The 236,835-nt window shown below is 35.6% G+C and overlaps 5 protein-coding genes and 1 long non-coding RNA gene across 7 annotated transcripts; 3 read left to right on the top strand and 3 right to left on the bottom strand.

Moving 5' to 3' along the window:
- The first annotated feature begins 11,357 nt into the window (after positions 1 to 11,357).
- On the top strand, positions 11,358 to 27,119 carry LOC149784370 (uncharacterized). The gene is made up of 6 exons (XM_089932982.1): positions 11,358 to 11,571; positions 12,930 to 13,223; positions 16,289 to 16,474; positions 21,385 to 21,687; positions 25,394 to 25,630; positions 27,085 to 27,119. Exons 1-6 carry the CDS (start codon positions 11,481 to 11,483, stop codon positions 27,117 to 27,119), a joined length of 1,146 nt encoding a protein of 381 aa, XP_089789108.1. The 5' UTR covers positions 11,358 to 11,480.
- A 19,949-nt stretch (positions 27,120 to 47,068) lies between these two features.
- LOC149784369 (uncharacterized) lies at positions 47,069 to 47,950 on the top strand. Its single transcript, XR_016414131.1, has 2 exons — positions 47,069 to 47,245; positions 47,843 to 47,950. It is a non-coding gene; the product is annotated as an uncharacterized LOC149784369 (long non-coding RNA).
- A 7,807-nt stretch (positions 47,951 to 55,757) lies between these two features.
- Positions 55,758 to 80,293, bottom strand: LOC149784368 (disintegrin and metalloproteinase domain-containing protein 8-like). Its single transcript, XM_089932425.1, has 14 exons — positions 80,199 to 80,293; positions 79,453 to 79,676; positions 77,747 to 77,833; positions 77,417 to 77,576; positions 75,465 to 75,585; positions 71,583 to 71,661; positions 67,974 to 68,057; positions 67,567 to 67,712; positions 66,377 to 66,429; positions 65,261 to 65,390; positions 64,590 to 64,757; positions 61,342 to 61,477; positions 60,417 to 60,530; positions 55,758 to 59,415 (listed from the first exon to the last, which is right to left on the bottom strand). Exons 1-14 carry the CDS (start codon positions 80,281 to 80,283, stop codon positions 58,828 to 58,830), a joined length of 2,175 nt encoding a protein of 724 aa, XP_089788551.1. The 5' UTR covers positions 80,284 to 80,293; the 3' UTR covers positions 55,758 to 58,827.
- Positions 80,294 to 93,332: 13,039 nt separating this feature from the next.
- Positions 93,333 to 204,376, top strand: LOC149784366 (nuclear pore complex protein Nup93-like). Of its 2 annotated transcripts, none has more exons than XM_089932421.1 (24): positions 93,333 to 93,476; positions 101,938 to 102,144; positions 112,244 to 112,361; positions 115,359 to 115,421; positions 120,737 to 120,865; positions 127,661 to 127,735; positions 136,216 to 136,308; positions 141,063 to 141,208; positions 141,615 to 141,750; positions 142,666 to 142,763; positions 147,455 to 147,514; positions 148,808 to 148,885; positions 154,558 to 154,742; positions 156,973 to 157,164; positions 158,891 to 159,017; positions 160,622 to 160,694; positions 160,924 to 160,968; positions 164,057 to 164,173; positions 176,831 to 176,949; positions 183,759 to 183,876; positions 192,046 to 192,129; positions 194,697 to 194,767; positions 197,531 to 197,597; positions 203,634 to 204,376. In XM_089932421.1, the coding sequence occupies exons 2-24, from the start codon at positions 101,960 to 101,962 to the stop codon at positions 203,751 to 203,753; spliced, it is 2,499 nt and encodes an 832-aa protein (XP_089788547.1). In that variant the 5' UTR covers positions 93,333 to 93,476; positions 101,938 to 101,959; the 3' UTR covers positions 203,754 to 204,376. The 2 variants fall into 2 exon arrangements, with proteins under 2 accessions (XP_089788547.1, XP_089788549.1); XM_089932423.1 differs by having other exon boundaries at positions 93,343 to 93,423.
- On the bottom strand, positions 98,430 to 99,496 carry LOC149784367 (uncharacterized). Its single transcript, XM_089932981.1, has one exon. It carries the CDS (start codon positions 99,420 to 99,422, stop codon positions 98,430 to 98,432), a length of 993 nt encoding a protein of 330 aa, XP_089789107.1. The 5' UTR covers positions 99,423 to 99,496.
- A 3,725-nt stretch (positions 204,377 to 208,101) lies between the features above and the next one.
- On the bottom strand, positions 208,102 to 227,726 carry LOC149784365 (dnaJ homolog subfamily C member 27-like). Its single transcript, XM_089932424.1, has 7 exons — positions 227,385 to 227,726; positions 222,760 to 222,842; positions 222,042 to 222,111; positions 219,187 to 219,351; positions 215,714 to 215,830; positions 214,022 to 214,182; positions 208,102 to 209,635 (listed from the first exon to the last, which is right to left on the bottom strand). Exons 1-7 carry the CDS (start codon positions 227,439 to 227,441, stop codon positions 209,503 to 209,505), a joined length of 786 nt encoding a protein of 261 aa, XP_089788550.1. The 5' UTR covers positions 227,442 to 227,726; the 3' UTR covers positions 208,102 to 209,502.
- Between the last annotated feature and the right edge of the window lie 9,109 nt (positions 227,727 to 236,835).

Raw genomic sequence — 236,835 nt, 5'->3', positions numbered from 1 at the left:
GTAATACTGTAAAAACAGTCAAACGTCGTCCCTCAAGCACATGGAAATACTGACCTGCGTTCAGATTTAATTCAGTGAAGCTTTCATGGAATGTATTTACATTATCTTGCACATTAGATAGGCCTACTTATACTTCCCTGAACAATACGATCTACTCATATCAGGCACAATCAATGAACAAGTCACAGTGTGTGGGTGGGTGGGAGGAGACAGGGTAAAATACATATGCTGCTTAGATCTTTTTTAACTGGATTAAGTTCAACAGTTTAAAAGTGTGTCTCGCGTTCTCATTACAGTAAGTAATGAACATTCCAAGGTACGGGCCAATATAGACATGGGCAGAGACATGAAACGTCTCAATATAAAGACATAGGTGTGTACGGTAAAGCAAACGCTTTAACATAAGACATAGCTTGTTAAACTGCGGTACGCGGACCATCGGCGAGCGCCATTCAAAGGGTCCGCGGAAATGTTACAGAACACTCGAAAACTTTGCTTTTTTGCTATAAAAAAAGACACACACACACACATAAACAGGCTCATTCATCGCATTAGACAGGGAAGACAGTGATATAAGTATATGAGTTGTCTGCTTGTATTAAAACATGTTAAATATTAAAACAAAGTTATGTGGTCCGCTGAGACAATCACCAATGTTCAAGTGGTCCGCAAAACAAAGTTTGAGAACCACTGATATAAGACATAAGTGCGCGGTAGAGGCAACATTTTAACATAGGACATATGTTCTCACAGTACAGGCAAAATAGTAGCCTCTCAAGTTTTCGTCTAGACGATTCGTTCGTTTTAATAAGGCATTCTTAGCAAACTAAGCATTCGACCGGTCCGGTGGCCTATTTGCTAGAGCGTCCGCCTCGGATGCTGGGGGTTTCGGGTTCGAACCACGGCCGAGTCAGACTTATAAAAATGGTACTAACTAACAGTTTGGCGTTCAGCATTCATAGGTTAGTGTTCAGACTGGTCGGCCTGGTGTCAGGATTATGTGACTGGGTGGAACATCATTCTACATGTCTGCGGCATGATGTCCCCGTGCTAGACATCACTATAAACTGCCACACTGCAGACATCTTGGCGATGTGACTAAAATTGATAAAAGCTACTTTTAAAATATTTTTTAAAAATTCACATACTTAGGACGGCTTAGTGCTGTTCACGGTTCCTTATTGCAATAAGAATGCAAAGTACTAAACATGTCAATTCATCAGGAAACTAAACCTTATATCAGGCCTACTGCTTATTACATATATTTAATGTCTGGAGATAAAGCATTACTAGCTACTGGCAAATTCAATCAATAATTTAAAAGGGTTTCATTTCTGCTGCTCTCAATTTATTAGCATATGCTAGCGATCACTTTTGACACTGAAGGACATTTTAACAAAAAAGTATTCACCAATATCCAATAAAGATTATATGCTAATAGATAAATTTAACCATTTTGTGATGGTCAGTTTATTGGTCATAGCGTTCTTTCGTCGTTTCCCAATTTATTGACGGGACACTCTCAGATGGAACGAGATAGAGGGAAAGACATCATTCTAGCCTCCTTACAGCGGCGGGGTCACACTTGCGATGTAGATGTTACATTGCTAATATTTGCGAAGAAGTGAGGATCGAACTGGAAAAAAAGAACCCATTAATTTAAGTCGGCAGTGCAGCAATTCTTCATGAAAATTAAACAACTCAACACCAGACATAGAAGTAAAAATACACAATAATTATTTAAAATATGTAACAAAATACTATATTTAATTAAAGGCAACCAAATTCACACAATTCTTTATTTTCTGTATTTCAGAATTAAAAGCCAAATAAATTGTCAATAATCAAAAAGCTTAAGAATTAAATATTACAAACTAATACCAACGTTATTTTCAATCAATGTATTTTCATTCATACTAAAAACTAAAATATTACTTCCTGTAATCTCAAAGGTATTTTGTTTCTAAATAAATTATTTTGTAAAATGAAGTTGGTAGAAAACCATTTCTACAAAAACCAAACTTAATGTTATAAAGTAGCAGAAATTCTAAATCAATTTAAACAATCCGAAACGTACTATATTTAACAATTCATATTGTATAATAATAATAATAATAATAATAATAATAATAATAATAATTGTATTAACAACATCAACATGTTACAAGTTCTTTAGAGGCAGATGAAATGATTTCTACATGTTATTTCTCAATGCATTAGACAACTGAGAAAATTCTCTAACTAAAACCCAATTACATTCTTCTTACCTGGATAAAAGGATCAGGAATCTAAGTCGGCAGTACAGCAATTCTTGACCAAGCTGTGAGAGCGGCGTATAAATAGTGGCCCTATTCTGGGAGACGTTAGCTTTGCCCATAATAGGGCATAACTAATAATAATAATAACAATAATAATGAGGACTTTGTATAGCGCCTAATCTTTAGAAGCTCTAAGCGCTTTACAACATTAGACAACACCTATAAGATAAAAAAAACCAACATATAATGATATGATTACAAAAACAAACACCTTGAAATTAGAGAACATTAAAAACATGCTGAGACTATTTAAGGTAGGAAACATTATTAGGTCTTTAAGTATGTTCTTGCAGTCGAAATAAGTGAGTTTTGAGAGCACACTCGAATGGGATCACTGTGTCGTTGTGTCTAAGTTCAGTAGGCAATTTATTCCACGTTGCTGGGCCCTGGTATGCAAAAGAACGCTGTCCATATGACTTTTTTTTCATAGTGGGAATAATGAGTATACGATTGTCAGAAGAGGAGCGTATCTTGCTGGTGTGTACACATGGTTGAGGTCGGATAGGTATGTTGGACTAGAGTCCGACAGTGAAACTTAGCACAGAGAACAAATTTTGTGTTTGATTCTGGATCGAATGGATAGTCAGTGTAGGGTACAGAGCAGCGGGGAGTTGTACTCTGATCGTGGTACTCTAAGTATGATCCGAGCAGCTGTGTTTTGAACTTTTTGAAGTTTCTGGAGCAGATATTGAGATGAACCAGACAGAATTGAATTGAAAGTACTAATGAACACACAAGTGTTTTAGTGGCATCAACTGAAAGATATCTGCGAATTGTGCTGATGGGTCTCAGCTCAAGATATGCAGCCTTGCATATGTTCATGACATATTGGTGCAATGTGATAGTACTGTCCAGAGTAACACCTAGGTTTCGTACTGATTGTGTGAATTTAATATTGGTGTTGCTGATATTTATTTTCTGAGGTAAAGGATGTGAATGAGAAAGTCTTTGTGTTGTGATCAGAATGGTCTCAGTTTTATCATCATTCATCTGCAGTTTGTTACATGTCATCCATGATTTCACATCAGAAATGCACCTCTCTACACTTTGGATGGTAGCATCAACTTCAGTTGGGTGGCTAGATTTGTATAATGGGGTGTCATCAGCGTACAATTGGTGAGACACTGGATGATGATCTATAACACTTGAGAGCGACTGAGTGTACAGAATAAAGAGAACAGGTCCAAGAACAAACCCCTGCGGAACACCACAACATAGATCAACTGGGCTGGAGTGTATTCCATTTGCAGATACAATTTGTGTCCTGTTGACCAAGTAAGACTTGAACCACACTAAGGCTGTGTCATGAATGCCAAATACATGCTGGAGACGGTGAAGTAATATATGATGGTCTATTGTGTCAAATGCTGCAGACAAATCAAGGAGGGTGAGGACTGTACTCTTTCCGCTATCCAACGCAGGGAGAATATCATTAACTACTTTTAGAAGAGTAGATTCAGTACTGTGGCATGGGCGATATGCAGATTGTACATTGCTAAAATTTAGATGAGTAACAAGCTGGGATAGAACAACCTTTTCTAAGATTTTTTATATGAATGGGAGATTAGAAACTGGGCGGTAGTTCTTTAAATCGTTATGGTCTAGTGTTGGTTTCTTCAGCAGAGGCTTTACAATGGCAGTTTTGAAAAATGTTGGGACTTCCCCAGATAAGAGAGAGGTATTAATAACATCAGTTAGTGAAGGCAATACTGGATCTAAGCATTCAAGCAGCAGTGATGTTGAAATTACATCAAGTTCACATAACTTTGGTGCACTCTTCATCAGGATTGTACGTACGAAATCCAATGAGACAGATTCAAATGCTGCTAATGGTTGCCGCTCAAATTCTGTATCCAACTGTATGGTGACGACGAGTCAATTGAAATTGTGGTGTCAAGCTTATCTCTAATGGTTTGTACTTTGTCACGGAAGGAATTTTGCAAACATGTTCGGAAGGTCTCTTTGCATCTGGAACTTTCCATGATCTTAGTAGTATAGTGGGCTGATTTCGCTGTATGGACTATATTTGTGAGATTCTTCTTAGTGGCTTCATAGATTTGCTTATGAATAGTGAGTCTGGTGGAAAGCCAAAGCCTCACAGCTTTACGGCGGTCTTTTTTAGCAGTGCGAAGCTGGTCCCTAACACTGCTATACCATGGAGAACACTTTTGAATTGATACTCTGCACTTGGTAGATTGGGCATGTTTGTCAAACGCAGGCAGTTATCGAGTTGTTCTGCTGTAGGAGGTAAGCAATTTGTTAGGTTAGCTTGGATGTCGTGCATTAGTTTGGTTCTATTTATCATACGGAGGTTTCTCTTAGTAGCAGATGAAGGTGGAGGGTTAGGGACTAATACGTCAAGATCGCATATAATGCAGAGGTGATCTGATGCAAAGTCATGGAATACCAGGTAGGACCGTAGAATGTTATCATCAGGTCTATCACAAATCCAGTCTAAAATGTGACCATGTTTATGGGTGACTGTTTGAGGTTGAAAACATTAATAGAATCTATGAGTTTTGTTGTATTTGGGTTTCCGGGGCAGTCAAAATGAAAGTTGAAATCTCCAAGAATAATCAGGTTGCCACCTATCGAATTTCCATAGTCCAGGAGATTCGGAAACTGCTCCAAAAAGTGAGAGTCAGCCAGCTTGTTTTTTCTACTAGGAGGAGGGCGGTTTAGGCAGAAAAAAAAATGGACTGATATTTGCTCCAGTGTGAGTGTGGTTTGGACTAATTCAAACGATGTGTGGTCGAAATTGAATGGTGTGGTGTGGTTAAGACGTTTGATCATGGAGTTCTTTGTGATGACAGCAATTCCACTCCGCGAGAATTACGGGGGAACAACTTGATGGAGTAACCAGCGGGTGTTAGATCTGCACACTTGGGTTCATTGCCTGATGTTTTTAGCCATGTTTCTGTCGGGAGAAAGACGTCAATATTCTGGTCGTTGATAAAATTAACTATTTCTGTGCGCTTTTCCGGTGGTCCTACTGACTGGGCATCGAATAATGCAATACGCAGAGGTATCTCTTGGATAGTTGACACAAAGGTTGACGAATTGATAGGGATTTGAATTAGGTTATCTAAATTAACAGTCGAATTTTTTTAAAATTGTTGAGCCGAAATAAGGGAGATAACTCGAATTCTTCTTCCTGTTCTACGCCGGCCAGCTTTGAAACAACGTTTCTTTTTTCGCTTCTGTTTACATTAGGTGGCGCTATACAGTTTCGCATTTTGCATAGGGTTAGGAATTTAAAGAAAAAGAATGTCCCTGGCTTTCCTCACTGGTTATACTGGCTATTTAAAAAAGACCTTGTATATCTTAGGTATAATGCAAAGAACCTTTAATTCCCTTTATTTTGGTGTATGATTGATGGGTGTACTATGGGTTATAGAGTATACAGCTTGGCCTTACTTCAAATGTCCACCTTTCAAAAGAGTGCTAGCTCTACTTGGTCATTTTCACTTCCTGAACTTCAGAGGTCAATTGTATAAAAATGAGCCGATAACTTTTTTTACATTTTATATATTTGGTAATTCATTCATTGCACTTTCAGAAGCTGGTATTGTCTAGTCTGGCAAAATTCATTTTCCCTATTTTAATAGCTGCTATGTATAGTGTACTTTAGACTAATTCAGACTGATTTTTTAACACAAGGGAGCAGTCATTTTAGTTAGCAGTGTGCTTAAATCATGTAAAATTTCCAAAAGTACAATATCCAAAAGAAATATCATCCACATTACATTAATGTAGCATAGAGGTATGCAAACATTCTCTCCACTGTGCATGTTTTAAATGCGAACTACTTCACCTTACATACGTCACTCTCTCAAAAGTACATATTATCTGGTGAGCGCCACCATAAAGAAGATGTAGGTAATATTTTTTTATGATTTAATTATGTTTATATGGCTGAAACATTTAAGTCGCAAGCATCAAAACAATCCTTATGAATAATTCTCCTGCCTTTTTCCCCACAGAACAGTATTTATGAGTGTCAGAGTCTCTAACAAGTCCAGCCTACCCCCCCCCCATGATAAAAGTGAGCTATTTTAAGAATGCACATTACATTTTGTAAACATAGCAACCAATGTTATGCTGAATGATAGGAACATGAAACTAGCCAGAATTATTTCTGAGATATCAACAATGAATTTTACAATTAGAAAAGGAAGGTAACTCATCAGCTTCATAAAGGTCAAAGGTCAAAGTGTAAAATATTTGCCTATTGTTTAATATGGAAGAAGCGAATTCACTTTCTCATCATTTATTTTTTTATTTCATTGCAAATAAATGAAAAGAAACATTTTCACCATATATTTCTGTCACTTATTGCAACAGTTTTAAATTTAAGTTGACTCTATTCCTATATTCTAAGTCTTCTAATTTCCCCATAATTAAGGTCACTACTCACACAAACATACCTCATGGCAAATTATGTAAGCAAGAGAAAACCGATCATAATTAGCTTATTTTCATGCTTAAATGCAATATGAATGTACCATTTTATTCAGAACATCATACATAATTATATGAAAATAAAAAAAAATAATTGCAAACATTTTTTTATTTTCTTTAAGGTGGCGCTATACAGTTTCGCATTTTGCATAGGGTTAGGAATTTAAAGAAAAAGAATGTCCCCGGCTTTCCTCACTGGTTATACTGGCTATTTAAAAAAGACCTTGTATATCTTAGGTATAATGCAAAGAACCTTTAATTCCCTTTATTTTGGTGTATGATTGATGGGTGTACTATGGGTTATAGAGTATACAGCTTGGCCTTACTTCAAATGTCCACCTTTCAAAAGAGTGCTAGCTCTACTTGGTCATTTTCACTTCCTGAACTTCAGAGGTCAATTGTATAAAAATGAGCCGATAACTTTTTTTACATTTTATATATTTGGTAATTCATTCATTGCACTTTCAGAAGCTGGTATTGTCTAGTCTGGCAAAATTCATTTTCCCTATTTTAATAGCTGCTATGTATAGTGTATTTTAGACTAATTCAGACTGATTTTTTAACACAAGGGAGCAGTCATTTTAGTTAGCAGTGTGCTTAAATCATGTAAAATTTCCAAAAGTACAATATCCAAAAGAAATATCATCCACATTACATTAATGTAGCATAGAGGTATGCAAACATTCTCTCCACTGTGCATGTTTTAAATGCGAACTACTTCACCTTACATACGTCACTCTCTCAAAAGTACATATTATCTGGTGAGCGCCACCTTAGGTAATGATGAATGTAGTCCCAGTTCGTTTAGTCTAGATCACAATGTAGTGTGGAGAGCGAAGGAGTGATCATTTAAAGCAATTAATGAGGGTCCATCATAGCATAAACGTGTTGACTGGCGAGTATCACATGATGGCGGTTAGTTCAAACACAGTGGAGCAAGACAGCTGAGAAAAAGTCTAATTGTTCTCATTTCCAAAACAAAGAAATAAAGAAACACATACGAATTGAACAGCCAATACATAATGAACACAAGAACGTAGATGAAGACAGGCAACAAGCACAAATATCATGAAAACGGCACTAAAAAACGGAACAGCTGCTTCAAGCCGGTTAAGTGATAGCGGCCATCTTGTTAATTACAACACTCAGCCTGACTTATGTGTCTTTGGAAAACGTATGGCTCTCGTGTTTAGCCGTATTTTCTTTCCAATGAAACTTTACCTCGTCAAGAATTACCCACATGCTCAACTTAGATTCCAAACTGGTTTTTACGCCAATGTCTGAGAATGCGGCGTGAATCATATCCTTTAATAAAGATTTGTTTTACAAGATACGGTTGTTGTTTTACAATGATACAGCGGTTGTTTTACATTGATATAGCTGTTGTTTAACAATGATGGGAGCGATTTCATACTAAAGTAAATTCGGTAGAAGGAGAGCAACTTTCGTAAATTAGATATTATATAGACAGAATTTGAATTGTGTCAAATCTATTATTTGTTTTGGAGTAAAGGAGTCTGCGACATGCCACGGTTGTATGTATAGGTAGGCAACGGAATAATGGTCCACTTGTGTGCAGACGGACGATGTGTAAAGGTAGACAACGGTATTACGGCCAGCTTGTGTATAAACAGACAATGTGTAAAGGTAGACAACGGTATTACGGCCAACTTGTGTATAAACAGACGATGTGTAAAGGTCGACAAAGGTATTATGTCCCACTTGTGTGTACACAGAGGAGTTCACGTGAACAAGGATAGTAGACATGGGTTGGTTATAGTCAATACATAAACAAAACTACATATGTGTTTTCTTCCAAACATGTGGAAAGAACAAGTTTGATATAATGATTGAATGTCAAGGCCGTCAAGCCGAGACTATGTTATTACGCCGCATCGAACGAGTTCTTTCCCCCGACTGGGAACAAAACACTTATGTGGTTTTGTATTTATTACATACCTCGTTTTTATGTACATATTTCTTTTTTAAAAAATGTAACGTAGACTTAAAACAAAATTCATTAGGCATTTGACGTTTTATGAAGGATAGTGTACCATCATCATGTACAGTCATTTAACTGTGGCCAAGCCTGTTGTTTGTGTTTCAAATCTGGCTTTACTCTTTAGCTTTGAATTTTTAAAAATGTTGTATGTGACATATGAATGGATTTAATCTGCAGTCATATACAAGTGAATTTTTTCCTTACTTCTCAAATGGAACATGTTTTGGATTAGTAAGTTGTCCCTTTTCCTTACACTCTATTTACTGAATATACATTCTACTTCCAAGCAAATTTTATAGACTGACATTAATTAAATACATTAAAGTTTATACAGAATGCTGATTCATCTGTAATACATTCAAACCCTCTATTTTATGTTTTTGTTTTCTACAAGACATTACTGATGAATTAACTTAACGTGATAATTTGAGAATAGAATTAAGAAATCAAAGATTCGGTCTCTTTCTTACATACGGGCTATATTTTTAACATTCATTTGGATATATTTTAACACGGAAATTTGAAACAATATTGCATTGTTGATCTGTTTATTTTCTACTTGTACAACGATATTAATTTCACATTTAAACATACATTGTTCACTAGTGATCTCGCTAACACTACTTACATAACTGATGTAGGAAAACTACTTCTAATTTAGGTCACAAACAAAAACAGCTGCTGCTCTTTGTGATATGTTTATGTTGCATCAGTTTTATTCTCACATTTACAAAACAAATTTGATTCCTCGATAATTTAAATAGACAAATTCCAAGTCTCTCCATTTAAACTTGCTCCTAAAAATATAATAGCAGATCATATTTTTGAAACACTGAAGCTTCAAAAGATATGTTTAGTATTTTAGATAATTTACATTGTGGAATCGCTATTAGGAATTAAACATGGGGTAAAGTTACGTCCATGTGCGGGGTATTTCTAATAATACCCTGAATCTTGATTGGATTTTATGAGTCTTTCTTACTTTGTCTGGATTTTTAAAAATTTCAATACAAAATGTTAGAAGCCTTGTACTCTCTGTGATATGCACCTAAACCGCTTGTCACTACTTAGGGTATTCTACTGTTATCCTAGGTGACAAAAGCGAACATTTTTTTAAAAAAATTATTTAACTGCATAACAGTAAATCATTCCCGCTATTTTATAGGTGGACTGTTATTTAATATTTTTATTTGCAAAAGTTGTTCCAGGTTATGTGTGCAATACGGAAAGTTTGGGTGTGCGACAAGGAATTACTGATTGAATTTATGTAATAAATACAGGTAAAATAAAAAAACCAAGTGACCAGGAAACCAAATGGCATGGCTAGCATTACACAGCATATCATGGGTTGCCACAGATGATTTGTAGTATGACACTAGTACACAGGTTGCGTAGTATGAGTACCATGAACAGGGTTGCTACATGTGCGTAGTATGACTAATAGACGGGAATGCTACATGTGCGTAGTATGATTACAATCGATAGGGTTGCTACATGTGAGTAGTATGACTACCATGGACGGGGTTGCTACATGTGCGTAGTATGATTACCATAGACAGGGTTGCTACATGTGCGTAGTATTACTACAATGGACAGAGTTGCTACATGTGCGTAGCATGATCACCATGGACAGGGTTGTTACATGATTGTAGTATGATTACCATAGATAGGGTTGCTACATGTGCGTGGTATGACTACATTGGACAGAGTTACTACATGTGCGTAGTATGATTACCATGGACATATTTGCTACATGTGCGTAGTATAATTACCATGGACGAGGTTGCTACATGGGCGCATTATGACTAATAGATGGGGTTGTTACATGTGCGTAGTATGACTATCACGGAAAGGGTGCTACATGTGCGTAATATGATAACCATGGACTGGGTTGCTACGTGGATGCAGTATAATTACCATGGAGGAGGTTGCTACGTGTGCGTAGTATGATTACCATGGATAGGGCTGCTACATGTGCGTAGTATGACTAACAGACGGGGATGCTACATGTGTGTAGTATGATTACCATCCACAGGGTTGCCACATGTGCGTAGTATGACTACCATGAACGGGGTTGCTACATGTGCGTAGTATGACTAATAGACGAGGTTGCTACATGTGCGTATTATGATTACCATCGATAGGGTTGCTAGATGTGCATAGTACGATTACCATGGACAGGGTTGTACCATGTGCGTAGTATGACTACCATGATCGGGGTTGCTACAGGTTTGTTGCATAATTACCATGGATAATTTTGCTATAGATGTGTAGATGCTTACCATATATACAGTTGCAATAGTTGTGTAATATTACTAGCATTAAAAGGTTGTTACAGGTGTGTAGTATGGCGAGTAAGCACCATTAATTTCAAGTGGAATGATGAAACCCATCAAGCATTAACCGTCTGCTTAGTGACTAACATGAAGGTGAGTCGTTGTCAACTTTTGTTTTTTTTTCACAATTCTTGCCCAATCTCAGCTAATCTGTCCCTTTAGCCATCTATCTATCTACATACCTACCTATCATGAACATTTTAATTATTTTATATTTCAGATACATACTTCCAAAAACTTTCTTCAGCCAGAATTGCTCAAGACTAGACAAGGCCATGTTTACACCCCATGCTTCAAGAGAATAATTTTTGAGATATCGAGTATCTGTGATCAATTACAGGGTTTTGAATTTTTATATTCGGGATGAACTACGTGCAAAGGTTAATCTGCTGTGTACATTCCTTTTGGTTGTCCTGGATGGTGATTTTCTGGTGTGCATCTCTTATCGTGCTAGGTAATGTAGTCACATTCCACTTTCAATTTTCAATTTTTCAAACTCTTTTCACGTTAAGCATGGTCGGGTTATCGTATTGAAGACTAAAATCATCACGCACCATACCGACCATTTTTGACGTCGATTATTTCGTCAGCAAGCTGAAATGACACCGAGAAGGAGGAACTAAGAATGCTAAGATGTCGAATGAAAGAGTCGGCCTATCGCCAGTCATTTTGTCACTCAGCAATGACCGTAACCCGGACCTCACTCTCGACGGGGTCGGCTCTTTTTGGCCTGGTAGGGAAAACAATGAACTGTAATATTTAACTGAAAAGACAGAATTGTCCGATCTTTTGCTCTTTTTTAAAATTTGTTATACCATTTACTTATGGTAGCTGCAAATTAAAATCAGATTTCCAGTCTGGCCTTTATTTCCGTGAAGGTAACCCAATGCGTTTCTCTTCTTATAGGAATGTGCACATACATAAAAATCATGCTCCGAGGGACTGCTGACGAAGGAATTCCTACCAGGGACTCCTAGGTTACTTTGTCATACAAGAAGTTTATTTTGTACGCCATTCACATGTGTCACGTTAGTCAATGACCCCTGTCAGAAATTATGACGATAACGTGAAACTTTACATGTACAATGGTCAATAGTTCATTGATGGTGATCATTTAGTAATCAAATTAGCAATTATGGAAAAGGTAGATCCCGTTTTATGCTGGGCCAGACTCCTTACGCCTCCAAATGTTGGTAGCGGTAAGAGAGAATTTTTGTCGATACGAAATGAATCCCTTTAACGGCTATAGCGTCAGAAATCGTAAAGAGTAATGATACAAATGCTTACGATAATAACAAAGAATGTATACAAGACCTACTACCCATAGTACATTTGAACTATAGCGTTTTTTACAGTAAGGAATTCAGAATCATGTTTAGTTTTATGTACTTAGCTATAATATTGAGTGACTTCCACAGTTTAGATTTAGGTACTTAGCCATAATATTGAGTGACTTTCACAGTTTAGATTTAGGTACTTAGCCATAATATTGAGTGACTTTCACGGTTTAGTCTTAGGTACTTAGCTGTAATAGTGAGTGACTTTCACGGTTTAGTTTAACGTACTTAGCTATAATACTGAGTGATTTTCACAGTTTCATTGCATCAGTACTTTTTTCGTACATCGAATCATACAGTGCAAGCAAGAAAACAATATTCATTGAAAATGTACAAAGTTACATATATATATATATATATATATATATATATATATATATATATATATATATATATATATATATATATATACTTATTTTGTGCTTACTGTAAAGTGAAACTATTAAATACCCCTACATACCTTTTCTGAATGCAGCACAGGGAAATAATGTTTTGGAGGCAAGATCATTGGATCGATATGGCGTATATGGTGGAAGTTCGAACAGAAAAGCACGTGACATTAGAACAAATCAGGATAGACTGGGTAGAGGCCCTATAGCTTATCCGAGTTTCCTTTCCAGTAACATTATTGAAGGTGGAACAAATCAAGACGGATACTATCTTCCTCCCGACACCTCTAAGTGTCCCAAGGTCAATTATGAGTGTCACCCCAGCTGCAGGAAAAAGGACTCTGCAGGATGCAACATATGTGATTGCGGAACGTCGCAAGGTAAAATGGAGTGATAAGAATGTGTGTGTGTGTTTAACGTAGCTTTAACAATTTGATTCATGCCGCTACGATGTCTGCAGTGTGGCAGTTTATAGTGATGTCTAGCACTGGGACATCAAACCGCAGACATGTAACATGATGTCCCACCCAGTCACATTACCCTGACACCTGGCCGATCAGTCCTAACACTAACCTCTTAATGCTGAGCGTCAAGCGAAGCAGCTGTAAATACCATTTTTATAATTCTTTGGTATGACTCGGGTTAAAACCCTCGATCTCACATTTCAGAATAGCAAATCAATTATGGAAACCCAACGATCACAGAAACAACGCCATGAACACCACTACTACCACCAGTAATAATAATTACTGGATAACTAAATTGTAATATCACAATATCAATAATGATGATGATAATTATCAACATTATCATTGTCAATATTAGCCTTATCATCATCATCCACGTTGGAAATAGTCTGTGACTGATCATACTGCATCAAGAAAAGCAGTACCGAAAAAGCACAGTTGATTGCAGCATAATTTCTAAGGGCATAAAGGTCCTTATTCAGTCAACATGCAGTAAATCCCTATTGCCGAAAAAGGAGAAGCAGGAACAAAGACGAATATATTCCTTGACTACAGTGAACATTAAAATGCTTAATAATTTTACTCAGTGCCATACAGAGTCCTTACAAAAGTCTGCATATCTTATTAAAGAACTAGATGGTGGAAACAGGCTGTTAAGGACCATACGTTGAGTGTGAGTAAAAAAAATGTCAACGACTATACCTTGAGTGCGAGTAAAAGAAAGGTCAATGACTGAACGTTGAGTGTGAGTAAAAGAAAGGTCAGGGATTACACATTGAGTGTGAGTAAACGACAGACCAAGGATTATACATTGTGTGTTAAGTAAAGAAAGGTCAAGGACTATACGCTGAGTGTGAGTAAAAGAATGGTCAAGGATTATACATTGAGTGTAAGTAAAAGAAAGGTCAAGGACTATACGCTGAGTGTGAGTAAAAGAATGGTCAAGGATTTTATACAATTAGTGTAAGTAAAGAAAAGTCAAGGACTATTCGCTGATGGAGAGTAAAAGAAAGGCCAAGGACAATATATTGAGTGTAAGCAAAGAAAGGTCAAGGACTATACGTTGAGTGTAAGTAAAAGACATATTATACAAGGGTTCGTTTAGATTTTTACAAGGGAGACTTCTGCATAAAACAATATAAAGAACAACATTTACAAAGGATTAATACCAGTATGTGTGAAGAATCTATAGGCAAGATAGTCTTGTAACATTAAACACCTTACAGGAGATTTGACCTCTCACAATTAAAAGGACTATAAATCTAGAAATAATTGGCGTGGCTTGAAAAGAACTATTGTTGATGTTGTGTATTGTAACGTCTCTATTAAAATATATACAGTTGAACAATAAATCTTAAAAATTTAAAATGACACTAGGAAGAAGGATGGAAGGAAACAAAAAAATTCCAAAATTTGATTCTTTAAACAAGGGGATATAAGATGGTTTGTCATTACAAATATCCTCAGTTTCTCCTAAATGACTTTGTTTTTTTTTTTAACAAAACGTAATTTTGTATGGTCAAAAATGTCACACCGCTAACATGTGATATTCATATTGGTACGTACAATGTAGTGAATAATCGAGAGGGATTGCATAATAGTACGATGAACGTCGTTTATCATTAGAAGATATTTTTTTTTAAATCCTTGAGACTTTTCCCAAAGCAATATTTGGGGTTATGGTGACACCGTGTTTTAACTGAAAATGATCTCACACGAGACATATTCCATGGTATGAGTCAGTGTCACTTTCAAAAATATTCCAAATTAGGACGCGGCATCCCATTTATGTTAACACAACAAACTGTCGGCAATGTTGGTAACAATAATTGAAAGAGTATTTAATAAAAGTGACCGCTCCGGAGACCTAGTGGTTAGAGCGTCCGTCTCGGAAGCGGGAGGTTGAAGGTTCGATCCCCGGCCGTGTCATACCAAAGACTTACAAAAATGGCACTAACAGCTGCCTCGCTTGGCGCTCAGCTTTAAGAAGTTAGTGTTAGGACTGGTCGGCCTGGTGTCAGGATAATGTGACTGGGTGGGACATCATGCTACATGTCTGCCCCAGTGCTAGACATCACTATAAACTGCCACACTGCAGAGATCGTAGCGATATGACTGAAAAATTGTTAAAGCTACGTTAAAAATCCTAATCACACACACACACACACACACACACACACTTAATAAAAGCTGTTTACAGGTTTTAGGCAAAGGTAAATGAGCCTAATAAGTAGGTAACAGTAACCCAGATTGGCAGTGCAATACAGTTTAATTATGTATATATCCTTAATGCATCGTTGGCTGCGGTGGTTTTGCTGGAGTAAGAGTCCGCATAAGATACAAATTTAAGCATATTTAAAACAAGTACGGCAGCGCCTGCGTGTCCGGTCCACGATCAAGGCAAGGCTATTTAAAACAAGTACGCCAGTGATGCATGTTGAGCCTACGATCAAAGCATTGCTTTTACACATGTCATATCGACCCCAGCATGCCACAAAATGAATTGTCTCAACTTCATTATGAATTCATCCCAAGTATGAATAAAATCCATTAAGTAGTTTACGAAGCTGTAACCGAAACCAAAACACAAATTTTCGATGACTGTGGCCTTCATCAAAACGTCATTCATGCAACGAAAGGATCAAAATTTATTAAGTGGTTTAAGATATATATGCAAAGGAAATACTAGAACCAAACGCATGAAATATCAAAAATGAAAATGACTGTCATGTCTCTCTTCCAACTCAAGTGGGCTTGACAATAACGTGGATAACAGATTACATAGATTTGCTTTAGTTGTTTGATACATCTTCATCCCCACATGCACTTCAAAAGCAAATATGGTGTGAACAAATTGCAATCATGTATAAAATAAAAACCACGCTATAAGTTCAAAGCAATGCTCAAGTAACGACGGAAAGGATGGTACCGGTGCATGCATGCTCTTTGACACTGTTGTAATTTGTCCTGTCTTAAAGGTTCCTCCCACGTTTCATCTTACCAATCCAGTGGCTCAAAAGATAGCGCATCTTCTAGGTACTGTTTTGCCATGGTGATATGCATGCTCAGCTGTAAGGATGGGTACACCCTTGGGGAACGTGACAGCGAGGAAGGATGTCAAACATGCCATTGTATGAAGACAAATTCTGCCGCCTCTCACTCACGTAAGTCCTACTTCTCGTGGTATTTGAATGCACATAATTAATAAATGTAAAACAATGTATATAATAGAAAACGTTTTATTTTTTAACTTTATTTCTCCACGATAATATCTTTCCTAATCAAATTAGCAATGTTTAAACTAAATAATTTTTGGGTAAAAACAAAACAGCTCTCTCACCGCATACAGATCTACGTCACTAACCTTATTTCCATAGACCATAATATTCATGATTTCTTTTTACAACCTTAGGAACAGAACTCGTGTTGGATACTATACCATGATTCGCGTCAATCTTTGATACAGCCTCTGTGAGATAAAATCACTATGCTATGCAATGACCTAATGAGATGAAATCTCTATGCTATGCAATGACCTAATGAGATGAAATCTCTATGCTATACAATGACCTAATGAGATGAAATCTCTATGATATGCAGTGACCTAATGAGATGAAATCACCATGCTGTGCAATGACCTAATGAGATGAAATCACTTTGCTATGCAATGACCTAATGAGTTAAATGTGCGTAAGGTCGTTGTCATAATGCAACATTCAGGTTGCCTCTTACAACAAGGACTGGGATGGCTTTTATATATTCTATATTTTTACATCAAGTTTCAAAAAGATGTATTTCTGCTGATAATTATGTTTAAGAAGATGATGTATACTATAATTCCAGTTCTTATGAACTGACCGAGTTTTTCGCAATGTGATTGGATATAAACGGTCTGGATTTGTGTATGTATCGGTCAGTTCATGGGACCGCTTTTGGTCCCCAAGCATTCTCCATGTCATTTTAGGTAAATCTTTGTCTATACCAACGCCATACATCATAATAACAACAACCCCGTCCCTGACTCCACCTCCCGTAAGCAACTCCAGACTAAAATCGCCAATTGGATGTTCAAACAATGTAATCTCACAGTCCTACCATGATGTCCCACCCAGTGATATTATCCTGACACCTAGCCGACCAGTCCTAAACACTAACCTCTTAATGTTGAGCGCCTAGCGAGGCAGCTGTAAGTACCATTTTTATGTATTTGGTATGACTCGGCTGGGGTTCCAACCCACGACCTCTCGCATCCGAGGCGGATGCTCTAACTACTTGACCACCGGAGCGGTCCTCTAGCCTCTCGTACCATACAAGCGACTGAGACCATTGACTAATGAAGATGGTGCTATGTATTCTGACGCAGTGAAGAAGCTAATGAAAGAATAATAGGATCCATCATACGCATTGGTGTATTAGGAAAATTCCACCCGAAGATCAAAATGTTGCGTCAGACGCAAGGCTGTGTCGAGTGTCTAATGCAAAAGTTCTTATCCCACAGTGACTCAAAAGACTGATGCTTCAATGAAGCATATTGATGGATTTTTTGTCACATTTCTGTACAAAATAATGGGCAAAGTTCAAATGTCGTCATGTAAAATATATTGCTGTAAGTTTCAAATATCAGAACAACCTTTGAAAATCTCCTTAACCTAAGACAGGATGTAAAAAGTTATGTTTACACTGAAAAATTCCTTATAAACATTCCATGATGTTGAGACAGATTTTAGCTTTCAAAGAACAGTGGTTGAAATTGCAATGGTAATGTTAGTACATAGTCTGAAATTTGCCCTGCAGATAGCTTGAGAAATGATACGAATGTAAATAAGGCAAAATATAAAGTTCGATTCTATCCATAAGTTTAATCGAGACAGACAAAAATAATGAGATAGTCCTCGATTCAGCTTTGATCTAGAATATATTTACCTTCCAAAAACCGCTTCGGTGGCCAAGTGGTTAGAGCATCCGCCTCGGAAGCGGGAGGTCATGAGTTCGATCCCCGGCCGAGTCATACAAAAAACTTACAAACATGGTACTAACAGTTGCCTCGCTTGGCGCTCAGCATTAAGAGGTTAGTGTTAGGACTGGTTGGCCTGGTGTCAGGATAATGTAACTGGGTGGGATATCATGCTACATGTCTGCGTCATGATGCCCCAGTGCTACACATCACTATAAACTGTCACACTGCAGACATCGTTGTTGTTGTTTTTGTTGTTGTAGGGTTTAACGCCATTTTTCAGCACACGAAAGGCTATACATGGCGGCCAGTATTAATGGTGGAGGAAGAACCCGGGAAAACCCCAGAAAGAACCACCGACCCACGAGAAGCTACTGGCAAGCTTTCTCACATACTGCAGACATCGTAGCGATATGACTGATTTTTTTTTTAAAGCTACGTTAAAAGTCCTAATCACACACACACACACACACACACACACACACACACACACACCCCTTCCAAAAACAATAAAGAGAAGCTTTCTCTTTTCGAAATGGACTAAACAAGCCGTATGGAGGCTTGGTCGATCAATGCCAAATGGCCTGTTTGTGGAACACTTCAACAAGCCGTAGTGAGTCCAGGTCGATCAATGCCAAATGGCCTGTTTGTGGAACACTTCAACAAGCCGTATGGAGTCCAGGTCGATCAGTGCCAAATGATCTGTTTGTGGAACACTTCAACAAGCTGTATGGAGTCCAGGTCGATCAGTGCCAAATGGCCTGTTTGCGGAACACTTCAACAAGCTGTAGTGAGTCCAGGTCGATCAATGCCAAATGGCCTGTTTGTGGAACACTTCAACAAGCCGTATGGAGTCCAGGTCGATCAGTGCCAAATGACCTGTTTGTGGAACACTTCAACAAGCCGTATGGAGTCCAGGTCGATCAGTGCCAAATGGCCTGTTTGTGGAACACTTCAACAAGCCGTATGGAGTCCAGGTCGATCAGTGCTAAATTGCCTGTTTGTGGAACACTTCAACAAGCCGTATGGAGTCCAGGTCGATCAGTGCCAAATGGCCTGTTTGTGGAACACTTCAACAAGCCGTATGGAGTCCAGGTCGATCAATGCCAAATGGCCTGTTTGTGGAACACTTAACTTCAACCGCTGCACGTTTAAGTACATAACTATTTTTCAGCTATGCTTATCTTGATTACTGTGAAAACAATATTCAAGTGCTTATTAAAAATGGAAATTGTCTGCTACTTCGTGTACACTATGCTCACAGTAGAATGTCAAAAAAACGTTGTTGTTGTTGTTGTTGTAGGGTTTAACACCATTTTTCAGCACACGATAGGCTATACATGGCGGCCAGTGTTAATGGTGGAGGAAAGAACCCGGGAAAAACCCCGGAAAGAACCACCGACCCACGAAAAGCTACTGGCAAGCTATCTGACATACCCACGTTAGCTGAATCCGAGACTCGAACCCACGCAGACAGAGGCGAGATGGCAGTGATCCGTAACGGAGAGCGCTTTAGACCACCCGGCCACTCGGGGCCCCCTCAAAAGATCGTAAAAGTCATGATAAAGGTCACATGATATGCAGGATGATAACTGGAAATCACGATCATACACATATAAGAAAGAAGGAAAAATACGATCTACTTACAATCGAATGCTTTGTTGATGAAATCCGCTAAAATGATGACGGGAAGAAAATTAGAATTATAAGGATTAAATAATCACTATTGGATGTTTATTGAAGTGTAAAATGTACCTTAATCACTCACAAGGTTAACGTTCGGACTTTATTTCCATTCGGAGTGATTGGGTAAAATTGAAACATCGATAAATACCCAACAATGATCATTTAATCATGTAAAAAATAGAAAGAATTTAAATTATCAATTTCATTCTATCCAGCGGCTGCAAATTGACCGTTATGTTCTGAGGTACAGTCGTCAGACTGGTTCTCTGTCAATATCTCGCTACATAGTACAGTGGTTTATTGCTACCAGATAAGGTGCGTAGTATATTAAATTGGGAAGGGCATTTTGACGAATGTGTACCTGAAACCCATGTGATAAGCACACTAGACTAATTAAATTACTGTCTCGCGTGCTATTCGACAGGGCATGCGGGTTTTATGTTACATTACTTTCAGTTGACTTCATTTATTATTAGATGTGTACTTTTGGATCACACAAAAAGACTTCCATGCGCATGTCCATTCGATGTCATTAAACGTTGCGTTAAGAATTTTTTTTTATATAAGAAAGTTTCATATGGTATGATTCTTAATGGAATTAAGTTAACTTGATCTGCTTTGAGGAAATTGTTAAACGTCATGAATTTGCATACATCATCAGTAGACGAGTATTGGAGAAAACGATAACACTAACTTGGTAGCCTGTAAGTTCAAGTGACTCTGAAACATGAATCGCTCTGCAAATTTCTCTAATACACGGCATTTTGTAAGTTCTCATATTGCGCAAAAATAATAGAATCGTCCAAACTTTTCCAAATGATTAGAACGTATCCATGCCTGCATATATGCAGATCAAAAAAAATTTGAATGGAGACATATATGGGTGTCTCTGGACATAAAAAAATCCAGCTGAGAAACAAAACCGAGACTCATTAAATCTAACTTTAAGTCTAATATGCAGGCATAAATCAGGAGAGGGCTGCTTGAATACATTTTCGACGGCCCAAGGGTCGTATCAACTTTGTTATCTCTCATGTCACCTTATGACGCGAATCATTTTGCGGCACAGAGGATACAGCTTGCGGCACACAGGATATGGCTTAGCGGGTCGCGTACGTGAGACCCCTGATGTACAAACTAGTTCAATTATTCAAAAATGAAGAGTTAAAAACTTCTAAATACCTTGATAAGTATGTGTATAATGAATTCCATCTTAGATTATCATCTCTCTCTCTCTCTCTCTCTCTCTCACTCTCTCTCTCTAGTCCTCTCTCTCTGAGGAGGAGGATGATTTATGTTCACTCAGGTTTTTATCGACATTATTTATTCATTTATTTATGTAACAGTGCATTGAATAGGAATTGTTATTTATATATTGACTATTTTCTAATTTGCACAAATCAATCAAGTTCTATCATGTTCTACTTCCTGTAGAGAGTAACGGAAATGTCAATGAGCATACTGGAGATGGTCAAGACACAGGATCTGGGAGTAATTATGGATCCTTTGATGGCGACAATGGCGGGATGACGTCTGGATCAGCGACTGGTAGTGGTGGTGACGGAGGTTATTCCGACGGATCAGGAGAAGGAAGCAGCTTTGGTAGCGGACATTCGTCTGCAGCCGGATTCGACAAAGGAACGGGAGGTTCGGGTTTCGACGGAGGTGGTTCGTCAAATCCAGCCGGATTTGGGGGAATTCAAGGAGGAGGTTTTGGAGGGTCGGCCAACGGTGGAGGTAAATTGCTTTTAAATTATATTGCGTAACCTTCGTAGTATAGGTTGTTTATACTCTAATTTGAGACTGCTTTTAAGCTGCATTCATAAGATATTTACATGCCACGATTTTGTGGTCTCCCAGATAAGATAAATGAATAATAGTTTGCACAAATGTGCAACACATTATATGAAACAACAAAATATAAGGAGGTTCTGCACGGTCCAACAGACGAGCAAACATGTAAATAGGCTACGGTGATTTGCAATGGGTTTTTCATCACAATGATTACAAGCTGTCAAAAAGCCTGACATTACAACTAACACAGAGTCGACGTATCAATAACGAAACGTAGAGCATTCACGTTTCCAGTGTTGCTGTTAAACTATTTGTGCCGTACCAAAAGTTAAAATGTGGTCATAGCATTAATTGTGTGAGGAATTATCGTGCAAAAATAAATTTAGATTTGAGCGACCTTAAGTTGTGATATGTTGTCCATTTGACACAGCATACAAGTCACAAAATAATCCATGAAGCCAATATTTGTGTGGTATCCAAGCGGAGGTACTGTAATGTGATAATACCGACAAGAGATGTATTTTTCTTTATTTTGTTGAGTCATTATTCATAAGTATGTTTCAGAAACTTTTATATCATATCATTGTTGATCCACTCGATCGACTAGCTACAAAAAAAGACTTGAATAAAAACTGTTCTCTGGTGCATGCATGTCTACGCATTAACATGCACAATAATCATTAAACATGATAGGGCAGTCTGTCACAAAATACAATGTATATTCATTAACGAAGACAGTTTACTGTTGACTTCAGAAGCATAAAGCTACTTCATCTACACAGCTTTCATGGGCGTAAACTCAAATATGACTTAAGTCAGTATAGCATGAAATATCTTTATTTTATTATCACGTTCATTAAACCACAGTTTAAACCATTGCCTCTTGTGATTCTGTTCTCTGACCATTTAAGCCGCACGATTGTAGGGTTATTTATAGCATGATATATTATTATATATAGTAAACGGAGATCGATGCCAATCTGCATATGTCAGCGGGTGTTTCATGCCAATCTACTCCTGTCGGTGGGAGTTTGATGCCAATCTAATTAATGTCGACAGGAATTTGATGCCAATCAATTTATGTCAGCAGGACTGTGTTGCCGATATATTTATGTAAACTGGAGTTTAACGCCAATCAGCTTCTCTCAACGAGAGTTTATTGCCAATCTACTGATGTAAACGGGAGCTTGATGTAAAGATACTTATGTCAACAGGAGTTTTAGACAATCTGCTTATGTCAGTAGGTGTTTGATGCCGATCTATTTACGTCAACAGGGGTTTAATCCCAATCTGCTTATGTAAACGGGAGTTTGATGCCGATCTACTTATGTAAGTAGGAATTTGATGCCAATCTACTTATGTAAGTTGGAGTTTGATGCCAATCTGCTATTGTCAACGGATTTTAATGCCGATCTACTTATGGAAACGGAAGTTTGATACCAATCTACTATTGTCAACGGGAGTTTGATGCCGATCTACTTATGTAAGTTGGAGTTTCATGCCAATCTACTTATGTCAGAAGCTGTTTAATGCCAGTATAATTATGTCAACGGAAGCATGATGCCAATCTACTTATGTCAGAAGATGTTTGATGCCAGTCTACTATTGTCAACGGGAGTTTGATGCCAATCAACTTATGCCAGCAGGTGTTTGATGCCAGTCTACTTATGTCAACGGGAGTTTGATGCCAATCTACTTACGAAAGTGGGAGTTGGATACCAATCCACTACTGGCAACGGGAGTTTGATATTGATCTACTTATGTAAACGGGAGTTCGATGCCAATGTACTTACGTAAGTGGGAGTTTGATGCCAATCTACTTATGTCAGCAGGTGTTTGATGTCAGCCTACTTATGTCAACGAGAGTTTGATGCCGATCTACTTATGTAAACGGGAGTTTGATGCAAATCTATTTATGTAAGTTGGAGTTTGATGCCAATCTAATATAGTCAACGGGAGTTCGATGCCAATGTACTTACGTAAGTGGGAGTTTGATACCAATCTACTATTGTCAACGGGAGTTTGATGTTGATCTACTTATGTAAACGGGAGTTTGATACCAATTTACTATTGTCAACGGGAGTTTGATGTTGATCTACTTATGTAAACGGGAGTTTGATGCCAATGTACTTACTTAAGTGGGAGTTTGATAACAAGCTAATATATTCAACGGGAGTTCGATGTCAATGTACTTACGTAAGTGGGAGTTTGATGCCAATCTACTATTGGCAACGGGAGTTTGATGCCGATCTACTTATGTAAAGGGGAGTTTGATGCCAATCTACTTATGTCAGCAGGTGTTTGATGTCAGTCTACTTATGCCAACGAGAGTTTGATGCCGATCTACTTATGTAAACGGGAGTTTGATGCAAATCTATTTATGTAAATTGGAGTTTGATGCCAATCTAATATAGTCAATGGGAGTTCGATGCCAATGTACTTACGTAAGTGGGAGTTTGATGCCAATCTACTATTGTGAACGGCAGTATGATGCCAATCTACTATTGTCAACGGGAGTTTGATGTTGATCTACTTATGTAAACGGGAGTTTGATGCCAATGTACTTACGTAAGTGGGATTTTGATAACAAGCTAATATATTCAACGGGAGTTCGATGTCAACGTACTTATATAAGTGGGAGTTTGATGCCAATCTATTTATGTCAGCAGGTGTTTGATGCCAGTATGCTTATGTCAACGGGAGTATGATGCCAATCTACTTATGTTAAAAAATGTTTGATGTCAGTCTACTTATGTCAACTGGAGTTTGATACCGATCTACTATAGTCAACGGGAGTTTGATGTCAATCTACTTAAGTGGGAGTTTGATATCAATCTACTTATGTCAGCAGGTGTTTGATGCCAATCTACTTATGTCAGCAGGTGTTTGATGCCACTCTACTTATGTCAATGGGAGTTTGATTGATGCCAATCTACTTACGTAAGTGGGAGTTTGATACCAATCTACTATTGTCAACGGGAGTTTGATGTTGATCTACTTATGTCAAAGATTGTTTGATGCCAATCTACTTACGAAAGTGGGAGTTTGATACCGATCTACTATAGTCAACGGGAGTTTAATGCCAATTTACTTACATAAGTGGGCGTTTCATACCAGTCTACTATTGTCAACGGGAGTTTGGTATCGATCTACTTATGTCAGCAGGTGTTTGATGCCAGTCTATTCCTGTTAACGGGAGTTTGATGCCGATGTACTTCTGTCAACGGGAGATTGATGCCAATCTGCTTATGCAAACTGGAGTTGGATGCCAATCTACTGATGTAAAATGGGAGAAATGGGGTTTAAGAAAGGAGAAATTAAACAAAAGTTGGTGTTGGACAAACGGACGGATGGGCATTGTGACCTCTACATCTCGCCATTTGCAACTTTCATTGCAAACAAGATACGAACGCTTATCTTCCTTTATGAAATTAGTTATCTCTCTTAAGATGTACTTTTCATACTGTCTTTGTCAAAATCAATATTTTCTTGTTTTTCCTTTTGCTTTCAGTTGTGAAAACCTCCTTGACTTTAGAATATTGTATATGTTTGATGTTGTAAAAGTGGGAAATTTCTTACACAATACAAACTTTTCACTTTGAAAGATTGTAATGGCTGGAGTACTCAAGTATTGTATAATAATGACTAGGTATGAACCCCATGTTTCCTGGAGGTGGCATGGGATCCGGAGCAGGCTCCAGTTCTGGTGCTGGCTGCTCGGGTCCCTTCTGTCTAGGTCAAGGAGGAGGCATGGGAGCTGGTGCCGGAGGAGGAGGATCAGGAGGAGGGGGAGGAGGAGGTTGCACTGGTCCCTTCTGTATAGCTGGCGGGATGTCTGGCGGCGGGGGAGGAGGAGCAGGAGGTGGAGGTGGAGGAGGAATGACAGGTACATATTGTAAATTTGAACAGCTTATAACATGTAGTACGTGTGATCAAATTTACACATCCTAACATCACTGAGACAATAATGGAAATATCGAGACCAAAGTTTCTTATAAGCAAATGATTTAATTCACACAAGTATTTTTTATTGGAAGCCCTGTGCATGAATGAGACGGAACCACCTTTTATTCCATATATATATATATATATATATATATATATATATATATATATATATATATATATATATATATATATACTATCATACAGGTTAGAGAATGTTTAATTCGTACTTTACGGAAATTCGATCCCAGGTCCGCGGGTAAACGGCACCCATCGCCTTGCACTCACGAGCCCATATTCTCTCACGACTAAGCACACAAATGATGTTACTCAATCGGTGTTATATGCACTCTTGTGTAGCAGACACACTCGCATAATGAGTAGCACTTTCCGTTCTGTCTGGTGTATATTTTATACCTTGATTTCTTTCATAGGAATCCGAAATGACTGTGTAGATACATGATAATTAATTATTAGGTCGTCATGCGAGTGTGTCCACTGCACACGAGTACATATAACACCGATTGATTAACATCATTTTTTGGTGATGTGTGCTTAGTCGTGAGGGAATATGGGTTCGTGTGTGCAGGCAAGGCGATGGATGCCGTTTACCCGCGGACCAGTATGATAGCATTATTTGTATTAAAATATGAATTCTGCCAACTATTATCAAGCATTCTTCTATAGGGATCCAGGGATAGCACTTTCCGTTCTGTCTGGTGGATATTTATATTTCTCTCTGTCTCTGTCTATATATATATATATATATATATATATATATATATATATATATATATATATATATATATATATATATATATATAATGTTTAATTCATGTGATGAGTGAATACAGACTAACTTTAGTTGCCGTATTTGTCTTCTCATCACCATCAATATCGACATAAATAAACATTTTCACAGGTTTCATGGAAGAAGTCACGATTCTTTATTATCTATATTTAAGGAATGTCAAATATAATGTTTTCCAATGCATTCACTTTACAAAAGGAATCAGAAAAAATTAATAATGAGATGGGTTTTTGAGAGCTCTTGATATACGTAATATGATTCTTCATTCTGAAGAAAAAATATGAAGCACTATCCGGTATCTGACTAGTGTTGTTGTTATAATCTTGCCTCCATCTTTCAAAACATTTGTATATATGGATACATTGTCATGATAGCAAGTTACTGTTTCCTTTAATTTACTCTGACAAATGAAAGGACTGGTAGAGGGCGTGTTGACTTTGCAAAGATCCAAATGAGAGTATTGGTAAAAGGCGTGTTGACTTTGCAAAGATCCAAATTAATTTTGAACCTTTAAATAAACATGATTGTAATTGGGGGATTGAGAGTATTGCAGTAGTGGCCAGATTAATTTTTATTCCTTCCAGATATGGGGCAATTCATAAGCCAAAGAATGAAATAAATTTTGTTCTGTTAATAAAAATTTTCATACTTGGATATAGAAAGGACAGTATATGCAGGATAGGAGCAGAGAGGGTGAACAGACCACTTAGGGGAATGGTCACCCTTGTGTTTTACCAAAAAAAATAGTGACCACTCATAGAGGTCAATTACCACGTCTACGATTATTGTTTGTCCCAAACAGAATTGTAGACGAGCCCTCTCTGCTGCTCCTCTTCTGCTGATATTAATTAAATTATTATGTTATAATAAAATGATACATCCAGAATCTCATACTGCAAGAACAGCACGAGAACGATTAGAAACAATTAAAAAATTTCTTCCTGTCAGAGACTCATTCAGAAAAAATCTGCAAGCGCGGCAAGAAGCAAAAGTTGAGTTTGAAGAAGACACTAAAAAACTATTTAAACCCGTCACTGCGGCTACTGAACAAGTTACAACTGTCATCAAAGAAGATCTTCTTCCGGTATCAAAACAAACTGCGGCGCAGGCTGAAAAAATAGCAAGAAGAACTAAACAGGCAAAGAAGATTTTACGAGACCTTCCAACTGACATAGCCGCGGCTCAACCTCCACCTGTTGGTGAGGAAATACTTGAAGGTATTGGAGAACTTCGTACTGAAGTCGCCGATGTGAGAAAAAAACTTGCATCTAAATCCAAATCAGGAGGAGAGAGCTTAAAATTAATTGCAAGATTTAACGAAGGAGTTGTTGAGGAAATTAGAAATATTGAAAGAGAGAAATTACCTGAGATGATATCAAAAAATGTATCTAATAAATCTAATTTTTTAAAACCCTCTCATGAAAAAACAAGTAATGATAATTTCATTAAATGGATATATCGCGTATATTACAATAAAAACCAAGCTAGAGGTCCAGAATTTGAAAGACTTAATGAAGAAGTAGAAAGACTTAGAGGGAGACGGGAACAACTAGGACAAGGAGAGTCCTCCCAGTATCAGCTTCCTCCACCTCTGCAACAAATAGAACAACAGCAATCTTCTTCGCCACAGCAAAGGTTGAAGTCGGAAATTAAAAGGACTAAAGAGCTAATTAAATTACTATCCCCGAAGAAAATTCCTTCACCTTTACGTAAAATTTCTGCACCGGATGTAACATTTACACCGACAGGTTCACCACATGGATTTCGAGAAAGTGACACACCCCCGGCCACCACTGAAGTACTTACTCCGGTAATGCAACCACCAGTATTTAAAACACCTCAAGATGAACCTAAAACACGATCTGGTTTATGTCCTGATAATATCATCAATGATGTGTCACGGTTAGAGGTTCTCATAGGAGGAAAACGAGCTGGAAATAATTCACCAGAAATAACCAATGAAGCAGCTGATATTTGTCGGCGACTATTTCAAGGTGGTATCATGGATATTGGCGTTTACCGAGAACTTATTGATGAGCTCGTTGATGACTAGTTGTTAGATAAATGGTAAATAAAATAAGATGATTGTGCATGATAATCATCGTAAACCCACACAGGTTAGAGCGGTAAACTCACGATTACCAATCTATAGTGTTATTTACGGAAATGGACTTGGTGATGTCATTCGGGGATTATTCACGAGGATAGCTCCAAAAGTAGCACCTGTTGCAAAACAATTATCGATGAAGGCTATTGATATTGTTCGTGATAAAGCTCCTGGTGCAATTGTCAATGTTGCTGGTAAGGCGTTCTCGGCGATCAAAGAAAGACTAGCACGATTATTGCGACGAAAACAACAACCACCGGTGAAACTGGCAAGTACTGAGGTGATGCCCGCAGACGTAAGTAAAATAATAAATCAGGCTGCAAATCAAAAACTAACGGCGTTAGCAGATCAAGGACTCGGTGAATCTGGAAATAATATCTCAAGTTTGATATCAGGAAGTGGAACTTTCCGAGGTGGAATTTCCCGAACGCGGTGATCAACGTGTTAGACGAAAAATAATTATAATAAAATGTTCAAGCGCGTATCCGACACAGCATTTGACATGGAAGCACCCGTCCTTAAGGATGAATCGGTACGTGATTATCAGTTTTATTCTTATGACGCACGAGTACCAGATCAACGTGGAAGAATTGAACTACAAGTTCATGACACAAGTAGATACTTTTTACCCGCTGATGCTTTTCTTGAGGTAGAAGGTACAATTGTAAGAACAACTAATGCTAATTATGCAGATGCGATAAAAGTTAGTTTTGTCAACAACGGGATCATGGCGCTGTTTGATAGCGCCACTTACATGATTGATGGAAAAAATATTGAATCAATTCAGAAAGATATAGACGTTGCTACAACAATAATAGGATTAGCAAGATATTCTGATGATTATACAAGATCAGCAGGTCCTACAATGATGTTTGCGAAAGATAATACCGGTCACCCTGAAAACGATCCGTATAATATAAGACGACCAAGAAATTTTGCAGGAAACGCTGATGCTGATGTGACGCCAGTGGTTCATGGTTCTAATGAAAATTTCAACTTGGGATTTGCAGCGCGTAAAAATATGTTGCTAGGAGCCGATAGAAGATTTTCATGTACAATTCCATTATCGCATATTTTTGGATTTTGTAGGAATGTTAAAAAGGTTATTTTTGGAGCTAGACACACTGTTGTTCTTGTGAGAAAGGGTGATGATAATGATGCTCTGTGGAGACCTGCTGGTGATGCTGGTAAAGTAGTATTATCGAAACTTTCACTGTGGATGCCGGTAATGACTCCAACGATCGCAGAAGAACAGCGATTAATTTCTTTCATGGATGCAGGTGGTAAATCCTTATTGTCATGGTTAACAACAAGCACAGACAGTATGCAAACTAACGTTAACGGTCAGTTTACATGGCATATAGCATCACAACAGGGTGTTTCTGCACCACGACATATTTTTATTGCGTTTCAGGCTATCGATCGTTTAGGTAATCAAGAACGTACTCACATGATATTTGATAAACTAGGTGTCACAGATATTTCCTTACGGATAAACGGGCAACAAGAACCAACAGAGAGCATACAACTAAATTATGAACAGAATCGTATAGGACGTGCTTATCATCGTTTGATGTCATTTATGGGACGTGATCAAAATGTTGATACTGGGTTGCAAATATCACAACATGATTTCAGAACTTTATATCCGATTTATTATTTTTCATTAGAACATCTTGATCTATCAAAACAATCTGTCGTTGATATACATCTCAAAGCAACATTAAATACTGCTGGTGTTGATTACAGAGCGATCGCGGTCATACTTAGCGACAAGGCCATGTTACTTGAAGGTGGTAGTGGTCGAATGAGGGTTGTTGATGCACCGGTGGAAAATATTTAATCGTGTTATTTAGAAAAATATATTTTATATAAAAATGTCGTACAGTCATGTTAATGTTACTCTGACTCCTGGTCAGGTAAAAAAGCTTCAATCAAAAACCGCCAACAAATGCGGAACTAAAATATCACTAAAACGAGATCATATTAGTGGTGGTCCAAACAAATTATCGTTGACAAATAATCAGATTAAACATTTCAATAAAGCCTTAGAATCAAAAACTGGAGTTCAATTCCATCTCTCCCCGAGCGCCATCAAAGACATGGTTAAAACGGGTGGTATATTCCCATTTCTTGCGGCCATTCCGGCATTACTAGCTGCGGCTGCTCCAGCCGTAGCAAAAGCGGCCGCGTTAGGTGTTGCTGGAGCGGCGGGTAAAAAAATTTTCGAAAAAGTTACTGGTGGACGATATAACAAAAAAAAGGGACGCGGCCTAAGATTACCGGGATCTCGTTGGGGGAGAGGCCTAAGGCTTCCAGGGTCATTTCGTTAGACATTCCAGCATCAAATTTTGATTTACTTGATGCTGCTAAAAAATTAAAAATATCTGCCTTTAGAGGTGTTTTTATGCGAGATCAATTACCGAAACAACCAAACAAACTTGAAACAGGTATTATTAATCTTGACAAACGTTCCGGACCCGGTACTCATTGGGTATCATACGCGGTTGATCCGCGTGGAATTGTTTATTTTGATTCGTACGGGTTAGCTCCACCTGTTGAATTTATCAAGTATGTCGCACCACTCCACGCAACAACTAGAGGTTCCAAAGTTTGGTATTCAACGCTACCCACACAAACAATGACAGATCCGCCAATATGCGGCCGTGAAGTAATTAATGTACTCGACGCTATATCAAAATCATCCAGGCCGCCACATAAAGTCGTGCACGATTATACAAGCAACCGATTTGTTGCGCGTAAAGCATTTTAAACAACGGATCTTATATAATGGTTGACATCTACGGAAGATCTTCTACTAGTAAGAAAATAAAATCCGACGTTGATCTGTCAAAGTATGCGACTAAAGATGACCTCGCTGATATTATGAACCTGGCTGGAGTTGACCCAGATGAAGTTGTTATTTTTCAAGATCGATATGGTAAACTAAAAACCAGCAATATCAGATGGAATGATATAGTTCGACGAGTACTCGGTGCAGTTACGGATAATATTCCCGTGTTTACTGACGGTGGTAGAATCAGAGATTCAAGTATGTCACTTAAAACCATCAGAGATGAAATTGCAAAATGTGTTGCTAATCGCGTGAGAAACACCGGTGACACAATGACAGGTGAACTTAGCATGAACGGGAACAAAATAGTAGCTGTAACAGCTCCAAAATCTGACAACGACGTCGCAAACAAACTATACGTCGACGACGTGGATGGAAAACTATCCACGCTACGGGCCGAGTATGACGTTCACGTAACCGGTTTTACAAGGCTTCGAAGAAATTTTCAGAAAACCGATGATGCCATAAATAAGTTCTTTGGAAATCCTTCCGTCATCGATATAAAACTTTCTGATATCAAAACTGACCTAGACACGATCAAACGAACACAGCTAGACATCATAGCGGGAATTCCTGAGATTATCAGTAAAACCAATCTGATTAAAATTCCAGCTGAAATAACTCCCGGGCATATCACAAACATCGTATGCACGGTATCATCGGGATTTGCAACATGGTCAAAACAAAATAATACCATCAAATATACCGCAACAAGCACTGGCGTGTACAGGCTATCTGTGTTTAGTGCTGCAAAATTTGAAATATTTACAACGTTTCCATGGCGTCATTCCACCGACAGGTTTTCCGGGGTTGTATCTGTTATATTAAATATCGGAGCCGAGGAAATATTTATTCTGGAAGCAGCTGATAGGACATTAACCGCAACATCTTACTGGTGGTGTTTGGAATTTGTAGCTGAAGCACATCAATTGGTTACTGTATAAAAATATATATGGACGGTGCACAATACAGATACAATCAAGCGCGTGAATGGCAGGCGGCGCTAAAAGATCAAGTTGATCAATATACAGTAAAAGTAAAAAAATATCGACGACGATTGGTTATCGTTGATGTGATTGTTTATTCAGTATCCGCTGTTGTTGCTGGAACCGGTGTAATATTATCAGCGTTGACAACGATGGCACCAGTAGCTGTAACTATCTGTATTTCAGCAGCAACAACTATTGCAGGTGTGCTTGGTATCATCACAAAAAAAATATGTACTTGTACGAACGAAAAATTATCCGATTACAAAATAAAATTACACACAACGACGGTAGCATACTCGAAATTATCCTCGTTGTTATCAGCGAGTCTCAGTGATGGAATTATATCTGATTTCGAATTTTCAATGATAACCAAAATATACGACGAAGGTATCGGTATTAAAGATACAAGTATCAATAATGACAGAATTACTTCAGCAGATCGTGACCAACACAACTCCGCCAAAGATAACGATGATCTCGGTAAGTTCAACTAATCCTGAATTTAGTGTTAATTTTCCTACTGCAATTCCAGTAAAAGAAATAGCACTAGCACAATTACGAGTATATTACAGCTGGCCAAATATCAGATCAAAATCATTTAATGGTACACCAGCAAATAATTCGCTCGTATTTACTAACAAGAACAAACCCGATGGAACACCTGACTGGGTTGTTGTTGGAATACCAACTGGCAGTTATGAGATTGAAGAGATCAGTGAGGAATTTGCGCGTAGAATAAAATCAATAACGGGAAAGGAATCAAAAATATCAATAAACGTTCATGAGCCGACGTTGTCCTCGACGGTTGAAATAAACTCGCCTGATTATGCCGTCGATATTTATCAATCTTCAATCAGATCCGTACTAGGTTGGCCTGAAATATCACCACCGATAACACCGATACCACCAGAACCAACGAGGGGTGATTTTATCACAGATGAAAGGAAATTTATGACAGTTCCTGAATATAGAGGTAAATATCCGTTGAGCTGGGGGGGGGGGGCGGCATTTCCTTTTTTATAAGTGCTCCTGATGGTGAAAACATTCCTAGAATAATAGATAATGTACGTAATGCTCGTTCAGGTGCTAGAGTATATCCACTCGTAGATGAAGAATTTATTAAATCATATTCTGATCCTGTTAATTTTGAATTTAAACAATCAATCAACAAACTACGAAATTTCTTTACTGATAGCTACAGCGATGACGTAAAACAAAAAATCATTGAGACGATAAAACATCTAAATCAGGTCATATCAGATATTAGACACGTTAATAAAACTATCATTGTGAACATGGTTAGACACGGTGATGAAAATATTGATAATTATAAAGCTAGACCATGGTTTCTCAATCATTACAAAATAACTGAACAACAATTACCAACATTTGTAATACCGGGGATTGATGCTGGAGAACTAGTAAAATTATTAAACGATCTTATCAACGAAAACTTTCCTAAAATACTCGATGCGTGGAAAAAACTAGCACCATATCCAACCGTTCTTAGACATGATAATGATCCACATGGCGGCGGAAGACACGTATCCCCGGGGATCGTTAATATAACACCGACGGTCGCGGTCAATCTGGTTTGTGACGTAATCGATGGCAGCTATCAAATAGATCTCGGAAGATCAAATCAAGCTCAACAAGGATACATCCTGTACACGTTCACACCACAAGTTCCCCCTGGAAGTTTAATCGTGCAAGAACCAACTAATCCTGTGTATTTACGGTGTCACAATAATATGTTAACGCGAATCAATTTTAAACTCACAGACCACCTTAATCGCTTAATTGACATACGTGAAGAAGAGCTTGTAATAAATCTGTATGTAAAGTCGTAAGACTTTTGTCGTAAGACTTCCGTCGTAAGGATTTCTGTCTAAGGACTTTTGTCGTAGATCTTCAGAATCAAATTCGATCAACTTAAAAAAATATTTTATTATTACTAGCACAAATTTGTGTTTGGTACAAATTAATCGGCCCAGGCAACTAAAAAAGCTAGTCGATGAAAGTAAAATTAAAATTTCTTTCACAAAAAAGATAGGATTTATTAATTTTCCTGATTTTTACTGAAATTGTACAAATTACTTGATTTTGACTACCAACTACCCCCTCAGAAACATAAAAATGCACGAATTACTTGATTTTGACTACCAACTACCCCGTCAGAAATAAGAAAGTTCTAACCTTGTCAAATTGTTCCTAATAAATTTTATTTATTATAAATTAATTTTATTTATTAATAATATTATTTTTACTGAGATTTTTATTTTTTTTTTTACTAAAATACAACGAAATTGATCAATTTTCCTGATTTTGACTACCAACTACCCCGTCAGAAATCAAGTAATTCGTGCATTTTTCTTTGATTTTGACTACCAACTACCCCGTCAGAATCAAGTAATTCGTGCATTTTTCTTGATTTTAGTAAAAAAAAAAAAAATTAATTCAGTAAATAAATAAATTAATTCAGAAATAAATAATTTGTAAAATTAAGAAATTTGTACAATTTTATGTTTTTGATGGGGTAAATGGTACTCAAATTAAGAAATTTGTACAATTTTATGCTTTTGATGGGGTAAATGGTAGTCAAAATTAAGAAATTTGTACAATTTTATGCTTTTGATGGGGTAAATGGTTGTCAAAATTAAGAAATTTGTACAAATTTGTTAAATTTCAGTAAAAAAAAACAAATTACTAACCCATCAAATTCAGAAATAATATTTCTGATCAAAGATCTCAGTCATCTTCAAAATTACTACTTTGGATCGTTTCACCAGTAACGAGGTTACTCTGGATCGTTTCACCAGTAACGAGGTTACTTTGGATCGTTTCACCAGTAACGAAGTTACCTTCTGACATTATTTTTCTTAATAGTCTTATGCGAGTACTAATCGTTTTCTTTGCCTCATACTCGTGGGATAATAAAGATTTAATTCTTTCTACGGCGGTAGAAAGAGGAACGAACTCCTTCACATGATCATCTTCTACGGTAGCTAGCGACTGAAACATTGCCGATTGAATCCGTTTCATGAGCCTGTATTCAGATGATAGTGTGTGTGTCCCCATGGTTTTACGTTCTTGTAAAATCTCAAAGTCAGAAACTATTTTTTCAGGATTAAGTTCATCAGATATATTAATTCCATCTTTTTCAATTTTTTAATAGCGACAATTACATCATTGATATTTTCATGGTTCATTTTATAATATATGAATCTTTAAAATAAAAAAAAATATCCCAGAACCCCTTCGAGTTCGTCGGGATGTTTCAGGGACAGCACAAACATATAACTTAATTAAGGTACGCTCAGCAAAAACCCACCCATAATAATTAATCCAGTGGGTGATACGAAAAATAGGTATCAACCACAAGTCAATATTGTGGTTGGGAATTTGCTGAGCGGGGGGGTTCTTGCGGTTCCCCCCACTATTATAAAAATCGCAATTATGCGTACACCACCGACAAATTGTCAGCCATGGGGGTTTGATCCTGGACCGCGAGCGTCACAGTCCAATACCATACTGATCGAGCTATCAAACATTGTTACGAACATATGTTTCGGAAGTTAATATATAGCTAGCTATATATAGCTAGCTATATAGCTAAGGAACCAATATTTACACTAAACAGCGGTTTCTGAATCATAACAGTTTCTGTATTTAACAGTTTCTGTATTTGTAGCGGTTTCTGAATAGTAACAGTTTCTGTATTTATAACAGTTTCTGAATAATAACAGTTTCTGTATTTGTAGCGGTTTCTGAATAATAACAGTTTCTGTATTTATAACAGTTTCAGAATAATAACAGTTTCTGTATTTGTAGCGGTTTCTGTATTTATAACAGTTTCTGAATAATAACAGTTTCTGTATTTATAACAGTTTCTGTATTCATAACAGCGGGTTTCCTAAGCAGACTGAGAATCAATAAACAACAGTTTCTGTATTTGTAGCGGGTTTCCTAAGCAGACTGAGAATCAATAATAACAGTGGCATGAACACACAACTGCAGGTCGATTACCATGACAACGGTTTCTGTTCCGCACACAGCTTCCTACGGATCAATAACATTATCATGATCTCTCGTAATGTTGTATGATGGGGAAATATTTAAAAAACATAAATAATACTTCTACGAGTAATTAGTTACGATGTAATTAGTTAAACTGACTAATTACGATCATAAAAAACCAACCATCTACGAAGAAAACTATATATTACAAAGTAATCTCCCCTTATATAATCAAAAATTCAGTAGTGTATGGAGGACCTACTGTGACATAAATTAAAAAAATTAATTCAATGTGGTGATGATAGTTAATAATGTGGTGATGATAGTTAATAATGTGGTGATGATAGTTATTGATACTTAAAGATAATTTTCTGTTTATATTTTTTCGAAAAAGCTGTTTTATATATATTTTCTGCCGCTCTTTGTACTGATTGCGAGTGAATATCAAAATATTTCGCCGCTGAATGCATTGAACGAAATATATTTTCTTTGCCAGTTTCCATGTTTGTGGAAATTACCGCCCTCTTTCCGATTGTCTTACATCTTCCTGTATTTCCACGTGTATTATTCTCGCTGTATGTGACAACACGAAGGTTGGATAAATTATTGTTTTGAGGATTTCCATCAATATGATCAATAACAAGACCGTCATTGATCAAACCCTTGTGACACTCGTATGTAAATCTATGACAGAAATAATGTTTCTTCCCAACTGTAAATCTAAGATAACCAAAATTATTAATATAACCAACTTGTCTCTTCAACTTGCAGTGTCTGATGATACCATTAATATTTGATTCATAGTTTGTTATGACAGGATGTGGGACAAATATATTTTGCTCCATTATAATAATATTATATGTTTAAATCATTGTTTGTCTGAAATCTTGATATATAATCCCTCACGGATTTTATAGCGTTTTCACCGCTATTATTTTTTTTGTCATAATATCTTTTAAGCTCTCTGAACCGTTTTCCGCCGCACTTCCCACATAATTCTGTCTTTCCTCGCACTCCAATACCACACCGTAGACATGGTATTGGTCCTAGACTTCCTCGTCGTATGTTTTGTGAGTGCATCCAACAAAATTCCTTTCTACAGGATTTGTTGCATCGATTTACTGAGCCGATCATCAACCATCTACATTGAGACATTGTATATATATATATAATTTTCTTTATTTAAATATTTGTTTTAATTATATGAACGAGTTTGAGAGATTATCCCAAACTAGGCCTGTTAAATATAAATTCAACCATGACAGATTATCTTCTGACTTGCCAGTGCGAGATTTGGTTGATCCGAAAAATAAAAGTTTGATCTCGAAAATTCACGACGCCAAGAAAGAATTTTACACGGATGGTGCATCTCATACATGGTCAACGTTCAAGATTATACGCAACACTGTCAAGGATGCTACAATGAATGACAAACGAGCGGCAACTATCATTAACTACATCGCTGAATACGAGGGCAATCAAAAATATTTCTTCAGAGTAAAATTTATTGTATTAACAGAAACAGGTAGTTGGATTATCCGTGATAAATATGATCCTATCCTTGGTAATAATAAAACTATCATATTAAGTAAAAATTCCAGACCGGGTCTATTGACTGGTATTGACAAACCGTATTATGAGCGAGCATATCCTGTAACGGCGGTTATTTATGGAATCTATGAGATAAATAAAAAACCTAACGTTGATAAACTAGCGCCGATGAAATTTTCAAGGTTAAATTGTGTGGCTGAACGAGTAATAGAACACTTTACAAACGCGATGCGTGGAAATGGATTAACTGATTTAAGGCGTGAAAAAATAAACTCGTGGGCTGATTCAGTTAAGGATACCGGTGCTACAATAAAAGATGTTGCTGAGTTAGGAAAAATATTAAAATTTCCAATAACTGTGGCGACAATAACGGGAGAAGTACTGTACCAGTCGAAATATAAATCGAAGGGAGCTCCAATAAATATTATCGATCATAACGCGCACGCATGGACTAACGCGGTAACAATATTTCCACGTGATCGAACTGTTAGATTTTACCCCACAGATAATTCTGGGGCAGATAGTATGTTTGATTTTATCAACGAAATAAGTAAAACCGATCCTGTATCGGTATGGTTATTTAAAAGTAATGAGGAGGGTGAATTTGATCAGTTTGTCAAACCGAACGGTGAAATATATCGCACAGAATCCCTCCATGACGAGATGAAAAATCTTGCGACGTTTTTACAGTGCAAGCACGCGGAAAATACTGACAAATTACTAACTAATTGTTTTACCGTTCCATCTGTTGCGGCTCATTTCGCCAGAGAACGAAATTCATGGAAACCAACACGATTTGATTTACTCGAGGACGTACGCGCAAGTTGCGTCGAATATGGACATGGCGGATTATGGAATACCAAATACAATTACAACGATGTTATTTCGGTTGATATGGTTGCATGTTATCCAGGAAGTTTTCTGGGATACGGAGATTGTTCTACGTACTTTGAAAGATTTGGTCACCCAACAAACGAGATGACGCGAGTGGCAATTAATGGACCATTACCTGATTTTGATCTGACTGGATTCGCCTGTATTGAGTCGTTCGAGTTTAACGAAAATCTTCACAAGATTTGTTATGTTTGGTTTGGCAGACATTTTTGTGAAAAACGTTGGGCACCTATAGTTTTGTTGCGATATATGCTAGATTGTGCGATACTGACATCGTTGGTGGTCAGTGAGGCAATTATATCATATCATGCACAGACCAAAGTTTGGTTGCCCATGTCAGATTCTGAAGTTATCAGCGAGTTTAAGGATGTTTCCGAAGATGATATTCCTAATAAACTCAAAACCGCAAAAGATCTCGGTAGAAAAATTATAGGTAAATTTACTCAAGGTGGTGCATATGATTATAAAAGACATCACGCACGATTAATTTTAGATGATGCCGAGTACGATTTTATAATCGCTGATACAACGGCGAAAAATACGTTTGTAAATCGAGAGAGTGTTTATTTATCCGACGGAACAAAATTAGGTACGATCGTTAGTTACATAAATGACGTATCCCCGCAATATACTCATCTAAGATCTTCCATGTTGGCTTATGTTTCTATAAATTTATTATCGATGATTAATAGATTTCCTGAGACCGCAGTCAGAGTCGCAACAGATTCGTTTTATATTTCAAGTAAATATTTAGAACCTGTTATGAAATTTACAAGTAATGATGAACGATGGGGTTCGTGGAGAATAAAAAAGGAACTATTACACAATTATGTAGAATCAGCAGATGTTCCAGTGAGAGATTTTTATCGTGAGGGTAATAAAATATCAGAAATGTCGAAGGCACCATCGTTGAGTGATCCAATAACCAGATATAAGACAGTATATCTCAATGGACCTGGTGGATGCGGCAAAACAACTCGAACGATTAATGTTTTTAGAAATTCAGATATAATCGTGCTGACACCCACACATAGACTTGCACGTGAGATGAAACAGCGGCAAGTACAATCGTGCACGTATCATAGTTTCTTTCGGTGGCGCGGAGATACATGGACGCCTGAACGGATGGGAGAAAAATATATACCTAAAATAATTATTTGGGGTGAGATATGCACGGTCTCATTGGATACATTAAAAATGTTTCTTGATTGGTTGTTGACGAAAAATACCGCCATAATAATGTGTGGCGATCATGGTCAACCTCCGCCTTTTGTTGGACCATCTCCACATGATTGGTTAAAAAATTTCGTCGCTTATTACGAAGAAATAGATGATGATCATAGAGCTCTTGATGCAAATTTGAAGGAGTTCAAAAAATTAATCAGATTACAATCAAACAAAATTCAGTGTGAAATAATACGTGGAGTGATCTCAGAGACATCAATGAGTGATTTTTTGAACTCATGGAGACCCAACGATTTGATCGTAGCAAGTAGAAAAATAATCAGAGACGCTTTACAACAACAGTTATTTCAACTACATAAAGAACAATATTCAGAATTACCCGTACCGTTGTGTTATAGACCATCAGATACACGAAAACAGAATATTAATGTTGATATTCCAAGACCCTTGACAGAGTCAAGGAAACAGAATCTCGTATTAAATGATATTGTCGCCGTTGATATCAGTGTGGTCGAAGATGCAATAAACGCTGACAAATCTCCATGGGTGTTGGGATACGCTATGACAATCCACTCGTCTCAGGGATTAACTATTTCTGATACACGAGTCTGGATTGTAGACGATCGCATCGAGTGGTCAAATTTAGTTTATTTGGCGGTATCGAGGGTCAGAAATATATCTCAATTACGTAGAATTATAATTCCTGAAATCGTTGATAAATTTAACATCATCGATGATGATATAATAAGAAAAAAATTAATCGGATACAAACAATCTGATAAAAAAAATAAACGCGACTTTGATCTTGATGTTGAATTTATTATTAAGTTAAAACAGCAGCAGAACAATCATTGCGCAAGTTGTAATTGTATAATGTTATGGCGATATTCGAGTAATGATTCAAGACAATTTACCGTAGATAGAAAAGATAATAGTCGCGGTCATACACGAGAAAATACCATGTTAACCTGTCTTGAGTGTAATCGACGTAGAGGCGCTAGTGCTAGTTAAGTGATCGAAATCACCGGAGTGATCGCGGTGGTAGTTGTGTATCCGCGGGAATTATTTGTAGTTGTTCACGTGTAAATCCACGTTGAGGAGCGGCCGAATCTAATCTGTAGATTGCAGGTCTGGAAACGCCTACATTTCTTCCAGTGGATCTTGTCACGGTAGATATTTTGTGTGTGGTAACACTCCAAATAGGATCAGTTGCTCTCGCTTTACCACCTTCAAGTTCACCAGGCTCATATAAATATCTGACTGTGACATCACCTAATATTTTTTGTTTTCCAACATCTTTTCGTTGTGTTGGTATATTTTTTTTTGTGACCGCGCTAGTGGGTTTCATGTTGGTTGTTCGTGTGATCTCATTATTTAATGCAGCTATCACGCCTGGTAATCTTGCCACCCATTCGCGAGATCTTTTATCCTGAATAAATTCCCTCGCGTATTGATATCCAAATAACCGCTCAGAAAGTGTTCGATTAAATCGCTCAACAATTGCTTGATCACGGTGAATTGCAGTATGACCTCGTCGTATTTTGGTATTATGTTGTTTCATCAGCGATGATACTGGACCAAGAAATTCCTTACCAGGATCAACCTGTAGTAGCTGTGGCCATCGTAGACCACCTTGTGGTCCGAGTCCTCGTTGATAAATTCGTTCAAACGCATCGGCTACTTCAGATGATGTTTTCGCTGATAGCGGCTCTGCTTCTTTATATCTACTTGCAACATCAACTACGGTTAGCGCGTATTTGTACGTTTTTCCACGCACAGTATCATGCGGTAAAAACAGAATATCAGCTTGATGAACTTCATTAGGAACACTGACATCGAAATACGAGTACTGAATTTGTTTAGGACGCGGTAGATAAATTTGCCATATTGCCTGCCTGGACAACCACGCGCTAGCAGTAGAATGTTTAACCGCCGCTGCATCAGCGAGTTTACCAATTGCTGCTTTGCCTCTCCAGTATCCTCTCGGTGAATAATAAATTGATTCCATTATTAATTACCAGCCCCAATCGCTAATTTACCTTTCATCGAGGATCTTACTAACCAATTAGCTAATGATTCTCTAATATTTTTATTTTTTATAGAATTTAATGAATGAATTAATTTTACATCTGCAATATGCCTATCTTGTAGATTTTGACTTTTATAAGCTACATCATGAGCATGACAAGCTCGATCAATAGCGTTTATTGGTTCCTCGCCTGGTTTTGGTTGATCTTGATCATCGAGCCTGATATCGAGTCGAGTACCAGGACCGCAATAATTATATCCTGGTAGATGTTTTTCTCCGCTGTATTTAGCCCATGGAGCACCTGGAAACTTTGACATCAAATTAGCAATATCACCACCGCGCTTATTAGGTAAAAATGAAAATTTCTTTCTACAGCACATAGAACATTTTCCACCGTACGCTATTTTTTTGTTTTTTGTTGTAACCGTGGCTAAATCAATAGTTGGAGTTTTAGCTTTACAGCGTAAACAATATAAATTCATGTTATAATATATATGGATATAATTGATTTCTCAGCAACTCGGCAGCGAGAGCCAGTTAAGCATCATCCTGCGCTACCGAATTCCATCAGAATGATTATCATAGGACCATCTGGATCGGGTAAGACGCAATTATTACTTAATCTGATAATGAGATGGTTGAAATGGGATAAATTATATTTAGTAGCACCATCCGTTGATGATCAGCGATGTTATGATGTACTTAAAGATTTCAATGAAAACGCGCGATTACTGGATGAGGATAATGATGTTATAGAGTTTATAACCGATATTGATGAAGCACCATCCGTAGATTCCATAGACGGATTTATTAATAATTTAGTTGTATACGACGATGTGATGCTAGATAAACAATCAAATCCAGCCAGAATATTTTCCCGAGGGAGACACAAAAATACAGACGTGATCTATATTACTCAACGATATACACAAATTCCGAAGGTGATCAGAGACAACTGCAACATTTTAGTTGTGTTTAATGGCGTAGACACACACATGTTGCGAAATATTCATCAAACTTGGTGTGGTGGTGACATGGATATAATTAAATTCAAAAATTTCTTCTCACGAGCGCAAGCTACTCCGCATGGATTTATAACAATAAATTTACATGATCCAAGAACAAGATATCGTGTGGGTATTGATAAAATATTTGGGTAACAGGGGTGATGATAAAATTAAATTTAATTAAACAGATATCATTAATATAATGAACAACTGTGCGTGGCTGCGTCAAGGAACCACTAACAATTGTAACAAAAAATGCCGTGGAGAATATTGCAAGAAACATAATTATCTTATAAAGAAAAATCCTCATGCTGGTCCACGAAGATGTGTTGGATGTAACAACGGCGTTAGAGGATCATATCAGATTTGCAAAAATTGTGGTGGAGATCAATACAGAAGTTTGATGAACTATTACAGAAAAAGAAAAAACATAAATCCCAAAATAGAAAAACCACCATCAGAACTTGAATATTACTTGAAACATAGAACAAATAAAGATGAAACAGATGAAGATTCCCATGATTCAGATGATGATTCCCAATATTGATAGCAGCAGAGAGGGGCGTCTACAATTCTGTTTGGGACAAACAATAATCGTAGACGTGGTAATTGACCTCTATGAGTGGTCACTATTTTTTTTGGTCCAAACACAGGGTGACCATTCCCCTAAGTGGTCTGTTCACCCTCTCTGCTGCTAGGATTGGACACATTTAAAGATAGTTTTGTAGTGTACCGAAGTTCCAGTTTCAGAAGCATTCTAAACCAGAAGTCTAAAAGGTTCCCAGAGAAAGTCGAAGTATTTGATTGTATTTCGGTTCAAGTATCTGCAGGTACTTGACTAAGAAAAAAGTAAGATAGAATTTCAGGTCAGCTTGAATTTTATGTAGTCGACAAAATCATATAAGTCGGGTTCTCACATAAATACTTTTGAGTGTTTTCCTGTACATTAAAACAATGCGACAAAACGGTCCGTGAGTAATATACTAATAGTGAGTATTTCACCACTCACCCAGTTTAAATCTGATTTAAGCGTTACGGTTAATCTTTTCATGTTAATTTTATATCCCTGTACGAGAACCATTCTGTATGACTGAAAATTTTATTTTTATAATTTGTTTTAAAAAGAAAAATATCAGCAAGTACCTGGACCATAGTAATACCGACACATGGAAGCAATCGCCCATATATAAAACGAAAATACCCCAGGTGTCTGGAATGAAATTGGGTGGGTAAAAATAAAAATCCTGCTACTTTCCCATCGTGACTGTCATGGTCGATGTCTTGCATTGTTTTACTGTTGGACCCCCATCACTATAAACATTTACCAAATTCTTACTTATTACTAGTTAATGTTTTGCTACATCTCTTTTTCGGCGGGTGCGAAGATTACTCTCTACGGTGGTACAGTCATCGAGTATACAGATCCCGTAATGATCACGAATGAATTTACGGATTTCGTAGAGCTACGGTGCTCGTGCTCGTACCATGCCTGTATATATCTACGGATGCTCGCGAAGAGACGACCAACCGCCATTTGATTTATTCCAATATGTGGCTACAGTTTTGGTGTCTGTGGGTGCGTCCATGTGTGCTTCATGGCAGGCGCCTCGGCGGTCGGTGGAACTGCAAATGCAGCGGTGACACAAATAGTCATTGGGGTATCCTCAGCAGCATCAGCAATGCCATCACCATCCGCGGTGTGGCTTTCTATCTTGCACAGCTCTACGGACTCCACGACAACGGATCCTGGGATGCACTCTCAATTCACGTAAATGTGGACCGGGGACGCCATCCGAGGCCACCGATGCAGAGCCTCAACGTCAAGACCACCGATGCCTTGGCCACATTTATCGATTTGGCTTCCGCAATTAGAAACAACGGAAATAGAGAAAAGTCAAGGCTGACAGGCGTGGTAATTCCGAGGACGACACAATGGAGTCAGCTGGCATAAAAGCGTCCAATGACGACAAAAAATACCGCCTTTTGATGCAGGAGTACCTTCGGCATATCGTGGTCAGCGCGTTTCCATTCCGGCTTGGGTAGGACGAGGTCACGGCCCATGATGGTTCGAGTAAACAAGCTCAGCACCATCCTGGACATCCTGGCGCTGTACAACTGTTCCATTAGCGAGAAAGAGTTCTGGCTTATCCTCAACGAGTGCGACAAGTATGAAGTGGCTAAGAATGTGATCATGGCAAACGTATAGATGGCACACGCTGCACGATCTCTCAGTGGGGCGGCAAAAGAGAGCTTGATCGTCCGTGCAACGGACGAGGTCCATTTAGAGATCCAACGTTTGATGCAATTGTGAAATCTTCTTAACCTGTACATCGCGCCGGCAGCAGCGTGTGTTGCCTTTGAGCAGCCGCTGTTCCCCAGAGTGACACCGACCTCTAGCCCTAACCAGGTCGCATTCTCTTCCGAACTGGTCCGTTTTTTAGAGTCCTCGAGCCTATCTACATGCTTCATAAGTTATTATTCTGAGATACTAAAGTAGTTTGGGCATGAAAGCTATGGAAGTCGGTGAAATTCAATATCCATAACGCGTAAGGTAATGGCCCAGTCTTATCGGTAAGGTCCGTGATTCCTAGGCGAGTTAAATAAATATAAACGATTGATGAAAATGGGTTATCAAAGATCAAATACTTCTGATGGTTAGATGCATTCCTCATACTTCTATCCATGATAATCTTCTAATCTGAATACCTTCCTCGCAAGAAAACCCCTCTTCCACTATGTCTTCTCGCTTACGTTTTAGGCTGTCCATAACGGTATGCCTTAGACACACCGCGTCTCTAACTGGTGTGTTAGTGATAGTCGCTCACCTGCTTTGATATCATATCGTCAGAGGCATGTCTAAACCCACCCTCAACTATACCCTAGGTCCAACAAATACGTTACTTCTTCGTGATGAAGTAAAATGTCAGGTTGTTGATCTCAAATCCCTATTTACTACTTCTGCCGCCTTGGGCAAGGCTGTGGTGGTTTAAGAAAGTGTAAACTAACTCCTAAAATGATGAGACTAACATGTCTGAAAAATGTGTGTCTGTGTGTCTGTATGCGTGTTCACCGACCAGTTTAACACACATCAAATAAATTGTTTTGAATCAAGCGCCTCAGTCATGAAGTTCAGGTTCCAGGGTTATCATTTAGGAACTATTGTCATCCCTACCCCGTAATGAAATGTACTTACTGGGCCGCACCGGTGGTCGAGTGATTACAGCGTTCGCCTAGGATGTGGGAGGTCGTGGATTCGAATCCCGACCGAGACATGTCAAAGACTTATAAAATAGTACCAAATGCTGCCTCGCTAAGCACTCAGCATTAAGAGGTTAGTGTTAGGACTGGTCGGCCTGGTGTCAGGATAATGTGACTGGGTGGGACATCATGCTACATGTCTACGGCATGATGCTTCAAAGCTAGGCATCACTATAAATTGCTCACTGTAGACATCGTAGCGATATGCCTGAAAAATCGGTAAAGCAACGTTAAAAATCAAAATCACACACACGCTGTGCATGAAAAGACGCATTCCGATGTGCAATTAAATTTGCTCCTAAGATAATTTTTACTCACGGGGACATTATCCTACTGGCACAAATTGATGGTGGGGTTGAGGATAAAGAGAAAGGGACTGTGTTTAGGAATATTGAATTTTACAAACACTCTTTTATGGGAAGTGAATCTAGTGTACGATAAATAATAGTGCAAAAACATGCACTCAGACTTAACACACAAGTTATTGTATCTTTGCGGGCAAATAATGTGTAATGGTCCGAAAATATATTGTGATTCTAGGATCACAAAAACTGTTTTGTCTCGTCCACAATATTCCTGTGTATAAATAAGAGGACCCTCTAACTGAATGCTAATCTTCGGGTAATTTGTGTATGTACACGTCACTGCTCAATGATAACTATTTTCCTCAGGTTTTAGTCCCTTTATGATGGCAGTTAGTGGTGGCGCAGGGTCTGGAATGGGCGGAGGTGGTGGTGGTGGCGGTGGTAGTGGCGGTGGATGCACCGGACCATTCTGCGTAATGGCCGCGGCTGGTGGGGGGATGGGAGGCGCAGGGCCTCTAAACATGGGCGGAATGCAAGCCACACCCGAAGGTATATGAATATGAGTACTGGATATTTATATTCTATATTTATTTGAATCAATGCCTTGTATTATGTTAAAGGAGCCACAGAGGCTGAGAGTTGGCGTGCCGGCCTCGTGACCAGAAGAGTGTCAGTTTGAACCCTTACCATACCAGGCTAACTGCTTTGGCTTTTCCATGGCAACATTAAAGCCCGTCAAGTGTTTATGTTCCGAAATGATTACCTCATTCGACTGACTGTCTTAATATTGGCATAAAACGAATTAGTCACTCCTTCCCTTTCTTCCACTCATCCCGGACATGAAACAAAACTACTACGTTATACACATATATTGTGACGGTTTTACCATTGGATGTTATGTTTCAGAGTCCATTTTACGGACTCGCTTTTATTACTCACAAGAACTATTGAAGCGTCTGAGATGGCATGATTTATTCCATACAAATGCATAAGTTATCCGAAAATTAAATATACTGAAAACTTTGTCTTGAACCAGGATAATGGACGTCTTACTGTACTGTAGAACAGAATGATAAAGTTTAATTTATGTCCTATATAAACACACCATTACACTGAATATTCAGTCTCATTCTCTATAATTTTCAGCTTCCTCTGCTAGCGATGGGAATTGCTTAGGACCAGAGTGTTCCGCCAAGAACGGTGTTGGTGCGGGCAAAGATCAATCTTTGAAAAATAAATAAGGTTTCCTTCTTCCATTGTTCTGAATATTGCTTGTTTGTATGAAGAATCTATATTCAATATTTCAATACAATTCATTCAAATGAGGAATAATTCATGTCATATGTCAATTATTTATGGCATCAACATGTTCAGAATTGCTGCACCTTAATGTGCTTCATTCAAGATCTGGTTCGGGTTTTCTCGGTTAAAGTTAACCTAAATCTCACGAGTTTTCCAGACTATACTGTATAATGTCCCAAAAAAAAGTCAGTGAGAGATCCAAGTGAACCGGAGGTTGCTGACCGGACCCATTCTGCCTATAAAGCCAAATGTGATAGCACTTGAGTGGGTTGCCTGGGTTAAAAGACAACAATTAAATGGTGATACCCGCTAAATTTAGATTAAAAACATTCAAGCGACTGTTAAAAAGAAGCCTTTGTTTCTGTTTAGTAAAATCGGAAACATAATGATGGTAAAAACATTATTTCGTACAAGTCTCCAAGATCTTAATGTCTTGGGCCGCTTTGTCGAATTTGGTATATATATTTCAAGCAGTTTTCTATAACTCTTTGCGATTTTCTATTCATGGTAATACCAGCCAAATTCATCGCTTGATAAACTTAATTTATGTATGCAAAGTTTAACGATCTTCATGCTAGAATAAAGCGCACGATAAACTGTTGAAAAGGCTGTCAGTAAAAGAATGCAACAACAGCAGCCACATATACTGATGGATTCATTAAAACGATAAGAATAGTATGTCAAAACCAGTTCAAGTTCGTCGAGAGCACCAGTAGAGAAGTTTGCAAAGGTCGTTTAGTCAAAAACAACTTGCTAATATTGTAGAAATATGTGCACTTTGTATTGCTAATTTTGCCTCGTTTTTCACAAGGTAACTAAGTCAACCTAAACATTCATTTGAACAATTTGTGTATTGATTTCATTCATTGAAGTTTCAATAATGTTTCACTGTTGGCAAGTCTAGATAAGTCTTTTCTTTATAAGAACTGAATCAGGTCGTTTAAGACTGTTCCTATAGGTAAGATAAGCAGAGAAAAGTATTATACAGTCTCGGGTAAAAAAAATGTCGTTTTACAGGAACGTGTAATTTAATCTCTATATAACCTGTGTCTATGAAGTGAATTAAGAGAATTTAAGGAAGGCAGTGATTGTCAATTTCAATATACATTACTTACCTGCCATCAATCCTTTCTGAGATAGACCTACCATAAAACAGAAACATCAGCTATGTCTGGACCAGTGTTGGAAGCAAAAGACAGAATTAAGGAAAGGCTGTTCTTCAGTCGTGTAAAGTAAAGCTGGAGAAACCATAGCAAGCTGTCTATTCCTGGAAAATGCTGGTGGGGCATTGTTTTTATCTATCTGTCAATCAATCCACGCTGGCATTTTAAATTTACATTACATACGGTTTCTGCTTGCGTGTACTTTAATGTTCGTTGTAGCTAACAAAAGGTAACTCGTGCACCGCATATCTCTTCGAGTAGTTTCTTTTTCGTTTACCAACACATTGCATTCTGTCAGGATTTCGTGTAATTTACGATTAGTATTGCCTATAAATCTGCGTCCATGACTGTGTTTGATGAAATACTCTAAAGGATTTAATTTCCATCGTTATGCCGATGGTTTTATTCTCCTCATTAATCTACAGTCTAAGCGAACACTTGAAGAAAGAAACAAAAACCTTTTTGCCTCAGTAAAGTTTAGAAAAAATAAAAGAATGCTACATACATTAATTGTCATATTCAAAACCAACCCGATATTAGAAAGGACTATGAGCAATGTATATAGTTCATGCTCCAAAAAGACAAAAATTACATATCGTTTAAATCGGCATGGAGACATATTTAATACTGGATTTTAAATCATACCTCATATAATAAAATGTGTCGAGTCGACTCAGGTCTGAAATGTGACAAACAGTATTGTCACCCGGTAGATGGAAGTCATATTCTGCAAGTACTGCAACACCATTTCTCCTAATGGCTAATTTACGATTAACATGACACAAATATGACGCTTTTTAAACTATCTGGTTAGCGGACACACACACACACACACACACACACACACACACATATATATATATATATATATATATATATATATATATATATATATATATATATATATATATATATATATATATCGGTGGTTTACCAAATGTCACGTGATCTCATTTCACCAGACCCGCATGCATCGTAGACGCATAATGAAAAAGAACATTTAAGACAATACTTCTTTAGCGTAGAAATTGTTTGAAATGAGTGATCGATAAAACCGCCTCTAAAATACGAGTGACGGTGGTTGCAATTGAATAGTTTTTAAAATTCAGCGTATATACGACAATATGGTCTTAAACTATGTAATATAAAGTAGCAAATCCAACAATTTTTAGTAAAATCAACAAATAATTGAATTCGCAATTTAAGCGGAACGAACAATATTGTAAATTAAATCCCAAATAAAAATCCTAAATTCTATCAGAAGTCCAAAAATATAGAATGTTCTGAACTAATTCCTATAGTCTTGAATCTCTTGACGTATTACAATGATATAATCCAAAATGTTAAAAAATGAGCCCTCATTAATCTCAGAGTACTCCAAAAATTCACTGAGAACTTTGTAATTCCAGTGAATAGTTTAAATGATTCCTCAGTTTATATCTGAATACAACTAATAATGGTTCCACAGACTGATATTAAAATAGGAATGAATCCTTGTTTACCTAGTCCGTTATATACAGGCTATCACCTGACCTACGACACAACAAACTAGCAAGGATGTGGGTCTTGTCTAATGGCAACATTCTCTCATTCGTAAACTAGTTCAGGCCTTGTACTTATATTTTAATTATCATCTTGTTTACTATGTATAACTACGACAAAACTCAGGTAGACATTATGTGACAATACAACAGTCTGGTGACAACAACGTTACCATCAATATCACGGACAAAAGTCAAGCATACATTGTAAATTAAATACACATTACAGCACTTATCCGAATTAAGTCATTATGTTGATTAGGAAACGATAGAAATTGGGGAATTAGTTTGCGTCATGTGGAAGTTTTGTGTTAAGAGCAGTCATTAGGAAATCACCTGAAACGGATATTATACTTGGCACTGTCATAATATTTTTGAGCGTTATGAAACATATAATTATGTTTACAGTAAATGAAAATGAACTCATTGATACGTATTTGCAAATGTGTTACTTATATAATAAAACAATTACTGAAAGAGGTCGATACGTGGGTTTATGGAAATCAGTATTAAAAAAATATATCGACAGAGAACGAATCACCTTAAAACAAACGTATCGATCTTACCAGAAGTCTATAAGTTTAAATGATTACCTTGGATAAAAACCAACACATTACGTCATGTCACAGCATGTGTCATTTTCATCAACTGTTTATCGTTTATTGCATTGCATTTACAGATTTGACAAGGCTGTTAAATTTTAAATCATTAAGCCACATGTGAATGCAGAATAATTCTAGCAGATGCACACTAATTATCGATTTTGCTAGCATTTTGATTTCTGTATAATTAAACAATTATTGCCTTTTAGGGAGGTGAACAACACGATTAGTCACCTTTGTGATAATGGGGGAGCGGTCTTTTCTTCTCAGCTAAAACCTTCAGTTTGACAACCCTTTTCCTTGTAACAATTCTGGATTCTCACTATCTTCGAACAAAATAATAATTATCTCACCTTTCTGTAAAAGAGGAAAGCTGTTGCATTACACCGGCGTTGGCGAAGACATATATAAAAACATAAACAAACTATATGTACAGCCTCACTGCCGATCTCAACTGTCCTTACATCCTTGATCAAAGACAACAGTTTTATTGTACCCGTCTCCTAGGAAGAGAGCTATATGGGACAACGTTGTTATGCATACATGTACATTAATTAATATAGTCTTGGCTATGCTTTGCTATTAGCTACAGTTCTTTTTTTTTTTCTCTACGCTATAAAAATACGGTTATACCTGGAATCCGAATGTTGACAAAGTGACGCATCTTGATCCTCGTCACAAAATGACAACAGTGTCACCCATGTTTCAAGGTTTATTGACCGGTTAAATTTCGCGCTTTAGGTATATTTCGCGAGTGATGTCCATGCTTGAATTATCAGACTAGACGATTTTAGTCTCTTATATTAAATTATGTTTGTTTATAACAGAATGACGTTTTTTGGTATTGTTATACCAAGAGTAATAATATCTGGATAGTGTATTTATATTTATGAATATTACGCTCTCACACCAGAGTAGGTCATTGTGACCCATAATTCATGAATAACTGACTTTGGTTAAATTTGCATTTTATATTTATTTCTCATCTATGTTAATGCTAGAATCATCGAACTAGACAGTTGTATACATCTCTATTAGTACCATATTTTATATGAAATTAAGATCAATGTGACCTAGATATCACACTAGTGGCTTAAGTAAAGCTTTGCGATCATGTATTGCAACACAAAATGTTTTACTATGACCTATATTTCTTGTTTTACAATACAAAATATTTACTGTGACCTAGATTTCATGTTTTACTTACTTAGTTCAGTGGTGTGTTTTGGTTTATTTCTCAGACACTGTTCTTGTAGAAATCGGGAGACTGGATATAAGTAATTAGTGCCATGCCCTTACAAAACAAAAGGTCACTGCAGGTTACTTTTCACATCTTGCTGGCTTAGGTTAAGTGTGTGCGTTTAGGGCATGACCTCGTGGGGTTTTCCGCATCCGGTTTGCACGCTGTTACATTTTAATTAAATTCTTTGGTTTAATTGTTCATGTAAGAATCATGATGATTGTACACTTATACCTGGGCTAAGTATCCGAGATTAGCCCATCACCATATGTATTTTGACCAAGTTGTATAACCAAAACACACCATAAAAAAAACATGCAGAGAATATTTAAGGTAGGAAACATTATTAGGTCTTTAAGTTTGTTCTTGCAGTCGAAATAAGTGAGTTTTGAGAGCCCTCTTGAATGTGATCACTGTGTCTTTGTGTCTAAGTTCAGTGGGCAATTCATTCCTCATTCATGGGCCCTGGTATGCAAAAGAACACTGTCCATGTGACTTTGTTTTCATAGTGGGAATAATGAGTATACGATTGTCAGAAGAGGAGCGTAAGTATCTTGCTGGTGTGTACACATGGGTGAGGTCAGATAGGTATGTTGGACTAGAGTCCGACAGTGAAACGTAGCACAGAGAACAAATTTTGTGTTTGATTCTGAATCGAATGGATAGCCAGTGTAGGGTACAGAGCAGCGGGGAGGTGTGCTCTGATCTTGGTACTCTAAGTATGATCCGAGCAGCTGTTTTTTGAACTTTTTGAAGTTTCTGGAGCAGATATTGAGATGAACCAGACAGAATTGAGTTACAATAGTCCAGTCTTGAAAGTACTAATGAACACACAAGTGTTTTAGTGGAATCAACTGAAAGATATTTGCGAACTGAGCTGATGCGTCTCAGCTCAAGATATGCTTCCTTGCATATGCTCATGACATGTTGGTGCAATGTGAGAATGCTCTTTTTCATTGCTTTATGAACTATATGCCCTGTTGCAGGAGTCTACCTATTGTCATGAACATTAGCATAATCTAACTTCATTTTTGCATGATAATTAATAATTATTACTAATATAGTCTTCACAGAGGTGAGATGTGATTGCATTTAGGGTTTACATTGTATTCATACGATTATCATACAGACTTATTTCATTGAATTCTTCCAAATGCTGTAAACAGTTACTTTCATTCGTGTTCTTGTAATTCAAAACCATTCTTTCCTCCGTCCTTGCATACATGCTGGAAGAAAAAAGACAGCCATAATATAAAATTATGGATCCAGAAGAGCGGTTTAAATTAGCATCAACAGCGCCGTTTCAATTTTGTACGTAAAAATTTGCTAATGCTATTTGTATACAAGTAATAACAGAGCATTTAAAATATAAGCAAACACTGTATGACAACAAAATGAAAATGAAGCAAATATCCAATTTGGTAACGAGTTGAAGACTACTAGAGACAGTTTAAGTCTCACGAGAAGTTATCTAAGACATAATTTTAATTGACCATTTTGTGCAATCTTAATTTATTTCCCTCAGAACAGAAGCATCCAGACTAAATGTATTTACAAGTCTCATACATCCGGCATATGTATATGCAATTGTCTTACATCAGCAATATGTATATACAGGTGTCTTATATCAGCCATGTGTATATACAGGTGTCTTACATCAACCATGTGTATATGCAATTGTCTTACATCAGCCATGTGTATATACAGGTGTCTTACATCAGCCACATACATATTCAAGTGTCTTACATCAGCAATATGTATATGCAATTGTCTTACATCCGGCATATGTATATGCAATTGTCTTACATCAGCCATGTGTATATACAGGCGTTTTACATCAGCCACATACATATTCAAGTGCCATACATCAGCAATATGTAAACACAGGTGTCTTACATCAGCAATATGTATTTGCCATTGTCTTACATCAGCAATATGTATATGCAATTGTCTTACATCAGCCATGTGTATATACAGGTGTTTTACATCAGCCACATACATATTCAAGTGCCATACATCAGCACTATGTAAATGCAGGTGTCTTACATCAGCAATATGTATATGCAATTGTCTTACATCAGCAATATGTATATGCAATTGTCTTACATCAGCAATATGTATATGCAATTGTCTTAAATTAGCAATATGTATATGCAATTGTCTTACATCAGCCACATACATATTCAAGTGTCTTACATCAGCAATATGTATATACAGGTGTCGTACATCAGCAATATGTATATACAGATGTCTTACATCAGTAATATGTATATACGGATGTCTTACATCAGCAATATGTATATACGGATGTCTTACATCAGCAATATGTATATACGGATGTCTTACATCAGCAATATGTATATACGGACGTCTTACATCAGCAATATGTATATACGGATGTCTTACATCAGCAATATGTATATACAGATGTCTTACATCAGCAGTATGTATATACGGATGTCTTACATCAGTAATATGTATATACGGATGTCTTACATCAGCAATATGTATATACAGGTGTCGTACATCAGCAATATGTATATACGAATGTCTTACATCAGCAATATGTATATACGGATGTCTTACATCAGTAATATGTATATACGGATGTCTTACATCAGCAATATGTATATACGGATGTCTTACATCAGCAATATGTATATACGGATGTCTTACATCAGCAATATGTATATACAGCTGTCTTACATCAGCAATATGTATATACGGATGTCTTACATCAGCAATATGTATATACGGATGTCTTACATCAGTAATATGTATATACGGGTGTCGTACATCAGCAATATGTATATACAGATGTCTTGCATCAGCAATATGTATATACAGATGTCTTACATCAGCAATATGTATATACGGATGTCTTACATCAGCAATATGTATATACGGATGTCTTACATCAGCAATATGTATATACAGGTGTCGTACATCAGCAATATGTATATACGGATGTCTTACATCAGCAATATGTGTATACGGATGTCTTACATCAGCAATATGTATATACATGTGTCTTATATTAGCCATATACATATACATCAGCAAACTTGTGTTCTAGTTTCTATATTTCCTACATTGTACCTATCTAGTCGACACAATGCATCATTGTGCAGAAGATGGTAAAATGGCTTCATTTATTATTAAACACATGTAGCAAAATTCATCTGATCAAAATTGAATAAAAACACGAGATCATTTTGTATACAAGATTTTAATATGTTTTACCAATGTTTATAAAAGGTTTGTATCCTGCCACGATTGACGTGATTGTAAAACAAATTTCCAACATCATATCATAATGACAAAATTAATTAAAAAAATAAAATAAATGATTATGTGTATCACCATCAATGCTATTGTAGAAGCATCAGCACAATTCATAAGTTAAATCTAATTAACAACGAACTCATGGATAGATTGTCAAATGTATATTGTCCTTCAGTTTCTGGCTAATAAATAAGTTTTGGAAATCAGTAAAACTTTGTGATTAATGCATTTGTTTTTATCGGTTCTTATAAGAATACGCGTCACACAATACAAGCGACAGGGTAGAATAATTACGGCTGCATTAGTTGGTAAATATAACAACATTTTTCATTGGTCAGTCCTTTAATAATATGATCAGGTTCAGTGGCACTAATTTCTACATAAACTTAATCTGAATAAGCTCAGTAATCTTCGCCAGGAATTGGAAAATCACCCCGAAAACCCCGACTGTAATCGCTATTGTATATCCTTGTTTAATACATCATGTGCATTTCACAGACCATAACAGCGTTTATTAGGTGCAACTCAAAGGAGATGACGTATTGTTCGCCGGAAGCTTCTTTTCTAAAGTATGAATTTGATCCAGAACATTCTTTTATTGAGCTTGTACAAAATAACTTTTTTGACACGATTCTTTTTTTGTTTGGCGTACTTTAGCGTGTAACTGTGTTTTCCGCCCATTTCCAATGACATTTTCCTTTTTTGTACTGTATCACCCCATCGAAATCATTTGAGTGTCCTTGGATTAGAATGATATAAACAGTTACATAAACTAATTTTCTAAACTTAGCTAACTCTATAAATAAAGTTATGTGCAAAGTGAAAGAGTAAACACTGTAGGTGAAGGCAGACAAATAGCATGTCTTCAAAATATAAGAAACTTTATTTTCTTTGGAAAATTGGAATAAATTGTTGGTGAAAGAAACTTTGACATCTTTTTCTGAGAACAAAATATACTTCCTTTGACTAGACTACATTCTCTATAAACCTAGATACAAATATGGCAAGTAGCAAGGTCAATGCCACTGATCGCCGGTGTTCTGCATCCAACTGTTGTGTTCAAAATGGCAGAACTTTGAGAATTTGTCACTAAATGTTCCATTTCAGAATTGTTTTCTACACAAGGACGTTTAAAACACTGACCCGTCATTATATAAGTAACTCGTTGAAGTGAGAGAAATATCAAAAACATAGTTATCAGGCATTTTTCAATTAACCAGCTCTAGGTTAGCTGCCAGTTATAGAGGAGTATGACAACATCCTGAAACGCTTTAAATTAGATCCTCCAAATACGCCAAGGAAAAACACTCACTTTTTGTCATGAAAACTAAATTAAAAACAAAATAAAAGCAGCCAAAAGTATACTTGGATATTGTTTAATCTAGACTTAAACTATATTATTTGATTGTTAGGCGGAGGTAATTAAAATGTTCTGATTATTTTCGTAAAACATTCTTGTTTCTTTGAGCATGTAAATAAATATAAATCTGATACCGAAAGAGATACAAATTACTTTCTAATATATAGAAGCCGCCAGTACAGCTTGCTGGACAACTGCAGATGTCTGCACGTGATGCAACATAGGTACATGTCAGTAATCTACTACATCGGGGAAGGAAAACAATTAACAATTATGTTACTGAACAAACGGCGTGCTGTAAAATCTGGGAGCTCTTAAGGAATTATCTGACTAATATCCAAGCCGACTTGGATAAAGCGTACAAGTGTAATTTTCTGTTATATTCTCCAATTTCGAGGTAATTGCATTCTTTTAAAATGGTGACGAATCCATGGAAATTACTTACGTTTTGGAAAACCGTTTTATGTTGTGGAGAGGGCAACTGATTAGGATGATGTGGAATGTATTTCTATTATCACGGTCATTAATTAGCCACTTTTTTCTAATCTTCCATTTTTTTCTGCTCGTGTCAATGTATGAACAGAATACCAAATAGGGAATATAAAATGACATTTAAAGATTGGGTAATCAAGCTGGTGTAAAAGGCACGTGGGAAGTACTTTGAAGAAGTGCATTGGTGCACTGTTCACTAATAAAGACATTTGTTGTAGAGTGACCTGATATTCTGAAATTTAAATAATTCTCGTAATGTGTTGTTAACCGTCAACAGCTGAATGGCTCTTTTGTCAAAGAGATAAGAATGCGTTGGAAAATACTCAACTATGTTAACCATGGTATATCACAAGAAGTGTTGGGCAAAGACAATTTAGCAACGTTCTACCTAGCATATACAAATGTGCCCACTTTTCTGCAAGTCACACTTTCTGCTCTATATGTTTCTGAAATACCATCCCAGGCTTCTGAAGATGTTCAAATGACAACTACAGATCCAGCCTGTATTACTCGATTAATTTTCTCTGCATAGGCACAACATCCACTGCAAGCACCCACACAGAGTATAATGGAAATGTATGATAAATTCCTTTACAATCTCTATATGCCATGTATATAACTACATCTTCCATTTTCGTTCCAGGTACACAATCCCCAGTGCTAGACATCACTATAAACTGCTACACTGCAGACATCGTAGAGATATGACTTAAAAATTATTAAAGCTACGTTAAAAATCCAAATCACAAACTCACACTCACACTCACACACAAACACAAACATACACACACATTCTTCCTCTCCCTATCTATTCAAAAAAAAAAAAAAAGAACGTTGCCGATCAAAAACATGTGCCTTTACAACGATCAGACTTGTTTTGAATAAACCTAACGAGTGATCACAATTTCATAACAAAACTAAAAAAATATTCCTAAACCATTCAGCAGATATATACCATATTACCAACTGGAAACCGATAAACATTTTATCTTAACATAATCCCTAGATCTACATCTCACATCTTGCTTTTCGAGAAACACATCAATGTTTTGGTGAGGAGTGAGGTAGGGGAGTGGTTGGTTGGTTGGTAGTGGGCATTTGAACGACTTTGATAATGTATAGCTAGTGTGTCGTAAACCTTGCATTCTATCCAAAGATGTTTCTATACCATTCTTGAATACGACACCACAGGCCACACGGTGGTGTTTGTTTAGAAGTAATTGGGATTCGAATGGTGGTTGAAGTCTTTATAGTGGATGGGATTCGAGTGGTGGTAGAAGTCTTTACAGTTGTTGGAATTCGAATGGTGGTTGAAGTCTTTATAGTTGATGGGATTCTAATGGTGGTTGAAGTCTTTATAGTTGATGGGATTCTAAAAGTGGTTGAAGTCGTTACAGTTGTTCCTGTCGACGTTCTCGCTGTAGTATTTAAACTATTTGTTGTTGGCTGGTCTATTTTTCTAGTTGAAACACGAGTTGTTGTTGTGGATAGTTTCTTTGTTGTCGTAGATGATGAAAGAGTACTGGCCGTCGTTGAAATCATTATTATCGTTTCGTTCTTTCTTGTACTGGCTGTTGAGGGTGTTTTATTAATCGTCGTCAACATTCTACTGCTAGATACTCCTTGCATGGTTGTTGCATTTGTTTGGAAGCTCGTAGTTCTGCCGGTGGAGATGTTGGTAGGTTTTGATGTAGTTGTTGTGGGTTGTTGTACACATTCACCTCTATAACACCACTGCAAATACAAGGTTCATATCTATTGGAGAGTTCATAATTCACATGTGAGGCTCGAACTAATACAGGTTTATGGGCTTAACTTTAAGATATGCAGAGAAGGGGCGCCAGCAGAATTTTTTTTTGGAAGGGTTAACATGTAGTGGTACGCTATTATGTTTCATTGATGTAGGCCAAAACATGTTTAGAGGTGAAGGGGGGGGGGGCAAGTGCCCTTATCTACTAGCGCCATTCATTTTAATGTTCTCACAATAAAATGAAAACCATTTGTTTCTGTTTAGAGGGATATGCCTTTCGTTTGTATATGGTCATTTACACTTTTTGTCTTTCATTTAGGTTTAATTACTTGACGTTTTTGTATTTTTTGTCACTAATATTATTTGTTTAAAAAATTATTTTGGCGAGTTTGGGTAATGTCCTTAATATCCCAAACACTTCTTGAAGCAAGGATTTTAGCATAGCTCTTCAAAGATATGACACATACATTTTTTGGCATTCCTCTGTAATAACAACAGATTTGAAAAATAAACATTGGTAAGAAGACTGAAAGAGCACTAATACATATATGATATTTGCAAAACTGTGATGATTTCCTATTTAGCTTTACATCAAATTAAGAAAATCATAGGCTTTTAGATTGTGTTAAGATATAAAAACCGTCAAATAGCTTTTAAATATATCCTCAAAGATACTGGAACATGTATTTATGAATACAAATTGCGTAAAGCATATCCTTCTACACCAGATATGCGCCTGCAAAACAAATTGAAAGGTTTTGTGCTTGATTATGGGCAGAACGTTTATACCATCAGATTACTTTTGGATGACAAGTAATCATATATGTATTGTATGAGAAACGTCATTTCAAAAGATGGACAGTTTTGTTTGGATATGTTCTACACTCTATTATTAATGCATACACAAAATGCACACAATAAAATACTTTTTGACAAAATTAGCTCAGATATTAGCAACAGCAAACATTTTTTCTTAGATACCAACCTTTCCTTCTGCACATGCCGTGCCAGACATGACATGAACAGAGTAGCATGAACCACGTGTGTCGTTGGGGTCTCGACAATACATATCTGCCCAGCAGATAGACTCGCTCAGCGCCTATACAATAAGCACAAAAATATAGCTTATCAGGATGGTCACCGAATGGTACTTTTATGATTATGCAGCTAATGTCATCAAAGAAAAAATATCAGAGATCCCTTCTAATCAAGATGGTCACCAAATGGTACTTTTACAATTATGCAGCCAAATTTCTTCAGAGAAAAAATATTAGATCCCTACTAATCAAGAGGGTCACAGAATGGTAGATTTATAATTCTGCTGCCAAATGTCATCACAGAGGCAATATTAGAGATCCTTACCAACCGACTTGATTTTATTTATAATTACATCGACACAGAACAAAATATACTGATCACTCACTGCCATGTTAAACTCCAGGTAAAACATATTGTAGGAAAAAGTACCATATGAAAAGACCCACAATTATAGACTGATGACATTTCTCCCATCCCCTCAAATATCAGTAAAATATAATAAATTCATATGATATGCCGCATGTTATATTTATCTTATTTGTAAACAACGTCCGTTCTGCTAACTTTGTATTTAAAAACCTAGTTGCATATGTGCACCAGCCTCATAAATTCTATCATGAATCGCTTATGGGCCCCATAATAATAAATTCCATCATTACACTTTGAGACTATACCAGCAATTTCCCCAAACTTTACACACTGTGTTCAGTGACATAATTAAAATATCACAAACATATTTTTAAGTTGCATAAACGAGAAGTTACTAACTTAAATATGGTTCTTCAATTTGAAATTCTTATGAAATATTAAGATCTTGAAATCCAAAGCTAACTTGCATGTATACGTTGTCGTCATGTTTGTGATTGTCTTACCCCACACATGTAAGAACCTTCTCCATAGGCCAACCGGCATTGTGTGTTTACATCATACACTTTCCCCGGCTGCTCTAAATTCGTGATACGATTATACTGTGTCTCAGAATAGGAATGATTCTGCGTACACCGAATCCTGCAGGAATAATAATAATAATAATAGTAATAATAGCATAAACACACCGAAAATAATGACCGGTTTGGCGTCATACTTGTCAATTATCACCTTTCTTTCTTGCATAAGCCGCCTCGTTTATCTTGGATTGATTGCCTTGTTCTATCAACCAGTCGCATATTACAAATACATATATATATATATATATATATATATATATATATATATATATATATATATATATATATATATATATATATATATATATATATATACTATGAAAGAGAAATATATATATATATATATATATATATATATATATATATATATATATATACTATGAAAGAGAAATGCTGATTACGTATAGTTTATTTCGCCGTAGATTTTATTTCCCAACTGATGGTTTAGTCTGATAGAAAATGGCTGTTGTTCTTAATGAAGATCTTAAAACTTTTTAGATTTTAGTTTTATCTTTTGTTTGATAATTTTAGTTTGTCAGTCGATCAAATCAAACATTCCATTTCCTTTTTCTCTTTCTCGTCTTTGTCTGCGTGCCGCTGTTGTTCTGTAGTTCGCAGAACCAACAATGTGCACTGTATGTGCATCCCTGTCGGATATGCTTGCATGTCAGCAATGTCTGCATTATCATTTTAGCATGTTTGCACATCAACAATGTCTTAGTTGTCCTTTTAGTACGCCTGCATATCAAGAATATCTGCCAGCCATTGATCATTCTTGAGACTAACATATACTTCTTGTATGGAAATCTTTTTACAGCTAGCTAGTGTAATGTGTAGGTCGATTGTCCAGTTAACAATTCTTTCTACGTATTTGATATGTTTTGGTCGTAAAACTGACTGGTAGGTGTGTAAGCATCCGTACATCGATGATTGTAGTAAAGATGCCGTAAATACTGTTCTTTGCAGCATGTCAAGACCTCGGTTCTGTTATCGAGTCTACGCTGTCTCCGACTTAACCACTCATACATTTTGTTGTTGAGTTTAATTATAGTGCCGTGCGCACAATTGTGCATGTGCCACTAATACATAAAGAAACTATATTACGTTTGACAAACTGTCTCTATATATAATCAACAAGCAAACAGGACAATGACCAACAAGAAAGTTTACTTTATTAGTTTGCCACGTTTGTTCAGTCCTTTTGAACGTCTGAATGATTTCGGATTTGTTATTAGTGTTGCCATTCATATGATTTGTTTGATTTCATCATACTGAGACACCTCCAGTTTGTCATCCATTAATTTTATCCCTGGTTGTGTACAATCACTGTTGACTATCGCTGAAAAAATTATGAGATATTCTAGTTGTACAGTAAATAGTTTCAGTAGAGCATGTCTCTTTTTCAACGTTTCGTCGTGTTCACGCAAAGAACAAGCCAAAATGACCAGTCGTTTTCAATGAGATGTCGAAATTACGTTTAGAAACTGGTAGTACAGATTCCTAACATAAGGAGGTAACCAAAATTAGAACCTATATAGAACATATGCCATTATGCCATAAGAATGTTTACAAAGGTTTGATTATAATTGGGCTCAGCGGTTTTGGAGAAAATGTCACAAATTTATTAAATGTAAACGGACAGACTACAAGTGACAGATGGAGGGTCATGCCATAAGCTTACACTGTCATTGGCCAGTTGAAATATAAACTAAAGGCAGTTATAGGTGTGTGTGTGTGTGTGTGTGATTTAGATTTTTAACGTAGCTTTAACACTGTTTCAGTCATATCGCTAATAGGTCTGCAGTGAAACAGTCTATGTTGATATCTAGCACTGGGGCATCATGCCGCAGACATGTAGCAGGATGTCCCCCCACCCAGTCACATTATCCTGACACCAGGCCGACCAGTCCTAACATTAACCTCTTAATGCTGAGCGAGGCAGATGTTAGCACCATTTTTTAAAGTCTCTGGTATGATTCGGCCGGGGATCGAACCCACGACCTCCCGCTTCCGAGGCAGACGCTCTAACCACTAGGTCTCAATTATACGTAACATCAGGGATATTCTATGCTGGATGAGTGAGTAGTACAAAAGAGCAATGTCAGCAATAATAATTATAATTATCAAAATGGGACAACAATCAGTCAACATTTTCTGCCTTATACAAAATTCGAAATGACCATTTGCACCGATACTGCTGAACAACGACGTTACTACACATCATTTTAGAAGACCGGTCAGAGTTTTTATAGCAATAATAGTAACATAGTCAAGAGAATACTGCTAATTTACCCATTTAGGAACTTTTCCAGACTTCTAAATAATGCTAACTTACTCATTTAGGGCCTTTTCCAGACCTTCTAAATAATGCTAACTAACCCATTTAGAGCCTTTTCCAGACCTTCGAAATACTGATAACTTACCCATTTAGGACCTTTTCCAGACCTTCTAAATACTGCTAACTTACCCATTTAGGGCCTTTTCCAGACCTTCTAAATATTGCTAACTAACCCATTTAGGGCTTTTCCCAGACCTTCTAAATACTGCTAACCTGCCCATTTAAGGCTTTTTCCAGACCTTCTAAATACTGCTAACTAACCCATTTAGGGCTTTTCCCAGACCTTCTAAATACTGCTAACCTGCCCATTTAGGGCTTTTTCCAGACCTTCTAAATACTGTTAACTTACCCATTTAAGGCTTTTTCCAGACCTTCTAAATACTGATAACTTCCCCATTTAGGGCCTTTTCCAGACCTTCTAAATACTGCTAACTTACCTATTTAAGACTTTTCCCAGACCTTCTAAATAATGCTAACTTACCCATTTAGGGCTTTTTCCAGACCTTCGAAATGCTGCTAACTTACCCATTTAGGACCTTTTCCAGACCTTCTAAATACTGCTAACTTATCCATTTAGGGTCTCTTCCAGACCTTCTAAATACTTTTAACTTTTACCCATTTAGGGCTTTTTCCAGACCTTCTAAATACTGCTAACTTACCGATTTAGGGCCTTTTCCAGACCTTCTAAATACTGCTAACTTACCCATTTAGGGCTTTTCCCAGACTTTCTAAATAATGCTAACTTACCCATTTAGGGCCTTTTCCAGACCTTCTAAATACTGCTAACCTGCCCATTTAGGGCCTCTTCCAGACCTTCTAAATACTGCTAACTTACCCATTTAGGGCCTTTTCCAGACCTTCTACAGAGCATCTTGAGAATCTCCAAGGATTGGGGGCCTTAATAGATGTCATATCTCTAACGTCTCTCACCGATGTCATAATGTATTGAGTTTCTTTCGAGCAATCAGCCTTGGAGAACATGTCGTCATGTGGTAAACCAAGGCTGTAAATAGAAATATCCAATAAACCTGATAGCCAGTTTTTCAAGCTGTGGAAACATGTAAGATATTTTACGGTCTTAGGCTGAGACAGCCAACGTAAATCCCGTCAAATTTTATAATTCCCCACGATTAAAGTGGCCAACAGTTGTTGAACTTCTTTACATTTTGCAGAAAAAGGTGAAATAAATGAATAAACGCTACGAGAAAATTATTTCATTATGTTCAGTATACAAAAAAGCTTTCCGTATCTACAATTCTTAATAAAAACTTTTCCCTATTTTCATCCTCGATTAGTTTTATGTGTGGGGTGGGGGTATTTGTAACGTCTACAAGACTCTACATCATTGAAAATAAAAACGCTAAATGGTATTGCAAAATATTTAATAATATACTACGTCAATTTTACATCGCCGTGCAGTCGGTTAATAGAGAAGAAATTATGTTATATTTCTACCATCTATTTTATCAGTGTACGTGAGAGAGAGAGAGAGAGAGAGAGACTGACCTGTGTCCTAGTTCATGTGCGGCAACAGAGGAAGCGTCTCCTGCCGTCTTGTCCTCTATGAGCGACACAGAGTTTGTCTGGCTGAGACATACAAGACTCACAAAATTCTGCGCATTGGTCAGAGCAATGCCTAAAAGAAAAAAGTGTGTATTCATTCAAACAATAGAGAGCTGTTTGAATCTCATAAGCCTTTATATGTGTGTCAATATATTATAATGAAATATTTCAAAAGATGGAACACAGCAGTTCTTTAGCTTTGTCCTAGCCTTATAATTTTTCATTAGGTAAAAGAAACAAAGAAAAAGGTCATAAATTATACAAATTTTCGTCCAGTTATTATTGTAAGCATTGTTTTATTTACACTTGGGGGAGAAAAAGATATTGCAATTAAATTTCACTATGATCCAGTTCTGACAAAATATCAACTACTCCCATGGTCCTTCACATATTGTCCAAATACAAATTACTATCAAGGAAATGAGGTACAAGATTAAAAGCTAGCGTGATTTTAATAACGCGCCTATTCATTCAGGCATTTCATTTAAAATATTCGGAATAACAAAGCATAGTGATAAATGGTCAAAATGCATAGGGACAGAGGTTTTTGCCAGTAAACGTTTTCTACATTACAAAAGAGGATAATGCAAAATATTGCTTTGATACAATTCATCTTTCTACAACAAAATGGCGGATTTTTACCTGGATTAATGGTTTTGATAATATTAACCATGGTTTGATGTTACAAATTCGCAGCAAAAAATATTGGCTGTTCACATTATCAGAAAGTTTACGGTCTAATGCAAAATAGAATCCATTCTCAGAGTCTTTACAATTGCTATATTTCCTTTCATTTCAAAGTGTCTATCTTAGTGGCAGAGTTCACATTCAAGCGGTGGGATGAAACATATGACCTCAAAAAAGAACTACCAAATTTTTCAAGTCTGGGGTAATAAAAATCCTTCCGCCAATGTATACTTCAACACGTTTCAGCAAACATATATATATATATATATATATATATATATATATATATATATATATATATATATATATATATATATATATTGATTATCTCTGTAATTCGAAAACATTGGAAGTGACGTAACCAAAGCTTACCTGTGTTTCCTGAATAAAACAAGCCTGTTGTATCGTAAAAGCCGAGATCACCCCTGAAGAAACAAGTTAAATAGATTGGCAAATGTATGTAATGCATTTATTTGGCATACTCTTAATTGACTTAGTTCAGGTATATAAGGGTTTCCTTCACTCTGGTTGTGTCAAAATGCCATGCTCTCCTTTGCATTTAAGTTACTAAGTCTGACAGAACACTTAAATCAAGTGAATCAACGAACTGAACTTGTAATTTAAGAATACATGATTCTCTCTCAGTGAAATACAATCCAGTCTGACTAGTACATCCGTAGTAAGTTGTGAGCACATTTCCTCTGCAACATGTGATCAGTTTGTAATATTAAGCTAACTAAAACGTGAAAAGTGTTGAATTTAACAGCAACTAAGAAGAGTAATTGGAAAATACAAACGTTTAGTTCCATGCAAGTCTCGTCATTGTTTAACGCCCCTCTGTATTACTCATTTCTAATTATGTGTGGGGTCAAAGGATAATTTTGAATAACATCAAAATAAAATTTGCAAACACATGTTTCAGCCTTACATAAAACCAAATAAAATATTGTTAGGAAACTCGAAATCTTTACAAAGACTAGCTATTAAAAGAGAACTATATTTTTTGCCTGTATTAGTCGCGTGGATAGTGTGTGATAAGTATCGATGTTAACAAGAACGTTTTCCTGGTCATTTTTTTTTGTGTGTGTGGACGCATGACTTTTAAGTATCCCTTTCAACAACGGATTAATTTGAGAAATTATTTTCAGGTCCTGCACGTCTAGCATAAACCTGTCGTTCTGTTTTTCTCGTCTTTCTGCATTCACGAAGGAATTCGTGTTAGAACAGCAAGTCATGGCGGATGAAGAACGTCCCCAAAATGTTCTGTGTTATGAATCGAGTGTTCTAATGTACCCACCCACCAATTTCCCAACCGGCAGTAATCACTTTTAGAGTTCATGGCGCTCTGCTAAATGAAATGAAGTCTGGGAATGACTGGCATAATTTTGATTCAATGGCCGTACCGTTTTCATTAACCCGGGTTGTTGTTTCGTTTTATCATCGCTTAATTCGTTGTAAAAATGGTCAGTTGCTTTTTCGCGTCAATTTATTTTAGTTCCACTCACACCTCTCGACCTGACTGTAACTGGCCAGTTTCAAACCAGGCAGACAGACAGACATACCTTGTAAAAGCCATTATGTGGTCGTAGTTGGTCAGCTGCTGCCGGTTTTGTACTGTCCAGTTTCTGAAGGAATACATCGCCTTCTCTGCCTCTACCTGCAGCACCGACTGCACGATCCTTGAATTTCCGCGAATCCAACTGGACGTCTGCAGATAATAATAATAATAATAATAATAGTAATAATGAGATAGAACAGCATTGATACCTGTTTTAGCTGTTACACGGGTGGTGAAAGTTATAGTGGTGTTGATAATAATGTTATAGCAACGATGATGTTAATGCTAGAAGATGGCATAAGAAATCTCGCTCTTTCACACTTCACATATGTATATTTCAGCTCTGTATTTAATTATGTCATTTCCAGCTTTGTAGAGATTGTGTTAAACAAAGTGAAAAGATATACTCACAAGGTCAATGAGGATTCTGAGCGGTACAACATTGACGGATATAGTAGAGCTCTGTTCCTTCACACTCTGATATCTCAGGTCCATCTGATATGGAGAGAGAGGGAGAGAGAATCGGTTATTTCAAAAAAAAATATCACTGTTGTTATTTCAAATAGAAAAAAATAAAGCTAGATTTAAACAAAATATTTTGCTTTTATTCTGGACAGCGTAAGCTACTTAAGTGTTACGTCCGTCGAATGACGAGCTTGTTTTGTCAGGTATATTCCAGTAAAGTAAAGGATGACACTGTTTGTAAATTTTAACTACTTGTAATGATAACTGACCTTGAATAGTTGAACATATTTAAAACTTTACGATTGGATTAAATTTTTCACGTTTAAAAATAAAATTGCATTACATCAGATCACATAAGATAACGTAACTGATTCCGCAAGTGTAATCTTCGTCGTTAACTATTCGGTCTCAACACGTGATACCGGCTGATAAAAAGCGAATTGAACAGCTTAAAAGCTGATTGGTTGACAAATTACGTGCGACAATTGAATTCTTATGGATATATTACTTACAAAAGTAAGGATTACATTACACATTAAGTTTTATTTGAGCAGTTTAATGAGGCGTATAATCTTCAGAAATCTAATTATAACGCTGAAAACGTAAATAAACGTATAAACTGGTATATAGCTTAAATACCTAAATAATCATTATTCTTGTTTATTTAATTTTCCTTGTTCAGTATCTCATACACTGATTTATAATCGTTTATATTTAAGTTCTGCTTTTACAGTTTTAGAAATGTAGTCAAGGTTCTATTATGTTATATATTTTCACTGTATCTGCAATATTCGAAAGTATTGCATCAGGACATTGCATAATTTATATTGTTATGTATATTTAATTTATATTGTTATGTATATTTAATTTAATTATTTGTCGGTTAGTTTAATCTTATATCCCATTACATGCTATTGTAATGTGATATTGTTTACTGGCTTGATTTTTTCAGAATTAAGTTCAGTTCTGTTTGACTTGATTGATTCTTTTTAAATATTTATTTCATTTATGTAAATTACCTAATAATAGAAACATTGCTGACCTTAAAATGAGTGACAGTTTTGGTAAACAATTTTTTAAAACTATTTTTAAAAATTCTTTATCTGAGTATGAATCATTTAGTTGAGTCAATGTCATACCTGGATTACGTGACTTGATGCACATGCTAATTCGAACAAACTTCTATTTTTTTTCCAGAAGGATTAACTCTTGACCCCCATCCGGGAATCTGTTTTGCGTTTTAGTTAGTCTTATAACTGACGTTATGATAAGAATTTTATCAGTCGTGCCTTAAAACTTAAGACGTCAAGTTGTTTTGTGTTGTTTTGTTTTCTTCAAATTATTGAATTCAAGCGACTGTTTTTCTTGGAAATACAAAAGTGCTCTAAATTAATTCTTGGACAAGGACATTTACTGGAATTTATATGAAATTCAAACACTGGAATAATATTTTCAGTGATTCAACAAGAGACTGTTGACACATCAGTACAACGCTGACTATGGCATACGTCATCACCTTCCATCTTGATTTTCATGGGGATTTGATCTGTGATTCACTTAGAACTTTTCATTGATAGGACTTGTATTTTTTAATTCTTGGATTATTTTTGGATTTAATTCGTAAAAATGAAAGTTCTTTATTCTCATTTTTCACTTTGTAGTCTAGGGAAATAACTTATTTGTTAAATTTTACAAAGCTTGTTGTCTTCACTCTTTTCTGTTACCTTTCTTAAGAGCATAAACTCGTAACTATATTCTTAATTATGGCATGAAGACATTGCATTGTTTTTATTGTTAAATATTGCATCCAGACATTTGTTTTGTATATTTAATTTGTATTGTTTGTTAGTTTCCTCTAGTTTGTTTTTATTTCATTATATGGTATCGTAATGTAACATTGTATGTTGGAGTTAACCTTACCCAAAATCAAGTTATTTTCTACTTGACCTGAATAAAAAAAATTTAAATTCTGTAAACAACTAATAGGTAGCTAAAATATTATGTGTATGAATTTAATATCAGGATCATCATTACTAGAAGTAAACATGTTTATTTGTGCCAGGATCTTAGGTAGTTGGAATTCCCCTTCAATTTACTTTGCGAACCTGACATAGTTCAACTTGTATATTATAATTTTAGTAACAAACTTTCTAATAATAACTAAAATTTTATTTTGCAAACATTAAGAACTTTCTAGAAGGTTAGTTTCCATTAAGTATTTGTCTTTTTTTAATAGAAAATGTTAATTGTGACCCGAGTTCAAATGGAAGAATATATACTCTTGTTATTGGAAAGATTATTCGTTCGTGCTTTAAGATGTAGCTGAATCAATTAGTATTATTGTTGTGTCAAGTACATCATTTGGGCTGGTATTTATTTCTTCAAATAATTTAATTCAAGTGAATTTTCTCTAGAAATACACAGTGCTCATAAAAATAGTATCCCTGGACAGAGACATTCTTTGGGATTAATAGTGAATTCAAATCTAGAATTATATTACTGTGTTTAAAAAAAAAAAAAAAAAACAACGGTTGGTTCAATAACATCATACGAGCCGATGCAGGCACATCGTCGGCCATAATTTGGACTTCCACTAAAGTTTATTCAGAACGTTTATATTTAGGACTCGTGTCTGTAATTCTATAACTATTTTGAAATTTAATTCGCAATGCCGTAAGCTCTTTCATTTTATTTTCACTTTGTGTTCCAGAGAAATAAATTTTCTCTTGAATTATACAAAGCTTGTTGCTTTTCACTATTTTCTGTTTCTCTTAAGAATATATATTCGGAATATATTGCCTGGTTTATATTCTTAACCATTACAACGGTACATTGCGTGGTTTCTATTTGTCTCAATCAGGCGAATTAATTTATTGTTGACTTTTCATGTTTGTCTTCTAAGTTTCTTCTTTCCTCAGGTTTTATTATTATTTCAAAGTCACGTGTAATACATAATACAATCTTGCTCAACTGCACCACTTATATCTATCATACTCTCCAAACATCATGTTTGATATCTCAAATTGACCTATGGGACTTTTAAAACAATGAGTTTTATCGGTTGTTTGAAACATTTGCAAGAATTGTTCGAAGCAATCCAGTGTAAAGTCCTATTTTCTAATCGTAATTACTTAAGGATCAAAATTTCAAGCTGCGCGTCAAAATATATTAGAAAACAATAATGATTCAAGACAAGCGAGAACACTGCAGTGGGAGCGGTTCGATTCTTAAGTACTGTATTGAGTTTAAACAGTCATTATCCAAATGCGACGATCAATCTACGTTTAGTTTTGTCTTCATCTGGTATTGCAAGAAATTCAAGAAAACCTGGGACACGGAACTTTATTTTGCACTGCTCTCTGCCTCGATCACCAGCCATCGATCTACTCGAATAAGGACAGCTGCCGTTATACTAGCACTGCAACAAAATCCATTGCCTTTAAATTATATTGTCACAGCTCTGACACAACCCTTTTAATTTAATACATCGTTTGACTTCGCTCAACCATCACACACTGCTTCGAAAAAATTTCAAAAAAATGAATAATTACTTACATTGTTAGCAACCAGTTCGTAATATTGTTCGATAGCGTCCCTTGCCACGTTATCATTCCCAGCAGATATAGATAGCCAGCTTAAAAGAAAAGAAAAAAAAAACAGACGATTTAAGTAAAGAAAACTACACTCACCGTGTTAAAAATGTATATTTTCATATTTGTGATTAATCAAAAAAAGTTTAATGTTAAATCTACTAGTTGGAACCATATTGCTTGCAGAATCGGTGTTCAGTGTCTGTAGACCATACAATGCATTACCATCACTGATAATGCAGGTAATCTCTTAAATAGCTGCTCTAAACTTAACTAAGTGTATAATTGTCTATGAACGTCCATATAATAACTCTGCTCCATGATACTTTCGCACTTATATATACATGTTACTCTAGATCTGGATCTCTATCTCGACCTCAACTTAAGGACACATGATGTGTACAACTCGGTACAGTGTTATCACATGATGTGTACAACTCGCTAAAGTGTTATTACATGATGTGTACAACTCGGGATAGTTTTATCATCACATAATGTGTACAAATCGGTACAGTGTTAGCAAATGAAGTGTACAAATCGGTACAGTGTTATCACAAAATGTGTACAACTCGGGACAGTGTTATCATCACATAATGTGCACAACTCGGTACATTTTTATCGTCATATAATGTGTACAACTCAGTACAGTGTTATCATCGCATAATGTGTACAACTCAGTACAGTGTTATTATCACATAATGTGCACAACTCGGTACATTGTTATCGTCACATAATGTGTACAACTCGGTACAGTGTTATCATCACATAATGGGTACAACTCGGTACATTGTTATCGTCACATAATGTGTACAACTCGGTACAGTGTTATCACATAATGTATAAAACTCGGTACAGTGTTATCACATAATGTGTACAACTCCGGACAGTGTTATCATTACATAATGTGTACAACTCGGTACAGTGTTATCATCTTATAATGTGTACAACTCGGTACATTGTTATCATCGAAAACATGAAAAGTATGGATCATTTAGGTAGACTTTTCAAGATTTACTCCGAAAGGGTGAAAATATCTAATTATACACCACATAATCTAGAAATTCTGGCATAAAAATATATAATTTACTTATGTGTTAACTTTTAAGAGATTGATAAATCTTTTCATCAAAATTCTCTTTAGTCCATCATGCTCGTGTGCTTTAATGCTATTAGTACATTAGAACAAAACTAGTGAACGTTGTAACCATGGAAAACCAAATTATGCAGCAAACGTTCAAAACATAGTGCTCATTTTATAAGTTCAACACAAAGCATGCGTTTTTTTAAAGTTAAAAATAGGGTTAGCCTTTTTAAGTTTAACTCAAGGTGGGCGTTTTTTTTTTTAAAGTTCAGCACATAGTGGGAGCTCAATTTCATGGAATATAATGTTAATAGGAATTCAAATTATAGAAAGTATGTGACTGAAAAAGTAGATATTTTCAACAAGTAAGAATAAACATAGAGGCGACAGACAGATTAAGTGGACAAGCAGAATTATATTTTATTACTAATGCGTTATGTGTGATGCATATACATCAGCAGAATTAAGGTCTGCTTCCGGTACCCCATCTCATGTCTTCAAAAGTATTTACCTGTCACAATTACGATCTAATTCAAATCAATCCTTGTTTCTTTAGCGCAAACTGGAAACATTAAGTCTTCAAAGACGAGTGCAATGTTGAAGCAATGCTAGTTTTAGTTCACCGAGCAACTTAATAGGTATGATAACGTGTATGATTGTGACGAGGATGCTCGCGCAGTTAAAAATAAACTTAGGTACATCAGTACTGTAAAGGATGAAGCATTTACATATACATACGGAATCAATGTAATAATGAAAATATTCAAACAATGATAACTCATTTCACCAGGTCAATGAATAATACAAAAAAAGAAAGAAATAATATTGTAAAATAATGTCTGATTTATATCATAATTTCAAAATTAAGGAATGTAATCAGATTTTGAAATAAAGAAACAGTTTTAATCGAAATAGTTTATATGCTTATTAAACATTTATACTCATATTTAGGAATTATTTGTATCGTTATTGCAACAGTAATGACAAAAACTACAATACTACTACTACTACTACTACTAATAATAATAATAATAATAATAACAACAACAACAACAAATAATAATAATAATAATAATAATGTTCATACATCCTATATATGTCAATCAAATAGCTGGTACTGAACGCGAACAAAGATTATAATGTTAGGGGCTATCTGGGGATATCCAAGTTACTATGTTTTGTGCAATTTTATCTCTGTTGTGCTTTCTTTCGTAAAATCAGTAAGGGGCTAAAAACAGATGGGAGGATAAGCACTTTAAAACTTTCACAGACAAGAGGCGGGTTGCGACTCGTACTGGACCGGAAGCAGACTATACATGCATTGAATATATAAACCACGATCAGCTGTCGGGCGAGCCAGATTCAATCTGATCATACCCCCTAGTATTCACACAAGGCTATGTATAGTGTAGTAGAAAGACATGATCTGGTAATGTAATTTGTCAAAAATACATCACAACACAGGTCTTTGAAATTCTATCATTGTGGCAAGAATGTCAAAATATGTGATAAAAAAAAGTCGCATTCTGATACATATATTGATACTGGGAATTGTGTCAAACTGAATTTCCTCAAGATGAATTCATAAATGATTTCTGGATTAACTACAGTCGTTACAGTCATTATACCATTGAGGATGGATGATAAGCATTCATTCTTTTAGGCAAAGTATTATTTGCAAAAAAATTAAATGGCATCAAAGAAATTGAAGATTTATATTGCACCTCCGCTCACCTAGGTAATTAGTTGCCTACTTGCTTTATTATAGGTATATCTGTATAAAAAAAAAAATCTCAGATGATTTGAATTTCTTACTACAATGACAGAATTTCAAAGACCTGAACTCAGAGTGACAAGTCATACATAGAAGTTAAAAAGAAAAGCCATTTCCGCAGTAGAAAGAGTTACCTCTATCGTTTGATTATTATGCTTTTACCGTCTATTTCAAAGATAGAGAGTGATACACATAAGGAGGTGGGAAGAAAATACTTTTCTTTTCAAAGGTTTCCATGCATTTGTGAAGCAAAACATTAAATACTTAACAAGCCCGATCATCTATCTTCACTTTCAGAGAGCTATCGGTCAAAATCTAGCGTGAACTTTTCGCCAAATCATCTTTTCTAATCAGCTCCCAACCGTTCTCTGAGTTTTCAGTATTTTTTAAAATCTTGCACTTGTAATTAAAACCCGAGACTTAAGCCAGATTTGCCAGTTCATGTCACATTGTTCAGTGCATATGTGGTACTTGTACAACCATTTGTTTATAATTGTAAAAGTACAACATTTTCGAGATCATGCGTGCATCATTTATAAATGCCAACAATACACTGGCAATTTTAATTTTTCTTCTTATATGATTTATGCACATCGTGCTTTGTCTTAGAAATGGACACTAATAACTAAATAATAAAACACATTTCAAGACAGGGGTAAATCGGTCAATTTACCACGGCTGCATCTCATGCTAAAGGTGATATACTTAAAAGAGAACTTTGCTTACTATTCTTAGGGGTCCCGGACGGCTGAATGGTCTAAGGCGCTTCTCTTTATAGATCGCCGACCTTTCACCTCTCTGTGTGTGGGTTCGAATCTCAGATTCGGCCACGTGGGTATTTGAGAAAGCTTGGCAGTAGCTTCCAGTGGGTAGGTGGTTGTTTCCGGGATTGTTCAAGGTTCTTGCAACACCAGATCTACTATCCGCCATGTATAGCATGTCATGTGCTGAAAAATGGAGTTAGACCCCAAATAACAACAAGAACAACTTACTAATCATAGATGGTATAATCGATGACCATTTCCACCTCCACTACGTGCCGGATTCGGGCCTGGCGCTTCTCCCTGGTCTGCTCTTTTGTCGCTTCTTGTCTCCCCACCACACTGTCCGTGTCTATAAATACATGGTTGTCATCATTTAGGTCAACCAACTGCCGCTTCAGATACAAACTTACATATGGTGAAAGTACTGAACAACGATAAAGGCCGTAAACCTTAGTGAATATTAATACTTAACCATCTTTGATTGTGTGCAAACCGAGGTGCCCGCAAAATTGTTTTCACGGAGAGGGAGATGGGCAAACATGTAGTGCTCAGATATTAAGTTTTACGAATGTACACCAAAACATGTTTAGAGGTAAAATCGGGAATGAAGGCACTTGCAACCCCTTGCCCCTATGTGCGGACGCCCATGCAAGCAAAGCTAACTTTTGGTAGGGAAAGGGTTGCGTGCGCACGTGTGTTTGTGTATTGCATAGCAATATAATGAAATATGTCAGAAGGAGAAATATGATATCGAAACTGTGGCGGTACTACTTTGTGAATATCTTTCTCCCATTTAGGAAATATATTTGCCCTTATGTGTGTTATTCATACCTGTAATTTTATAGTTAGGTCTATTTAAGATTTTTTCTTCTGCTTCTTTTCATTCTCTCCCTCTCTTCACGAGAGGATGAACAGATCTTAAAGTGTGTCATCTATAGACACTCTAGTGTATATTTATACAATCAATCAGTGCCATCATGACAGCAAAATGGTGACTTCATGTATTACCTATTAATAATAGTTTACACGAATTATGGAAACAGTCATTGACTGAATGTACATGCCCATTTGCTATGTGTTACCCATACATTACTGTATATCTATCTGCAGCAGTCTCCGACAACCGATAAACATTTCTGAGGAAACAAACTCGTAATTAAATATAATCAACTTTCTAAAGTAGGTCTTTTAAGTCGCATCACATTCTTGTTTGAAAATGATGGATATATTGGGCGTTGATTGAGTTTGACTGCAAGCGGGATTAAGTGACAACTGAAAATTGAATGTAGGTCTGTTGTCGGTCTAGCCTGCAAACTTACTAAGGACACACAAGAATTCACGTTCGAATCTTTAAATAAATAAAACAAAGAACGAGAATCCCTACAAGTAAACTCAGAAATCTGTAAAATTTGCTGTTTATTTCTGAAGTTTCTCAGATACAATCGCTCTGTGATGGTTCTACATAACCCAGCCTCTTAACAGTATCAATGCACACATGAAATGTGTTAGAAACATATTTTTAAATCTCTTCATTTTCGTTCAAATACGATCATTATTATGAGAAAATACAGCTATATTTGTAGGGCATCGTAAAATTTAAAATTTGTAAAATTTAGGAACCTCTTTTCTTCGGTGTAATAATGCAGATGCACATAGGACATACATGCAAATCAACGCTTTTTACTTTTAGAAAATATATTAAAAAAAATAAAATCTACAGTTTTATTCCAAGGCCGGATTAGGTCAAATGATGTTTGTTTGTTTTTTTTAAATAAAAAAGCCCTGACTCTGCTTGAATGAGCGCCAGATCAAAAGTACATATGTCTATTTAATGGGAGTGTGCATAATACCCAATAAAACTGCGCAAAAATAAACGGTGGTCAATTTTCAAGTAGCACGTGACTGTATCAATCGAATATCTTTATCCTCTATCTGAGAAGATCTTGTGTTCGAAAACAGCATGAAAATTCGAAACGAAATATTATATTGGAATAAATAATATTGATTGATATAGAACGGTTTGCCGAAAATTAAAATCGTAATACAATTTCCCAATTTTCGATAACACGCCCAGGATGAAACGCTGACAAGTCACATTTAATGAAGGAGAACAAAAGCGGATCTGACTGACATCATAAGAATGTGTAATGAAGTTTAGAATTACAAGATAAGGCATTTACCTGTGATATTAATTTTAATACGGGTAGCATCTCCAGTGAAATTCTGCCACTGATTGACCTGTTTGATCTTGTGCGGAACTGAAGAGAGCAGCTTGCCTTTCAGCACCCCATCCGTGCCTTCCACGACATAATGTTTTGCGCCAATACTGACGTGTCCGTGCTGTAAATAAAACCGGTGAAAACTACCTTACAGACAACAAGTCTTTAACCATAAATAACAGACTGAAAAGTCTGAAAAATGCAAAGGGCACTTATATTTTGTGTTAGCTTGTCGTTACTATGGATTAAGAATTATGAGAGAGAGAGAGAGAGAGAGAGAGATTGTCTTACCAACTGGCAGGGCGTCTTCATATCCGGACATCTAACCAAAACTGAGGCTGCTCTGTCGTCCTCCAATAGCTGATAAAAGGCATAATCCTAGTGGAAACAAATATTAAATACATTACTTTTGATAAAAACTGAAACGATTAAATATTCCAAACAGAATACAGAATACTTTTTTCGCAAACATTGGAATGGGAAATAAGTGTTCGACTATTCTTATATTTTCCAGGCGAGTAGCGAAACCTATAACGAACCACATTCAGCAGTCAGCCGTGCGGACTATCACAAAAATTTATTTTTAAACTTTGCAGCTTTAAAGAAGGTGATAAGGGAACAACTTCGAATCTGCAAATTGAATAGAACATCCACTCACAGGGTAACAATACTGAGTCAGAATCCTAACAATGGCGACAGTCAGATTAGAAATTAAAAACTGACGAATGAAATGGCTAAGTTTTTGCACATATTTTTTTAATATATTATTTATGCTTTTTGTTGTTAAGATCGGTGTTGAGTGCGGTGCGATGTGGTTTACAAAGAAACTGAAGGGAAAGATAGTTCCTAATGACCGTGATATGGCACAGTGGTCATATGAATATCGACTCAACCTTTATGTAACGTAACCCAACATTAATTGCGTATTTTCTTCACATTAATCGAGTCACTGATTGTTTATGAGACAATTTTGCGTTCCATTCAATTTGTAAGAACATGCGATTTGAGTAATTGGACAATTTCGCGCTCCATTCAAGTTTGTAAGAACATGCGATTTGAGTAATTCTGATTTGGAATAAAATCACTTGCTAGAGAATATTTCTGAGATAATCCCTGGATTTAACTGAATAATGAATCGAGAATTACAGCCTAGATTTACCTGCAGTCCGTCATCAGCACTAAACAATTGATTTTGTTAAGTTTGAAGATAAACGGAAATATCACCTGCATTCATTTTATTATTAATTTCAATCCCTTTCAATGGAAAATGTCAACGAGCCCTAAAATGTCATTTAGATTTTGACGACCGAGTCCAAGTTGTTTTCAATGCGACTTGACGGTATGTGGATTTGCGTTTGTGGGGTGTCAATAAATACCAACATAAACCTCACGCCAAAAAATATAACCGTTATATCTCTATTAATATCGAAAAATGTTTTAGTTCATTCTGAATACATGCAACAAATATTCTAAAAAGACAAAAAGAAGTTGTTCGTTTCAGCTCTTCTTTTCACTGTTCTGGGCAGGACCGTCATAAGGGGCGGGCGATACGGACGACCGCTCTGGGCGCCAATACTGGGCTGAGAACTTTTCGCGGAGTTTGCGTTACTATTATCTTCTGAGTTAAGGGAGCGTTCAGGGTGCCGTTTCGTCTAGCGCAAATTTGCGACCACCATTACTGTGGAAGCAGAAATGTAAAACAAGATGGAAGTACCTCTAAACAACATTTAAGAAATTCTAAGAATACACAATTCTATAAATAAAATTATCCACATAAAATGTACATCTGTACAGTTCGAACTGTTTTCATATTTGGGACACGTAATAGAAGGACTCGAAACTAATTGCTGGAGAGTATTTGAATGAAAACTAATTTTTACCTTAATCGTCGAGTTGCTCTCTAATTGAGATGTTATAAACTTATCGCGTACCTCTCCTTAAGATATTGACAACATTATTTACCCAAAGTCGACATGCTAACAGGTTCTCAAACTTACCCTCTCTTTTGTATTATCCAGCACTGGTGTAAACTTGCCATCTGTCACTAAAACCATGGGTACTTGATGTCCCAACAGCCTGTTTTTCTTCAAGTGCCATGTATACTGTTGACCGTCAATGTCAAAACTAAAACTCATGGTTTCTTGAAACAGGTCGCCATCTGTTGTGCCAGAATCACTTCTTCTTGTCCGACCTTGGTGATGGTTAACGTAGACTGTAACAGCTAAAGCAGAGAAAAACTCAGTGGTTTCCGAAACCTAATTGACTTTTATTTGTATTTATAATAACGAACTATCCGTCACTTATATAATACAACAGGCAGTACAAAATAATAATTGCTAAACAGAATCGCACTACATGTCATTTTCACCACCTATCACAACAATCCATCTAACACTATCAGTACTAATGAAGAACACCTCAAATCATCTAATGTAGGTATTACATAGTAGATTATTAGTTATTTACAATTACAATATCTGGCGAATATAACATTTATTTTAAACTAATGTAAACAAGTATAAAATGTATATTTATGGAGAAATAAAAAAGCATGTTATTTCAAAAGACAAGGGGACGCCTAGTTCCCGGATATAAATAAGGTTTAAAAATAGTATACCAGTTAATATTTACTGTGTCACTGTGCATTAAGAATTTGATTAATTCTTGCTCTTCTATTATATATAATTTTAAATTAAAACACACTCGATGTCAAGAATACAGCAATTAGATAATAGATTCCTACCCTCATCGTCATGATGAATTTCAGGAAATAATTTTAGTGCTGTGCCACAATAGACAACAGCTAGAAAAGTAATAATTTCCTTCATATTGTGGAACTATCTGAATATACACAAGAAATATAACGGCTGTATATTTGAAGTCTCCTTATATATTAGATAGCCAACCCCACAATTTCTTAACCGGATGATTACGAATAATGTACTTATTTACTAGAATCATTTTTTTCCTAAAATTGACTTATGAACTCTAAGTGCTTCCTTGTACCCAGCAAATTTTTGTGTCGCATGAGCTAATGAAATAGTTTTATTAAGTGCGTGTATGACATATACCTAACAGAATTTAAATCGTGACCACTGAACGATGACACACAGCATTTGTAAAGAAAGTGAGATTATATCGGGTACTTCAGACGTGATATTTCTTGCATTCTTTGTGTAAGTTCCTGACTCAGCATAGTTCAGAACAAGGGTGCGTTTGCTGGATTATATTTGACTCATTATTATGCAAACCTTGTTTTTGTTCTGAATATATAACAGAATGACACGACGTTCGTGATAGACTGTTTAAATGTACCCGGATAATGCTGGCCATACAGTTCAATCAGTGCGTTCTTAATTTTGCTCATTCTCCAGGAACATCATATTTTCGTAATTGACAAAAGAAACCAAACGAAAGAATATTGGTAAAAAGTAGTATCACCTTATTATTTTGTTCTGAATTTTAATACGAATTGCTGCACATGGTGCAGTCCGGGGACATGTTTTTGCAGTGTCAATATGAGGGACAGATATATTACCAAGAATACATGTAAGTCACTCGACCAGGTGGAATGCATTTGTACATAAACACCAAGAACACATCTCTACAGACAACTTACAAAATTAGATAAGCACTTTAAACCTGTAAAGTGTAGCGTCTGGAGTAATACAAACAGAACGCTTATCCGTAATCCCACATTATATATGGTATGGGTCAATGACACCGATATAATCTGACAAGATGGAGTATCCAGGTGCAAGGCCACTCTTTAGCTAAGCAAGGTGAATTAATACTCGGCTAAATAATAAACTCCCTAGATTTCTTTGCATAATAATGCAAAGTGTCAATAATAATTATCACCTGAAACATATATACTCAGTATGACGAATAATAACACTCCTTTTGTTTGCATTGGTTCTAGCAAAGGATAACTGATCAGAGATTGATTAAAACATTTACACCTAAAAGTGAAATACAAGTTTGTAACTAGCCTTAGAGCTTTCATCTCTCATTGAACCTTGTCGAAGTAAATTACAAAACAAAGGCTAACTAGACAAAAATATACATACAAATAGCGCAAACATCTTTATGTGATTTTATGTCTACTGGAAGTATTGTTTGAAAAAGTTTTGATTTCGCAGCTAATTGATTTTAACTCAGGTGAGAAATTTGGAATATATATTATTTTGTAAAGTATGTATATATATATATATATATATGAACATGTACAATTTCAGACAATGCTTCCGTTAAACTCTTTCGACATACATTAAACATATAGAACTTTGTAAATTCAACTTTTTCTTATGTCAATTGTTTTTTTTTCTTATGTCTTTATTGTTTGTCTTTTTCTTTTTCTGTTTTTTTTTTGTTGCTTCGGATGCGGGAGGTCGCGGGTTCGAACCCCGCCGAGTCATACCAACGACATTAAAATGGTACTAACAGGTGCCTTGTTAGAGGCTCAGCATTAAGAGGTTAGTGTTAGAGCTGGTCAACCTCGTGTCAGGATAATGTACCTGGGTGGGACATCATGCTACATGTCTGCGGCATGATGCCCCACTGCATGACATCACTATAAACTGTCACACAGCAGAAATCGTAGCGATAAGACTGAAGAATTATTAAAACTAAGTTAAAATTCGAATCACACAAATCACACACACACACACACACACACTTGTCTTTTGTTTCTTTTTTAATTCTTTTTTTAGATATATTATCTTTGCTCTGTTACTGACTTCACCAAAGGCTCAATGAGAGCCGAACTCACTTAGTCTAGTTTACAATGACGTTTGTAGTGTTCGTTGTTATTATTATCAAAATCTATTATTGTAGCACTTATTTGAGAAAATAAGACTGCCTTGATAGCTCCTTATTGTAATTGGTTTGTAGTAAGAAGCTGTCACGCTGTATGATGGTGAAATATTAATTGTGTGGACATGAAAATTAATAACTATAAAAATAATATGGTACTGTATACAAAGAAATGTGGACGGGCTGATATGATCTCCCTTCATCCCTTCCGGAACCGGATCTGCGGGTATGATAGTCTCCACCAGGCACAGACTCATGTACACGAGCTGACTAATACCGATGTTTGTAATATAGTATTTAGCACAGTTTCATCGTGCCTTTTTGAATATTCAGGTTAATTAGGTTACAAGTTATACTTCTTCATTAGCTAACATCAGTCAAGGAAAGAAAAGGAAAGGTAGAAAAGTAAGATAGAATTAAAAAGAAAAACAGAAAGATTGGATGAGAGAAGAAGGCGAGGTCGGGGGGTGGGGGCATGAATTAGAGAAACTGGCAAAGTTAGAAATGGTAGAATAAGAGGACATCAAATCAGAGAGGAAGCATAGACAGGAAATATATTTATTAAAGCAAAGAAAGGGCTAGAACACGATTCCGATTTCGTTAAACTAAAGAGATCTAAATCACCCCCCTTCGAAGAAGACAGGGATAACATATACAAATTGAGAGGTACATCACCACACAGAAGTGGAAGAGAAATGATTGGTCGCTTCATCTTAGTGTGTACGCTGTTAAATTTATGTTTCCTTTTCCCGTGAGTGATGTGTTGAATTTGAACGAGACGGTTTTGGAAATAAAATCAAATACGTTGGTGCGATACGTTCTCATGTGATGTGCAACTGTTAATGAGTCTAGGGAATGTCCATACCTCTCTAGATGACATCATTACAGATACTGCTACATGGGAACAGAAATCTCCGTACTGAGTAACTTTTTCTAAAACTTCCTCACGCTTAAGCTCAAAACGAGGCCCACCTAATGCAGCGTGGCTTATTCGATCTTGGAGGGTTAGGGTAATCTGATTAAAGTAAGATCTCCACTGTCCTCATCTTCGTTAGCCAAGGTTTCGACATGTTAACTTTATCTATACCTTGGCGGATCGAACAGATATTTTAGTGCTTTCTCCTAGCGACATCTATTGGATTTCGTGAGTTGGCTCCCTTAGTATGCAATACCAACTAACCGATAGCGTGTAAGAGCGGTGCATTGTACATCGGCCTTAACCATTTTTGGATGCAATTTACTTCAGAAGGATACTTTGTAAATTTAACATCAAAAGTATGGCTACGTACCAAAGAGAAGTCATTGCAAGTGGTGTACTTGAGTGAAAGGCATTTGTGCAGTGCAAAAATGCTTATTTATGAGTTCATTCAAGGTGTGTGTTCCCCTTGTCTCGATCACGTAGGAACGGTGTTAAAATTTGAATAACTTGATTTTCATTTGATGCGGCCATCCAATGAAATTCACAAATCTGAAGCACAGAAATAGCCGCTCGATCCGCCAAGGTATAGATAGGGTTAACATATCGGAACCTTGTAGAGAAAAGATTCACTGTCCTACGTAAAGATCTGACAGCTACCGCGTAGGGGTCATGTTCTGGTGACGTTTGGATTAGCCAGTGAGAATGCAGCTTTCAGAAATCTGAATCACATCATTCTGAACACGTTGATGTTCTTCAGCCATACCGCTCAAGCACCCAAACGCGAAGATATAAGATTTCATCTGATTGACCTATAAAATTAGTGATTATAATAATAACATGACATGACCCCTAAGCGATCGCTGACGGATCTTCACGTTGGATAGCAGAGCTCTGATTTTAAACACATTGAAGGTTTGAGTAGCCTGATATGTGTGTCAGGGCAGTTAAAATCCCACCCCTACATAATTCAAGCAATACAAAACACTTCAAAGCCCGACTATAAGAAACAGGTGCGATCATTTTGCAAATTAGTTGGGTCCTACAGAAAGTTTGTTCCCAATGTTACTGCAACATCCTGCATACTAACCAATTAGACAAGGGAGGGCATCTAAATCAAGTCACTATGGGTAGATGCCAGGAAAAGGATTTTAGTATTATTCAAGAAAACTCACTCGGGGCTTAACGTTTTCTGAGTTAGACAAGTCGTTGTGTTGAGGACTGACCCCTCAGACACAACTCTAGGAACAGCTTTGCTGCCTGAACAAAAAGGGATAAAGCTATTCGTAAATTACGCAATCAGAAAATTTTGGCTTACGGAGAAAAGGTTTACTTCAAAATTTATTTTAGGTGGAACAAATATTTTGTTTCTAATTGATGATCTTGAGGTATTTTGAAATATCAGTTTCAGCGATCGTGTACAACTCTATCATAAAAATTTAGAAAACAGTGAACTACGTTTAGTTGTCTTATGTAGTAAGGACATAACACAATTAATGGAAACGGTCTTCAACGAAAATGATCTCGTCATAGATGATATGTAAAAAGAAATTGTCCATGCTTTGAAGAAAAACAAAAGGAACAAGTCTTAATAAGACTAGAGTTTCCTTTTCAATACAAGATACTAGCATGTCCCTCAGATAATATGTTTACTCTGATAATCAATCAACGTGTATCATCGCAAGAACTAAATGATACATTATGTTTATTATGCTGGTAGCATGATTGATGGATATGAGAAGACATATTTCATGGTCATTTTCATTGTGATTGAATAAGAAGACTTTGTGCACATACATTTTGTAATTGTTTTCAAATTGCACAATTATGTATTTCTTTAATACTTTATTTTCATAAATGAATTGAATTTTAACCTTAACCACAAAAACTCTCTTATAGTTAATACCGTTAAGTTCATCTTTGGAAAGTCCTGGAGCTTCTTTATTCGTCTGTGGCATATTAAGCGCATTGTTCTTGGATCTTCAGTTGTGTCACAGAACTTAATATCATCCTTCATGTCGCTGTAACAGTTTTATAATGCAATACAGATGCATACTGAATCTGTATCAGTCACTGAGTAGTCTCACTATATGAACACAGATGCATACTGAATCTGTATCAGTCACTGAGTAGTCTCATTATATCCACTGAGATGCATAATGAATCAGTGTCAGTCATGAGTATCAGTTAAATGGAAAATTCAGAGGTCTTGCACATAACGAGTGCAATATATGAACTACAGAAATTCTAAAACAGATAAAATTTTTGATATATAATTTGTCTTTTTATTATTCTTATCTGATTCTCATAACCTTAGTGACAAAAGATCAGGATACAAGAAGTGATGATAATATCAAATGAGGAGGAAAGATATTTCGTTTAGTGAGGATTTTATAATCAACAGATTTTATAAGATTGATAAAGAAGTTACCATAAAGAAAACTATCAGATCATGGGTCATTCCTTAGAACACTTTGCACACAATCTGAACGCTGATACATTTGCTGAAATCATCAAACGTACAGTTACATGGATTAAAAATAACTGAGAAAAGGTTCTTATCCGTTTAAGTACGTCGATGACTTTAGTAGGTTTGAAGAAACTAAATTACCGCCAACTGAGACATTTTATTCGGGCAATCAGATATAACAGATGATATTTACGAGTATGTCAATAACGTCATCAAACTTTGCAAATTAAATTCACTACTTGATTGCATGTTTACCAAGTGAAAACGAAACCTTAACGTTGAGTAACATTTATGACGTGTTTATAAAAAGATATTCAATAATAATTACAAATCAGATCCAGAGCAGTATTTATTGCATCTAGACGAGTTCAAGATGCGAGTTTCAAAATGAAAGGAGAACTTAAATGACCAAAAGACTGAATAAGGAACTCAATGAGGAAGAAGCATTATACCATCTAGGTTAGCTAAAACCAAGCATGAATACTACCTGGACGAAAAGGGACATACAAGAAATGTTGAAAAATAAGATATGTCAGTATCAATGTCATTCAATGTTAATGTTATAATTTGTATGGCTGGTTCATGTTTCAATTAATGCCAGTTAGAAACTTTAAATCAAAGTCATCGAAGAAAATCTAACGTCTTAAAATACCAAACAAAGGTTTGTTGGTAACTGAGAAGGACATTTATTGGTAGCAACCTACTTACAAAACTATTTAAAAATTGCCAGTTTGTATAATAAAAATCTAATTCTGCAGAATATAAACAATCACCTTATCAGAAGAAATTTCATGATGAGAAAACGGGTATAAAACGGTTAATTCCTAAGTTATTGTGTTCGTTGAAGAACAAGATCTGTAATAAAAAGATCGTTGCATATTCATGAATATGCGTTTGCTTGGTAAACAAGTGGAACATCTACGGAAGAAAACGAATAGTAAAATAAAAACTATTTTATACATCAAAAGGGTGTAACATTTGTAATGTGAACGATATTGGACAACGATTTAAAATGTATCTGCTTAACAAACAAGAAAATAAAATTATCCAGAACCAATTTATAGCGAGTTTAAAGTATTCGAAGTGAGTGGCTGGCAAGAGACTTCTACCAAAACAAACTTAAAATACAATATGGTGTTAATTTGAGGCTGTTAATTACGAATACAAATTCCCTATGCAAACACGTAGAAACAAAACAACCTTTACAGTTGCATGCATACAATCAGAAACAACGAAATTTTACAATGACACACATACAAGTAGAAACAGGTAACTTTTACAATCACATTATACATAACTTTCAGTTTTATGATACAAGTGACTTCAATATAGATGACATATTTGGGATTACACAAAATTAAAGCAATATACTCGGACTGCATAAAAATGAATTACGCTGTGTGTCCAAACAAGTATCATCTCTTTTATCAAAGTGTAAATCGGCAAGAGGCGAATTTAATTAGACCGGAACATCGCGAGTTATGCAACAACGAGTACGTTCAGTAAGATTCTATTAAGTTGCTATGGTAATAAAAAAAATGTAATATTGATAACATAAAGACGCTTCCATATGGTTACAGTACGACGTTTTTTGTTGTTTAACTTTTCAGCTATCAGATCCCTCATACGCACATGTACTACATTATTTTCTACAATAAAGTTTCCATAGAATTCGTATCGTTGGTGTAAAATTCAACTATAAATCTAACATTCTCATCTGATCTTTGATGACAAGATTGCACTACCACCCCCACATCCATATTCACTAATGTCTACCAGTTAATGCTAATTTCCATTCTCCATATTTTGTTAAAAAAAGAATCAGTCTGTTTTAGACACTCAAAGTTTTGCCAGTTGTCTAATTTATCATCGAGTGATGCTGAAATTACATTCTTCCCATTAAAAAGCCATTTCCTGTTCATTTTGGTTGTATAGGTGATAAGAACAAAATCAAGGAAGTTTTTTCATTTAGTTTCAGTGCAAACATTGTCTTTCCTCAGTTTATAACACCACATATAGCCATAAGTTTAGGTTCCGCAGTTTATAACACCACCTATACGTTTAGGTTCCTCAGGTTATAACACCACATATAACCATAAGTTTAGGTTCCTCAGTTTATAACACCACATATAGCCATAAGTTTAGGTTCCTCAGTTTATAACACCACATATAGCCATAAGTTTAGGTTCCTCAGTTTATAACACCACATATAGCCATAAGTTTAGGTTCCTCAGTTTATAACACCACATATAGCCATAAGTTTAGGTTCCTCAGTTTATAACACCACATATAGCCATAAGTTTAGGTTCCTCAGTTTATAACACCACATATAGCCATAAGTTTAGGTTCCTTCAAATACATCATAACCATATTTAACTGATGGAATTAAAACTGCTGTCGTAATGAAGATGTGACAATTTAGCTTCTTCTAATCCTCAATGTAATCAACAAACTTCTTTCATAATAAATGGCTGAGAATAATTTGTATTCTTTTAGACTATTACATGGAGAAATTGCTAGGTTTATAGTCGCCTCATTCTGTTTTTAGCTTAATTAATTTGTTAATGACTAGTGATCTTTTGTATTTTATTTTAGTCTTCAGAATTTGTCATTGTTTCAAAGCCACTTGTCATATAAATTTTATACCTTCTCGTCATCACATACCATTGTTATTATATCGTTCGCTTTGATCAAGCATCACACCCGAAATCTCAGTATCGTCAACTACAGAAGTATTATCATCCATTTATTGAAATTATCATTTTCAAACTGTATAAATTTCATTTGGTTCAGTGCCAGATACAACAAAAGTATACATTATATGTACTTCTACATTTCCTATCATGTTTACCTGTTGGTGTATACCTTATTGGACATCAGGTAATATGTGATCTGTACCATGCAGTATGTGTACTTTTCAAATCAAGCCAGATGCAGTTCTGTTTATTGTAGAAATTGTGTTTGTACATTATTGAATTCCCCGTGTTTGTGATGTTTATCGAAGACATACTTCGTTGTTTCCATGACTCATTTAATTTATGGGGGCCCCGAGTGGCCGAGTGGTCTAAAGCGTTCACCGTTACGGATCACTGCCATCTCACCTCTGTCTGCGTGAGTTCGAGTCTCAGGCTCGGCTAACGTGGGTACGTGAGAAAGCCTGCCAATAGCTTCTCGTGGGTCGGTGGTTCTTCCCGGGGTTTTCCAGGGTTCTTCCTCCACCAATTATACTGGCCGCCATGTATAGTCTATCTTGTGCTGAAAAATGGCGTTAAACCGTACAACAACAACAACAATTTAATTTATACCCTCTGTCTGCGTGAGTTCGAGTCTCAGGCTCGGCTAACGTGGGTACGTGAGAAAGCCTGCCAATAGCTTCTCGTGGGTCGGCGGTTCTTCCCGGGGTTTTCCAGGGTTCTTCCTCCACCAATTATACTGGCCGCCATGTATAGTCTATCTTGTGCTGAAAAATGGCGTTAAACCGTACAACAACAACAACAATTTAATTTATACCCTTTAGTATATTATCTAATTCCTCCACATTAATTGCTGCTTTTTCTATAGCTGAACTGAAAACTTGTTTTGATCAATCTCAGTATTTAGTACGAAATATATCGAAATTCTCAATATTTAGAGCATAATATAGCAAAACTCTCCGTACGTAGTACAGACTATATAAAAACTCAGTATTTAGTACATAAAATTTATTTTTAAAAAATCTCCGTATCAAATACATATATTAAAATTCTGTTTAGTACATAGTATATCAAAACTCTCAGTATTTAGAACATACATATATAAAAACTCAGTATTTAGTACATAAATATATCTAAACTCAAAAATTTTAGTACGTAATATAAAAATTCAATATTCATACATAATATATAACACTCTCAGTATTTAGTACATAGTATATCAATACTCAGTATTTAGTACATATTATATCAATACACAGTATTTAGTACATATTATATCAATACACAGTATTTAGTACATATTATATCAATACACAGTATTTAGTACATATTATATCAATACCCAGTATTTAGTACATATTATATCAGTACCCAGTATTTAGTACATATTATATCAATACACAGTATTTAGTACATATTATATCAATACACAGTATTTAGTACATATTATATCAATACACAGTATTTAGTACATATTATATCAATACCCAGTATTTAGTACATATTATATCAGTACCCAGTATTTAGTACATATTATATCAATACTCAGTATTTATTACATATTATATCAATACACAGTATTTAGTACATATTATATCAATACACAGTATTTAGTACATATTATATCAATACCCAGTATTTAGTACATATTATATCAGTACCCAGTATTTAGTACATATTATATCAATACTCAGTATTTATTACATATTATATCAATACACAGTATTTAGTACATATTATATCAATACACAGTATTTAGTACATATTATATCAATACCCAGTATTTAGTACATATTATATCAGTACCCAGTATTTAGTACATATTATATCAATACTCAGTATTTATTACATATTATATCAATACACAGTATTTAGTACATATTATATCAATACACAGTATTTAGTACATATTATATCAATACCCAGTATTTAGTACATATTATATCAATACCCAGTATTTAGTACATATTATATCAATACCCAGTATTTAGTACATATTATATCAATACCCAGTATTTAGTACATATTATATCAATACACAGTATTTAGTACATATTATATCAATACCCAGTATTTAGTACATATTATATCAATACCCAGTATTTAGTACATATTATATCAATACTCAGTATTTAGTACATATTATATCAATACTCAGTATTTAGTACATATTATATCAATATTCAGTATTTAGTGCATATTATATCAATACACAGTATTTAGTACATATTATATCAATACCCAGTATTTAGTACATATTATATCAGTACCCAGTATTTAGTACATATTATATCAATACTCAGTATTTATTACATATTATATCAATACACAGTATTTAGTACATATTATATCAATACACAGTATTTAGTACATATTATATCAATACCCAGTATTTAGTACATATTATATCAATACACAGTATTTAGTACATATTATATCAATACCCAGTATTTAGTACATATTATATCAATACCCAGTATTTAGTACATATTATATCAATACACAGTATTTAGTACATATTATATCAATACCCAGTATTTAGTACATATTATATCAATACCCAGTATTTAGTACATATTATATCAATACTCAGTATTTAGTACATATTATATCAATACCCAGTATTTAGTACATATTATATCAATACCCAGTATTTAGTACATATTATATCAATACCCAGTATTTAGTACATATTATATCAATACACAGTATTTAGTACATATTATATCAATACCCAGTATTTAGTACATATTATATCAATACCCAGTATTTAGTACATATTATATCAATACTCAGTATTTAGTACATATTATATCAATACCCAGTATTTAGTACATATTATATCAATACCCAGTATTTAGTACATATTATATCAATACCCAGTATTTAGTACATATTATATCAATACCCAGTATTTAGTACATATTATATCAATATTCAGTATTTAGTGCATATTATATCAATACACAGTATTTAGTACATATTATATCAATACACAGTATTTAGTACATATTATATCAATACCCAGTATTTAGTTCATAATATATCAAAACTGAATATTTTTAAAAATTCCTAAAGTCGTATTAGTTGCCACACCAAAAACTTTTGTGATGTAATCGTAGAAGAAAATAATTCTTTTCCTGTAGTTCTCTTTAACCGATGAAGTGATGCCATTGAATCTGTAGCAATCATATCTTAGCTCGTATCCTGCCTGGAATATTCTGTTGTAACTTTATATGTTTTTCATAATGTAATGGCAAATCTCAAATTAGTTGGAAGAACGCATGGATAAAATGGGCAATGATCTGTCTATATCTAGACATCGAGCTGAACCTTAAAATTCTTTCCATACAATGAACGCAAAACAGTTTCTGTACAAGTGTTTTGTGCATTAGAGCTCCTTATCTTAACCATCTCATTTCACAACATCTTGCTGTATTTTTGTTTGTAGTCACAAATCTCTGAACATCATGCTAATATTCTAGTCATTTGGCTTGAAAATATCATATCATATCACTGATATATGAAACGATAATGTCTTTAACATTTCCCTAAAAAACCGTATCATGATGACTAGAATATCAGAAATCAAAATCATACAGATTATTCACCATCCGAATAATCAAACCTTGTTCTAAATTTTTCATTCTGGTATATACTGAAAATAAATCTGAGTGCATTTTCCGCCCTTAACAAGCGCCGAAGTTCAACATCGTTTAACATTTGGCATGAGTCATTTCGTGATTATTTTTGTTTACATACGCAGCTATCTGATGAAAGCCTTATAATAAATTGGTAAATATTATCGACATATTACGTTGCAGTTTCACACTTAGCCCTAGATTTTTTTATTTGCATTTGCATCAACAGTGACACCTTACTGTAATTTAGACGGTATTTTGACGTGGAAAAAGATTCCCTTTAAATAAGCTATCCCATATCGAGAGGTTAAAAGACAGAGAGAATCAAAATTTATATGATTTTTCATCTGGTCAGGCAAGGTGACAAATGCCCCAGGTCACTGGTATTTTGAAGAGGAAATCTTTATTGACTTATTATCATGCCACAGGGAAGATGCCAACATATATTTCTATCAAAAATATTATTACTTTTTACAACTTTTTGACAACGTACATTCGAAATGAATATTTTAAGCGTTCCAGTCGATTCCCACCAACTATCTCACAGTGCATGTTGTTGTAATCTATTTATAAAGCAGATAGTGTCGATGTAGCTTTGACCGATAATTTTGAGAGAACTAATTGCTTACACAATAATAACATCTCGCTTGGTTCTTGATAAGCATGGACCCTTGCATTAAGTACAAAAACTAAAATCAGGGCAGCGTGTCAGATACTAAAAGTGTATTAAGTTTACTTTATAAAAAAATAATTTGTAATTGAAGCATCAGTATGTGAAATATTAACAGCCATGAATTAAGTTGATTTTTACAGGTGTGTTTAAAGATCATTGGTGTGTGTGTGTGTGTGTGTGTGAGAGAGAGAGAGAGAGAGAGAGAGAGAGAGAGAGAGAGCGTATTATACCTAAATGAATTATACTCTTGAGAAAAAAAAACATCATTGAGAATATCTTAAATGCCATCTGAATGGAGAAAGTACACAACTTACGAAAGTGACATCGAACTGTAAACATTTTAAAGAAGTCAAATCAATTATGGTAACTTCGTAATAAAACTAAAACTGCAGTAATAGCTTATCCGAGTGACACTTTTAAACCAAATTTGGGATGGCCAGATGCAACAAAAAAAAAAAAAAGCCGGATGCCAAACCAGAGTGAAACATCTACAAAAATATTCTGGAGAAAAGGTTTATGTTTCGCCTGACATATCTTGTTTTCGCATTCAGTCTTGCTGTCTGTATGCACACAAGTCTCTGGTACTAAATGACACGGAGGCGCTCGACTATAACAAACTTTCATCTGACTTTGAATGAAGCTTTATTCGGAAGTCCTTGAATATTATCGTCACCTTGTAATATCGTGACCATTTAGGCGGTAGGGTACATGTGCAAAATAGTGGAGAATACTTCATCAACTATTTTACTGAAGTTATTTGGTATAAATAACTCTACATATTTTTTCCCTGAAATTACTGGTTGTGTCATCAAGGTCAGTTATGTTATCAAAATGAAAAGTGGCGGATAATAACTTGGTGTAGTTCACAAAGAATCATTGCTTACGGTTTACTTACAAATACAGTGTTTATATACATTGATACTAAATATCGTATCGGTGCTAAAGTTATTACGATGTGTATGAAATATCAATGTCGATGCTTACATAGGTTAAATGGAAGAAGTGTCCTTGTGTTGTTTTATTTAATATCTCTGGTATTCCTTAAATTGTAAAACCTCGACCCAAATGGTTGGAGACTATTCCTACAATGTAAGACACTGCATATGTTGTTTTTGATTTAGTGCTATGTCTTACTATCCAAATAACGTCCTTCTATGGCGTGTTCCGATGTCGTTGACATCGGAATGAGTAATCAAAGTTTCAGGAACATCTCACACACTTGGAAGCCTATATTGACACTCTTCCTCTAATTTATGTGTAGTTAATATACTTACTGTGCTGTCTTCATCCTGGCAGAATGAAAATAGCAAATGGATGCATTTTCACATTCCATTTATATACATTTGAATTTGTTGCAATGCGATGGTAGTTGAGGTATGCCAAAGTCAGTGTATCCCCTAGGGGTGCAAGACTGAGAGTCAAAAATCACCTTGATGTCAAAACTGGGGGTCAGACTGAGTTAAAAACAAACTTTGGTATCAAAACTGGGGGTCAAATTAAAAATTTGGGGGTCTCTGAAGCACAAATGAGGGTAAAGGGAAACACTGAAAGTAAGTTCAAGTAGGTATCATGTTGGGGGTATGTTTTTTGAACGAAACAAGCCATTGATTACAGTTACAATAGGCATAATATATTTTTATTCATTTCGTTAAAGAATAATATTTCAGCTTAACCCAATTTCGGCATTCCCTACTTTCATCGCTTTCCAGCCAACTGAAATGTAAGCCAATAAAACTTGAAAACAGGTCCATTTCTTTTGTGAGAATTTGAATTTATTAGAGAAAAGACATCATAGTAAGTAAAGTCTGGCTTAAACATTATGACTTTACTTTGTAGAAAAACATCATTATTTTAGTTGTCAGTTGTGTGAAATATTCCTGAAAATATGACTTTGATAACAATGTTAGTCGACATCAAAACACGCTACACAGTGCCGTTAGTTAAGCTATAAGACCTTGACACCCAACACATTTTTTTTTTAATCTTCCACTAATGACATGAACTTGCTCCTTGGCAGTAGAATACATAAAAGCAGGGCAATTTCCTTGTGTTAAATGTGAAATCAGCAACATGAACGATTATGTGGGGACCGTTGATTAAAATCGTGTTGGTGTTGAACTTTATGGGAGAGTCAGTACCAATTGTTGCCACATGTTGAAAGTTAATGACACCGGACAACAAATTTTTACAAAAGTCATGTTACTGAAATAAAATTAGTCAATTCTTATCAATTTTTATGTGCTGAACACGAATATGACAGTCAAATTGCAAAATTGGCTCTAGTTTTTTTGTAATCTGCAAGAAATTAATGTTTACATAATGAAATGCATTCCAATAGTAAAAGGTCAACTGTAATAGCCTACCTATAAAAAATCAAGTCATTGACTACATCTTAGATTTCTTCGCCTGTCTCTTGTACAGCTGTTTGGGAGCATCTCTGAGGAGTGTCCAGCAGTAGTCAGCCAGCATTGTAGTGGACCATTTTCCCTGATATCTTTGTTCCATTGTTGCGATATCTTGATGAAAACGTTCGCCGTGTTCATCACTAACAATACCACAGTTGCTAGGAAAGAAATCCAAATGGGAATGAAGGAAGTGAATCTTTAGAGACATATTGCAGCCAAGTTTCTTATACTTCATCAACATGTCTTCTACTAGTTCCTTATAGTTTTCTGCCCTAACATTTCCGAGGAAGTTTGTAGAAACTAGGCGAAAAGCATTCCATGCTTGTTTCGCGTCACCTTCCAGCAAGTTGTTGAACCGGTCATCTTTGAAAAGCTCTCGAATCTGAGGACCCACAAAAACTCCCTCTTTAATCTTTGCTTCGCTGAGTCGAGGGAATTTTTCATGCAGGTATCGGAATGCTGGCAAAGTCCGGTCAATGGCTTTCACGAAGTTCTTCATCAAACCTAGTTTGATGTGAAGGGGTGGTAGCAAGATTTTCTGAGCCTCAACCAGAGCTGGGTGTTGGATATTCTTCTCTCCAATGGCTACATTCTGCCTGTGAGTCCATTCCTTCCTCATGTAGTGCATTTCCCTTGCTCGGCTATCCCACTCGCATAAGAAACACATGTATTTTGTATATCCTTGCTGCAGTCCCATTAAAAGGGCAACTACCTTCAAATCACCACAGAGGTGCCAGCTGTACTTGTTATACTCGATGGAATTCAGTAGCTGCCTTAAGTTATCGTATGTCTCTTTCATGTGGACAGCATATGCTACTGGAATAGATGGAAGAATGTTTCCATTGTGCAAAAGCACAGCCTTGAGACTCAGTTTCGAAGAGTCCACAAATAGTCTCCATTCTTGTGGGTCATGAGTGATTTTTAAAGCATTCATGAGGCCCTCAATATCGGAACAGAATATCAGATTACTTTCCTTTCTGAAGAAAGGCTCCAATTGCTGGTGGCGCTTTCGATATGCAGTAATTGTGACATCTTCTTCTAGAAGATTCCATTGTTGGAGTCTTGATCCTAGCAATTCTGCCTTGTTCTTTGATAAGTCCAAATCACGAATCAGGTCATTTAGTTCTTCCTGTGTTATTCTGTGTGGGGTTGATGATGCACCACAGTGAAAATCTGGATCACTGCATGCTGATGGACCAGGAGAAGAACAGGTCGACTCACCTTTGTCTTCGTCAGATGAATCAAGAGAATATTCTGCTGGAGGTTCTGGAATAGGAAGTCCCTCACCATGTGGAACTGGTCTCAATGCAGACGGAATGTTTGGGTAGACTATTCTCGACTTCTTTCGCTTCGTTATTCCGCCGGAAAGAGGAGGAACCAAGCAGAAGTAACAGTCATTTAGGTGGTTGCTTGGCTCTCTCCACACCATTGGGACTGCAAACGGCATTGATGACCTTTTGCAATTCAACCACTGTGAAAGCTGTGTTGTACATGTAGCACAGCATATATGCGGAGCCCAAGGCTTGTCTTGGTCACCAACCTTGCATCCGAAGTAAAGATGATATGCCTTCTTCACTTGAGAATTGATACTTTTCTTCTGGTTGGCAAATGTCACTTCCCCACAAATATAGCAAAAATTGTCCGCGGTATTAACACACTTTCGAGGCATTACTGTTCTTTATTGTACGTAAATGGATAAAATAATAAGTTTTATGTAACAGTAGCTTGAACTGTCTCGCACAACGTCTAAAATATTTTAAATGCTGAACCTATCTGATTGGGCTTTATATAGTACACTGCTTACTTCAGCTTCAGCAGCCGCCTGGCATTAGTATAATAGGCCTACACATGTATAGTACACTGCTGACGTCAACTTACTTCAGCAGCCACATGGCATTAGTATTGCATTGCATCAGAAAATGATGCAATCAACTGTGGATGATGTGAGCATGATGGTATTATGCAATGTTACATCATTATTCCGGATGTTGCTGCAGTCCTACTGGAGAAATTTACACAGTGAAACATAGAAAATGAGGTATAAGAATATCTTCAAAACTAGAGCCAATACAAATTTTTCACGGTTATATTCGTGTTCGGCACACCAAAATACTACAGATTAGGGCCTTTTCAAGTCAGTAATGATTTCACTGTTGACCAGTGTGATCTACTCGCATATGGTTATTAGATTCTATTTTCTCTTTCATTAAATGGAAAATAGTTATTTCTGATTAATTAAGTTTTAATTTGTGTTGCTTTGTAATTCAAATTAATGTTTTTTACCAGTTACAAATTATGATAGGAATGCATATAATTTTATTTATTCACCGCTTGAAAAAAACTGGATTTATTTAACATTGTGTGAAATGTAAAGGTTGCAATAATGTCTACTTCTCTGCAGTTTTAATAAATATCTCAAAATAATGAAGCTTAAGGAGTCAAAGATATTTAATTTCATGTATAATTACTTATGTGACATGCATTTTTTTATGCCGAGAATTCGGCTGTTATCATTTCATGATGAACAATGAGGTAAGTAGTTGCATCATTAAAAAAATTACAGAAGTATTGAAAAGGAAACCATAAAAGTAAATACACAATTAAAAACATGAGTCGAATAAAATTATTATAATATTTTTATAATATTTTGGAGCAAATGTATAACAACAAAATACCAGTAAACCAATTATTATAAATTGTCATTATTGTATCATAAATAATAACAACAAAATACCAGTAAACCAATTATTATAAATTGACATTATTGTATCATAAATATTTTATTACTGATTCTGTTATTGTCACTAATAAAACTATTTTTAATTGTTCAGGCACAGGATGCTGATGAATTCTGTTTCATCTTATTTTGGAAAACAAATTCAAAAGCCACACAACATTAAAGAAATTATTATAAATTGCCATTGTTGTTGCATAAAAAATTATTACTGATTTATTTATTACACTAACATAACTATTCTTCATCATTCAGGCAGAGACTGCAGATGAATTCCGTGTCATCTTTGCCAAGGTTACCCTCATCTGTAGCATATATTACAATACAGAACTGGTGATACCATTGTGGACACTTGCCACACTGAACCTGTAATATATCCATAGCCTCATCTTCAACATTCTCATCATCAGACTCTTCCATTGGTGGATCACAAGACTTGCACACACCACATATATCTAAATCATAGCTAAATTTCTTTTTTCTTTGCTTCCAAACATTTTCTTGAATTATTTTCTCTTTATTCTCTTTCAGTTGTGCTTTCTTCTCTAATCTGTCCTTCTTTCAGTTCTTACTTTTTCTTATCCTCTGTTGCCTTTTCCTGTAACTTTCTTTAAAAATCATCACATGTTAGTACTCTTGAATGTAATAACAGTTTTGCTCTTCTAACTTGTGGTATAACAGGCACTGCTGGGAAGATGTTATTAAGTGTTGAGGTATAAGGCTTTCTGCTACCAAAGGATTTGCTCCAGTGTAACTATCACAGGTTGGACAGACTGATTTTGATGCCTGTAATTCTTCATCAGATGATGGTTTTGCTGATGTAGATGGTTTACATGATGGAACGGGCTGACTAATCACTATTTTCAAATGGCTATTGATAGACTGTGTCTTGTCAATAGTGTCAGGATTCCATGGGTGAATAGCAGTTTTTCTAAAGGCTTCTTTGACCTGATAAGTGGAAAACTGATCAAGGGCAAAAGACAACACTGTTGGAAACTTGGCTTTATTTAATATTTGATTCTTGTTGATGTAGCCAAGGTTAACTGCAGTTGAGGTGAATTTTGCTTTCAGTGGACCAATGATTTGCACATCCAATGGTTGTAGAATGTGGGTTGTGTGTGGTAGCAACCCCAATAATTCAGTTTGATTATCTCGTGCAAGCTTGATGACATCTAGGCTTATGTGGCTGTCATGGTTGTCCATGATAAGTAGCACAGGTCTTGCTGATCCACAATGATGTAAAAAAAAATCCTTAAACCAATGAGTAAAGAGTGTTCCATCCATATACCCATTAGCAGAGTATCCAAATAACCATGAACCTGGAACACCTTTCTTATAAGCCAAATGGGGTAAACATCTTTCAAAAATCAAAAAGGATGGAAGAATTTTTCCACTTGCAGATATGCATAAGTGGTTATTGATGTGACCAGATGTTGTGACAGATTGTTGGTAACTGTGTTGGCCTTTGATACCAGTAGCTTTCTGACTACTTTTTTCTTTTCCACTAAATCCTGTTTCATCGCAGTTGAAAATCTGACGTGGTTTGTTGTCTAATCCTAATCTGTGTAGTAAGTCTTCAAGAAGAGTGAAGTTTTGAGTCATCACATGCATGTTTGACATCCTGTTCCTGTCTCGGTCCTGTGGCTTAGCATGTTTCTCTGATAGTTCAGGATGTCTCTTAAAAAAGTCTCAGGACCATTTGTCGCTGGGGCCTTTATTCATGTTAAATAGAGAATGGCATCTGTTTTGCTTCATGATGGTTATTACATATTGCCTGGTAATTTTTCTGGTCAGTGGAAAACCTTGTTGTGCCGAATACTTCATATAATTGACCATGGACAATTCTTCATTTGTTGTTAACATTGGTCATCTTCCAGGGGCCTTTTCTTGTACCTTCCCCTTGACATGGTCTTCTACAGTTTTTCTAGGGACTTGGAATTCCCTAGATGCTTGTGAAATTGTGAGCCTTTTCAGCTTTACAGATCACATAGCGGATTGAAGTTCTTCTGTTCTATACCTCTTTGGCATTGCTAAAAATAAAATTAAGTCATTTATTTCTCGTCTTTACTGTTGTAGGTAACATTCACCTGAAAGATGTTATTTTTCTTGACAATTTTCATGCTGCTTGTGTTGATTTATTTGAGAGAAAAAAATCATTCTCTTTCTAATGAATTATTAAAATCGTATGAATGAAGTATAATGATGCACAAAAATGTAATAAATCTTAAAGTAAAATCCATTAAGATAATGTACAGTGGAAGACACCTTCTAGATGCCTTAATATGTGGACTAAAGATTAGGTACAATGGAAAACACCTTCTAGATGCCTTAATATGTGGACTAAAGATTGGGTACAATGGAAAACACCTTCTAGATGCCTTATTATGTGGACTAAAGATTAGGTACAGTGGAAAACACCTTCTAGATGACTTAATATGTGGACTAAAGATTAGGTACAGTGGAAAACACCTTCTAGATGCCTTAATATGTGGACTAAAGATTATTTGTCAGCTTATTTTTTTTCTTCTTTATAGCTGTTTCATATAAATTTTGATAACCAAAAGAAAGATAATTAACATATTAAATTCCAATTAGGAGGTTGGTTATTTTTTACTTGTCCCAAAATAGTAAGAATTTAATTTTACTAGCTTAGAATTTAATTGGTATGACCTGGAATAATTGACAGTTGTGTTCGTGTTGATAGTAATGGTGCACATGGTTCCATTGAAGGGTAACAATTGTTTTTCAGTGTAACATTTTCTAAAAGAGTTGTTTTTCCCATTTTGGGAGAAATAAAATAATCAATGCTCCCTGGCTATTGGCCCTTGACCTTTCTTTGCAAGTAAAATATGGAGTCTGGAGACGCCGTGAATGATGGTGGAACTGTGTTAACAAGATCTGATAATACATTAGAGATGAATGCTGTGGCCATGCTATTTGTTGTATTTTTGGATAAGTGTTGGAAAAGGAAAAGGTTTAATTGAGGAGGCTTTATTGTGGAAAAGTTGTAATTCTCATTTACAGCGTCTGCTATAAAAAAGCAATGGCCTACATCAAAGTATGGTTTTATGATGTAGTTCTTGTTGACCACGTGACTCCCCACATCAGTAAATGGAGACATAAGGAGCTAAAGTGGGGATTTGGGTTATTTTCTTTACTTAATCGACTTGCCATATGCTTTTTTTTGCTCTGACTTGTCAGCTTAAATCAATCTTATTTTTTAAACAGGAACCAAAACTTTGCATATGGTCATGAGTTGTTATTCCTATGGCGAGAATTGATATGTGGCGATAATTGGTCTCTAACCAGTAATATTTGTTTGGTTCTCGAGGTCATACTGCCAAAGTAACGGCACTGTGTAGCGTGTTCCAATGTCGATTAACATCAGAACAATAAGTAAAATTTTCATGAATATCTCACACACTTTGCAGCCAATATTGGCGCTTTTCTACAAATTAAAGTTGCAATGTTTTAGTCAGACTTTACTTACTCTAAAGTCCTTTTCTTAATAAATTCAAACTCACGCACAAGCAAATGGACATGTTTGTTCTGTTGGCCTACATTTCAGTTGGCTGGAATGTGATGGAAGCTGAGAATATCGAAATTGGTTAAAAGGATAAGTATCCTGAACGAAATGAAGCTGTGTAAACACTTTCTTCGATATTAATATTTTTTTAATTTGTTTTGATTAAAGAAGTATACTTCAACTTAACCCGATTTCAGCATACTGGGTTTCTGTTGCTTTGCAGCCAGCAGACTTTTTTTGCCATATATATAAATCAGACTGGTCTGAACATCGCACAGACAGTTGAACCTTTGAAAAAAAGTAGGATATGTTTAAGATTTGGAGAATAATGGTATCAGGACACAAAAATCTTGGGTTGAATGCACAAAAGAAACAAAGGGTACAATTTTCACCCTTCTGCACATGCATGGCTAAACTAGCCAATTGAAAACAACATTTGTATACACATAATTATTACATGAAAATCTCTCAGAAACAGATGGGTTTGAATCCAGTCAAAACTAACCTCAAATATGTTCCTAGTACTGCCATTCCAGTTAAACTGACAAGAATTTCCAGGGTAAGATGATGACCACTACCATCTCTCATTTTGTCCTGTTTTATATGCAGCAGGGCAATTCAAGCCAACAGGATGGATATTGATGATCCAGGTGACTTTATCGACTTGCAGCAGCAGGCGGAACAACTGACTGCAGAGATGGACAGTGGTACAGACCTGCCACCTGTTGAGCGTACTTTACAGCAGATTCTGCAGGCAGGGGAAAGGCTTTTGAGTAGAATCGCTCCAGTTAGTCAGGATGCCACAGATGTCAAAGCGTAAGTAACCAATAGATTGTACTTTCATAAATTATCAATATATTCTGCTTGGTTTTGGTTTTGTGGGTTAAATGCCATTTCATCACATGATAGGCTGTACATGGCAACCAGTATATTTGGTGAGGAAGAACCACTGACCCCGGGGAAGCTACTCACACATAACCTTGTTGACTGATCCGAGACTTTGACCCATGTGGACTGAAGTGAGATGTCATTGATCTGTAAAGGTTAGCACCTTAGACCACGTCTTTTCAGGGCCTCTCCATATATGACACCTATCATTAGTCTTTTGTACAGAATTTGAAAAGGGCATGGATAATGAGGGCATCTGAAACATATTTTGCAAGGTCAGATTGTTGGTTGCAGTGCATACTAATATATGATGTGAGAAAGTTAGAAAAAATATAATGTTTAGAATTTGCAGTTTTAGTGGAGAAGGTGTGTAAAACATGGATTGGAAATATCATGGCTGTATAGGTCTTATAACCCAAGAATTCGTGTATTTCACACAAATTTTGTATTTCATGCATGAAAATTGTATACTATGGATATTCTTGCATGTGTACCAGAGATCTCGGACACACTTAATTACACATATTGGGATGCAGAAAATCACTGAGGCGGGAGTCCTCCGTAAACATGTAATAGGTGTGTGGCAAACTTCAAAGACTTGCCAGTCTTGCTTCAGCCACCTGCTTTGTGGGAAAATGTGTTGATCAATTGGCTGTGCTGATATTTACAATGACAGAATTCAGTGACTGAAAGACCACTTGATGTACATACATGTTGCCATTATAAGAGTACATAAAAAAGAACATGATGCAGTAGCTGGGCGGCAAGTTCAAAGGCTTTGACTGGCGGCCGGGTGGGAAAATGTACTTACATTTACAGTGATTGAATTCAGAATCAGAAAGACCCAGAGATGTATATGCGGCCATTTATAAAAGTACATCAAATAAACAAGCTTTCATTATTGTGTTCATTTCCAAATGTATCAGAATAAGTAGTGCACATGACCTCAGAATCAAGACATGCTGAAACTTAGACCAAATGCCATTCGTAAATTTGGATAAGTATTTTTGGGTTAAACGGCAAACTTACAAAGATTGTAACGAGATTCAGAAGAGTGTTAAAACTGCTAGAATTGAAAGTTTGGATAGGACAGTAGCTAAGTGTAAGAAAGTGTGTGATGCCTAGCTTAGTGTTTGGAATAAGTCCTTACATGGATTGACAAAATTCAGTATCACTCTAATGGACGAACAAGAGCTATTTAAGAGGAACATTGACTGGCCATACTTTTATTAAATGCCCCTCACCTTAGCCCGGTTAGTTCTAGTGTTGTAGTGAAATGTATTCATCAATAGATCAGTAGCTAGGCCTAGTTTTGATATCAATTACGTTAACAAACAAACTCTTGCCCATTCACAAGCATTATGTTTTGATAGCTGATTGAGCATTAACTCTTTTCCAAGTAATGTAGCAACTCTCAATTACCTGCATGATATCCTTTGATGATAAAACATACAAACTTGTGTTTTAAGATCAGAATTGGTGATCTGGATATATACACCTCTTGTACACTATTTCGTCATAAAATTAGTTTGAAACTGTAACTGAACCAGTAGGCCTAACGGGAAATAATGGTGGACTTCGTTAAGTCTGGGATGTACCAGTTTATTAGATTGTCTGTTTTCATAAATCATGGGGGAAATATTTTCAGAAAAATATGCAAATCATTGAAAGCGAAGCCAAGGTATTATTTTATTAAAGATTTAACTTTAAAATACAAATTACGTAGGTCAGAAATGTATGGAACAATGCTGTGTTGTGGAATTCGTGAGATGTGCTTTAAGGTCTAAGCTGTTTTCCGACTTGACAGGTATTTGTGAAAATACGGGGAAAAAACAGCAAATCAGATACTATTAAACTATTGCCTAAAATTACTACAAGGACATAGACAAATAAATAAACCATAAATTTGCTATCCTGTCAATGGACTGTTGTAATGAAGCTATATTAATGTGAGTGATTACATTATGAAAACCTCTCCATCTAAAAATAGATGCACTCACGTCTGTGTTGATTCTGTAGGAATTAAGGGACTGCAACTTTTGATAGTGGGACTCCTATTTTTACAAAAATGTGAGTCCTGGACTCCTAGTTTTAAAATCCTAGTGAGACATTTGTGTACTTTCTCCTGAGACATGCTGAATTAAATGGGTATAAAAACAGTCTGAACAACTGAAGTCACAGACTGAAAGAAATTTACACTATATTGAACCTGTTTGGTGGGAAAATCGCATACCATGGTGAAAAAATACAAGTGATAGTATACATAGTTTCAGAACATGTCTCATTGATCTTACATTGAAATCATCATATTGACATTACTAGACTAATAATATGGCCAGTAATTATTCAATGGTTGCGTTAACAGCCTGGCTGTGGTGCTACATTCCAAGGTTTCTACCCTGAAAATTGCAGGAGAAAAAATTCTTTTAGAATTAATGTGCCACTAATGCTGTGAAAGGAAATTAAATGCCTACACCTATATAAAATCTTACCAATAATAATAATAATAAATTAATAATAATCATAAGTGTTCATCAAGCTAGACTTGAACTTTAGGGAGAAGTGACTTCTTCTTTTGGACAGAACAGGGAGAAGTGGAAGCTATATATATATATATTGTATGTGTGTTTTTATTCGTTTCTTAGAGTTATGCCCTCAGTTTCTCAGTATGCATATCTACATTTAACACTGGTTTTAAGCAATATTTTATTTTCAAGTAGAAACTTTCTGAGTTGTGTGTTTATTATAAGCACATTTTGCAAGTATATTAAAATTATCATATTCATATGCAGTGTATTTTGGCCATATGACTTAAGAGCACTGTAGAAGCTATTCATTGTAATGAATTTTAACTGATAGGTGTAACTAGATTACAGTATTATAATTGCAGGTTAGAAAAATGCTTGATCAACTAGCTTTAAAAAGAATTATTTTCTTTTCTTTTTGAAAGTTCACAATAAAATGGCAGTTCAAAAAAAGTAAACTTGTTTGAAACAACCACTATAAGATGTACATGAGAGCAAATGCACGCATGTCTTCATACCATATTGCTGGTCTCAATTTCTTTGTTGCCAATAAAACTGTACTGTAACTGTTCATAGATAACACTGAAGCAATAAAGTCAGCATATTGATAAACTACAACCTTCTTTCCAACCGAACTGAAACAGCCAAACACGCAAGTGCATATAATTTTAGGCTGATGGGCTTTCTTAATGCAACCGTCCACATTCTAGCTTCATTACAACAGTCCAAGAGGATTGCAGATTTATGGTTATATTATCTGTCTACATAATGTGTAGTAACATCAGGCATTGGTTAAATAGTGTTTGCTTCGCATTTTTTCCCCCGTATTGTCACAAATATGATTGAAAACATCTTTGTACAGTGTTTCTCGAATTCCACAACAGAGCATTGTCACATTCGTTTGGGACCTAAATAATTGCATTTTTATGCTTAATCTTCAATAATATGATATTTAGACTTTGCTTTTAATAAATCGAATGTTTCCTTTGATGTATTTGCCCTAAATGTTTATGAAAACACGGTGATGTCTGCCATTATTTCCCCAGAACAGATTCATTTATGCTTTCAAACTGATTTTGTGAAGAAAATAATGCACAGGGGACTGTTAAAATCTTTTGGTCACCGATTCTATTCTTAAAACACAACTTGTTCTTTACATGCTATTGTTAAAGTCTCAAATAACAAATTTGTATTTAAAAAAATCATCAAAAGATAACTTGCGGAAATCGGACAGTGATAGTTGGTATAACTAGAGACACTGTAATTATTATAACTTCTTGGTTCAGTGCATTGCTATCTCACATGGTATATTATTGAAACTTCCTGGTTCAGTGCATTGTTTTGTTACAGGTTATATTATTGAAACTTCCTGGTTCAATGCATTGCTTTCTCACATGGTAAATTATTGTAAGTGGATAGTGATCATCATGTCATAAACAAAATTGACCAGACCTAAGTAATTCATACTGGAAAAAAATAATCACTTTAATCATATCTTCTCAAATGTTTGGTAAAATGCTGTTCATTGACTGCACATGTTGTGAGCAATTTAGTTCCAATGTACAAGGACCTCCTTTGCCCATTACCATGTGGTATTAATCAGCAGTGACCTACTGTATTGGGGCCCCTGGTCACAGAGCAGTTTAAGATGCTCGTCTTTATGTACCACTCACATCTCACCTCTGTGTGGGTTCAAGTCTCAGGCTTGGCCAGTGTGGGTATGTGTTCCACTAGCTTCCTGTGGGTCGGTGTTTTTTTTCGAGGGTTTCCTGGGTTCTTCCTCCATCAGACATACTGGCCACCATGTATATATCCTATCATGTGCTGAAAAATAATGTTAAACCCACAAAACTTCAGCCTGATGTACAATGAATAGCCTACATTTTGGGCACATGTATATTGCCATTATGATCGTAACAAATGTTGAAATTGAGTATGTAAGTGACTCTGTTTGTATTTGCAAAAAAAACCGGAAAGAGACCTTTTAGAGGAAAACAAAAGAACAAGTTGTTGAGAAAAAAGGTATGTCACAAAGTACAGAATCATCAGGCATGAGAAACATAATCTCCTGGTACACAAAAAAAAGAGTGGCCCCAAGTGGCTGAGTGGTCTAAAGCGCTCTCCGTCACAGATCACTGCCATCTCACCTCTGTCTGCATGGGTTTGAGTCTCGGGCTCGGCCAGTGTGGATATGTGAGAAAGCTTGCCGGTAGCTTCTCATGGGTTGGTGGTTCTTTCCGGGTTTTTCCCTGGTTCTTCCTCCACCATTAATACCGGCCGCCATGTATATATCATGTGCTGAAAAATGGCGTTAAACCCTATAACAACAACAACAACAAAAAAGAACAGCATAATGTGGCACCATTATAGGATAACCTTGGGCAAATACTACTACATATGTCCTGTATTCTTTTGCCCATCCTTTAAGACAAGTCTGTTATCTCTACTCCTAAACTACTTGGAGGATTGCCACAAAGCTTTGCATAAACATTCATCAAAAGGTTAGTTGGTTTGAACTGAAAATGTCGCAGTTTGGACATACAAGCTTGTTTATTGCTACCCCTATCTGAATAGATGTTTATATTAACATGGCCAGAGTTTTCAGGGCACTGTAGTCATTGTAAAAATACTCATATTTTTAATTATGGATGGATGAAAATTCCAGCAGTAGAGTCCTCTCTATGCAAGTTTTTTTTTCTTTCTGGTGAGCTTTTCTTTCATTTGATCTGTTTGTACAAATTGAGAACCAATTATTTTATGTGGGGTTAACAGTCTTGCTGATTATAAAGGGATTAGGTGAAGTCACATGGGCCAGATCCAAGAAAATTATGAGATTAAGATAGCATTTAATTGGTTGCCTGTTGGATCAAAGGACTAAATACAATTGAGTGTACTTTTATATCAGTTATACATCATTCATTACATAATTGTTAAACAAGCTGTCTGTTAGTTTCATGTGCAAATATATTTTTGTTATTAAGTGATTATCATGTGTGTGCATTTCTGATGACAGCTTTAAAATCTTTGATGCATGTACATGTACCTGATTATGGAATAATATGCCCTCAATGAACTTGGGCAAGTTTTAGGAGTGAGTCAAGTGTAGTTTGAAGTGAAATAAAGAAGGATGACTTCATCTATTTCAAGTGGCTACTCAGTGAATGCATGATGCATGCTTGGCATTATACGGGAGGTACTCAGACTTGTTTCCAGATTGGCATGTGCAGAAGGTACTCAGACTTGTTTCCAGATTGGCATGTGCAGGAGGTACTTAGACTTGTGTCCGGATTGTCATTATGCAGTAGGTACTCAGACTTGATTCTAGATCGGCACGTGCAGAAGGTACTCAGACTTGTTTCCAGACTGGGATGTGCAGGAGGTACTCAGTCTTATTTCCAGAATGGGATGTGCAGGAGGTACTCAGACTTGTGTCCAGATTGTCATTATCATTATGCAGTAGGTACTTAGACTTGTTTCCAGATTGGCATGAGCAGAAGGTAGTTAGATTTGTTTCCAGATTGTCATTATGCAGGAGGTACTCAGACTTGTTTCCAGACTTTGCAATTTTAGTTGAAATCTTGCTGGTTTCACCTATTGTTGGTTTGTGAGCAATGTTTACTCCTCACATAATCATATCAGGACAGAAAGGGCGCTTGACATTAAAACAAAAAACTATAACAAAATTGATGAGGGTGTTGGAGAATAACCAATTAATCGAATGACCTGCTACTGTTGTAGTCAAGGAGAAACTCAATATTTTCTTTCTCCGAATTTTCCTGGAGAATTGGTGACCAGTGAAGAATGCATTTTGCAATAGCAGCATTAAAACCTGAAGGGAAAATAAAATGTTTATTGAGTCTATTACTTTTGTGCAGGATGACAAAGCAAACAGGCAGTGTTTCCCTTTACGCACATTTGTGCATCAGGGATGCACGCTGGTGAAAATTGACGCACACATTTTTTTGACGCAAAGGATTTTCATAATGTGATCAGGATTTATTTAATACCAAATGTATTGGATGATGGATGACATCATATATACTTCGAGCATAGGCATTCACTGGTTCCCCATTTTGTTTGTTCCCTGCCTTGTGCTCCTCTATTCGTATAGCAGAGTGCAACACAAGGAACATAGGAAACAATGAACCAGACTAGCATTAGCAATGTTATGACAGAGTAGCTTCCCCATATCTTGCAAGCTCTCACACGATTTCCATCAAGCTCAGCAAGATGTCATCTTGATGTTTAACCTTAATGCTTGTTGCACTAGAAAGTGATCTCCAGATTAAATCATCGTGCACTAAAAATCATTAGCAAAGAAAGTGAAAGAAGCAGAACATAAAAGAGTAACTGTGGATCTAACTTTAATGAAAAATGGAGAAAATAATTCCCTTGACTGGAAAATGGCACATCCATTAGGATTACCAATGTGACTTCTGATCGCATGATTGCGAAGACTGCAAAAGTGAATAATCCTTTCATGACAGGGTTTTAGAATTTTAAAAATCTGTCCTTGTTCGCCACAAGATATCTGGAGAACACATTATAACCCAAGACATTCACAACAAAGAAATCAGTAAACTTGCAGAGACAAATGCGTTATTTGGATTACAAAGTCATCAGGTCATTGCAGACCTTTTTTAGTTTTTAACTTTGCTGCAATAAATGAAAGAGCTTAAAGTTCAAGTTTAACTTATTAGAAACAAGATGAATACTTATCCTCCATGATATTTGGATAAATGTGTTCTAGGACGAAGTACAATAAAACCAATGATAGTACACATTTTATGAAAGTCAGTAAATTAACTGCCATTTGGTTAAAAAGGTTTATTTGGCTTTTTGTATTGGCTTGTATGTAATGTGTTTGGTTATAATATTGCTTCATATTGAATTATAAGGAGACTCTTAAAAGTATGACTTTAAAATTAATAAAAATTTTTGTTGAATGGATAATGCATTTGTTTGTTAATTGTGCATGTTGATTTATTTGTATGTTTAGAGAGAGAGAGAGAATGTTGTGCAAGTTGCAGTATTCTATTTCAAGCTGAAAAAGTACGAGTCATATGAAAAATTGTTAGTACATTTTTGACCCCCCACATTTTTTTTTTGACCCCCAGTTCTGACACCAAGGGGTTTTGTTTACCCTCAGTTTTACACCCATGGGGGATACACTGAAACAGGTGTGATTCAGTTGGTTCCAGAAGGTCACTTGCATTAATAATTTGGTCATATCACTGAGGTGCAACTGTTTCCAGAAAATGCAACATAACCTAAACTGTTTGTTATATAAATTGTGTGCAGGTTAGTACCTACCATAAGTCTTTGTGCATCAGAATATATAACAAGTGCATTTTATGCCATAAAAAAGTAGAAAAATTGAAGCAAAGATGTAAGAAACTTAACTAATTTTACACATCCTAAATGTATCCATAGCTAATTATTGAATGCCATTAAACAATGTTAGTAAATAAGTTAGTTATTTGATGCATAATAATAAAATGCTGAAAAATATAGCTTGTTAAAGGTGAAAAGCATCAGGTTTAGATTTCTTACTTGCATCTACTGTACACTTGTCAGGTTTAGATTTCTTACTTGCATCTACTGTACACTTGTCAGGTTTAGATTTCTTACTTGCATCTACTGTACACTTGTCACATGGATGCATAGCTTTTAATTTATTTGAAACTTCTTTACGATGAAATCCGAACTTTATTTCATGATAGTCACTCTAAAAGGTGTTTACTTCCTCCTTGTGTCATCCTTGCAACATTGTGAAAATAACTTGTGAATGGCTTGGTTTTTCCAGTTTGATGGGACCTTGGTAATATTTATTCAGACACTGATACCATAAATGGAGTAAGGCTTAGTCTTTCTTTACACCAATTACGAATGTTTTTTTAACGTTTGTTTATACCATTTTCTATAAACAGAAAATTAGTTTGATTTGTCCATTCATGATGATACAGATAAGGCATAGATTAGGGTTCCAGGTATGGTCAGTTGTAAGAAGTGTATAAAAGTTTTATTTCTGAAAACATCAGATTCTAAAATTCAACATTCTCAGCAGTTTAATTGTCTTTTGAAGATCGGAATTCAAGATTCAGATAAGTTTATGAGACATTTTTCTAAATTTCCAAGTGTGTATGCCATTGTTAGAACAAGGAATAACCATTGGTGTTTTATATTCTGAAAACTGCAAATGGTTCTTGAAACTTGTAATAATTCACCATGTAAACTGCATATAGTTCTTGAAACTTGTAATATTTCACCATGGAAACTGCATATGGTTGTTGAAACTTGTAATATTTCACCATGGAAACTGCATATGGTTCTCAGTACTTGTAATATTTCACCATGGAAACTGCATATCGTTCTTGAAACTTGTAATATTTCACCATGGAAACTGCATATGGTTCTCGATACTTGTAATATTTCACCATGTAAACTGCATATGGTTCTTGATACTTGTAATATTTCACCATGGAAACTGCATATCGTTCTTGAAACTTGTAATATTTCACCATGGAAACTGCATATGGTTCTTGAAACTTGTAATATTTCACCATGTACACTGCATATGGTTCTCAGTACTTGTAATATTTCACCATGGAAACTGCATATGGTTCTTGAAACTTGTTGTTGTTGTTATAGGGTTTAACGCCATTTTCAGCACAAGATAGGCTATACGTGGCAGCCAGTATTAATGGTAGAGGAAGAACCCGGGAAAACCCCAGAAAGAACCACCGACCCATGAGAAGCTATTTTTCTCACATATCCATATTGGCCGAGCCCGAGACTTGAACCTACACAGACAGAGGTGAGATGGCAGTGATCCATGACGGAGAGCGCTTTAGACCACTTGGTCATTCGGGTGCCCCTTGAAACTTGTAGTATTTCACCATGGAAACTGCAAATGGTTCTTGAAACTTGTAATATTTCACCATGGAAACTGCAAATGGTTCTTGAAACTTGTAATATTTCACCATGTAAACTGCATATGGTTCTTGAAACTTGTAATATTTCACCATAGATTCACACAACGAATGTACTTTTGCAAGAAACATTTACTGAAAAATTAGAAATACCAGCTTAAACCTTTTTATGGTGTCTTGCTTTGAAAGCAGCAACTTGGGCAGAGATTTTGGTTTGAAAAAATTATATTTTGCATGTCTTAAAATTTTAATATAAAACAATTCACCTAAATTGAATAAATTGAGATTTTACAACTATAAAAAGATTTAAAGCAATGGAGATATCTTGCATTGTATCCAGTTTGAAAGAGCATAACAAAAATTTGATCCTAAAAGAAATACACTTCAGAAAAGTCTTGAGTGGAACGTTTGATGGTAGTAGGTCATAACTTTTGATATTAAGGTCTTGGCGTCAATGGATAAGATTGTACATTTTTTTTTAATTCATATGCCTGGTGGGCCAACAAGACATTAAACATACATGCTCTTCAAAGAAATTCTAGTTTTGAAATTTTTCTCAAATCCATACAGTTCAATTCTTCTTGGAACCAAAGGATATGATATTCCCAAAATTTCACAGAAGTTGGAGGGACTGAGCGCAGCCAAGACATATGAGCCTCTGGAACCTGTTAGAGATACAGATATTCAGGTAGGTCTAAATTCAGTTAGAGATATTCAGGTTTGTCTTGTTAAAGTTAGGATGCAGATATTCAGGTTTGTCTTGTTAAAGTTAGAGATACAGATATTCAGGTTTGTCTTGTTAATGTCAGAAATACAGATATTCATGTAGGTCTAAACAGTTAGAGATACAGGTAGCCAGATAGGTCTAAATACAGTTAGAGATGCAGATACTCTGATAGGTCTTAATACAGTTAGAAATACAGATATTCAGATAGGTCTAAATACAGTTAGAGATACAGATATTCAGGTAAGTCTAATTACAGTTGGAGGTACAGATAGTCAGATAGGTCTTAATACAGTTAGAATACAAATATTCAGATAGGTCTTAATACAGTTAGAGATACAGATATTCAAGTAGGTCAGGGGTGTCAGACTCAATCGCTCAGCGGGCCAAAACTCAAATCACACATAAGGTTGTGGGCCAAACAGGATAAACATTCAATAAGCGGAAAATTAAACCTTTTTTAAACATTAATATAAATTAAAACAGAAAAAAGTTTTAATAATAAAAAATCATTGGCATACCCATTTTTGCTCTTATGCCAATTTGTCAGAGCTGGATGTTTGGCAAGGCTGCTAATTGGGGAATTTGATTTGCACTTTATATCGCAGGGCCATTAAAAAATATTTTTGCCTAAAATTCTCTCTCGGGCTGGATATAATTGTACGCCGGGCCTGATGTGGCCCGTGGGCCTTGAGTTTGACACATGTGAAGTAGGTCTTAATACAGTTAGAGATACAGATATTCAGGTAGGTCTTAATACAGTTAGAAATACAGATATTCAGGTAGGTTTTAATAGAGTTAGAGATGCAGATATTTAGTTAAGTCTTAATGCAGTTAGCAATATAAATATTCAGGTAGGTCTTAATACAGTTAGGATACAGATATTCAGATAGGTCTTAATACAGTTAGAAATACAGATATTCAGATAGGTCTAAATACTGTTAGAGATACAGATATTCAGGTTTGCCTTGATACAAAAGTGCTACGGATACTTCTGTTTACATGAAGAATTAGTGGATGTTTTGCTGTTCTGATTCCAATTTTGTTTTTAAAGTTCTAAAATTGATGGGATGATTTGTTGCAGTGATAGTTTCCATGGCAGAGATGCACCACATCTCCTAAATGCATGGTTGATATTTGGCACTATAATGAAATAAAAGAACTTAGGCAGAGATACACCACATCTGCTATATGCATGGTTGATATTTGGCACTATAATGAAATAAAAGAACTTTGGCAGAGATACACCACATCTGCTAAATGCATGGTTGATATTTGGCACTATAATGAAATAAAAGAACTTTGGCAGAAATGCACCACATCTGCTAAATGCATGGTTGATATTTAGCACTATAATGAAATAAAAGAACTTTGGCAGAGATACACCACATCTGCTATATGCATGGTTGATATTTGGCACTATAATGAAATAAAAGAACTTTGGCAGAGATACACCACATCTGCTATATGTATGGTTGATATTTGGCATTCATTAAGATCATCATGTCTAGTTGGTCATATATAAAAATGTGACCCTTGGACGTTAGTAAGATCATGTCTAGTTCGTCCAAAATAGAAATTGACTCTTGAAGGTCCATTAAGATTGTCATGTCTAGTTGGTCATAAATAAAAATTGACCCTTGAAAGCCCAGTAAGATGATATACAGTAGGACCTCATTAAAATGGTGCTGATCAGTGGAAGCAATCTTAAAAACCTTGTTGTCACTACTCTTCTTGATGGAATTTTTGTCAGTGGCATGTATCTTCACTAAAACTCTTCTTGATGGGCTTTTTGTAAGTGGCATGTGGCTTCACTAAAACTCTTCTTGATGGAATTTTTGTCAACGGCATGTGGCTTCACTAAAACTCTTCTTGATGGAATTTTTGTCAATGGCATGTGGCTTCACTAAAACTCTTCTTGATGGAATTTTAGTCAACGGCATGTGGCTTCACTAAAACTCTTCTTGATGGAATTTTAGTCAACAGCATGTGGCTTCACTAAAACTCTTCTTGATGGAATTTTAGTCAACGGCATGTGGCTTCACTAAAACTCTTCTTGATGGAATTCTAGTCAACAGCATGTGGCTTCACTAAAACTCTTCTTGATGGAATTTTAGTCAACAGCATGTGGCTTCACTAAAACTCTTCTTGATGGAATTTTAGTCAACGGCATGTGGCTTCACTAAAACTCTTCTTGATGGAATTTTTGTCAATGGCATGTGGCTTCACTAAAACTCTTCTTGATGGAATTTTAGTCAACGGCATGTGGCTTCACTAAAACTCTTCTTGATGGAATTTTAGTCAGTGGCATGTGGCTTCACTAAAACTCTTCTTGATGGAATTTTAGTCAGCGGCATGTGGCTTCACTAAAACTCTTCTTGATGGAATTTTAGTCAGTGGCATGTGGCTTCACTAAAACTCTTCTTGATGGAATTTTTGTCAATGGCATGTGGCTGCACTAAAACTGTACTTGATGGAATTTGGTATCTTTTGAATTAAAATCCTGAAGTATTTTCATTTTGCATAATTAATGTGAATATGCCCCTTCTTTGTAGAGTGTAATTAGCTTGTGCTACTGTATGTAACATCTTAATGTTTGGAGCCATTCACAATGATTTCCATAGTTCATTTACTTCTTTCATCCAGTGCTTAAAAACTCCTTTTTCTATCATTTCTTCCTCTTATTTTTCCGGGCAAATGTGGCTGAAACAAATCATTGTCACAGTTCTGCCCCATGTTTCTTATCCACTATCAACAATTGAATTAGGATTTTGTACAGTCAGTATTATTGTTGTGGTAATTATTCAAGTAGGGAAAGTAAATATTTACACAGATCCTTTGGATTTTCAGAAAAATGGTCAAATATTTTGACTAGTTTTGATAACTGAATATATTCTTGATAAAGAAACAAAAACTTTGCAATTAAATTGTATCCCAAACTTAGCTTTTTAATTTTTTCAGGGTTTCTTAAAAAATGAAAGAGAAAATGCCCTGCTGGCAGTAATTGAACAGACAAGACGCAGTGTAAGTAGTAATATTGCACAGTTACTTTGCAGGTTGATGATCCTCTTCAGTCTTGACTCTTGAAACAGATGGAAAATGCACCATTAATATATATTTTGTTTTGGTTTGTTAATTATAGGTCCAGATGATTTTGATGACTGACCAGTTCTTGAGTACCAAACAGTACTCACCTTCACTTTTAGTCTTTAACTACTCACATATGAATTTGGTTAGTCATGCGTTTTATTACTGGTGGCTGAGGAAGTTCAAGTCACTTTTTTAAGATGCTTATTTATTGGATGAGTGTCATTGTAGGCAGTTTACATTGTAAGATAAATAAGATTGATGCAGGGCAAGTCTAATTTCCAAGCCTCTTACCCTGTCTGCCCAGAAACCAAGTTAAAAAAAGGTGAGCCCAGGTTACATATAATTAAACCTTGGAACCATGGTAGCTCTGTTGGTAGAGTGTCAAACATGTAATGTAAGAGTTGGGGGTTTGATACCCAATGATATAGCCATGCTAATGAATCAGTAATATGTTGAAATTGCCATTAAAAATAAACCACTGGCATCATAAAACCATCAGGTCTATTTATAAAAACTCTCGTCACTTGTAACCAAACTTATAAGTGTCATCAGATTTTTATAAATGAAAATTGAATGGAGGAACAAATTGTTAAGTATAGCAATGCACTGAAATAAGGAAGTATTTTAGAAGCTGGTTGTGGTTCATGTATTTAATCAGTTGAAAAATAATGTCGGTATCAGTTCATCATATTCATTTTCTGCCCCTTTCTGAAAGTTTCTTGAATTTATATACTATAGTAGAATTCATTCTTCTTTTACAAAACTTTGTAAGGCATATTGTTTTGATGGAAAACATTCAGATCATTCCTCGCCTTATTTGTACCTTTCTTGGCTCTGTCAACTATGAACTGCAAATGATATATAACTTGATCTTTCATCACAAAATGCACTGGCACATTTGTGTCTGTATTGTTTGTACTACTAATAACTGCATAGACCTAGATCTGATGGCACATTATGTGATGGCACATCTGTGTATGTTGTTTGTACTACTAATAACTGCATAGTCCTAGATCTGATGGCACATTATGTGATGGTACATATGTGTCTGTGCAGCTTGAAGTTGGGGTCATTTTTAAAGTGGGTATATGCAGTATGTATAGTTACAGTATAATAAAATTTGACTCAAAAATGCTGCATGTTGAGATCACTGTTTTGTCTCTATAATGGCAAACTTCTAGTGCACAATACTAAAAGTTGTGTAGAATTAGCACCATTGATGCAGAAAAGCCATGCATTGATAGGGTGTAAAGTAAAAAGAAAATGCTCAAAATTTCATTTTGAAATATTTGCAAAGATGTCCAGTGGGGTTTTTGTTGTTGTTATCATAACTATTTCATCCAGTCCTTCAGCTTTACCAGTTACTGATAGAAGACCTACAGGCAAGATGCTGAATGAGCTCTTTCATGGAATGCTTTTTGTTGATTGGAAGATTTTCCTTTGCAGTAAAATAGGATGTCAAAATAGTATTTTCATCTGCAACACTTTGTTGAAAATAGCAATACGGATTTTGTTGGTTTTTCTTTCGTTTTCAGTTTTTAAGGGATGTTCATTACATCTTGCATTGTTGTTAGTGATTGACTTTTGAAAATACTGACAGAATTGTTCTGCTGTTTGTGCATTTGACATAAATCTGCTAATCGGTTTTTTGTATCGTCACAGGAACTGGTTGAGTCATTTGCTGCTGAAATCTTGAACTTTGTTTAAGAAAACTTTTCATCCCAATCATCTCACTTTGTCTTATTCATAATGGTTATTGCTTGTTGTGTATGTACAGTCGACTCCACTTAACTGCACATCAGTTAACTGCACACTCTGGATAACTGCACGTAGTCATGCCGGTCCCGTTTTTTCCCTATGCTTTTCAGTGGGAACAAACTTCGGATAACTGCACTTCGCTTAAATGCACACTCTGGATAATAGCACGATAAATGTTCTGCCCGTGGCACATTATTCATTACAATTTTACTCCGGTTAACTGCACAATGTATAGTCAGGATCAGTTATTGCCAGTCCACTGCTGTAGCACTTCAAATTAGCTGACAGTTAAGCCGGTAAATGCGACTTTGTAAATGATTGACATGTAAAGGACGCCATAGGTGGTAGATACATGTATATTCCCGCCCACCAGGGAGCAGTAGCATGGGAACAATCATATGTTGCAATAGATGACAGTCTTCAGACAGAAGGTGAAATTGATGACTCAGTAGAAAATGATGAAAGAAGTGATGACGACGATGCAGTAGATGACCACGTTTCATCTAAAGTCGCTATTCCATCACTCCAGAATGTATGCAGATTCATGGAACAGAGAGAATGTCAGCTGTTTGAACCGTTTTACAAAATAGAGTCGGCAATTCACCAACTTATTAGTAAAACTTGTGTGCCGACATCAATTGCCGATTTCTTTCGGAAATCGTCAATTTCATTGTGTTTGATTTAACAATATTACGTTAGTGCTGTTCATTGTAGACTATTGTTTCATTTAAATAAACATTGAAAGAGTGGATTCTAATCATCTTTATACGTTATTCTTCACCTGTATTCGTGCCGTGCTGATTTAAAGCTGTACTGTACCGTACTTCGGTTAACTGCACACTCCGTTTAACTGCACAGTCTCGAGGCTGTTCAGTTAACCGGAGTTGACTGTATAAGATCTGTGATAACTCAGGGAAAATAATAGTACTATATCTTCCCATGATCTTTTTGTTCAAATACATAATCAGTGGGGATTTACGCCAACAAACTTGTTTGATTGGCTGTTTTAATATTAGCAACTAATTGACAAAACTTCATATTTTTTTCTGTGTTTCTCTTAGTCTCACTTTTATTGTGAAAAAACACCAATGATATTTGTTACAGATATTTTGCTCCCTGGAAAGTCATTGCTAGAAGCAGTTATGACAGAAGCTCTGTGCAATTTGACAATGGTCATATGAAGATTTTACATCCTTATGACAGAGGCTCTGTGCAGTTTGACAACTGTCATATGAAGATTTTCCATCTTTATGACAGAAGATCTGTGCAGTTTGACAACTGTCATATGAAGATTTTCCATCTTTATGACAGAAGCTCTGTCCAGTTTGACAACTGTCATATGAAGATTTTCCATCTTTATGACAGAAGCTCTGTCCAGTTTGACAACTGTCATATGAAGATTTTCCATCTTTATGACAGAAGCTCTGTCCAGTTTGACAACTGTCATATGAAGATTTTCCATCCTTATGACAGAAGCTCTGTGCAGTTTGACAACTGTCATATGAAGATTTTCCATCCTTTTTTTATCAGATAAGGAATCAGATTTAACAATCATGAAGTTAAGTATAAGAAAAATAATTAAGATTCAAGATAACTACAGATGTTTGAGAGGAATATTTTGCAGTCAGCCTAATACTGTTACCATTGAAAATGTTCAACATATATGATGGTTTCCAGAGGCCTGGCCAATTTGTGGATATGAATTCACTGACATGTATGCATATGCTTATTAGCCTGGCATTAGTCTGTTTGATATTATGTATTATTTGTGTTTCTTTCTTCAAGATAGTGTGTGGATGGAAAGATTGGCTGTCATATGTTCTGGTGTCTTTGGTATAAATATTGAGCCAAGTGTTGTTTTTTTAACTGATATCAGTGAAATATATATTGAAATCAAATTCTTGGTCTGATGGCGTGTTGTCACATAGGTTCAGAACGTTTGGCAGAAGAGAAGTAAGGCTTGGTCATATTGAGAGATTATCCTCATAGCTGGATTTAGCTGAAGGAGGGTTCCCTTTATTAGTCTACCTTTACCTCACCTGGCCCTACATCCCTAGAGTGTCATCTGTTTAAAGTCTTTAAAATTTGTACAAACAATGAGGATTTGCCATCATATGTAGGCACTATTATTAAAATTAGCAAAATCTTTATTTAAATGACTTCTGAAAAAATGCAAGACAGAATTTGACCTAAATCCACAGAAAGTATCCTGCATGAATGGCTTTCATATTTACATAACATATCCTGTCTTTAATGGCTTTCAGATTTATACAAATGATACAGATTCCCCATAAAATATGGTGGCCATACAGAACATTATGGCCTTTGTTACAATAAATAGAAAAGTATTTTAAATGACCGAAGTTTCAAAAACCATTCAGAAGAATTGGACGAATCTGACAGCATCTGGACATAAAGGACTTTCGATTTTTTTAAAATTATGCTGATTCACCATTGAGTAGCATGACCAAAAATAGCATAGCCTTGAAACAAAATCTTTTAAGAAATTACTCAACAGAATTTGACCAAATTTGAAAGAATGCATTCTGGCAGAAAAGGCTTTCAAATTGACACATATGTTACCAATCTGCCATCATACATGGTTGCTGGTATTAAATATTGATAAAATATTCACAGCTTTTCTCAAAAACTGCTCAACAGAAATTGATCAAATTTAACTGAGAGTACCTTAGCCTGTAGGCTTTCAGTTTTACACAAATGATACTGACCCACCAAATATGGGTGCCATTATGAAACAAACATTTCAACAACTTTAGACCAACTTTGACAGAAAGTTTCCTGGCTTTAAAACCTTTCAGCATTGAATGAAATGTGAATGATGATTTAAAACCTTGAAATGATTGACTTCATATCATATGCAAACAGCAGCTTGAAAAACAAATTCAAAACAGAAAGCATCCATCTGACGCAGATGAGTGTTACCAGGTCCTCTTTGGCTTCTTGTTCCAAAGAATTTTTTTCCAATCTGAAAGAACTGTAGGGAAAACAGGTTCTGTAGGCCAACCCAGCAATGTAGTAAGTTGAGAAACTTTGCAAATTATTCAAGAAAACGTTGTTCTAGCTTAAGAAAATTGTTACAGTGTTGATGTGAAAGTTCAAATCATGATGGCAAGCAAAAAAGAGGCATGCTGGCAAAACCAGGATATTGTAGTATGTAATATTCTGGCATAGAAAGACCCTGTGCCTTACTGTCATGATTTGTGGGTTTTTAAAAAATGTGTTTATAAATGGGGCTTGCCTCAAATTATCTTGTTCCTTTTATAATTCAAATTGGAGTTAAAGAGATACATGATTTGACTTTAATTTTTATTGATTAAAGTAGATTTTGTGTCATTTATTTCATAAACACGTTGTTTTGTAAAATTAATGTTTGCACGGCTTGGAGTAAGAGATAGCCATGTCACTAATATATTGCTATAATTAAATTTTATATTGGTCATGTATTGACCTGAATCTTTTATTCATGTCAGACATTTGAGGAGACAGAGCAGCATCACTGGGAGTGTCTGGAAAATGAGTGGGAGAGGGAGAAACAGAAGATCTTGAATGCCCTCCTGGGTTCTGGCCAGGAAACCATTGACTTTCAGCCAGAAACTGAGGTATGTGTTTATTTTCTTCATCATCATCTTTGTCTTCAATATAGGAACATTTTTCACATCTTTCCTACTTGTTAGCTTTTATACCAACAGTTTGTCAAATCAGTTGAAATTTGCAGTCATTTGCCCCTAAAGGAAAACAAACTCTTAATTTCATATGTGCAGTGAGTGAATGTACAAAGTGAATGGAAATAGATTGCATTCAGATTCACCATGGGGTTTTAAAGTTTTGGCTGATTGATTTAAAACATTCCTGGTGATGTTCTTGTCCATAATAGTTGCCATAATTGACATAGTTGTGACATTACCAAGTCATATCAGGTCTGTTGATAGTATATTGGTCTCTAAGAATTTTCCGTTGCCATAAAGTTCTGTTTAGAACCGTTTAAAAATCACATGGAGCAGTTATGTTACACATTCAACAAATAATTTTGCACACAGTACAGTGATGTCACACACACAACAGTGATGTTGCAAACACAACAATGATGTATTAAATACCATTAATTCACTATTTTTTCCAAGTAATTTTTGGTCTTGATGTGCTTTGGTATTTTACTGCGCAACAACACAGGTATGCTATTAATGTCCAGGCAGTTAGAGTGAACAAGGACACACCATGGTAGATGGCTGCCACATGTTTTCTTGGTTGTCACAAATCACAAATTAAAAAAACTTAAGGAACAATGATCATTCTTGGGAAACAATAGGGTGGCTTTGGGAGATTAAGAAGATACAAAGATCCAATTTATAAAGCTGTCAGATTGCAAAGATTCAGGAACCAATTTATAAAGCTGTCAGATTGCAAAGATTCAGGAACCAGTTTATATGGCTGTCAGATTATGAAGATTCAAGGAACCAGTTTATGTGGCTGTCAGATTGTGAAGATTCAAGGAACCAGTTTATATGGCTGTCAGATTGTGAAGATTCAAGGAACCAGTTTATATGGCTGTCAGATTGTGAAGATTCAAGGAACCAGTTTATATGGCTGTCAGATTATGAAGATATGAGGAACCAGTTTATATGGCTGTCAGAATCTGAAGATATGAGGAACCAATCAGTTTATATAGCTGTCACATTATAAAGATATGAGGAACCAACCAGTTTATGTGGCTGTCAGATTATAAAGATATGAGGAACTAGTTTATATGGTTGTCAGATAAGAAAGATTCAAGGAACCAGTTTATGTGGCTGTCAGATTGTGAAGATTTAAAGATCCAGTTTATAAGGCTGTCACATTATGAAGAGATTAGGAACTAGCTATATGGCTGTCAGATTATGAGATATGATCCACCATTTTATATGCCTGTCTGATTATAAGCATACAAGGAGCCAGTTTATAAGGCTATCAAATTATGAAGATAAAAAGAACCAGTTTATATGGCTGTCTGATTAGATTGATTCAAGGAACCAGTTATATGGCTGTCAGATTAGATTCAAGGAACCAGTTTATAAGGCTGTCAGATTTGTGCAACCCACTTCCAGATTCTGTCCTCTTTCACCAGGGCAAGGTCACTATAAATGTCTCATTACATAAACTTAATGTTTCCTCAAGATGCTACTGTCTGTCTGTTTTCATCTAAATTATATTATATCCAGATTAAGTCCAGATTTTCTAACAAATATAAAAGCTTTAAGTCACTTTCAAGCAGCTGTCATCTCCGGTGGCCTAGTGTTTAGAGCATCCACCTCGGACGCACGAGATCGTATGTTCGATCCCTAGCTGAGTCATACCAAAGACTTATAAAAATGGTACTAACAGCTGCCTTGCTTGGCGCTCAGCATTAAAAGGTTAGTGTTAGGACTGGTCACCCTGGTGTCAGAATAATGTGACTGGGTGGGACATCATGCTACATGTCTGTGACATGATGCCCCAGTGCTAGACATTACTACAAACTGCCACACTGCAGACATCATAGCGATATGACTGAAACATTGTTAAAGCTGCATTTTTTATATAAAAAAAGTCCAAATCCAAGTCATCTATGGTTGCCAGACAATGTGGAGGACTTGGCTGTGACTGAAAAAATAAAAATGATTTCAAGACAATAATGTTACTGTTTCATCACATATGTAGACCACGTACATTGAGGAAGAAAGGTTTTCGAGCACTTAATGTATAGAAGAGGCCTGCTGATTTTGGGGTCAAAGAATTTTTTTAAGATTTTGCATAATAACTTTTGTTCTAGAGTATGTCTCTTGACCAAACTTTATGGATGGTTTCGCCTACAGACTGCCAACCCTTACGATTTGACATTAAGGCTTACTGAAATGACCCGTATATTATTGACTTATTGAATAATAGCAAAAAGCTGGGTCTAATGTTAGCGTCAGTGGATTCAGTCAGGGAACTAGACTGACTATACAGGAATAGCTCATATGTCGTAATTTGCATTTTTTAAGCAAAACCAAGCAGTTGCTGTAGATTTTTTCAAAGTGTTGTCCAGCAAACAAACTTCTTCAAGACAAGAGGACTAATCAGCCTCTTAGTGTTTAGTCAACACAAAAGTATAAAAAGGAATATTCAAATTCTTGAGGAAAAAGCAGAAAAGGCATCAGTTACATTTATTAGACATCATGCAGTGTTACATTTATTGGACATCATGCAGTGTTACATTTATTGGACATCATGCAGTGTTACAATTATTGGACATCATGCAGTGTTACATTTATTGGACATCATGCAGTGTTACATTTATTGGACATCATGCAGTGTTACATTTATTAGACATCATGCAGTGTTACATCAAGTTGAGAGATCAAGCAAGTGGCTATTGATCTCCTTGGAGTTTGGAAATGCAGTTTCAGAAACTGTACAGGAGGCCATTGTGGTCAAAATGGCATCACAGACTTTTTAGTTGAACATGTTTACCTTCATCAAATCAGATCACATTTCTGAGCTTTTCAAATGCATATTTTCCAAGTCAAAAATAGTAGTACATGACATTTCATTACACCTTACTGAAAACTGGTTTTACAGAACAATAACTACCTTGAAGATAGCCTTGTAATGGTTGGCAGGTCTTCAGTTAGGGTAATCAAGAAACCTATTGGTTTGTCAAGGGGATAAAGATCAAAGGCCGTGGCAAGTCTAATAAGATGGTAATGGTTTCTATACATTAAATTTAGCGTGTAAAGAAAATGCATAAATAAGCAGTTAGTAAGAAGAAATGGTCATATCTTTAATTCCTGTGAATGCATGCTGGTAGTCAATAAATACTACAATGTTACTGTTGTTTGTACAGGTAGGAAACTGACAGGTGCTGTTGTCCAACATATATTGAATAATATGTCAACTCCCATGGCAGGTGCAATCAAATCAGTAGATGCCATAAAACTCACTATGACTGCATTAATGAAGTCCTGCAATTTGGAGTGGGTAGCCACCATATGTAATGGATGCTGAAATCTGCTTAATATCTTGTTCCCCGAGTCCACAATCTGAAACCCTCATCTCATGTACAAAACCTGTTTTTTTCAAACTTACTGACAATTACAGTATAAGAATAAACTGCTTTGACTGGGGTTGGTAATGTTGGAAACCTCTGTTGGATGTCATACCATATTGGACATATCTTTCTTTTAAATGTCATGCCATATCAAACAATATTTCTGTTAAATGCCACACCATATCTGTAAATGTCACAAAATATTTGTTAGAGGTAGTTGTTATTACCAGTATACTTGATTACCACAGTATATTTTCCAGTGGAACATACCATAGTACTTTCTCACGTAGAGTCCATTAGTAAGGATTGTATGGAAATTACCCAGTAATCTTGTAACAAATTTCATGATACAAGATGTTTTCATTTTTCGTGACAAAATAATTCAAAAAATTATTTTTGTTTACAAAACAGTTGTATTTGAATCAAATTAATTTTGAATGTTACAAATATAATTACATTTTTGATCCTTTAATCACATGTCTGAGAGGTGCCACATATGCCAGTTTAGTGGTAAGATGGAATCATGTAAAAGATATCCGGGTCCAGATCAAAGTTTTCAAAAAATTAGGGATTAAAAAAATGTCTTGTTTTAGTTATTTACTAGTGTTCATTAATGTATTCTTTTGTAAGAAATTATCCTACGATTGCCAGGAGAGCAGATATTTTCTTTTTTAATTCTACATAGTTTCTCAAGTCCACTAAATATTTTCTTATTTATTCAATAAATGTTTTATATTTACTGGATCTAATATATATTTTGCCTGGTGTCCCACTCATTTGTCTCTGTATATTATATCAATAGTACAGCTAGTAAATTGTAAGTTTCTATGTTGATACAGCCTCTATTTATCAGCAAGCTGTCAGATGTCCACATGATGTCTTTTACAGTGTATTTGCTATAATGTAAGCTTTATGATCCGACTTTAGTTCCAGTTTGTAGATTGCAACTTACAATTAAGATACACATGGCAATATCATGTACCATAACATGCTTAAAATTTAATGTTTGGCAGCGTGGAGTAGGTAGTGTTCTTTTTAGCTATTTTTTCTTCTTTTATCTCAAGATAATTTGATTTATTTTTCATATAGTGGTTATAATATGTGTTATTTTCATATATCAGAGCAAGATATTTTTTCAGGCTATTGACTGGCAGAATTTTTATATAAAAAGTGCCCGGCCCCTGCATAAAATCATTAAATTGTTTGTCCTTAATATAATTTTGGTATTGTAGTATCCCATGGTATGTATTGTAATATGTTCAGATATACTGCAGTACAAAATGTTTCATGGTACCCAGCTCTAATATATGTTAAATGTCACACCTTATCTGTTGTAATCTTTTATTTTGTTCTACTTGATATTTGCCGCATTTAGTTTTCCTTCAATAATCAGTTGAGCAGAAGAAATGTGCTCCACATTTTAATTTCCATGCTGTTCAACAGATATAGGCTTTTTAGGTTTTCTCTTCTTTTCCAGCATTTTGGTAATAAAGATTTGTAATTTTTAATTTAATTCTGTTTTATTTGCTTGGGACAAAATTCATAAAATGAGCAACACTCATTGAGTTCTTCATGGTACCTCAGACTGCACAGTTTAAACACTCCACTCACAATTTCTGTACCTTCCACAAGAAACCAAAACAAGGAAGAAAACAATTACCTTTTTTTGTTTAAGATCTTAGGTTGGTCCAGATAATGATTTGACAAGCTGTTAGATGTTTGAATTTTGGCAACGTATGGCGTTATCATTACATTTCTTTTCTTCATCAAATTACATTTTACACTGGTCTGTTTATGGATTACACTTTTTTGGTACATTAAAAATAAAGTAAAAATGAAGCAGTAAAAGGTTGTTTTTGTCATTTTTATGTTCATCTCTTTAATTCCACTCATATAAATTTGAAAATATTCTTAAAAAGATGACTGTTGTGTAATAATGACATAAGATTACTTTCCTTATTTGCTTTTTATAGCAACTGTATATGACCCATTTCCAAGAAAACAAACAGGTTTTTTCAGATATGACCTTGCCTTACAGATTCATTATATTGATAAACTAGTGGACCAGTCTTTATTTTTAAAGGAAATGTCACCATACGTTTCATCAAATGCTTTATGGTGTGAGTTGTGGAAGTTATAGACCAGAAAATGTTAAAACATATGAACCTTTTTGAACATTAAAACATATCAGATCAGATCAAAAGGACAAATCAACACCAACTTACAGACATTAAAAGAAGAATACAAGAGTAATTTAATGCAGCACTCTGAGCACATGATCATGCTCTTTGCAGAATTTTAATTCACAATCATTCACTGAAAATTACACTGCTAGTTCAAGTAAATGCTGAATATAAATAATTTTTCAGTGTATTTTGTGTTTGTATTCTGGTTCTTATCCATATGGATTTTGCCCTTTTTGACAAAAAATATTTGACCATCTGCATAACCAGGTTAGTAGCTAAAATACATATATCTTTTTCATACATGCTAATTTCTGGCATGTAATTTATAAATTACACTTTTTACACCAAAATTATGTTTCTTTGTCACTTATAATAGCAATAATTGTACATCATGGGGGGGGGGGGCAGCCTGTGTGTAGTGGGGAAGGGGATGCTGTCTGGTGGAAGGGGAGGATAAGTGTGTCCATAATATAGTAACAATGTAATATCCTAATTTGATTAGAAAAGCTGAAGCTGAGATCATTGTATCCACAGGAGTTCATTGGTTCTTGAATAAAAAAGATGAAATACTTTTATTAGTATGAAATAGTTGTTTATATTTATAGTATAGATAGTGATATTTGTATATATTTATATTATACTTACAGGTATTTTTATATATTAATTCTATAGATAGTTATTTGTATATATTTATCATATAGATACAACTATTTATATAGATCATATTGAGTTAAGTTTTGTCACTTTTTATACACAAAACCTCAAACTCCTATGCTGCATCTGAGGCATGCCTTTTTGATCTGTAATGCTTAGTTTTGGGTGCCCAGTACCATAAGCAGCTTGATGTTGGTATTAGTAATATGCATTTTGAAACATTATTGTCATAGCTTCGTCTGCCTTGTCTGACACTTTGTTGAACATAGTAGCGAGTATTGCTTTTTGCCACAGTTACAGTTTTTGAGGAATGGTTAATGATGTGTAAGTTCTGAACATTTGAAATACCTGGACTGACAAAATTATTCTTTATGCTTGTGCTTTTGACATAAAAATTCCATCTTAGCCTTGAGAACTTACTGGGATAAAATTTTCTACTTATTACAAGTTCTTGATGGTAATAATTTGGGCAGTCTTCAACATGTACTTTATTTCTTCTTTAATTGCAGAGCTTTTTAACAGACACTGTTACCATGAGTGGACGTAGCAATTTAGATGAAATTGAAATGGCTTATGCTAAACAAGTAAGTGTTCCAGAATTAATGAAATCCACTTTACATACAAAACATCAATTCTTATATTAGTAACTGGTTGTAAATATCATTGAGGATCAGGAGAAATGTGTATCTTGATATCACTTGTAAGTATATGTACATCACAGAATCAGTGCGGGCTGGACAAAGTCCCTAAATCTGCACCTAGTGAACAATTTTATGTCAAAGTCCCCTAATCTGGACCCAATGCACAATTCCCCCAGCCTCCCACATGCATGCTTTTTCATCAAAAAAATCTAAATATATACCTAGAACTTGATTGTATGTCTATCAGTGCCTCTGTTGTTACTGGCAGTGGCCAAAGTCGTGATAAAATCTTTTAGATGGTAATGAATATTTATTTTAAAACAATGCATCTGGTAGTGAAAGCATTGAAGGTTTATGGTAGTTGGCCATTTTGCAGCATAAAGTGTTTGATGACTGTTAGTGTAACATCTTTCAAGTTAAAGTCACAGAGGAAGACTCAATTTATTTTGAGGATAAACTAACGAAAAAAGAGACAAAATTTATACAGATATATAGTTTGTCATTTAATTAATGATTATCTGATCCTGTCATCTCTCATCCTCTCTGCTAGATAAGTCCCTTCACAGCCAGAGATGGCCTGAAATATGCAACAGAAGATCTGGTCACTAATCAACAAGCAGGCAGTGGAGATTGTTTGCAGCAATCTCATGGGTTCTGTTCCATTGTACAATAAAGCCAATGGCAAGCTCAGGCTCATTATCGACCTGAGCTGACTCAGTCAGTATATATCCTCACCAAATATCAAGATGGAGATGGCTTGATTGATCTGACTCTTCAACAGATGGGACATGTTTGCCATAAGTCTTCAATTGATGTATGTATACTTCCATGTCCTGTATAACCAGCATCACAGAAATTCCTTCAGTTTTCTTAACATGGAACTATTTATCAATTTTCAGCTAAACATCACTCTATGTGTTTTCACTATGAACTGTGTCATCACCCTGTTCCAGTCCAATTGCATTCACTAAGCTTATTAACTGTGTCATCACTCTGTTCCAGTCCAATTGCATCCACTAAGCTTATGAACTGTGTCATCACCCTGTTCCAGTCCAATTGCATTCACTAAGCTTATAAACTGTGTCATCACCCTGTTCCAGTCTGATTGCATTCACTAAACTTATGAATGGTGTCATCACCCTGTTCCAGTCCAATTGCATTCACTAAGCTTATGAACTGTGTCATCACCCTGTTCCAGTCCAATTGCATTCACTAAGCTTATGAACTGTGTCATCACTCTGTTCCAGTCCAATTGCATTCACTAAGCTTATTCACTGTGTCATCACTCTGTTCCAGTCCAATTACATTCACTAAGCTTATGAACTGTGTCATCACCCTGTTCCAGTCCAATTGCATCCACTAAGCTTATGAATTGTGTCATCACTCTGTTCCAGTCCAATTACATTCACTAAGCTTATGAACTGTGTCATCACTCTGTTCCAGTCCAGTTGCATTCACTAAGCTTATGAACTGTGTCATCTCCCTGTTCCAGCCCAATTGCATCCATTGAGCTTATGAACGGTGTCATCACCCTGTTCCAGTCCAATTGCATTCACTAAGCTTTTGAACGGTGTCATCACCCTGTTCCAGTCCAGTTGCATTCGTTAAGCTTATGAACTGTGTCATCACCCTGTTCCAGCCCAATTGCATCCACTGAGCTTATGAACGGTGACATCACCCTGTTCCAGTCCAATTGCATTCGCTAAGCTTATGAACTGTGTCATCACCCTGTTCCAGCCCAATTGCATCCACTGAGCTTATGAACGGTGTCATCATTCTGTTCCAGTCCAATTGCATTCACGAAGCTTATGAACTGTGTCATCACTCTGTTCCAGTCCAGTTGCATCCACTAAGCTTATGAACGGTGTCATCACCCTGTTCCAGTCTAGTTGCATCCACTAAGCTTATGAACGGTGTCATCACTCTGTTCCAGTCCAGTTGCATCCACTAAGCTTATGAACGGTGTCATCACTCTGTTCCAGTCCAATTACATTCACTAAGCTTATGAACTGTGTCATCACTCTGTTCCAGTCCAGTTGCATTCACTAAGCTTATGAACTGTGTCATCTCCCTGTTCCAGCCCAATTGCATCCATTGAGCTTATGAACGGTGTCATCACCCTGTTCCAGTCCAATTGCATTCACTAAGCTTTCAAATGGTGTCATCACCCTGTTCCAGTCCAATTGCATTCGTTAAGCTTATTCACTGTGTCATCACCCTGTTCCAGTCCAGTTGCATTCACTAAGCTTATGAATGGTGTCATCACCCTGTTCCAGTCCAATTGCGTTCACTAAGCTTATGAACTGTGTCATCACCCTGTTCCAGTCCAATTGAATCCACTGAGCTTATGAACGGTGTCATCACCCTGTTCCAGTCCAGTTGCATCCACTAAGCTTATGAACTGTGTCATCACCCTGTTCCAGTCCAGTTGCATCCACTGAGCTTATGAACGGTGTCATCACTCTGTTCCAGTCCAATTGCATTCACTAAGCTTATTCACTGTGTCATCACCTTGTTCCAGTCCAGTTGCATCCACTGAGCTTATGAACGGTGTCATCACTCTGTTCCAGTCCAATTGCATTCACTAAGCTTATTCACTGTGTCATCACCTTGTTCCAGTCCAGTTGCATCCACTAAGCTTATGAATGGTGTCATCAGCCTGTTCCAGTCCAATTGCATTCACTAAGCTTATTCACTGTGTCATCACCTTGTTCCAGTCCAATTGCATCCACTAAGCTTATGAACAGTGTCATCACTCTGTTCCAGTCCAGTTGCATTCACTAAGCTTATGAATGGTGTCATCACCTTGTTCCAGTCCAATTGCATTCACTAAGCTTATGAATGGTGTCATCACTCTGTTCCAGTCCAGTTGCATCCACTAAGCTTATGAACGGTGTCATCACTCTGTTCCAGTCCAGTTGCATCCACTAAGCTTATGAACGGTGTCATCACCCTGTTCCAGTCCAATTGCATCCACTAAGCTTATGAACTGTGTCATCACCCTGTTCCAGTCCAGTTGCATCCACTAAGCTCATGAACTGTGTCATCACCCTGTTCCAGTCCAGTTGCATCCACTAAGCTTATGAACTGTGTCATCACTCTGTTCCAGTCCAATTGCATCCACAGCAATGGTGGCATATCTTGATGATATCCTCAAGATACATATGGTTAGTTATATTCTTGTCAAGGGCAGAGACGATATCCTATGCCTTTTATGACATCTTGGTTTCTAGTGAACTGGGACAATTCAATTCGAGCATTTTTTCCATGGTATGGAATTTATAACCAAGTTTATCTTCATGCAATTACATCAATTCAAGTGATGCACATCATTGAACTCATAGGGTCCACTTCCAGTAAGAAGTGGCTTAATGGCAAGAGTGTTTGGAACTCATGGATTATTCATTGTGGCAGCAGATCTGGTTACACTGGACTGTCTTTTCACGATTCCATTACAAATGACATTGCTAGCTCAATGGCACTCTTTTCCAGTCTGATTGACAAAAAAATCAGAATCATGAGTGAGATAACATCATTCCTGAGTCAGTGGTGCAAGTATGGTTGGCTCATGACATGGATTCATCTGGAAAAACTTTGACTGGAAGTTATAGTATGTAATGATGCCAGTACATACAGTTGGGGCTTCGAGATTGTCAGTGGCATGTATGGTCTGGGGGATGTATCTCTCCACCTCAACCTTTTTAGAGTGAAGGCTTGAATCAGTTTCTGGAAAAATCAGCTCAGTGGGAAATTTGTCTTAATTATATCAAATAACTAGGTGATGGTGATTTATCTCCTCAAGCAAGGAGGAACTGATTCACTAGACCTGTTGATTCTGGTTAAGCAATTCCTGTGATTGTGATCACATCTCAGCATCACTGTACAAATCAAACACTTCCCCAGCAGACACAGCTCCTGGCCAGTTCTTCATCAAGAAAGGGTCTAACCATTCATACTGAATGGTCCTTTCACCAGTCAGTCTTTCATCAGATTTGCAAACCAATGATTGACCTTTGTCTGCCCAGTAGCCCAGCAGCTTGGGCAGTGGATGCACTGTAAATAACCTTGCCTCATCCACTGGACCCAAAAGATTCAGTTGTTATGTCTGGGAAGCTGGATCATGGAGATAGAAACTCGAGAAGGTTGACTGCACATGCCTACCAACAACTTCTGTTATGTCTGATATCACAATATTACAACGAAAGCAAGGCTTACAGAGATTGATCTAATTTCAAGAGCTGAAATCTTCATGAAGCAGCTCTGATCTCTTGAAACATCTGAGTACACTGAGCATATGTCTGACTTCAGCCATGAATTGCTGAGTAATTGTTTGTAAGAAATTTAACAAATTCCAAAAAACGATCTCGACCAATTTCACTGGTCACTATGCTCAGACTATATGTGTTCCCTCTTTAGCCTAATTCCATAAATGGCAACACTGTATCATGCTTAAATTGTGCTAGTGATAAAAATTACAGCAGATATGATGGCTGTAGTGAAGGAGCTGGTAAAACCCATAAAATTAGTTTTTAATTTTAAGAGGTTCGCTCATTATGATGAAACACTGCTATGCATATTAATGAGGGGACCTTACATCTTATTGGTGAATCTTGTGTGCTGTGAGTTTGATTATGCAGGAGAGTCATACATGATAATGAATATCCAAGTCGATTTGATGGTGGGTGGGAATTGAATCTGCAGCTTTCTGACCACGTTTCCAGGGGTTAAGGACAGGCCCAGGAATCCATGCTGCCTGCACAGATTAACTCCCCTTATAAACCCAAGTAAGTATATGTACTTCGAGGTTGTGACTATGAACAGTTTCTGTATTGTGAATCAGGGTCCATTTTCTAGGAGCAGGGAGAGGTCCATGGAAGAATTTCCGGTTGTGTCATGTACTTGTCCATTTTATGCAGAGAAAGTGATCCTTTTTGGAAAAAGAAAAAAAAGGAAAGAAAATAAATGACACAAACATTGATAGGCAAAGTAGCAATTATATCCTTCAAACTTTTCTTTCTCCTTTACAGTTTCAATACATGTGTGAATTTGCTTTCACAAGCTGCCACATGTCAGCTGCCCAGAAGATCCACTTGGGCCTCTTGTTTACAGACCTGTCAAGTCTTATGAAAATTACTCTTAAAATACAGACTTAAGACATACTAGCAAAAACTATGGAAAAATTATCGTTGCAGAAAAATCCGGATAATTGGTTTATCTGTGTTTTATTTAGATCCAGGTAAGAATTAGTAAAATTAGTCAGGGAACCAGACTAAATTTACAGCAGCACCCCAGATATTTTAAACTGCAGCTATTTGTTCATGCAAAGCATCTGCATGATCAAACTGCTGATTATAGAATTTTTAAAAATGGCATCCAGAAAGCAATGCATGTTTAAGACGAAAGGGAAAATAAGCTTCTAGAAAAGTGTTAATAATCACAGAAGAATGAAAAGGATATTCAGATTCTTGTGAATAAAAGCTGGAATGGGCACAGTTATGTTTATTGGACATCATGCCAATTTGAGTATGTCTCCTTGCAGGAGATATGTATGCCATCATCATGTAAAATGGAAAAGAATTTCCAGGAATTATGTAAAGTTGAGAGATAGCAACAGGCCATTGAGCTGCATAGGGTCTGGAACTAGAGTCTGTGCAACTGTACTAGTAGTAAATAAAGTCTTTGCATACTTTAAAAAATGTAAGTTGAACATAATGTTTATCGTCGATGTGTCAAACTTTTAATTATGTTTTCCAGCTTTACAATAGCAGTTATTGATATTTTGTTACACCTTACTGATGAAAACTGGTAAATCTTATGGAAAAAAATCAACTGCCTTACTGAGACTGACTCATCAGGGTTGGCAGGTCTGTGTTTATGGATCACAATGAAACTTTGTACATATATTCTGGTTATCATATGAAAATGCTTTATTGACCGTCAATCATGATGCAGCAGTTTTTAGCGTACCTGGCTATAATGTCAAGTGAGCTTTCTAGTACAGTCATGTGTCTGTTGTCTGGCTGCCACCATTTTTTTACCTTTTGAGACCATTACTCTTAGTTTCTTATTTGGTTGGTTCTAAATGAAAATGGTGATCTGACATCTAATATGGCCATCACAGCAGCCAACTTGAAAATCTTTTTACTGCTTTTGAATAGAATGTCGTCTCAGCATGGAGCTTTCATTGGAAGAAATGTTATGGTGTCTAGTTGGTCCTCATTGTTATGGTGTCTAGTTGATCCTGATTGTTATGGTGTCTAGCTGGTCCTGACTGTTATGGTGTCTGTCTGATCCTGATTGTTATGGTGTCTGGTTGGTCCTGATTGTTATGGTGTCTAGCTGGTCCTGACTGTTATGGTGTCTATCTAATCCTGATTGTTATGGTGTCTAGTTGGTCCTGATTGTTTTGGTGTCTAGTTGGTCCAGACTGTTATGGTGTCTAGTTGATCCTGATTGTTATGGTGTCTAGCTGGTCCTGATTGTTATGGTGTCTAGCTGGTCCTGATTGTTATGGTGTCTATCTAATCCTGATTGTTATGGTTTGTAGTTGGTCCTGATTGTTTTGGTGTCTAGTTGGTCCTGATTGTTATGGTGACTAGTTGGTCCTGATTGTTATGGTGTCTAGCTGGTCCTGACTGTTATGGTGTCTATCTAATCCTGATTGTTATGGTGTCTAGCTGGTCCTATCTGTTATAGTGTCTATCTAATCCTGATTGTTATGGTGTCTAGTTGGTCCTGATTGTTATGGTGTCTAGCTGGTCCTGATTGTTATGGTGTCTAGCTGGTCCTGACTGTTATGGTGTCTATCTAATCCTGATTGTTATGGTGTCTAGTTGGTCTTGATTGTTATGGTGTCTAGTTGGTCCTGACTGTTATGGTGTCTATCTGATCCTGATTGTTATGGTGTCTAGTTGGTCCTGTTATGGTGTCTATCTGATCCTGATTGTTATGGTGTCTAGTTGGTCCTGTTATGGTGTCTATCTGATCCTGATTGTTATGGTGTCTAGTTGGTCCTAAATATAAATATTATTGCTTGGACATTGTGTTATTGCTACTCCATCTGATTGTCAAGATGGGGTTTTAAATAAAATTACATCGTCTGATTTGAGGGACAAGTATTTGTGAGAATCCCTGTATATTGATCAATCATTGTGCTTGCATTAGATTCTGCTCTTCTCTCACTGTAGAGAGATATACATACTTATAGGGGTAGGAATGGGATACAGGAGAAGTGGGATTATATGCAAGAAAATTGCTGATCATTCCCATAATTTATCTTTATACAGATAATAAGCAAACAGACTGATTCTGTTGCAGTGATAAAAAAACACTGCTTATATCTTTGAAGCCTCCGTTTAGGATGAAGACATGTAAAAATGGTCAGGAGACCAGTGTCCATTAACTTTCTCCGAATGAAAATATCCATCAGATGCTTTAGCTGTGTGTGCAGTTATGAGGGTCACAACTAGTTATCACAGAGCAGTTATAGACACATGTTGAAATTACAAATTTACTGACCGCTCCGGTGGCCTAGTGGTTAGAGCGTCCGTCTCAGATGCGGGAGGTCGTGGGTTCGATCCCCAGCCGTGTCATACCAAAGACTTACAAAAACGGTACTAACAGCTGCCTCGCTTGGCGCTCAGCATTAGGAGGTTAGTGTTAGGCATGGTTGGCCTGGTGTCAGGATAATGTGACTGGGTGGGACATCATGCTACATGTCTGCGGCATGATGCCCCAGTGCTAGACATCACTATAAACTGCCACATTGCAGACATCGTAGCGATATGACTGAAAAATTGTTAAAGCTACGTTAAAAATCCAAATCACATCACATCACATCACATAACACAAATTTACTGTAAAACGGTCAGTTCCATGCCTTTAAATGGCTTGCACTCATATTTTGACTACAACATTAATAAATAATTTGACCATTGGACAGAAAGGAAGTGATATGAAAATTCTTTCGATACCATAATATTTTATTGCTTGAAGGATTACAGTCTAATCTTGACGGCTGTTTCAGTATCCATTTCAGTAACACACACACACACAAACTCAGTAACACACACACACACACACAAACACATCTCTCTGCCTACCATTAATACAATGCAGCAACAAAGTCAAGGGTACTGGAAATTCTTTTTGTGTTTTCTTCAAGTTTTTTTCTTTCCTTTTTTGTGACCTTTGAAAATCCCAGGGCAAGGTTGGTAACTCTTGAACTATAGTGTCATTGCATTACAATTATATGAACTACACATGCCATTATGTGATGCAGACTTGGATGGACGATGTATATTTCTTTAGATATTGTTTTTTTTTCTCATTATTCTTGCTTTTATAAATGCTGATACCATGACAAGGTTATTGGAGGCAGTATTCACTCAAGTAAAAGTGATATATGAATTATTCTGTTACAGGTGTATGCATACAATGAAAAGGTGATTGGAGGCAGTATTCTCCCTAGTCTGGCTGAAATCTTCACTGATATGGCCAAGACCCTGGACGACAAGGTACACATTATCTTGGGTAATAGTTCATGTAGCTATAGTCTAGCATTTATCTGACCATGATAGCAGGAAGGGATATGTTTCGGTGTTCTCTTTACACACATTCCAAGTCAGTGCATTTTTACAGAAACTACTTGATACGGACAAGTACAATCTGTTAGCCATGTTTATATGCCTATATAAATGGCCCAGTTATATTTTCATGTCTGTTTTTGTATATTGAATTGTTAATGTTTTTTTGTAGCCTTTGTAATGGATGACCTGATGAGATCTAAAAATGGTATGGGTATTTAGTATTACCCTTGTCTGACCATTCATACGTCACTCTGTTTGCCTGGTCTTTTTACATTTGTGTCATTTTTAAGGCAGGTGGAATATACATGTTCCATGATCATATTTATTTTTGTATTTGCAATAAAAATTTTCTTGGACTTTTAATACTAACTTTGTTACACTTTTTAGTGCAAATTTAGTGGGTCTTTTTATATTCACACCTTCATTGTAATAGATTTTGATGCAGTTAATTGGATTTCAGTTGAGTCACGTCTTGTCTTTTGGTTTGATTAAGGGTTGATGACATCAACATTTGCTTGTTAAAGAAAGGCAAGTACTTAAAATTTCTCTTTCAACTCACTGGTCCAAGACCCTTGTGACAGCCAAGGCTGACATGTGAATATTTACTACAGTGCATTGAAATAAAGGAAACACAAGAAAAAGTATTTTATAACAAAATAAATGCAGAAACTGAAATTTCCAAAGAGTCAGTCATGTAAATATTTTATTAACCTTAACGTTGTCAGATTTTCAAAGCATGTTATCATACCTTCTGTTGATAGATTCTTTTTCAATCTCATTGATGTATGTAAGTAAAACTTCATGTCGAAAAGTTCTCGATATTTGATTTTTTAAAAACATCAAACACCAATAAATAACACATACAGTCAGTAGTCCCATAATTAACAAATCACCTCACAGATTACTGAACATCAGATAAATTCTGCTTTGGCCCTGGCAATGTGTTTCAGTTGCCATGTTTTCTCAGAAGAAGCAGCCAGTGGGCAATAGCCTCATCAGACCTGAAATCAACTTGTTCTGGTCTCTGACATGGTCAATAAATGGTTGTGAAAATTCTCTGAATCAATGAGGTCCTGAAGTTCATCATCAAACAGTTGACTCTGGAAAAGCCACACTCACAGATACTAGTAGGTGGAGAGTTAATGATGTTTTTAAGCAGTATAGTTATTGGTGAGTCAGAAAACTCACTGTGAACACTTATGTTATACATATCAGCAAGTGGCTTGGCTCTTCGGGACCTGACATGGAATTTTAATGTTAGCCAGTCTTTGTCTATAATTGTCTGTCTGTCTTCCATTTTAGATTTTCATCACCATACTTGCAAAATTCACTACTGTCCAGAGGCCATTCATGGAAATTCAACACTGACATATGTTTGATTAAAATTCAACAATGACAGATGTTTGATTGGTTCCTCCTTCAGATTTTAAAATCTGTGTGTGTGTGTAATTTGGATTTTTAATGTAGCTTTAACAATTTTTCAGTCATATCGCTACAGTGTCTGCATTGTGACAGTTTATACTGATGTCTAGCACTGGGGCATCATGCTGCAGACATGTAGCAAGATGTCCCACCCAGTCACATTATCCCAACACCAGGCCAACCAGTCCTAACACAACCTCTTAATGCTGAACGCCACGCGAGGCAGCTGTTCGTACCATTTTTGTAAGTCTTTGGTATGACTCGGCCTAGGATCAAACCCATGACATTCCACATCAGAGGCAGATGCTCTAACCACTAGTCTTAAAATTTGTCTTGAATTTATTTGATAGTACTGTTTAACATTACATGTACTTTATTAATAATAATAATAATGAGGACTTTGTATAGCGCCTAATCTTTAGAAGCTCTAAGCGCTTTACAACATTAGACAACACCTATAAGATAAAAAAAACATATAAAAATATTATTACAAAAACAAACACCATGAAATTAGAAAAGACATTAAAAAATAAACATGCTGAGAATATTTCAGGTAGGAAACATTATTAGATCTTTAAGTTTGTTCTTGCAGTCGAAATAAGTGAGTTTTGAGAGCCCTCTTGAATGGGATCACTGTGTTTTTGTGTCTAAGTTCAGTGGGTAATTCATTCCATGTTGCTGGGCCCTGGTATGCAAAAGAACGCTGTCCATATGACTTTGTTTTCATAGTGGGAATAATGAGGATACGATTATCAGAAGAGGAGCATAAGTATCTTGCTGGTGTGTACACATGGGTAAGATCGGATAGGTATGTTGGACTAGAGTCCGACAGTGAAACTTAGCACAGAGAACAAATTTTGTGTTTGAGTCTGGATCGAATGGATAGCCAGTGTAGGGTACAGTGCAGTGGGGAGGTGTGATATTTATATTTATATTTCTGTCAGGGGTGGTCTTCAGTGCACTTAACTGTTCTAGACACTTCTGTCTTGTTAGATAACTCAACACTCAGGAGATCTTTAGTCTGGAAAGTCCTGGATAGGTCAGCTATAATGGACCAATTGTCCAGCATCAATACAACCTTCACAAGAAGGTCATAAATGTCAAGGCCTCATGATAGCCTTTGGGTTTGTTACATCATCACCATGGTTACCAGTAGTAGATGCATGCTTAAGGCATACAATATTTGCCTCAAGTTCTCAAGAGCTCACAGGACTCTTTTCCTAATTGCTAACCATTGAACCTGTTTCATGAGGCTATAATGTGCTACACCTGTTTGATGAGGCTAAAATGCTCCATACCTGTTTGATGAGACTAAAATGCTCCATACCTGTTTGATGAGGTTAAAATGCTCCATACCTGTTTGATGAGGCTAAATCGCACCATACCTGTTTGATGAGGCTTTAATGTGCCACACCTCTTTGATGAGGCTAAAATGCTCCATACCTGTTTGATGAGGATAAAATGCTCCATACCTGTTTGGTGAGGCTAAAATGTGCCACATCAGTTTCAATCACATGCACTGCTACTTTCAGTTCACACATCCTTTTGGGTGAGAATATAAAACTCAAAAATATCTTTAATGGTAGCCTCAAATCCTGGCATAAATGATGACTTCTTGTTTGCGTCTAAGGTGGACAGTTCTAATTTATGAGCCACACAATGTAGCAATGATATAGGATACATTTTCCTTTAACTTTCGCACAAAGATGGCCTTTGATCCAAAACTCAAAAATGCTTCATCAAAAATGTACAAATAAAATAGGGATGTATCCCAAACTTACTTGATCTGGAATCTGCATTTTGAATTTAATTTCAACCATGTTTGAGATGCTAACCAGAAAGTTCACAAATGATATCTAGAGGGTGTATACATTTATACATGATGAGTGTGTGTACATTTACAAATGATGACAAGAGGGTTTATATGTTTACCCATGATGACAAGAGGGTTTATATGTTTACCCATGATGACAGGAGGGTTTATATGTTTACCCATGATGACAAGAGGGTTTATATGTTTACCCATGAAGTCTAGAGTCTGTTTACACTTGCTTATGATGACAAGAGGGTTTATATGTTTGCCCATGATGTCTAGAGTCTGTTTACACTTGCTTATGATGACAAGAGGGTTTATATGTTTACCCATGATGTCTAGAGTCTGTTTACACTTGCTTATGATGACAAGAAGGTTTATATGTTTACCCATGATGTCTAGAGTCTGTTTACATTTGCTTATGATGACAAGAGGGTTTATATGTTTACCCATGAAGTCTAGAGTCTGTTTACACTTGCTTATGATGACAAGAGGGTTTATATGTTTAACCATGATGTCTTGAGTCTGTTTACACTTGCTTATGATGACAAGAGGGTTTATATGTTTACCCATGATGTCTAGAGTCTGTTTACACTTGCTTATGATACAAGAGGGTTTTGTACTACACATGATGTCTAGAGTCTGTTTACACTTGCTTATGATGACAAGAGGGTTTTGTACTACACATGATTGCTAGAGGCTTTCTACATTTTCATGAGTACATTAACAATTTCAGGGTTTTGTCATTTTAATTTTGAGGTTACATTATGTTTATTTTTTATTTATTTGACAAAGTGAGTGACTGGCATTTGCATCCAAACATAAAAGCATATACATACATACATACATACATACATACATACATACATACATACATACATACATACATACTGCTTTCAAGCATTCTTTATTTCTTGGTTATAGGCAGCTGTTTTTAATGCGTTTCATAGTACCTATGCCTTTGGGAGTGGGATAGCCATGTACATTTTTTGGTTAAGTTTGTGCAGTTGGCTCAGGTTTTTTGCACCCTGTATAAATATTGTCTGGTTTGAAACTTGGTTAGAAGATTAATCTTGATGAGTGCTACACCCTTATCACAAAAGTAGATCACTGCAACACATATTTCCTGTGTCACTAACTTTATTTTAGTTTTGTGTTATAAGTTTCTTATTAATCACTGTTCATGCTAGAATCCTAAAAATAGCACATGATAATGTTGGTGTTTTGTAGCCTGTCTACATATGCATACTGCCCAGATTCATTAAACTTTGTGAAAGGATGTGTCTTGATATGACAAAAGTAGGTAACTGTGACCCATATTTTGCACTTCACTGACTTGAGTTCAGTTTTGTGATTTAAGTTTACACTCAAGATAATGAAGAGGCCTACTGATTTAGGGGTCAGAGTGTGTGTGTTACAGATGTTTTGATGATTTCTCATTCCACAGAATGTAGCCGATATATGGGAGATGGTCAGCTGCATGGTCAACATCCCAGTTTCCACTGCAACTGGAGGTAATACATTAGCCAGGCGACTTGATAGAAAGGTTCAGCAGGCATTTGTCCAGAATGCCAGGAAATACCTAGAACAAACGTATGTGCTCTCTCTTTTGCCCTCTCTCTCTCTCTTATGTACGTTGTTGGTTAGAAACTGTTTTGCATAGAGATTAATGGAGGTTTTGGCACTATTGTGAATGTTTTTAAGTTTGCATTGATGTTAGATTTTTGGATCACGAAATGGGGATTTTGCGTGTAAGAGAAGACAGATTTAGATGATTTGGTTGTACCACAATTATTGGATGTAAGTTGGATGAACTGCATGTATGGAAATGAGTTCTTATGAACAAAACTAACATCAGAAAATTCATTCAAGAAGTAGTGGATCTGTTCTATTAATTTTGCACAGGATGCAGAGACAGGAAGCAACTTTGGTTTTATTATCTTTACAAGTGTTTGTGTACATTACTTACAGAGATCAGCTTATTGAATATTTTAACCAGGTACACAAAGTTCATCACTAATACAATCTCAGGGAATCTTCAGCGTGCATTGCTTGGAGGAGTGCCAGGGACTTATAATATGGTGCGCAGCTATCTGAATATCCGACCCATCTCCCCTACACACAGAGGATTGGAGGTAGGATAACACACACACAGATGTATTAAGGCCTTTTTATGCTGTTTATTGTTTTTCTTCACTTAAAGATCATGGTAAAGGAAAACCTTGTTGGGTGGCAGGTATAGTATTATGGTTAGCAACAGTTTATACTCTGTTATGCCTTGTCTTGTCAAGATAGTAACAGAAATTGTCCTCATAGCACACAAACCTAGTAGCACCCAGTTTTTTATTGATTGTTTGGAAACTTTATAAATATCATGGTCATCAGCTGAGTATACAAATATCGATAATCACTTGGGTGTCATAATTGTTTTTGATGTGTTGCATAGTGCAGTGTATGATGTAGTCTTGTTACTGCAACTAGTGTTGCAGTTATTTAGTTGATTATCATGAAATTTGGTATATATTATGATCATCACTTAAGGAGTTATTGCCCTTTTGTCTTGTAACTTAATTTAGCTAGTTCTGTAGTTGTTGATGCATTGCAAGGAATCTTTTTGTAAATATTGTGGTCATCACTGGAAGATGTACATGTTGACAAATCACTTTGCTTTTTCAATTTATTTTAGAGTTATTACCCATTTTGTCATATAGCTTTGTGCAGTGTATGACAGTCTTGTTAATGCAACTAGTACTGCAGATTTTGATGGACTGCCATGAAACTTGGTAAATATTATTGTCATCACATGAAATATGCATGTCAACAAATTACTGGTTCCGGACTTTGAAACCATTTTATTTGAAACTTGGATTAATGTATTGTAGTTCTTTTTTTCGGAGTCAGTGACTAATGCATTTGCCAATAACATATATTGGAGGTATTAGTAGAGATTATCTTAAAGTGGGTATTAATGTAGGTTTATTTGCCTTTGAAATAGTTTTAGTCTTGAAAGTAATAACTATGTAAATTTTAATTCATTGATATTTTCACAGGATGGAACAGTAGATGGACATCCGACTTGGGCCATGATATATTATTGCCTTAGATGTGGTGACTTGAAAGCAGCTCAGCAGGTTGTTCAGAAAACTGCGTAAGTGTGTATACACTTCCTTTTAACAGAAAACTGTGTAAGTGTGTATACACTTCCTTTTAACAGAAAACTGTGTAAGTGTGTATACACTTCCTTTTAACAGAAAACTGCATAAGTGTGTATACATTTCCTTTTAACAGAAAACTGTGTAAGTGTGTGTACACTTCCTTTTAACAGAAAACTGCGTAGGTGTGTATACACTTCCTTTTAACAGCTACCAAAAAAACTTTGTGATTAAGCAAGCATGTTCCATAAATAATCAGAATGTTAATCGGTTTTGAAGAATATAAAAAAATTAAAAAATTTCACCAGATGTTTCATCTTGCATGTGGTTATTCACGTGTGCAAATTTTGCAAGCTGTTTGAATATGTTCATGTTTTCAACAGTTAAAACCTACCACTGTATTTAACTTAAATGTTAAATCTGAATGTATTTACAGTGGAAAATTATTTGGAATTTTATCATTTCTTCTTCTATATCATAATCCATTACATCCAATACCTTGCAGATTCAGTCCTCCCAAGCTAAGAAAGATGTTTAGCAAAAGTGCTATGGTTACACTCCACAGTTGCAGAAAAATTCACTTTTTGATGTGTCTCTTGCACTGAAAGTTACATCTTTGCAGCAAAAAATGCCCCAAAATGGGGGCTTTTTTCACTTCATATGGTCCAATATAGAAAACTGTCAGCGTTGTACCTGACTAATTTACAGAGTTTCCATGCTACTAGGAAATAGGGAAGACGTCTGCAGAAAGAATGGGTTTGTTCCCAACCAGGAAAAGAGCTTTTTTTCCCCAGCTGTTAATCAAAGTCAGTGAAAAACAGTTTTGAGCATCCACTTGATGACAGGAAAAATGTGATTGAGTTGTAATTGAACTCATTGTGAGTTAAATTGATTGAGTTCATAATAGAATTTTCAGATGTTGTGGAATTCTTCAGTCAGTTGAGATACAGTTGCTTTATGGATCATTTGTGTGCTGATCCTCAACATATTTGTGCAGACAATCCATGTGCTTAGGTGATCAGGTTGGTCAAGTAGACTGGTTACCCTTACTCCACTTCATACTGTATATTTTCTAATTTTGGAGATTAGACAACTAGTCTGGCATCACACTATGCCAACACATCCATGATGAGTGAACTTGGTAAATGGTGTAAAAAAAAAATAAAGCTTATCTTTCCCACTTCCCCTCTTGATTTGTAAATTCAACAAAAATATATAGTGATAAATCTTTGCTTATTATTTGATTTTTGTACTGGAAATAGTGTTAAGCTTTATCGTCAATAGTAATTCAACACCCTGACTTGCCTTTGAAATGAACCTTGCTAAATACGTAGGAATATACCAACTGTTGGGGCAATTGTAAAAACAGAATCCCATGCTCTGGGTGTCCTTGACAGTGATGGCATTAAATATATAGTCCATAGTAAAATTACATTCAGAGTAAATGTTAGAACACCAACTGGGCATAAGCAGTGCTCGGGAAAATCACTTAGACATTGGCTATGCTAGGGAAACTTTACTATTTACTTTGCTTGGGCCAAGGGATGCATATTCATACCTTGAGAATATCTGCATTTTCTACCCTTAACAAGCTCTGAGGCTTGTCATTACTTAAAATTTTTGTATACATCAATTATCGATTAATTTTACCTATTTGTTGGCAGTTCAACACATGTACTAACATTAGTACCCCAACCTCTTTTGTGGCCTCAACAGGTTGAGGTAACAACATCATAGGTAGTCCAGAACATGTTTCAAAGTATAGCTGACTTTGCTATTTATTTATTTGCTCAGAGTGCAGACTTCATCCTATAATGGGCTTAAATCACAAAGATATTATGTTAGAGTAAAACAGCGGGCTTAAAGCCCTTCTGGTATCAAGCTTGTCACAGTGGCATTTTAAGCAGATTTCTGTATAATTTGATCAGACAGTGATACAAATATTGAGCATTCGCTGATTGCTGTAATAGTAACCTTTCCATGTTGACTCTGTTGGTTATTATTTGTTTATGAATTATTGCATTAGAATTTTTTATCAATGCACCAGTAATTATGTTTTTATTTTGCTTTGAAAGTGCAAATACCTAACTCATTAAAATGTGATCCAAGTGTGACAACAATGAACAACAATAGTGTCTGGTTCAACACTCACAATTTGTGAGCATATTTACCTAATGGCACCATCACATCTGTTGGATTCGAATCATATGCGGCAATGCAAAATACAATAGAGAAATTTCAGAAATAATGTTTCGAAAATTATTGTAATACCATAAAAACTCAGTTGCAGTTTGATGTAAGCAACATTATATCCTGTTTTCACAACTATGTTAATTACGCTAAGATATGATGTAAAAGGTATTTACACATAAAATCACTGTAATAGCTCTCAGACAAAAGAAATCCCCTCTTAACCCAAGCCAGTTTCAGGGTTTAAATGATTACCTGCCCTGAATTGCTGTTGGAAAACAATAGACAAATCTGCCAATTATACATGATGGAGATGCTGAAACAACCAGCTTTCCAAATTCCAATGTGTGGAAAATTGAAATTTTGTTCAATCAAATCAAAGATCATCTTTGTTGACCTATGATCAGAATTTTAACCTTTAATATGATCATTCTTTTATGAACACGTGACATTTATATATGCTGGTTATGTGCCTTGTATAGCTACACCTGTGTACTTTTTCATGAAGATTACCTCAGTTTGTAAGATTGCTTATATCATAGAAAAACAGTAACTTCTGAGTGAGTGGATCAAAGAAAATGAAACAGCTATGTATGTCAGACTAAAATATAATCTGCAAGAATGCGATTTGGTAAAAACAAGGAATAAAGCAAATCTGCATCTGGTAATTTGGGGAATAAACAAGGACATTAGTGATGCTAAGCATGATGCACTGTACATTATAGTACAGACTGGGTAAACTTAAACCAGCCCATGAATATTAAGAAGTCTTTATTTTACCTTTGTTTAATTTCAAGTTGGAGAAATTGGATAATATGCATATGCAGAATAGTAACATAAGCAATCATGCTCGCTTATAACAGTTTATTGACAGTTATTGAAAGATCTTATCACTGCTGTGTTATATTTGTCAATCTTACCAATTTTGTCTTGATATTCTTTGCATCTACAAGTGTTGGGACACTGAAAACACTATATTTTTTGCATGCATATTAGCAGACTTGCTTACTCTTACAATTTTGCCATAAGACTTACGAAAATGACCCATAAAATATGGATTTGTTGAATAAAAGCAAAAACTACGGAAAAATTATTGTTGCCAATAAAATCCGGATAATTGGTTCATCCGTGTTTGATTTGGATCCGGGTTTCATAGTAGAATTAGTGGAGTTAATCAGGGAACCAGACTAACTTTACAGCGGTACCTCAGACACTTTAAACTGCACATATTTTTTTCATGCAAAGCATCGGCATGATCAAACCATTGATTATATAATTTTTAAAATGGTGTCCAGCAATCGATGCATGTTGAAGATGAAAGGGAAAATAAGCCTTGTAAAAAGTGTTAAAAATCGACACAGAAGAATGAAAAGGAATATTCAGTTTCTTGTGAATAAAAGTTGGAAAGACACAATTAAGTTTATTGGACATTTCAATTTAAGTATGTCTTGTGGTGGGAGATAAGATTGCTATCATCATGTGAAATGGAAAAAAAAATTCCAAGAATTATGTCAAATTGAGAGATAGCAATAAGCCATTGAGCTGCATAGAGTTTTGAAACAAAGTTTGTGCAACTGTACTAGTGGCAGATAAGGTCTACACATACTTTTCAAGCTTTTCAGTTCAGCATAATGTTTACCTTTGATGCATGTTTTGAATACCGAAGTTTTAAATATGTTGTCCAGCTTTACAATAGCAGTTAATGATATTTTGCTACACCTTACTGAAAACTGGTCAAATTTATGGAAAGAAATCAACTGCCTTAATGAGAAGATCTTCTTAGGGTTTTCTGGTCTGTATAAGTCTTGGGATACAGACACCGAGGTTTACAGTCATTATGGTACTTCATAAAAATATTGCTACCAAAATCATTTTTTGGTCAGTCTCTGCTTTTATCTCACCCTAGCTAAAGGTCAGACAAGTTTTATTCCAAGACTGGAAAGTGATAATCGATCAAATTGGATCCATTATTGCTGATAACACCTCTTAAAACATTACACATTGGGCCTTAAACAATAAAGTAACAGCTTGCTGTGTACCGATACTATCCTTCTTGAGATAATTACTCAGCAACATAACATTGTATTGGTATAAGATTTCCAGTTTCCAGTAGACTGGTTCCCACTGGATTGTATAATGTGGTGATAGAAAGCATAAAAATTCTGTTGGAATTTAAATAAATGTTTTTCAAAATCCTTAGATGACCAGTATATTTGTCCTACTGCCAATGAATGACGTATATAATACACAGAAGGTATGAGAGGTACATTTCATTTCAGTACTGATGTTTTATTTGGATATTGCTGTAATTGCATCATCATATAATAGTGATATCATTTTCTTGGAATTTGTTTTTAAGGATTAATGTGATTGTAGTTTGGCTTTTATAGCTAGATACCATTTGTTATGACTAAACTTATATGAGGTATAGGCTGTCAATTTGTTCCCATCAGTAAAAGTTTTTTGCAATCCTTCATTGTAATTAATCTTTTTGCAGACACCAGTTGGGAGACTTCTCACAGTTCCTGCAAGAATACTCTTCTAGTAGAGATTATAGGTAAGTGTCCTCTCTGTGAATCATTTGTCTCTGATTGTGAGATGCACAATTTATTTTAGTCCACTGTGAGAAGGTAGATTGATGTCACGTCTATCGTCTTGAAATGTCTCCATACCAGAATGCTAATTTTGACATCTGGTTGAAAATAGTCCAATATCATTTGAAAAGCTGAAAAAGGCAAATGTTCATGGATGACAAATGGAAGACACATTTGGGCATAACAGCTAAAAATAATAACAAATAGCAAATATTACTCAAGAACTGTGTACATAGCTTTTTGCATGTATACAAAAAGAGAATTATTGATGACATGAGATCAAGAGCAGACAGAGATTGATAGGCACTTTTATCCTATTCATTTCTAAGAGGCTGCAACATACCAAACTGTCTTATCTTCAATTCAAAGACCATACGATATGGCATTATACAATTGTCAGTACGGTTTCAATTTCACTTTCAGTATATATAGACATGATTATCTATTATCATGAGAACTTGTAATGTGGAATCCAAATTCTGAAGACAAGGCAAATCACACAGTGCTCAGAAAAGTAGCCTTGATTACAAAGTAATTTTGACAAAAATATACTAAAACCAGTTTCATGTATTCCAAAAAATGGTTTCATTGTAATTAATTGTGCATACTTCAAAATAAGTAAATGCTGTTCCATATTTTTTTAAAATATATGCCTGGGTGCTTAGGTTTTCAAGACATCATAATAAAATTATACTAAATTCTAAATTGCATCAATTGGTGACTACTTACGTTGAAAGTTCCATCCATAGGTCCCACTTATGTTTGACTGGAACATACCTAATTACAGATATGGAGTGTTTACTAAAAGATATAAGATGTCTAGTTGGTCCTAAACTAAAATAGTTCGATTTGATGTCTAATACGGCCACCATAGCAGCCATCTTGAAATTTTTATATATAGCTATTCCTTCTGAATGGAAAGTCATATCAGCATAGGGTTTCACAAGAAGACGTTTTTTAGATGTCTGATAGGTACTAAATTAAAATGATATAAATTTGACATCCACTTTGGTGGTCATATCAACATGGAGTTTTCACCAAAAATCTTTTAATGGTGTCAGTCCTAAATGACACTGGTGCCAATTTTACAATTGATATGGCTGCTACAGTGGCTAATTTGAAAATCTTATCGCTTTAGAATATCAGAGATGGTTTAAACACACAACAGTTAAAAAGAGAAAGATCTTGTATTCTGGGAAATTTTTTGCAGCCAGCAGATTGTCAATCCCTTCAAGTGACTCTTCTCTTATTTTTAGATTGAGCCAGGGAACTGAGACAAAAATCCATCTCCAGTACAGAAGAGTAGTGAAGAGCAGTACTGATCCATTTAAGAAGTATGTGTTGTATTTCTGTATTGTCTTTCATTACCAACAATGTTGTTATCATGTACATTGGTATACCAATGATGTTGTTATTATGTGCATTCGGTATACCAATGATATTGTTATAATGTGCATTGGTATACCAACAGTGTTGTTGTAATGTGCATTGGTATACCAACAGTGTTGTTATTATGTGCATTGGTATATCAACAGTGTTGTTATAATGTGCATTGGTATACCAATGATGTTGTTATAATGTGCATTGGTATACCAACAATGTTGTTATTATGTGCATTGGTATACCAACAATGTTGTTATTATGTGCATTGGTATACCAACGATGTTGTTATAATGTGCATTGGTATACCAACAATATGTTTTTAATGTGCATTGGTATACCAATAATGTTGTTATAATGTGGATTGGTATACCAACAATGTTGTTATAATGTGGATTGGTATACCAACAATGTTGTTATAATGTGCATTGGTATACCAATAATGTTGTTATAATGTGGATTGGTATACCAACAATGTTGTTATAATGTGCATTGGTATACCAATGATGTTGTTATAATGTGCATTGGCATACCAATAATGTTGTTATAATGTGGATTGGTATACCAACAATGTTGTTATAATGTGCATTGGTATACCAATGATGTTGTTATAATGTGGATTGGTATACCAACAATGTTGTTATAATGTGGATTGGTATACCAATAATGTTGTTATAATGTGGATTGGTATACCAACAATGTTGTTATAATGTGCATTGGTATACCAATAATGTTGTTATAATGTGGATTGGTATACCAACAATGTTGTTATAATGTGCATTGGTATACCAATGATGTTGTTATAATGTGCATTGGCATACCAATAATGTTGTTATAATGTGGATTGGTATACCAACAATGTTGTTATAATGTGCATTGGTATACCAATGATGTTGTTATAATGTGCATTGGCATACCAATAATGTTGTTATAATGTGGATTGGTATACCAACAATGTTGTTATAATGTGCATTGGTATACCAATGATGTTGTTATAATGTGCATTGGTATACCAATAATGTTGTTATAATGTGGATTGGTATACCAACAATGTTGTTATAATGTGCATTGGTATACCAATAATGTTGTTATAATGTGGATTGGTATACCAACAATGTTGTTATAATGTGCATTGGTATACCAATGATGTTGTTATAATGTGCATTGGCATACCAATAATGTTGTTATAATGTGGATTGGTATACCAACAATGTTGTTATAATGTGCATTGGTATACCAATGATGTTGTTATAATGTGCATTGGCATACCAATAATGTTGTTATAATGTGGATTGGTATACCAACAATGTTGTTATAATGTGCATTGGTATACCAATGATGTTGTTATAATGTGCATTGGTATACCAATGATGTTGTTATAATGTGCATTGGCATACCAATAATGTTGTTATAATGTGGATTGGTATACCAGCAATGTTGTTATAATGTGCATTGGTATACCAATGATGTTGTTATAATGTGGATTGGTATACCAACAATGTTGTTATAATGTGGATTGGTATACCAATAATGTTGTTATAATGTGGATTGGTATACCAACAATGTTGTTATAATGTGCATTGGTATACCAATGATGTTGTTATAATGTGCATTGGCATACCAATAATGTTGTTATAATGTGGATTGGTATACCAACAATGTTGTTATAATGTGCATTGGTATACCAATGATGTTGTTATAATGTGCATTGGCATACCAATAATGTTGTTATAATGTGGATTGGTATACCAACAATGTTGTTATAATGTGCATTGGTATACCAATGATGTTGTTATAATGTGCATTGGTATACCAATAATGTTGTTATAATGTGGATTGGTATACCAACAATGTTGTTATAATGTGCATTGGTATACCAACAATATTTTTTTAATGTGCCTTCATATTCCAATGATGTTGTTATAATGTGCATTGGTATACCAGTGATGTTATATTGTACACTGGTATACCAACAATATTTTTTTAATGTGCATTGGTATACCAATAATGTTGTTATAATGTGCATTGGTATACCAATAATGTTGTTATAATGTGCATTGGTATACCAATGATGTTATAATGTGCATTGGTATACCAATGATGTTGTTATAATGTGCATTGGTATACCAATAATGTTGTTATAATGTGCATTGGTATACCAATGATGTTGTTATAATGTGCATTGGTATACCAATAATGTTGTTATAATGTGCATTGGTATACCAATGATGTTATAATGTGCATTGGTATACCAATGATGTTGTTATAATGTGCATTGGTATACCAATAATGTTGTTATAATGTGCATTGGTATACCAATGATGTTGTTATAATGTGGATTGGTATACCAACAATGTTGTTATAATGTGCATTGGTATACCAACAATATTTTTTAATGTGCATTGGTATACCAAGGATGCTGTTATAATGTGCATTGGTATACCAATGTTATAATTTGCATTGGTATACCAATGTTATAATGTGCATTGGTATACCAACAGTGTTGTTATAATGTGCATTGGTATACATAACAATGTTATAATGTGCATTGGTATACCAACAGTGTTGTTATAAGGTGCATTGGTATACATAACAATGTTATAATGTGCAAAAGTATATCAAGGATGTTGTTATAATGTGCATTGGTATACCAGTGTTATAATGTGCATTGGTATACCAATGTTATAATGTGCATTGGTATACCAATGTTATAATGTGCATTGGTATACCAAGGATGCTGTTATAATGTGTGATGTTGTTATAATGTGCATTGGCATACCAACGATGTTGTTTTAATGTGCATTGGTATACTAACGATGTTGTTATAATGTGCATTGGTATACCAATGATGTTATTATAATGTGCAGTGTTATACCAACAATGTTGTTATAATGTACATTGGTATACCAATGATGTTGTTATTATGTGCATTCGGTATACCAATGATATTGTTATAATGTGCATTGGTATACCAACAATGTTGTTATAATGTGCATTGGTATACCAACAATATTGTTATAATGTGCAGTGGTATACCAATGATGTTATTATAATGTGCAGTGTTATACCAACAATGTTGCTATTATGTACGGTGGGATAAAATCTGACATCAAATGAATCTCTGTGTGAGAAATATTCAGAAATAAAGATAAGTGAAAAGTCACTGATTCCAAATATATTGTAAGTTTAGAAAATCACCGGGCAATTCTAGAATCTAGTATTATCAAGAATCATGCATGGCATGGTTCAGTTATTAAATGTGCAGTTGGTAGTAATCCAATTTTCACATTTCTTCCGATACGTTGCCCTAACATAGTACATTTAGAAGAACATCCACTGTCTTACAGATCCATCCATCCCAAGCTAAATAAAATATTAACCTTATCTTTGCCTTGTTGTAGTGATAAAAATGCTTAAAGATGAGAGTGCTGATCCCATTGAAAAGGGGATTGGTGCTAAATCCAGTTAATAATCAGCTAGTACTTAGCTTGTACCTGGTCAGTAGCTGTAACAATAGGCCATGCAGATACCTTCATTTTGTGTCTGGTCAATAGGCTCTTACAAGTGGTCTTGCAGATACCTTCCATTTTGTGCTGGCCAGTAGCTCTAATAACAGGCCTTGCAAATACCATCCATTTTGTGCCTTTTCACCAGTTTGGACAATCCTTAGGAGTTTCCTCATGGGAAACTAAGACTTGAGATCTTTGTTTTCTTGTTATTGATTTTCTGTGGTGTTGTCATTGTCAACAAATTCACATTTTAGTCTGCAACATTTTGGCCATACTCAGTGTCTTTGAGAGAAACTTGCTATCCAGATGGAATAAACTGATTTGTCTTGTTAAGTTTTTTGTCATAACATGGAACACCACACTCAGAACATTTGCCTTGTCAGTCCCAAATCTGAAATCTTGGACATTCTGTGCCTTTTCATAGAACTGGAATGTTTTTGATGCATATTCCCTTTCTTCAACTTTGCTGATTCCAAAATTCTTGCAGAAAGTAAGGGACTCCAATAATCTTAATTGCTCTTTTCAAGTGGGACTTGGACACCTCCTGAATCTAGCAGTAGAGATTCCCATAAAAATCTCCTTGCCAGATGAAATTTCATGTGCAAGTTTTCCAGCACAACCCAGAAATTCTGAACATGTATGCCTGGTTCTTCCAAAACAAGCACCAAGAAAGGAACATTTCTCTGAATAAGCAGTGAACAGAATTTTTCTGGGAAAGAAGGTCTACAACTTTGTAAGTCTGTGGGGGGAATTGGATAGTTTTCCCACAGTTGTGCTGATAGAAAAACATCTCCCACTTTAAAAACTTCTATTCTGCAAGAAACTAACCTATATCTCTGGCTTTTTGAGGAGATGAAGTTAGCTGAAATCACAGTCAATGATTACTATTAAAAAACTTCAGAAATGTTTCACAATCATGGAAAGGAGGATGAAGACCAGAATAATGACCTCTTTGGCTTTTGAGGAAGTTCTGATTTGTCTCTACCGTGGGCATAATCAGTAATAATGCCTTATTGGTTGACCCTGAATTGTCTGCAGTTCTGCCATGCTGATTTGGTTCCTCTTACGTTGGCCTAATTTATTGCTAAGAATAGGTTTTTGCTCATAAGAAATCAGTCTTTTGTCTAAAAATGCTGTCTTTACTAATGAATTTCCTATGCATATCAGTTCATAAGGACCAATGGTATAGCATTCAGGTGCAACTGCTCCCAGACTGACATCATTCAATCACTGGGATGGAGATCAGATGTGCTTTTCCAGCTGTTATTTTAGAGAATTTTCACCCCAAAGAGATAAATTCCACCTGGTGCCATGAAATCAGTGCAGCAGGGCACCTTCCCAGGTTTCTCAGCAGCTTCATAATGATGAGGTTTACTCGAGACCATATCCATTCATTGACCTGTGCTTACCATAGCCTATATCTCATTTAAAATGTTAAGCTGCTTCTTAAATGTTGGGGTATTGGATCCAAGACTAATTTCAGGTTATGGGAATTTAATTTTTTCCACCTCTCATCTGTTCTCTTAATATTTTATGATTGGGTAACATACTTGAAGAAAAAAACCAATTTCTGGAGTAAAATGTTTCTTCAATAATACCAATCTTTACCACATTGGCATACCCTTCTGAACCTTCCCTGCAGTTACATCCCCTCTGGAGCATACACTTTCACCACAGTAGTAACTGACTGTTGGTGGGATTTAGCATTAGTCTCTACATCCCAGGAGAAACAGTTCTTGGCTGACTTCTGTCTTGGCAAGCAAATAACTGTTTTGGAATTTTTACTGATAAAACCATTGAAAAAAGTGGTGGACATCTTTTTGTAGTTTGGAGGTCTTTATTTGTGAGATAGTGGTGACGTATTATATCAGGTAAGTTTTATCTATGAAAGCAATTTTGTTAAAAGATTTGTTTTTAGATGGTTCATGTATTGTTTGTTGTGATCAGTCTGTAATGGTAGTGGCTTATGTAAACTCCCAAACCCCCACACCCCACCCAGACAAAAGCACAGGTACAGAATTAGACCATAAATCCCACATCTTTAGACAATTCATATATCTACCTAATTGGTGCAAAGTTGGGGAGTGCATACTATTTTTATTTCTGTCTGTATATAGAGCAGTGTACTGCGTGATAGGTCAGTGTGACCCTAATGAAGACCATGCAGAAATAGCTGACAAGATTGATGACTACCTCTGGCTGAAACTGAGTCAAATCCAGACAGATCCCGCAGTCACTGATGACTCAACTGGTGACCATTTCACACTGCAGAAGCTACAGATTCTGCTGTATGAAAACTATGGTAAGAATGTGGTGTTTTTAGTCATACACCTCTCACAAGAAAATCTTTCTCTGTGCTGTAAACTCCTGTACTATTGATGTCATATTTGCATTGGGTACATCTTCAAATGCTTGCTTCAAAAGTGAGTTGCTCTGTCTGGCTTTACAGGATTTTTGTAGATATGCTTATAGCTAATATCTGGGCTCCAATGCCATCTCATCTACATATATAAAAAAATAGTCATTTTGACTTACTTTCAGGATTTTGTTTCAATTGCCTAAATATTGCATCCAATCTCTTTTTTTAAATACCTTTTCACTTATTGCCACATAGTATAAAGTGATGATGTTTGTTAGTGATGAACACACCAAACCAGTTTGCATATATCTGATTTTGAAGGTCTCTTCAGCATTGCCTAATACCTTTCACCTATTGCCTCCAAACTTGTATCTGTCTTCTGACAAATTTTTTAACATTGTTAGGTATATTTCATTAGCTCCTAACAACTCTATAATTTGTTTGTTACCCACCCACCCCACTTGCACATATCTCTATGATTATGTACAGCATTAACCCAGTCTGAATGTCCATTTGACCACTAGTAAACATAAGTAGGAAAGCCATCTGACTACTAGTCAAAACAAGCCTGAGTATCCATCAGACCATTTATCATTACAAGTCTGAATATCCATCAAACCAATTGTCAGTACATGTGAAAATATCCATCAGACCAGTTATCAATACATGTCAGAATATCCATCAGACCAGTTATCAGTACAAGTCTGAATATCCATCAGACCAATTATCAATACATGTCAGAATAAACTACAGAATACTATATGGATTGAAATTAAATTTGTTATACAGATCTGTGTAAATTTTACTTTGAAAGAAGAACAATAATTTTTGCAAAATGACCTTAGTTCTAAACCACATACTTGGACCATGGTTTGTGGATAGCTTGCACTTAATGCCTATTGATTTTGGGGTAAAAATGTGAGAGGCCAGGGCCATTGTGCCCCCCCCCCTCCACATTTTGCAGAATGTCTTTTGTTATAGAGTACATTCCTTAACCAAACTTTACGCATACCTTGCTGTTAAGTAATAAAGAAACTGATAAATGATTCTGGGGTCTAGAATACAGAGGTCATGCTTATGCAAGTCTTAGAAGAAAATAATGGTTTCTGCACATTAAATTTAGTTCAAGACTGCCCACAGTGACGAATGATCAAAGACATTGAAACCCATTGATATACATAAACTCCAGTCATTCATACCATACTAGAGCCTACGTGCTGTTCATATGGGCTTCAGATGGCATAAAAGATATCTCTTTGTGTCTGCTTGCTGCAACTAGGGCTTTAGCTGTCATAAATGATATCTTCTAGTGTCTGATTGTTGCAAATAGGGGCTTAAGCTGTCACAAACCATACCCTTCTAGTACTTAGTTGCTGCTAATATGGGCTTCAATTTTAATAAACAGTAACTCCTAGTGTCTGCTTGTTGCAGATATCAGCTTAGCTCTCACAAAACATACCTACTAGTGTCTTGTTTTAAAATTAGGGCTTCAGCTGTCATAAACCATACCCAACTAGTGCCTACTTTTTGCTAATAGGAGCTTCAGTTGTCATAAACAATATCTCCTAGTGCCTGATTGTTGCAAATGGGGGCTTCAGCTGTTATGAACCATACCTACTAGTGCCTACTTGCTGCTTATAATGGCTTCAACATTCATAAAGTATATCTTTTTGCTTCTGCTTGTTGCAAATAGTTCTTAAGCTGTCATAAAACATACTGGTCTGCTAGTTGCTGATAGGGGCTTCAGCTGTCATGGTACCCATTCAGTTTATATTTGAGGGTCACAAATATTAACAGATTTTGAGGTTCCTACAAACCATGAATTTAAAGACTCAACCAACAGTGGTCTGAAATAAGTACAAATAAACCCGTCTCTTGGCCATCAGAGAGAGATCATGAATTTAATTATCAACAAAAATGTGAAAATAAGGATATGTATACCCATAAATAACCAGTGAATTTGCAGCATTTAATCACATCACTTTAAAGTGAGCAGCTATGTTTTAGCTATCCATTCATAGTGTATCATGGGTAAAATTATGAAGAGTGCCATAAGGTGCATCACATTTTTATAAATATTGTTGAAAGTTTAGTTCTGGATTTTGTGACATGCTTATATATTTTGTAAATCAGTTTTGTATGAGACCTTATATAAGGGAATATGTATTTTCAGGAGAGAGCCATTTTAATGGATACCAGCAGCCATTCCTGTATTTCCAAGTACTTGTGCTTACTGCACAGTTTGAAGCAGCCATAGAGTTTCTATCACGTATTGAGAAACTGCGATGTCATGCTGTGCATGTGGCCTTGGTGCTTTATCAGCTGAAACTGCTCCTCCTATCCCAGACCAGCCAGGCACAACTATGTAAGTCATCCATTGCTTATTTCTGCCCTGGTATCTAGGCAGTTAGTTCTCTGATTATTCATTCCTGACAGTTTTTTCCTTGACAAAAATTTGTCTAGGACAGTTCATCCCCATTGCAATTGTCCTTATTTTAGACTTGCCAAACTTTTGTATATATCTTATCATACGAAAGTAATGATTTTTTTTCAGGCTGTTTTCTTGTTCCATTTATCAGATAAATTTCTAACTTCATATTTATCCAGATTACCTTGGGCTTTGATATGGCAGAACACAGAGAATTAAAGAATATCTTACTATATCTTCTTCAGATGTCTTCTTCAATCATGATACATTAAGACTACATTCACTACCTCTTGAATCCACGGTGAAATATGGGTGTGCTACTTATTTACAGGAGTGACCTATCTAATAGTATATACTGTGTTGTGACAGGTCATGTTTGTCTATGTAGCTGGACTCCATCTCCACTAATTGAGTGACAATGTTTATATATTTGGTAAGATGTTTGAAAATGACAAAAAAGGTTTCATACACTGAATGAAGTCTTAGGGGGGAGGGGGGAGTTTAAATATCACATTTTTGTGCATAATAGAGAAACTGCTTCTGGGAAAGAAGGGGGCGGGAGTTCAAATGTCACATTTTTGTAGGTAATAGATACTCTGCTTGTAACCTGAACTTCATTTACGTCAGTCAAGGATGGATGATAATACTTGTTTGGATGTTCATTAGGGTGAGTAGATGACATTTAAGGTTTCATATTCCTCATGCAGTTCTTGGAATGGAGGTATGGTGTTGAGATGAGACAGGGGTGGGTGAAAGAAACCGCAAACATTACATAAGAAATGTATTGACCATTTTCAAATGCATGTATGACTGTTAAAATATTCTTCTAGCAGGCAGTATTGAGACTGAGTTTCTACCCTTAGGTTGGTGACTTGCTGAAACTGGGCAGTACACTATTATAGGATGAAGACATGATATCTAGATTTATTTTGCAGTGTAGCCCTTATATACCACATTTCCAGTACAAAGACTGATGTTACCTTTTTAAACCACATTTCCAGTACAGAGATTCTTGTGTTGCCTTTTTATACCACATTTCCAGTACAAAGACAGGTGTTACTTTTTTTTAACACATTTCAAGTACAAAGACTCTGGTATTGCCTTTTTCAACCACATTTCGCATACAAAATCTAGTGTAGCCCTTATATATCATATTTCCAGTACAAAGACTGATGTTACCTTTTTAAACCACATTTCCAGTACAGAGACTTAAGTGTTGCCTTTTTTAAATCACATTATCAGTAGAAAGACGAAGGGGTTGGTCTTTTTTACCACATTTCCAGTATAGAGACTCTAGTATTGCCAGTACAGAGACTCTAGTATTGCCATTTTATACCACATTTGCAGTACAATGACTTAGGTGTTGCCTCCTTAAACTGCATTATCAGTAGAAAGTCTCAGGTTTTGCCATTTTTTTACCACATTTCCAGTACAAAGGCTCAGGTGTTGTGTTTTTAAACCAGACATAAGGTACAGAGACTTGGGAGTGGCCTTTTTAAACCACATATCTTGCAGATATTCTGGTATTTGCTTTTTATGCCACATTTCTAGTACAAAGTTCTATCTTTAGTATGCCATTAGTAACAAACTTTTCATCCCAGTGAGTCAAGATCCTGGTGACTCAGCTCCTATCAGGAGACTCAACTTTGCTTTTTCCTTCCAGTAAGTAAAGAGCCTGGTGACCCAGCCCCAATCAGGAGACTCAACTTTGCACGACAAATCATGATGTATACCCGCAAATTTGAGGAGACTGATCCCCGGGATGCACTGCAGTATTTCTATTTTCTTAGGTATTGTACTGTACTGTAGTACAAGGTCTTTGTTGGAAAAATTCTGTATATCCAGGAACATAAATGCAATTAGATAAATCTGTTGAGGTAAAAGTCTTGATTAAAAAAATAATCTTGGTTTTGTTATTCTCCATTATTTTCAAAATAGGCCTTCAGCTTTCACGTGTGTACACTAGCAGTATCTTCAAAACACTTTGTATCTATTAGCAGTGTCATACAAACACTTTGTATCTACTAGCAGTGTCATACAAATCATCTGTATCTACTAGCAGTGTCAAACAGACATTTTGTATCTACTAACAAAGTCATACAAACACTTTGTATCTACTAAGAGTCATACTGTTATGTAAAGTCTGTGCAAAGTGAGAAGACCTCATTGCTTTTAAAGTGCAGGGAGAAAAGATTATGTTGTTCAGTATAAAGTCAGATCTTTACCTTGTTACTTCTCTTGAAGACTTTACACTGTTATCTTCAAACATCAAAAATAGTTCAAAAATAGTTAATTTTTCTTATGCAAGGAAAATCTTTTATAGAACAAGTCATTGTGTGGGAGCTGGGATTATTGTCAAAAATATTTCACATTGTGCTACCTGCAGATGCAAAATAACTGCCACAGTGTGAACACTTGCTTTTGTTTGTGAAGCTGAAAAACCATTGGCAAACACCCTTCTATAAAAGAACAAATTTACACACAATGACAGGCAGTTTGAAATCTGCTTTCTCATTTATTCTGTGCTAATTCTATTCATGTTCAGTCACTGATTACACATATCAGCATAAGAAGAGATATTCCTAACTTGTTCCCCAATTTAAGTACTTTACGGATTACTTACTAACCACTTTTGCTCAACTATCTGTTGATTTGTGTCTGATACGAAGAGTTTGGATGCCAGTACTGCCTGTGTGTCAAGCAGGGTTAAGTTTTGATTGGTGGTTATTGTTGACCCTGAACTGGAACAAACAATAAATACCAATCAGAATTGAATGTAACATATTTCACTGCCTGAAACACCAGAAGTGTAGTCTACAGATTTGACCCAAGTAGACAAGACACAAAGCACATAGAAACTTTGCGTAAAAGTGGTTATTAAATGATGACTGTTTTACTTCATGGTGAACACATTTGAAATGGCTACTTTATGCTGATAATGCTGATGGGATAAGATAATTAGCATTGTATTGATGAGTGGGGGGAAACAGATTACATAACAAGTTACCTTGTGTTAATTTGTTGAAGGCATGTAGGTGTTGTCAGTATTTTTTTTTAACTGACAAAAATGAGTGTCCATTTTGCTTGTATCATTTTGTATTGATATATTGATGAATGACATGACCCATAATGGTCACCATGGTACCCATCTTGAAAATATCACTGAAGAATATCACTGATGGTTTCAACACTCGGCAGTTAAAAGGAAGAAATAGTCTTATCTTGAATTCCTGGAAATTCTTTATGGCTAGAAATAATAGTAGTCCCTTTGAAGGACGCTTGTGAGAACAATGTAGCGATTAAATTTTTGTTCTATACAGGAGACATTATCTTTACAGATCATGCACAGAGGCACATTGCTATTTTTGAGTTACTACATTCTTATATGTTTCAGGGAGCTGAAAACCAGTCAGAATGAGAACCTCTTCATGACTTGTGTCAGTGAGCTGGTCAGAGAGACTAAGGAGGTATATGTTCCTTGCCCTTCTCTATATAGTTTTGATTTTGGTTTCTTCTTTTTTGTCTTGCAAGTAGGTAATTTGGAGATAAATTACTTTTCTGTCAACAGCATTAATATATTGTGTTAAAGATTGTTTTATATAAATTTTTGAAAGGTAGCATGAAATATAGCAGTTTGTAGGTGAAATACATTTGTTCAGTCATGTTGACTTAATGACAACACTGTTCTACTTTCAGTATGAGATGTTACTTGGATGTTTAGAGAAGGATGGAAGCAGAAGGGTAACATTTGAGTTTTGTTTATCTTTACTGATAACAGAGATAATAGGGAAGAGGTAGGAAATTAGATTCACACGCAGATTAATTATGGTTCAGCTCACTGAAAATTGCAGGGTCTTTATGGCTTTTACATTGGTGAGCCATCGGTCAGTTCATTAATCATTTAGTCACACTTTGGTTTCAGAAGTGTAACTTGACCAAAGATTATGGAATGAACACCAGATTTGTTGTACAGGTCAAAAGGTCTGCATACTGATATCGTTATACAGTCTTCAAAACTGAACTCCAAACATTACATCTACACACATTTTGCATATGGATGATATATATCTTTCAGAAAAGTCGAGTCTAGATATTCTACACAATAATGTAATCAAATTTCTTCAGAAACATTGCTCAGTGGATCATGCTTTTCTGCTACATTAAGAAATAAAATTAAAATAAAGCAATAAAAAGTTGTTTTTGTCATTTTTATTATCATTTCTTTAATTTCACTTATATAAATTTGAGAATATTCTTAAAATGGTGATTGCAGCATAAGAATAGCATAGGATCACTTTCCTTATTTGTTATTTATAGCAACGGTGTATGACCCTTGTCTAAGAATGGACAGGTTTCAACAAAAGTGGACTTTGCATAACAGATTCATTTTATTGATATGTTAGTTAGTGAACCAATATATATTTTTTAAAGAAAATTACAGAGTGAACCAGTCTATATTTTTAAAGAAAATTACAGAGTGAACCAATCTATATTTTTAAAGAAAATTACATTGTGAGTTGTGGATGTATTTATGATGGAAAATAATCGAGCAGATGGATCTGTTCAAACTTCAAAACATGTCACGTCAGAAAAAGGGACAAATCAACACACCTTTATAAACTTTAAAAGAGGAATATGAGAATAATGTAATGCAGAGCACCTCACCATGATCATTACATGATACCAGTTCATGATCATTCAGCAAAAGTTACACATAAAGACTAGCTGAAGTGAGTGCTGAATATAAATAATTTTTCAGTATATTTTGTGTTTGTATTCTGGTTACAATTTATATAGATTTTGCCCTAAATTTCTGCCAGCTACAGAACCAGGTTAGTAGTAAAAAAAAATGTATCTTTTTCATACATGCTGTAATACTGGCCTGTAATATGTAGATTACACGTTTTATGCCCAAATTACACTTTTTTGCCACTTATGATAGCAATAATTATGTTTACACCTCTTGGGTGGCTGGCATGTGTGTTTACTACCATAAATCCAGCTCTTCCAAGCATAACAAGTATATATGAATCATACACTTTGGTTTGTTTTAGCAAGAAAGTTTAAAGTTGGACAGTTTTATTTTAATCATCTTCTGGTAATCATCAAATACCGGACTGACCCTGGGGTAAAGAGCTGTAACTCTCCCCCTCCCCTTACATATTTTATCCATAAGGAAGACCAGTCTTGATAAAAAAGACAGTCTATTAACACTTTTATTGCTAAAACCTGAATAATGTCTTTTTGGAATTAGGAAGGCTATATTTATGAGTTAGTGGAATAATATGTTATAATTAAGTAGGTATTATCAAGAAGATTTTGTAAAGTTAAGTGTGACCTGTGCAGACTCTAAAGTCTTTTCCATATTATCTTGTCTACAAAGATATCATTAGCAGCTGAATTTATGTATACAATATGTGCGTGTGGAGAGAGAGATATGGGGATGCATTTGAAATCACTGTTAAAACAAGTTAGAAAAATAAACATTACTTATCTGTAGATATTGCAGATTTTAAAAAAATTGACATATATAGAGTTTTGTCAACAATGTTTCTGTCATAGTAAAAAATGGAAGCAAACCATTTTCATAAAAGATGTAACAATTTAAGTTCTTGGAGCTACAGGCCCCTTGTTTTTGATTGATATGAACCAATTGGCTCAATCCATTATTACAATGGGGTAATATTTTAGTTTAAGTGTCCTAAAAGCCTCATATTTATTCTGTGGTGGCTGCTGAAGGAAACAAATATTATATAAAAAAAATAATTGTCTTTTTTTAAGATAATAAAACACTTACACAACAGATCCTACTGGATACTTTTAAAATATTCTTGTCTATGATTTAGGTATGTCTCATATATCTGGCTAAGTTCATTGACATTGCTTGGAAAGTTGGGGGAAATATCTCTAAGTATCCTATCTTTTGATGCGCAGTACATGGAGCCACAGAGTATCTTGAGTCTTTTTTTTTTTTTGATTTGTGTTTTATTTTCCTTTTTGAATTTCCTGGATCAAGAGTTGTATCCAGATAAATTTTAGACTTGAATGCAACGCTGACCTTTCCCAGAATTCAGATTGATCTGATAAGGTGCCTAATGAGAACTATCACAAATAGAATTTCAAGGAACAACTGACAATGAAAATCAACTTATTGATTTGGAATTTTTTTTATAGATTTAAATATTTCTTCATCTTTGTAAACAAATACTTTTTTTTTCTTTCAAAATTGCTAATTTGAAGATTGTCAATGTGATTCTAATTTAACATTCAGAAAAAGTGATTAAGGGTTTATTGAGTTTCTTTGATGCTAAAAATAGCAAATTCTTTAAAGAGAATATTCTTATGAAACTGATATTTTTAAAAAAATCAACAGAATCAAAGTCAAAAGTAAATTAGTTTAGGATTGCAGTTATATGAGTTGAATTTTTGTTTGTGTTATCATAATATAAAGTGTCAATTGTTAAAGCAGGTGGGAAGAGTTTCAGTTCCAAATGGTCTGTCATGTTTGCAATTAAAGCAAAATGGAAGAATTGAGTTCCAAGTGCTCCGTCAAATGTTTGCATGCCTCATCAAACCATGCACGATCAATATTCTCACTTAATCATTTGTTAGGCACATACATTCTACATCTAACTACAAAAGGAGATTTCCGCACATGAAAATGTCTGTCCTCAAGCAGTTCTGATGTTTGGATATGGCTCAATTACAAAATCATTTGTGTTAAAATAACTAAAACTGGTCTGATTATTATTTAAGAATCCAGAGTAAGCTATTTTGGAATTTCAGGTGTGGCTGTGTCCTAGTACATATTTTGTGTATCCTTTTCTAGCCAGGAGCTGTAGACAAGTTCCAGGCAGACACTATGAAGATCATAGAACTGGTGGCCAGAGATACAGAGGCCAAGGGAGCCTTTGAGGATGCTGTCCGTCTTTATGACCTTGCTAAGGTAAAACAGTCAGCCCATCAAAATAATTACTTTATTCCCTCCCTCCACCACACCACACCACACCAGTGACCAGCACATGTTAATTATTTCTAATTTGAAGGTACAGAATCATTGTTCCCCAAAATGTTTATAATTCAAGCCAGCAGTAGAGGTATTCGCAGCATTACATTCTTGACAACATTTACAAAGCCTTGGTGGGTAAAGGTTTCTTCATGTCTCAACTGTTGTGTCACTTGCGTTAGCATAATGTGACTTTTCAGCCAACAACATCAACAGTAGCATCAGCATTACATGAGAATACATCATCACACTCTAATTTTTTGACTAAGCAACTTCTTTGACAATAGGGAAAAAAAATCTTTTCTTTCTTTAATAGTTTTTGGTAGTATTTCTAATTTGGACATAAATAACTAAATTTAATTTTGACACTAAGAAAATAATTTCAAATCCTCGAAATACCTTTTCAGTAAACAGTTTTTCAGAGTAGTTTCAGACATGAGATGGGAAGACAGGTGACTGTTTAAGTCTTGGTCTGTGTGGATAGCTAATATCAGTATGCTTTTAAAGATCTCGTCATAGTTTGGTTTTCTTCTTATTTCCTGTACCTGATGCTCTCCGATGGCTCTAACCCTAGAAACTGGCAACTTCACGGGTCAATCAAAGGTAATTTTATCGACTGAGTATGGCATCTGTATATCCTTGGCACTTGAAAAGTGCCCCCTTGTTCGGCTCCTTGATGGGTGGGGAGCACAGGTGCTGAATTTTAATCAAGCCATAATGGATAATTCCAAAAAAAACCAAAATAAACATATCAAAACTGGATCAGAGTTGGATGATGAACCATGTAGTGTGGAATCCTTTCCTTGCTTCATGGTCATCCAATCAAAAGACGAATCGAAACCACTTGCTGCTCTATCGCCATTTATAGTCGAAAAGACTATACTTGGATTAGTCAGCAAGCCAAAAAGTGTCAAAAAACTAAAATCAGGTGGCCTGCTTGTAGAGTGTGAGTGCAAAGCACATACTGAAAATATCCAAAAAATTAAAACCTTTCATGATATTCCAATAACCTGTTTCGCCCACTCTACACTTAATACATCAAAAGGTGTAATTCGTTGCCGTGACCTAGCTGGAGTCAGTGACAAAGAAATCGTCGAGGGCATGAAAAATGAAGGTGTCACTGCAGTCCGCAGAATTCATATCAAATGAAACAACAATCTGCAGGACACCAACACTATTATACTCACCTTCAACAAGCCAACAGCACCTAAAGTGGTCAGAGTTGGATTCCTACAAGTTAAGGTTGAGATATACATACCAAATCCCCTCCGATGCTACAAATGTCAAAAATATGGTCATCGTGAAGACAGATGCTCTAGAAGCCAAATATGCGGCCGATGCAGCAACCCCTCCCATCGGGAAACAGAGTGCAAAGCCACTCCGCATTGCGTCAACTGCGGCAAGGAACACCATGCTAATTCAAAAGAATGCGACACATGGAAACAGGAGAAGGAAGTCCAGAGGGTTAAATACATGTCCAACATCCCCTATCCAGAGGCCAGGAAGCTTGTACAAGCTAGAACATCACTCCCCGGCCCATCCTTCTCAACTGTAGTGAAGAGCAACCAAAAAGCAATGAAAGACGCCGAAACCCAAACAAACCCACCTGAATCCCTTCCAACTCGAACATTCCGCATTACAAACCCCAGAAAAACTCAACATCAACGCAAACAACATTCAACAATACTCCACCACCAAGATCACCAAACAGTAAAAACAAAAGTCACCAACAAATAGGTAGAAAAAAGGGTCTGATGACCCAATAAAGCTGCAAAATAGGTTTGGAGACTTTGAGGATATGGATGCAGAAGAATCTGCTCCATGTCCTCAAGGTGGCTCCAGACCTAACAACAAATAATACACCCCCGTACTTCCTCCAGATAAATAACCAAACAGATTGCCTCCGTGAAAGGTCTAACCTAGCTCCACAATCTTCAATATAAACTTGTAATGAAGAATACCATCATACAGTGGAACTGTAGAGGACTTAAAGGCAACTACCATGATATTCTTCTGCTTTTAAACGAACATGATCCTGCAGTACTAATGTCTTCAGGAAACATGTTTGAAAGATACGGATAACATCACACTTAAAAACTACTCCCTGTTTAACAACTACTCTCAAAATGTTGATAGGGCCTCAGGAGAAGTCTCTGTTGTTATGAACAACAGAGCCCCTCATAGCGTCATCCCTTTAAACACAAATTTACAAGCCATTGCTGTGAGCGTCACTCTACATCGAGTGATTACCTTTTGTTCTATTTACATACCACCAAACACCAACCTAGTACCAAACGAATTAGACAACCTTATTCAACAACTCCCCGCACCCTTTGTCTTACTCGGGGATTTTAATGCCCATAACATTTTATGGGGTTCAAATCACATAAGTGACAGAGGCCACAAAATAGAAGACTTCATTTCCAAACACGATTTGTGTCTATATAATACGAAATCACCGACATATTTACACCCAGGAACGGGTACATACACATGTATCGATTTGACAATTTGTTCCCCATCACTGCTTTTGGACTATGAATGGAAGGTTGCTGATGACCTTCACAGCAGTGATCACTTTCGAATCTCTCTTAACAACACCAACGTTACAATTGACGAAGCAATTCCACATTGGAATTTAAAGAAAGCCAACTGGGCCAAATTTGAAACACTTTGTACAATGAGATTTAACAGGGATACTGTTTTAAACAACAATAACCCTTTTCAGTATTTTACTCTGTTTTAATTGACATTGTAGAAGAATCCATTCCCAAGTCCTCACCAAACAGTAAAAAACTCTCAAAACCATGGTTCACAAAAGAATGTAAAGAGGCCATTAGACAACGCCGAGAAGTGCTGAAAACTTTTAATAATCGTCCAACGCCCGAAAATTTAACTAAGTACCATATTGTTCAGGCCAAAGTCTGCCACACGATTAAAGAAAGTAAAAGAGCATCATGGAAAAAATATGTTTCCACTCTAAATTCTCGTTCCTCTATAAAGAAAGTTTGGGACAAGATCCACAAAATAAATGGAAAGGGAAAATACAATTTGTTTCAACATCTCAAACTAAACAACAAGAATATCACTTCCAAACATGACATAGTTAATATACTTGCTGATAGCTTCTCCAAAAATTCCTCATCTTCTAATTATTCAGAAGCCTTCAGAAGGTTAAAAACTCACAAAGAAAAGACACGGTTGAAATTCACATCGAATAACTCAGAAAGTTATAATCAACTGTTTACACTGTTTGAGCTGATGGAATCTCTGAATAAGGCCCACGATACATCCACAGGGCCTGACGAAATACATTACCAGTTTTTGAAACACCTCCCAGAACCTTCATTAACAGTCCTTCTGGAAATTTTCAATAATTTATGGATTACTGGTAATGTACCAAATTTTTTGAAAGAGGCAACAGTAATACCAGTTCCCAAACCCGGTAAAGATAGCACAGATCCTAACAGCTATCGACCAATTGCACTCACAAGCTGTGTGTGCAAAACGATGGAACGAATGATCAATTCTCGGCTTGTCTGGTACTTGGAAACTAACAATTTAATATCTCCTTTCCAAAGTGGCTTTCAATATGGCTGGAGCACCAACGATCATTTGGTTAGACTAGAAACATTCATTCGTGACACATTTACCAAGAAAGAACACTTAGTAGTGGTTTTCTTTGATTTAGAAAAGGCCTATGACACGACATGGAAGTACGGGATACTAAATGACCTGCACGATCTAGGTCTAAAAGGCCGTCTGCCCTCTTTCATTTCCAACTTTCTCTCAGACAGAGAATTCAAGGTACCAGTGGGCTCAACTCTCTCAGATCTGCACGAGCAAGAGATGGGTGTGCCCCAGGGTAGTATTTTATCTGTGACACTTTTCAATATCAAAATTAATAGCATCACCAAGTGTTTGACTCCTGGTGTGGATTGCTTGCTATATGTTGATGATTTTCTCATATGTTATCGATCAAAGCACATGCATACAATTGAAAGACAACTTCAGCAAAATATAAACAGGATTCAAAATTGGGCCAGTGCAAACGGTTTCAAATTCTCGAAGTCCAAAACAGTATGCATGCATTTCTGTCAGTTACGAAGACATCACGATGAACCTCACCTCACGCTGGACAGAACACCTATTCCAGTTGTTGAGGAAACAAAAATTTTAGGTATTATCTTTGACAGAAAACTGACTTTTATTCCACGTCTAAAGAACTTGAAAGCTAAATGCTTAAAAGCACTTGACCTACTTAAAGTAGTAGCACACACTGACTGGGGTGCTGATAGAAAAGTCATACTCAATTTATATAGAACGTTTATACGGTCCAAACTGGACTATGGTTGCGTTGTGTATGGTTCAGCCAGAAAATCATATTTGAAAATGCTTGATCCAATTCATCATCAGGGAATAAGACTGGCTCTGGGAGCATTTAAAACATCCCCTTGTGAAAGCCTACTAGCTGAAGCGAACGAACCACCGTTATCGCATCGTAGAGAAATGCTTTCCGCACAGTATGCTGTCAAATTAAAATCAAACCCCCTGAATCCTGCTTTATTGGCTGTTTTTCAACCCAAATACCAAACCTTGTACGAAAATAAACAAAACGCCATACCTTCATTTGGCATTAGAATATCATCCAGCCTTGACAGTTCAAAAATAGATCTTTCTAAAATTCAGAAAACGTCCATCTCCGAAACACCACCCTGGCTACTTAAACAACCAAAAGTACTTTTTACGCTACACGATGGAAAAAAATCCAAGACAAGTCCTTCTGTCTTCCACAACTCATACCGTGAACTCCTCACCGAATTTAAAAACTACACAAGAATTTACACGGATGGATCAAAGGATGAGGAAAAGGCTGCTGCAACCTTCATTTGTGGAAATCACACAACACAAGTTCGCTTACCAAATGGAACATCACCTTTTTCAGCCGAAATCAGAGCAATAGACCTTGCTCTGCAACATATAGAAAACAAACGTATTTTAAACAGCATCATCTTTTCTGACTCACTATCAGTACTTCAGTCACTACACAATAGAAAACTGGAGAATCCATTATTGAAAAACATACTTGTCAAAAATACCGAACTGAGTGTCTCCCACAATATAATATATTGTTGGTTACCTAGCCATATTGGTATTAAAGGTAACGAAAAGGCGGATTGCGCTGCTAAAATGGCCCTTACTCAAAAACCATCTGATTTTAAAATACCGTATACTGATTTTAAACCTTGTATTAGAAAGTCCTTTCGTCAGAAGTGGCAGGCATCATGGAATGATGCCGTGAATAACAAACTTCATGCCATCAAGCCAACTCTAGGAGAATGGACTCCTTCCTACAGAACCATGCTTAGGGAGGAGGTAGTCATTGCAAGAATCCGAATTGGTCATACTTATGTCACCCACTCCCACATACTAAAAGGTGAAGACCCACCAGAGTGCATTTCTTGCAATGAACCATTCACTGTTAATCACTTTATGATAGAGTGTTTTGACCTGCAATCTACGCGCGATCGTTGTTACATTGTGCATGACATGAAAGAAATTTTTGATACTATAAACATCACTCGTATTATAGAGTTCCTGAAAGCAGTAAATATTTACTCTAAACTCTAACTTTTATGCTATCACCTTGTGCAGTTTTATGCATTATATATACTGTCCCATTTTAATACCTTTTCATCATTTTTCATTAACATAGAACATTTACATCCCCCGTTGATCAGGAAACTTTATTTTGCACCGTTACCATCTTACCGTTTTAATTTCAACCGTTTGTTCTTTTATATTGCTGGTTGATATAGGACCTTTTATAATTTTTAAAAGATTATACAAATAACATTTTGTTTGGCGCTAAATAACCTAACAGTGCTGATGCGCCGTTAAAAATAAAATCAATCACAAAACCAATGGCTCTAAACCTGTGTTCGTTGGAAGCTTGGCAACTGCTGAGATGTACTACTGTCAGTGAGGGTCCAATGTGGCCGAGTGGTCTAAAGCGCTCACCGTTCCAGATCACTGTCATCTCATCTCTATCTCTGTGGGTTCGAGTCTCAGACACGGCTAACGTGGGTATGTGAGAAAGCCTGCCAGTAGCTTCTGGTGGGTCAGTGGTTCTTCCCGGGGTTTTCCAGGGTTCGTCCTCCACCAGTTATACTGGCCACAGTGTATAGTCTATCTTGTGCTGAAAAATGGCGTTAAACACAACAACAACTACTGTCAATATCATCTATGTAAATCTCCAGAGTAGAAAGACCTTTTCCCTAATAGGATTAACATCTCTTGTTACTCTCATCAATATTTGAAAATTCTTGTAGTCCATTTTGCAAAACAAAATTATACTCTGACATGAAATTTTCTGGTCCAATGCACAATTTATGGTTGGACTGTTGCTTGGTTGTTAATACTAATATTCCTGATCCTTGAATGCTGCATAGAGAAGAAATTCAAAGCACCATAGTAACAGAGAAGATATTCAAAGCACCTTAATGATCTGACAGTTCTGAAATGCAGGTCTAATACCTTTTGATAAGATTCCTGGTTGAACACTTCAGAACTTATAAAATCTAAAAGACAAAGAAATTATGGCATGAATGATAACATTCTACATAAAAGTTAAAATGCCCAATAATTTGGCATATCATATAAATGTATTCACACTGTAACATTTGTTCATGTGTCTTGTATCAGTTTATGTATTTCAGTTGTCAGATAGCAAGACATTAAATACAGCCATTTGTCATTCAGTACTGTTGTATGTCATGGTTGATCATATTGTTTTAAATCTGACTATATCTTCAGTCTATTTCCATCAGCTTGCAGCATAAGAGGAAACAAATATACACAGTTTCTTTCAATTGCACTTACTATTACTGTAGTTTTAGATGCTTTTCTATTTAGATACCAAGTCATTTGCTTCTTTAAAATCTTCATTTCCAGACATACCATATTTACTGTATATATTGGGACATAAAATATTTTTTTTCTGTCCCAGTACTTACAGTAAAACTTTTTTCACCTAGGTCATATGTCCCAAGACTTTAGAAATGAAATAAACTTTTATTGCATTTGTGCTCCCCCCATGTACGTTGCAGTAAGATAGATAAAAAGCTTATTTGATAATAAAAAAAAAACTAACCTTGTATGGTTATCATTTATTTCTTTTTTTTTCAACATGAGCATTAAAGAATAAAATACATCCACGAAATCCATATATGTAGCATAGGCTTCCATAATCTAGCGTGTATTGCTTATGTCTGATAACACTCACCACGTTGTTCACAGACATGAACATTGATAAACAAATTGTGTTTGGTTGTGCTCAAAGGTTTGAATATGTTATCTGACTGAAAACTGGATCCAACAAAATTGCAAACAAGAGGGAAATAATCAACCAAAATCTTGAAGACATGATATGGTGTTTGGTGCAAAATAATCAAGATTGAATTATATCCACGTCTGCTGTATGGCAGTGTCTTGCAAATAAAAAAATCATCTGAAAACACATTCAGTTGAGTGTAAGTGACAATCTTTTCACCAGCACAAGTTACAAAAATATCATTATTATTTAACCGCAGACATCAATGCTCCTTTGTAATAATTATAACTACAAATGCCGAGCACATAGAATCCTGGGTGGTGAATAAATACAACTGGCAGTGAGCAGTAAACTCCTTCTTTGAACTTTACCAACAGGACATCAAAGACAAAGGTTATTTTTATTACAAAGCAAGCCTACTTTGGATACAATGAAGCCATTTCTTTTTTAAAGGATATCAATACAAAGGTTATTTTATTACAAAGTGTGCCGATTTTTTGTTGTTGGAATATACAAAGATGGCCGAGATATTGAAGCTAACTTTGGTTCCTTTTCACCAGTATTCACTGGAATTTTGAAAATAAATTGAAATGATGGAATGATTTTTAAAGTGACACAATATAGTGCTTTGTGCACAGACATCGATAACCCATTGTCACCCAGAAGATTTGGAGAAAATAAAATCGTGTGATGAATTTGTGAAGGCCAGAAGAGAAGATGATTTTGCTGACAATATAATCATTAACATGGATGAAATTCCAGTTTACTTTGATCTCATTCCTGGATGGACTGATGATAATATGGGGGTCAAAAGTGTGAGAGTTAGACTGGTGCAGATTTGAAAAAAATCTGACTTTAGTCCTTGCAGTTTCCGCTTCAGGTGATGTGTTGCCTCTAACAATTTTTCATGGCAAGAGAACGCTAAAAAAGATGTGCACCGAAAGAATGGATCATACGTGTGCAGGAGAAGGGTTGTGTTGATGAGATGCTGCTGCAGTGGATTAAAGAGTTTTATCCTAAGTACATGGTTTTATTTTTTTTAAATAAAATTTCAGTTGGAATGCATTTTCCAATATGTAATTTTCGAATGGTTTAAAAGGTGTCCCACAACTTAAGACTCGAAAAAAATGATGTGTCCCAGAACATACAGTGCACAAGAAAAATTACTTTTTAAATTAATTTATGGTGTCCCAACATATACGGTAAATATGGTACAAGTTTTCACACATCTAAAGCCTAATTTTATCAAAACATTTGTAAATATTAACCCATGGGAGTTCAGGAGAGGAATGACAACCAAAAATGTTTTAGTGGACATGAATGATGCCTTTTAAATGTCCTGTTGGTATCAGTGTAGAAGTGACATACACGTACATGTGTATCCTTTTATGGAGGATAGAGGAGATGTGATCATGTTTTCCTTAGAAAAAACTATTGATGTTAGTATGTGTATTTAAATAGAAACTGGGATCATTATATTATGCTATTTTTCTAAGTCCCAGATAGAAAGTAATAATGTTTCATGCCTTATTTGCAATGGTAAAATATAACTTTGCACACTTTGATTTATGGGTGCCTCTTGCTGACTGCTTAAGATCAAAAATCCATTATTAATCAAGTCAGTTGTATGAATATTCATGGCACAAATCCCCCTATCCCGTCAGTATTAACTAAAATTGATTCCCTCATTATCCTGCACCCTTGATTATGCTGCAGGAATCATTAACACACTCTCAAGCAAAACATAGCTGATAGACTTTTGTTATATATCATCAATACACACATATATGTGCATTAAATCACAACCACATACACATATTAAAAATGCATGAAGTTTCTTTGGTTAAAATCCATAGGTTTGTGGAATACAGTACTGTTGCAGACTGCCCTGATGTAAGCTGGTGTTGCTATGTTTAACATTTACATTGATATAAATTGGTGTTGCTGTGTTCAATCTTTGCCTTGATGTAAAGTGATGTTGCAATGATCAACATTTGCATTGATGTAAAGTGGTGTTGGTATATTCAGCATTTACCTTAAAAAATTAATTGCCTTTCTGCACTGCTAGCTTTATCATTCTGTCTACCAAATCACATTTTGCATATAATGTATGGAGTAAGGTTGACTTCAAAGAAATATTGCTGTTGATCAACCAGTAATCTTTACTAAAGATGGCTTACAATTTAACTGGATGCAGCGAATTATGATAACTTATGTTTCTTCAGCTCACATCTCCAATATATTGAACTTGAAATGAATTGGATTGTTCCACTTCATGTAGTTTACCTATGCAAATTAGCTTAATGGGTTTACCCACCACAGTGCTCAGAGGAATAGCAAACCACAAAATCATGATGGGTGTTTGATATGAGTAAGTAATATGTAGTGTGATGGTTATTTTTGACTGTTTTAATCTTTTAATAGCCTCCTTGATAATTAACTATATAAATTACCAAATATTCCATGAGAATCATGTGAATTATGAATGCTTCCTGTTAAACACACTACAGGGTACGGACAAATGTCACAATGTCGAGAAAGTCTTTCTTCTCTTTTTTTATATAAGATTTACTGGAAACCATGTTTATATAAAGCTGACCCTGTCGGGGAATTAAGGAATCAAACATGTTTTCATGATGGTGATGTGGGGGTTATGCACTGTTGACATTGTGAAAGTGCTCTGTGATCATTTTTGAGATTCACATACCTTCTGTATCAAGGATGATATTACTTGTGTCATAAGAAAGTTGTGTGATATGCTGACTTGACTATGTAGTAAACTGAGTCATTCTAATGTTGTACAGTTTGTTGTGTGATATGCTAGCAAGTCCTGACTTGACTGTGTAGTGAACTAAGTCATTCTAATGTTGTACAGTTTGTTGTGTGATATGCTAGCAAGTCCTGACTTGACTGTGTAGTGAACTAAGTCATTCTAATGTTGTACAGTTTGTTGTGTGATATGCTAGCAAGTCCTGACTTGACTGTGTAGTGAACTAAGTCATTCTAATGTTGTACAGTTTGTTGTGTGATATGCTAGCAAGTCCGGACTTGAATAAGTAGTAAACTAAGTCATTCTAATGTTGTACAGTTTGTTGTGCAATATACTAGAAGTCCTGACTTGACTGTAGTAAGCTAAGTCATTCTACTGTTGTACAGTTTATTTTGATATACTAGGAAGTCCTGACTTGACTGTGGTAAGCTAAGTCATTCTAGTGTTGTACAGTTTATTTGTGATATGCTAGGAAGTCCTGACTTGACTGTGTAGTAAGCTAAGTCATTCTACTGTTGTACAGTTTGTTTTATGATATGTATATGCATTAGGCCAGGATACATTATTGTGCATTATGGCACTGGGTATCACAAAAATATTATACTGTAGTATACCACAGTAGTTAGAGCTTCTAAAGATTAGGTGCTGTACTAAGTCCACACTTTTCATTATTATTATTATTTCTGAAAATTGCACAGTACGTACCACAGTATACTACAGTTATATTAGGGATGAGCAATTTAGTTTTCTGTAGCAGGGGCCTGGTAATTTTTTTATAAATGTCCAGCTCTCACAGTGGTCGAACAATATCTTGCTTTAATATATATCAAATAGTACCATGTTATATTCAGTGTGTTATTTAAAGAAAACACATATAAAATATCTCTGGATAAAAAAATGACAATCCCTCAATTAAAAGGTTGGTATCTTTTTGTAGACAAATGTGTCGTGTGTTTGGTATCTTTTTGTAGACAAATGTGTCGTGTGTATGTTACTTGCTTTATGCATTGTTTTCTATATAAAAAAATTAAGTGGGATGAATATGTTTCCACTGTAACTTTCAAAAAGATTGCTTCCTTGCTCTGGATAATTCATGATCATTACTAATTTCCCATGCACAGAGCATAAATTTGTGATATTGCCAAAAGTTTTGAATTGTGAAGACATGTATGCTGTGAGTATGGGAAATTACAGATGATTGTTGATAAAAACATTGACACTGAAGCCTATAATTTACTAGTAATGTAATTGAAAGGGAAACAAAATGGTATGTCAGCATCCAGTTTTTATATTTATCAGAAAAGACAGTAACACACTTATTCAGCAAATGAAAAATATACAAGTCCTTTTTGGCCATGCCACACGTGATTCAAGGTTTATTAATATAAATTTGTTGTAGTAGTCAAAATTAATTTGTGACAATAATTGTAATAATTTCTGGATTTTTTAAAACTGAAAAATGAAAGATACTTAAATTGTCATTAAATTTATAACAAGCTTAATCTGGAATTTATGTACATTCCTTGACGGAAACTACCAAAGTACCAGTATGGTGAAAAAGTACCGTGATATATATACCACCAGAAAAATACCATGGTAAATCGGTATACTATTAATATTATACACGTCTGCCACATTACAACATTTGCTTACAAGTCTTCCATTGCAGAATATTTTTGCAGTTGTTATTATATCCTATGTGTCATCTTAGCAAGCCATTAGAATCTTGTTTACTGAAGGTAATTGCAAGAGTCTGTTCTCAGTCTTGGCATACACCAATTTATATGATGGATTCATCTTGCATACACCAAAATATACCATGAATTCATCTGATTACACCAAAATATGTCATGGATTCATTTGTTGTTTGAAACATTTTGAAACAATAAAATAAAAATGTAAAGAACTTATTTCATGAATGGTTTGTAAATTGTTTATTGTAGGCAATTTGTTTGTAGACCTGGAATCATCCTTGTGAATTTGACAGCCATTGTGTATGCTCTTTTCAGGCAACACCTGGCATCATCCTTGTGAGTTTGACAGCCATTGCATATGCTCTTTTCAGGCAACACCTGGCATCATCCTTGTGAGTTTGACAGCCATTGCATATGCTCTTTTCAGGCAACACCTGGCATCATCCTTGTGAGTTTGACAGCCATTGCATATGCTCTTTTCAGGCAACACCTGGCATCATCTTTGTGAGTTTGACAGCCATTGCATATGCTCTTTTAAGGCAACATCTGCCATCATCCTTGTGAATTTAACAGCCATTGCATATGCTTTTTTCAGGCAACAGACCAGTAAGCAGAAGAGATGGTGAAATGCACTTTCCAGGTAGACAATTAGAAGGGTCTCATATAAAAAAAAATTAACAGGGAGTGCTTGCAGATGATGGTGTATTGCTGTACCAATGTAAATATATCTACCTGGAATGCTAGGGGCTGTGTGAACTTTTATTTACTGAAATGTATAGTTTACTTATTTTTTGTTGCAGAAGCCAAACAAGGTTTTGGAGCTTTTAAACCGTCTGTTGAGTCAGGTTGTAACACAGCCCAGTGCTCCCCTGTCCAACAAGGACCGTCTGAAGACACTGGCACACAGCATAGCTGAGAGGTGACCCCACCACTAACAATACACACACTTACACTTGCCTATCTCCTCATGAATACAGACCGCACTATATTAAGTAATGGCTATTTCTGCCACATTTTTATGAAAAAAGAAATATTTATAAATGTTTGGCTTCTGTCATTGTGTCATTTAGTATACCAGTCAAACTTTCAGTTTCGTACAAAACAACTGTCAAACAGTGACTAGTATATTTGAAATTGCAGATTGTAGGCTGAGTTCAACAACTTAAAACTTCATGCTAGGTATGAGTGCAGGTTTGCTTTTTGAAGAAATTGTTGCAGATTTGTTTCTACTATGTACAGTCTTATCAAAATATCATCATGAGGCAAAGTTTTGTCTGAAAATTAAAATATTTTCAAATTGTACTGCATAATCATTGATATTTTGTTGTTGTTGTTACATAGTATCCATCTCAGAGTTGGAGAACCACTGTGTGAAGAAATTTAACTAGTTACTTGCCACATCCTTATTTAATTCCTAGCATTATTTTACTTGAAAAACACCAACATACAAATGAGTTCAGAAACAGTCATCTATGTTTTTTGTCAAGCCAACTTTAATAGGAAGCAAGACAAAGCAGTCATATCTTTGGGCATTAGCATTTGCAGCATCAACAGTTTGTTAAGGTTTTGGTTAAAGTTTTATCATTTGCTTATATTTCCTAAACCCTGAGATGAATTTTCATTATACATGGGATGAATCATTCGGAAGCTAAGACAGTTCATTCATTGACTTCAGTGCTAGTGCAGTGCCCCGAGTGGCCGAGTGGTCTAAAGCGCTCTTCGTTACGGATCACTGCCATCTCACCTCTGTCTGCGGCGGTTCGAGTCTAGGGTTTAGCCAATGTGGGTATGTGAGAAAGCTTGCCAGTAGCTTCTCGTGGGTCGGTGGTTCTTTCCGGGGTTTTCCCAGGTTCTTCCTCCACCATTAATACTGGCCGCCCTGTATAGCCTATCCTGTGCTGAAAAATGGCATTAAACCCCACAACAACAACAATGCTAGTGCCCTTGACCTTGGGTTGAGAGATCTGGCAAAGAGCCAGTGACCTCAATCATATGACACTTCTGAACTGTTCAGATGCATGTTTTCACCCTACTGAAAATTGATCTAACTTACAAATGAATATTGACTGCCTTAATGAGAAGGTCTTGTTAGGATTGGCAGGTCTTTGTCAAGGTCACAGTCACAGAATATTTTGCATTAAAATTTGGGTTGTAGGTTATTTCATTTTTCTAAACCATTTGGTGGATTTTCTTCATACTTGGCTGAATCATTATGAAACTATGACAATGGATTTGGTAACATTTTATTTTACAAAATTTCAAGATCTTTACCAATTAACTTTTATTTGGTAGTACTTCATGTTTACATTTATTTTGAAGGGTTTATCTACCCAGCATTTGTGCTGTTTTTCATCTGAGAACTTCTTTTGTTTGGCACAATATAGCCAGCGTTGTCCTGAGGTATCATTAAATGTGAATACATTCACAGAAAATTTGGGTTACGGTTTTGGTTAAGTTTTTTAATTTGCTTATATTTCCTAAACCCCTGTTAGATTTTCTTCATATGTGGGATGAATCATTTATGAAACTATGATAATTCATTCCACAACAAATGCTCTTGTGCCCTTTGTCTTGGGGTCAAGGTCACAGCCGTAGAAAAGTTTTCATTAAGGTTTTTGTTGAAGTTATTTCATTTGCTTATATTTCTTTAACACCTTGAAGGATTTACTTCATACATGGAAGAACCATTCTGAAGCTAATACAATTTCCTTCTGCAATATTCTTGCTTTCCCCTTATGGCTGTGGGGTCAAGGTCACATGTTTTAATGTAATTTATTGATTATGGGCTGGACATGCAGGCTCAGGTATTATTTACCAGGCCCAATCTATGGCATCTTGTCTAGTCTTTGCTATGAATATTTTGTGTTTTTAATAATAGTTTTTTTTCCTCCATATTCAGCTGATTTAGCCTTGAAAAAAGTCACTGAAGCTTTGTAATGGTATAAAATTCAAGCTTTAATACTATGAATCGCTTTAAATTCATGGGGTACCAATTTTCGTGGTTTTAATTCATGGGGTACCAATTTTCATGGTTTTAATTCATGGGGTACCAATTTTTGGGGTTTTAATTCATTGGGTATCGTTTTAATTTATGGGGTACCAATTTTCATGGTTTAAATTCATGAGGTTTCCTTTTCATGGGTTTAATTCATGGGGTACCAATTTTCATGGTTTTAATTCATGGGGTACCAATTTTCATGGTTTAGATTTATGGGGTTCCAATTTTCATGGTTTAAATTGATGAGGTTCCCTTTTCATGGTTTTAATTCATGGGGTACCAATTTTCATGGTTTTAATTCATGGGGTTCCTGTTTTTATGGTTTAAATTCATGGGGTTCTAGTTTTTATGGTTTAAATTCATGGGGTTCCCTTTTCATGGTTTTAATTCATGGGGTTCCTGTTTTTATGGTTTAAATTCATGGGGTTCTAGTTTTTATGGTTTAAATTCATGGGGTTCCCTTTTCATGGTTTTAGTTCATGGGGTACCAGTTTTCATGGTTTAGATTCATGGGGTTCCAATTTTAATGGTTTAAATTCATGGAGTTCCGTTTTCATGGTTTTAATTCATGGGGTACCAATTTTCATGGTTTTAATTCATGGGGTTCCAATTTTTATGGTTTAAATTCATGCTATGGCAAGGTACTGATGCTCAAAGTGCCGCCTTGCCAAATGTCATTGTAAAGCATCACCCGTTTCTTTCTTCGTTTTAAAACCAATGGTGTGGGGGGAGGGGAATGTTACAATAATAATTAATTAATATGAGTCAATATACTGTCAATTAATGAAATAGAAAAGTTGTTTATCTTATAGTTCATTTTTAAGATTTTTTAAAATAATTATTTTATCTCAAAAGATCCTTGTCTGGTGACCAGTAATGACATTCAGTGTGGTTATTAAGCTTCATACTTAACAGGCTTTCAATTGTTCAGTGGTTCAGCTTTCCCCCACAATGACATATTTTGCGAAGAATGGAGAATGTCGTCTCTGTATCAGAATTAGAATGTTGTAATGACAGGACAACTGTGTTGTGCCTGCATAGAAGTTCTAGCTTCATTTTTCCTGTTGCTGGGTTTGTAATGTTGCTGACTGCTTTCCAATAGCCCTCCAAGTTATGTTCACTCCACAGAGGAAGTTCCTAATGTGGACTAAAGATGTATTCCTGAGTATCATTCTCAAGAGCTTCTTTCTCTTTATGACTCAGATCCAAATATCTTTGGTAGATTTCACCACTGTAAACTAAAAACAAAGATTGCTTTAGACTATAATTAAACAGTGAAAACAATAGATGATGTATTTTTATGCATTTATGAATAATTTATTCCAACTTTAATCATCTCATAATATACTGTTCACTGATATATTTTATCTAGGGATTGAAATTAACTTTTATGCACGAAATACATAAAATGCATAGCTTTGAAACACACAATGGGAAATCGTGACCTTTGCTACCCACCTGCACACACTTAAACTCTAATATCCAAACACTGTTGAACTCTTAATATTTCTTAACTAGTGGTTTCTTAGCATTGGGAAAAGAAACATCCTGGCATTTTGCCACAAATTGAACAAAAAATACAGGAGCTACCCTTAAATATTCTTCTTAAAATGTCTTGAACAATACAGTAACAATTAAACATGACAAAAAAAATCAAAATACTTTAGTGTGTCTGCTGAAATAATTTATTATTGTTGGTCTCTCCATCTTATCTCGGGGCCTGCAATGGTCAGCTGATTTTCATCACAGGTTCAGAAAGCATCTAGACAACCTTTTATTCCTTTATCAGTTACAACACCTCATCATGTGTTTGGCATTAAACCCCCACCCATATTCCAACAGTAAGGTAATCTATTCACAGGTTGTAATGGACACATGCCAGCTGCTCTTGAACATTTCTAATGTTATTGCTCTGCCATACATCATCACACTGGTCATTTTACTGGTAGAACATTTCCTAACCCTAGTACACTAGTTCTGGCCGGTTTCTCTAATGTGTTGTTAGAACACATAAAAATGATGTATATAGTTGTACCTATATGAAAATGGATCTGATCTAACCTCCATTATAGGTCACCATGGCAGCTATCTTGAAAATCTTGATATCATTACTCATTATGGAGTGATAGTCATAATGGTATGGGCCTTTCACCAAAAGACTTCTTATATTGTCTAGTTTGTCTGGAATGAAAATGATAACAATCTAACATCCAATATGGCCACCATAGCAGCATCCAACAGTGATAACAATCTGACATCCAGTATGGCCACCATAGCAACATCAAACAGTGATAACAATCTAACATCCAATATGGCCACCATAGCAACATCCAACAATGATGACAATCTAACATCCAATATGGCCACCATAGCAACATCCAACAGTGATAACAATCTAACATCCAATATAGCCACCATAGCAACATCCAACAGTGATAACAATCTAACATCCAATATGGCTGTCATAGCAACATCCAACATTGATAACAATCTAACATCCAGTATGGCCACCATGGCAACATCCAACAAGGATAACAATCTGACATCCAATATGGCCTCCATAGCAGAAAATTTTATTATTACTATTCTTGAATTGATGATGAAAGAAATACACTGTAGTTTTACAAAATTCTACAATCTTTGGTCAAAATTTCCAAGTATCTTTTATTCTTCTTGATTTGTTCTCCCTTGTTGCTTTGAACAGATAAATCCACAGACATGTGGAAAGTAGTAAAAGAGTGACAGACGGTGTGGGTTTTACTCTCATTTATGGAGACATCCCAGTTACTGAAGCTGCAAGTACCCTGTTTGAAAAGTATTTCCTAACAATAGATATTTTAAATAACACAATACATAGGTTCAGTATAAACTTTATTGTAAATATAAATAATCTTTGGCATAATGGGAGCAAATCCTGTCAAAGCACACTGCACCAGCTGAGCTCTGAATTGTTTCTATAGGAATACCTCAAAAGAGAGGCTTGGGGGAGTATGTAGGGTTGTACAGAGTGTCCAACACCTGTATGTGGAGCCACAAGGGGCTGTTACGAGGTATATAGGGACACTGATAACCGAAACTCAGTAAGTCTGATGTTGAGGATTGCTATGATAACAAACTTCAGCCAATACACCATACATGCACTATAGGAAGCAGGTATGAAGTATATGGGCATAATAATTTAGTACATTTAAGTACTGACACAAATAGGGGGTCAAAAGCAAAGCTGTAAATGCATGAAACTTGGCAATGGCAATAACATTAGCCGATTTAATAAAGGGCCCCTAGAACAGAGCTGGAATGGTACGCTATGCAAAAAATGTCCCAAATAAACAACATTTTGGAAGGAGGTGGTTCTTTTTGCAAATATTGTTAAAAATTAAATGCACCATCTGAAAGGAACGCATATCTACAGGTGTATCAGTTATATGAATGATGCCTAACTGTCAATGTTTGATCACATGCTTCAACTCGGTCATCTGATTGGTTCAGCATGACAACGTATATAAATTGTGTGTGTGTGTGTGTGTGTCTTAGATTTTTAACATAGCTTTAACAATTTTTCAGTCATTTTCAGTCATATCGCTACGATGTCTGCAGTGTGGCAGTTTATAGTGTTGTCTAGCACTGGGACATCATGCCGCAGACATATAGCATGATGTCCCACCCAGTCACATTATCCTGACACCAGGCCAACCATGCCTAACACTAACCTCTTAATGCTGAGCGCCAAGCGAGGCAGCTGTTAGTACCATTTTTGTAAGTCTTTGGTATGACTCAGCCAAGGATTGAACCCAGGACCTCCCACATCCGAGGCAGATGCTCTAACCACTAGGCCACCGGAGCGGTTTCTAAATTTAGTTACTAGCTTATTAACATATATTGGCTGCAATGACATCATGTCTGGGCAGAGAACCATGGTAGACAAAGAGGGGCCCAGCAAGGAGCCAGAGAAGGATGCACTGTGTATTACTTAAACTTTAACTATATTGATCACAATGTCAATTAAAAATGTTGATTTTCATATTGATGACTATTCTTCTGCTTGACATGGTAGTCATTGTCATTGTAAGTGTTGAATAGCCATTTTCATTGATTGTAAGTTGAATTGACTGAATACAGTTGAACAGCAATGCATTGATCAATCTTCAGGCATAATTTCTCTTAAAGTGATGACATACAATTTGAACTGAACAGTTGAATAAAATTTATAGTTACATGTAGTACAGTTATAGCTGTTTGTTATGTCATAAGTCTTAGTATGTCATATGTGTGTAGTTCAGTGAGAAACCCAGCTGTTGACTCAACCAGTAAGAAGACCTTTTCAGCCATTACCTGGTATTGTTCAGTTAGAAGTCATCAACATAATAATTGACTAGTCATACAAGTTGAGAAAAACAGATGAAGCCCCTGGAAGAAACTCACCATACAAGTGTCCAAAACATTTGTAATGGAAAAAATTGATGTAACTGAAGTGTCCCAAAATGATCAGTACACTTGTTTTTAATATTGGTTTGGGTTTTAAACCACTTGTCACAGCATATATGGTTATTATGGGACAAAATGTTACAACCATAAACTGTTACCAAGCCTACATATAAGCAGTTACAGATGAAACACATCTTGTTTCATTCTCCACAATGATTCACAATTTTATCTGTGGAGTTTATCCTACCTTACTATGATGAATTATATATGTATTTGAATATTATTATTTTTATAATTTATGACAGGTACAGAGGCCAGGGATTAGAGAGCACCAAGTCAAACACCAGCAGCTTCTATCTGCTCCTTGACCTTTTGACCTTTTTTGACTTGTACCATGAGGGCAGCCATGAACAGGCATTGGAGGTAGGCATTCTTCCTTGATGTTCTTGTTGAGGTTTTAGAGGTTTGGCATGGTAGAAGGCACTTGTCATAAAAGTGAAGCATAGCAGGGCAAAAATTAAACAGTAATCACTAGCCCAAGGCTAATTAATTTACCACAGGATTAAATTTCATAGTTTCAGTAGTTCTCTTGGCATCTTAAATGTTGATAGCTATTCCATTTAATGCTCTTCCAAATAATGTACAGCTGAAGTTAAACTGGCTTCTTTTATTTCTGTGTTGCAATTTTATGCTATTTTGTCACAAAGAAGTGCTTGTTATAACTTAGTTGATAAGAATCATTTACATTGCTGCTGAAATGGTAGTGAACGTTAATTTTCTGGGACTAGTAATAAATAACAAAGATCAGTAGATTCTGAAAGTAACTCTTGTTCCTATCAAATGATGTTAAATTCATGGGATTGCTTTATTGTCAACTTTTTCACAAGTATATCTACTTCTTGATGTATATTGATAAAACTCAATAGAACCATTGATCTTGACTTAAGCTGTACTAGTACTTACCATCAAAACTAGTAACAGTGACTACCATTCCTCAGAGTCATAATTGTTTTACATTCTTTTTAGCTCAGCATCTTGGACACAGTTTCATCTCTAGCGTATTTATTCAACTTCTTATATGCATTCTTGTGGTAGAACCACATGGGATTTGGGTTGTTCATTTGAACCTCCTATTCCAGTTAAAATAAGGTACATTTCAATGAAAGAGATCTTATATTTTTAAATACCTTTTTAAGAATTTCAGCATTTATGTTTTATCTTGTAGCACAACACGATCCCATTTTTTTTAAGGGTTTAGCTTCCTAAAGTTTTTGCAGTTTTTACCTTTAAAGTTTTAGAACTTGTTGAGGCATGCTATTATACATACATACATACATACATACATACATACACACATACAGGTAGAGAGATCACCTTGGGCAGGGATAACCTTTTCAATACCTGTTTTACAGAGATTCACTGACAATACCTGAGATTGATTTTATTTAGAGGGTGACTACCGTATTTACCGCATATGTTGGGACACGATAAAATAATTATTTTTTTTCCTGTCCCAGAGCTTATGGTGAAACATTTTTTCACTTTGGTCACATGTCCCAAGACTTAAGAATGAAATAAATTGATATTGCATTTGTGCCCCCCCCCCCAACTGCACGTCGCAATAAAATAGATAAATAAAACGCTTAATTGATTATAAAAAGAAAGAAACTAACCTTGTGTTGTTATCATTTATTCCTTTTTTTTTCAACATGAACATTAAAGAATAAAACATTTCCACAAAATCCGTGTAAGTAGCGTAGGCTTCCATAATGTAGCGTGTATCAATTATGTCCGATACCACACACCATGTTGTTCATTGACATGAACACTGAGAAACAATTGTGTGTGGTTGTGCTCAAAGGTTTGAACATGTTATCTGACTGAAAACTGGAGCCAGCAAAATCGCATGCAAGAGGGAAATAGTCAACTGATATCTTGAAGATGCCATTCACGCATGACACGGTGTTGGGTGCAAAATAATCAAGATTGAATTATATCCAGGTCTACTGTATGACAATATCTTGCCAAAAAAAATCATTTGAAAGCACATTCACATGAGTACAAGTGACAGTCTTTTCACCAGCTAGGGTTACATAATTATCCTTACTATAACAAGTACACATAAGCCCTGGTGGTGAATAAATACGACTGGCAGCAAGCAGTTAACTCCTTCTTTGAACCTACCGACAGGACATCAAAGACAAACGGTTATTTTTATTACAAAGCAGGCGATCTCAGAAGCCGACCCCGGTTACTTTATTTTTTAAAGGATATCAATACAAAGGTTATTTTATTGCAAAGCAAGCCAACATCGGAAGTTGACTATGGATTCTGTGAAGTGAGCCGATTTTTTAATTTTTTTTTGAATATACAAAGACGGCCGAGATATGGAAGCATACTTGGGTTCCTTTTCAACTGTATTCACGGAAATTTTGAAAATAAATTGAAACAATGGAACAAATTTCAAAGTGACACAATATAGTGCTTTGTGCACAGATGTCGATGACCCAGCGTCACCCAGAATATTTGGAGAAAATAAAATCATGTGATGAATTTGTTAAGGCCAGAAGAAAACTATACTGTATGCCAGCATCTTGTAAATAAAAATCATTATTTTAAAACACATTCACTTGAGTGCAAATGACAATCTTTTCGCCAGCGTGGGTTACATAAGTATCATTAATATTTATCCGCAGACATCAGTGCACCTTTGTATTAATTATTACTAAAGATGCCAAGCACATATAAGCCCTGGTGGTAAATAAACACAACAGGCAGCCAGCAGTAAACTTCTTTGAACTTGCCGACAGGACATCAAAGACAAAGGTTATTTTTATTACAAAGCAAGCAGACGTTGGAAGCCGACTTTGGACTCGGAAGCCGATTTTTTTTAAAGGATATCAATACAATGGTTACTTTATTGCAAAGTAAGCTGACCTCAGATGCCGACTACTGGATTCTTTTAAGTGTGCTGATTTATTTTTTTAGCTTTCAATATACAAAGACGACCAAGATATGGAAGCTAACTTTGGTTCCTTTTCAGCAGTATTCACAAAAAGTTTGACAATAAAGTAAAACAATGGAACAGTTTTTAAAGTTGCACAGTATAGTGCTTCGTGCACGAACATCGATGACCCAGCATCATCGAGAAGATTTGGAGAAAATAAAATCACGTGATGAATTCGTGATGGCCAGAAGAGAAACAGATCATTTCGCCGACAATATGATCATTAACATGGATGAAACTCTAGTGTACTTTGATCGCATTCCTGGATGGACTGACGATAAGATGGGCATCAGAAGTGTGAGAATTAGCAAGACTAGTGCAGATTTAAAAAAATTTTCCTTTTGTTCTTGCAGTTTCCACTTCAGGTGGTGTGTTACCTCCAACAATTTTTCACGGTATGAGAAAGTTTAAAAAAGTATTCATGTACCAAAATCATAGACCGTACATGTGCAGGAGAAGGGTTGTGTTGATGAGATGCTGCTGCAGTGGATTAAAGAGTTTTATCTCAAGTACAGTTTTATATTTAAAAAATAAAATTTCAGTTGGATTGCAATTTCCGACATGTAATTTTCAAATCATTTAAAAGGTGTCCCACAACTTATGACTCGAAAAAGAGATGTGTCCCAGAACATACAGTGCACAAAAAAATTACTTTTAAAATTAATTTATGTTGTCCCAACAAATACAGTGTCCCAACATATGCGGTAAATACGGTACTTCAAATAAAATACTGTAATTCTCAACCAGGAAATCAGTGTTTTTTTCCTGGAACTCTGGGAATGATCTTGCACTCCAAATTCTATTTATAGATGGGTTATGTCATTCAAATTGCTTAAAATACCGGTAATACTGTGAGTTTGAGATATAATTGGCAAAATCAAAACCATGTCACATATCTGTACCATGTCACATAGCCGTACCATGTCAGTAAATTAATATGATTGCTGATATATTATTCTTCATTCTTCCTGATCACATCTTAGACATTGATATTTGATTTTGACTCACTCAGATGATTACTGGTACATCTTTTTCATTGATATACTGGTAATTGATTCTACAAAAAGATGTAATGCATATTAATGATTTGAAGAATATTTATAAAATACCAAAGATTAAGTACATAATAATCTTATAACAATACTATCGTATATTCACTAAAGATGCTTATGATGTAGGTTAAAATTTAGAACACAGATGGACTACTCATAGATCATTAACAATCCATTTTTGGTTTTTATTTCAACTTAAAATAAAATGTAATATCAACACATTAACTGTATTCATTCTTAACAAGCTATTGTTTATTTGATTCTTTTGTCACCAACAACAATCCAAGCCAATTAGCTGTTTAAATCCCTAATATTAGCTTTAGGTAATAGGCAATGTTGGTAACATCATTGTTCTCTATCATTAATCCACATAAGTTACCAATTTTGTGATCTCAGTTCTTTGTATATGACTTTCCTGTATTGGTCTATCATTAAATTTCTTTACATTTCTCATGTCACTGCTTCGGTGGCCTAGTGGTTAGAGCATCTGCCCTGGATGCAGGAGGTCGTGGGTTCGATCTCCAACTGAGTCATACCAAAAGACTTACAAAAAAATGGTACTACCAGCTGCCTCGCTTGGCGCTCAGCATTAAGAGGTTGTGTTAGGACTGGTCGGCCCGGTGTCAGGATAATGTGACTGGGTGGGACATCATACCACATGTCTGCGGCATGATGTCTCAGTGCTAGACATCACTATAAACTGCCACACCGTAGATAATGTAGCGATATGACTGAAAAATTGTTAAAGCTACATTCAAAATCCAAATCACACACACACACATTTCTCATTTCCCTTTATGGATAGCCTCATTTACCTATTGTTGGACTCGCTAATTTAGTATAAATCATGGAACATGCAGAAATAAAAATCTTGTGCATAAAAAGTGATCTATGTACCAATATTGGTGCATGGTCATAAATAATCTATTATGTATAATGCTACCAAATATGTCATTTGTGTTAAGACTGGTCGGCCTGGTGTCAGGATAATGTGACTGGGTGGGACATCATGCTACATGTCTGCTGCATAACACCCCAGTGCTAAATATCACTATAAACTGCCACACTGCAGACATCATAGTGATATGGCAAAAAATATTTTAAGCTACAATAAAATTCCAAATCACCCACCCACCCACAAAATCTGTTGTCATATAAATAAATAAAAAAAACATTCAGCACATAAAATAATTCCATTTGTTAGGCACATGTAAATCCCATTTTTTTCCTTCTGTCCTGTAAATTTGAACCTGTCCCCCAAGCAGCCATGAAAGGCAGGCATATTTTCCTTGCATTTTACTTACCTTTGTTGGGGCACTGAGTGGCCAAGGGGTCTAAAGCACTCACCATTCCAGATCACTGCCATCTCAACTCTGTCTTCATTGGTTCAGGTCTCAGGCTTGGCTAACGTGGGTATGTGAAAAAGCTTACCAGTGGCTTCTCATGGATCAGTGGTTCTTCCTGGGTTCTTCTTATACCATTTATACTGGTTGCCATGTATAGTCTATCTTGTGCTGAAAAATAACATAGAACCATTCAACAGCAACAACTTACCTTTGTTCCATACAATTATGCACAGAACTAAGTTTCAAAAACTATGAGCGACCTCAGATTTATATACAGTCATGCCCAAATCAAAAGCGTCAACTAAATTAATTTTCCCAAACCAGCAAGTATTTATTAACTGTTTCTTGAAGAGGTCTTCATGGTGTAGTTGAAGACAGTCCACACATAAATATTAGTGTTCACATTTGCAACTTCCAGTCATTACATGTGTTTGCTACATGGTGTGTATTGCCCCATCTTATACAGATGACAGAACCAAGCTCTCAAACCAGTAGATTAACAACTTTTGATCTGTAGATAGACTTCTAAACCAGTAGATTAACAACTTTGATCTGAAGATTGACTTCTAAACTAATAGATTAACAACTTTTGATCTGTAGATTGACTTCTAAACCAGTAGATTTTTTTATTGGATCAGATCTGAAGTCTGTTAGCAGGTTGAACTTATTTAAGTGTGTGAATGTGCATGAAATACAAAAGATGCATACCTTTGAAATATGGTGTAAACTTGCAACCTCTGCTACTCATCTGCACTCATTTAAAACTGTCATACCCTTGCAGATTTTGAACTTGTAATATTTCTTAGCCAGTGGTTTCCTCTTACTCCAGTGTGTCTGCCAAAATATGTTATCATGCTCAGTCTCTTATCTTATCTCGCTTCTGGCAATGGTGAACCAGTTTTCATCAAAGGCTTAGAAGACATCAATACCACCCATTATCCCTTTCCTGCTTTTAATACCTCCAAAGAAATCCTGTGTTTGGTATTACACTCTCCATCTTCCAATCAGTTAGAAGTTAGCACCTTGATAACAGTGTCCTTTGGTTTCAGATGGAGTTTGTCTCCTTTTAGAAGTTAGCACCATAATAACAAAGCCCTTTGGTTTTGAATGGATTTTGTCTCCTTTTAGAAGTCAGCACTGAAATAACAATACCTTTTGGTTTCATGTGGAGTTTTTCTCCTTTTAGAAGTTAGCACCATAATAACAAAGCCCTTTGGTTTCAGATGGAGTTTGTCTCCTTTTAAAAGTTAGCACCATAATAACAAAGCCCTTTGGTTTTGAATGGATTTTGTCTCCTTTTAGAAGTCAGCACTGAAATAACAATACCTTTTGGTTTCTTGTGGAGTTTTTCTCCTTTTAGAAGTTAGCACCATAATAACAAAGCCCTTTGGTTTCAGATGGAGTTTGTCTCCTTTTAGAAGTTAGCACCATAATAACAAAGCCTTTTGGTTTCAGATGGAGTTTGTCTCCTTTTAGAAGTTAGCACATTAATAACAAAGCCCTTTGGTTTCAGATGGAGTTTGTCTCCTTTTAGAAGTTAGCACCATAATAACAAAGCCCTTTGGTTTCAGATGGAGTTTGTCTCCTTTTAGAAGTTAGCACCATAATAACAAAGCCCTTTGGTTTCGAATGGATTTTGTCTCCTTTTAGAAGTCAGCACTGAAATAACAATACCTTTTGGTTTCTTGTGGAGTTTGTCTCCTTTTATAAGTTAGCACCTAAGTAACAATATCATTTGGTTTCAAATGGAGTTTGTCTCCTGTTAGAAGTTAGCACCATAATAACAAAGCCCTTTGGTTTTGAATGGATTTTGTCTCCTTTTAGAAGTCAGCACTGAAATAACAATACCTTTTGGTTTCTTGTGGAGTTTTTCTCCTTTTATAAGTAAGCACCTAAGTAACAATATCATTTGGTTTCAAATGGAGTTTTTCTCCTTTTAGAAGTTAGCACCATAATAACAAAGCCCTTTGGTTTTGAATGGATTTTGTCTCGTTTTAGAGGTCAGCACTGAAATAACAATACCTTTTGGTTTCATGTGGAGTTTTTCTCCTTTTATAAGTTAGCACCTAAGTAATAATATCATTTGGTTTCAAATGGAGTTTGTCTCCTGTTAGAAGTCAGCACTGAAATAACAATACCTTTTGGTTTCATGTGGAGTTTTTCTCCTTTTAGAAGTTAGCACCATAATAACAAAGCCCTTTGGTTTCAGATGGAGTTTGTCTCCTTTTAGAAGTTAGCACCATAATAACAAAGCCCTTTGGTTTTGAATGGATTTTGTCTCCTTTTAGAAGTCAGCACTGAAATAACAATACCTTTTGGTTTCTTGTGGAGTTTTTCTCCTTTTAGAAGTTAGCACCATAATAACAAAGCCCTTTGGTTTCAGATGGAGTTTGTCTCCTTTTAGAAGTTAGCACCATAATAACAAAGCCTTTTGGTTTCAGATGGAGTTTGTCTCCTTTTAGAAGTTAGCACATTAATAACAAAGCCCTTTGGTTTCAGATGGAGTTTGTCTCCTTTTAGAAGTTAGCACCATAATAACAAAGCCCTTTGGTTTCAAATGGAGTTTGTCTCCTTTTAGAAGTTAGCACCATAATAACAAAGCCCTTTGGTTTCGAATGGATTTTGTCTCCTTTTAGAAGTCAGCACTGAAATAACAATACCTTTTGGTTTCTTGTGGAGTTTGTCTCCTTTTATAAGTTAGCACCTAAGTAACAATATCATTTGGTTTCAAATGGAGTTTGTCTCCTGTTAGAAGTTAGCACCATAATAACAAAGCCCTTTGGTTTTGAATGGATTTTGTCTCCTTTTAGAAGTCAGCACTGAAATAACAATACCTTTTGGTTTCTTGTGGAGTTTTTCTCCTTTTATAAGTAAGCACCTAAGTAACAATATCATTTGGTTTCAAATGGAGTTTTTCTCCTTTTAGAAGTTAGCACCATAATAACAAAGCCCTTTGGTTTTGAATGGATTTTGTCTCCTTTTAGAAGTCAGCACTGAAATAACAATACCTTTTGGTTTCATGTGGAGTTTTTCTCCTTTTATAAGTTAGCACCTAAGTAATAATATCATTTGGTTTCAAATGGAGTTTGTCTCCTTTTAGAAGTTAGCACCATGATAACAAGCAAGAAGCATTTTGTTGATACAATACAAAGTTGAGCACTGATGTGGTTGACTGTTCTAATTTCAGGTGATCCGGCAACTGCAAATCTTGCCTTGGACAGCAGATGAAGTGGAACAAAAGGTCAGCAGCTTCAGGTACTACACAGATGAGGTGAGTTTCCACACACACATGCATGCATACACACACACACACACACACACACACACACACACACACACACAAGATAAATTAATTAGAATTAAACATATTTCCATATAATACAGACCTTTCACCTGGATAAAAACATTAACTTAATAACAGTATTACATTACCTGATACTGCTTTCCTTTTCCATTATGCTAAATTCCCAGTTGAAGCTAAATATTTCCTCCTCTATTTAGTAACTGGAGGCCCAGATCTTGACACTTTGACTCATCCTTATAGGCCCAGTGTAGCCCTAAGGGTCTTGGTTCACAATCTATTTAACCTGTTGGTGGAGGGTCTAGGAGATACCTACAGGGAGAAACAGCACAGTGCCCATTTTACACAACATCTTCTCGTATGATTGATCTGCCAAGACCAGTTTTCTAGCAAATTTACCATCGCTCAGACTAAGAGGCAATCTACTTAAAAAGTTTACAATGGGAAATGGAGAATCACCTGTGATTGGTGCAGTAGGAAGTGTGTTGATTTCTGTAATTGGTGCAGTAGGAAGTACATTGATTTCTGTAATTGGTGCAGTAGGAAGTGTGTTGATTTCTGTAATTGGTGCAGTAGGAAGTGTGTTGATTTCTGTAATTGGTGCAGTAGGAAGTGTGTCGATTTCAGTAATTGGTGCAGTCGGAAGTGTGTTGATTTCTGTAATTGGTGCAGTAGGAAGTATGTTGATTTCTGTAATTGGTGCAGTAGGAAGTGTATTGATCCAAGCTGTCCTACTTAAATTGCAGTAACAGACATTTTTTCTTCTTTTTCAAAAAGGGAGAATGTTCTATGCTTACCACTGAGGACTATAGAGTTGCCCTTTCTAACAACTCTAAGTTCTTTAAGAGTTCACCACTGGTTCTGATACTAAACTTTTCTTGTCTCATCAGGTATTTTGAACTCCAGAGAACACTTTAGCACTCATGAATACCTTGATGGAACTTTTTGTATATTATTTGGTTGCTGTCAAAACCCTCATTGTGAACTCTTGAGTGAAGCTTACTTCCAAGACAGAACCTTACCCTTAATACAGTTTTCCTGTCATCCTTAGTTTCAGCAAGGAGGACTGAAAGCAATGTCTTTTCAGTGAAAAAGGATTGTTAGTAGTTCAGTTGTAATAGTGATTTAGTTTCCTTTTTTTGCAGCCCATGTTTCTGGGTAAAAATCAGTTACATTCAGTAGTTCCTGTTCTGATTGAGATTCCCAGATTCAGTGCTCTGTGCTTGGCAATGATCAGGATAGGATGTTTTGCCTAGTTAGGCCATTAACATTTCATTTTGTTCCTCTAAACAGGGTAGGAAATGATAGAATCATCTCTTTCCTCCTCTCAAGGCCTCTTCTTTATACTTCGGTAGATTGAACTGTCAAAACAGCTTATCAGTCTCTCCTTACCAGTTGGGATCATTCTTTTATCAGAATTAAAGCCCATGAGGTTGGGGCTATTGTTGTATATTATGCCCACTTGAATCACTCTTCTTTTGATGATGACATGCGAGCTATCTTCAGGCGATCAGTCTTAACCTTTTCATATTTTACCTTTGATCTTTGACTCACCCAATCTGAGTCATTTACTAATTGGGTCCAATTGTGACAGCACAAGGTGTGGCTAAGCCATCTAACAGCTTACAGTGGGGAACACTCCTAAAGGGCAAGTGCATTTTTCTTTATATCATTTTTGTTTTTTTAGGTCATCAGCCTACCTCCTAACTACTCAGCAATGCAATAGTAGCAGGTAATGAATTGCTGCTATTAAAATGTAGTTGTTGATAGGGTAAAACAAATTTTATGTATGTAGTGCTTACCTGCCATTGATTCTCTTCTCCCTACACACTGTCATGCCCTGAAGTCTCAAAATCAAAAGAGGAATGTTTGCTTTAATTTAGAAATCAGACTGGGATCATATGGTTGCAAAGCTAGTTTGTAAACCAATAGGTTAATCACATTTACAATGTTTACCAATGCAAACTCTGAACAGTCTCTGACAATCCCTTCATGTATTATTAAATATTCTTTAAAAAAAAAAATCAAAATATTTTTAAGCCCTTATGAAAAAAAATTCCCCCACATTAGCTGTACTACCCCTGGCATCAGCAACAGTGTCTGCACACTTGAAAACATATATAAATGTACAGTGTCACTGAATCTCAGTCTTTATTTTTTCTCTGCAGTTACTTGTATGTAGAAAAGTGCACTTACATATAGTTAACAATTAAAAGTGAGTTTCACAGCAGGGAGGGAGTAAGGAGGTTAGCATTGTATTGTAATTTTTTCTCAATCTGTTCATGCTAGAATCAACAAACATGTTGCATCTCTATTCGTATCATACCCTTGCAACAAAGAAGATTACTGTGACCAACACTTTAGATTTTATTGGCTATGGTTTAGTTTTTACATTTAGTCCATGACTTGACAAAGTTACTAAAGTTTCTTTTTCATAGAGAATGGAAGGTCATGTTTTCTCATGAAAACTAGCAGACAGTGTAACAGTTATTTTCATTTCAAAATGTTGCAGTAAATCTGTTGTATATTTCCCTTAGGTCCGACGGTCTCTACCAGATATCCTGTTGGCAACCATGAATATGTTATACAGTCAGTACAAAAATTCCAAGTAAGTTTATTTTGTGGTTTGCTTGGACTCGAGATTTGAGCCAGACAGTAGAAGTTCTTGCTAATAATAATGATTTTTAGTGTCTTCTTACTCATCAGGTATACTTTCAGTTTAAGTTTGTAATAGTCGGAAAGCTGTTTACATAATTCAGTAATTGCGACATAAATAAAACTTGTCCACAGTATCCATACATGCCAGCCATTATGCTTTTTTGTCACCAAATTTTGTTTTCCGCTAGACTGTATATGGACTATGCTTTTTTACTACATTAAAAAATAGAATAAAAATAAAGCAGTAAAACTTTCTTTTTGTCTTTTTTTATATAATCTCTTTAATTCCATTCATATGAATTTGAAAATATTCTTAAAAAGGTGACTGCTCGGTAAGAATAGCTTAAGAGTACATGCATTACGTACTATTTATAGCATCTGTATATGACCCATTTCCAAGAGAAAGGATGGGTTTCTTTGAAAGTTAACTTTGGCCAACCTATTCAATTTATTGATATGCTAGTTAGTCAGTGAACCAGTCTTTATTTTGAAAGAAAATGGTGCTAGATGTTAAGGTGGCGCTCACCAGATAATATGTACTTTTGAGAGAGTGACGTATGTAAGGTGAAGTAGTTCGCATTTAAAACATGCACAGTGGAGAGAATGTTTGCATATCTCTATGCTACATTAATGTAATGTGGATGATATTTCTTTTGGATATTGTACTTTTGGAAATTTTACACGATTTAAGCACACTGCTAACTAAAATGACTGCTCCCTTGTGTTAAAAAATCAGTCTGAATTAGTCTAAAGTACACTATACATAGCAGCTATTAAAATAGGGAAAATGAATTTTGCCAGACTAGACAATACCAGCTTCTGAAAGTGCAATGAATGAATTACCAAATATATAAAATGTAAAAAAAGTTATCGGCTCTTTTTTATACAACTGACCTCTGAAGTTCAGGAAGTGAAAATGACCAAGTAGAGCTAGCACTTTTTTGAAAGGTACACATTTGAAGTAAGGCCAAGCTGTATACTCTATAACCCATAGTACACCCATCAATCATATACCAAAATAAAGGGAATTAAAGGTTCTTTGCATTATACCTAAGATATACAAGGTCTTTTTTAAATAGCCAGTATAACCAGTGAGGAAAGCCGGGGACATTCTTTTTCTTTAAATTCCTAACCCTATGCAAAATGCGAAACTGTATAGCGCCACCTAAGTGAAATGCTTTATGGTGTGAGTTGTGGATATTATGTGATGGAAAATGTTAGAGCAGATGGATATTTTCAAACTTCAAAACATGTCAGATCAGAAAAAGGGACAAAACAATATTGCTTTACAAACTTTAAAAGAAGAATATGAGAGTAAAGTAATACAGCATTCAGAGAGAGAGCACCTTTCCATGATCATTGCAAAATTGAAAGATTCCAGTTCACAATCCTTCAGAAAAAGTAAATAATTTTTCAGTATATTTTGTTGTTTGTATTCTGGTTCTAATTCATATGGATTTTGCCCTTTGTGACATGAACTTTGACCAACTGCAGAACCAGGTTAGTAGTGATAATGTATCTTCTTTATATGTGCTGTAATTCTGGCATGAAATATATAAATTACACTTTTTATGGTGAAATTATGCTTTTTCACACTTATAATAGCAATAATTACTTTTATTGGGGAGGGGTGTGGCATATATGAATATTTTTCTTTTAAATATTTCATCAGCTATATTTTATCCAAGCCAAAAGTATGTTTATTATACATGTACTTTTAAGAAAAATATTTAATTTTTCAATGGTGAATTGTACAATAATGTCATCAAATTTTAAACTCTTGCTTTAAAATGTGTGCAGCAAAAACTGCCCAGTTTTAGACATACAGGATTTCTATTTTTAATTGATGGCAGACATGGATCATACATTGTAGATGGTGTAAGGAAGAATCCTATTGATTCTGGTGTCTGAAAGGAAAGGTATAGGTGATTGCAATTGAAGAAGAAAAATTTCTCCTAACAGATTACAGTTCTCAGTCATGTACAGACACCCAAGTTTGTGGATGACTTGTATGTTGAGTAAGAAAAAAAACTGTTTGAGCCAGAAAGTCCAAAGTTAAGGTCACTGACTGAAAGAATATAAATGGTTTTTGCATAATAACTTTAGTTCCAGGCCACATACATCAAACAAAATTTGTGGAGGGCATGCACTTAAGACGTGGGACAAGCCTATTGACTTTGGGTCAAAGGATCAGAAAAGGCATTGTCATTCTGGCTCAAAGAATTTTAGCAGAATAACTTTTGTTTACAGTAAATTTCTTAAACTTTGTGCATGACTTGCACTTAGGGTAATGAAAAATCCCCTAGATTCTGATGTCTTGAGGTCAGAAGTCATGGTAAGTGTGATAAGAAATGAATAGTTTCTGCAAAGTAACTTTTGTTCCAGACTGCAAACCTTAACTAAACTACTATAGCCTACATATAGTGCTATTAAATATGGGGCAGATGTATACTATGAAGTACTCTTTCATTTGCCAGGGTCTTTGCTGACAGGCACTTGTCTGACGGAATAATTGATTAGTCTCTGACATTCGGTTATACAGTTTGTACAGTCAATCAGCTGCACACCTGCAACTTACAAAGCATTCCATTTGGTGATATACATCACAAGCAGTGTCTTTTGGTTCAGATTAAATATCTCTTTTCTTCTCTATGCATTTTATAGGAAGAGAAAAGACATTCATGTAACATCAGTGTTTTTACCTGTGTTTCAGAAATACTGCCCCTCAGAGTCCACTTTCTGGAAAGGGTCAGAGAGGAGAAGATGGGGGAAAAGAAACGGTAAGTCTGAGATCTTTGGAAAAAGTACACAATTGGCACAAATAGTTTGACCCATTTAGTGTTGGTATGATACCACCTCTGCACTTTGGTCTCAAAATCAAGCATTGTACACACCAGGGAGCAAGTAACTGAGGTTCCTATGTTTCAAAATCACACATGGTCATAACCCATTCTCTGCTATAACAGTTATTAACCTGACTATTCAGAATCCTAACCAAAGATCATGAAATAATACTCTTATTGAATGAAATAAAGCCTGTTTTCTGTGCAGATTAAGGAAGGAACTGCTGACTGCAACTTGAAGATGGGTCTACTTTCTACATTTTCTGTTGCCTTATATTGGGTCCTATCTATCCATCCTGTGGCCTTGTATTTGGTCATGTTGATCCATCCTGTTGGCTTTCATTTTGTACTGTCCTTCCATTCTGTTGCCCTTTATTTGATCCTTTCCTTCCATCATGTTGCCCTGTATTTGGTCCTGTCCCTTCCATCCTTTTGCCCCAGTATTTGGTCCTGTCCTTCCATCCTGTTGCCCTGTATTTGGTCCTGTCCCTTCCATCCTGTTGCCCCAGTATTTGGTCCTGCCCCTTCCATTCTGTGTCCTTTTTTTTGGTTCTGTCCTTCCATCCTGTTGCTCTGTATTTGGTCCTGTCCCTTCCACCCTTTTGCCCCAGTATTTGGTCCTGTCCTTCCATCCTGTCCTTTTTTGGGTCCTGTCCTTCCATCCTGTTGCCCTGTATTTGGTCCTGTCCCTTCCATCCTGTTGCCCCAGTATTTGGTCCTGCCCCTTCCATTCTGTGTCCTTTCTTTTTTGTTCTGTCCTTCCATCCTGTTGCTCTGTATTTGGTCCTGTCCCTTCCATCCTGTTGCCCTGTATTTGATCCTGTCCCTTCCATCCTGTTGCCCTGTATTTGGTCCTGTCCCTTCCATCCTGTTGCCCCAGTATTTGGTCCTGCCCCTTCCATTTTGTGTCCCTTTTTTTTGGTTCTGTCCTTCAATCATGTTGCCCTGTATTTGATCATGTCCTTCCATCCTGTTGCCCCAGTATTTGGTCCTGTCCTTCCATCCTGTCCTTTTTGGGGTCCTTTCCTTCCGTCATGTTGCCCCATTATTTGGTCCTGTCCTTCCATCCTGTCCTTTCTTTGGTCCTGTCCTTCCATCATGTTGCCCTGTATTTTGTCCTGTCCTTCCATCCTGTTGTCCTGTATTTGGTCCTGTCCCTTCCATCCTTTTGCCCAGTATTTGGTCCTGTCCTTCCATCCTGAGAATATCAACACTCAGTAGAGATAAAACCTAGTATAGCTTCTTATGCATATGTCAGTGATTCAATTTTCACTCCATTACTCAACAGAGATAAAGCCTTGTAAATTCTCCTATGCTATGTCAATGACATGATTTGATTTGCAGGCATTCTCAGCAGTTTTTCAAATTTTTTGCACATTTTTGAATATTAGCAGTGTGAGAATTCTCTTGCAAAAACCTTGCAAAAAAATCATTGCAAGTAGTCAAACAAACTTTTGCTGGAATTTTTTTATTTTTATAAAGATGATCAGTTAGATTTTCAGGTCATTGCATCAGTTTAAAGAAATTATTTTACACATATTTACCTCCTCTTGTTGTAGTCCCGACGAACTTATGTGATTGTCTTTTTTCTTCCATCCCTGATCTGTTAGCATAAGTTTGTTATTGCTACTCTGAAATTACTGGGAAACTTTACAAGCACATTCATGGCAAGATCTGATTGGTCCTAAAGGGGGCGCTCACCAGTTATTTTGTACTTTTGAGAGAGTGACATAAGGTGAAGTTGTTTGCATTTGTAACGTGCACAATAGAGATAATGTTGGTATACCTCTATGCTGCTTTTATGTAATGTGGCTAACATTTCTTTGCATACTGTACTTGTGGAAATTGTACATGATCTAAGCACATGGTATAACAAAATGGATGCTCCCATGTGCTTGACAAATTAACCAGAATTAATCAAAAGTACACTAACTTTAGCAGTTATTAAAATAGGGAAAACGAATTTTGCTGAAGTAGACAATAGCAGCTACTGAAATTGCAATGAACCAATTACAAAATATCTGAAAAGTAAAAAAAAAGTTATCGGCTCTTTTTTCTACAATTTACCACTGAAGTCAGGAAGTGAAAATGACCATGCGGAGCTAGCAGATTTTTTATACGAGTACATCTTAAAAAGAGCCCAAGCTGTATACTCTAGAACCTAAATTACACCCATCAATCATGTATCAAAATAAAGGGAATTCAAATTTCTTTTAACAACACCTAAGATATACAAAGTCTTTATTATATAGCCAGTATAACCAGTGAAGAAATCCTGGGAAATTCTTTTTCCTTAAAATTCTAACCCTATGCAAAATACGAAGCTGTAGAGCGCCACCAAATGAAAATTGTGCTACTTGCCATGCAGTATGGCCACCACAGCAGCCATCTTGAAAATCTTATAGCTACTATTATGTGCTTATTTTTTTCTCTGTTAAACTTACATGTTAGAATCATGCAGTATTTTTCCATAATGCATGGCTTCATAATGCTTACTGTGTATCTAAAAATAGCCTTATATATTAGGAACTACATTTCAAACAAGGTACGCATGTAGTAGACATTTAGATTTGGTTTATTAAATTTCTGGATGAACTAAACAAGCTGTCTCAGCCATTTGAAGGTAGAGATGCTAAAGTTAATGATGCAGAGTTCAGTGAGTTACAAATGAAACTTTCAGTCAAGAAACCAAATAAACATGATATATGCAATGTCCAAAACAGACGTGAGAGACACAGTCTCAAAAACACCATTCTGATCATTTAAAGAGTTATTTAGGAGAAATATTTTAACTTATTGCAAATAGAATGGTTCAGACAATGGCAAGTGTTATAACAAAAACATAGACAAACTTATGGAGGCCAAGGGCTGTGGCATATCTATCAGATACATGCCATTTTATAAGTCAGCCAAATTCTAAATTCAAGAAACAAATGGAACTGAGGGTTTTGGTAGAAATGTAAGAGCCTCAGAGCCAATATGCCAAAATGACAAAGAAACCTTATATCCACTAGCTGTCGCACAGTAGCTGCTTTGCAGATTTCCCCATTTAAGTATTTTAATACAATGTTTTGTATGTAAGCTAGCGATAGAAGCCATACAGCTCATGTACTTAGCCAGGGGTCCTTCCAACATAAAGCATGCAAGTGACACAGCATAAACATGTCTTCTTTAGTTGGTAATAATAATGGCAATAAAAAATATACTTACATTTTTGCATCTTGAATTTCCTCAAAATATACTTAGTTCTACAAAAACAAATTACAGTGGTCTCCCTCTTGAATGGCTCCCCCCTGACCTGTGGACACCACTTCTTACGGCCAAAATCTCTTGGCACTGACAAGTTTGTGTTCAAAAGTACCCCTCAAGAATGGCCACCCCTCTAAATGTGACCAGTGGCCAACATTTTGGTGCAAAAATCTAAAATTTTCCCCTGACAAGCATTAACTTTTATTTTTCAAATGTGTCCAGGACCAATAATTAATTCATTTTGTAAGGTAAGTAATCAGATTATCTCTACCATCAATACCTGTCTCTCAATGTCAGGTTTCAATTTCTGAAAGAAGTGTTGGTTAATGTACACGTAACATTAAGATTAATATTATATCATTGTCTTTAAAAGCCAACATTTACAGGAAATGGGCTCAACAATGTTATGATAGTTTTGGGATTCACACATATGTTGAGTTATTTTCTTTGATGATTACAACCGGACATAATTGTCAAGATCATAACATGGTCAGCATAGGCTAAATATAAATTTGGTGGGTTAACACACACACACAGAAATTAACCTTGAACAAAACAGGGTACCAGACAAAGACCGAAAAATCACATGACAATACATCTATCACTTCCTTTATGAAGAAGGCATTTCAGCTACTCTACAAAAGTTTTGTCTGCATAATAAAATTGCATATAGTTAGCAACATCCGAATAAATCATTACCAAACATTAACATGTCATCACGTAAATGGAGACATATTATATTGGAAGACAGTTGGTAATTCTACTCGACGACATCAGGTGGGGTGGGGAGGGGAGGGAGGCTTGTTGAACAATTTTATGTAGAAAAGACTCAAATAAAACAATTTTATGCGAAAAACTTGAATAAACGTCATAACCAATAAGGAGGTTATTCAGCAGCAGTGGGAAAATGGAGCAAATTGAGTGAGAATTATGTGTGTACCAAGATTTAAGTGACGTTTTTGAATGGTTTTGCAATGTACATGACAACAGTACCCGCTCAAACATCATGCTCACGTCAAGAATAAGAACAATTAATGTATATTCAGTTGAAATAAGTCTATTCTTAAGACAAGAAGAACCTTTTAATAATTAATGAAGATATTTGCTTTTTTACTACATACATTACATATACTTCTGACAAAAATTTAGTCCCCCTCTGGAAAGGCCATCCATCATTCCTGGTGCAGAAGTGGTGGCTGTATAAAAGGGGACCACTCACATGGCCCATGTCATGGGTTCCAAAACTTGATGAACACTGCAAAATAGTACTGTAATTCGGACTACATTTCCGACAGAAATCACATTCTCCTTACTGCACTAAAAATGAACTGAATGAGATATTCCATATATGTTTTGCACATAATGATTCCAAACAGTCAGTGGTGGAACAGAGATATGGTTGATTCAGTGCTCGTCCACTGCTTAAATCACACGTACATCATTTTGAATTGACTCAGCTAATAAATCCAGTCCATCAAAAGCAGAAAAGCCAAATTTTTAATTGGATCAACATATAAACATCCAAATCAGACCAACTGAAAAAGTTGTTTCAATGACCATTCATTCAAAACAAGACTCTAAATTTCATTTTTATGTAGACCAAAACAAGAACTTTTTGAAATTAATGTCAAGTATGCAACAAAGTTCAAAGGTCACTGGGCAGTACTTTGAGCACATTAATATTGTTACTGTGCATTGATGAATCTATGGTTGTGTATTTATTTTTGAATACAGAATAAATTCAGTTACTTGGTTTCTTGTAGTGTATTCTTTTTATTATTAAGCCATAGGTGGAAAAACAAATATTTAGCTTCCCATATCATCATCATGGCATCCAACATGAAAATTTCAGTATCTCTACTCTTCCTGAATGGATGGTTATATCAACATGGGGTTTGCAGACTTTTTATTATAATTAATGGGTCTTAAATAAAAATTGTACCCATTAGACATGCACACATACAGCCAATATGGCTACCACTATGGCCATCCAGAAAATCATATCTCTACTCATCCTCATCATTCTCACCATAGGGTTGTATACACAAAAATTATAACAAGTCTGATTGGTCCTAAATGAAAATGGTTGCCAATATTGTTTTTGCTACTTCTCCAGAATTGATAGTAATAGATGCATGGAGTTAAGACATCTTATTATATCTGGTTGTTCGTAATGGAAGATGATGTTAATCTGACATACAGGATGACCTGCTGGATGGTCATCTTGAAAATCTTGCTATGGTTACTATAGTGTGGTTGAGTTTTCACAAATTCTAATTGCCCCTAAATGACAAGGGCACCCCACAGACACACAATATAGCTAACAGGGTGGTCATCTTGAAAACCTTATTGCTACTCCTGAATGGATAGTCTTATAGAAATGGTGTTTTTAACCAAAAGAGATCATATGTCTAGTTCAACATAAAGAAAATAGTGCTAGTCAGAAACATGTTGATATAAACATAGCAAAAACAGAGTTCTTACCAAATTTGGTATTTTGGAAATTTTCTAGAATATTAGAGATGGTTTTAGTACTTGGCATTTAAAAAGAAGAAATTAACTTTTCTGTGAGACCTTGAAGTTGTTTTAAAGTACTTAACCTTTTTGTGTTTTACTTACTGTGTTAAGTTTATTTAATTCTTCATCTGAACAGGCAAGCATTTCCATCTTATTATCATGGCTGTGTTGCTTCAAATGAATAAAATCTGTGTTTTTCTTTTGCAGTTCTTAAACTATTTGAGAAGTCAAGCTCGAGCAATGATTATGTTTGCTGGAATGTTACCTTATCGGTTGCCAGGGGATACCAATGCCAGACTGGTCCAGATAGAAGTATTAATGAATTGACACCATCACCAGACTGGAACTTAGGCTGGCTTTGTAGTGATACTATTAGGGAACAAGATTTTAATGCCAAGGAACTAGCAAAAGATAGTAAGCTTGAACTGGACAAAATAAAAGAAAATGGAAATTCAGGAAGTGTGATGTTGGTCTTGGAATATAATCGTGCATAATACACTTTTGATACCGAAAGTTTAATGGTGATTTACATTAGTAATCACTGTCTTTCAAAAGACCATGGCAGTATACTTGCAGTTTGCAGAGTAGTTAATTTTGGATAAATTCACCAGCAAATGGTACAAACCTTTGTGCACAATTTTATTGAAAATTAAAATGAATCGTTTTCGAACCAAACTTGATGCTTCATCTTATGTCAAGAAGTCAGCAGCCCTGTGACGAGAATATTAGAACTGTAAATATTCTACATACATTTCAAAACCAACTTCTGTGTAGCTTTTTTGATAGCACTTTTATCTCAGTAAGTGAAGTGATTTTTGACAAGTGATAATGAGTAGGATTGTCTCCATATCGAATGCAAAATTTATAAACGTGAGAAATTTGTGTTACTGTAACAACAATATTCAGATTAATCCAGGAAAATGAACAATAAAATGTACTTGACTTCAAAACAGGCTTCTTCAGTTTATTTATGGCACATTTATTTTCTTGTGGAGGTCAGTTATAAGGCATCTGCCTGATCTGCTGTGTATGTCTAATTATTAGTTTTCCATTTTACCATTCAGAGAAGTTAAAAGCATAAAGCATAAGGTTCAAGATTCAGTTTAGAAAACTAAATGAAAGATGTAATGTCTTTCCTTCACATAATTACTGTATGCCACATAAATTATTTAGATCTAAAATAATCTAAACATTCACACATGATGCAATTTTTCAGAGACCTGTTTTTCTCTCAGTACTTATCACAAATTTAAGATAGAAATCTCCTGGCACACAAATTCATCCCCGTGCTTTTCTGAGTACTCGAGACAAAATTTAAAGTAGAAATCTCATGCAAAGCATAATAATTCCCATGTTCTTCCCAGCTGTTTGCTATTCCTACCCCTGTATCAACATTTTTATTGGTGTTTGGGTGCTATACTACACAGCATTATGAAGACTATAGCATGACAAGTTGGGTAAAGTGCCTTGCCCAAGGTCATAATGCTTTCATGGTGGAAATTTAACTCAATGCCTTTGGGGGTGCTCACCAGTTATTATGTACTTTTGAGAAAGTGATGTATGTATGGTGAAGTTGTTTGCATTTGAAACATGCACAGTGGATAGAATGTTGGCATACCTCAATGCTATTTTGATGTAATGTGGCTGACATTTCTTTGGATATAGTTTTTTCAAAGGTGCGCATCTGGAGTAAGGCCAAGCTTTATACTCTAGACCATATTACACCCATCAATCATACACCAAAATAAAGGGAATTAAAGGTTCTTTGAACAATACCTAAGATATACATGGGTTTTTTTTAAATGGCCAATATACCCAGTGAGGAAAACCAGGAAATTATTTTTCTTTAAAATTCTAACCCTATGCAAAATACGAAACTGTAGAGCATCACCTTATGGTCACAAGTCTACACCTTCATCCGTGAATAAATGCAGTTCCCTCCCTTGGTAGGGCCATGTGGTCAATATATAGAGCATTCTTTGGTTTTGATTCTATTGCTCATGTTAAAATGAACATTTTATCCAGTCTGCTCCAGGTATGGAAAAGTATGTGATTACTTCGTCCCTCTACTATTTCCCTAAGTTTCATCCATGGATGTAGCAATGTAGTCCAGATTTATGACAACTTTTTCCCCAGTATTTATACATGTATATATATAATGCTTCACTTGCTTAATAGTTCAAATACATCTGATCTCATACTTCCTTTCCTCCCTGTACCAACATTTCCCTCAGGCTGGTGGATCCATGAGGTCAAGAAGGACAGTGCTTAATTATTATTATTATTTTCTTCTTCTTCAGTAACGTCTTATCCAGTTCTATGCATATTTTAAGTATATTATCACATTCTTACCCATTGCTTTGTACCACTCTCACTTTGGTATTTTTTCTCCCTTTGATGCAGTCTTTAGGTCAAAATGTTCGTCCTACAGCATAAGACACATCACCTGATATTTTTTTGGGGGGGGGGGAATAATGTGATATGTCTTAACGTTGTAGGACTAGTCAAAATGTATGATATCTTTTTGGTTATTGTTTTTTTAGCTCTATTGGTCAAAAGCCAGAAGAGCTTATGGGAAGGCCTGTTGTCCATCCATTACAACAGATTTGCTATCACGGAGAATTGCCATGTAACTTCACACACTTTCAATCTAAGGTCTACTTGGTCACTTATTAAAACTATGCTGCAAGAACATACACTATTGCTATTACAGTAGTTATCTTGAAAATCTTGTTGCTACTACTTATCTTGAGAACATATCACAATGGAGTCTTCACCAGATAATTTAGACCACTCCAGTGGCCTAGTGGTTCGAGCGTCTGCCTCGGATGCAGGAGGTCGTGGGTTCGATCCCTGGCCGAGTCATACCAAAGACTTACAAAAATGGTACTAACAGCTGCCTCGCTTGGCACTCAGCATTAAGAGGTTAGTGTTAGGACTGGTCGGCCTGGTGTCAGGATAATGTGACTGGGTGGGACATCATACTACATGTCTACGGCATGATGTCCCAGTGCTAGACATCAATGTAAACTGCCACACTGCAGACATCGTAGCGATATGACTGAAAAATTGTTAAAGCTATGTTTTTAAAAAAAATCCACATCACCAGAAAATGTCTTATGTTGCCTAGTTGGTCATTAATAAAAATGCATACCTACCAGCCGTTAGGCTTTTGGCGCAATCATTACGTTATTTATCACTGAATTATATCTTATTCTCACTGGTAAATAGAAAATGATAAAACAATCAAAATAGTGTCATTGCTGTCATCTTCTTAATTCCATTCATCATTTAAATTGGAGAATATTCTAGAAAAGAAGGCACATGGATAAATATGTCATAAATGTAATTTTATTATGTCAAGCTAATATGTCATAAATGTAATTTTATTATGTCAAGCTATGTTGAAACAATATTACACCAATATATAAAACAAACAAGTACACATGGACGGAATGCAAGATGCTTCTTCAAGTTCAGGTATTCAAACTGGGAATAGAAATAAATGATACAAAATAATGAAATATATTGAAAGAGAGAGGAATATTAAAACTCACATATGTAAAAATTGCCAATTATAATTATTTGGACAGTTTATCACTATTTTGATTTTCTCAGATTCTCACCAAAAAAGCACATGATTCCCTTTATAAAATGAAATTCATGACATGTTAAAGTGTTCTGTCAATTTTTTTTTTTTTACATTTGCACAAATATATAAATATTGTCTGCTTAAACTATGCACAAAATACTGAGAATATCAGCAACTTGTTAAATGGTAGTGTTTATACATAATTAGCCATCAAAGTTGGCATGGAGGCCAGAGCCTGCATGTTAAATGGTAGTGTTGGCATGGAGGCCAGGGCCTGCATGTTCAGTGGTAGTGTTGGCATGGAGGCCAGGGCCCGCATGTTAAATGGTAGTGTTTGTACATAATTAGCCATCAGAGCTGGCATGGAGGCCAGGGCCTGCATGTTAAATGGTAGTGTTGGCATGAAGGCCAGGGCCTGCATGTTAAATGTTAGTGTTGGCATGGAGGCCAGGGCCTGCATGTTCAATGGTAGTGTTGGCATGGAGGCCAGGGCCCGCATGTTAAATGGTAGTGTTTGTACATAATTAGCCATCAGAGCTGGCATGGAGGCCAGGGCCTGCATGTTAAATGGTAGTGTTGGCATGGAGGCCAGGGCCTGCATGTTAAATGGTAGTGTTGGCATGGAGGCCAGGGCCTGCATGTTAAATGGTAGTGTTGGCATGGAGGCCAGGGGCTGCATGTTAAATGGTAGTGTTTGTACATAATCAACCATTAAAGTTGGCATGGAGGCTAGGGCCTGCACGTTGAGCCCACAAACCATTGCTGTAAAATGTGACCTTGACCCCAAGGTATTGAGTCCAAACTTTTTTTAAATACTGTGTTGATGGAGGAAATCAAAAAAGTGTATTCCTTTGTCTTTTATGTGCTTACAAATGAGCCCCAAGGCAACATAATATGGCACTGCATAAAAACAGTTGATATATGCTCAATGCTGAGCACTACAATTGTCAGGCAGTGGGTAGCAGATATGACCTCCATGGCATGTAAAAAAAATGGCAAAAACAGCATGGTTTGGTAATATTTGAACATACATCAGAATGATACTAAAAGTGATTCTCGACATACAACTGAAGAAATCTGCGCTTTTATTTCTTGTATAAATACCCTTTATTTCCATCAAAGTGATGATCTGGAAAATGATGTTTTTTTAATTCTCTTAATGTTTCTTATAGTGAAGTAAACTTAAAGAAATGTCATGGTGTCCTCAGTCTTTACAAAAACCTAACTTTCTTAACAGTTACGTTATTTTTACATACCTCTGAATAACTTTCTTAACAGTTACATTATTTTCACATACCTCTGAATGCTAACCAAAAAAAATAAAATTAATGTGCAACATAATTTTTGATCACTTGACCATTGCTTTCACTACTTATATTTTCTCCAACCAATGGAAATATTGTTAATGCTTCAATCAAAAGATTGATGAATGAGAAATTTTCTGATAATTTCCTCAAGATGAGAAGTTGGTGAAGAATATTCATGTACAAATAATTGTGGAACAGCCATTTATGAGGACTTTTTTGTTTCCAATTGATTTGCATAAATATATCAAATATCAATAATTTTTCAAAATTATGATTAACCTCAGAGATTTCTAGTTATTCTCACACTTTTTGACAAATTTTCAAGTGCAAATCCGATAGTTTTCTAGAAAATCAAGGAAGCATGAAATACAAGCATTCATGTTAGACAACTCTAATACTTATGTATAGCTACAAAGTTAGGCTTTCTCATTCATAAATGTACATGACTCAATCCACTACAACATTCAATGTGCATTAGGTCTGTAATCATGTTATTATATAATTATTTGGTCATAATGTGGATACACTAATGAATAATTAAAAACATGTCTGAAGATATTGGTTAATTATTTGTACATGTGAGAAAAAAGGCGATACAAAGACAAAATTCTAATAAAAGACAATTCATCCTAGCAGTCAAAATAAAGTTAAACTGATTAGAGTGGAGAACAACTTTAAGTCTAAATATTAAGAAAATCATAATGAACAACATTCTATCACACAACAACATTCTATCACACAACTGAATATTTTAGTGTCCAGATCAGGCAGGTGCAACTTCTTCCAGGGCACAGGCTGGATAAGCGTTTTTAAAAATCACACCTTATGATATAAATAAGCAGATAAAACCAGATCACGGGTTACAGGCTGCACATGCCAGGTTTATAAGATGGTCAGTCAAAGGTGATGTCCTGTTGAAAAACAGCCACCAAATGTTCTATCCAGGGATGTTCTAGGAGGACAACACTCTGTCTAGTCACCATGCAGTCACAAAACTCACCAGACAAAATCTGGACTTTAGAGTTAAATGCAAGTCAGTTTTGAGAAACAAAAGAAATTAAAACTTGTTCCTCATGTTTCCAAAAGTAGCAAAAAGAAATGTTGGATTTGGGATGGAAGTTATATTGCTCCAAAGATTTCATTAAACAGGACAGTCTCACACTCTCATGGAGTAACACTAGGAACACTTCTTAAGAAGTGTAGTTCTGGCAGCTACCAGAATTTTAAATGCTTCCTCACTCCCTGGGGCAACACTTTTATCTGGGTGTAGCAGGACTGCAAGTCTTCTGTAGGCTTTGTTTACATCATCCCTGCAAAATAGAATTTTTTCTTTTATAATAAGCCTGATAGCCCTTAACCATAATTTCAATATTAACTTATCATACTGATAGCCCTTAACCATAATTTCAATATTAACTTGATCATATTGATAGCTATTAACCATAATTTCAATATTAACTTGATCATATTGATAGCCCTTAACCATACTTTCAATATAAACTTGATCATATTGATAGCCCTTAACCATACTATCAAAATTAACTTGATCATATTGATAGCCCTTAACATACTTTCAATATTAACTTGACCATATTGATAGCCCTTAACCATACTATCAATATTAACTTGACCATATTGATAGTCCTTAACATCACTTTCAATATTAACTTGACCATATTGATAGCCCTTAACCATACTTTCAATATTAACTTGACCATATTGATAGCCCTTAACATACTTTCAATATTAACTTGATCATATTGATAGGCCTTAACCATAATTTCAATATTAAAACTTGATCATATTGATAGCCCTTAACCATAATTTCAATATTAACTTGACCATACTGATAGCCCTTAACATACTTTCAATATTAACTTGATCATATTGATAGCCCTCAACCATACTTTCAATATTAACTTGACCATATTGATAGCCCTTAACATACTTTCAATATTAACTTGATCCTACTGATAGGCCTTAACCATAATTTCAATATTAAAACTTGATCATATTGATAGCCCTTAACCATACTATCAATATTAACTTGACCATATTGATAGTCCTTAACATACTTTCAATATTAACTTGACCATATTGATAGCCCTTAACCATACTTTCAATATTAACTTGACCATATTGATAGCCCTTAACCATACTTTCAATATTAACTTGAAAATATTGATAGCCCTTAACCATACTTTCAATATTAACTTGACCATATTGACAACGGGCAACTATAACTTACAAATCAGTAATTTTATACAGATATATACAAATATTTGCTGACAGTTTCCATACAAAATTATTATTTCTTTTATTTAAAAATGTCCAAAATAACATGTCTGGATGGAATTAGGTAGTTAGCAGTATGTACAAATTGTATTCCTGAGTAAAGGAAATACAAAACCATGACCACGATCACAGACATCACATACATACCACTAATATTGTAAATCTTGTTATTATTTTTGGAATTGGAAAATTTAAAAAATAACGCACCAAGAAATAGAAATGTATACATGTGCCCTGGATGCCTCTGTCAAGATGATGTAAACAAGAGGCAAAGTTCAAAATCAAACTGAAGCCAAAACTCCATACTGTTTTGCCAGAAAACAGTAAACATTAAACCTTACCTAGGTTTTTTTAATTTAAAGGGACAACCAAATTTGTTTTCAATCCATTCAGTGTTTCAAAAGCTATGGATTGAAAATAAAATAGGTAGGCTAAGGTCTGCAGAAAAAGTCAAACTTGTTCCACGTTTTCTAGATGAAAAGCCTCATACCAAACATAACTAATTCACAAACCCTTAAAAAGTAGCTGACAGGAAACAAAATTGAAATGCAAAGTATAATGGGATCTGAACTCCATAAAATTTTGCCATATATATGGAAGGAACAAAATGAAATGACACTTTATTGAAACTGTGTAATTGCAAAATATGGTATGTATTCTGGGTTGAAAATATTTGTGAAAATATAATTCTGCTAAGATTGCATGATGCAAATAATTGCAGTACATTTACATATTTATTTACTTATACATGTAAAGAACACATCTCCATCTTTGGAAACAAGACACTGCTACCTGTGAAAATGTTATATGTAAGATAATTAGTTCATGTTAATTTTACTTTCCCACAAAAAGATAACCAAATACAACCCAGTCTGAGAAAAGTGAGTACAAAATCTTAAAATAGATTTTCCTTCCCATCAATTTTTTTAATTTGAACCAGTCTGTATACTTGATGCAGACACTTTCAACCTATTAATACAATTCCAGGGTCTATTCAAGTACTAACAATTTAGGGGGGAAATCCCCTCCATTTGAAAGAAAATGTGTGATTTTCTAAATATAGTGGTGATTTGTTGAAGTAATTAAGCGGAATGTTTGCAAATATTTTGCATGCTTTTAAAACATTCAGTTGAATTTTTTACATAACTTTTATAGCAATGTACAAAAGCCCCCACAATCACATTTCCTATAAAGAAAACCTGTAATTCCACAGCTGTAGGTTTGAAATTATTGCCTGGCCAAGATTTCAAATTCATTATTTTGTGATAGAGTAATAGTGCATGATTTAAACACTGAATTATTTATTATTAATTGCATATAAAACTGGAAGATGCTTGTAAGAAGAGTGAATCTGACTTCACTGAGACCAAATCGTTTTTTCCAACCCAATGGTCACATCATGAGGTAAACAAATTACATTCTTTGCAATAATATTTATCTTGCTGCAGTGGTCATTATTCTCTGAATCTGGCTATGGTCATTATTCTCTGAATTTGGTTATGGACATTAGTCTCTGAATTTGGTTATGGACATTAGTCTCTGAATTTGGTTATGGTCATTAGTCTCTGAATCTGGCTATGGTCATTATTCTCTGAATTTGGTTATGGACATTAGTCTCTGAATTTGGTTATGGACATTAGTCTCTGAATTTGGTTATGGACATTATTCTCTGAATTTGGCTATGGTCATTATTCTCTGAATTTGGTTATGGACATTATTCTCTGAATCTGGCTATGGTCATTATTCTCTGAATTTGGTTATGGACATTAGTCTCTGAATTTGGCTATGGTCAGTATTCTCTGAATTTGGTTATGGACATTAGTCTCTGAATTTGGCTATGGTCAGTATTCTCTGAATTTGGCTATGGTCAGTATTCTCTGAATTTGGCTATGGTCATTATTTTCTGAATAAGTGTTATGCACACCAACATTCTTTGGAAAACATAAATGACATGTTTGATGGTCTTTATACCTGTGCTCTGATCGGAAAGATTGCTCTTGCTATCACTGATTGGAAAGTGGTCCTTTATCGTCATTGGTAGGGAAGGATCATCTTGCTGCCATTGACTGGGAAGGAGACCTCTTGCCTTCACTGAGTGTGAAGGGTTTTCTTGATTGGTTGAAGAAGCAAGGGTCTTCTTGCTTTCATTGATTGGGAGGGAGTCTTCTTGTCCTCATTTAATGGAAGAGGTCCTCTTGCCTTCATTGATGGGGAAAGGGTCCTCCTGACTTCCCTGATAGAGACGGGTTCTCTTGACTTTAATGATGGGGAAGTGCCTTTATGATTTAAATGATGGGGAAGAATACTTCTGCTTTCACTTATAAGGAAGCAACTTTGCGCCTTCATTGAAGGACTCCTCCTGCTTGCATGGATGGGGAAGTGGTCCTCTTGCCTTCATTGACTGGGAATAGGTCCTCTTACCTTCATTTACTGGTAAGAGGTCATCTTATCTTCACTGACTGGAAAGGGGTCCCCTTGCAGGCTTTGATTGAGAAGTGGTCCTCTTGCCTTCATTGATGCATGATTGTTTATTGGAGTTTTAAATGTGAGGTTTACAGATGCTATGAAATCCATGAAAACTGGTTCTCCACAAATAAAAGTGAATTCACAGTATAATTACAGTGGACATTATAGCTTCTGTTTAACTTAAGGTTACAACTTGCTATTGATCTATGACAGTGACATGGAACTGCAATACTTTGTAGCAATGTGGAAAGGGTAGTCTTGCTTTCATTAGTAGGGAAGTGGTCCTCTTGCTTTCATTGATGAATCATTGTTCATTGGGGTTAAATATATGGTTTATAGACATTACATCCATGAAAACTGGTTCCTCAGAAATAAAAGTGAATTCACAGTATAGTTACAGAAGACATTTTAGCTGCCATTTTACTTAAGGCAACAGCTTGCTATCTAGGTATGACAGTGACATGGACTGCTATACTTACTTTGTGGCTCCAAGCTGAAGTCCTAATCTATCATATGCTATCTAGGTATGACAGTGACATGGACTGCTATACTTACTTTGTGGCTCCAAGCTGAAGTCCTAATCTATCATATGCTATCTAGGTATGACAGTGACATGGACTGCTATACTTACTTTGTGGCTCCAAGCTGAAGTCCTAATCTATCATATGCTATCTAGGTATGACAGTGACATGGACTGCTATACTTACTTTGTGGCTCCAAGCTGAAGTCCTAATCTATCATATGCTATCTAGGTATGACAGTGACATGGACTGCTATACTTACTTTGTGGCTCCAAGCTGAAGTCCTAATCTATCATATGCTATCTAGGTATGACAGTGACATGGACTGCTATACTTACTTTGTGGCTCCAAGCTGAAGTCCTAATCTATCATATGCTATCTAGGTATGACAGTGACATGGACTGCTATACTTACTTTGTGGCTCCAAGCTGAAGTCCTAATCTATCATAATCACTTTTGGCATTCTTCAGTCTCTGAATAGCCTCAATCTGATCTTTAGTGTAGCCAAGCTGGGTCTGAATAGGAATTTTCTTGCCTCCATTTTCTAAAGCAGATACAACACCTTCAAATAATGCCTGAAATTGGAATAAATTCATGTCACCTTTATTACTTAATTTAATAAATAACAACTGTACTTTCAACTTTGCATAATTACATTGATAATGCACTCAAAAAGTATTATACTTTGCCAGTTATAACCTTCAGCTGTTTTGCCTTTCAAGATAATGGGCATTTGGAGTGACAGTCCCAAGAATTATCAGGAACATTCAAAACTGTGTTAAGCAGCCTCTATTCGAAGAAAAAGAAATAGTTTTCTGGTGAGAGGACAACACACTGCTTGATACTACTTGTAAGATGTGTCATTAAGGCAGAAAGGTCAGAACAAATCTGACCAAAGTGTATGATAAACTCCTCTTTCTTCACTCAAAAAGATAACCTACACCTGAGTCAACAATAGACTAACAGAGTACGACATTTAGCATGCAGCTGTAGACCAATAGAAAATGATCAGAATTTATGGCAATGTTTTTTGTCTGTTCAGCTCTGACACAGCTCAGTTTCTGTCAAACTAGTTCTTTGGGATAACTTTTTTCTTCATTTTAAATGAAACTTTCATTGCTTTCCTTGAGGAACTAAAACACACCAAAATTGTGTAAACAAAACCAGTTTCTTATGGTTGAGTTTATATGTTCCCATTATACCTATCTGATTGGCACTGTTTACTTACATGTTTGAGTTGTAAAATTTATAATTAACAGAAACAGTTAACTGGTTTATTTGAAATAGTTAAAAGTGTCATCTGCAAAAAATATAATCCATTTTTATTTAAGTACTTCCAGTTTGTCATAAGCATGCTAAATCATACAAGAATTAAAGACTGCTCTGGTGGCCTAGTGGTTAGAGTGTCCAGCTTGGAAGCGAGAGGTTGTGGGTTCGAACACCAGCCGAGTTATACCAAAGACTTACAAAACTGGTACTAACAGCTGCTTTGCTAGCTGCTTAGCATTAAGAGGTTAGTGTTAGGACTGGTCAGCCTGGTGTCAGAATAATTGACTGGGTGGAATATCATACTACATGTCTGCGTCATGATGCCCCAGTGCTAGACATCACTATAAACTGCCACAGTGCAGACATCATAGTGATATGACTGAAAAATTGTTAAAGCTACATTAAAAATCCTAATCACACATACATACACACACACAAGAATTAAAAAAATGTAACAAACATTATAATGAATGTCACACATTTTGCCACTAGTTGTAAACATTTATAAGGTAGCAAAAAACTCTTTCTAAAGTAATACCATAAAAGACTATGCAGACTATTGAAGAAAAATAAACTACATGTTGCTAACATAGTTCTTGGTGCATACAATTTTGTTCCAGTCTGGCATATTTTGTCATCGAGAGCAATGTCAATAATTTTGCCATTTTGCAACCTACAGTCATCATTCAAGCACCATAGGGACGCTGTCAAACAGATTGAAAAAAAAACATTAGTTCATATTAGAAAATGCATTTATTAAAATTTGATGACTCTTTCTGCACTAAAATTATATTGAGAAGATCAGGAACAAAGGTGCCATTTCATGCAGAAGCTGACCTGGAAAATGTCATTGATTCCTTGTCCAGACTGGGCAGAAGTCTCAAAATACTGGTATCCTTTACTGTCTGCCCACAACCTGCCTTCTGTCTCATCCACAACACGCTTACGGTCAATCTAAAATATACACATACGCCAAAGAAATAGACTTATCGTCAATCTAACATACACATACATGACAGAAACAAGTGAAAGCAAAACCTGAGCCATGCTCTTATGATGGTCGCTTTCCAGAATAACTTATTGTTATTCAAAACTGAGCCAAATCCAATGTAAACTATGACATGTACTTTAAGCCTATGATATTAACTTCTCATTTCCTACTTGATTCTTTCTTATACTGGTGTTTAGCTAATCTACCCCACCCCCTGAAGTATAGTAAATACTGTCCATTCATCTATCTGTTGCCCTTTTTCCAGCTCTTCTCCTAAACTACATGGTTCAATATCAATGAACTTTTTATTTTCCTTCTGATACTTCTAACATGTGCCTAAGGGGTATTAATTATGGCTCCCTCTCTAGAGGTCCTAAGGAAGCAGGGGTGATGGATTAAAAATAAACAAATTTTAATTACAATTTGTTTTCAAAACATTAAAAAAAATAAAGCTTTAAAAATATTACAAATGTAGTCCTGGCATGAAGACAAATTTGTGAAGGATTGAGTGTGTTGGGGTTTGGGGTTGAGGTGAGAGGCTGTAAAGCCTTCCAATGATTGACTCACATAATAGAACAAATATTACATTACAAAATATTACAGTAGGTCTTCAGTTGTATCTGTCAACTTTATTCCAAACAAGTAATGTTATGCATATTTAATTTGCATTGTTTGTTTGTTAGCTTTTTTAATTTTTCCAATTTTTAAAAATTTCATTACATGCTGTTTATAACTTGAGATTTATATCTAGCAGTGACAATTTTGTAAAAAAAAATTTTTTCTTTGAGTGAGGATCATTTTCTAAAGCTGAGTCAAGGGCATTGGTTTTTTTTGTGGGGGTTGTAGCTAGACTATGTGATGATTGTCATATGTTTTATTGTGATTTGGTAAGAGACTTTCTAATTATAACTAATATCCTTCTAAAACAATGTACTTTTGACCCTTATATGGGATCTCTTTTTAGGTCTAAATTTAAAATATAAATTTTGTTTATTTGAAAATTAGTCATTTGTGCTGGAATTTTATTTATTCAAATTATTTAATTCAAATGATTCTTCTCTTGATATACAAAGTGCTCATCAAAAATAACATTCTTGGAAACATACTTGAACTGATACTGGAATTTCAAATAAGGATTTTAATTCTTGGATTTTTGTGACCACAGCAGGCACATTAACATATTTAATGTTGGATTTAATTTGGATTTCCACTCAAGTTTATTCAGAACTTTAAAATATTAGGGTCTATAAGTCTTGGATTATTGAGATTTGATTTGCAATACTGTAAGTTCTTTTTTTATATAAAATGTTCACTCTGTATTCTAGGGAAATAAATTATTTGATAAATTTTAGTTTGTTGCTTCTCACTCTTTTTTATTACTTATTTTAAGACCATAGAGTCATAACAGTAAGAATAAGTGATGACAATGGTCTAAAAAATAAGTCTGTGTGTGTGTGTATGTGTATCTGTCCAGGGGTGGGGTGGTGGCAATAATAGGGAGGAAAGGCAATATATAAAAACAAATAAAGTAGAAGTACACTCAAACCAATCAACAGTGGCCACCTGTAGGCAAAGGCAAAACTGGCCTTTGTATGCAAGTGACCTATGTACACAGGTTCACCTTTCAAACTACTTGTAGAGCAAATGTCATCCACCAAATATAGTATCAACATTATTATTATTATTATTTTTTATATGAATTATTATACTATTAAGACTGTTTTATGTGCACTATTCAACAAAATCATATAACACACAAAATTACTGTATCCTGCTCACCTTAATCCACCCTATAAATGAAATCATTACTGAATTCAAATCTACAATGATCTTAGTTTGCTTTGTGCACCATGACTAAACAATAATTTTACTACTAATTGACAGATTATATATGACTGTAAAACAGATGACTGACCAGCCAGCTTATATTAATTAGGCTTCATTCTTCACAAACAATATCTTGATTAGCCAGTTGCTCAACTTGCTGAAATTAAAGACAGTATTCTTTTATGTGAGAGACCTGTAATGAATAAAAAAGTATGTCGCTATTCTTTGTGACCTGTGAACCAAAACTTCACCTTCCTTTGGAAACTAGTTTTAAATACTGAGTGACCCATGACTCTAATGAAAATGCTTAGTAATCCATTGGATCTGAGTGCACATGATTCCCATTTCTGCTGTGATCACATGACTTGCATTTCTACTGTGATCACATGACTCATATTTCTGATGTGATCACATGACTCCCATTTCTACTGTGATCACATGACTCATATTTCTGATGTGATCACATGACTCCCATTTCTGCTGTGATTACATGACTCCCATTTCTGCTGTGATCACATGACTACATTTTTTTAATACTATCCAACAAAAATCTTCTTCAATGCTTTCCTATTAAAAATAAAAACTGCCTCACTTTTGAACCCAACATATTGACACCTTTGAGTGGAATATCAAGCAAGATATGAAATGTTTACATATCAATTCATATGATATGCCTATGTCTAGTTGTTGTTGTTGTTATGGGGTTTAACGCCATTTTTCAGCACACGATAGGCTATATATGGCGGCCAGTATTAATGGTGGAGGAAGAACCTGGGAAAACCCAGGAAAGAACCACCAACCCATGAGAAGCTACGTGAATGCTTTCTCACATATCTACATTGGCTGAATCTGAGACTCGAACCGGCGCAGACAGAGGTGAGATGGCAGTGATCCGTAATGGCGAACGCTTTAGACCACTCGGTCACTCCTATGTCTAGTTATGCTTTGCTCATCAAACAAAAGTTTAACTTCCACAGTATGAGTACTGTGTTGATAGAGAGAGAAACCACTGCTGGTTAGGAAACACCTGGACACTGACCCTAGAAGGCAGGTGATTGATACACACAGGATACTGACATAGGAAATTTGAGGGGGGGGGGAATTAGGATAGCCACTGAGACCAGATGACCACTACCCAAGTATGTACAAGAGACTGTTAGGACAGACATCTCTATTTGTGATGGTAAGTCATCAAAGTTAAATTTGCTGTCTTAATAGTACTTTATCATATTTCAAGAATTCATAAGAAATCACGACCAAAAAAGATCTATTTTAACTACTGCTCAAGCTTTCTTTAAATTAAATTCTACTCTATGTGCAACCATTTTTCTTTCTTAATTTCTTTTATAAATGGAAGCATCACAATAGTTATTCCCAATATTTACAATAAAAACTGCAAAAAAATGTAAAAAAGGCAGGTCAGCAAAGATATTTGCTCATCATTATAGATGAATGGAATGACCCTGATGTTAATCAAGACTGTTATACTTACTTTATTAGCAACTACAATAACAGTGATGTTATCTGCCTCAGCCTGGTTCCCCATCTCATTTCTCAGTTCAGCCAGCCAAGAATCCAGGGCTTCAAAGCTTGATCGATCTGTGACATCATATACTAAAATGGCCCCCTGGGTATCTTGGTAAAACTCATTTCGTACCTGAAAATACAATTAATCACTTTAATTCTGCATGGGAAGATATAAACTTTGCCAGCCTGTACTGTAATATATTAGAACAGATGTTTGCCTCTAATACAAGATTTTTGTACTTTCTCCTATAGCATTCTTCAGAAAGACTTGCATGAAACATATTACAATAAATACCAATGATGCCAACCATTTGTTAAATGTTGAATAAGGGAATATACATGGTTTTCGCAAAATTAAAGTCAATCTAACTGATAATCACCATTTTCTGTTAATAACTGAGGATAACTAGAAAGACTATGGTGTTAATTTCTGAATGAAAACAGGTATATGTATCAATTTTTCCATATTACATACTGTACATAATGTTGAGTATTGACTGTACTTATACGATTCCAGTGGGTCAGTAATTGCATGAAGAAATATCAGATTCTCAAGGACAGAGTTTGTCATGTTTAAACAGGCACAATGTGTTATCAGATTCTCAAGGACAGAGTATGTCATGTTTAAACAGGCACAATGTGTTATCAGATTCTCAAGGACAGAGTTTGTCATGTTTAAACAGGCACAATGTGTTATCAGATTCTCAAGGACAGAGTATGTCATGTTTCAACAGGCACAATGTGTTATCAGATTCTCAAGGACAGAGTATGTCATGTTTAAACAGGCACAATGTGTTATCAGATTCTCAAGGACAGAGTATGTCATGTTTAAACAGGCACAATGTGTTATCAGATTCTCAAGGACAGAGTTTGTCATGTTTAAACAGGCACAATGTGTTATCAGATTCTCAAGGACAGAGTATGTCATGTTTAAACAGGCACAATGTGTTATCAGATTCTCAAGGACAGAGTATGTCATGTTTAAACAGGCACAATGTGTTATCAGATTCTCAAGGACAGAGTTTGTCATGTTTAAACAGGCACAATGTGTTATCAGATTCTCAAGGACAGAGTATGTCATGTTTAAACAGGCACAATGTGTTATCAGATTCTCAAGGACAGAGTTTGTCATGTTTAAACAGGCACAATGTGTTATCAGATTCTCAAGGACAGAGTTTGTCATGTTTAAACAGGCACAATGTATTATCAGATTCTCAATGACAGAGTTTGTCATGTTTAAACAGGCACAATGTGTTATCAGATTCTCAAGGACAGAGTATGTCATGTTTAAACAGGCACAATGTATTATCAGATTCTCAAGGACAGAGTGTCATGTTTAAACAGGTACAAGGTGTTATCAGATTCTCAAGGACAGAGTATGTCATGTTTAAACAGGCACAATGTAGTATCAGATTCTCAAGGACAGAGTTTGTCACGTTTAAACAGGCACAATGTGTTATCAGATTCTCAAGGACAGAGTTTGTCATGTTTAAACAGTCACAATGTATTATCAGATTCTCAAGGACAGAGTGTCATGTTTAAACAGGCACAATGTAGTATCAGATTCTCAAGGACAGAGTTTGTCATGTTTAAACAGGCACAATGTGTTATCAGATTCTCAAGGACAGAGTATGTCATGTTTAAACAGGCACAATGTGTTATCAGATTCTCAAGGACAGAGTATGTCATGTTTAAACAGGCACAATGTGTTATCAGATTCTCAAGGACAGAGTATGTCATGTTTAAACAGGCACAATGTGTTATCAGATTCTCAAGGACAGAGTATGTCATGTTTAAACAGGCACAATGTGTTATCAGATTCTCAAGGACAGAGTATGTCATGTTTAAACAGGTACAATGTATTATCTTTTATCATTAGCATTAATGTAATAATTGCAAAATGTATATTTACTGCATGTCCCTCCGATTTTTCATACAAGTTCTGACTATTGCTAGGAGAGTAGAAGAATATGGTCAATCAAGTAATTAATGCAATTTTAGCATTTATTTCTGTAAGTACTTATACTTCTACAAATAATTAAGCAGGTAACAAAAACTGAGTCAAGATGCACTACTGGTCCAGAAATTACTTGTGTCAATGGCTGTACATGTTTTACCAAGCTGGTAGGGCTCAAAATAATTTTATGTCATCATCAGTGTAAGAAATGCTTTTTCTACATAAAATTTATCACAAATTTAAAACGCATGCATTTAATAGCTGTCCATAGCATGTGAGTATAATAAAATATATTTCCTTTAATAGTTCCCTTTTAAGAGCTCCTAATGGACATAACAAAATTCAAAACAAATTATGCAGTGTAAACAAGAGATGATCAGTTTGACAGGGTAACTTTTTGAACAAACACATATACGAACTCATGATGTGATTGATTTTCAAACTTTCTTTTATCAAGACACTGGTTGGCATATTTTCTTAATTTCACCAGGTCTTGTGACCTGGTGAGTCATTTTATTTTGAAAATCAATTGGTTTAATCCACATTTTACATCATGACCAAGTCTAACTGTGTAAAGACAGGATTTGCATCAAAATGACATGTTAGTCTGAATATCACACTCACCTTAGACCATTTTATGGTATGTCGTAAAGTGAGTGCTCAACATAAAATGACGTTATAAATCAGCAATTTAATTTATTAGTTTGTTTATGTAATTATTTTATCATAACAACTTAAAGGTTAAATGTATTTTGTCCTTTTTACTGATTATATAAAACTGGTTGTAAACTGGTCATCAATTTATTTAGTATACCTTTAACCACTAACACCTGTATACATGTTGGTCTACACAGGATACTCACTTCATAAAATATGGGATGGCCTGCCATATCAAATATATTGACCTTAACATCTTTATCTTTCACTGTAACCCTGAAATTGGAAAGAATATACATGGAGTATTTAGGTATAAATTTGGTATAAAATGTTCACATTAATATCAACTGTATGTATTCATTTACAATAAATGTTCACATTAACATAAATTATACATATTCATGTACAATGCCACATCCCATGCTTGTACATATTTACAACACCACTGAACAAATGCTCATGCTTTTCAAATACACTACTGATAGATATATTTAATGAAAATTAACAATGTGAACAATATGAGTTTTAAATTAATTTACCATTTAGGTTTTTTTTGTTACATGGCAAATTTTAATAAATTTACCATTTAGGTTTTTTGTTACGTGATGAATGTCAGTACAATCTAAGCTGCCTTCAGCAGACACTTGTGGGTAGTGGTAAAAGTGAACTAATAAACAATGTTGCATCTCTCCATGAATTTGATGCAAAAGACCTTAAAAAGTGACTTTTTAACATGGGTACCTGCTTAAAAGAGGTGACCTTTAAGGCAGGTTCCATTCTACTGACTTGACAAGGACACAAGATGCATCATTAAAAAGCTCTGAAGACAATAAGATTTCAGTGTGATCATCTAGATTTATCATCCTTATGAAAGGTTATCTATGCATTGAGTACCAAAAAATAGGCATCCAATCTCATACTCACTTGGTCACTCCATAATCAATTCCAATTGTAGCCAAATATTTATGAACAAATCTCTTCTCACAATATCTTTTGATGATGCAGCTCTGAAAAATGTAAGAAAACTGTAGTTAAGTGATGCATTACCCTGTAAGTATAAATGTCAATACATTTAAGTGATGCATTACCCTGTAAGCATAAATGTCCTGTAAGACATAAATGTCAATACATTTAAGTGATGCATTACCCTGTAAGCTTAAATGTCAATGCATTTAAGTGATGCATTACCCTGTAAGCATAAATGTCAATACATGTAAGTGATGCATTACACTGTAAGCATAAATGTAAGACATATATGTCCTGTAAGACATAAATGTCAATACATTTAAGTGATGTATTACCCTGTAAGCATAAATGTCAATGCATTTAAGTGATGCATTACCCTGTAAGCATAAATGTCAATACATTTAAGTGATGCATTACCCTGTAAGCATAAATGTCCTGTAAGACATAAATGTCAATACATTTAAGTGATGCATTACCCTGTAAGCATAGCAACAGGCAGTTCGCTACTATTTATGAAAGACAAGTGCTAATTATAGGTAAACAATGAAATGCAGAAAACAGAAATAATATTATTCACCATTCATAGGCCATGTGCTTTGCTTTGTACACAAAACTGATAGATTTTAATACAAGTAAGCAAATGACCATCTTAAGTTTGAAAAACACAAGCAGAATGCTATCCAGGGGCAGAACATTAATAATTTAACAGTGTCTGGCAAGATAATGATTTATCATCTGGCCTTAGCCAGTCATTCCAATCATGTGGCAAGAGAATGCTTTACCCTCTGCACAGAGCCAGTCTTTCCAGTCATACTGGATATTTTAGTGATTGATGTCTGAGTTATTGCAGATTTACTGTATTTGAAAATAACTATTAATAGCAAGTGGCAATCTAGTGACACAAGCTGTAAGACTGTAATGTGTAGTATCTGCATAGTGGGGACAAATGAGAAACCTTCATTGCCAATTTTATAATTACAGTTTCTCATGATTAACTGTATAATGATGAATTTTATGCTATATCACATCTGCCAAGTAACTTGCCATCCACGATCTTATGTGGTGAAAAAATCACTGTACAACATTTAGCTGAACTGAATCTATTCAATTTTATTAATCTGATGTTATCATATGCATGATCATAAACTAACAAGTATGTTTGGACAGTAATTACGTTTTCATTGGATGATTGTTATTAATATAAATTGCTGGTCTATGGTTTATATTAAGAAATATGATTACTAAATCTGCGTCACTATCATTAAAAAAAATGCTATAAAACAACATGTTTATATGCCTGGTATCCACTGTTTGGGAGAAATCAGATCGGTTTTAGACAGACACACAGTAGATAGAAACAAACAAATAAACATAACCCTTTTGTCAGGTAGTCTTAGTTAAAAGCACACAAAAATGATTACGCTATAAAATGAGTGCACAAAAATATTGTAAGCTATACCTAGCCTTTTTAGCATGTAATGATATAATGCACCTATTATTTATGTTCAATAAAGAAAAACTGATAAAAATTAATCACACCTAATTATTATTAATGTGTGAAAAAAGAAACCTTTATATGTCAAATTAATCAGGTATGGAGAGTAAATATTAAGCGCTGTATTTTTTTTAAATGCCAGAGTAATACCATGCTATCAGATGTAAAACGGTCATGGAGCATATTTTATCTTAATGTCTTAGTTAACATTTGCTTAAATATCTCCATTATGGCATGTCAGTTGTCTGAAACAAGGCTAACCCCTGTAATGTCCAACTTAACATACTCAATGAGAAATCTCTTTTATGTGTCATGTTTTCTGGGCCTTTAGTTATCATGAATATCAATCAAGTTGGGGGAAAAACCTACAATAAAAAATCTTTTAAAGCTGTATGTGTTGACACAAATTCCACCATATTGGTAAGGTACATGAAAATGGAAATATCTCAAGCCGCTAACCTTATATCATGCAATATGCTATATACTTGTTAAGGGTGCAACATATTAAAAAGGTCTAAGTTTCCTCCAGAAAAGGTCACTTTTTGCTCAAACCAAAAGAATCTCATGATATATCACACTGCTTGTTTCTTATCTCTGTCATAACACTAGTGATTTATGCCTAACTTATCTGTTGCTTTCACTAGTTACTGGGGTTATTTACAGGGTTTTCCAGGATGACTACATGCATGCACATGGTATCATGTGCAGATGTAATTACCTTTTCAACTATTATCAAATTTCTGCTTTTCTATTGGCATCTTTTCACACTTTCTTTTGGCACCGAGCATAAAGTTGTTGATGAGCCAGATTTTTGTGAAACTGACAGAAAGTAAATATATTTAATTCTAAAAACAAAATAATAATAAAAAACATGGAATGAGTCATAGAATCCAGAGATTTTTCTACAATATCCTAATTGAGGCCTGTCATCCATGGATCTGGATATTTTTCACATAAAAAGGTAAAATGGAGAAAGTCTGAATCTGATTTACAAACTATGGATACAAAATTTACAAAGAAAAGATTACTGAACACTAAAATAGCCCTGGTTACCATGACTTTCTAGATTCATTGCTAGACTCATTATAGCAATTTCTCAAAGTCAATATAGTAAAGGATACCATTTTTTAAGCTCTGACTGGGAATTTTTACACTTAAATTGGAAATGTAGAAATAATTTGGCATTGGTAGTGGTACCAACATTCTGCCCCTACAATGACCCAGAAAAATTCCTGTATTTTCTTGGGCCACAAAAAGAGAAAAGAATGTGACATTATTAGCTCCATGCTCATTGTTATGACTGCAGAAAGAAAAACTAAATTGAAACCCATGGAACACTGAACTTACAAAGCACTCACTAGACATGCCTTGTTCCCTAAAGAAGAAAAAAGGAAATGGAATATGGTTATTTGTTTCTTATTCCATTGTCTTGGCAGATGTGTTTATTTAAAATTAAACTGACTAATTAAATAAAAAATAAAGAAACTTTAATCATTCCTTCTGGTTCCAAACACAATTATAAAAATGGCATGGTAAAGCCATTGAGAATTGTTATCTGGTTATAGATTAACATCATAAACAATCACATTTATCACTTTTCTGAAATATCTTAGATTTTCATTCTTTTATATTGAAAGTAAATATTTTATAGTAAATGAGCATTAGCAACCCTATAGCATTTAAATTGGTGACATAAACAGTATGCATATAATGCCCTAAATTATTGAAAGATAAAAACATGTTCCTTATTGGAACTTTAACTTTGTTCAAGGACAAAACATTTCAGAATTCCATAGAAAACCCAGCCTTGATGGTCAGATCCATAAATGAGTATATCAGCAATGAAAGCAAAAGTCAGAATAATATCTCATTTTTCCTAACTTTGGAATTTTAAATTATATTTTTGATATTCATCAAACAAATTATTATCTCATGCAACACAAACATAAACATGTGTAAAATGCACTCACATGAAGTTACGCCCTTACACAAACCATATCCATGATGTAACACAATACTGTCATTGTTACTCATTTTGCTTTTTACACAATATGGAGAAGCACCAAGTCAGTACACTGACCATTGGTGTGTGTCATCTGGATTTTTAACGTAGCTTTAACGAACCCACAACCTACTGCATCCGAGGCAGATGCTCTTAACACTAGGCCACTGGAGCGGTCTCGACCATTGGGATTTATGGTGAAAGTCATACAGTTCATGTAGGTGCATTTACTCAAAATAAATTTTAATTGTTGTTCTAAACTTTAATACTAACATAGTTAAATGAAAGCCTATTTAATCCTGAATATTAAATGCCTTGCACCTTAAATGCTGTTTTAAAAAAAAAAAACACACACACACACATTATTGATCTCTAAGGACTTTTACATGGTAGCCAGGTATTAAACTGGGTCAAGAAAGAGAATGTCAGGTCTATCATAATAAAAAATGGGGTAGTATTATTTGTTTTTAGCAGTTGCTGCATTCATTATGACATGACATCACAAGAAATTCAATCTGGCATGTACTGGATGACACCTTCAGATTAACCTACCGGTTGTCCAAAATGTCTGCATGACTTAGCATTGATTTTGCCATATTTGTCAGGGAGTGTGAATAATCACGAACTTCAAAAACTAATATGGCTGTATGAGAATCCAAATAAATTACAATACAGTTTCAATTATAGTACTAAAAGTTACTTCCATTGTAACACCACTCCGGTGGCCTAGTGGTTAGAGTGTCTGCCTCGGATGCACGAGGTCGTCGGTTCGATCCCCGGCCGAGTCATACCAAAGACTTGCAAAAATGGTACAAACAGCTGCCTTGCTTGGCGCTCAGCATTAAGAGGTTATTGCTAGGACTGGTCGGCCTGGTGTCAGGATAATGTGACTCAAGGGTAGGACATCATGCTACATATCTGTGGCATGATGTCCCAGTGCTAGACATCACTATAAACTGCCTCACTGCAGACATCGTAGCGATATAAATGAAAAATTATTAAAGCTACGTTAAAAATCCAAATCACACACACACTTCCATTGTAATTTGTAGATTTTGCCTCTTGAACATTATTTTGAAAACTAACCTTGCCAGTTTCCGCATTACCCATGCTGATGATCTTGATTCTGACAGATCTCTTCATTTTGGGCCTTATCCATGCAAAACCCCACAAACTTTCTATTTAAATCATTTCGTTGTGATTTCATAAAGAAAAAGAAAATGCTGTACGTCGCTGCTGTTATGTGCCACTAAGTAGTAAAGTACTGGAAATTGTCACCTGCGTGGCAGATGCCATCAAGCTAATGTGATTTTGATACAGTGTGTAAATTTTACAAGATTCTACATATTTTAACTAATATGTTGTGTGTAATCTCCTATTAACAATCACATCGTTTGCTTAGAAACCAATAGTGGCTGTTTTCACCGGAATGACAGAAGAGCGGTAAAGTTAACTGCGATTTCTGATTGGCTTTTATTGTGCGTCGCACAAATAACGATTCAGAGTCCGATTACGGAACAAAATCTCGACTAATGAACACAAATAAACACGAGATACTACCCACACCCACACCATACGCCAGTTTCATTCAGATTCTCAAAATTTATCTTCAATCTTTTAGTTGTATATTATAATTTTACCATACATCAGACAATATCAACATGTGTGTGAGAGGCAGAGATAATGGAATGTATGCAAAATTACTTGCTAGTTTTAAAATGTTACACATGAAAAATCTTTTAATTCTTCAAACAAAACATGTTTTAGAAATTCCTCAAAGTTTAGGAAATATGCACAATTTCCTCTGACTTAAAGCGAGACTCCTTTAAGAAAATCAATAGAAAAACAATAGTTGTTACGAACCTATAAATAAACAAGACTTTTTTTTTTAATTTAAGGTTGAATACAAAATTTTACAACATTTATTAGAACTTAATTCATGCTGCTTCTTTCCAAAAATAAGCAAAAATTTACTGTAAGCGTGAACAAATAAATATGCTGAAAGTGTAAAAAACAATAGAGCAATTCGTGTTCTTTTCCATATTACCACTCATTTTATCCACTATGTAGAAACAGCAAACTATGAAGTATGAAAACGTGCCTAATACCTGCGTAGTTTGGAATAAATGAATACAAAGTACCCATAATTGGTTATTACACCCGTACTTATGGTTACGAACTATCTTGAGATATCACGCTTGAGGGGCCCCGAGTGGCCGAGTGGTCCAAAGCGCTCACCGTTACGGATCACTGCCATCTCACCTCTGTCTTCGTGAGTTCGAGTCTCAGCCTTTTTTTGTTGTTGTTGAGTTTAATTATTGTGGCGTGCGCACAATTGTGCATATGCCACTTTTTTCTGACTGCACCGCAGCCTGCTAGTTGTTCCTGGGGAAGGGAAGGTGCCACCTCCCCCAGGCTTTTATGGATTCAAGGAACCCTGATAGTTTGGCCTCAATCTGTGGGTCCATAAAGGTCCCTTACAGTTGAATGGCTGGCTGTCAGTAGTGGGAAGGAGAGCCCGGAAACGGTCCTGCTTGCTTTACATCGCTGGTTTCTTGTTGCATTTGCCTGGTGTTTCTTGCGATTTTTTTTTTTTCGATTATTTTTTTCTTCTTCAAAATGTTCTAAAAGGGGGGGGGGATGTTCTATGCTGTTTATAGAGGTTCTTAGTAGAAATCATGTTTGAAGAGAGATTTTCAAGGTTATTATGGTATTACTAGTCGAGGTGTTTAGGGTGTGCTTCCTACGTTATGTTATTTATAAGTTTTCAGATATTGCCTCTTTAAGTTATTTATTAATTAATGTTTTTAGAGATTGAATGTTATTTATACTTTATTTAGCAAGAGACCGGAGTCCTAGCCGATTACACGGTTCGTTAAGGACATCTAGGACCGGAATCCTAGCTGATTACTCGGTTCGTTAAGGACATCTAGGACATCCGATTTTGCGGTTTCCTTAGTTTTTTATAGGTGCTTCGTAATACTTTTATAAAATTTAATGATATGTTATGGGGTTTTATGTGGCGGCTTCTAAATTTATTTAGCTAGTTACTGGGTCTTTTGGTTTTGTGGGGATAGTAATTATATTTTGTTCCTAAGTCCTGCTGAGTCTATGAATTGATTTATATTTTTATACGCTGATTGTCTATTTTTTATTACAGTCGATAAGTAACTCTGGGTATGTGTGTGGTGATCCAATCTCTTTTTGGTTTTTGATAAATATTTTCCGAGCGGGTTGATATTTTGGGCACATATTGAATACGTGGTGTAGATCTTCGGTGGTGTGGCAGTTAAAGCAGTTAATGGTTGCTGGTTTCGGTCCTATAAACCTTCCAAAACTGCTTGCTAGTTTAGTTTTTCCAGTTATTATCCTGTTTATGGTTTTCTGTTCTAAATAGGTACAGACTCGGTTAACGTTGGTACGTGAGAAAGCCTGCCAGTAGCTTCTCGTGGGTCGGTGGTTCTTCCCGGGGTTTTCCAGGGTTCTTCCTCCACCAATTATACTGGCTGCCATGTATAGCCTATCTTGTGCTGAAAAATGGCGTTAAACCCTACAACAACAACAACATGAGATATCGCTCATTTTCAACTCTATCCTTTTCTTTATCATTGTAACTCGTTATCGTTAATAGCCTGCGATTAAATTCTGTTTTGTGGGGTGGGTGTAGGTATAAAATTAATTAAATATATACACCTCACAATTTATAAAGATTGCAACGAGAAGAAAATTTGTGTTTTGTAATATTATATATGGAGTAGAGTCCATTTTATAGTCTTTAATTACCCTATATATAAATATCTAATCAATAGTTGAGTTCATTTTTCTTAACATACAGTTTTGCTTGTAATTCGTTCAATTTTAGTTCCTTCATTTTCGCTCATTGCTTTTATTTTCTTTAATTACGTATGTCTTTACTTACCCTCGTGTGAATAAGATATTCATCATAATTTTTCAGCATTTCAAACTTACAAAGAAGTGTGTTTAGCCAATTAGATACGCCAACTGATTTACAACTGGAAGGATGTATGTGACTGGAAAAACCTTAGACTCGACACGTTGAATCAAGACAACTGATTTATAACTGGAAGGCGGTATGTGACTGGAAAAACCCTAAACTCGACACGTTGAATCAAGACAACTGATTTATAACTGGAAGGCGGTATGTGACTGGAAAAACCCTAAACTCGACACGTTGAATCAAGACAACTGGAAGGATGTATGTCACTGGAAAAACCTTAGACTCGACACGTTGAATCAAGAGATGGTTGACTATACAAAAACTATCGTGTGACTGATGAGAAACGAAAAAACATGAACTTTGTGTTGTTGTAGCTGTTTGTTGTTGTTTTTTTTTTTTAAATGTGAAATAGTTTTGTTGGTATTACACCATGACCAATTAAACATGTACAAAATCTATTGTACCATTGATGGAATCACATATTTCAAAACACAATTGCTATGACTCCGTCCTCCATTTTCAAAATGGTTGACAAAAAGTTAGATCATCAAAGTTGGGAGATACTGTACATTCGCCATCCATTTAACATGTTAAATCTTGGACCTAGTGCTTCAGGAAAAACTAATAACATCAAACGTGTGTTCGAACTCAAATCACTCTTGTTCGATCGCCCTACACAACGTATAATGATGACTGATACGTTACTGAAAGCAAGTCAAAGAGAACCCATAACGTTTGTCGATGGAATTCCCCGCGAAAGCAATGGGATCGTGTCTGACTTTAGTTAAACGCATCTTGCCATCTTTGATGACATGTTAGCAGAAGTCGAAGAAGAAATGAATCTTTGTTTGCATGAAAATTACATCATAGTGCTAGCGTTATTCAGATTACACAAATTTATTTCAACAAAATAAACACGTCGTATCATCGTTCTCTAAGCACATTATGCGGCATTGCTTACAAGTTGAAAATATGAATTTCAAGTTAAAGTGTTAGTCAAACAGTTAGGAACACTTTGGCTAAATTACGCTTATGACGACGCCATTCAAGTATTCAACATAATTTCCTTTCATTCTCCTCTTCTTCCAGACTGGTACGTGCACTGTATACCATCAATGGCGAAACAAATGCACAAGTGTGTTCACATTGTTAGAGGCTAGTCTCAAGGTAGTATTAAGATGGTTTACTTTTGACAGCACTTCAGTTATTGCAAGGCATCATTCACATTTCACATAAAAGCACAACAATTATGTTATTTAAATTTTTTTACAAAAAGGCAACCAACAAAGTATCTTGGTCAGAAACAGCTGATCCAAGAATCGATACTCAAACCAAGAATAAAGGAATTTTGAAACCATGTAGAAGTGGATCTTTAGGAGACGTCATTATTCTTTAATTTTTAAAATGTAATCCTAATGTCGAAGCTAAAAAAAAAGCAAACATCATCATGGACAGGCTATAAAGATGAGACGTGGTGCAGTAAATTCACGCTGTAAAGAATACGAAAAAAACACTTACACATATAAAAAAATACACTCGGTGACTTCTCTCCTTCTACTTGTATGCAAAGTTTGTTGTTAGTGAGACAAATGGGAAATGGAGGGCCAACAAAATATTAAGCCTACCGCTACAGCCGTAATATCCTATGGGATAATCCGACCTTGCTTATTTGGGCTCAGTACATTGACAAGCGAGATTTGTTTCCCATGAATTTCAACATAACGCTTATAAACAATTATACTCCTCAACCCTTTTAACACGATTTGTCTCTTAAATTCAAAATTACTATTAAAAACGAATAACCGAATTCCTACTGTTACTAGCTGACGGACTGAAAAATACATCTTTATCCCATTTTGACAATATATAAATGTATAAATCAACATTTATGAGTATCTTGTAAACAAATAATATTACAATGTCTCTTTCTAACAAACTCAACCATATATATCCTCTTTCTTGTATTTATATGTGCTGACAATTTTGCGAAAAAACATTTATAATATTACGGCTTATAAAATATTTTATCTTCAATGGTTCTACGTTGTTCCAAGTTCACAATTTGAAACATTGGCGCGTAAAAATTCTTGTAGATATGTTACCATAAGAATTATCAACAAAAAAAAAAAAAATTCCTAGGTATGACTGTAAATCTAAATGTCCTATATATGACAGTAGAAATCGAATGTCCTAGGTATAACAGTAGAAATCTAATGTCCTAGGTATAACAGTAGAAATATAATGTCCTAGATATGACAGTAGAAATCTGATATTAATCAGATTGCGGCCTCCATAAATGGACACCGACACGTATAGTTGATTTAAAAATGACGTCTGTTTGTTAGCAAGGAATACGATATCATCATCATCATCATCATCGCGGAGAATGAGACGAAAAGGAAATACATATAAATGAGAGAGTCAAGTGATTTTGTCTCTATAATGATGCCAAATGTTACATTTTATATTGGATATATCAGAAACATGTATAGCTATGTACATCTCCATGAAAGAACACAAAGCTGTAATTATCGGTAGCGATCGGAGATTGCACCCTGAACCCCCTCGTCAGCTAAATTACCATAAATAATAATAATAATAATAATAATAATAATACATTTATTTAGGTAGCAGTAGTAATACAATAATACATATACCAATCAGATAACATTTATACAGTACGTTATATGAGCATAATAAATTATTGTAATACATACATACATACATACATACATACATACATACATACATACATATTGACCCACCAAGGAAGTTATGTTAAAGTCTACAAAATATATTTCTGATGAGGTCCTCAGGGATCAAAATTTTACGGCAGGGTATATTTTCCAAATTAATAGTATATGTTTTACTAATCCAAGAGATTACAATTAAGTGTCGCAAATTTAAAAGCTGACTTACAACTTGAGAAGTATCACAGAAAACACTCCATTCTAGCAAATTACAATCGTACTCTGTTCTCTCTATTTGCTGTGTTTTAAAAAGGTATGACCTAACCGCCGGTTTGAAATTATCTATATAGGTCCTATGTGTGTGCGGCGTTATCGAAGAAAATCATGGAGGATACTCTACTGAAACGTGCTGTAATATTATTATTATTAGGTCTACAAGTGACAAAATGGTGAAGATCACTTAGTTTGTACAAATGTTTGGCTCATACAAGATTTCTTTTCTCATAACAAAATTGTATGAGCATGACTTAGTCTTAACTGCGTTACTATATCCTCCACTTTTAGCATTCCCACACATTCATTCTCATATTGTCTGATGCTTGATCCGGGTTCAATATTACTTATACATCTTACGGTTTTGTTCTGAGCCATTTCGCTGTATTCACCCAAAAGTAAGTTATCTATATGGAGACCTAGACATTTGATACAATTTTCATTCTTGATTATGTGTCCATTACATGTTATCTTGAATTCCCAGATTCTGTCAAATGTGTTTTTCGTTTCGAGCAAAATGGGATGCATTGTGTCTTACCCAGATGTAATGATAGTTTGTTGTCAGTGAGCCAAAGATTGCAAGATTCTAATTCTTTTTCAAGCATTTTATGAAATGTAACAAGAATCTGGATGTAAAATGGATGATAACACTGTCATCGGCATGTAACAAAAGCCAACAATCAGTGTTTATGCTAGTTACCCTATCATTCACATAACACAGAAAATAGAATAGGTCCTAAAATACTACCTTGAGGTACACTACATGATATTGTCAAACGTTTGGATTCTGTATTGTTATAACCGAAATTTTTTTGTCTATTTTATTTTAGAAATGATTTAAACCATCCAACGGATGTAGCTCATATTCCTACAGATTTATTACACAATAATTCATGGCTCACACTGTCGAAAGCTTTTGTAAGTCAAGCTTGATCATTCCATTGTAGAAACTTTTTGTCGTTTGGACCTTTGATGATGATGAAGTTGTATCAAGCTTGTAATTAGTAGAGTACAGTTCCCTGGAACCAGACTGTAGTTCATAAAGTAAAGTATTCTTAGTTAAAAGTCTTCCAGTTGAACACAGACTACTATTTCTAGAATCTTGGTTACAGTACTAATTACACTAACATTCCTGTCACTGTTTGCATCAACCTTACTACCCTTTATGTATACAGGTCCAATTCAGCTAATTTCAGTTCATCAGGCACAATACCACTTGATACAGACAAGGTCACATGGAAACTGATTGTAATCGTTTAAACCTGGCATCATCTTTTATAAACAGTGCTGGGATATTATCAAGTCCTGTACTTTTAAAATAGACTAAGGCTACTCAATTTTTGTAAACAAACTCCTCACTTACTGGTTGAAGCTGGAGTGTGTTATTATAAACATTTTTAACACCGTACAACTCTTTAAAAATTGTTGAATCTGCTGTAAATTTATTTGAAGATGGTGTTAGTCTCTCCAGAAGAGTAGACGCCACTAGTGAAGAGGTATTGAAATTATTTGCAAAATCGCAATGGCTGTGGCAGTTGTTATCTTCAATAGACCATACACATTAAATATTTTTTTGATTTAGAAATGTAATTGAGTGACATTAACTGTTGTCATATTTTATTTGCATTGTTTTTATTCTCTTCAGCTTTGTTATCACAATAATTCAATTTTGCGTATTTAATTTCTCTCTGCACTTGATTTCAAACTTTGCCCCGCTCCACCCCAATTTTTTTATATACACATCAGCATCGTTTATCTTTTCTGTAAACGTTAAATAACTGATCCGTATATTTATTTTCCCTCAAAATTTCTGTCGATATCCATGGTTCTGTTGTTTGTTTCAACCTACATTCTTTAAGTTAAACAATTTCATAAAAAATGTTGAAAAGACATCTCTAAATTTTATCCGTACAGGTTAACATCTTCAAAGCTAAAGATCGCTTGCCAATCAATCGGACAATTTTGTTGAATCTGTTGTAAAAATTTTTGAAGATTGTGGTAGCATTTCAAATGTTTGATTTTACAGTGTTGTGTTTCCTGATTTGTTCTATAACCATTATCCTAGTACAGAAGGTAAGAAAGTGATCAGTAATGCATATAACGATTGTCCCTGACTGACAAGTAAGGTAAGAATGTGATTATTAATGCCTATAACGAATGTCCCTGATTGACAAGTAAGGTAAGAATGTGATTACTAATGCATATAACGATTGTCCCTGATTGACAAGTAAGGTAAGAATGTGATTATTAATGCCTATAACGAATGTCCCTGACTGACAAGTAAGGTAACAATGTGATTATTAATGCCTATAACGAATGTCCCTGATTGACAAGTAAGGTAAAAATGTGATTACTAATGCATATAACGATTGTCCCTGACTGACAAGTAAGGTAAGAATGTGATTATTAATGCCTATAACGAATGTCCCTGACTGACAAGTAAGGTAACAATGTGATTATTAATGCCTATAACGAATGTCCCTGATTGACAAGTAAGGTAAGAATGTGATTACTAATGCATATAACGATTGTCCCTGACTGACAAGTAAGGTAACAATGTGATTATTAATGCCTATAACGAATGTCCCTGATTGACAAGTAAGGTAAGAATGTGATTACTAATGCATATAACGATTGTCCCTGACTGACAAGTAAAGTAAGAATGTGATTATTAATGCCTATAACGAATGTCCCTGATTGACAAGTAAGGTAAGAATGTGATTACTAATGCCTATAACGATTGTCCCTGACTGATAATTAAGACACGAATGTGATTACTAATGCCTATAGCGATTGTCCCTGACTGACAAGTAAGGTAACAATGTGATTACTAATGCATATAACGATTGTTCCTGACTGACAAGTAAGGTAACAATGTGATTACTAATGCCTATAACGAATGTCCCTGACTGACAAGTAAGGTAACAATGTGATTACTAATGCATATAACGAATGTCCCTGACTGACAAGTAAGGTAAGAAAGTGATCAGTAATGCATATAACGATTGTCCCTGACTGACAAGTAAGGTAACAATGTGATTATTAATGCTATAACGAATGTCCCTGATTGACAAGTAAGGTAAGAATGTGATTATTAATGCCTATAACGAATGTCCCTGACTGACAAGTAAGGTAACAATGTAATTATTAATGCCTATAACGATTGTCCCTGACTGATAATTAAGACACGAATGTGATTACTAATGCCTATAGTGATTGTCCCTGACTGACAAGTAAGGTACGAATGTGATTACTAATGCCTATAACGATTGTCCCTGACTGACAAGTAAGGTAACAATGTGATTATTAATGCCTATAACGAATGTCCCTGACTGACAAGTAAGGTAACAATGTGATTACTAATGCATATAACGATTGTCCCTGACTGACAAGTAAGGTAACAATGTGATTACTAATGCCTATAACGATTGTCCCTGACTGGCAAGTAAGGTAAGAATGTGATTATTAATGCCTATAACGAATGTCCCTGATTGACAAGTAAGGTAACAATGTGATTAATAATGCCTATAACGATTGTCCCTGACTGACAAGTAAGGTAACAATGTGATTAATAATGCATATAACGATTGTTCCTGATTGACAAGTAAGGTAACAA

This window comes from Sinohyriopsis cumingii, chromosome 14 (genome assembly GCF_028554795.1).
Source record: "Sinohyriopsis cumingii isolate HCF-2022 chromosome 14, ASM2855479v2, whole genome shotgun sequence".
Taxonomy (NCBI): Eukaryota; Metazoa; Mollusca; class Bivalvia; order Unionida; family Unionidae; genus Sinohyriopsis; species Sinohyriopsis cumingii.
The sequence above is the reverse complement of the archived record's forward strand: the minus strand, read 5'-3'. Positions and strand labels throughout refer to the sequence as shown.

Bases quoted from the DNA above. Each gene is read 5' to 3' on its own strand.
- LOC149784368 (XM_089932425.1), bottom strand. From the start codon at position 80,283: ATGAAGGAAATTATTACTTTTCTAGCTGTTGTCTATTGTGGCACAGCA. The intron at 77,577-77,746 runs GTAAGACAATCT...TTTTATTTACAG, and splicing joins TGAAGACGCCCTGCCAGTTG to CACGGACACGTCAGTATTGG. The intron at 65,391-66,376 runs GTAAGCTTTGGT...TTTTTCTTTTAG, and splicing joins GTTTTATTCAGGAAACACAG to GCATTGCTCTGACCAATGCG.
- LOC149784365 (XM_089932424.1), bottom strand. From the start codon at position 227,441: ATGAAGAGATCTGTCAGAATCAAGATCATCAGCATGGGTAATGCGGAA. The intron at 219,352-222,041 runs GTGAGTATCCTG...TTGTATTTTCAG, and splicing joins GCCATCCCATATTTTATGAA to GTACGAAATGAGTTTTACCA. The intron at 214,183-215,713 runs GTCAGCTTCTGC...TTCCAATTTCAG, and splicing joins GAATCAATGACATTTTCCAG to GCATTATTTGAAGGTGTTGT.
- LOC149784367 (XM_089932981.1), bottom strand. From the start codon at position 99,422: ATGTCAAACATGCATGTGATGACTCAAAACTTCACTCTTCTTGAAGAC.
- LOC149784370 (XM_089932982.1), top strand. From the start codon at position 11,481: ATGAACTACGTGCAAAGGTTAATCTGCTGTGTACATTCCTTTTGGTTG. The intron at 13,224-16,288 runs GTAAAATGGAGT...CCTGTCTTAAAG, and splicing joins TGATTGCGGAACGTCGCAAG to GTTCCTCCCACGTTTCATCT. The intron at 21,688-25,393 runs GTAAATTGCTTT...AATAATGACTAG, and splicing joins AGGGTCGGCCAACGGTGGAG to GTATGAACCCCATGTTTCCT.
- LOC149784366 (XM_089932421.1), top strand. From the start codon at position 101,960: ATGGATATTGATGATCCAGGTGACTTTATCGACTTGCAGCAGCAGGCG. The intron at 102,145-112,243 runs GTAAGTAACCAA...AAATCCATACAG, and splicing joins GATGCCACAGATGTCAAAGC to TTCAATTCTTCTTGGAACCA. The intron at 154,743-156,972 runs GTAAGAATGTGG...ATGTATTTTCAG, and splicing joins TCTGCTGTATGAAAACTATG to GAGAGAGCCATTTTAATGGA.